Genomic DNA, 288,358 nt, shown 5'->3' on the forward strand with positions numbered 1-288,358 from the left:
GTTTGATATAAATTCACTTTGAATCCATCACAAATCTTCAAATGTAATTAGAAAACTAGTAATATTCACTTCCATCTAAGTTTAGCATTATAGCAGTTGTTATTTTTGCAACAAGAGTTTGTTTACTTACATTAATTAAATTTGGATAAGATTTTGTAAAAAAATGCAATGTAATAGTCATGTAAACATTTTAAAACCTTCTAAGCATATTCAAAATTATCAGAAATTTCATCAAATATGAATAAAGTAAATTAGAAATGCATTCACGATTTTGTTTGATTGTTTTTGACGGTAAATCGCTTACCGATTTCTTTTTTTCGAAGAGTTTTTCAAACAAATTACTTGAACAGCTATATTTAATAAATGGACACACACTGAATGAATTCTTCAAAATGATCGGAGCATATCACCGACTTCGAAGGCGTGAAAAAAATCTATACCAAAGCTATCAACCCAAGTCAGGATTGTTGAAAGGAAAATAAGAAAACATTTTATCATGACAGTCACTCTTGTGTTTCGCATTAAAGCAGGCATCCATCAGCACACCAATACTTCCTCTGTTAACACATAATAAGAGGAAAGAAAATAACTCAAAAATTATAACTTAAAATGTAAAAAAAAAAAAAAACCGTTTTACATTTGGCAGACTGTTCGACAAAAGCGGTGCCGATGAAACTTAAATGCCATGCGCAAGAAGTACATGACATGTGACTTTTACGTCATATGAATTGACCCCATTACCATTTATTACAAGATATATGAGATAAATGTACGTACAAGATCTCATTAATGCAAGATCAAACAAATAAAATTCTTACAAAAAAATGCAGATTGATATTAATTTGTAAATTGTGTAGGAAGGATGTAAAGTTGTAACATCGTTCCAGTGTATTTATGTTTCGGCAAATTCATTCCAAATTATAATTATTATAAAATTCTAATGTAAAGAAAATTCGTAATGCTGGACTTGGCAAAATTTAAATTTCCTAATTTTTTAATAAGTACATTTATTGAATCGAGTCAAATAAAATATTTTTATTTGCATCATTTAAATATTTTGAAGGTAATACTAAAAACTGAATTTTACGATGAATCAGAAAATTTTTTGTTGAATAATTCCTTAAGATATTATATAAATTACGAAAATCATTCTGCAATGCACATACAACTTCAATGCTTTCAATTTTCATATTTAAAAAAAATATGTGGTTGGTTTCAGTAAAAAATATTTTTATATTAATTGCAGTTTAACATATCTTCTCTAATTTAAAGTGTAAATTTTATGGGCTCTGACAGAAAATTAGTAAGACATAAGTAACACAATGAACAGAACTGTTTAAGGCCTACATAATAGTATGACTGAATTACATAACTATCAAAATCTGAAGCTTTATGGCTAAATATTTTGCAGTTAAAGCTATTAAGAGACCAATTTACATAAAATATATAATTGAAAATTTTAGAGATCTTTTATACTGGCGAACCGGTTGGTCGCCAAAGACGGCTAGTTTCTAAATAAAGATATTGCTTAGTGAACTATTATAATATACATACACACATATACATTTTTTCCCCTTTTATGAGTATAGATAATAGCGATTTTGAAGAAAACTCTTTCAGAAACATGAGAATATTCAAATATTAGTAAATAAAAAACATAGATTTTCTTATATCTTACTTCTCTTTAAATGAATTTAATTCCGCTAATTATTTTTTCTGAGAATCAATATCATTTTTCTATTAATAATAGAATTAATTATCATTTATTGCGAGGTATATGAATAAGATAAATGTATGTACAAGATCTTATAAATGCACGATCAAATAGAGTTTTTACAAAAAAATACAGACAAAATAGCACTGATTTCTGAATTATATATATAAAAAAGTACATTTATAAAAATATTCAAAAATATTCTTTCAATACATATATAAATATATTTTCTCCTTTTCTTTCTTTAGAGCCTCCATAATCGCAGAAGGATCCCGAATTTTCATTGATCTACAGGTTCTATCAATAAACAGTCAAAATGAAAAAATCTCAATTTTTTTTATTGCCAAAAGTTTGGATTACGTATTATTTTTTCTTCCCTCTCTCCGTACGACTTTGAAAAAAATAAAAGCCTTTTTTTTGTGTTATATGCCCTGCACTTGAAAATAATATTTGTGATTTTTATTCATGGTTGTTTTTCCATCTTTAGTTAATTTCCAAAATGGGAATTTTTTAACTTTGATTGCCTCATCTGGAGTAATATTTTTTACAAGATGCTGTGCATTTTTGTGCATTTACTTCTGCAATTCCATCATCACCAATTAGCCCGTCCGCAGCATTGGACTTCCAAATTTTTTACTAAAGTCTACTAAATTTGTTTCCAGGGGTGCCAGAGTATTCGCTGAAACAAGTGTGGATTGTGAAGGCGCAGATGACCACAGCTGTGATGGTAAACAAAACGAAAAGCAGAAAGAAAGGGGGAGATTTTGATGTAGTGAAAACCAGATAATAAAAGTGACAATCAATCAGATTGTAAAGGGAGGGTTTATAGTGTATTCCTCCGCGAATGGAAGGAGTTAAAAGAGCGTTGGAGGGGAATGCAAATTAGTTTTCCAATTTTAGGACTAAAATACTGCTTTTACACATTTAAAAAAAATCAAATATGCATCGGAAAGAAGATACCAATACTGATGCTGCTATTTTGCTATTTTTATTTCATTTACAATAACAAATTTTATAGAATTGTTTAAATGTGCGAAGTTGAAGTTTTGCGACTTTTAATAAATACTTAAAAATACTTTGAGAAGTCCGAGAAAAAATTCCTTTGGCAGAAGCCTGTGTTTTTATTCCTTCTACTGATTGCAGTTGACTTCATAAGAAAGAAACCGCAATAGCAAACTTAATAGACTTAAAATATTTCTCCATAGGATAACATTACGTTTGAAAATTGTAGGTGGCGTGTATACGGCACCCTTAACGAGAATAAAGGGAAAGAGAGAAATCTATGAATGAGTTGAAAAGTGAACGGACCGGTTATTCTTAGAATTATCCTTTCATTGAATTGCATATCAGTGAAATTTATCGGAGCTGTGACTTGACTTTAAGATATTCGCATTTGACAATGTACTATCCCATATAGATCCTTTTTAACTACTTGTGACATGACTTTCTGATTGCATATACTCTGCTCACTGCGGGCGCCTTCTATTGGTAGAATATAGAACTAAAGATTTTAAAGAAATGTCATATAGTTTTAATTCAACTTTTTCAGAAAATGGTTTACTCCAATAAATAAATTAAATAAATAGTTTGAAAAAATCAAATTTAAAAAGAAAGCTGAAATAGATAAATTAATGTAATCACACGTTACTTAAATTAGTAAATTAAATATTAATTACTATTAATAAATTTTATATTTACTACTAATTAATAATATGATTGAAATAACCATATTTGGAACAAATATTTAAAAATAACAATAGCAAATTTATTTGTTATTCAAAAAATAGTGGATTATGCATCTCTAGGCATGATATAACTGACTTTGAAATATTATACAGACAGGTGGCAATGGCTTTTGTATTTGTTGCTGTCTACATACTTCTACTTGCATCTCAGTCAAACTATCATCTGGAAACAATATAATAACAGATCGTTTCCTTTGTTATACGATAATCTCGAAAATACTTGTCAAATTATTTTGTGCTTTCGGAATTGAATGAGTAAGGTAAAAATTTCAAAGCCTTATGAGAATTTTTGAATAATACGAAGAAAAGAAGTGTGATACAGCTTTAAAAACGGTATGTTAATACATTGATTTATATTTTATCTTAAAAATAAATATGCGCATGAGCACATACTTGTATATACTGAACTGCAAAAATTAGTCTAAGAAATCGATACTTAAAACATAGAAATTATTTTCATATTTAAGGTAGTATCAGGACGATTCTGTGTATATTTTGTTAGCATTATTAATGGAAAAAACTTGACAGGTAAAAGTGTGCAATATGGTGCCCCTTGATTTTTTGGCGATTTTTTTGAGCCAAGATCGGCGCCAAGGGGATTTTCGGTCATTAACCCAACAGCAATGTCAGTGAAAACAAAACATTATGGAAACCAGAAGTAGTACTTCATCGCTGAAATTTGTAGCCAGTCAAAGAAGCACCCAAATCTACACTACAACCTTGATATCATTTGTCGACACAGATTTATATTCGTAGTATGAAACCAAATTGTGTATAGATTTGCCATTTTTATAAAACAAAATTAATGTAGATATGCATATTTTTGTGTTTAAAGGGGAAGTAAAATAAGACTTATTTCAGATTGTGAGATAAATAATTGCATTAATTTTAAAGTTTTTTTTTCATTTGAAATTAATCTAGTTTAAGGGTAATTTAGTTTTGTCTTTGGCTTCAAGAAAGAATATATTCAAAATTGTTTATGAGGTAAAAGTTGATTTGTACATAAAATTTTAGAAATAATATCCATGCTGATTTGAAGAGTATGAATGTAAGTTTTTAGTAGATCAGTAGTTTCAGATCATTAATTTAATGTAGCCAGTCATTTGATAAAAAAGTGTAGTTTAGTGTGTTCCTTGCACAGTGCCAAGGATGCCAAGTCAGCAATAAATTTGGCGGACAAAATAAACAAAACACTTCTGTAAAATAGTTACGACTACCACTTTCTGCATTAAAATTATGATCTTTATTGATAAGTATAGTCTGATATTTTTTATTTGTTTTTATTCTTTGGGATCTCTATCGTTGCTTATCTTAATAATTTTCAAATCATCAATTCGTAATATATACACATACAGGATAGTTATAATTAAAGTTCCATTTTCAAATAGCCATTAAAGGAAAACTACTGTACTAAATGTTATCAAACATGACAATAATTTAAAGGAGGTCGAAGGAATTTCTTTTCTGCCAAGAAAAAAAAAAGTTCAGAAACTCACCAGTAGTAAAATGGCACTACATCAATATTTTTAAGCAGAATAGAACATGAAGACACCGGTTTAAAATGTGTTTAATCTTTCTGAAATGGACTACAAAGCATGTTCTATGTGTGTTATCTCAAAAGCACTGTTTATGGTGATCATCTAAACAGTTAGGCATAAATGAAAGATGCAATACACCAACAAGTGCATAACATTCCTCCTGATATACTAAGAGCTGCTGTTGAGAATGCAGTAAAGCAATTTAACTTGCCTTCAAAAAATGGTGGATGCCATATTGGTATGCTTTGTAGCACGTTTCACAAATGATTAAACACATTTTAAATCAATGTCTTCATGTCCTATTCTGCTTAAAAATATTGCATACTGCACCATTTCCTCCATGGTGGTGAGTTTTTGATATTTTTTATTATTTTTAACTTAATATTTTTGTATATATTGACTCGCAGATCATTAAGCTTTGGCAAAATTTGCATTTGAGTATATGAAATGTATATTAAAATAGTTTTTTGTTTGTTTAAAACTAAATTAAATTTAAATTTTTATACGTATTTCACTGAAACCAAATCTCTTGATAAATTTGAAGATCACAATAAATTAGAAGGTTATGTGTAACTGTATGTTTTGTTTCTTAATTTTCACAATATTTATTACTTAAAAAATTATTTAAGTATTAAATTGCAACTTATAAAAAATATCAAATGTGGAAGTTAATGAGAGAAAACAGAGCTCCTTTAAAATTCACATATTTTGGCATCCCTTTTATCTAAATCCTGTATCTGACTTCTTTAATATGCTGCTAACCAAAGATCTATATAAAGTTGCAATAAAGTTTATTAATTTTTGGTTGCTATATTAAAATCCTTAAAGAGAATATAATTTTTTGGAAATGCATATTGTCAGTCATCAATGTTTAATCAACTTGAAGGATAATTATATTTCAGTCACCAGTGACTGACATTATCCAAAATGAAAGTACAGTTTCAACTATCAGATATTGACGTGACACTTAATGTGTTAACCCTCTCGCCACTAATCTGACTTACCAAGACCAGATAACTTCTATACTGGATGCCCAGTATCTACTGTAAACAAGGAATGCATGTTGGAAATCAAGTTATTATCATGGAGGTTTTGAGGATTTGATTGTCAGCTATTCGTATTTGATAGTGATGTTGATAGAAAAATTATGAATGTGAATAAAAGTTAACCTTTAAAATAAGAAATAGACTATAAAACAAAGTATTATTTTTAAAAAGTTTTCTATTAATTATGTTCTCTATTGATTTGAGTGAGAAAAATATTAAACAATACAAATATATTGCACATTAAATGGGGGTTTTGAGAATTTAGTCTACTAAAGTTTGTTTTGGCAAAAATTTTATATTCCAAGACATATGTTCTTTGTAGCAGTAAAGCATGCCTTAAGCTAAGTTAATTTTTATTTCAAGAAATTAAAAATATTAATAATAATTGTTTTACTCAGGAATTAATAATTTTTATGGATGATTGGGCTTTATTTCAAGAACCAAATTTTAAGAATAAAAACTGATAATCTATTTAAAATGTGTTAGTAGCATTGTAGAATCGTAAAATTCCATGCATTTTTCAATTCATAGTACAATGAGCAGTTTTAATATTTTTGTAACTCAATGATCGATTAATAAATAAATTTCAGTTTTATACATGAATGATTTCATTGTTGCAAATTTTATAACAAAAATGATTTATAGTTTCTGTGATACTAAATTTCAAGTTAAGACTATTCAGTAAGTTTTTTTTTATTAAATGTCTTTTCTCTTAACTTCAATTCTCCACAAAGTTTAGACTGAAATATGTAAAATAGAAGATAATAAGTTTTAATTTCAAGTGATTAGAAGTCATATTAACAAAGCACATATAGAATATAATTTCATTTCTAGAAACAATGTTATGATTTGAAAGTTTAAATATAGCCTTTGAGACATAGAATTAAAAATTAATGTTAGAAAGTTTTCTAAACTTCTTCAAAAATTTAAAGTTTCTGGAACCATTCATTAAAATTTGAATGGTTAAAATAAACAGTAAAGAAAATCATTATTAGTGAAAAGATCAATAACATTTTTTTATTATTATTAGCCTAACAGAAAACCTTGAAAAAATGTTTTAAAATATTTTACCTTAACATTTTAAAATAAATAATCATTTTTCTTGTGCCTTAATTGGGTTTATTATTCAATAAAGATAACTTATTAATGTCTATTATGCATAAATATTAGGGTTGTGGATATTTTCTATTTGCAAGTAATAAAAATTTATTTGTTTCAATTTTAAAATTTATGCACTGAACTAAAGATATAATTACAATTAGAAGTGTTTATAAAACATCAAACAAATTGCATCTATGGAAAAGTTAATTTCCTGACTGCAGTGCTCTGGGACATTTTATAATTAAATAGATGGTTTGAACATATTTTGGAAAAGTTACAATAAAAAGAAAATTATAAACCCTTAGTATTGTGTGATAATTGAAAAAATCGTGGTTATTTTCTTTTTCCATGTATTTTCCTTCTCTGCTTAAAGCAAAATAGCCCCTGTCGATATTTAACCACAATCAGTCAATTAGTGACACCTGTGAATTTCCTACCACCCTCAGTGATAGGAAAAGATGGGTGAGTCTATTTTAGTCATCGAATAGTAATCAATTCCCCATGCCTTCAGGAACCTGAGGATTAAAAGGTACCCTCAAAGTTTGAGTCCTAGCTAAAAATTTTAAGTAAATTAATTTTTTACCTGAATTTCTTTTTTTCCAGAGACACGTTAAAAATATGTATCATTTTGAATTTTCTTTTAGCAGATTGAAAACTACTAGTGATGTCTATATATTATTTTAAGTTAATGACTTGTATTTGTTATTCAGTTATGAATGCAAATATTATTACATTTTTTTATGTGAAACTTTGCTTTGCTGGTTTGTATATCCAAGTTTAATATTTGAGTTTCATCATTTTCTTTTCTGCATTTTGTTTAATTCTACTGAATTTATTGCCTATCACTTTTTTACTACATGTTGCTGCTGCTTGTTATTACTTTGAAATCAGTTTATATAAACTGTACTGTGAAATGAAAAGGTAAGTAATCATATTTTCTACCTGCTGATTTTCCTGTGCTATATTGTAACATTACATGCTTTTGTATTTGTGTTAGATGTTTAATGGATTAAAAAATTAAATTGCCACAAGCATAAATTTTCTCCATAATATTGAGTTTTCTAAATTTTATAAATTGTTAGAATGAATTGATTATTATATATACATTTAAAACTTCAATTATGGATAGTGATGTGATATTCAGAAATAAAACTTGTTGAAAATTATTGCTCACTTGAGAAACTATATCATGTTGATTATTACTTTCTGATTCGATTGACAAACTATTGCCAGTGTGGCAGTGATTTATACTTTCTGTTTATAATAAATAATACTATGATTAGTGGTAAATAATTAAAAAATATTTTTATTAATTTTATGAAATATACTTATAATATTTATTATGTATAAAAATAATACATTTTTCAGCGATATTTTTATTGTTTACATCTTGTAATAGAATCATTTCCTACAGAGTAAGGTTTATAAAACTTTAGTTATAAGGTATATAGAATCAGAAAAAAATAAATAAATCTGAATTATATTTTTTAATGGGTGCATGTATATTGCATTGAGTTTATCGAAAATCATAGCAAATAAGTAATATGTGATGAAACATTTTCTATTTCTAATTTGGCAATTGCTTTGTACTGAAATTTTTTTGAGAAAACTATCTTTCCTTTCCAATATAGAAAATTGGCTCCCATTGAATCATATGCTTTCTCCCTTTTATTGTAAGATATGGTTTCTTGTGATAATTCAGAATGTAAGATTGACATTGATGATGTATTTTTTTTTTTTTTTACATGCAGAATAAGATCCTAGTGTTTGTGATATAACATCTATAGTATAGAAGTATAGTATAATAAGTATAAAATTTAGTATTTAGAAAACTTGATATTTGGGAAAAGGAATTTTAACTGCTATAAATGTATTATCATGAACAAGCATTTTTATTTACAGAATTACAAGCATGCATTTTTTTTTCTTTCAATGATGATGTATTCATTATCTTTGGATCTGATGTCTTTAAAGTTGAACTAATATTTTTCAATTTTTTTCCCCTTCTACTTTATAAATATGCGTTGTGACAATGTAAATAGACTACAATTTACATAATAAAGTAATTCTATTTTAATTTTTAACAGCAGTAAATTTTCAATTAAGAAACTTGGTGGCCAAAAATTACTTATTTATTAATTTGCTTTTTTAATTCTGATGTCAGTTTCTGAAAAACATAAAAGTATAAGCTAATCAAGTTTTTAAATATTTGTAGGTTTTCTTTTTCTAAATTCATTGACTGAATCAAATATATTATCTAGTATCAATGGTTCTACTCCTAATTAAAAAAAAAAGTCCCTTTCAAAGTAAGGCCATAAATAAAATATTTTTTAACACTTCAGTATACCATTTAACTTCACCATGTATGTAACATCCCAGTACCTTAAAATACTATCTCCATTACTTTAAAATGTAATAAATAAATTTTTTTCCAAATTATATTTTATCGCTTTGTTTAATTTCTTTAAAAATATAATTATATTTATCATTCCAAATGTGTTAAGAAGTGAAGTGGTCCATTTACCATCAAGTTTCTTTAAACCAACAGTCTCATTATTCCTTTTTTTTTTTTTTTTAGTAATAATGGCTTGTTTGCATTTTTGTTCATTTCTTTAGAAAACTGAAATATTTTGATACTCTTGAAATATTTTATTTTGCCGCAGTAAAAACATTCTCTTAAATTTTGTATTTATTTTTTTTAAATCTTCCTGGCAATTTGCCTAAAATCTGTCCCCTGATGGAGCTGATAATTATGCTTATAATTTTTTTCCTTTGTAAAACCATCCCAGTTTACTAAAATTTTTCACTCTTTTTAATATATTTACAAAGTTTGTTCAATAATACAGAGTGTTTTTTATGTCTATAAAATTTACATGAAATTTTTTTTTATTACATTAGATAGTAAATATATCTTCATTTTTTGCAAATAGTCCTTGAATTATTTCTCATTTTTTCCAAGGGTTTGTATACCCTAAATTTTTATCATTGAACTGTATAGCAATAACTTTCTATGTTTTTATTTATATCGAATCCTAATTCTTTACATTTTTATTTTATGTTTTCATTTCACATGCATAGTGTAAATTTTAGTTTTGAACATAATATCAGAAATTTCAGTTTACATGAAGTTTTTATGAAATGTCTTTGTCCCCCTTAATTTTTTAAAGGTAGATAGATCTGTCTGTTCTATTAACTTTTGTTTATGAAATATACTTTTCATTTTTAAGAAGACTAATAAAAAACTCATACAAATCAGAACTCTCCTACGTTCATAGTCTAAAGAAATCTTAACGTTGACCGAGGGCTTATTAGATTTTAGAAATAAGTTGATTGCTCTTAAATAAAGAATTTTACTCTTTATTTTTCACCAAATAACATATTGGTAAAGTAACGAATCAGTAATTTATGTTACCAGATTTTAAAATTTGTTGTAATTTTAGCAGTTTCTTAAATCAAAATATAAATTTCTTTCTTCTTTAGCAATCAGTAACGTCTGAATGAATTGGGTGATTTATTTTGAAATAATCTATAAGCACATAGCCTTTAAAATTACCATGCACTTGGAAGAGTTTACTTATCAAAACTGTAGTAAAATTTTTGAGACTTCAATATTTTTCTTTTGTTTCCATGCTTATTTTCATGGCAGTGGGACTCTGTAAACACTTATATACATTTATTATGTTAAAAAAAGTGGAACAAGCATTTATTTCCTTAACTATTGCAGTTAGACATATACTTCCAATTGCAAAATTTTATCAGATACCTAAATATATAAAAAATAATTTGGTTTCTCTGAAGGTAAAACAAAAAGTTGGAAAAGAAGAAAAATAAAAAGTTTGAAAAATAAAATTATTTGACAGCACCTTTTAACGAAAAGTATCATTGAGTAAATTGTTTTTCTTACACTCATCTATAGGAATACAAAATTCCATGCATTTGCCTGTAAAATTTGCTGGGATGTCTAAAGGTAAAGTAATTGAATTAGATAAATTTTTCTATACCTCTTAGGTAAGTAAGAGCCAAATTTTTTTGTTATTTTCAGGGATAATATATAATCACGAAGGATTATTAAAAGGCCGGAATCAGAAAACGTTAACGCATTTATGAGCTTTCAATAAATTTTGAAAAATAGTTACGTAATACATTCATTAAAGTGCTTAAAAATTTAATCAAAATGAACACCTTTGACACCTATAAGAAGTTGCATTATTTTAACAGTATTTGCACTTATGCTATCGGGTTAATCACTTGTGACTGAGGTAAAATGCCAATTTTCGCATCATTTCTTCAGCGCCTCATCCTTTCTGTCCCTCTCCGGGAAAGTAAGGATCTAAAGTTTTAATCACTTAATCATAACAAAACAAATACCGCTATGATTTTATAATAATATGATTTATCCAGTATGAAAGAAATTTAGAAGAGAAATTGATATTTAACGTAAAAAAGTTACCATTGATTTGAAAGTTTTTGTATAAAGGTTTATATTAAAAGTATTTCAAGATATCGTTTAACGTTAGAACTACCAGAGACCCACATAGATATAGATTCTACCATAGATTGACCAATCATTTTGATCGATCCAGTAGTTCCAGTGCTAAAACCTTGATGATGGAAAGATTTTCACTAGTAATGAAACAAGAATCGTTAAAGGGAAGTTTAGTTGAAAGTTCTTTTATTTCAGCGAAAAAAAAGTGTTAGTATTATGGGGTTCTTATTTCCAAATTTGTAGAAGTTCCTGAAAGCAAGGTATGACAAAAATGATATTGATTTTAAGGCCATAAGTATGGTGTGATGTTAATTGTATACTACTTTATTGTTACATTACAGTGAGTAACTTTTATTAAGCAATGCGGTTCAAAAAAGATAATTATTATTCACTGCTTTATTATTATATTTTTGGAAAATTTCTCCCTATATTTTTAGATTGTATATGAATTTAGTGAATGTATATTTCTAAAATATAATTTATAGCATATTTTTTAAGCTAGATAGACTGTATTTTTATAGTTTTGGGTAGACAATAAATCATTTCTGTTTTATATTGCAGCATGTTTTACAGTTTCTTAGAAACTGTATTAAATAGAACTCAGTCTATTCACTATTGATTTTGCTAGAACTTTCAAGATTTGCTAGTTTCTTCTCGCAATATTTAAAGAAAGATTTTACAAGAACAAGATTTTGTTCTCGCAAGATCGACATTCTTTTGACCACTTTTGTTTAATCCATTTCATTAATTGATTTTAAATAAGAAAAGTAAGTATGTTATTATTTTGACTAAACCAAACTCAAAGAATTCATGTCATGGTGTGTAACGTCATGAAAAGTGCTTAAATTTGAAAACCATTTGTAAGCATCTTAGAAGTGCTTGGTTTTGAAAAAATGTTCCATAAAAAGTGCTTAATTTTCTTTTGAATTGCAAAGAAAACATATATTTTTTGTTTTATTTTCCCAGACAATGGATTATACCTGGACGTTACATCGTGCTCAACCACCAAGACAGGAAATCGAGGAGGACGAACCCGAGGTGAGATAGATCCAGGGGTGTCAAAACACGCTTAGATAACGTTTAATTACGCTTAGATAACGCTTGCTTTTTTTCGCTCCTTTTTGTTTCAACAATGGCTACCGTTGTGCATTGAAATACTGGAATGGTTGTTCCCAAAGAGCAGTAAAAAATACATACTGTGCCAAACTTGTTGCGACTCAAAAATGTTCGAACTTTAATTTTTCTAAATCTATGTTTAAGATGGCGATTTATTTATTTTAGTTATATTTAGTAAATGTATGTTTAGTTCTTTTAGCAACTTTAATTGATTTTAAACCAATTCTTTTAATGAGAGACATTGTTTTAATTTCTATGTTTTATTGAAAAAATGATATGTATTTTTTAAAAAAGTTCATGTGATATTTTTACTACAAAATGCGTGCCCCTGAACCTAGAATGATTTTTTAACTAAAAAATATTACTGTCACGATCATTCAGAATCAACATACTTGAACGTATATTTACTCGCATATGTGTGTGTGTGTGGTGGTGGTGGGGTTCTATAAATATTTCTAAATTATTTGAATTTTTTGTGTTTATTGTATGCTAGTGCACAAAATCAGTTGTTGAAATGAGTTGACTAAAATTTTAATGACCTACTTAGTTTAATTAGTTTAAGTGCCATTTTAAAGCTATATGGGAATTATTTCTCCAATGGAATTTTTTTTCTAATGGAGAGAGTGACATCACCTTCTCGAAAATTTCACCGTTTGACGGACACTTATCCACAATGGATTTAACGTGCATTAATCCTAATACATTTCCCTACTCTCTGCACAAAGGAAGATCTATAATCTGATATTATCTGATCTGAAGCCATTTCGACCTTCTATAAATAACAAAATATAAAGTGTAATAAAAGTAAATTGAAGATAAAATAACTGTATTCGTTCTAACAGAAATAAAATTTAGCTTCCCATTCCCAGCCTTACTTCTAATTGAAATAGCAATTCTGAAGGAGATAAAAAATTGCATATCTTTGAAATTTTATAAAAATAGTGAAGTATTTTTTTTAAGTTTGTAAGCGAAGGTTTATCCAGCCATTTACCTTCTGAGTTTCATTTTATTCAAAATTTCTAAAATTTCAGGAAAATTAATTTGATATTATTTCATAAAATCATTTAGTTCTCCAAATACTTTTGATATAATGAAGAAAAAAGTTGCCAGGGAATTACTTTTTGTATATCATATCATGACTTCATTCAATTTCCTCATTTTATGACATTGAGATAGACGACATTTGCAATAACACAATATACTAGATATATTTCAAATTACTTTTGCAGGAAATTTGTTCATGATCCATGGTAATTTTTCAAAATTGAGGTTTGTCACTAGTTTCATACTAGATATAGAACTAATGACAATGCATTATAAACATTATCCAAACACTTTATTTAAGTGAATCATAATACTTATATCATATGATCAAATGGTTTTAATTTAACATATATGATATTAAATTGCTAAATTGTATTTGAATTTAACATATATGATATTAAATTGCTAAATTGTATTTGCTAAAAGGTTTCTGAACTCTTCTAAAATAGAAGAATTTTTTTTAATCTGAATTTTATTAAATATTTTTTAAAAATATATTTTCCTTTTATTTATCACATTTTAGGACCCAGTTGAGTTTGAGATTGCTCCAGGAGTATTTGTTGGTGATAATCGTCCTGTTTTCATTATTGCTGACATAGGGCAAAACCACCAAGGCAATTATTTAAAAGCCAGAAGACTTATACGAATAGCTGCAGTAAGTGATTCTATTGATAAAAAAGTATTTTCAAAGTTGCTATTATATTGAAGTTATTTTACATGTTTTTATATTTTTAACTGATAAGGTAGTTTTGAAGAATTTTACTGGGTATAATAATTTTTCTAATCTTTATTTCAATTTTAGTCAAAACAACATTCTTTTCTAATATCGTCTTAAATTATGTCTATGATTATGCATTCGTGAGAAAACTTTCATCTTGTAAGAGTTTTTTTAAATCCTATTTCATACATTCAGTTTGATTATTACCATTATGGCAAAGATGCAGATCTAAGTTTTGCTGATCAAAGAAAGAAAGGTCTAATCTTTTCTGTTGTTTTAAGGTGAAATTTTGTTTAAATGTGTGGATCCGGATTAGAAATAATTTATGTGCAATGCTAATTAAAAACAGTTTCTATTTCTAATTAGTATTGCACGTAGATAATAAAAATGTACAAATTTTTATATTATTTACATGTACGATCATATGAGCATTTCATTGAGTCCAACTTTTCCTCGTCATCTCTTCCTTCGTGTTCAGCTGCTTTCTGTTTCTCTCTTGACTTGATCTGACTGTCTTAGTCTTGCTTTCTCCCCCCCCCCTCCGTTCAATATTAAAAAATGAAATAATACTTGAGTAAAAATGTATAAACTATACTTCGAACGCATAATAAAAGGTGTTTTACTTCTCTGAAATCGTTAAAAAATGGAAGGGAAAAAAAATACAACTTTTTATTCCCCAAAAATGAGATAATTTAAACGTAACATTACAGGCCGGCAAAAATAAATAACGGCATAATTCAATAATATTCTGTTAAGTAGATGAATACATCAGAAATATATATATTTAGAAACTATTAAAAAATGCGTAACAAGACTTTTTAAGGCCATCATTTTATTATGATTAGATCATGACCTTGCACTGTGAAAAGTGCAAGGTCATCATCTGGCCTTTTCCAGTGTTGCCAAACTAAATGCACTGATGCTATTTTATAAAAAATAAGTCAAACCTCGTTTAACAAACACCTCGCATGACGAGCAAAACAAAATGTAAATAGGTGACTCTCTTGACGAGTGATGTTTCGCAGAACAAGTAAAGAAAAGATTCTATGACGCCACGTGCTAGATTAGCTTGTGTTAGTGTGTATGTAGAACGTTTGTTTGAAGTGAACCTTTATATCTATATGAAAAAGTTTCGGCCATATAACGTTGTCGAACGCGATTCCAAGGGGTTTTGAGCAAGTACTTATGAGCTTTGATCGGCAAAACTTTGCCTCTCGCCAAGATTATGAGGCTAGAGGTAGATAGCAATGACATCGGTGAGCTGATCGATGAAAAAAAATTGAACCGCTAAATTTACTCTTTGGCACTCCCGTTTTTGACTGAGATATGGGGAAACATGTTTCGGTTGCAGTTTAATTTCATTTGAATCCAACATAAGTAATCTTTCTGTTACTTGTTAGGAATTTTGCTCCCGTATAATTAAAATCTTTATCGCGAAAATGATTCCTAGTGACTTTGTAAAGATGTGAAATATTGGCAAGCATCCTTATTTTTCTAAAAGAATCGGAAGTTTGGGAAAGAAAGAATGTATATAAGATACTTTCAGTTCATTCCAAACTGAAAAATACTCCCCCCCCCAGATTAACAATGACTTTATTGCCAGCATTTTCTATTGAAATTATTAATTTATTCAACAGATCTGATGTCATTTGAATGTTGAAATCGAAATTAAATATTTGTTTTTATGAGAAGAAGAAACCTCTAGCCATTATAACATTGGAATTAAGACCTATAATGCGATCTTAATCATGATGATATGAAAAGCAGCTATCGCAATTCATTTAATCAAAACAGAGGTCAGAAATTCGTTGCAATGTAGAAAATTTAGAAGCCTGAGTTTTCATTAATGCTAATACATCATACAATATACCAGGCTGACATTTAAATGAATTTTTAATGTATATTTTTAAAGTTGAAACACTTAATAGAGGGGATCCGAAAACATCTTTCAAGAATTTGTAATATCTTCTGGAAACAGTTCTTAGAGTGATAGCTCAGTCAGTATAGTATATCAGTTTCCATTTTCCTTTTTTTTTTTTTCTGTCAGTATGCAATTTTGTTTGACCCTGAGAAAATAATGCCCCTAAAATTCTGTTGACACCTTTTGAAAGTGTTCTGTTTAATTTATCGTCTGATGTGTTTTTATTTGTCTTTTCATGTAAGTATTTGATCCTTTTAATCTTTCAGTTTCTTTTCCATTGAAACAGTGTGTTTCCCCTGTTCTAAAATAAATTGAGACTCAACCTGAAAAGCTGCACTCTTGTCTTGAAATTTCTATTTTGTTGTTGTTGTTGCTAATCTCCATGGTCTGACGTAGTCAGACCAAATCCAAAAATCCGTTGACAAGAAGAAAGTCAAAAACGAGGAAGGGAGAAGAATAAATTTCTCCCCAATGAAATCCTAGACAGTCCAGAATATGTTCAGCAGAGGCCTGATGCTGGCAGCATTTCGGGCAGAGAGGGTAAAACTTTTCACCCTGAGAAAAGAAAAGACATTTAATGTGGCCACTGGCAAGGCGCGACAGACAAGTGTTGGTTTTTCTATCACAAGGAAGATTTAAGGACTGCCCCGGCTTATTGGCTCTATACCAATCATGAGTAGGGGGAACCATCCAATTCTTCTTATTTAGGAATTTCGCCTGAGAGAATAGTTCTAAGTGTGTGAGCTCAGCAGAAGAGGAAGTCGCTAGGCTGCTTCCTTTCTTTGCAAGCCTGTCTGCTATTTCGTTACCAAGTAGATCCACATGAGATGGGATCCACTGGAAATGAATATCATGTTGAAGTGAAATCAGCTTCAACTTCTGAAGAATAGACAAACTTGCTTTATCTCCAACATAGGTCCAATTGTTAAGGTGTTCCATTGAGCTGCGGCTATCAGTAAGAATCCAAAGGTTCTTATAATTATTTTCGTGTAAAATTTTCTTAAGTCCCTCATCGATTGCTAAAAGTTCGCTTCTAAAAACGGAACAGAAGTCTGGATTTCGCTGACATAGAGAAAAACTAGACTGAGGAGTTACAATATAGATGCCACTACCTGCAGAATTGTCGATTTTTCTGCCGTCAGTATACAATTTAATGTCACATTTAGGGATTTTATTAATGACTTCCAAGGCCAATTGTCTGAGGTATTCTGACGCATTTTCCTTTTTATTAATGGGAACAGGGAGGTTGAAATGATATGAATTTCTATTTTAATGATGTTTTTAATGATTCCCCCCCCCCATGAATTTCTATTTTAATGATGTTAACTTATTCACAGTTACCAATGCCCGTTTTCACACCTTACGAAGCATCATCTTTTTCAGATAATGATACATTTAATGTTGGGACTTCATTTTTTTTTCTTTTTTTCTGTTAGAGTACCAAGCTTTCATATTACGAGAATTATCGCTAATGCTGAAATGGCAAGAACAAATTCGAACATTTGCAATGTTAAAAGTAATTTTCCTTCTGCATTTGAAAATCCATATTTTCCTGATATCAGGACCTTTCAGAAATGAATGGAATGTTTTTGATCATCGAATTTCACGAATGCATCGGACATCTGACTACAGCACAATTTATTGTTTGGGTTTAAAAATTGTCCTTAAACCGCAACTTCCAAAAATAGTAGTTCACAAAAATAAATTTTACACTATTCCAAAATTTTAAAAATATTCTTTTTAATTATACCAATTTTTAGTATTGATATTGTTGTTACTTTTCAATAATCTCAGCATGGTTCTTGAAGACAGCACATTTATTAGACAAAGAAAACGAAAAAAAAAAAAAAAAAACAGATATTGACAATTACGCACACAGCCTCTTGTTCGCGGGAGGAATGGTGCCGGAACGAAGCGCCAGAAGCGTAGTCACACAGATATTCCTACACCAGAAAAATAGTCCGCTCGCTTCATCCCAACACACCCTTCCTGCGAGTGACATTTTTCGAGCATTTATAATACACATAAAAATTAAATACACTCAACAATACAAAAAATTATATGTAATTACAAAAATTAAGAAATTAACGATATATTTTTCACAGAATACTTTAGCTTTTCTTCACTTACAGCTTTTGTAAGAAAATCTGCAATTAAACATTCTATTTGAACATATTCTAATTTAATTACATTATCTTCCAACAAATCTTCCACAAAATGAAAACGTAAATTCATATGTCTTGATTTATTTGAAGACCTGGTGCACTTAATCCACTGAATTGCTGCTCTACTATCTGAGTTTAAGGTTACAGTAATATTTATAAATTGTTTACAGTTTAACACAGTTAATAAGTTTACAGTCCAAATAATGTCTTTACATATTTCAGAAATAGCAAATAACTCAGCTTCACACGTTGACAGACTGACACTTTTTTGCTTATGACATTTCCATGAAATTAATGAATTACCTAATTTAATTACACCACCAGAAAATGATTTGCATTTTCTGCATTCCCCCAACTAGCATCAGAACTTGCATTAAGAATACCAAACTTACTGTCATAAAACAATTTATCTTTTGAACCCATTAAATATCTTAGGACTCTTTTAGCCAAATTATAATGCCTTTTCTCTGGTTTATGATTAAATTGTGACAAATATGTTATTACAAATGATAAATCAGGCCGCGTTCTATTAGCTAAATATAAAAGTTCACCAATTAATTCTTGATACATCGTGATGTCAACCAGTTCATTTGTGGAAGGGAAATTCTTATCTTCTCCTTTTACAATTGGAGTTATACTTTTACATTTTTCTAGATTATGTTTAACCAATAATGATTCAATATATTCAGATTGACACAGACTAATACCATTTTCATGTTTAACAATTTCTATACCTAAAAATTTACCGGTTTTGTTCTCTTGTAATTCAAATATGCTTTTGATGCTATTTACAATCTCTTGACACATTTCATCATTATTAGAAAAAATTGCAAAATCATCTACATACATACATAATATAAAAATATATTTACCAACAGTTTTAATGAATACACAATTGTCAGAGGCCAGTTGCATCAATCCTAATTTTTCTAATTCACTTTTTATAGTCATATACCAGTTTCTGCCAGACTGTGGTAAGCCATAGATACTCTTTTGCAACTTACACAATTTTTCATCTCCAATTAATTTTTAATAACCAGGTGGAGGTAATATATAAACAGTTTCTTCAATATCACTATATAAATATGCAGTTTTAACGTCAAAGAATTTAAAAAATAAATTTAATTTAGATGCAAGTGCCATCAACATTCTGAAAGATTCAATATTCACAACAGGTGAATAAGACTCGGAAAAATCTTTATTTTTTATTTGATTAAAACCTGCTGCTACAAATCTCGCTTTATATTTTGTTTCACCAGAATTATTTTGTTTTAAAGAATATACCCATTTACTTTTTTATTAATTTTGTTTTTGCAGGCTTATTTACTATTTCCCAAACTTCATGTTTATTTAACGAATCAAATTAATTTTTCATTGCTCTTTCCCAGTTCTTCTAATCAGCACTATTTTTTGCCTCTAAGTATGTATTCAGAATGTTATAAACTGCATTAGCTGACATTTGTTTAGATTTGAGTCTTTCCGAACGTCTGACTGGAATCTGATTTACGATATTATTACTACTTGATTCAACATATGGTGTTTCGTTTTCATCCCTTATAGCGGCGTCTGTCTGACGCGAAGTTCTACTATGGTATAGAATTGATGAATCACTATTCTCATCCTCTGCCGATTCGTCAGGAATTTCTAAACTAGATATTTCACTTTTTGTTTTTTGATTTATCTTACATGCCGTTGGAGAAGTTTCAAGCAGTGGATTAATATCCCAAGTTTCTGCTTCCGTTTTCCCCAAATAAGTACTACCTTTTAAAGATTCATTGAATTTAACTGATCTCTCTTCTGTTATTTTTCGGCTTTTGATGTCATAAATTCGATAACCCTTTCTTTCTCTAGCGTATCCTAGCATTATACGACGTTTTCCTGGAACTTCAAATTTATTTCTCATTACTTTCGGAACGTGAAAATAAGCCACACAACCGAATTTTTTAAGATAATTCAATTTCGGTTTTCTACCTGTCCAAATTTCAAGGGGTATTTTTTCTTTTCCTTTACGTGGGGTTATATTAGACACTTGGGTGCTACAATTAATGGCTTCAGCCCAAAATTTTAATGGAAGCTCAATTTCATATAACAAAGATCTAGCCCTTTCTAACAGAATGCGGTTCGCCCTTTCAGCTTTACCGTTACTTTCACTATTGTATGGAATAGTTTTTTCATGAAATATTCCTGAATTAGCAAGATAAGTATCAAGTTGTTCATTTACAAATTCTAAACCATTGTCAGTTCTTAATTTTTTAATTCTTTTATCAGTTAATTTTTCATATTTTGCTTTAAATTGTGAAAATATATTAAACACTTCATTTTTATTTTTTAAGAAATAAGTAAAATACATGCCAGAAAAATCATCCACCAATATCATGAAATATTTTGCGCCACCAAATGATTCAGGTTGAAAGGACCACACAGATTAGCATGAATCAACTCAAGAATTTCAGAACTTTGATTTACGGCAATATTAGGATGAGTTTTTCTGGTTATCTTACTTATATCACAAATTTTACATCTAAAATCATTTATATCATTAATATCCATATAATCTTTCATTTTAAGCATATATTTAGGATTTAAATGACATAATCTGTAATGCCAAATCTCATAATTACTAGTGGATTGCTTAGAAAAATAAGACTCTGAATTATACAATGGTTCCAAAAATAATTCTAATCTATTGTTATTTTTAAATGCTTTAGTAACTAAATTATTATCTTTATCAAAAATCAACATACAATTATTATTCGATTTAATTTTACAACCCTTATCCATCAAACAAGTTACTGACAATAAATTATATCTTAGTTCAGGAACATAGCTAACATTAGTAATTGTTAAATTTCTAGGATTATTACTTACAGTTTTTGTTTTAACTGTTCCGATTCCCTCACACAAAATTTTAGAGTCTTTACCAGCTAAATAAATATCCCTTGTTTCAGAGATTATTTTTTCAAACCAAATATTGTCTTTGGCCATATGACAAGAAGCTCCACTGTCCAGCAACCATATTTTATCACTTAGGCTTTCTTCTCGATGAGAAGTAGTAAACACATCACTAACACTTCGTCGTTTCGTTGATTGGTTGGCACGATGTTGTGTATTTCGCCTTTGATTATTTTCATTACATGGAGCACTTCTACTAGCATTTTTATTCCTGTAAAAACAGTCCTTGGCGATATGATTTGGGCGTCTGCAGATGTAACAGAGCCTTACACCAGAACTTTTGTTTTTTTCTAGAATAAAACACTTCCGCATTGATTCCTTCAGCGCGAGTACTCGTCGGCGAATAACAGGTAATTTCTTCTTCACGTAAAATTTCTAATATTTCGTCCATTGACTTGTCACGTTGGGTTTTGAGAATATCTCGCACTTCAGAGAATTTTCCTTTCAGTCCGCGCACTGTATAGTAAACGAGTTCCCTAGGTGTGACATCCAGTCCTAAAGAATGACACTTCGTAGCAATTCTTCTTGCTCTGGCAACATAATCGTTTGCCGATTCATTATTTTTCATTTGAAGATTTTTCAATTCATTACCGGCATCTATTTTGCGGTCTTCTGCTTGACCCGTAAATGTTGACTTTATTTTATCCCAAAGAATTTTTGCATTTTCCTCTGCTGCGAACTGTAGGGCCTGTTCGTCTGATAATGATAACTTAATGTAAGCAACGGCGTCAGAATTTTTCTGGTCCATTCTGCTGCATCTTTTTCACTTAGATTATCTGGTTTCACCGCGGATATAACAGAGTCCAAACTCAGTGCTGCCTGTATTTTCAATGCCCAAATAAAATAATTAGTTCCATTCAGCTCAGGGACATTTAATTTATCCATGCTGGCAATTTCGTTTTTGACAGTTTCGTTTCAGTCACACAGTTCACTTAGAAATTTTAACGAAACATTTACCACGGACCAGAACCACGGACTGCTACCAATTTGTTGTTACTTTTCAATAATCTCAGCATGGTTCTTGAAGACAGCACATTTATTAGACAAAGAAAACGAAAAGAAAAAAACACAGGTATTGACAGTTACGCACACAGCATCTTGTTCGCGGGAGGAATGGTGCCGGAACGAAGCGCCAGAAGCGTAGTCACACAGATATTCCTACACCAGAAAAATAGTCCGCTCGCTTCATCCCAACAGATATCATTAAAAAAAAAATGAAAATTGCACCAATTTTGCGCATTTTTTTCTTGAATTTTGGCAGTTTTTTAGAAAATACATTTTGCCTAATTTCCAACGACAGATAACTTGTTGCCCTGAATCAAGTCGTGTTCATTGTTTCATCGAATATTTAATCGTGTGATTTTCTTCCATTGTTAAAAAGCTGAAAAAAAAAGTAGTAATTCTGTTTACTATATGTGTTCTTACAAGACGAATGAAAAGTTGAAGTTACAGTACCTGGAAATTTAGAAAATAGCAAGGATGTGATTTTTCCGCGGCCTTCCGTATAGTTTTGAACAAAAATAAATTTAAAAAATTTGCATTTTATCTTTGAGTAAGAGAAATTAAAAACCCTTCCTTGTTTGCTGCCCTGTCCCTTCACATCTTATTAGGCAAATTTGCCAAATTACAGTGAAATATTCATGAGATAAAATGAGGTCCCAGACTCAAAATTTCCTTTCGAATTTTAAGTTTGTTCACAAAATGAAATTGTTAGTTTTACCAATGGGACTGTTGCTCAGAAACAAACTATGAAACGCCAATTGAACCATGACAATGACCTGTAAAGAAACAAAACAACAACAACAAAAAAAAAAAAAAAAAAAAAAAAAAAACATTAATGTGCCCGAGATAGCTGCAAAGGCCCACTAACCATTAAAGGAATGGTTACCAGAATATGCTAATCAGATACATTTACAATAAAGTCCTGGTTTTCCTCTGATATTTGTTTTCCTATTTATAGGGATAGTAAGAAATAAGTTTCAAACTTCAGAGGAAACTTATTTCAGAAATTATTTTATATTGGTTCAAATGAAAAAATTTGAAATTAGTCAAGTTATACACTTAATATTTATTTGTACCAATTTTAGTGCAAAAATACGCCGATGGGTGGCTGTGTAATACACATAAAAAGTTTAATATGCTTTATAGATGTTAAATAATACAAAAATTGCACAAAAATTGCTTTCTTTCCTCTATTATGACCAAAAGTGTGCTGTAATGGTAAAACCATATTTTCCACAGATGACAGGAGTAAGTTAACCGGAATATCAAAATCATGCCACGGAGTCTTCAGATATGGTACAGATGCTGGCCTTAGACAGTTGAGTCAAGTTTGTCCTTCAGAAATCTTTAAACCCAAAAGTCGCACGGGGTGATATCCGTAGAATGAGTTGGCTATGATATTAGAGAACGAGAGCTGGTGATCCGTGCATCTGTGGAATTCTCTCTTAACAATTGCTTTATACGACGATCATTGTGGAATGGTGCATAAAAATGATGCTCTGAGGAGATCTAAGCTAAAGAAAATTGTGGGATTACAAAATTTCTCAGCATATCACGGTATCATTGTCCTGTTACGGAAAAGGTTTGGATTTTATTTGCAGTTATTCCTTCAAAAAAAAAAAAAAAAAAATCCTATGATAAATTTGATAATTGTGGGTGCTAACTTGCCTTTTAGACAAAAGTGAGCTTCGTTCTTTTGAATTGACATCCACGGACATCGGCCACCATTCCAGCTAGGAATTCATGTGCAAACGTTTTATGAACCTCTGAATCCTTGTAACAGGTGCACAGTTTGATTTTGTAGGAATAAAAGTCCAAAATCAATCCCAAGTTTTTTTGTATTGTGTAATACAGCATGTCAAATACACGGTAAATTACTGGTATAATGCCTGTGCCAAGATGGCTTCAACGACCGCTATAGCTTCGTTTTCGACTCTAGAATATGGGATTTCCTTTCGTCTTGTACCGGGAAAAAAACAAAAACAAAACATGAACTGTTTGTTTGCCATCTTATTTGGACAAATACAAGGCATTCTAGTAACCGTCTAATCTGAAAGTTTATTTCCTGCTAACCTGTATATTTAAATTTATCCTGACAATATAAAGTGTGTTTAAGAAAAGCGTTGTTGTAGATGTCTAACTTTTGTAAACATTTTGAAAATAATATAAAAGTTAATTGGGCTGTAATTTTGATAATTTTTACTTTACATTGATTATTTGATTCGTGCTCTTTGTTGTCTTGCTTTCGCGCGTTGTTTCCTGTCGTATTTTTGGATTTCCACTTTTTTTTTCAATCGCATCACTGAGATTGATAACCGCGCATTTACGTTTTTGATAACGCTATGTCATAGCTAGGACTGGTTTCCATTAGAAAGTATCATGTTCACAGTGAAAAGAGATCTTTGAAAGGAAACGGCTTTAATGTCTATGACCATTTGATACTTAAAAGTGATTTGTTAACGGAATCGTGGACATGAAGTTATGTCTAAGAGATTTAACTGAAATTAAATATAACTAATATCTCCAGCGAATCAGATCTCTGCCAAAGGTGAATAGCTTTAAAAGTGCAAAGTTTGTAATTTTTGAAGTTACATTGTGTTTATATTTTCTTTTTTTTATTAGGATTGTGGAGTACATTGTGTGGCATTTCAAAAATGTGACTTACAAAGTAGATATACTCAGGAAGCTTTAAATCGTCCGTATGAAAAAGAGCATGCCCTTGGAGCTACTTATGGAGAACATATGAGAGCTCTAGAATTATCAAATGAAAATTTCGTTAAATTAAAACAGTATGCTGAAGAACTTGGATTGATTTTTACAGCAACTGGTATGGATCAGGTAAAGTATCATTTTCAATATTTATTAATTTTATATAATGAGTGTCCCTAATATACATATCAAGATGACCAGTCGTCCGGGAAATAGGAAATAGCGGGAATTGTCAAGGAATTCTGAGAAATCGGAGAAAAAACCAGGAAAGTTTAGTCAAAAACTGAGATTTACTTTTTTTAAAAAAATTAATGATTAATATCGTAGTTAACAATTTACGAGTCTTTTTTCACAAGTAAAATGAAACGATGTTGGCAGACAGTGAAAATCGGTCATTTACTGAAGTCTGACACTTACGCCATTCGCATTTCTAGTCACACAGCAGGCAGCGACAGTTTATACTTAAGATAAACTGAAATTTCGGCTATGCAGTATCGTCACCTCCGTAAGTGCCTTCATTTCGGAAGAGCACGTCTCCAAATTTTGATGGATTAATCTTCTACCGACTGTTTTCAAACTTACTTATTCATTAATTGTTTTATTATCTCCTGTATTATGCATGTTTATAAATATATTGTTTAAAAGAATTTAATCTTTAGGAATGATTGTTTGTATAATTTATGATATTACTATGATAATCCATTGGAATTAAGGTTTTTTAATACACTAGTTTTAGATTGAATAGCGAACGATACCGGTTTAAAAGTCAAATTCTTAGTCAAAACAATTTTGGAACAGTAAAGCTGGTTATATTAGTATTCGGAATTGCAGTGAAAAAAAGACAAAATACCGTAATTTATTTATTGCTAATATATATATAATATGCAATAAATAAGTATAAACGATATATATTTTATATTTTCCTCGAAAGATATTATTTTTAATATATATTTTTCTTTCTTTTGAGTGTCAAATTGATCAGCAAAATTAATGAAAATGTTTTTGAGCTCTGTGGAAAACGTAATGTAACTAGGTCCAACCTACATTATTTTTATGATTTTCAACTTTAATGGAATTTTTTTTAAAAAAAGAAAAACAAATGATCGTTTTATTTATTTATTTCTTTTTACTTTCTCGTATTGAAAGAAGCAGAGTTGCAAACGTCGAAAAGTTTGAATTCAGAATTTTGACGAATCTCCACGTTTTTGACGACTTCATTAGTTCATCTGCAAAACACATTTTTTTTTAACAAGTTAACTTAAAAATGCTTTGAGCTTCACGGATGAAATTTGGCATATGTTATTTAAGCCAAATTTGTAAATTTCTATCAAATTTTGAACAAAATCCAATCTCATTCAAGTCTATCTAGCTGTCTGAGAATAGGTGAACATGGTAATGGCAAAGTATAAAGACTAATAAAATCTGGTATAATGATTTAGCATTGAAAGGTTAAATAAGTATCAAGTTTAAAATAAATCAGTCAAGATGTTGATCGTTTCTCAATCTCTACACTAGCATGCATGTAAATGTGATAGCTGGAAAATTCAACGATTTAGATAAATGAAATTTGGTATATGATCTTATTACTAAAATTCTTTACATTCGATTGAAACAAGACGTCCAAATGCATACTAGATTTTATTCATTATACTTTAAAGCAGAAAATGCTTATATGCGGGAGTCTAAATTTAAAAATCCAAACATTCATGAAGTGCGAGGAAGAAGGTTGTACCTTTTTCAAGGAGTATGCGAGAAAATTTTGAGAAATGTATCCTGGAAGTTTCTACTTCTACTGTGCCACACATTACGAAAAAGAAAGCATGAATTTGTGTTATTAAAATTTTGTGATATTATATTAATAATTGTATTAATATATTAAACACATTAAATTTAATCTGTTATTTGGTATATTGTACAAGTACATGTTTCTCCCATATTTCATTTTCGCAGAAAGTGTATAAAAAGAAATGAACATTTTCTTATACGATTTTATGTGTATATTGTTTCGGAAACCCTGTAGTATCTCATTTGATTATTCTGCCTTGCAAAAATGACATGCAGTAAATGATATAAGTGCATTCTCATAGCTCTTTGTCTGGCCTTGTCTTTTGCCCCAGCTGATGTGTTTTCTGCAGTTGTTTTTTCCTCTTGTCATTTTGATCTACACTATTTGAATTCGAAGTATATATATTCATTGTTTGTGTGACTAGTTCACAGTTTTATTCAGTTGTTACACTACCTAATTCGGTCGTTAACCGGAGTTTAATGTGTTTTTAAATAAAATGTGAATATATCCTCCTCCATCTTTCATTTCGTCCCTATTTAGGTAAAATCAACGTCCCCTGATTCATGCTTAATAGCGCTGAGTGAAAATAGAGAGTATATAAAAAGATAAAAATTTACAAAATTCATTCATTCCATCTTTTTATAATTTGTATGCTTTAAAAAAAGAAATTCAATTTTTGATATTTCCCTTTATGATACAAATGGATTAAACATTCTACCATTTGGTAAATAATTTTTACTGTGCTAATCGGGCTAAATGTTCATGCAATTTTACTGTTACTGAATAATTTCTTTCTTTAATACATTACCACTACCGTTTAGATTGAATAACAGCTGGGGCAAATACTGGGATTGAATAACAGCTTCACTAACAGCGTTCAATTAGTGAAGATATTTTCCTTAAGCTGTTTTTCATTTTGTGCTTATAAATGGCTTTTTTTTTCTGTTACTGGCATTGTTGTTCAGTCTTGCTGTGGCTATTCATAATCGGTATAAATAGAAAAGATCCCATTAGAAGGAAATAGATTTATTTCCTTTTAATGGAATGCACTCTACCAATTTGCATTTGATTTTGTATTACATTTTTTATGAATAGTTTGTGATAGTTTGAGAAAATGACATCTAAACCAGATGCGCCTTTTAGTTTATTGTATGTGTTATTTGGTATGTTTGCGAAAATTGGGGAAATGTTTACAAAAATATTTATCTGAAACCTAATTATTGAAAAGAATTTTTGTTTCATTTTCTAAGCTTTAAATATTCTTTCTATGTTGGTTTTAATCAGGAAAAGTAGGCACACTATTTTTCACATACAGTTAAAAATGCACTATGCTGTATATAAGAGGAAGAAATTGAAGCAACATCATAAAAATGTAGATTATAGATATGTCCGCAAGAAAAAAAAAGGGGGGGGGGGTAGTTCTAAAAATGACAAAAAAAAAAAAAAAAATCTGGTAATCTCAAACAGAAATGCTGGCCATCCTGATATACATATGATTAATGGCATTCCTTAATCTGATTTAAAGCCTAATTTTCTAATTTCCTGATCCGAAAATTTATTTAAATATTTCTCACACTGGCTCTAACAAGTTGATGATTCTGTAATTCTCATGCTGCATGCGAAGGAATAAAAATCCCTAACGTCCGCAGCGTTCTTACTATATGAAATTTCATGAGATCCTTCTTTCCTGAATTGACACGTGTTAGTGATGATGATGAAGTTAAGTGTAACACGATGTAGTTAACTCTAAATTTACCTTCTTGTCGACCACTCATCTACAAACTTCTGTTTATACATCATAATTTTGGAAGACGCGTGGCCGATATGAAACTATTGGAAGAAAATTCAATTTATTTCACAATGTGAAACCAGTAATTTGTACAGGAGGGATATCGATGCTAAAGAGATGTCAGTTTACATCGTGACACAAAGTAAAAGAAATGTTTTCCTTTATTGATTTTACTAAGATATTTTGATCGGGATTTCTTTGACATTCGTCAACTTAGGGAAGGGCATGTGAGGTATCTTTGAAAAGAATTCATAGATGTTAAAGATTTTTATCTCTTCATTCGTGGCATGGGAGGCAATGAGTCAACAATTGCCATTTCAAATTTTCGTTATAAAAATTATTTGATAAATAATTAATGAATGATTTAAAGAATGTATCAAAGATAAACAATAAAAAATCAAAACTATTTTCTTTTTAATTTGACCAAAAGGGAAAGAAAGGAAAGAGTCTTTTTCTGACATTTTCTTTCATTAATTTTGACAGAATAGGAGGAAGGATGGTGGAAATCGAGATACCTTTGTTCTTCTATTATCGAGAAATATTTGCAATTTAAAATATCATTCATTAAATGATATTACCAGAAATAGAGTCAACTCAGAGGAATAAACAATGACATCTGCTACAGGCGCCTTGCCTATCCTGATAGCGCAAAGTTAATGTACTGTATATCATGATATTGTTCGAAAGTCAATAAAAAAGTTGTGTTTTTGTTCAGTTTATATATTATTATCACAAACAAAAGTTATGACTGCCAATAATTTCAAAAAAAAAAAATAATATTTAGTTTAAAGAGAAAGCAGATAAAAAATAAGTATGAACTTTTTAATGAAATCTAATTGACAAAACACTTTAATCATTACTTGATCCATATTCGCAGGAAAAAACATTTAATTAAATTTACAAAAATTAAAATAAATAATAAATAAAAATTAATTGAATAACATAAATTGCCTAGCTTGAGCTTCTCTAAGATTTAGCATTTTATTTACACTGTACATGATTGTGGAATGTAGAAAGATTTTTCTGTATTAAAATTATATCAAGATCTATCATATCACCAAAACATTTAGTAGAACTTTTTAGTAATTTTAGTTCAGCTAGAAATCCTGTATTATATTTGTTGTTTGTATTTCCGTTTTTTTTTTATTTGCATTATATTCTTTGATAATTCAAACTTTTCATGTAAATGTTTTCATAGAAAAGTTTGATCAATATTCTCTGAATTTTGCCACTCTAAATAATGTTTTCTATTGTTCTTTGTCATAAGATTTACTATTGTTGCTTTTATTTTTGTGATCATTTGTTGCCTACAATTCTTTCATAATATTTTTAAAATTCCTATATAAATAGAGATATAAAAAAATTGGTAAGTTCTACTGTAAAAGTAGGCATAAAACAGAAGTTTGTTTGATGTACGAAAATTTTCAGAATCAGCCCTGATCAGATTATTCAAATTTCCAGGCCACCATGGCCTTTTGAGTGAATTACGCCACTGATGGAACAAACGTAAAATGCCGATTTGATTAATAAGTTTTAATTAGTTTATGTATTCTTTAGTTGTTCATGTCTTTGTAATGTTTGATTATTTAAATGTAGTTGCGATTTTTTTTGGAGGTGGTGTGAGATTACCGAATCTCAAATGAAAAATTAACTCCTATGTTTAAAAGAAACATCAGCAAAAGTCAGTTCTGTGTTAACTTAGATTTGATTTAATAATGGTTATAATGTAGTTTTAGAATAATATTGTAATGTTTGAAATTAATTCTGAAAACATCTTACTCATGATTACTCTAATGAATGTATAAAAATTGAAAATGTACTGCAGTTATTAATACAAAAAAAAAATTTATAGAAAGCAGACAAAAAGATGTAACATAATGCTCTACATCGCTTATTCAAAAGTTATATATATATATATATATATATATATATATATATATATATATATATATATATATATATCTTACTTTAGCATTTTCATGTATTTGTTTTGTCTAAGATATTGAATGATTCTATTATATTTATTTGTAGCCATCAATTGATTTCTTACAACATATTGGAGTACCATTCTTCAAAATAGATTCTGCTGATTCTACTAATTTACCACTCCTGAGACATGTTAGGAGATATAACAAGCCGCTTGTTATTTCCACTGGTATTACTAGAGAAGAAGACCTAGCTAAAGCTTATTATGAAATCTTATGGTCAGCAAAAAACATAGCAATAATGCAAAGTACCAGTTGTTATCCTACACCATCGCGTTATGCTAATTTAAAAGTCATAAAGGTACAAATCTTTTGGAAATATTCTCTTTTGAAATTAATTAAAATTGTCATGCATGTTCAAAAAAAGTATTTAAATTATCTGTGTGTGTGTTTGGATTAAAAAAATATACTGGCTTCATTTGTGGTCTTTAAAGAAATTTAAACTAAATCGAGGAAATGGTGTTTTTGATATGGAGAAAGTATTATTCATTTAACTTTATTCTTAAACTTTAAACGAGTTTCTTACATTTCTTAACCATACTTATTCCTCTTATTTTCTTCAAAAAAAAAAAAAAATTAATGATTCACTGTTACCGTAACTAATTTTCTTTGTTCGTTTTAAAATTCGGATTATATTTTTTTCACACACCATATTTACTTGCATTGTGTATAATAAGCTTAATTAAAAGATTTTTTTGAATATATGTGTAATCGCAGAATATGTTGAAATGTTAAACATAATCATATTTGAAAATGTCCTTGTTTTGTATGATTATGTAAATATCGATTTATTCTACTTCTGTTTGATGTAAAATAGCAATTGTACAATTGTCAACAAAAATAATAGGATACGTCTTTAACTTTGCTATTTATTAGCGCATCTTCAGAAACCTAGTGTAGATGGAAATGGCTCATGAGGAGAGATTTGTTTAAATAGATATCTTAAATGATCGGCTAATTAATATAGTTAATTAGTATCTCAACATTTTCCCATTACACCTACCAATTTCTTTTACTTAATCGATTACTCATCGTGATAATAGTCACCAAAAATTTTTTGTAAGCTTCTGATAAAAATTTCAAGATTTATAAAATTTTTAAAAATGGAACGTTTATTGTTAAATGAATCATAAACTTTTGGTGATATCTGGTAAACCATGATATATTTCTCATTTTTTTTTCTTCCTTCATTTAAAGAACATAAATTTGCTATACAAATAGATAAAATAAATTCTAAAATTCAGTTATTATTTTTTATTTTTTAAACACGGCTGTGATAAAAAAAAAAAGTGAATTGTAATATAATAAAATTTTCATATGACAGCAAGGTTGGGATACTAAAATATCGGAATCGTAAAAAAGTACTTGCATATCTGTAATAGCTGTTGAAAAGTTTCGAAAAAACTGCAAGATTCCCATTGGAGATTGGAAACACCTTGACACGCCTACTTATTGAAGGAATTGTATATAATTTCGAATTGTTTCCATCGATCTAATCGTCGTGATACGTAACTTAACTACTGTTATAAAATCGCCATTCTATAATTTGCAGATTAGATGATTTTTATATAAAGTGGAATTATATATATATATAATCAGTTAATATAAGAGAATATTAAGAAGAAAGTATATTTATGTTGCTGTGTTGCGATTTTTAGCGATCAAGAGTTAAATGTGTAGGTAATACGTATTTATGAATTTTTAAGAAAAACTGAAGTACAATTCTATACGTTAAATTCTCTCGCTTTCGTTGGGCATAAGGACTTCTAATACGAAAAATACAAATCACTCTTTTTATAAAGTTTTTTAAAAACGTTTTTAATAGGATTCGAATGTAAAGATGCAATATCGGAATATTCAGGATCAAATTAATGGCCTCTTGATCCTTTTATTTAATGTTATTTCTGTGATTGCCGCCATGGCTATATACATATTATATCTGAATTGCATACGAAAAATGTTTCTAAAAAATTGAAAATAGTTAATGACGTTTTAATTACGAGGAAGAGTCAAAAAGTAAAAGGACATCTGAGAAAAGGTGCACTTATTCTAATGATAGAAAACTGAAACATTCATTATTTTTCTACATAACTACCCTGGACTTCAACGCAATTTTCCCAGAGTTTCAAAAGTTTTTTGATTCCATCGAAAAAACAGTTTTTCGGTTGTATGTGTAACCAATTTGTACAACATCAATAACTTCTTGATCGATTGCAAATCTTCTTCCCCTTTGCGCTTTCTTCAATGGTTCAAACATATAAAAATCGCCGGGAGCTAGGTTTGGACTGTGTGGTAGGTGTTCCAGCACTTTGAATCCCAACTCCTGTATTGTTTCGTTCGGTCTTTTGGTAGAATGTGGCCGAGCGTTATTCTGTTGCAGGCTGACACCTTTTCGCAGTTTTCCACGACGTTTGGATCTGATTGCAGGCTTCAGTTTAGTTCGCAACACATCACAATGGTTCTCTCGGTTCGCAGTTTCGCCTCTTTGGTTGAAATGTACAGCTATTACACTTTCCACTTCCCAGAATAGTGTTAGCATAATCTTATTAGCTGATGGTTGATGTTTAGTGATAAACAGCTGTTACCATACTGCGCTTGCATTTGACGAATAATTTTAGCTGGCTTAATACTTTCCTCAAACAAAAGTCCAATCATTTCCCCCATTTCCATCTTGTTGCAGATCGAGAGTGGAGCTGCCATATTTAATGGTTATAAAGCAGGAATAAGAGTGCCATGTTGTATAGATGTGTTGCCAATGCCTACATTAATTCAGCTCTAGATACTAGCGGTGTTACCAAACCCTGGAAAGAGAAATTTCAATGGTTTCTTTACTTTTTGACTTACCCTCGTACTTTACAGTAATAAAAATACGCCTTTCAGACATTAATTGATTGGATCGGAAATACAACACATTACTACATTTTTAGTTCAAAACTGCATACTAAAATTTATATATCTGGCTTATTGCAATCACGTTGGAACACTCGTACAAACACGGAGTCTATAGACTCGGAGGCAATCGATCATTTCAGACAGCTGATCTAATTTTTAATACAGATCTTTTAACTCTGATGATAAAACCTTATACTAAATTTTTTTTTTTTCATCTAGACTTTTTTTTTTTTTTTTTTTTTTTTTTTTAACTATCCTATTCTCAATCATGTGGTAACATAATAGCTTCCTTTATTGTGATTAAGTCAAAATTTGATGTAATACTACAAATGTAAAACTTTCGTGAAAAATATAGAATTTAGTATTTCGATGGTCTAACTCGCTCCATTTTTGAGTTTCCATTTTCGCAAATAGGCAACCAAAATTTCAAATTAATGTTGATTCAAGGAGTCGGAACCATGAATTTTTAGTAAATTCACGATGTCAAATGGTGAGACGATTGCAGTCATTTGTCTTCAATACTTCGTATATGAAAAAAAATAAAAATTTCATTATAAAGAAATGAAGGGGGGGGATGGTAATTCTCGGATGATGAAGTATTTCATCATCTAAATAATATACATACGCTATTATTTTAATCAGATGACATCAAATGAATTCTCTACTGTGAATTACACTTTATTTCTACAAGTTAAAATCCTAAATTTACTTTCATTCTATTCATCTGATTAAAGTATATTTGGAAATCTCTTTGAAACCAAAGTGCAATATCTTTATTATAAAAAAAATACTTATTGGCTTAATAAGGTTCTTATATGTTCAACAATCGCTTCAACATGAAAATAAAATTTCCTCTTTTTATATAAAAGCTAATAAATTCATTTGCTGAAAATGCTATTATGTTATTTAATTTTTTTTACCAATGGAATAAAAGTTCGCTTAAAAGTATTGGAATCAATGCATTTCAAACACTGAAAATTTCTGATGAGTATTAACATATTTAGGACTGGATCACCAATGAAGGCGGGTTCGAAAATATTTTGAAAAGAAATGAAATGCGTAAATTTCCGATAAAAAATCATATATTAATTAGAATTTGAAAATAAGTATTCGTGCTGAAGAGGAATTTTAGTCACGGTTGATTAATTTTTAAGAATCTAATGAAATAAAATATAAGAAATGCACATTTTGCTTTTATCAAACTGAGATTTCTTTAATATATGGTCCTTAAAGGGTTCTCTCTTTTCATGCGAACCTTTAAGCAAACAATATTAATTATAACAAGAAGTACTGCGAATTTTGGAATGAAATTCGATAGTTGTTTAAAAAGAAAAATCGGATTTAATTATTGAAAAATCTTGACGTCCGTAACAGGAAAATTCCAAAATACTTATTAACTGACTATGTTATTTAATTCGGTTAATATTTTTTCGATCTAATAAATCTATCCTGAGAAATTTCCATGGACACCAATTTTGTGATGATGCGATTATAAATTTCTAAGTTACTTAAGGAACGTAAATCGGCTTAACCTGATGTATTTAAAAAATTGTGAATTATCGAACACTAATTTGCTTGCATGTTAGAAATTACTATTGCAGAAAATGAGTGAACCAATTTCTCTTTTATTTTTAAAGGGTTACAAGAATCTCTTCCCTAGAGCTGTTATTGGATATTCGGGTCATGAAGAAGGACTTGTAGAATCCGTGGCCGCTGTTGCTATTGGTGCAAAAGTAAATTTTTTATTTATAAACTGCTCTTGGTTATTTTTATTTTGTTAATTATGCGACACTGGATTTGTTTTGTTTTATCTTTTTATTATGATAAATTTTATGTGTGCTATTTTCTTTACTCATGTCTGAAAGGTTGTTACCAAAAAAAAAAAAAAAAAGGAGAAAGAAAGAAAGAAAAACAATGAATAGTTGCTTTTGGTCCATTAGGGTGTATAGGCTGCAACAGACCCTGAAATTATTTTTTAATGTTGCAGTTTGTCTTTTTATCTAATTTGTTTTCTTTTCGACTCTGAGAGTTTGATAGAAAAAAAAAATCCAACAAAGACGTAAAGAGAAGATGGAAATGAATTTACAAGCAAGAGAAGCACTAGTCGGTCTGCAGTCCATGAAACCCCTTTTTATACTCAATTGGTCGATAGATTTTAAGAGCAAAAGCATCTGTTTCTCACTTTTAACTTTGAGTATCAGAGCTGCTGCTCGACTAGATTCTAAAGAAAGATCCAGAAAAGCTTCTAAAATTTTTGGAATATTTATAGAAAATGTATTCAGTGTGTTTAAACTTAAAAGTAAGTATTTTTATGTATGAATTATTTGATATTAATTTTTGGATGAACATTATGAAGTAACTACTTAAAGAGGGAAGTGTGTTGAAGAATAGAGGGGGGGGATCTGATGCTTTTATTTCATAAATTATCACTTCAACTTTCATAGAATTTTCTATATACTACACAAGGAGGAATTTATAGGCCGATTATTTGACATTTTTTAAATGCAGCATATTTCAACTGAAAAATATGATTTTAAATTTTGAACATTTTGGGTTTTTACTGGTAAAAAACTGCAAAAAATTTTAAAACTTTTTTTTTTTTTTTGCTGAAACACTGCTAAGTTTTCATATAACGAATTACTATTGCCAGTTATAAATATTATTTGAACTATCATCTTGATTTGTAATACATGACTTAATGACTTATTGTTTTTGTCTGCATATAATTCGTTGCGATTTTGATTATATTTTAAAAACATTTATTTCCGTCGAAATAGCATGAAATTCTATATAAAATGAGGAAGTGACATTCAGTATATCCTTCCGAATGAGATTTATAATAAAATACCACTATACAGCATATTCATTAAATTTTATTAATTTCTTATTAGAGAAACAGTTAAATTTGAAGTAGAAATAGACAATGCTAGTATCTTAGTCAAACTGCATTTCCTGATTTTTGAGCTAACATTTAAAAATTCGTTGTTCCTTGAAATTTATTCTTAAGAGTGTCTTCATGTTAAGTTAGTGCACAAGAGCTGTGTAAAAAGTTTGGACAAAAGAAATATTTTTCATGTAACGTAATTAGGACCCAAATCCTCTTCAAGGATTTCAAGGAATATTTTTTCCTCTGTCCCTCCCGCACACAAAAAAAAGTTTGAAAGTATTAATGTAGTTGAAAACATTCAGAAGTCTTAAGGAGCCATTTATGGGAAATAGGAAGGTTGACGAACAACAGTAAATACATGTTGCCTATAAATTTTGAATCAGATACCATGAATGTGGAGAATCATTGTTGTGGTGCAACTTCCAGTCTAATGGTTTTTTGCACTGATTTGCATCATAAAGTCGGAATTTATTTTGTCACGTCATGTTTTTATCAGATTTTTCACTGTTAAAACAATAATTGCATTCCAGGCGGCTTGTGTTCACCCAGGACGCTATTCATTCTGCACGAATGCACGGACAATTTTGAATCGCTTAAACCATTTCTGAATTTGTGTTACTCCTATAGTATCGTCTCCAAACACCTGCAGAATTTTATGAATTCTTTCGCTTTGAAAGAATTTAGTGCCAATATATTTGCCCATTTCTATCTACCATTATGAGAGAAATTAAGGTATCCGAGGAATTCGTAACTTATCAACGAATTCAACTTATTCAACGGCCATCATGTAACGACTGGTATTCTTGGACACAGAGGGGGGGGGTGAAGGTCAAGCATGCGCATTCAATTATCTCCTTCCTTTATGCACATAGTCGCCATCCTAGCATCGGTGCTAGGTAAGGTAAAATTCAAGGTAAGATCTTTTTTATATAGCTCTCGTATGATATGAACTAGATATTGAATATATAGCAGAATTTCTATGAATTATTTTTGCTTTTCGTTAAATGCTGATATGGCATGACAGTTTGGAATAGACGATTCTACCGATTCAGGTGTCGTTTTTGTCATCCGCATGCGACTCATATTTGCTTTCCAAAATAATATTTGTTGCTTCTAAACTTCAAATTAATGACTAAACTGAATTCTTACTTTAACTCCATGTTAATTAATTGAACAGTATAGTGAATGTTGGAAAGAAAGCACATCTAATTGTTAATTAATCGTCATTATTACTTTCATTTCAGATTATCGAGAGACGCATTACAACTGGTCACTCTCGTAAACAGAGTAATCATGTATCATCATTAAATCCACATGAACTTGAACATTTTGTCGAATCAATTAAAAGAGTTGAGCAAGCCATGGGAAAATTCCAGAAAGAAATTGAAGTTTGTGAACTAGATAGCTATACAAAGGTATATATATTTACATTTGTGACTGTTGCTATACAAAGGTATATATATTTACATTTGTGACTGTTGCTATACAAAGGTATATATATTTACATTTGTGACTGTTGCTATACAAAGGTATATATATTTACATTTGTGACTGTTGCTATACAAAGGTATATATATTTACATTTGCGACTAGTTTATGGTCACATTTTAAATTATATATTTCTCAATCAAAAATATAAACGTTTCATATAATGCAAATATTCCATATATTAGCACCAGTAAACAATTTATTCCGAAATGACATGCTTAAAGCAAGACGTATTTTAATATTTAAAAATAAGCTAGGATTTTTTTTTGTAAATGGTTTAGCAAAAAAAAAAAAAGCCTGAAAAAAAGAATGAATTTAAAATTCATGCTATTCTTCACTCATTAAAGAAAATTAACATGAAAGTAAAAAGAAAACGATGAAACTCTTTTTTTCATAAAATTTCCAAAAGGAATAGAAAACGGGTTGAGTTTTAAAAACAAAAATATGAAATCAACCATTCATAACTCTAGCTTTGAGTCGGACTGAGCTGATTTTCGATGTATATAAAAAAAAAATGAAATTTTCGAGGAGAGTTTCATCATTATCATGACAATGAATTGTGATGCAGTCAGTCAATACACACCATTTTTCAGTATTAAAATTTTTTATCTCAGTTTTCAGTATTAATTTATTAAATTTAACTTATATCATTGGCGCATTTGCCTTTATCCCACTTGTCGAAAAAGGAAATAAATGTGTATGAGGTAAAAATTTGGATGTTTATATTGTTGTCATTCATTTTTACCCGATTGCCAAGGGATGATTTAGGTCAATTTTGCCAAAGATGATACTCAAGGGCATTGAATGTTTGCATGATAAGAGCTTGTTATTAATAGTGTGGATATCATTATTTTTCACGTTACTACGCATTTTTTGTTGATCTTTCTGTAAAACTCGTATATTTTAATTTATTGTAATACTTTCAGCATGTCATTTTAGAATAAATTGCTTTCTAATCCCTAAAGTAAAGCTTTCAAGCAACTCGTTGCCATTTAAATATAATAAAAGAATTGTGTTTCTGTTACTTCCAGATATATTTAAAATTCAAGCAAAATATTTTATTTTCTACTGACTTTAAACTTACTAAATATTTTTGTAAAGTAACTGTAAAAGTAAAGCTCTTGGATAATTTTGAATACTATCATAAGTTAAGCTTAAAAGTTATTTAAGTAATTGAGCTCATAATTTGTCTCTTTGGCAACAGCTTCCTAGACATGAATTAATATTAAATACCTGTTATAGGTATTTAGGAAATTAATGAAAGTTGTTACTATCATTAAAGAAACTACTCATTTAAATTTTAGATTCATAGAAGATATGCTTGAGTAAGTATTTGAATATTGCCTTATTTTTTTACCAAAAAAAAGCAATGTTTTGTTTAATTATTTCTGTGGTTATTGCATTAGCCTTAATTTTGTAATGTGTTTCAATAATTTATATATATTATTTTTATTTTGCTAAGCACTGAAACTAAATTTATGAAAAATTTTTTAATATTTTTTTAAATTCAAATTAAAATGAAAGTTTTTTTAATAAGAAAGACAAATATTTGATCCCAATGCAAAATGATAGACTGTTAATAACAAAATTTACCTTAGTTTGAAGAATGGCCGCTCCAGAAAGGTTTATTTAAAATCAACATTACTGATAACTATCACACTCTGTATTCAGTATGTAAAGGCAGCAATGCAGAATTGAAACTTTCAGTAGCACATTCATTGCACTATGTACTAAGCCGAATGTGATCTATTAATATTTGGAGACGAAACCGCAACCGCCTCCGAAGTTTGTGGTCTCCCTAAAGACCCTTGACCTTAGAGATTGCTGAAGAAGGTGTTATCTGTACCTTCAACAATGAGCGCACTCCATTTATATTTTTCAAAATTTTGCTGTTTAAATAAGATATGCTGATATAGGGACATGCTTTGCAATTTGCCCAATGACCTTTTCAGGTAAATAATGTCTGAAAAATGATAAAAAGAAGAAATTGTTATCAAGGTTTTTATTAGTAAAATAGCATTATAACTAAGACGTTTTATCATCAGTCATGAAATTTCTTTTACATCTGTGAGTTGTTCTAACATGCGATTCCTACATTTATGGCCGTAACGCATATCATAAGCTTTGTGCAAAAGGCCCTTTCTGTGAATGGGAGCTGTCTCTTTCTTTCTCTCTCTCTCTGCCACTTTAAAGACACGGGAATAGATATTGTAAAAGAAACTTACCCCTTCTGAGATTATGCTCCCTACAACTCTGGCTATTGACAAATCTTAGAATTTCCACCTTCTTTCAAAGCTAGTCGAGACCGGGTACACAGAAACTGCTTGAATTGAGCGAAATAAATGCAATCTCTGTCTTCGGTTTTCTTAGGAACACTACTCCATGATGGAAAAATTCTATGAACATCGAGGATCAGTCCTGGCAATATATTAAAATCCGAGACATTGTTTTGGAGAGGGTGGGAGGTATTTGTTGATGGAATGATTGACATTTATTATTCGGATTCATTTTAGATTCTATATAAGGATAATATTACATGTTGAATCCTCATTTATATCTCCTTAAACGAGGATTTTACATGTTGGGATTCTTTCAGACCATCGTACGGAGAATTCCACTGATATCGTTAGATTTCCAATTCAAGCGGTTGCAGTGCCTGATAATGTTAACCCAAGTAGCGCATATAAAATTGTAAAATGTGAAAAACTATATTGCGCGTTATCATTGTACAATATTAAAATAGTGCAAAATGTATGGTTTTACTTTTAGTACAATATAGTTTCCCTAGATTATTATTTCCCATATTTATAACTGATATTATTTTTAATGTTTTCTAGCTTTTGCTATCCTTGCTTCACTGTATGAAACAGGGCAGTAAATTCGTTTTTGTTCCCCTCCTTTCAAGAAGTTACATTTCTGTAACTCCTTTATCTTTCCAATTATTCTTCTGTAAGATTATTGAAATTTCTCGAAAATAAGCAGTGTAACTCAAATTGTTCTCTGAGTCCATTCATTAATACAATGGCAAAGAAACACAAAATCAAGGCGCCTTCCCATATATCCCCATTGATAAGGTGTTTTATCCAAACTTCATTACATCATTGCACCGAAATTTTATTTTGAGCTTCCCAAGTTTTAAATAAGGCTTTAAATAGTTTTCTTAACAGTTACCAAAAGCTGCAAATCTTAATTAGTATGCATTATATAGGATGACTCAAAAACTTTGACCGCGACTTTTATTCCTTCAATATTGATCGTAGACATATACTGTAAATTATAAAATTACGTAAAAAAGGTGCAAAATGTTATGAAATCGATTAAAATTTTCAGGGGATTAAACTTTAAAAATTACAAAATTTAAATTTTTGTACGGACAAAATACAAAAAATTGTACTTACAAAAAAAATTTCTACTGAGTAAAATGTGCCCAAACCTCAAATAAGGTCATGTACAAAATTTCAGAATTTTATCATGAAAATTCTCAAAGATATGTTAAAAAAAAGTTCGAGAAGGATCAATCACAAATTAAAATGCAAATGTTTACAGCTTCAGTGCAGATGATGCGACGCAGGAATGCATCTTAAGAAAATTAAATATGCTTCATATCTTTAGTTTTAAATACAAATTTTAAAATCTATGCTTCCTGAAAAATACTTTAAAATTTTATATCATGAATTACAGAATATAATTTAAAAGTAGCAGAGTCTGAGAACTTGTAAAAATCTTATGTAATCTTTTCTTTATTTTATTATTTCTACACATTTTTAATACTTTTGAGCCAATAAATAGTAAAATTATTATTTATTTATTCAGTCATTGCTTTCTTTGTTAATTTGTGTACGACCTCTAAATCACGATCATCCGACAGGATTTTTTTTTTTTTTTTTCTCTTTTACGAACTCATATCCAAGCATCGAAAAGTGGTTTAAGTCAGCATTTATGTAGTTTCATATCTTTTGAGATAAAATGCTGAAATTCGTAGAGAATGCGGCACATTTTACTCATTGGGAATTTTTTTTGTACGGGGTCCGTATAAAAATTGAAATTTTGTATTTTTTAAAGTTTTATAACCTGAAAACTTTAATTGATTTCATATCAATTTGCACCTTTTACGCAACTTTGTATTTTACAGTATATGTCTACGATCAAAATTTCAGGAATAAAAACCTTGTCAAGGTTTTTGAGACACCCTGTATAATACCGTAAGTTTATTGGAAATCAAAGTTTAACAAAAATTGTTCGCCCATTTGTATAATGTAACTGAATGTCTTGGAATCGAAGAGTAATTATAACACATATTTATGAATTTTTAAACTTGTAGTCTGCGAATGTAAAATTCCATTCTAATCCATTTAAGTAAATTAACTACTTTTATGCATTAGAATTATATTCTGAAACTTAAAAAATAGTTTAGAGGAAGATAATAGGCGATGCTCAATTGCATTAAATTAGTTTCTAAAATTTTATTATTTCAAGAATATAATTATTTTTAATTTCAAATTATTATTTTTAGGCGAGAAACATGACGAATTTCTTTTAAATTCAAGGAATCCACCAAGCAAACAGGAATGTGAATTCAAAATTCTTTTAATTTTCTTTAAACATCAATAATTTTGTTGAAAATCTTGCCTAAACGTTGGAAAGAATATGTAGGAGAAAAAAGTGCAGTCATAAACATTCACAAAAATATATTTATTCCGAAAAGAAACAGAAATTACCTCAAAAAATCATTCTCTTTTAAAGAAAAATTAAATTTTGCCTTTTGAATGTTGAGTAATATGATTTTTTTTAACACTTCTTCACATTTTAAGTTCTGTTTAAAAGAAACATATATCGACATACAATTCATTTGTTCTTTCAATATTCTGTACACCCTTCCCAGTCACAAGATGATGACTGTAAAGGTATATATATATAACAAAGTTCCAAAATACTGGAATATATTATACTAGCCGCCTGTGGCGACCAGCCGGTTCACCAATCTTAATGCTCGTTAAAATTTTAATAATTAAATATTTCATGTAGCTCTTATTTTAATAGCTTCTTCATCAAAATATTTTAAAGCTACAAATTTTGATAGTCATATAATTCATTCATAATATTATAAAGGCCTTCAACCATAACGTAATATGTATCTCTCTAATTTTCTTTCAGCTTCCGTAGAATTTATGCTTTAAATTAAAGTGGAAATGGTTAAATTGCAATTAATATAAGGAAATTTTTTACAGAAACGAAGCATATTTTTTAAAAAATATGAGTACTGAAAACAGAGTCCCTGAGTATTTAAACTAAACCTTATGGGCACTAAAGAATATTTTTCTTAATTTATGTAATATCTCAAGAAGTTTTCTACAAAATTTTCTCAGATTCATCATGAACAGATCAATTAATTAACAATGTTTAGTTTTAAATTCATGAAACTAAGAAAATAAACAGAATCGTTTAAAATAATCGGTCGGAAACAGGTTAAGCCTTCATAACGTCCGTATCCGTTGTCAACAGTCAGAACACAATGCGCATGCGTGAATTTTCAATGCCAGTTATGGTAACGCAAATGCGTATATTTTTCTACGCCAGTTGGGTTAACGCTATCCAGATTAGAAATTTTTAATTTCCATTATTCTGTTTTATTTTAATTCAAAAGTACTTCAGAATGAATCTGAAAGATCGATTAATTAACAATTTTAAATTTTAAATGCATCAAACATTAAGAAAATAAACAGATTGGTTTGAAATAATCGGCCGAAAAATGTTAAGCCTAGCCTCATTACTGTTGGGGAAAAAAAAAAACTGAAGCCTTACTCATTTGGCGGTGGGGAAAATGAAAAGAATTTTAGGCGGGAAAGTTAGTTTTCAATTAATAGTTAAAATTGTAATTAAAAATTCAAAAAAAAGGAACCCCAGGTGCACATTCCCGACCTCCAAGGTATACATGCACCAAATTTGGTAGCTGTAGGTCAAACGGTCTGGCCTGTAGAGCGCCAACACACACACGTTGAGATTTATATAAGTATAGATAAATTCTATTTTTTATTCATGCATTTATCTTGCATGATTTTTCATCTCTATTTTTGCCTGAAAAAAAAATTACATGAAAAATAAGTTTTGTGTATTAGAAACCTTCCCCAACTGTAAATAAAACTTTTACATTGAATATACTATTTGAAACAAGGCATTAAATTACATTGTTTTTAACAAAAACAATACAATCCATTTTTAATATATTATTAATAAAAAATAATAAAGCATTTTGGCATCTCCACTCTAATAATCATAAATTGACTTCGCGACCCGCCCAAAGGCTGGCGGAAAAAACTGAATGATAGGACCGCCGCGACAGCAACACTGGCAGGAATTGTGGTTGAGTCCTACAGGGTGTGTAGCGTTATGGAAAGTGCTTAAATTTGAAAATCATTTTTAAGCATCTTAAAAGTGCTTAATTCTTAATAAAAGTTCTTAAAATTGCTTAATTTTCTCAAGAATTGCAAAAAAGAAAAAAAAGGAGTGAACAACACGTATTAAAAAAAAATTCAATATCTTTTTTTCACCACCTCCTCTTCAACAATGTGCATTGTTGTTCATTGAAATATTAGGAAGGTTAACCCGAAGAGGCAATAGGAAATGCGTTCTGTATCATACTTGTTGCGACTTCGATCTTACGGAGGATTCAAAGCTAGTGAAGAATTTGTTTTAGTTTTCTTTGATAAATATATGTTTAACCTTTTTATGTGTTTGTACTTTTTATGTATGTGCAAATTTGATCATTATTTTCGTTAATATTTCGTTTTAGAGCAATCTCTTGTACAGCGTATTAAAGGGATTTACTATACTATGTATAATGCATTCTTACTCATTGCGTAAAATCTTATTCTTACTCATTCTTCTTACGCATTCTTACTCATTTCGAATATGATGAAATTTTTAATTAGAAGCCATAGATTTTCAATTATCGTAATTTTTTTCATAGTTTTTTTTCTTCTTATTATTATTATTAATGTTCTCTTCCATTTGAAAATTTTTATTTGTTGGACCAATTTCGACAAATTTCAGGTTTTTTATATTTAAAAAAATCTACTAGATCTGGTACTTAAAATTTCAAGAAAGAATTTTTAAAGAAATATTTTCAAAACTAGTATTCTTTAGGGTTCAGATTCTATTATAAGACTTTTGCTATTTCACTTTTTGTAACTCATACAGGTATGTATATATATTGTTTCGCATTGAAATCTCTCTACTGTTAGAGGTTTGTTCTGATTGGCAAAGCAAAGCGCAGTAGAAATGATTAGAGTTAGGAATGTGAAATGTGGCAGGAAGTTACTTCTGGGATATTAGAAATTCACTTATTTTTTGGGAATTTTTATTAGAAGTTTAATTAAGAAATAAAAACATGATTTAAACATGTTTCCACCATATCATCAAAGCATATTATTGTATAAAAAGTATTTTTATGCCGTTTTAAAAGTTTAAAAAGGTTGTTTGAATGCTAATTTCACTTAAATGAAGGCATTTTGCCCTTCTTTTTCTTTCTTTCTTTTTTTTTTTTTTTTTAGTTTTAATAATTTTTGAAAATCAATCTTGGACTTGATATATAACAATGATTTTTTAAAATAAAATTGAAAATAATGTCATTTCTTCTTTAAATTGTGGAGTCACATTAAACGTGTTGATGTTTTGATTTTTAAAAAAAAAATTGCTCTCTTTGCTTTTCCAAACCAGTACAAAATTTTGAAGCAAAATTCAAAATTTTAAAGCAGTTCGTTGAATAAGATTCTTCTCTTGATAAATATTGTTACATTTTAAGGCAGTACAGTATTTAGTCTCACAGTAGCTTCAAAAGTTAGTTTTTTTAAAAAAAATGCATTGAATGTCTTTTTTTTAAATTTTTTATTTATTATTTTTTATTTATTTATTTATTTCATTTTACTTGTAACTACCAAGCTGAGTTTTTTTTAAAATTTGTTTCCATTATTTAGGAAAGATAGCAATTGTGAAATCATTTTTACTTCTTCCTAGAATATGTAATCGCATTTTTCTTACATTTTTAAAGCTAAAGTAATAAAATTTTATTTATTTTGGCATAGAGGTTAAAAAGCAGGTTTTTCTTAAATTTTCGAATTGTTAAACATTTAAAAAAAGCCCTCAACTCTTCATCAGAAATAAGAAGCGATAAAACACGTTTTTTCAGTCTGACCATTTCTTTACACTGTTATTTTTTTCTATTGAAATATTTGATTTGATAAATTCAGTTAGAACATTGCCTTGTTCTATTGGCAGTTTCTGTTTGTTTTGCTAGTCTTATGATGGTTGCCATCCTGGTATGCTCTTAGTTTTTATGGCGGCAAATAAAATAATTTAAACTTCTAAATAGAGCGAGTTAGAGCAGGAGGAAATTTTAATTGAAATCTCAGCCATGTCGAATTTCATTTGTTGCAGCATATATAAAAATCAAATACAAAATTTTTGGTCATGCTGTGCATCTTTCTCAATGCCAATATCTAATCAGAAATGATGTATCAATCCAAATTAACTGGTAATTTGTTAAATTTAAAAGAAAAAAATGTTGAAAAAGAAGTTTGATTTTTATTGTTAATCGTACAAAAGTTTATTTAATTTTTTTGTAATGATAAAAGTATGATCATTTTTATGTCAAAACCAAATACGTTTTACAATAGATGTTTCTATAGTGTTCCAGAAATAAGTATTAAAATTATTATGTTATTGCAGAAATGTCTTAAAATTTCAAAAATATTCATTTAAAATTAATTAATTTCAAAAATTTCAATAAAATAAAGCTTTATGATAAAACAGAGAACATCCCATGCTTAGAAAATAAGCAGGCTCACATATGTATGTATGTAAAAATGTGTTAAATTTGTTTGGGTAAAGTGCTTAATTTTTCAAGCATTTTTTCACTATGCACCCTGATCACTTTCTCGCATGTAAGTAGGAAACTAGATTATATCAAATATTTCTGTTGCGCATTTTGCAACATCTGTAAATAGTTGTGTTTGAGAAGAATAAAGTGAGGTGTTTTTGATACTTTCAGTCTAATTTGATACCGATAAACCACACACATTTTGGTGCCGAAATATACTCGGGTAAGTCGTACTAAACTTGTTTGTTTAAACTTTCGATACAAACCCGAATTATAATGTCAACCGTTAAAGAGAAACTTATTTTACTTAAACGTAAACGATCAATAATTCGCGCCGCTATTACGAAACTGTTGACGAAACTGAATGATTCAACTAGTGAAAAAACTGATTTAGAATATAGCGTTGAGCGTACACAAGACAAAATAAACGAATTAACTTTGGCCGACGATAAAATCCACGAACTTCTAAACGATGTAGAATATAATGAAGACATAATAGAGTGCGAAAAATACACAGAAAATGCTCATTTAGCGATGTTTACTTATAAAATGAAAGCAAATACAAACGCCAATGAATAACGCGCTACCGCAATAGCTGACGGCATAAATTACGTATTTGCGTCTTCAAACATTACAGTAAACCTACCTACAGTAAAAATAAATACGTTTTGTGGTGACGTTGAAGAATTTCACTGCTTTTGGGAGCGTTTCTAAAATTGCATCGTCAAGAATGAAGGTTTATCACTTATTAATAAACATGTTTTTTTTACGAGGATATTTAGATGGAGAGGCAAAACGACTAGTTCATGGAATAAGTATAACTGTCGATCCATATACAACAACAAAGGATATTTTAACATCGAAATATGGCAATAAGGATAAAATAATACAAACTCATCTTGATTATTTAGAAAACCTAACACCTATTAAAAATCCATCTCCATGAGCAGTAAATGTCTTATATATCGATTGTAATAGATGATTACGAGCGTTGGGTGCCTTAGGCGAAAAAACACAATCATACGGAAGAATTTTGGCTCCAAAACTACTCCGTATGATATATGTCGCAATTGGGTTGTATACGCCAAACGTGAAAACTTGGCTGAAGGCGACATTACAAAATTGATGAAATTTTTAGCCGAGGAAGTTGAGGGAGCAGTTATTGCATATAATATTAAAGGCTTATTAGTTTCAGAATATTCTATAAAATCCCTGTTAGAAAATTTCAATGTGCGTTCTAAACCAGTTATTACAGGTTAAAAAAAAAAAAATTCACCTTTTTGCCCTTTTGGTGAAACTGCCGAACATTGGCCTCAACATTGCAACTCTGTGACGAATATAGACTCAAGCATACAGAAATTGAAGGCTACCAACAGATGTTTCCTGTGTACTAACCGTGGTCACGCCCAAAAAAATTGCTATCGTAAAGACAAATACTGCTGTCCCAAATGCAAGAAAAAACACCATTTATCAATTTGTAAAATTTCAACCGAGGAGCAGTCTGCGACTGCATCTACAAACAAAATAGATAAACTACTTAAGTCCAATTTTGTTCATTTGCAAACTGCGCGAGTTTTCATAAGGGATCCAACTGAGATTACAAAACTTACACGTTGTCTTTTGGATGGTGGAAGTCAATGTAGTTTCGTCTCTTCTGATCTTGTAAACAATTTAAAACTTCCAGTTATTTGAACCAGACCTTTGGAACTTCAAGCGTTCGAATCTCCATCTAGTTTTAGCCAAACGCAAAGACAAGTTCAATTTCAGTTATTAATCATCAGGGACAAATTTAAAGTCAACATTATTGCATTCGAAAACCTCAACAAGTATGCATCACATCCGCCTCCACCAACTGACGTTTCACGCTTCGAGAAGACTGAAGCTTGCGGACCCATATGATTCCCAGTCGAACTTACCAATTGAGATTTTAATCCGTGCAGATTTCTACTGGAATTACGTGAATTCTGAACCACCAATCAAGCTGTCGGATTCTCTGACCTTGGTCCCATCAATTTTTAAGTGTATACTTAGTGGACCTCGATCACACGCAATAGTTTCCTTCATTCCTACTGTTCATAATATTAATGTAGATACTTCAACTCAAGCATTGGGCGATGTGGTACGCGAATTCTGGAACTGAAAACGCATTGGCATACAACCAATTCAAGAGAGAAAAAAAAAAGCACTTGTAATTCTGAACTCTTGATAAACTTTCATCAATATTTTGAAATCATCGATGCTAGACGAGTAGTAAAATTACCATTGAAACCGGAAGTTCAACTTTCATCCAACAATTATGAAGTCGCAATTCGACGTTTTAATTCTTTAACAAGAAAACTACACGCAGACACAGTTTTTAAACAAGAATATTCTGAACACATGCAAGATTACATTGATAAAAATCAAGTTGAAATCGTATCGCATGAAGCATACAATAAAGAACGTTTATTTTTCTTACCCTATCATGCAGTAAAGAAAATTGCAAATGAAGAAACGAAGTGTCGTATAGTTTTCGACGCATCTTCCCATTCGCCAGGTCATCCATCTTTAAACGACGCTCTTGAAATTGGACCAAATCTACTTCCCAATATTATGGCTACGTTATTGAGATTTCGCCTTTCAAAAATAGCAATTACTTGTGAAGGAAGCCAAACATTTCTACAGCTGATACTATCAGACGAAGACAGAGACGCAACACGATTTCTTTGGTACAAGACAACGTATACTCCTGATGGAAAACTCTGCATAGAAGATGACATTGTAATTTACCGATTCACGCGTCTTCCCTTCGGACTCACTTCAAGTCCATTTTTATTATCAGCTTCTCTTTGTGAATTGGCTACCATGTACAAGCAAACGTAACCTACTGCAACTAAACACATTCAGAATAACATCTATATGGATGATTTTGTCATGGGAACATCTACAAATACTGAAGCTATAATTCTATATCAAGAAATGCAGCAACTTACATCACATATTAGCCTACCATTAGCCAAATGGACTACAAACTCTTAAGATTTTGCAAGAGATGTGGAAACAAGAAAATGTTCCTTTTAAAAATATTACGCAGGTCTTAGGGGTTAAATTCGATACGGACAGAGATGTTTTTGAAATTGATGTACACGAAAAGATTATTTGAGCATCTAAATAACACAAGTGGTTAAATGAGTTACAATGTCTGAATGATATACACATCCGAAGATGGATTTATCCTTCACATGCCATTACCATACATGTGTTTTGCGACGCTTCTTTTCTTGCATATGGTGCTTGTTTGTAGCTCCTCACACAGTTGGCAACACTACAGAGGTCAATCTCATTTGTAGTCGAAATAAATTGGCTCCAATCAAAAGTCACTCTTCCGCGACTTGAATTGCTAACCGCACTACTAGGAGTTCGCTTACTTCAATACTTTTGTAGAGAAACGAACATGAATTCTTACACAGCCATACAATGGAGTGATTATACTGTAGTTCTAAGCTGGATAAAGGGAGATCCCAAGCGTTGGAAAACATTCGTTTGCAACAGAACAATGGAAATTCTTCAATACACTACTCCAGCACAATGGCACCACTGCCCCGGTACAGACAATCCTGCGGATCATCTAACCCTTGGTACTTTCCCGTCACAACTATCGGCTTTGGTGGCACGGCCCGAAATGGCTGACACAAAATGCGGGAAATTTGGCCTACCAACGATTTGTCATCACATACACAGCCGTTAATCGAAGTGGAATTTCGAAAAACGGAGTTTCAATCTTTCTTCGTTGCAACTTTAAAACCCATTATAGATATATCTCATTATAGTTCTTACACAAAACTTCTTCGTGTGGTTGCCTGGATTCTACGTTTTGTACGAAACTGCAAGTCTCGGCCACTTATCACTCATGAATTGAATTGTAACGAAATAGAAAAATCCAAGGAATATTGCATCCAAACTGCACAGTGTCAATGCTTCCCGGCTGAAATAGATGACTTAAAAGATGGACGCCCCTTGCCAACAAAATTAAAAATTTCCTGTTTCAATCCCTTTCTCAAAGATGGCTACTTGCGCCTTGGAGGAAGACTTAAATTCTGACATATTTTCTGATACTTAACACCCTTTATTACTTTATAGAAACCACCCCTTTGTCCATCTTTTGATCCAACACACCCACATGCGCCTCCATCACTTATGTGTACGTATAGTTCTCACCGAGTTACGCGCTACCTTTTGGATACTAAAAAGACGTCAAGCTATAAAGCAGGTTCTTCACAAATGCCTACCTTGCAAGCTGTCCAAGGCGAAATGTGGAGAACAAATTGAAGCTCCTCTGCCTCCTGAAAGAGTTGTGGCGTCAGCTCCATTTACTACCACAGGAATTGATTTTTTTGGACCTGTGAATATCCGCTGTTTGTGAATAGTGCTTACATAGCACTATTTACTTGGGCAACAACACATGCATTACACATTGAACTCGTGTCACATCTTACCACTGACAAATTTCTCCTAGATCTTCAACGATTTGTTGGCCACAGAGGATTGCCCCCACGCAATCTATACTGACAATGCCACTATTTTTCATACAATAAATAAGGAACTGATCCTGTTATGGGAAGCTTTGTCATCAGCTAAGACTCAACAATATTATGCCCAAAATGGTATAACTTGGAAATTTATCGCCCCACAAGCGGGTTGGTGGGGAGGCTGATGGGAACGCCTGATAGGAATTATCAAACAATGCCTGCGAAATGCCCTCGGACGAGCACTTTTAGACGAAGAAAGTCTGACAATTGTCCTTGTTGGAATAGAAGCCACTCTTAACAACCGACCATTAGTTTACGAAGAGGGAAAAGATGACGGCTCCGCGGCCTTAACACCAGCTCATTTCTTGACAGGACGAAAACTAACGGCTATTCCATCCAGCCCGGATAATGACACAAGGCTTAAGAAAATCTACAAGCTGCAGCAGGACTTACATGACTGTTTTTGGAAAAAATGATCAAAGGAATATTTACTTAAACTGCGATCTTTTCTTCAAGTTCGTAACCAGACAATCTCGTTAACGTCCGAGTTGGCGATATTGTGTTCCTGCAAGAAGACGTCCGACCACGGCACATGTGGAAGAAGGCCAGAGTGATGGAAAGATAAAATCCTGCGAATTGAAGGTTGATGGTCGAAAGGTAACCCGCCCTGTATCTCTGGTCATCTCCCTCGAGGTTGACCTGGGTGGGGAGGATGTAGGAAACGAGATTATATCAAATATTTCTGTTGCGCAGTTGGCAACATCTCTAAATAGTTAGTTGTGTTTGAGAAGAATAAAGAGATGTGTCTTTGATACTTTCAGTCTAATTTGATACCGACAACCCACACACAATATAGTTAGAAAGCTGTCAATGTTTTCCCTATTGAAGTTAAATGAAGCTAACGAGCTTGTAATGAAACAAGAGAAAAATTAACATTTGGTTCATTTTTAAAATCAAGGTTTCAATATTTTATAGGGAGATAAAATTTTAATATGAAGTAAACTAAAATAAATCTATTATAGTCCATTCTGATGATTTCAAATATCTAGAATATATCTTATTTCAACCTTAAAAAATCTAATATGAACAACTTTTTCAAATAGAAGTGCTAGAGAAAGCATATGTATGTAGAATTTATAGTTAATTAATAGAGAATTTAAAAACACTGCATAACTTTGAAACCAACACAGTGAGGATCTTAAGAAAGTAAAATTCATAAGTTTCAACAAAAGCTAAACTTACACTTAACAAACACTGTATTTCTATCTGGGGGGGTTGACTTAGGCACATTTTTTAACACTAATCAAGGATACTAAAAGAAGCAATCAACACTTTTAAGATTTTCAAATTTGTGTTTTTTTATTTAAAATATAGCAATACCAAGTACGTACCAGAATTAAGCATTTTTATTACTATACCATTTAAAAATCTAAATATGGAAGCATATGTCCTTTATTTAAAAGGGGAGATTTTAGTCGATAATTTATCTGTTTTGTGTGATAATATAATTTCTAAATCAATGCAGCTGATAGTTTGGAAGTTATTACTTATATTATCCATGAAAATAATTATTCATTATTTTTCAAATTCTTTATATCAATAAATGCATTTAAAAAGAAATTTATGTATTTTTATGTTATTGAAATTATAATTGTTTCATAAAATTTATATTTCAAAAGTGAAAATCTGTTATTCGAATTTAAATAGTTTCTAGAAAGAATACGAAACAAATGTGTCAAAAGTTATTTATGTTCAGATAATGATCTTTATATGGGAATGTTACTTTTAGTCTTTACTAGCATTCAGAAGTTAATATACATTATTATAGATGGTAATATTTCTAATATAATTGTACAACTAAAGTTGAACATCTTTTATCTGTAAGTAAAAAGTAAAGGTCTCTCTTGATAACTTCCATCCAGCTCTTCAAATATCAACAGTACTTAAATGCACTTACCAGAAAGATTTCTGGTTTTCATTTGGGGCTGTTGAAGAATGAATACATACCTGTACAAAACTGCCAATTTTGTAATAAGATGATCTTGAATGGTGTCACAACTACACGCATTTATTTATAAAAAAAACTTTTAGTTTTGCTTTCCTAATAGAATCCTTTTAAACTAGGTTTCTGTGCTGTTTACTGTCGCATGAGCCATTCTTAGACAATAAACAGCTGCTCCGAACTAATTGTACAATACAAGAGGAGATAAGTATGATGATGATGATGCAATGCATAAATGAAAAAACTACATAAGCAACGGAAATTTGAAAACTAATGTAAAGTGTGCTAAATGCAGTTACAAAAACAAATTTTAAAAAGTTCACTAAAAAAAGTTCTTTACTAACAGCGAAGTTCAACATTGGCAGGAGTTCAAGGAAACGTGTTGACAGGTCGAGACTGTAGAAAATAGGTGTGGGTTCGTGGAAGTACGTTTCTTTGTCATTATTGAACGGAGACAGTTATTGGAAATAAACTACTCGATCTGCTGCCTATCAGAGTTTGTACTATCCGAGCCCCAAAAAGTGCTATTGCTGTTGAAATCGCCTAGTAAGATAAAAAGCGAAGCAGCCTGGTCCACTAAACTTTCGTGATCTTGTAAACTAATGACATCATTGGGCGATAAATAAATACAGAAGACTGTGGCCAACATTCGTACGTGAACTTGAACAGCCACAGTCTGCAGACATGTATGCAAACTGAGGGGTGTTCTCGGATACAGGTTGAAAATGAAAATGTAGACACCCCCAGAATTCTGAGGTGCTGTGTCTGTATCTTTCCGAACACAGTTTTAGCCACGCATTTTAATGAGAATGTTGTGTGTCAAGAAGATTTCTTAAACATCGAAACAGATTGGATGAAATTTGTTGAAAATGGATTTGACAGACATACAGACATTATTCCGCGTTTGTTTGTCTGACTTGGGAAAGTTTGAAGCGTGAAGATTCATCAAAATCTGTAGTTCGAATTTTTTAATATTACTGCAATTTTTGTTTGTTTATCTTCTTTTATGATAATGTAAAAAAGAATGAATTCAACTTTTAGGAATACTATATCTAATTACTTATTAAAATACTATATCTAATTAGGAATTACTATATCTAAATTCGAAAAAGATGCCGTTTTTTATATGTCATGCACTTTCTTCATAACTTGGCAGAATAGTTGGGGGCGAGGATGCTTTAATTTTAATTTAATTTTAATTTTCTTGAACTTTTATGTTTTAAAACTCTAATTGAAATTATTTTTCTATTTTAACTGTATGAATTTTGCTTTCAAAAATTACTTTTGTAAAAACATATTTAGTACTAATATTCAAACTTTTAAGAAGTGATTTTATTTTAAATAACTATTCACCAAAGTAAGTATAAGTCACTAAAAACAATAATTATAATTGTATTATCCTTTGATGAACAATCCAAATTTAATTTCGCAAAGTTTGTAAATAAAATATCATTCAATACTCAAATTTGATAAAAATTATTATTTGTTTTAGCTGTTGTTTTATTTTGTTATAAGATTTAAATAATGTGAGGAAAATTTATTTCCAGTATCAGTGCGATACATTTTATCTGAAATTATATTATTAATTGTCCATTTTCTATAATCGCTGACCGTTCGATCGTCCAATTCTTACTAGACCGATACCATAAAAATAATTATCCCCAATAATTATTTTAAATTAAATTAGCTATGATTAGTGTAATTCTAAAATAAAATATAAAATAGCTTTATTTAAATATAAAAATAAATGTGTGTTATACTGAAGCTACATTAAAAAATAATGCTTACTATCCTCCCGTCGGATATGTTTTGCCGCCTTGTCAGAAAATTTCTGCCCCTCCCTATTAACTGCAAAATCGGATAGATGGAAAAGTACTAACTGCTGATTTTTCACCGATTTTCTCAATTTAAGAAGATTAAATTTTTTGAAAAACAATGAAGCCCGTCGAGCTAAAATCTTCATTTCGATGTAATATATATGCAGTAGGATCCCAATTTATCGAATTTCGCGATTTTTTTTCTTTTTTCTGATTAAAATGAAAACAAAAACTCCTATTTAACAATTAATAAATCCCGAATTAACTATGTAAAAACCCTTTCTTTGGCGAGGGGTTTCTTTTGTATGAGCGGTAGAGACAGTGATCACACCATTTTAGTCCCAAAATTTTTATTCACAGGTTCATAAGGGACACAGCACAGATTACGACACAAAATTATGAAAATATTACAAGAAACAACATCACGATCTAGCAGAGCGACCTTCCTCTGCTGTCTCTCAGCCATTTCTCTCTCTCTCCTTCTTTCTCCTCCCCCACTTCCGTTAGGCAAGCGGGGTTACTCTCAGGGGTGAGAAGGGTTGCCAAAATTGGCATGTCTTACACGCCCCACCTAAGCATAAAATTAGCCCACAGTGGCTGATTTTATTACATTCATGAATAATATATAAATATACAAAAACACTATAACCTACTTACAAAATCAAAAACAAATAAATTCAAAATGATAAAAACTAATATAACATGTATACTGGTTTCGTACATATGCAAATATCAAAAATACAGACATAACTTTTTTTTTTGTACAAGTGATGAATTATTTCAGTCGTGATAGAGCGTCCGCACCTCGATGCTGTACACCAGGTCTAAGTGTGATGGAATGATTCCACCTTTGTAGAGCTAGAGCCCAACGGGTTAGCTTTGGACTTTTAGGAGTGGTTTGGTTCAGATATTTAAGAGGATTGTGATCAGATATGATCTCCACCTTAGCACCATAAATCCACTTATCGAATTTATTCAGACCATATAGCACTGCCCAAGCCTCTTTCTCAATGCTTGCCCAGTTCTTTTGTGCAGCGTTGAATTTTTGGCTGGCAAAAGCTATTGGTTTGTAAGACCCGTCAGCATCTTGCTGAGTTAAACAGCATCCTACACCATGATCAGATGCATCACAGTGTATCTGGAATGGCAAGTTGGCATCAGGGATAGCAAGACTAGTAACCTCACAGAGTAATTCTTTCAGTTTCTCAAACGAGTTTTGTTCTTCTTCCCCCCAACTTACCTTGTTTGGCTTATTCTTCTTGGTTAATTCCTTGAGTGGAGTGGATATTTCCGCAAATTTTGGTATATATGTGCGGTAAAATCCCATTAATCCTAATACGGACCTGACCTCTTTTTTAGTGGTAGGTCTAGCTAATTTCTGTATTGCTAGAATTTTGTCTTTATCCGGACCATGTCTACCTCCACCTATAATATGGCCTAAATATTTTATTTGTTTGGTGGCGAAAGTACATTTATCCAGCCGTACAGAAAATCCTAATTCATCTAATTCTGTCAGTATAAGTTTTAAATGAAACAGATGCTCTTTAAAAGATCTAGAATAAATGACTACATCATCCATGTACGCCTGCGCATACTCTGAATGAGATTTCAAGGCACGGTTCATTTCACGTTGAAAAGTACCAGATGCTCCCGCCAGACCGAAAGGCATGGTCTTCCACTGGTACACAGCATTATGCGTAGCAAACGCCGTCAACCGTTTACTTTCCTCGTCCATTTTTATTTGCCAATATCCCTTTAAAAGATCTAAGCTACTTAACCAATGGCCTGACCCTGCAGTGAATATCAGTTCTTGCAAATCTTTCATGGGAAAGACTGGAACTTTGGTGACTGCATTTAATGCTCTAAAATCAATGCACATTCTCATTGAAGAATCCTTTTTAGCAACGCAAACAATCGGATGAGCAATTTCGGATACCGAAGGTTCTATCAAGTCTAATTCTAAAAGTTCTTGAACTTGACGTTCAACTTCCTTTCTGTATGCAATAGGAACACTATAACAATGAGGCTTTTTCTATACCGTATTGGGCAATAGTTCAATTTTATGAGTGCCAACCGCAGCTGGTTGCACGGGTTTAGTAAAGATGCGTTTAAATTTAACGATTAAATTTTTAAGAGTTTCTAACTGAGAATTGTCTACATGTTTAATTTCAAGATTATCAAGAATTTCGAAAAATTTAGATTCTTTGGTAGCGGTTGGTAAAGTTTCAACATGCCCGAATTCTTTTTCTTCCTCAAAAATGACATTTATAGAGTTAGAACTAGCTATGTAATGTTTTAACTTATTTTGATGAATGTGCTTGGTAGAACCATCCGACATTTTAACTGAAAAAGAATGGGGATTACGTTTCTCAACGATAGTTGCAGGACCTTGCCATCTGGCAAATAATTTATTAGTCGAATCAGGTATTAATACTATCACCTGATCTCCGACTTTGTACACTCGGTTAGACGATCTTAAATTGTGATAATACGCCGCATTTTCCTGTTGTACTGCTGAAACAAGCTTAGCCTGCTCTGCAGCCTTCTCTAGTTTTGATTTTAAATTTTCCAGGTATTTGGAAACGGAAGTACTATTTAATTGTACATTATTAAATTTTCCTGTCCAAGTAGATTTTAGGATAGACAAAGAACCTTGTGGTGGTCTACCATAGAGTAACTGAAATGGCGACACACCTGTAGTTGAATGAGGTATTTCTCTGTACGCCCACAGCACATAAGGAATTTGTAAATGCCATCCCCTACCTTCTTCCCTGACTACATTATGCAACATGTTTTTTAAAGTTCTATTAAACCTCTCCACCAACCCATTTGATTGTGGATATCCAGGGGTAGAGAATCTTGGACTGCTCCCTATTCGTTTTTCAAACTCTTTAGTCAGTTCTGCCGTGAAATTGGTCCCGTTATCAGACGCGATAACATTAGGAATACCTGTCCTTGAAAATATACTTAACAAAGCTTCACATGTTGCCTTAGCATTCAGACTAGTCAACGGTATGGCTTCGCCCCACCTAGTATGTTGATCAACCAGACATAATATGTATTTATGTCCTTTCGCACTAGGAGGGTCAATTGGACCTATCAGGTCTACATTCACTACCTGAAATGGTAATTCAGGCCTCACGACAGGCGTAATTGGCGTTCTGTCACTAGTTTTAACAGTCTGAGTGAGTTGACACTCTTTACATGAGTCGCAAAATTTTTTGACATCCGTCCGCATACCTTCCCAGAAGAAAGAGTACTTGATTCGTTCTAGAGTCTTTTTAGAACCCATATGACAACTAAACACTGAGGTATGAGCAAGTCTGAGTACCTCACCGCGTCTACACTTTGGAATTACCAGTTGCCCAATACTCTCCCCGAGTATTTTGTCTCTGTGAAACAGATAAAAGTCTACCTCATAGTAGTTACTTTTGCCTTCTTTAGCATGCTTCCAAGCCGTTGCTAATTCGACACACTGTTCCTGCTCAGAGCGAAAAGTATCAGCGACCATGCTTCCCTTAACCGTCTCAGTGGTTACTTTCTCATCCTTATTATTAACCGTTCCCACTTCATTCCCACATGAAGTAATTTCACTTTGAGTTTTCTCAAAGATAATGCTATCCTGTGCTTTCTCCTGCAGATCACCCCTCAATTCCTGAGAGTTCCGAGCCAGTAAATTTCCTTCACTCCGGGCCCCTCCCAACGTGTTTAGAATATCCGGTGGAAGCAACACATCCTCCACCAAAACATCTGCTAAAGCACATAAAACTTGCTGATGCACCACATTAACTTGGCCACCAGTAGCAAGACTTAACGGAACGTACACTAAAGGACATTTAACCGCCGGACCAAAAATACCCTTCAAATATATCGTAGAAGCACCTTCAACTGAAACTTCAGGAACTAAGTCCCTTTTGACAACTGTAATTTCCGTGCCAGAATCCACTAATGCTTTGGCTAGTTTCCCAGCTACACTGACAGATACCTTTGCCAATTTACAAAGTTTGTCTTCAATAGCATGCCTAGGAATTACTTTACCGAGTAAATCCACCCTAGCAGCTACTGTTTCCCCTTTTGATTCTGCTTCTGCACCCTCAGCGGAAACCTTGTTTACCTTAATCTTTTTATAGTCTGCTCCCTTAATTTTCGGACAATCTCGTCTAAAATGTTTATCGGAGCCACAAGTGTAACAAGTTAGCTTTCTAACTTCTGTGATTTTTGATTTTTCAAAATTTTTCTTAGGGCAAAAATTACTATTATCGGTCTTCTTCTCATTGAACTGTTGTTTTCCCCAATTACCCTGAAAACCTCTTTCATCATAATCATTTCTTTTGGCTCTCACTGACCCGTCATAGGATTTACCCTTGGATGCATAGAATACATCACAACGTTTACCCATTTCCTTTGGCTTAAACCAACTTTCCCCCTGTAGCACACCTATATGGGTTGCCGTTTCGGAATCCAATGTTTGGAACATTTTATCTGCTACAATGAGTTGATTTACAGTCTCAAAATCACTAGCACCCCTTGATTTGCAATAATACACCCACATGGATGTTAACCGAGATGCAAATTGAGAAAATGTTTCATCGTTGTTACGTTTAGCTTTGCGAAAATTTTCTAAACACAATTTCGGTGAAGGTTCGTATTCCTGTAATACTATTTTCTTCAAAGATTCATAATTTTTTAATTCGCTTTCTTCTATATTAACTAACAAATTAGACACTTTGTCTCCTAATAAACAAAGCAACACTTTTGGTTTAAATTCATCACTAACATTTTCATTTACAAATGCCTTTTCTAAGCTTGAAAAGAAATAGTCCCATCCGTCTGACTTACTAGGAACTTTAACTGTTAAGAGCCTAACCATCCTAACTATTTCATCTAATGATTTTGCACGCACGACTTGATCACTATTTTGAACCAAATTTTGATTGATCCTGGATAATTCCACTTCTAGACGAAGTTTTTCGAGTGCGAACTTTTCCTTTTCCCTCTCTTGTTTTAGTTTATTTTCATTTTCAAGTTTTTGTTCCTGTTCTAACCTTCCAGCTACGATAACTTCTAAATATTCTTTTGCCTCTTCCTCGTTATAATGTTTACTAGCTAAAATTAATTCTTTCAGAATTACTTTAGACATGGTTTCGTCTGGCGACTCACCTAAATCTTCTGCTAGACAGATTAGGTCTGCCTTTTTACTTTTATTTAAGAAAGACATTTTTCAAGCTAAACCTAATGCCAAATTGCCTTACAATAATTCAAATCGAAGTTAGATACTAACTAAAAAAAATGAACTAAAATAAAAAAAAAATCTTACAGTGAAATTTCTGGAAGATATGTTCTATAGATACTGTTATTAAGAGTTTAGATTTTAAATACTTGAAGTAACTATATGTTTGCAAATAGAAATAACAATATACATAATTTACATACATAAATATATATATCAAAACTAAAAAAAATACCCCTAAACTATGTATAAACAGGCTTAACAAAATTTCATTTACTTTATTTTTAACAAAATAAAAAGGTTTGCATCACACAATTTATCTTTAATACCAACTTAAGTATTTAAAAGAGAACAATTATTACTTCTAACCGGAAATGATAGATCCTTAAAATAAAATATTACACTCTTAATCTCATAGAGAACAAGTACAAAGATTAAACGTATCACCGGAAACAAAATAGCACTATTCTGATGTTTTCAAAATCACCTCGTACAAACATCTGCAAAGCAATAAACATATCAAGGGAAACAGAGTGCATCCGTTTCTCCCCTACACGAAATGAAATTTAAAAAAAATTCATCCGCGCCAGCTCAGGGCAGACAGAAACCAGATGTTGTTTGGGCGGGGTGGTCTACTGACCCCCACAACAAAATGTCGCACTGGCCGTCAGCTCAAGACAGGAAGAATCCAAATTTGTCTGGCTTTGCTTTAGTTTTCATTAAAATACATGCATATTACAAATACACAAAATATTTCCAAACCATCAGTATACTATGAAAATTTATATTTCAATACAACGTTTAATTATTTTTTTAGCATTAAAAAAACATGCATATTACAAATACACAAAATATTTCCAAACTATCAGTATACTATGAAAATTTATATTTCAATACAACGTTTAATTATTTTTTAGCATTAAAAAATCGAAGCAATAGGGTCTTCTTCAGCACTTGAGATATAATTGCACAAAGGTTTACAGTACTCACGGTTTGTTGTCAGTAGAGGTAATAAAATTACTTCCCACACGGATGAACCCAAATAGAACCATTCAGTAGGCCTGATCTTTTTCTGGAGCCAGGTTCTGAACTCTTGAGCACTGAATTCCTGAGCACCAAAACTTGAAAACTCAACAACTCCGCACTGGTGCCGATGACCAAGATGAGAAAGAACTCCATTGCAGACCAAGAATTCCACTGGTTACGACGACCAGGAATTCCATTGATTATGATGGGTATTGAGGGTCACTGTACCGGTCACCTATTCTGTGATTTGTCTCTGCTCACATCCCATGTAGCTGCCACCAATGTAAAAACCCTTTCTTTGGCGAGGGGTTTCTTTTGTATGAGCGCTAGAGACAGTGATCACACCTTTTTAGTCCCAAAATTTTTATTCACAGGTTCATAAGGGACACAGCACAGATTACGACACAACATTATGAAAATATTACAAGAAACAACATCACGATCTAGCAGAGCGACCTTCCTCTTTGCCTCTCAGCCAGTTCTCTCTCTCTCCTTTCTCCTCCCCCACTTCCGTTAGGCAAGCGGGGTTACTCTCAGGGGTGAGAAGGGTTGCCAAAATTGGCATGTCTTACAAACTAGTTATTTCAACAGCAGATTTTTTTTTTTTTTTTTTTTTTAAATTTGGGTTAGAAAAATACTGGATTACTTTCCAATTGATGACTAAATGTTGTTCGGAACAGATAAATAACGGATGAATCTTTACAGATGAGTAATAAATGTAATTTTTCGTTTGAGTTTCATATAGGTAGGAGAGGATTTTTTTTTTTTTTTTTTCTTCTCCCTTCCTATTCTTTCTGCACAATGCAAAGAAATGAGGAGCACTGGAGACTCGGTTTTGCTCAATATTTGATTCTTAGAAACATTGTAAAGTATAGCATATTGTCGGAAACGAAAACGTTTTTCTTTGAAAGAAAAGTTTAATATTGTGCGTGAATTTTGACAAGATTATTGAACCGCAAAACGCTTTAGCAGAATGCCTTGAAATCTCTACAATTGTAAAACATTAAGCAGAAATTGAAAATGCTTCTGCAAAATGTAGCAAAAAATCTTCAAAAATAAAGTAATTGAAAAACACTCCTTTTTCTGTTCAACATCATTTTTGTGAAGAAAACAGCCATTAGACGGCCTCTGATCAACGAAAAGGCCTTTCGAGTTGGCGAGAAATATAATGCAAGACTTTTTTGCTTCCAATAGTTGGATCAACCGTTTCAAGAAAAGATATCACATAATACAAAAGAAAAATTTGGGAAGAAAATGAAATCTCCAAACATGTTGTAAAAGATTGGAAAGAAAATGTAGTAAAAGATGTACTTGGTTAAGTGAATGTAGTAAAAGGTTGGGAAGAAAGGTTGCTCAGTCTCATTGAAGGATTTTCATCATCCAACATTTCCAACGCAGATGAAACAGGATTGTTTTTTGATGTACAATCCGACCAAATGCTTCGGTATAGAAATAAAAAGTACTTGGGTTAATGGTTGATGATGGAAATCACAAGTTGAAGCTATTTGTGATAGGAAAGTTACTTAAGAGCACTGTTTTAAGAACGCAAAGGCATTACCGATGAAATACATAGAAAATAAAAATAATACCTGGATGATTTCTTCTCTATTTATAGACTTTTTGATATCTTTAAATAAGTATGTGAAAATGCAAGAGAAAAAATCTTTTCTTTACTGAGCAACGTTCCCCATATTCTTCAATTTGCAATTTAAATCGTGTTTTTCTCTTCAAATTGCACAAGTATGTTTCAGTTACTAGACCTTGGTATCATTCGTTCTGTAAAAGTTAAAAGTTGTTTATGAGAAACATCGTAGCATCGTTAGACGAAAACTCAAAGAAAACATGCACAGCTAATGTTTTGACTCCTCTATATTTTGTGAGACAATTAATAAATCCCGAATTAACTAGTTATTTCAACGGCAGATTTTTTTGTTTAATTTGGGTTATTCGAATTTAAAATTTTCTAGAAAGATTACGAAACAATGGTGTCAAAAATTATTTATTTATGTTCAGATAATGATCTTTATATGGGAATGTTACTTTTAGTCTTTACCAGCATTCAGATGTTAATATACATTATTATAGATGGCAATATTTCTAATGATAAACTAAAGTTGAACATATTTTATCTGCAAGTAAAAAGCAAACGTCTGTCTTGGTAACTTCAATCCAGCTCTTCAAATATCGGTAGTACTTAAATGCACATGCCAGAAAGATGTATGGTTTTCATCTGGGGCTGCTTAAGAATGAATACATACCTGTACAAAATTGCCAATTTAGTAATAAGATAATCTTGAATGTTGCCACAACTACATGCATTTATTTATAAAAAGCTTTTAGTACACTAACCTTTTGAACTAGGTTGTTTTGTGCTGTTTATTGTCGCAAGAGCCATTTTTTGGTAAAGCAAGGTAAATTTCGGCAAGAGCCGAACTAATTTTGCAATACAAGAGGAGGTAAGCATGATGATGCAATAATGCATAAAGTAAAAAACTACATAAGCAACGGAAAGTTGAAAACAAATGTAAAGTGTGCTAAATCCAGTTATAAAAACAGATTTTAAAAAGTTCTTTGCTAACAGCGAAGATCAATATTGGCAGGAGTTCAGGGAAACGTGTTGCCATGTCGATATTAGATAGTACGCGTTACCAATTTAAGAACATTAAAATTTTTGAAAGACAATAGCTTTTTGAGTTAAAATCTTCATTTTTTAAAAAATTATTTTTGTATAGCACGTATTTTGCTTAGCTAAGACGCATTTCGACAATTTCACTCATATTTAAAGAGAATTAAAAGCATTGTTCATTGCCTAATTCAGCTATCTTAACTTTCGAAAACTCATTTTATAGATTTTTTGAATGCCTATAACCTTTCTTCTAACAATAATTTATTTAAATACGAAAAGGCGGAATTTTAAATTTCCTGTTTTGTATGTCCGACACAGCAACTTAAAGCAATAAAATTGCTTTTGTGTATTTTTTCCGTGTCAAAACAGAATTCGATTAGTGTATAGTCTGTAAGCATTTTTCAGACTAGTTTGGTATGTTCTAAAAAATTGAAATACGTAATTTTTCAATATAATATACATATAGTAGCATCTCAATTTAACTAAACTCTGTTTATCGAATTTTGCGATTTTTTCTTTTTTCTGATTAAAATGAAAACAAAAACTCTTATTTAACAATTAATAAATCCCGAATTAACTAGTTATTTCAACGGCAGATTTTTTTTTGTTTAATACGGGTTAGAAAAATACTGGATTACTTTCCAATTGACTACTAAATGTTGTTCAGAACAGATGAATAACGGATGAATCTTTACAGATGAGTAATAAATGTAACTTTTCGTTTTGGTTTCATATAGGTTGGTTTTTTGTTTTCCTACACAATGCAAAGAAATGAGGAGCAGTGGAGACTCGGTTTTGCTAAACATTTGATTTTTAGGAATATTGTGAAGCATGGCATATTGTCGGAAACGAAAACGTTTTTCGTTGAAAGAAAAGCTTAATATTGTGCGTGAATTTTGACAAGATTATTGAACCGCAAAACGCTTTATCAGAATGCCTTGAAATCTCCACAATTGTAAAACATTAAGCAGAAATTGAAAATGCTTCTGTAAAATGTAGCAAAAAATATTCAAAAATAAAGTAATTGAAAAACAGTCTTTTTTCTGTTCTTGTATCTGGATTTGTTGTATAATTAAGTTCAACGTGATTTTTGTCACGAAAACAGTTATTAGACGGTCTAACTTAAAAAAGAAAAAGAAAACCTGGAAGATTTCTTCTCTATTTATAGACTTTTTGATATCTTTAAATAAGTATGTGAAGATACAAGAGAAAAAATCTTTTCTTTATTGAGCAACGTATGGCATATTCTTCAATTTGCAATTTAAATCTTGCTTTCCCCTACAAATTGCACAAGTGTGTTTTTGTTACTAGACCTTGGTATCATTCGTTCTGTAAAAGCTAAAAGTTGCTTATGAGAAACATTATAGCATCGTTAGACGAAAGCACAGAGAAAAGATACAAAGCTGTTTTGAATTCTCTAAATTTTGTAAGACAATCATGGGACAAAATTTATAATAAATACTGCTGAAAAATGCTTTCAGAAAGTGGGATTTTCAAAGTTCACAAGTTGAAAATGAAGTAGTCATCTTTTCCTTTGGTCCGGCAGAAGAAGTCATATGAAAAGAAATCGCTTCTGAGATAGGCTTTAATGATGATGTCACATGTAACGACGGACTCTATCTGTGCAGTTAATGTTAATGTAATTGTTGATTTATCGAAACCAGTTAATAGCAGTTCTGATGCCGAAATTGATAATGAAATTCCCATTAAAGCTTTACTTTGTCTGTGGCTTTACATAGTTTGGAAACTGTGAAAATATACCTAATGCGGTAAAAAGTGGTCTCACAGTTTTCTTTAAAAGTTCTAATTTTTTTGGTAATGACAGTTTACAGTGTCATTTTTATTTTTTCGGAAAAAAAGAAGATAACCTTTATTTCACTCTAAAAGAACGTTGTGGAAGTACAGAAGTATTAAAAACACAATTTTAAATGTTATATATATACATATTGATCCCCAAAAGGAGAGCAAGCATTTATTTTCTTAACAATGCGAATTAGACATACTACCAGTTGCAAATTGTTATGAAATAAAGTACTAAAATATATCAAAAATACTTTGTCTTCTGTATGTAAAGGGGGGGGGGGGGCTAAGAAAGGTTAGAAAAATTAAAATTTTTTACGGCCCTTCTTAACTAAAAGTGTTATTAAGTAAGTTATTTTTCTTACGCTCACCTATACGGACACAAAGTTACATGCATCTGTCTAAAATTTGCTGGGATGTCAAAAAGATAATATATATTTACTTAAACCATTTTTTCATACCTCTGGCTGATGTTAGAGTAAGACTTGTCATTTTCAGAGATTATATACACATCACGAAATATTATTTAAACATTATTTATGTTTTTTAAAAAATTAAACTGATTTTCTTTTCTTTTAATCTATACATTATTTTTGTATTACATTGTAATAGGCAATAATTGATGGCTGTGTATCTAAATCCGTTTTTTGAGAATTCCCATGTAATTTTAAAACATCAGTGGATCAATCGGTATTTCTGAGTACTTGAGAATAGATTACACATCCTTACATCATTAAATAAATAATAATGCTGGAATATATACTCCTTAATTTTTTTGTTTTAAGCTAAATCTTCCTTGGGTAAAAATCTTTTAAAGGTTGTTAAAATTTTCATTATTGTTCTGTATGGTCATATAAGCATAACTAAACATTTTTTTTTTTTTTTTTTTGGCAAGATGGTTAATAAATTGGTTTTTCTTTTTATAGCTGAATGGAAAGGCCCAATGAATTGTTTTGAAAAGTGTTATTATGTTAAACTGTTTTTACACCAGATATCTTGCTCTGGTATATGGAGTTTGATCGCAGCAACAGCAAATAAAAACAAAACAAAGCTACATTTACAGTATATTGCATCCTTTCAAGACGTTCAGCATATTTTTGCGGATAAAAATCGCATAGTAATTTCTTGCCTATAATTTTATTGTGCAGTTTAACTTTACCTTTAGGTATTCATTTAATTTTGTAAGAAATATGTGATTTTTTTTTTTAATTTTGCATATGCTCTGTTATAGATTCACAGTTTAGGATTGCGGTTTTCTTCCTAATATCTTTCATTATCGCAATAGCTTTAGAATCAGAATACCTATAATATATTCTTCGTTGCAGTTTTCGCTCTGCCATTGATCTTTCAAAAACTCTAAATACTGCTAAAACATTTTCATGCTTCCTAACAACTCTTTGTAATTTGACGACAAAGGTTTGCTTATAATATCCATTTCATTTACAAACTGTTAATGAAAATAACTGGGACACAGCCATTTAGTTACTTATAGCTTTTCTATTTTAAACTCGAAACATAAATTTCAAGAAAATTGTTCCCGGGAACTAATAAAATAAATAAAGGAAACTCAAGTCTACATTTAAAGCAATATATTGTTTGAGAACAACACAAAACGCAACCAACTAAAGAATTTTAAAAAATTCCACACCAGGCATTTATAGAAAATTATATCTGTTGATGAACTTCTTGTACGAACAGATTTTTACACTTCAAATGTGATGATTTTGAAGATTAATATTTCCATCTTGATTACCGCAACATTCTAGTTTGCAAATGTCATTTCTGAGAAAAGACGAGTTTGACTTTTACTAAGGTAGGGCCCAATTGTAAATTTCCAGATCGCAGGGTTATTCCAAACTCCACAAATGCTGTATGGATGCCAGTTATTACATTAAACTAATCTTTATACTGTCAGTTTTGGCATGTTGAGTTCTGGACTGACTTCGCATATGCTAGTATGAAGGTAATTTAAAAAAATAAACCAAAATATCAATTTCTGCTTTATATTTATAACGCTTCATCCTATCCGCTTCCATTAAAGTTAGGATCCTGATGTTTATAATCACTAAACCTTTTTGTAAAAACATCGGTAGTTCAGAAAACGACGTTTGTATTCTCTCTAATTAGGCCAGCATTACGATTACATACAAAATAAATCGTCAGCATATTCAAACGTTCCTTGTTACTGAAATATGTCATTCTTTCAAAAGGCCTGCGAGTGTGAGTGAAGAATTTTAATTTTCTTGCTTGACATTCCAGTACTTCTGTGGGATAGCTTAAGGTGCCCGGCTACGTTGGGAACAAAATTTTTGTTATTTTTTTATTATTTTTAGATGCATTTTCCACTATAAACAATGACGAAAAAGTCATTTATAAATATTTTTTCACAAACAAGTTAATTAGTAGTAAATTTTATTGAAATTTGATCAGAACGGCTGACATTCTACGCCAAATGGTAATGCTGCAATCTTAAATTTCTTTGAATATGACTTATAAGAGATGATGATTTCTCAAATTCAAGTAAATTGGCAAATTTCTTTGAAATCATGATGATTGAAAGATATACTATTAGACAAATATTTACGTACGATAATTTTTCTTTATATATATATATATATATATATATACAGTCAGTCACAAAAGGCTACATACACTGATCAAAATAAAGGTTTCTCAAAAAGCAATTAAATTTCAATTTTAAAAATCATATCACTCCTTCAGTTTTCTCTAAAAAATTTGTTTTCCAAAATAAAAATAATATGAAATAATAATTTCTAGGTAATGTTGTGATTTGTATAGTAATTATCAAGTCGCAAAAGTCTGCATACACCTGATTGGCGGACGGAAAAAAATTTGCATACGAAGTTATTTTGGAAGATTGTCTTAGTTTGAGATTACATGTTTCGTTATCTATTCTAATCTTCATTTCCCGAGATTTTTTGACATTGTAACTTCAACAAAATGAGTCAGGGAAAGGAAACATCTTTAGAACTTCGAAATATGATAGTAAGAATGAAATGTGAAAAGAAATCTTATGCAGAAATTGCAAAAATTGTAAAAAAAAAGTCGGTCAACTGTTCAAACAATTTACAGAAATTATGTTATGCGTGGAAATGTGCTTAACAAATATCGATGTGGTCGTCCAAGGAAACTTAATGATCGTGATGCAAGAACCATAGTAAGAAAAGTGAAGAAAAATCCGAAAATTAGTGCTCCAAAATTAGCGAATCAAATTGCAACAGCTAGTAGAAAGAAAGTGCATCCAGAAACTGTTCATAGAATTTTTCGATCAGCCGGCTACAATGGTAGAGTTTCTAGACGAAAGCCGTTCATTTCATCTACTAACAAACAAAATAGACTTGATTTTCTTCTGCTCATATTGACCAAGATTTTAATTTTTGGAAAACAGTTGTTTTTACAGACGAGAGTAAGTTCAACGTGTTTGGGAGTGATGGCCGCGAAAAAAATCTGGAGGGGGAAAAAAAAAAAAAAAAACAGAAATGAATCCCGAGAATTTGACTCCAACTGTGAAACACGGTGGAGGCAGTGTTATGGTTTGGGGAGCAATGGTGGCCGCTGGGGTGGGCAATTTAGTGTTTATCGATGGCATAATGAATCGATTTGAATACTTGAAGATTTTGCAAGGCAATCTACTTCCATCGGTTCGAAAATTGGGACTTCGGAACAACTTTGTCTTCCAGCAGGGCAACGACCCAAAACATACAGCTAAGATTGTTAAGGAATGGCTACTCTATAAAACGCCTAAACAGCTCCATTCGCCGTCACAGTCCCCAAACCTTAATCCCATCGATCACCTTTGGGAGGAAGTTGATAGGAGAGTTCAGGAGCAATCGGAAACAAGCAAGGAAACCCTAAAGAAGGCAATAGAGCTTGCATGGTCTCAAATTACACCTGAGACGATAAAAAATCTGGTTATGTCGATGCCAAACCGAATTCAGGCAGTTGTTACTTCAAAGGGAGGTCCTACAAAGTATTAGTGTTACATTTTTTGGCATTTAATTCTAAAAGTTTGTATTGTTCTGTCTCTGTATGTAGACTTTTGTGACTATATAATTTAATATGTTGTTAATTTTTGTTATATTTTAACGAATTTGCTCATAATTTTTTTTGCTAGATATGAGATATTACCCAAGATGTTAACGAAAATAAAGTTGTATATTCAAAAATATGAGTAAAGTGCTAGATCTGCGAACATTAGCGGGTGTATGTAGACTTTTGTGACTGACTGTATATATATATATATATATATATATATATATATATATATATATATATATATATGCATTTCTGAGATAAATGCATTCATCTAACTTTGTGATTAGTCCCTCTAAATTTAAAAATAAACATATCTGTAATTTTTATAGATAGAAATGTAAATATTTGTATCGGAATAAACTTGAGAATAGATTACACATCCTTACTTCATTAAATAAATAATAATTCTGGGATATTTACTCATTAATTTTTTCTGTTAAGCTAAAGCTTCTTTGGGTAAAAATCTATTAAAGGTTGTTAAAATTTTCATTATTGTTTTGTACGACCATATAAGCATTCGTAACATTTGGTGAAATAAATTGGTAAAATGGTGAATAAATTGGTTTTTGTTTTTATAGCTGAATAGAAAGGCCCTATAAATTGTTTTGAAAAATGTTATTATGTTTACTGTTTTTTCACCAGTTGTCTTGCTCTGGTATATGGAGTTTGATCGCAGCAACAACAAAGGGGGGGGGACTGCATTTACAATATATTGCATCCTTTCAAGACGTTCAGCATAATTTTGCGGATCAAAATCGAATAGTAATTTCTTGCCTATAATTTTACTGTGCAATTTAACTTTTCCTTTAGGTATTCATTTAATTTTGTAAAAAATATGTGTATTTTTTTTGTAAATTTTGTATATGCTCTTTTATACATTCTCAGTTTAGGATTGCGGTTTTCTTCCTAATATCTTTCACTATCGCAATAGTTTTAGAATCAGAATACCTATAATATATTCTTCGTTGCAGTTTTCGCTCTGCCATTGATCTTTCAAAAACTCTAAATACTGCTAAAGCATTTTCATGCTTCCTAACAACTCTTTGTAATTTGACGACAAAGGTTTGCTTATAATATCCATTTCATTTACAAAGTGTTAATGAAAATAACTGGGACACAGCCATTTAGTTACTTATAGCTTTTCTATTTTAAACTCGGAACATAAATTTCAAGAAAATTGTTCCCGGGAACTAATAAAATAAATAAAGGAAACTCAAGTCTACATTTTAAAGCAATATATTGTTTGAGAACAACACAAAACACAACCAACTAAAGAATTTAAAAAAATTCCACACCAAGCATTTATAGAAAATTATATCTGTTGATGAACTTCTTGTACGAACAGATTTTTACACTTCAAATGTGATGATTTTGAAGATTAATATTTCCATCTTGATTACCGCAACATTCTAGTTTGCAAATGTCATTTCTGAAAAAAGACGAGTTTGACTTTTACTAAGGTAGGGCCCAATTGTAAATTTCCAGATCGCAGGGTTATTCCAAACTCCACAAATGCTGTATGGATGCCAGTTATTACATTAAACTAATCTTTATACTGTCAGTTTTGGCATGTTGAGTTCTGGACTGACTTCTCATATGCTGGCATGAAGGTAATTTTAAAAAATAAACCAAAATATCAATTTCTGCTTTATATTTATAACGCTTTATCCTCCCCACTTCCTTTAAAATTACATATAGAATATATCATCAGCATATTCAAATGTTCCTGTTACTGAAATATATCATTCTTTCAAAAAGCCTGCAAGTGTGGGTAAAGAATTTTATTTTCTTGCTTGACATTCTGGTACTTCTGTGGGATAGCTTAAGGTGACCGTCTACGTTGGATATAAAAATTTTTAAAAATTAGATTTTTCATAATTTTTTTACTATTTTAGATGCATTATCGACTATAAACAATGACGAAAAAGTCATTTATAAATATTTTTTGACAAACACGTTAATTAGTAGTAAATTTTGCTCTAATTTGGCCAGAACGGCTGAAACTCTACGCCAAAAAGTAATGCTGCAATCTTCAGTTTCTTTGAATATGACTCATAGGAGATGATGATTTCTCATATTCAAGTAAATTGGCAAATTTCTTTGAAATTATGATGATTGAAAGATATACTATTAGACAGATATTTACGTACGATAATTTTTCTTTATTATATATATCTGCATTTGTGAGATAAATGCATGCATCTTACTTTGTGATTAGTCCCTCTAAATTTAAAAATAAACATATCTGTAATTTTTATAGACAGTAATGTAAAAATTTGTATCAGAATAAACAGGGTTATCACGGCTTCGCGAAAATCGTGATGATTGAAAGATATACTATTAGACAGATATTTACGTACGATAATTTTTCTTTATTATATATATCTGCATTTGTGAGATAAATGCATGCATCTTACTTTGTGATTAGTCCCTCTAAATTTAAAAATAAACATATCTGTAATTTTTATAGACAGTAATGTAAAAATTTGTATCAGAATAAACAGGGTTATCACGGCTTCGCGAAAATCGTGATGATTGAAAGATATACTATTAGACAGATATTTACTTACGATAATTTTTCTTTATTATATATATCTGCATTTGTGAGATAAAGGCATGCATCTTACTTTGTGATTAGTCCCTCTAAATTTAAAAATAAACATATCTGTAATTTTTATAGACAGTAATGTAAAAATTTGTATCAGAATAAACAGGGTTATCACGGCTTCGCGAAAATCGTGAAAACACATTGAATTTATAAACCATCTATAAAACATAAAATGCAGGAAATTTGATATTTTTCTTAAAAATTGGAAAAGTACAAGGTTTAAGTTTATTAGTTTATCTTCATCTAAAAAATGCTCCATTCTTGCTCTCTTTAAACATTGCAAGAATAAAAGTTCGTTGCCATAAATGAGTACCACTATTCGTGACTATTAAACCGAGGAAAACGATTTCTTTTCTACTCACTCCGCATTTCTTCTGTATAAATCAGCCCAATTTTCAAGACTAAGAAAAAAAGAAGGGAAAAAAACCCCACTGATATTGGAATAGTGACAACAACTATTTAAATACTGCTGGAGTACTGAAACTGAAATTTTTTAAAAAAAAAACTCTATAGAGTGTTTTATATTGTGAAGAACACTGAAAAAAATATATTTGACTGCATGTCCAAAAATTGTGCTGTTTTAATAGCTGCATCTTGTTAAAATCCACATTTATTGAAAAGCATTGCAGTATTATGTGAAGAGCGAATGGTTGATTTGCTTCAACTTCTTTATTCCAAAGCACAAATTTCCACTGCGCGTTCGAAACGTACAAAGATCCAATTTCAAATTTCATTGCGAAAAAAATAAAATAAAAAGGGAGTATAAAGAACAGCTTGCTTCGTTTAATGAAGAAACTCGTTTAAATGATTTTTAATGTGATGTCTCAAGGTCCGAAGAATTTCTGATTTTTGGGAAGTCGTAAAAATAATTCTCGTATAGTCACATGGCATTGCGGCTGTAGAAAGTGGATTTAATTTCAACAAGGATACGCTTATTGAAACTCTGGGAGAAGATTTTTTTTTATTGGACTAAGGTCTGAGTATAATGCCATGAACTTTTATAGAGGTGTCTGAAGTTTTCCGATCGTAAGAAATTTGTTACGGAATGCAAAATTAGCTTATGTTAGGTATTATGAAGATTTAGAAAAGCAGAAGAAATTCAAAAGAAAACTAGAACGCCCAACAAACGCAAAACAGCTTTGCAATTTAGATTGTTGCAAAAGAAAAAACTGTTGGCTACCGGACTGATGTTCAAATATATGAATTTGGAAAAAAAAAAAAATCCTTTATAATATTTTTGCTGTTGTTAAGTAATCATGAAATGGTTTGAGTCAAGAATGTTATTTTTTTATTTTTATTTTACCCGAATCCTTAATTTAGACGGCATGTTCTATATCTTTTTTTTTTTTTTTTTTTTCCTTCTTAACATGGGAATTTGTCTTTCAACATCGGCAATAACAAAGAAGAAGAAAATTTCTTCTATATAAATATTCATTTACTATTCTATTATTTCAGGTAATGTTGAATTGTTTCCTACTTTCCCCTAATTTTTTTTTCTGGTAAGAATTATGTAGGACTATATTGCTATTGTAACTATCGCATACAAGAAAAAAACACCGATTTTTTTTCTACATATGAGTGACAAATCTGAATGAGAACCATTTTACAAATTAACACTTTTACTTGTGGGGGGGGGGGGGCGTAGAATAATTAATTTTTTTATCAACCTCCACGGACAACAGTGTTTTCATACATTTGCCCATTTTATTTAATGAAGCTTTGTAATTCGAAGTAGGAATTGTCCAGACGCATTATTTAGAGAAATAAAAACTTGTCCCCTTTTTGAGACACCTTCTATGTATTTAAATTTTTCAGTAAAAACTAAGCATTATTATAAAACATAAAATATCCTATGTTTAGAAAATGTGTGGATTTGTGTGCGCATGCATTTGCAGAGATGCTTAATTTCTTCAGCATTGTCTCACTATGTACCCTGTATGACTTACAGTCAGTTATACTATAGAATTAAAAAAATATGTTTACGTTAATCACATTATTTACATAAACATTAGAATTATATCATTATGCAACACAACTTACACTATATAATTAAAAGTTTTGTTTATCCTGCAAGTGCATCCACTGTTAATATGAAATGGGATCTTCTGTTGCTGCATGGAAGATTGCTACTCTATGAGGAAGGTTATTTTCTAGTTTATGGAATGTCTCTGCTAAGATTGCATTCCATTCTTGTGAAGACAATAGGTAAGCTGTGTTACTAATGTGGGGGAGAGGGTGTGGTTTAATTCAACATTCCAGGTCTTTAAATAGGTATTCCATGGGATTGAAATAAGAGCTCTGAACAGGCTAATTCGATTCTCTGCTTTCATGTCAGCAAACAGCTCTGTATACTTATTATTATTATTATTATTTTTTTGAACAGAACACTATCACACTGAAACATAAATGGAAGTGTGCTAATAATAATAAGTATTGTAAATTCCGGTGATGGGAGGATAGTAGCATAGAACTTGTTTCATATTGTTTGGATTTCTTGTTCTCCATTAAGAACTGGTGAAGTTGAAAACATATTATTTGGACAATTCAGTGATGGCAAACAGTTTGGAGAGAGTGAATTTGTATTTTAATATGATTGTGCATAATCCACAAAATACAAGCTATGCAGAGCTAGTTTACTGAATGGATGTAGAGGAATCTGCACAGGTTCCTTATTTCAATACTATAGAATACTTGTGGAATGAATTAGAACGAATTCGAAGTACATCACAACAATCCACTTTAGTAACAGAAGCTTCACAGTTTTCTTTTACAGGAATGACATATATTCCTTCAGGAATATTCCAAAAACTTGTCAGCAGACTTTTTTGTATCAAAAGATAATCGCCCTTCATATTGGGAATAATCACATCTGCAGGATAAGGGAAGCATAAAGATCTCCGAAAATGCTTTTAATTAGTCTAAATCCCCTCCCGCTTCGACAACATTCAGAAATGGTCAGTTTTGCTGACCTTGATGACTCGCTTCGGCGATAATTGTCAACCTACTACGACACTTTTTTCACATACTTTGGATTGAGCATGCTGAATTATTACCATAATGGGGATGTGGGAAACTTTTTTGATACCATACAGTAAGGAAAAAATGGAGGCATGTTTGAAGGTAGGCTGTATCTCATTTGGAGACTTGTGTTCGGTTTAAAATGGAATAAGTTGTTAGACTTTTCCAAATACTATGCTACGTACTACAGGTTTACAATATGACCGCACCACAAGCATGCAAATGCATCCTGTTCTTCAAAAGTCATCCAACATAAAATAAACATATTTAAATAAATGCGTTTTTCATCAAATTTGTTTGAAGTTTGAGTCCTTTTATTTGTATTTTTGAAATTATTTTACGACATTCAAAATCTTTTTTTTTGCACTCAGACCCCTTTATGAAAATGGCCGATCTAGTTAATAATTCCTTTATATCTTTGAAAATGCATGTATATTGCACAACAACAGAAAAATATTCTGGAAAATTTCAAATCATTAACTGAAACGAAATTGATGAGGATGAATTTCTGGTCGTTCTTGTTGATTCCTTCGCATCCGAAGATCTGGATACTTTTGATCATATAGTGAGAGTATTTTACTATATTTTATTAGCTGTCAAATTTTGTACCAACGCTTTTGAAGCACTAAAGAAACACATGTTGTTTAATTGTGTTTGTAAATTATGAAAGCTGGTGTGTTATAAAAGTATCGAGTATTTATGTTGGGAACTCTGAGCCTACAAATATTAAATAAAATAAAAATGTTAACGTGTTTTTATTACCTAGCTTTCTGCTCTGCCTATTTGTCTGTTCAGTGCAAATTTTGCAATCGATTTTAAATTAACTTCCTATTGAGCTATAGATTTGAAATTTTAAACATAGTTCAGAACTGGATTTTTAATGCAATATTGATTCGCTTTCTCATCTGTTGGTTCGGTAGAAATTTTGTAATAGATTAAAAACTTTGATTATTGACAAATGGCGCCATTCCAAATCGATAATTCATCGGGTAATTAATTAAAAATTGACTGTAATTTCACACACAGAAGACAGAAAAGCAAAAAATAATTATTTAAACAAAAAAATTATATAACTCAAAATTATTCACTCAAAAGCTTAAAAGAATTTCTTCTAGTCACGGACAGATTGTCGTGAAAATTTGTGATTTAAAAATTTTTTTAATTCATAAATTTTCAGGACAATCTGTATGGAGCCAAGAAAAATTATTTTATTATTTTTAGTCTGTTTTAAAACCGCGATATATTTTTTTAAATATTAATTATTTGCATGAACATGTTTCACTAAGGTGAATGCGAAACAGACTATCGCACATGCCAGATATCTAGTTCGCCTTATGAATTGGCAATACTGTAAAACGCGGTATCGATATTGGCCAAAAGTATATTGAATGTCCAGAAGAACACAAATGTCAGATTATGTGCATCTTATTACATTGGTCACTAAGAAGCAGCATTTTACTTGTAGCTTCTCATTTAATCTTCCTTCTATGCTCTTAAAATTTACTAGTTTTATATTTCATTGAAATGAAAATGTTGCAGTATTTTTACTGAATAATATAGTTTTAATAGACATTTGTACAATATGGTTTAAAAGTCACAGTTGAATGAACCAGTCTTATAGAAAATTTGGCGTAATGGGTAATTTATCTACAGAGGAATCTGTTTTATAAAAAAATTTGCCATGCTGTGCGATTTCATTCAAAGTGCAATTTGTTTAACTTCTTGCCGGAGAATTTCCTAATAATGGTATTAGATTTTCTGTCAATGCCCCATTACTTTCATCAAAATATTATAATTATTACATGAAACTATACAAATTTATGCTGGATATCTAATTTCATTATTACATAATAATTCATTAAATCTTTTATTACTTGTAGGCTAATTTTGTATTTTCATTTCCTTTTCTAGCTAGGGAAAACTATTGTTGCAAAAAGATTCCTTGCTAAGGGAATATATATTTCTGCGGAGGACTTGGATGTTAAATCTTCTGTGGAAAAGGAATTTCACCCTCTTCGTTTTTGCGAACTTATTGGTAGACGGCTGAAGAAGGCAGTTAAACGAGATGTACCACTCATGTCATCTGATTTTCATTGATGTTATAATTCTTCAGTTTTTTATATATATCAAGAACTTTTTGTATTTTTTTTAATTCATTTCATTGTAGAAATAATCACACTTATTTCACATTTCAGCATTTATGCTTGGCAAAATCCATTTTTTTTTAAGTTGTTTCTCCCATTTCAAGCCTATTACATGTCTGAATTTATTATCACTGAATATCCTGTAAATGTGCTATCCATCATCTAATAAAAGGCATTTTTTCTATTTTGTAGAAAATTTATTAAAAACATAGTGTGCCACTTAGGCAAACGGCCAAACATTGTTTCAGTTCACATATACTAAGTTACGAATTGAACTTGCAGTTGACCTATTGTTTCGCCAAGAAAGAGTTAAATACAAGCGAGTGAAACAATAGAGCCAATCAGCTATACTATATTTCCATAACTGTGTCTGTGCATGCATTCATCAACCCTCGCGCAGACGATAGAAGTTTAGAAATTACAATAACTCAATTTTATAAGAACAAATCTTTAATTTTTCGTGAGTACCAGACTTTGGTTTTAAAAAAAAATGGAAATTATTTGATAGGAAAACTGCATGCATCTGACCACTTGAAATTTAATCTTTAACAGAATGAATTTTTAAATTCATATGTCTAGTCTTGGATGAAGCTTTTGCAGCATTCAACTGAAAGTTGACTTGCTATCGAAATAAATAACACATCTAAAAAAAAACTAATTCAAAATATTTCGTGCATATAACACGTTCTGAGCAATCTCTGTTACACAAGATGATAAGCAGATCTTTGTTTATTACACTTCCAAGTAACTAATGAATTTCTTATCATTAAAACAGTACTAGAAAAAAGATTTCCCATTTTTACCATCTCCATAGTTAGTATCTGCACTGACGTTTAAAGCTTGCAAATTTATTGCTATGAGGGGATTTTCTCCATAGTGTCATTAAAGTACATGACCATTCTCTTAGCCTCATTTAAATGTCTGTGTTCTGACTTTTGACAAAATTTTGATAAATAAGTAGCAGCAAAAGATATGTCAGGACGAGTTAGCTTAGTTAGGTAGAAAGATTCACTTATTAAAATTTGAAATTCAGTAACATTTAAAAATTTGTTGCTCGAATAAAAATATTTATCCTCATCTTTTGACAATGGAATTTTAACAATATTACACAAAGACATAATACTTTTCGAAAAAAAATTATATATTCTATTTGAGATAAACTAAAACCATTTTTATATCTATGCTTTCTAACTCCTGGAATTTCTTTTTATTATCAGTTGTTTTTCTTAAATTCAAAAATAGTTTGGAATTTTTTAATAACACTATTGGATGATTGGATTCAAAAGTATGGTGGATATGTAATTTCATTAGTGCATAATAATTTATTAAATGCTTTTATTATTTTTAGGCTGATTTTGTATTTTGATTTTCTTTTCCAGGAAACGAAAACTATTGTTGCAACAGGATCAATTGCTAGAGGAACATGTATTTCTGAGGAGCATATGGCTATTAAAATTTCTACGAGAAAGGGCTATGAGCCTCTTTGTTTTGACGATCTTCTTGGTAAACGCCTGAAGAATGCAATTGCACTAGATGAACCGCTCATGCCATCTCATTTTGATTGATGTGATAATTCTTCAATTTTTTTATATATGTCAAGTACTTTTTGTATTTTTTTTATTGTGGAAATTGTGGAAATAACATACATATTTCACCTTTCAACATTTATGCTTGACAAATTCCAAATTTTCTGAAGTTCAGCTTTTTCCATTTCAAGGCTATTACATGTCTGAATTTATTATTACTGAATATCCTGTAAATGTGCCATCTATCATCTAATAAAAGGCAATTTTTGTATTTTGTGGAACATTTATTAAAAACATAGTGTGCCACTTAGGCAAACGCACAAACACAGTTTCAGTTCACATATAGTGCTAGAAACTCAACTTGCAGATGACCTATTGTTTCGCCGAGAAAAAGAGTTAAATACAAGCGAGCGAAACAATAGAGCCAATCAGCTAGACTGTATTTCCATAAACTGGGTCTGTGCTTGCATCCATCAACCCTCGTGCAAACGATACAAGTTTAGAAATTACAATAACTCAACTTTATAAGAACAAATCTTTAATTTTTCTTACCAGACTTTGGTTTAAAAAAAATCGGAAATTATTTGATACAAAAACTATATGCATCTCACCAGTTGAAATTAATCTTTAACAGAAATAAGTTTTAATTTCATATGTCTAGTCTTGGATGAAGCTTTTGAGCAATTCAGCTGATAGTTGACTTGATATTGGAATAAATAACACATCTTTAAAAAAAAAAACCTATTTCAAAATATTTCGTGCTTATAAGACGTTCTGAGCAATCTTTGTTGCACAAGTTGATAAACAGATCTTTGTTTATTGCACTTCCAAGTAACTAATGAATTTCTTATCATTAAAACAGAACTGGAAAAAGGTTTCCCATTTTTACCATCTCCCTAGTTAGCATCTGCACTGACGTTTAAAGCTTGCAAATTTATTGCTATGAGGTGATTTTTTCCATAGTGTCATTAAAGTACATAACCATTCTCTTAGCCTCATTTAAATGTCTGTGCTCTGACTTTTGACAAAATTTTGATAAATAAGTAGCAGCAAAAGATATGTCAGCACGAGTTTGCTTGATTAGGTAAAAAGATTCACTTATTAAAATTTGAAATTCAGTAACATTTAAAAATTTGTTACTCGAATCAAAATATTTATCCTCGCCTTTTGACAATGGAATTTTAACGATATTACACAAAGACATAATACTTTTCGAAAAAAAATTATATATTCTTTTTGAGATAAACTGAATCTATTTTTATATCTATTTTTCAACGCCTAGAATTTCTTTTTACTATCAATTGTTTTCTTAAATTCAAAAATAGTTTGCAATTTTTGAATAACACTATTGGATAATGCGATATTATTATTGAAACTGTAAAATGACTGCTGTGTTCACCAATATTGGGCTCCAGGTTTCAACTCGGTACCGTTTGGTGATTGAGCGTTATCTTATCTACTAAACAAAGGAAACCTTCAAACGGAAATGTCGAATAGTTTAAACAATTGTTTTTCCCTATAAGGGATCTTGTAATTTTACAACCAATTTTGGATTGTTCTTTTAATTTACAAACTATTTTAAAATTTCGAGTTCCGAATGCCATTTGAAGTAAAAAATGAAGCGATTTCGCTTGTAACTAAGATTTACTATTAGAATAAATTATGGAAATTAGATTCAAATGTAATAGCTGTTAAATACAAGCATGATTCGTTCCCGAATCTTACTCGTAATGCGAAACGCTCTTTAAGCGAGAAACTTTTTCCATAGGAATCAGTGTAAAATATAACAATGCGTTCCTTTCCGAGAAAAAAAAAATTAAAAAGAAAAAAAGAAATGCTTAAATGAATATATAATGCATGCTTTTTTAAACAAGAAAATTGGTAACAACCTTTGTCTTTGGCCACGCTTCAAAATTCAGCGAAGATGAGACACAGCATTATCGTTAAGTGAATTTTCAACGCTCATAGCGACTGTCATATGAAGGTAATGAGGATAGAAGGTAGGATGATGTAGATACAAGAGTTCTCTTCAAACAAGCACTATACAAAGATTGATATAAGTCATTCTAGCATGTGACCTCACGATGTCTCCTCGCCATTCGTTCTGCGGTACATGGCTCATTAAGTGAGTCCTCTTTTTTACATTTTATTTTTCTCGTTATGCAAATCACTCATACTTGTAATGCGAAGTGCTTATTAAACAAGGTTTAATTGTATGTGGAAAAAATATTATTATTTTTTCCAAAATATTTACCGTTTTTTGTATTATGAAAATTAAAATGCTAACATTAAAAAAAGATAAAATAAAATTTTCCGTAAAACTTGAGCTGCACTGCAAAATTTTTGATAATTTGTTTGAAATAATAATGTGAGCGTAGCCTATTTATAGTAAAAGTTGGAAGAAAAAATTTTAAAAACAATTTTTTTATGCGCAATTAATTATTTTGACTTTAATTATTTTAATTCCCTTGTCTTTCGTTTCCTAACATTAATGTATTTTACTTTAAATAAATAAATAATAAAAAAACGCGATATAAAAAATTATATCCATGTTGTCGGATCATCTAAAGCAAAAGCTCAAAATTAAAATATCACTTATTACATCGTATTGATAATACACAAGCTACTGTAATGTTATCATAACCTTACTAAACAGTAACTAATATTATTCGCCAGAATTTTACTGTATGTTTTCAGTGCTTTTGAAAATTTCATTATCTTTTGAATATTGTTCAATATTATTTATAAGGTATTCGGCATTCCTTAGTATTCACAATATGGTTTAATATTTCCCAAATATTATGGAATATTGTGTTGCTACTGAAATATTCAAAAAGGCGGAATTTTATTTTATAAGTGTGCGAAAATTTTACTTTATTATCGCAACAGAATCTTCAAAACCATATTCTATCACACTTATCGCAGGTATATCCACTCAAAAGAAATTTTCTTGACATAAGAATACATCATTATAATTCTGTATTTACTGTGATGCACGATCTTCTGTCGAACGATCAACGAAATAACTACCCCACGTAAGAAAACCTTCCTTTTTTCTGATATTTTATCGTGCCTCTTGACACTTAAAAATTTATCGAGCCATTTCGGAAAAGTCATCGCAGACTTTTTACAAGATTATGGGGGGAAAAAGACAATTCATCATATAACTGACTGTGAAATATTAGCCAAACCGGTGGCAATGGCTTATGTATTTGCCGCTCTACATTCTTCTACTTGTATCTCACTCAAATTATCATCTGGGAACACCGGTAAAATAACAGCTGGTTTCTTTGTTATGCAAGCGTCTCGGAAAACTCTTGTCAAACTATTTTGTGCTTTGGAAATAGAATGAGTAAAGTAAAAATTTCGAAAGCTTATAAGAATTTCTGAATAATCTGAAGAAAAGAAGTGTGACAGAGCTTTAAGAATGGTACGTAAATACATTGATTTATATTTTATCTTAAAAATAAATATCCTAGATTAGGATCCTAGTGGCTTCTCTAGGTCATTGAATATAAGGACCGTGTTTGTAACAGGAGCAGTACATAATCAAAAGGAAAGAAAGAAGCAATTAAATCATTCTCCACACAAAATTTATAACAAGCATCCTTTTCCAAACTTCATCAATTCGTAATATATACACATACACCATGTTTGTAATTAAAGATATATTTTCAAATAGCCATAAAAGGAAAACTACTGTACTAAATGTTATCAAACATGGCAATAATTTAAAAGAGGGAGATTGAATTTCTTTTCTGCCAAGGAAAAAAAAAAAAAAAGTTCAGAAACTCACCAGTTGTGAAATGGCACTATATCAATATTCTTAAGCAGAATAGGACATGAAGACAGCGGTTTAAAATGTGTTTAATCTTTCTGAAACTTGCTGAAAAGCATGTTCTATGTGTGTTATCTCAAAAGCACTGTATATGGGGATCATCTAAACAGTTTGGCAGAAATGAAAAATGCAATACACTGACATGTGTGTAACATTCCTTCTGATATGCTAAGAGCTGCTGTTGAGAATGCAGTAAAGCAATTTAACTTGCTTTCAAAAAATGGTGGACCCCATATTGGCATGCTTTGTAACATGTTTCACAAATGATTAAATACATTTTAAATCAATGACTTCATGTCCTATTCTACTTAAAGATATTGCATACAGCATCATTTCCCCACTGGTGGTGAGTTTTTGATATTTATTATTTTTAAATTAATATTTTTGTATATATTGACTCGCAGATCATTAAGCTTTGGCAAAATTTGCATTTGAGTATATGAAATGTATATTAAAATAGTTTTTTGTTTGTTTAAAACTAAATTAAATTTAAATTTTTATACGTATTTCACTGAAACCAATTCTCTTGATAAATTTGAAGATTGCAATAAATTAGAAGTTTATGTGTAACTGTATGTTTTGTTTTTTAATTTTCACAATATTTATTACTTAAAAAACTATGTAAGTATTAAATTGCAACTAATAAAAAATATCAAATGTGGAAGTTAATGAGAGAAAACAGAGCTCCTTTGAAATTTGCATATTTTGGCATCCCTTTTATCTAAATTGCTATATCTGACTTCTTTAATATGCTGATAACCAAAGATCTATATAAAGTTGCAATAAAGTTTATTAATTTTTAGTTGCTATATTAAAATTCATTAAGAGAATATAATTATTTGATATGCATATTTTAAGTTATCAATGTTTAATCAATTTGAAGGACAATTATATATACAGTCACCAGTGACTGACATGGTCCAAACGGAAAGTTCAGCATCAACTAGCAGTGATCGACATGATGCTTAATGTGTTAATCCTCTCGCGACTAATCTGACTTACCAAGACCAGATAACTTCTATACTCGATGCCCAGTATCTACTGTAAACAAGGAATGCTTGTTGGAAATCAAGTTATCATAATGGAAGTCTTGGGGTTGTGATTGTCAGCTATTCAGATTTGATAGTGATGATGATAGAAAAATTATGAATGTGAATAAAAGTTAACTTTTAAAATTAGAAATAGAAATAATACTATAAAACAAAATATTATTTTAAAAAAGTTTTCTATTAATCATGATTTCTATTGATTGTGAGAAAAATATTAAAGAATAAGTATATTGCACATTAAATGGGATTTTTGAGAATTTAGTCTACTAAAGTTTGTTTTGGCAAAAATTTTATATTCAAGACATATGTTATTGGTAGCAGTAATGCATGCTGTAAGCTAAGTTAATTTTTATTTCAAGAAATTAAAAATATTAATAATAATTGTTTTACTCAGGAATTAATAATTTTTATGGATGATTGGGCTTTATTTCAAGAACCAAATTTTAAGAATAAAAACTGATAATCTATTTAAAATGTGTTAGTAGCATTGTAGAATCGTAAAATTCCATGCATTTTTCAATTCATAGTACAATGAGCAGTTTTAATATTTTTGTAACTCAATGATCGATTAATAAATAAATTTCAGTTTTATACATGAATGATTTCATTGTTGCAAATTTTATAACAAAAATGATTTATAGTTTCTGTGATACTAAATTTCAAGTTAAGACTATTCAGTAAGTTTTTTTTTATTAAATGTCTTTTCTCTTAACTTCAATTCTCCACAAAGTTTAGACTGAAATATGTAAAATAGAAGATAATAAGTTTTAATTTCAAGTGATTAGAAGTCATATTAACAAAGCACATATAGAATATAATTTCATTTCTAGAAACAATGTTATGATTTGAAAGTTTAAATATAGCCTTTGAGACATAGAATTAAAAATTAATGTTAGAAAGTTTTCTAAACTTCTTCAAAAATTTAAAGTTTCTGGAACCATTCATTAAAATTTGAATGGTTAAAATAAACAGTAAAGAAAATCATTATTAGTGAAAAGATCAATAACATTTTTTTATTATTATTAGCCTAACAGAAAATCTTGAAAAAATGTTTTAAAATATTTTACCTTAACATTTTAAAATATATAATCATTTTTCTTGTGCCTTAATTGGGTTTATTATTCAATAAAGATAACTTATTAATGTCTATTATGCATAAATATTAGGGTTGTGGATGTTTTCTATTTGCAAGTAATAAAAATTTATTTGTTTCAATTTTAAAATTTATGCACTGAACTAAAGATATAATTACAATTAGAAGTGTTTATAAAACATCAAACAAATTGCATCTATGGAAAAGTTAATTTCCTGACTGCAGTGCTCTGGGATATTTTATAATTAAATAGATGGTTTGAACATATTTTGGAAAAGTTACATTAAAAAGAAAATTATAAACCCTTAGTATTGTGTGATAATTGAAAAAATCGTGGTTATTTTCTTTTTCCATGTATTTTCCTTCTCTGCTTAAAGCAAAATAGCTCCTGTTGATATTCAACCACAATCAGTCAGTTAGTGACACCTGTGAATTTCCTATCACCCTCAGTGATAGGAAAAGATGGGTGAGTCTATTTTAGTCTTCCAATAGTAAGCAATTCTCCTTGCCTTCAGGAGCCTGAGGATTAAAAGGTACCCACAAAGTTTTAGTCCTAGCTAAAAATTTTAAATAAATTAATTATTTACATGGATTTCTTTTTCTCTGGAGAAAAATTAAAAATATATATCATTTTGAATTTTCTTTTAACAGTTTGAAAACTACTAGTGATGTCTATATATTATTTTAAGTTAATGACTTATATTTGTCATTCAGTTACAAATGCAAATATTGTTACAATTTTTTATATGAAACTTTGCTTTGCTGGTTTGTATATCCAAGTTTAATATTTAAGTTTCATCGTTTTCTTTTCTGCATTTTGTTTAATTCTACTGAATTTATTGCCTATCACTTTTTTTACTACATATTGCTGCTGCTTGTTATTACTTTGAAATCAGTTTATATAAACTGCACTGTGAAATGAAAAGGTAACTAATCATATTTTCTACCTGCTGATTTTCCTGTGCTATATTGTAACATTACATGCTTTTGTATTTGTGTTAGATGTTTAATGAATTACAAAATTAAATTGCCACAATCCTCCTGATATATGCCATATAAGCATACATTTTCTCCATAATATTGAGTTTTCTGAATTTTGTAAATTGTTAGAATGAATTGATTATTATATATACATTTAAAATTTCACTTATGGATAGTGATGTAATAATATTCAGAAATAAAGCTTATTGAAAATTATTGCTCACGTGAGAAACAATATCATGTTGATTATTACTTTCTGATTCGATTGACAAACTATTGCCAGTGTGGCAGTAATTTAAACTTTCTGTTTAAAATAAATAATACTATAATTAATGGTAAAAAATTAAAAAAATATTTTTTATTAGTTTTATGAAATATATATTGTATAAAAATAATAAATTTTTCAGTGATAGTTTTATTGTTTACATCTTGAAATATAATCATTTCCTCCAAAGTAAGGTTTCTAAAACTTTTAGTAATAAAATATATAGAATCTGAAAAAAAATGAATTATATTTTTTAATGGGTGCATGTATATTGCATTGAGATCATCAAACATCGTAGCAAATAAGTAATGAAACTTTTTCTAAGTTGAAAATTACTTTTTACTGATATTTTTTTGAGAAAACTATCTTTCCCTTCCAATATAAAAATTTGGCTTCCTTTGAATCATATGCTTTCTCCGTTTTATTTTACGATATGATTTCTTGTGAAAATTCAGAATGTAAGATTGACATTGATGGCAATTTTATTTTACATGCAGAATAAGATCCTACTGTTTGTGATATAACATCTATAGATTTAAAAGTGGAAGAAAAAAAATCATCTGCTTTATTTAAGTATAAGTAATAAATATAAAATTTAGTATTTAGATAGCTTGATATTTGGGAAAAGAAATTTTAACTGCTATAAATGTGTTATCATGAACAAGCATTTTAATTTTTTTTCAATGATGTTGTATTTATTATCTTTAGATCTGATGAATTTTGAGTTGAACTAATATTTTTCAATTTTTTTCTCCCTCTACTTTATGAAAATGCGTTGTGACAAAGTAAATAGACTACAATTTACATAATAAAGTAATTATATTTTATTTTTTAACAGCAGTAAATTTTCAATTAAAAAACTTGCTAGCAAAAAAATTACTTATTTATTTATTTATTTTTTTAATTCTGATGTCGGTTTCTGAAAAACATAGAAGTATAAGCTAATCAAGTTTTTAAATATTTGTAGGTTTTCTTTTTCTAAATTCATTGACTGAATCAAATATATTATCTAGTATCAATGGTTCTACTCCTATTTAAAAAAAAAAAAAAAAGATCCCTTTCAAAGTATGGTGATAAATAAAATATTATTTAACACTGCAGTATGCCATTTAACTTCAACATGTTTGTAACATCCCAGTACCTTAAAATGTAATATCCATTACTTTAAAATGTAATAAATAAATTTTTTCCAAATTATAATTTATGGCTTAGTTTAATTTCCTTTAAAATTATAAATATATTTATCATTCCATATGTGTTAAGAAGTGAAGTGGTCCATTTACCATCAAGTTTCTTTAAACCAACAGTCTCATTATTCCTTTTTTTTTTTTTTTTTTTTTTTTGTAATAATGGCTTGTTTGGAATTTTGTTCATTTTTTTTTTTTTTTAGAAAACTGACTGCTTCTCTTGAAATGTTTTATTTTACCACAGTAAAAACATTCGCTTAAATTTTGTATTTATTTTTTAAATATCTTCCTGGCAATTTGCCTAGTCTCTGGCCCCTGATGGAACTGATAATTATGCTTATAATTTTTTTTTTTTGATATAATCATCAAAATTTACTAAATGTTTTTCATTCTTTTTAATAACATATTTACAAAGTTTGTTTAGTAATAAAGAATGTTTTTCATGTCCATAAAATTTGCATTACATTTTTTTTATTTTTTTTATTACATTTGATAGTTAAAATATCATCATTTTTTTGCAATAGTCCTTGACTTATTCCTCATTTTTTCCAAGGGTATGCCCCAAATGTTTATCATTGAACTGTATAGCATTAAATTTCTATATTTTTATTTATATAGAATCCTTGTTCTTTACATGTTCACTTTATGTTTCCTTTTCACATGCATAGTATAAATTTTAGTTTTGAACATAATATCAGAAATTTTAGTTGACATGAAGTTTTTATGATTCTCTTTTTCCCCCTTAATTTTTTAAAGGTAGATCAGTCTGTTCTATTAACTTTTGTTTTGGAAATATACTTTTCATTTTTAAGAAGACTAATAAAAACTCATACAAATCAGAAATCTCCTATGTTCATAGTCTTAAGAAATCTTAATGTTGACTGAGGGTTTAGGAGCTTTTTAAAAATTAGCTGATTGCTCTTAAATAAAGAAAGAATTTTACTCTTTATATTTCACAAAATAATATATTGGTAAAATAAGGAATCAGTAATTTATGTTACCAGATTTTAAAATTTGTTGTAATTTTAGCAGTTTCTTAAATCCAAATATAATTTTCTTTCTTCTTTACCATTCAGTAACTTCTGAAAGAATTTTATTATTTATTTTGAAATAATCTATAAGCTTAGACAGGATTGCAGTTAGATATAGACTTCCAATTGCAAAATTTTATAAAAGTTACCTAAATATATAAAAAAATAATTTGGTTTCTCTGAAGGTAAAATAAAAAGTTGGAAAATAAAAAGTTTGAAAAATAAAACTATTTGACGACCCCTTTTAACGGAAAGTATCATTGAGTAAATTGTTTTTCTTACACTCATTTTTGGAATACAAAATTAAATGCATTTGCCTGTAAAATTTGCTGGGATGTCAAAAGGTAAATTTATTGAATGAGATAAATATTTCCATACATCTGGGGTAAGTAAGAGCAAAATTTTTTGTTATTTTCAGGGATAATATATAATCACGAAGGATTATTGAAATGCCGGAATCAAAAAATCATAACGCCTTTATTAACTTTCAATAAATTTTGAAAAATTGTTATGTAATACATTAATTAAAGTGTTGAAAAATTTGATCAAAATGAACATCTTCAACACCTTTAAGAAGTTGCAATATTTTAACAGTATTTGCACGTATTCTGTTGGGTTTATCACTTGTGACTGAGGTAAAATGCCAATTTTCAGCATCATTTCTTCAGCGCCTCATCCTTTCTGTCCCTCTCCGGGAAAGTAAAGAGTTAAAGTTTTAATCACTTAATCATAACAAAACAAATACCACAATGATTTTACAATAATATGCTTTATTCAGTATGAAAGAAATTTAGAAGAAAGATTGATGTTTAATTTCAAAAAGTTACCATTGATCTGAAAGTTTTTGTATAAAGGTTTATATTAAAAGCTTTTCAAGATATCATTTAACGTTAGAACTACCAGAGACCCACATAGATATAGATTCTACCAGATATTGACTAATCATTTTGATCGATGCAGTAGTTCCAAAGTTAAAATCTTGATGATGGCCAGATTTTCACTAGTAATGAAACAAGAATCGTTAATGGCAAATTTAGTTGAAAGTTATTTTATTTCAGCAAAAAGAATAGTGTTAGTATTATGGGGTTCTTATCTTCAAATTTGTAGAAGTTCCTGGAAGTAAGGTATCTGACAAAAATGATATTGATTTTAAGGCCATAAGTATGGTGTGATGTTAATTGTGTACTACTTTATTATTAAATTACAATGAGTAATTTTTATTAAGCAATGCAGTTCAAAGAAGATAATTATTATTCACTGCTTTATTATTATTTTTGTGGAACGTTTCTCACTATATTTTTAGATTCTACATGAATTTAGTGAATGTATATTTCTAAAAGCTAATCTATAGCATATTTTTTAAGCAAGATATACAGTATTTTTATAGTTTTGGGTAGGCAATAAATCATTTCTGCTTTATATTGCAGCATGTTTTACAGTTTCTTAGAAACTGTATTAAATAGAACTCAGTCTATTCAGTATTCATTTTGCTAGAACTTTCAAGATTTACTCGATTCAATATTTAAAGAAAGATTTTACAAGAACAAGATTTTAGTCTCGGAAGATCGAAATTCTTTTAACCACTTTTGTTTAATCCATTTCATTAATTGATTTTAAATAAGAAAAGTAAGTATGTTATTATTTTGACTAATCCCAACTTAAAGAATTCATGACATGATGTGTAACGTCATGAAAAGTGCTTAAATTTGAAAACCATTTGTAAGCATCTTAGAAGTGCTTGGTTTTGAAAAAATGTTCCATAAAAAGTGCTTAATTTTCTTGTGAATTGCAAAAAAAAAAAACCCCACATATATTTTTTATTTTATTTTCCCAGACATTGAATACATTAAATCGAAAGGAAGTCAAGAAGCTTTCTTTACCGGATGTATCAAGAAAGAAAACCGACAAAAGGGAGGAATCCGAGGTGAGATTGATCCAGGGGTGTCACAACACGCTTAGATAACGCTTAATTACTTTTTTTAGCTCCTTTTTATTCCGACAATGGGTACTGTTGTGCATTGAAATATTGGAATGGTTATTCCAAAAGACTAGTAAAAAGTACGGACTTTGCCAAACTTGTTGCGACTCAAAAATGTTCCAAATTTAATTTTTCTAAATGTATGTTTAAGATGGCGATTCATTTACTTTAGTTATATTTAGTAAATGTATGTTTAGTTCTTTTAGCAAGTTTAATTGATTTCAAACCAATTCTTTTAATGGGAGACTTTGTTTTAATTTCTATGTTCTAATAAAAAAATATGTATTTTTTTAAAAAAGTTTATGTGATATTTTACTACAAAATGCGTGCCCCTGAACCTAGAATGATTTTTAACTAAAAAATATTACTGTCACGATCATTTAGAATCAACATACGTAAACATATATTTAATGCCTGTTTGTGTGTGTGTGTGTGGGGGGGGGGTTCTATAAATATTTCTAAATTATTTGATTTTTTTGCATTTATTGTATACTAGTGCACAAAACCAGCCGTTGAAATGAGTTGAGAAAAATTTTAATGACCTGCTTAGTTTAATTAGTTTAAGTACTATTTTAAAGCTATATGGGAATTATTTCGCTAAAGGAATTTTCGTCTAATGGATAGAGCGACATAATTTTCTCCAAAATTTCACCGCCGTTTGACGGACACTTATCCACAATGGATTTAACGTGCATTTATCCTAATACATTTCGCTACTCTCTGCACAAACTAAGATCCATCTTAAATTTGATATTATCTGTTCTGAAGCCATTTTGACCTTCTATAAACAATAAAACATAAAGTGTAATAAAAGTTAATTGTAGATAAAGTAACTGTATTCGTTCTAATAGAAACAAAATTTTGTTTTCCATTCCCAGGGCCGCCGCGTGGGTATTAGGCGCCCTTGTTCAAATTGAAATTTGGCGCCCCTTTATGGGGTTCTGTTGCACTCTTATAAAGTGCTGCAAATTATATGTGAAATACTATTTTATAGTATTCAAAATTTGACTTTCGAACTGAAAAGCTTTAAAATTACAATACTAAAATACGTTTGTCTTATTGTTTTTTATTATTTCATAAATTTTAAAAACAAAACAATGATAAAACATTTTTAAGTAAAATAAAAATTAGAAAATATATTCAAATATTCATTCTTCTAGCTTTAGCAGCTACAAACGCTCGTATCAATTCCTTTATATTTAATTTATCCCATATTTCGCTCTCTATGGACAAGTCCGATAATCTCTCCTGCGCCATGGTAGGTCGCTTGTATTTTTTTATAATTTTAAGTTTTGAAAAACTTTGTTCTCCATTAGCCACCGAAACTGGCAGGGTTAAAGAAATCCTTAAAGCTATTGCAATATTTGGAAATGTATCTGTAAGATTGTTTTCATAAATATAATTTAAAACATCAATAGGTGACATATACTCTTTGGTAAAACATCGCAAGATTTTATTTTTTCTAACAAATTTAATTCTCCAATGTCCTTTGTATTAACATTTTTAGAATCTGTTAATTTTTGTTCTAATTCTTTACAATGTTTTAAAATTTCATTGCCACTCCAGTTTTTTTAAATTAGGTATATAGTTTGTACTACCTTGAAGTAATTGTAATGTTCTTTTAATTTATTGAATCTTTCAGTTATTGAAGAAATAGCAGTGTCTAATATTATACTGTAAAATTCCACCTTAAATTTTTGTCTTGGGTTGTTGATTGGTTCGTCGGTTCATCTTGAAATAGTTTCTTTTTAAACCTGTTTCGACTTTGTGGAAAATCAGTATCCACCCCCAAATCATCAGCAACGCTACTTGCATTAGCAATTGCAAGTGCATAAGCTACATCTGATATACGATTATTTAGTTCTGATATAAGATTTTGTAAATGGTCAGTCACGATTTGTAAATTACATTTAGAATTTTGCATTATTTTATTTACCACTTTTACTAAATTTAAGATATCGTGCCAGATGTCAATGGAACAAGTGAATTTAAACGAGGAAACCTTCTGAATCAAATTTTTTTCTTGAGTTTTTGATTCCATTTTTCTTGTTTGATCTTCTTAAATATTTATTAACGCTCTTAAAATTCCCTTCAAATCGTTTTTCAACAGTCTTAAAGCTTGAATTCTACTTTCCCATCTGGTGTTGGAGAGTGGCTTTAAAGTTAGATTTTCAACATACTGTTGCAAAATAGGATGAAGAAAAGTAGTTGTAAAGCTCCTGCACTACTCCGAAGAAATTAACTATTTTGAAGGAAATTTTAGATGCATCATTTACAACTAAATTTAGAAAATGGGCAGAGTAGGGGATAAAGAGTGCCCTTGAATTATTTTCAATAATTTTTTGTTGCAATCCTTTGTGTTTTCCTCTCTTATTAGCACCATTATCATAAGATTGGCCTCATAAATCTGATAAATTTAGTTCTAACAATTTTAAATGTCCATTTATGAATTCAAACAGACCCTGTCCAGTAGTGTCGTCGACAGATTGAAATCCTAAAAATGTTCTTCAATTTGGGATTTATTGATTTCCTCGTTATTATAAACAAATCGAATTACAACAGTCAACTGTTCGGTATGACTGACATCAGGTGTAGTATCCAAAATTAGTGAATAATATTTTGGCGATTTAATCATATGTAATAAATGCTTTTTAATTCCTTCTGAAATAATGCTTATAATTTCATTCTGAATTTGATCCCCTAAGTAATGAGTAATGTTCTTCTTTTGAGATGTTTGAATTTTGTGGAGATGTTCAGCGATTATTGGATGAAATTTTGCTATTGTTTCAACCAACTTCAAAAAATTTCCATTGTTACTATGATGCAACTTTTTCGTAGAACCTCTAAATGCAAGGCAATTGCCCGACTAAATATTGAATTAAATAAATAAGCCGTTCAATAACCGATTGCCAGTAAACCTTTTCTGCATCATAAAGTCTTTGTTGAGCTGCGTCCATGGTACATAAATTAGGCAAAGACATTTTGAGTTCACTGCATTTTGAACTATGTTTAAGGAGATATGCACTGCTTTCATGTGTTTTCAAAATGTGGGTTAAATGTGCCCAATCATTATATCCATCCTTAATAAGCTGTGAATGCTTCTTACTGAATAGTTTATATGGGAAGCAAAAAACTGCGTTTTGGGAATTTGAATATACTAAATGATTCTAAAAATTTTCTGCCAGAATTATCTCTCGGAAAATGTTTGTTTATCAAGCGGGGAGGGCCATTTTCAATTAAATAATCTCCAATTTTTATAGAAATTGTATCAGGCCAGGTAGCTGGATCGTTTAATTCCAAGTCAAAATTTTCGTTTTGAGATATTACGCTATTAACAGGCGAATTTTCTAAATCAACATCTAAGTAAGTTTCTTTTTATGAATCTTTACTGCTATAAAAATAATACTAATAATATATTTAGATTGTTCACTTACCTCTACATAATAATCCTACTTTTTGGAACAATTATAAACAAAAAAAATGATTTGAAAACAATTAATCACAGTACTTTGCTTGCGAAGCAATTCACAAAATGTACGCACTTTATGAGCAGCGGCTACGTATATGATTAAAAATAAGGGTATTCCCTGTTAATTCAAGGGCACACACGCACGGTGGCGTCGCCACCATCATTAAAAAAAAAGCAAACTGAACAAGGACATTGAGCCGCAACAGTTTCGCAGCACATAAAGAATGAATATATGCCGATACAAAACATTCCCAATTCCTGTTATTACATGTTACAATTCTTGGACTTTTTACACGTTCCGTGTGGTAGCGCGAACTCCACGCGGAACGTGGTTTTATTGTTTTATTGTCGGCAATCAAATTTTGTTTTACACAAACGAAAACAACCCACAGAAACAAAAGTAAAATAAAATCTTATTTTATTGCTTAAAAAATATAAAACATGCAAAACTGCAAGTGTATAATTAATTTTTATTTAAATAACATTAAATTAAAAAAACTATAAGTACTATAAATTTTGGCGCCCCTCTGGCCCATGCGCCTTTGTGCGGTGAACAATTTTGCCACCCCCACGCGGCGGCCCTGTCCATTCCCAGCCTTACTTCTAATTGGAATAGTAATTCTGAAGGAGGTAAAAAATTGTAAATCTTTGAAATTTTATAAAAATAGTGAAGTATTTTTTTTTTTTTTTTTTTTTTTTGTTTGTAAGCGAGGGTTTACCTAGCCGTTTACCTTCTGAGTTTCATTTTATTCAACATTTTTATATTTTCAGAAAAATTAATTTGATATTATTTCATAAAATCATTTAGTTCTCGAAATACTTTTGATATAATGATGAAAAAAGTTGCCAGTGAATTACATTTTGTATAACATACCTGTGACTTCATTCAATTTCCTCATTTTATGACATTGACATATATGACATTTGCAATGACACAATATACTAGACATATTTCAAATTACTTTTGCATTAAATTTGTTCATGATTCCATGGTAATTGTTCAAAATTATGAGATTTGTCATTAGCTTCATACTAGATATAGAACTAATGAAAATATATTATAAACATTATCCAAACACTTTATTTAAGTGAATCATCATACTCATATTATATCATATGCTCAAGTGGTTTTAATTTAACATATATGAAATTAAATTGCTAAATTGTATTTGCTAAAAGGTTTCTGAAGTCTTCTAAAATAGAAGAATTTTTTTAATCTGAATTTTATTAAATTTTTTTTTAAATATATTTCCCTTTTATTTATCATATTTTAGGACACAGTCGAGTTTGAGATTGCTCCAGGAGTATTTGTTGGTGGTAATCGTCCTGTCTTCATTATTGCTGAAATAGGGCAAAACCACCAAGGCAGTTATTTAAAAGCCAGAAGACTTATACGAATAGCTGCAGTAAGTGATTCTATTGATAAAAAAAATATTTTCAAAGTTGTGATTATGTTGAAGTTATTTTACCGGTTTTTATATTTTAAAGTGATAAATTAATTTTTAAGATTTTTACTGGGTATAATAATTTATTTCAATTTTAGTCAAAACAACATTCTTTTTTACTATCGTCTTAAATTCTTTCTATGATTATGTATTCTTGAGAAAACTTTAATCTTGCGAGAGTTTTTTTAAATCCTATTTCTTACATTCACTTTAATTATTACCATTATGGTAAAGATGCTGATCTAAGTTTTAAAGAAAGAAAGGTCTAATCTTTTCTGTTGTTTTAAGGTGAGTTTTGTTTAATGCTTCTAACCGAATTAGAAATGATTTGTGTGCAATGCTAATTAAAAATAGTTTATATTTCTAATTACAGGGGTGTTTGTGCTCCGGGGAAACCCCGGAATTCCGGGGATTTTGAACTTCGATACCCGGAAATTCCGGGGATCGTCGTTCAAAAGGAAGTAGGAATAATAATGAATTATTTATTTTGATCTGGGCGATTTTGTTTGCTTTGAAAGCAGAAAACGCAAGGTCAGCGTGTGTGGTGAAAACTTTAACTTTCTTTCTCCAAAGGCAGTGATAATGCGTGAAAAGGGGGAAAAAACTTCTTTTTTGTTCTTTCCTTATTGTGAGTTATGACTCATTCCCCCGTTTCTCGGACATTCTCTTCTGGATTCTTTTCGGCAAGTAGGCGCGGCAGAAAAAAAAGGGAGAGACTTCGCGACCAGATGTGCGATCACGTGACTCTGGGTTCAAAGGTCTTATCTCTCCTGGCGTGGCGCCAATAAGTAGAGAAGAGGGATTTTTCGCCGTATTAGCTATTTGTCATTGATCGCTTCGCAACTTTTTTTTCTCCGCTGTGTAAAATTTTCGTTTCATTTATTGATGCACGTGTAAATTTTTCGTTTCTCTTATTGAAATATTTTTTTATTTATGTACGCAAGAGAATTTCACTTTGAAATTTCAGCATATGAAACAGAAATTACCCCTTAAAAATTCATATCTAATTAGTTTTACAGCATTAGATCCAGAGCTAAGAGGTAAAACCAGTACAATATTAGCTTTTGAAAAATTATCATGTCCCATATTTTTAGTGATAATGAAAAGTCAAAAGTAGAAGCTGAAATAAGGTTATACCAGAGTGATATTGATATCACCAAAGAAATGCTCTACACATCTGATGAAAGTGGAAATCAAGTCAAGTGTACAATTGATAAATATTGGTCTAAAGTTTTTAATTTAAAAGATGATTTCACAAATGATTATAAGTATCCTACATTGGCTAAATTGGTCAAAGCCTGCCTTAGCTGCTTCCATGGCCCATTAGTGGAAAGTGCATTCAACTTAATGGATACACTTGTCACTGACTATAGAACCTCTCTTAAGATTGATTCCCTAGATGCAGTGCAGACTATTAAATATGATTTAATGGCTTCTAAAGAAACCTCATGTGAAAAATATGGCTCAAAAAATCCAATGACTGATCCAATTCACAAAGATCTCTTACTGAATATGAACAGAAGTTGGAAAACATATCAAGAGGACTTAAAAACATGTATTTCAGATGAGTCACCTATAAAAGTCTCTGAAAAACCTTCTACATTAGCAGAAAAGCAAACTGCTTCTACCTCTGCATGTGCAGTTCTCGAGGAAATTTCTTCAACTGTAAATGAGGAAAATAAAAGTCAATCTTCCTGCAATTATGAAGTTCACCACAAAAGAAAGACAAGCCCACAAACATCAGAAAATAAAAAAAAGCAGCAGAAATTAGATAATTTTTTTTAAAGAATTAATTCAGGTAATTTAAAATATTTGCATAAAATGTAGTAGTTTATATGTTTGAAAATTTATGATTATTAATTTTGCAAAAAAAGTAATTCATTGAACTTTTATAATTAGGTCATTCAATATTTCATAATTGTAATTTTTCATTTCTCCACCCCCCCCCCTTCTCGAAACTCCAAAATGCCGGTAGTAAGTCCGTAAAAGTTTCAGGGGATTTTTTGGGGTCCCACAAACACCCCTGTAATTAGTATTGCACGTAGATAATAAAAACGTACAAAACTTTATATTATTTACATGTAAGATCATATGAATATTTCAAAGAGTCCAACTGTTCCTCGTCATCTCTTCCTTCGTGTTCAGCTGCTTTCTGCTTCTCTCTTGGCTGAATCTGACTGTCTTAATCTTGCTTTTTCTCTCCCCCCCCCCCGTTCAATATTCTAAAAATTAAATAACACTTGAGTAAAAATGTATAAACTATACTTCGAACACAAAATAAAAGGTGTTTCACTTCTCTGATATCGTTAAAAAATAGAAGGGGGGAAAAAAAACTTTTTATTCCCCAAAAATGAGATAATTTAAACGTAACATTGCAGGCCGACAAAAATAAATAACGGCATAATTCAATAATATTCTGTTAAATAGATGAATTCTTCATAAATATATATATTTAGAAACTGTTAAAAATTGCGTAACAAGTTTTTTTAATGCCATGATTTTATTGTGATAAGATCATGACCTTGCGCTGTGAAAAGTGCAAGGTCACCATCTGACATTTTCCAGTGTTGCCAAACTAAATGCACTGATGCTATTTTATAAAAAATTCAGTCAAACCTCGCTTAACAAACACCTCGCATGACGAGCAAAACAAAATGTAAATAGGTGACTCTCTTGACGAGTAATGTTTCGCAGAACAAGTAAGGAAAAGATACTATGACGCCACGTGCTGGATTAGCTTGTGTTAGTGTGTGTGTAGAACTTTGTTTGAAGAGAACCTTTATATCTATATGAAAAATTTTCGGCCATATAACTTTGTGGAACGCGATTCCAAGGGGTTTGGAGCAAGTACTTGTGAGCTTTGATCGACAAAACTTTGCCTCTGGCCAAGATTATGAGGCTAGAGGTGGATAGCAATGACATCGATGAGCTAATCGATGAAAAAAATTAAACGGTTAAAAAAATTTAACCGTTAAATAATCCAACATAAGTAATCTTTCTGTTATTTCTTAGAAATTTTGCTCCCGTATAAATAAAATCATTATTCCTAGTGACTTTGTAAAGATGGGAAATATTGGCAAACACCCTTAATTTTTCTAAAAGAATCGGAAGTATTGGGAAAGAAAGAATGAATATAAGATACTTTCAATTCATTCCAAACTGAGAAATACTTCCTTCCTAGATCAACAATAACATTATTGCCAGAATTTTCTATTGAAATTATTAATTTTTTCAAAAGATCTGATGTCATTTGAATGTCAAAATCAAAATTAATTACTTGTTTTCATGAGAAGAACAAATCTCTAGCCATTATAACATTGGAATTAAGACCCATAATGCGATCTTCCTCCTGATCATATGAAAAGCAGCTATCGTAATTCATTTAATCAAAACAGAGGTCACAAATTTGTTACAGTGCAGAAAATTTAGAAGCCTGAGTTTTCATTAATGCTAACACATCGTACAATATACCAGGTTGACATTTAAATGAATTTTTAATCTATATTTTTAAAGTTGAAACACTTAATAGAGGGAATCCGAGAACATCTTTCAAGAATTTGTAACATCTTCTGGAAACAGTGCTTAGAGTGATGGCTCTCTGTATATCAGTTTTTGTCCATTTTCCTTATTTTTTTTCTGTCAGTAGGCAATTTTATTTGACCCTGAGAAAATAATTCCCTTAAAATTCTATTGACACCTCTTGAAAGTTTCTGTTTAATTTATCGCTCTAATGTGTTTTTATCTATCTTTTCATTGAAGTATTTGCTCATTTTAATCTCTCAGTTTATTTTTCCATTGAAACAATTTAATTCCCCTGTTCTTCTAAAATAAATTGAGACTCGACCTAAAAATCCACAGTCCTGTCTTGAAATTTCTATTTTAGTGATGTTAACTTATTCAGAGTTTCCAATGCCCGTTTTCGCACCTTACGAAACATCTTTTTCAGATAATTATACATTTAATGTTGGGATTTTTTTTTTTTTTTTTTTTTTTCTGTTAGAGTACCAAGTTTTCATATTACGAGAATTATCGCTAATGCTGAAATGGCAAGAACAAATTCGAACATTTGCAATGTTAAAAGTGATTTTCCTTCTGCATTTGAAAATCCATATTTTCCTGATATCAGGACCTTTCAGAAATGAATGGAATGTTTTTTGCTGTCGAATTTCATGAATGCATTGGACATCTGGCAACAGCACAATTTATTGTATTGGTTTAAAAATTGTCCTTAAACTAAAAAATTTGTCTTTGAAAGAGTCTTTTTTTATATTTAGTTTGTGAATCAAAGGAAAGTTTTTTAATTTCCTTAGCAATCAGGCAACCATCCAATCTGCGAATCAGATGAGAAATTTTTTGAAATTTCAATTAGAATTTAATGACGTAGAAATTAAGCTGAATTCCGTCGTTTCTCCACAATAACATCAGTAAATAGTAGTTCACAAAAATAAATTTTACACTATTCCAAAATTTCTAAAAAATTCTTTTTTAATCATACCAATTTTTAGTATTGATATCATTAAAAAATTGAAAATTGCACCAATTTCGCACGTTTTTTTCTTGAATTTTGACAGTTTTTTAGAAAATACATTTTGCCTAATTTCCAACGGCAGATAATTTGTTGCCCCAAATCAAGTCGTGTTCATTGTTTCATCGAATATTTAGCTAAAAAAAAGGGAGGGGGTGAGGTTTTGTTTACTATCTGTGTTGCTTCAAGACGAATGAAAAGTTGAAGTTACAGTACCCGGAAATTTAGAAAACAGCAAGGATGTGATTTTTCCGCGGTTTTCCACTTTTTTTTTTCTTTTGGAGTTCTCGTTTTTGTTCGGTTTTGAACAAAAAGAAAAAAAAAAAAAATCTGCAGTTTATCATGAGATAAAATGAGGTCTCAGACTCAAAATTTCCTTTCGAATTTTAAGTTTGTTCACAAAATGAAATTGTTCGTTTTACCAATGGGACTGTTGCTCAGAAACAAACGATGAAACGCCAATTGAACCATGACAATGACCTGTAAAGAAACAAAACAACAACAACAAAAAAACATTAATGTGCCCGAGATAGCTGCAAAGGCCCACTAACCATTAAAGGAATGGTTACCAGAATATGCTAATTAGATACATTTACAATAAAGTCCTGGTTTTCCTCTGATATTTGTTTTCCTATTTATAGGGATAGTAAGAAATAAGTTTCAAACTTCAGAGGAAACTTATTTCAGAAATTATTTTATATTGGTTCAAATGAAAAAATTTGAAATTAGTCAAGTGATACACTTAATATTTATTTGTACCAATTTTAGTGCAAAAATACGCCGATAGGTGGCTGTGTAAAACACATAAATTATTTTATATACTTTATAGATGTTAAATAATACAATTATAATTTATAAATGTTAAATAATACACAAAAATTGCTTTATTTCATCTATTATATTCAACAGTGTGTTGTAATAGCAGAACCATATTTTCCAAGACTGACAGGAGTAAGTCTGCCGGAATATCAAAATCATGCCACGGAATCTTTCTTCAGATATGGCACTGATGCTGGCCTTAGATAGTTGAATCAAGTTTGTCCTTCAGGAAACTCTAAACCCAAATGTCGCATGGGGAGATATCCGTAGAATGAGGTGGCTATGATATTGGAGAATGAGAGCTGGTGATCCGTGCATTTGTGAAATGCTGCCTAAACAATTGTTTTATACGACAATCATTGTGAAATGTTGCATAAAAATGATGCCCCGAAGAGATTCACACTGTTGAAAATTTTGGGGTTACAAAATATCTCAGCATATCATGGTACCATTGTCCTGTTACGGAACAGTTATGGATTTCATTTGCAGTTATTCCTTCAAAAAAGAAAAGAAAAAAAAATCGGTCCAATGATAAATTGGATAATTGTGGGGGCTTGTAGGTGCACAGCTTGATTTTGTAGAACTAAAAGTCCAAAATCAATCGCAAGGTTTTTGTATTGTGTAATACAGCATATCAAATACACTGTAAATTACTGGTATAATGCCAGTGCCAAGATGGCTTCAATGACCGCTGTAGCTTCGTTTTTGACTCTAGAATATAGGATTTCCTTTCGTCTTGTACCGGGGAAAAAAAAAACAAAAAAACATGAAATTGCCCAGTTGTTTGCCATCTTATTTGGACAAATACAAGGCATTCTAGTAACCTTTCAATCTGAAAGTTTATTTCTTGCTAACCTGTACATTTAAATTTATCCTGACAATATAAAGTGTGTTTAAGAAAAGCGTTGTTGTTGATGTCTAACTTTTGTAAACATTTTGAAAATAATATAAAAGTTAATTGGGCTGTAATTTTGATAATTTTTACTTGACATTGATTATTTGATTCATGCTCTTTGTTGTCTTGCTTTCGCGTGGTGTTTCCTGTCATATTTTTGGATTTCCACTTTTTTTTTTTCCAATCGCATCCCTGAGATAGATAACCGCACATTTACGTTTTTAATAACGCTATGTCATAGCTAGAACTGGTCTCCATTAGAAAGTATCATGTTCACAGTGAAAAGAGATAATTAAAGTGAAACATCTTTAATGTCTATGACCATTTGATACTTAAAAGTGATTTGTTAACGGAATCGTGGTAATGAAGTTATGTCTAAGAGATTTAACTGAAATTAAATATAACTAATATCTCCAGCGAATCAGATCTCTGCCAAAGGTGAATAGCTTTAAAAGTGCAAAGTTTGTAATTTTTGATGTTACATTGTGTTTAAATTTTCTTTTTTTTTTATTAGGATTGTGGAGTACATTGTGTGAAGTTTCAAAAAAGTGACATACGAAGTAGATTTACTGAGGAAGCTTTAAATCGCCCTTATCAAAATGAGCATTCCTTTGGAGCTACTTATGGAGAACATAGGAGAGTTCTGGAATTATCAAATGAAAATTTCGTTAAATTAAAACAGTATGCTGAAGAACTTGGATTGATTTTTGCAGCAACTGGTATGGATCAGGTAAAGTATCATTTTCAATATTTATTAATATTATATAATGAGTGTCCCTAATAAATTTATATATATATCAAGGTTACCAGTCTTCCGGAAAACAGGAAAAATCGGGAATTGCCAAGGAATTCTGAGAAATCGGGAGAAAAAAAAAAAACCCAGGGAAGTTTATTCTAAAATTGAGATTTAAAAAAATAATTGATGATTATTATCGTAGTTAACAATTCACCAGTCTTTTTTCATATGTAAAATGAAACGATGTTGGCAGACAGTGAAAATCAGTCATTTACTGAAGTCAGACACTGACGCCTTTAGCGTTTCTGCTCACACAGCAGGCAGCGACAGTTTATACTTAAGATAAACTGAAATATCGGTTATTTAGAATCGTCACCGCCGTGAGTGCCTTCATGACTGAAGAACACGTCTCTAAATTTTGAAGGATTCTGCTTCTACTGACTGTTTTGAAACAACTTATTCATTTCTTGTTTCATTATCTCCTGTATTATGCATTTTTATAAATATATTGTTTAAAAAAAATTTATTCTTTAAGAGTGATTTTTTGCATAATTTATGGTATTACTATGATAATCCATTGGTATTATGGTTTATTAATTCACTAATTTTAGATTGAATAGTGAATGAAGCCGGTTTAAAAGTCAAGTCCTTAGTCAAAACACTTTTGGAGCAGTAAAGCTAGTTATCTTAATATTCGAAATTGCAGTGAAGAAAAAACAAAATACCGTAATTAATTTATTGCTAATATATATATAATATGCAATAAATTAGTATAAACGATATGTATTTTATATTTTCTTCGAAAGATAATATTTTTAATATATATATATATTTTCTTTCTTCAGAGTGTCAAATTGATCAACATAATTAAAGAAAATGTTTTTGCGTTCTGTGTAAAATGTAATGTAACTAAGGACTAACCCATATTATTTTTATGATTTTCAAATTTAATGGATTTTTTTTATTCAAAAGTAAAACAAATGATCGTTTTATTCATTTATTTATTTTTACTTTCTTGTATATAAAGAAGCAGTATTGCAAACGTTGAAAATTTTGAATTCAATATTTTGACGAATCTCCACGTTTTAGACGACATCATTTGTTCATCTGCAAAACACATTTTTCGAATTGTGTCTGTCTGTGAGCAAGTTAACTTAAAAATACTTTCAGCTTTACGGATGAAATATGGCATATGTTCTTTACACCAAATTTGTAAATTTCTATCAAATTTTGAACAAAATCCAATCTCATTCAAGTCTGTCTAGCTGTCTGAGAATAGGTGAGCATGGTAACGGCAGAGCATAAAGTCTGATAAAATCTGCTGTAATGATTTAGCATTGAAAGATTAAATAAGTATGAAGCTTAAAATAAATCAGTCAAGATGTTGATCGTTTCTCAATCTCTACTCTAGCATGTATGTAAATGTGATAACTGGAAAATGCAAGGATTTAGATAAATCAAATTTGGTATGTGATCTTATTACTAAAATTCTTTACATTCGGTTGAAACAAGACGTCCAAATGCATACTTGGTTTTCTTCATTATACTTTAAATCAGAAAACGTTTATATGCGGGAGTATAAAATTAAAAATCCAAACATTCATGAAGTGCGAGGGAGAGGGTTGCACCTTTTTTAGGAGTGTGCAAGAAAGTTTTGAAGAATGTATCCTAGAAGTTTCTACTTCTACTGTGCCACACATTACGAAAAAGAAAGCATGAATTTGTATTATTAAAATTTTGTGATATTATATTAATAATTATGTTATTAATATATTAAACACATCAAATTTAATTTGTTATTTGGTATATAGTACAAGTACATATTTCTCCCATATTTCATTTTCGCAGAAAGTGTATAAAAAGAAATGAACATTTTCTGATACGATTTTGTGTGTATATTGTTTCGAAAAGCCTGTAGTAACGCTTTTGATTATTTCACCCTCCAAAAATGACATGCAGTAAATGATATAAGTGCACTCTCATAGTTCTTTGTCAGGCCTTGTCTTTTGTCCCAGCTGATGTGTTTTCGCACTTGTTTTTTCCTCTTTTCATTTTGATCCGCACTATTTGAATCCGAAGTTTGTGTATTTATTGTTTGTATGACTAATTCGCGGTTTTATTAAATTCTTACACTTCCTAATTCCGTTGATAACCGGAGTTTATGCTGTTTTTAAGTGAAATGTAAATATATCCTCCTCCATCTTTCATTTTATCCCTATTTGGTCTCCTGATACATGCTTAATAGCGCTCAGTGAAAATAAAGAGTATATGAAAAGATAAAAATTTACAAAATTAATTCATTCCATCTTTTTATAATTTGTATACTATTGAAAGATAAATTTAATTTTTCATTCTTCCCTATATGATGCAAATGGGTTAAACATTCTACCAATTTGTAGGTAATTTTTACTGGGATAATCGGGCTAAATGTTCATGCAGTTTTATTGTTACTGAATAATTTCTTTAGTACATTACCACTATATTTTAGATGAAAAGTGCCGGTGTTCTGGCATAGGAGTAGCGTGTCTTCCCCGTGATCTGGGCATCCTGGATTCGAGTCCAGGTTCGGGCATGGTTGTTTTTCCTTTGTTCTATCTGCGAGTTGTGTGAATGTGCCCTCCTGTAAAAAAGGGTTCTGAAAGCAAATGAGTGATGCGTGAGTGGCAAAGTCGTACTTTTGGCCCTAGTTGGTGCTACTAAAACAAGACCCACTATCCACCCTATCAAACCCCCAACGATTCAAGTGGTTTTAGTGGTTTCCCCGTTGAAACCCCCTATCGGCTTAAATCGCTGTCTTCGTAACAGCAGGCTTGTCTAAGTGCCATAAGAAACAACAACAGATTAAAAGTGCGCTCAATTAGTGAAGATATTTTCCTTAAGCTGTTATTCATTTTGTTCTCATAAGTGGCCTTTTTTTCCTTCTGTTACTGGCATTGTTGTTCAGTCTTGATGTGGCTATTGATAATCGGTATAAATATAAGAGATCCTATTAGAAGGAAATAGATTTATTTCCTTCTAATGGAATGCACTCAACCAATGTGCATTCTGTGTGAATTTGAATTACATTCTTTATGAATAATTTGTGATAGTCTGTTCTGAGAAAAGGACGTCGAAACGAGATGCATCTTCTAGTTTATTGTATTTGTTATTTAGTATGTTTGCGAATATTGGGGAAATGTTTGCAAAATATTTTCTCTGAAACCTATCTATTGAAAAGAATTTTTGTTTCATTTTCTAAGCTTTAAATATTTTTTCTATATTGGTTTTAATCAGGAAAAGTAGACACACTATTTTTCACATACAATTAAGAATGGTCTATGCTGTCTGTATATAAGAGGAAGGAAATGAAGCAATACCATCAAAATGTAGATTATAGATATTTCCTCAAAAAATCAGGAAAATTTTTTGAAAATTCTGAAAATGAAAAAAACTGGGAATATCAAACAGAAATGCTGGCCACCCTGATATACATTCATGTCCAAAATTAAGGTCGCAAACATAAAATATGCGAAAAATGAAAAACTATTCACTGTGTTGCCACGAAATTTGGCACAGAGGTACACTACAATAGAAGAAAAAACATAGACACATAACAACATGGAAAAGATTGTAATTGGGAATTAAGAAACAGGGTATATCAAAAAGTGTTACATTATGAATCAGAGATAAAGTATTTATCTCGGGGAAAGCCTATCTAATATGGGATGTGCACTGCTATAAAGGCTTAACAACGAGCTTTCATACTGTTTATGAGGGTGTCAATAAATGCTTGGTGCAACAAAGCCCATCTACCAAAAGCGTAGCTTTTAACTCTTGGAGGGTATTAGGAGGGGGGTTACGCTGTGAAATGGCTCTTCCGAGACCATTCCAAACATGTTCAATAGGATTGGGATCCGGAGACCTCGAGGGCCAGTCCGTACGTCGAATATCCTCTTCCTCAAGAAAATCATCAACGATCTGGGCTCTGTATGTACGTTATTGTCCTTAAACATGAAATCTGGGCCAAAAGCACCCCGGAACAACCTCACATAGGCTTCAAGTATCTCATCACTATAGCGATGTGCATTAGCAGTACTCACATCGAATACATGCAGTGGTGTACGACTGCCCAGCGTTATGCCAACCCAGACAAGGATTCTTCTTCTACCAAATCTGTCAATTTCTTTTACGTAGGAGGGATGATAGCGAGCTCCTCACTCTCTCCAGATGAAGATTCGACGAATGTCACTCTGTGTCGTAAATCTCGACTCATCACTGAAAAGAACACGCCCCCATTCTTGCTATGCCCAAGACTGATGTGTTCGACACCACAACAATCGGGCTTTTCTGTTGGATGCAGTCAAAGAGACGCACTCAACTGGTCGCCGGGCATAAAGGGCCCTCTCTGCCAGACGTCTGTATATTCTGGAAATTCTTATTCCAGACGCAGCATCAAGGTCATGAGCAAGTTCAGGAGCCGTTGTCAGCCTATGCCGTCTTGCATTTAATGTCAAATAGCGATCTTGTGCAGGCGTCGTTGCTCTGTGACGGCCTTGGCCGGCCTTCCTGGTTACAGTACCACTTGTTTGGAATTGATTCCACAACCTGGATACCACTTTCGGTGCCACTTGTAACCATCGAACTACCTCCGCTTGAGACTGCCCAGCTTCAAGCCTGCCAATGGCTCTCCATCTCAACGAAACGTCTAAACGATTATGAGAACTCATTCTCACTGGAAACAGGTTAAATTTTTTGTTTTAATGCAATATTCACAAAATTGCAGGCAAAAATCCCAGATGCCTAAACGGTCTAATTTCAGTAGTTCCTCAAAAACTAATGCTAAACAACATTTTTTCCCACAGCAAAGGTTAATATCGTGTTACCGGTCCTTCACAATATATAAAATATAATTTGTTTAAATTTTACTGGTAGCCATTTAGAATTACTTTGAAAAACATTTTTGTGACCTTAATTTTGGACATGAGTGTACATATGTGTAATGACATCCCTTAATCTGATTTAAATCCTAATTTCCTATTTTTTATTTTAAATTAGCTCATATTACTTTATTTTAAAATTGACAAAAATGAAAAAAGAAAAAAAATGTGGGAATCTCAAACAGAAATGCTGGCCACCCTGATATACATATGATTAATGACATTCCTTAATCTGATTTAAAGCCTAATTTCCTAATTTTTTTTCTTAAATTAGCTAGTATTACTTTATTTTAAAAAATTTTCTAATTTCCTGATCCAAAAATTTATTTAAATATTTCTCACACTGGCTCTAACAAGTTGATGATTCTGTAATTCTCATGCTGCATGCGAAGGGATAAAAATCCCTAACGTCCGCAGCGTTCTTACGATATGAAATTTCATGAGATCCTTCTTTCCTGAATTGACACGTGTTAGTGATGATGATGAAGTTAAGTGTAACACGATGTAGTTAACTCTAAATTTACCTTCTTGTCGACCACTCATCTACAAACTTCTGTTTATACATCATAATTTTGGAAGATGCGTGGCCGATATGATACTATTGGAATGAAATTCAATTTATTTCACCATGTGAGACCAGTAATTTGTACAGGAGAAAAATCGATGCTAAAGAGACACGTCTGTTTACATCGTGACACAAGAGCAGAGTGACAGAAATGTTTTCCTTTATTGATTTTACTAATATATTCTGATAGAGATTTCTTTGACATTCGTCAACAAAGGAAAGGGAATCTGTGGTATCGTTGAGAACAATACGTAGGTGTTAGGTAGGTTCTACTGTAAATGTAGGCATAAAACAGAAGTTTGTTTGATGTGCGAAAATTTTCAGAATCAGCTCTGATCAGAGTATTGAAATCTCCATGCCACCATGGCCTTTTGAATGAATTGTGCCAATTATTGATGGAACAAACTTAAAATGCCAATTTGATTATTAAGTTTTATTTAGTTTATGCATTCTTTAGTTGTTCATGTCTTTGTAGTGTTTGAGAATTTAAATGGGGTGATTTTTTTGGAGGTGGAGGGAGATTACTGAGTCTCAAATGGAAAATTATCTCCTATGTTTAAAAGAAGTCAGTTCTGTGTTAACACAGAAGTCAGTTCTGTGTTAACATAGATTTGATAATGGTTATAATGTAGTTTTAGAATAATATTGCAATGTTTGAAATTAATTCTGAAAACATCTTAAACATAATTACTCTAATGAATGTATAAAAATTGAAAATGTACTGCAGTTATTAATACAAAAAAAAATTTATAGAAAGCAGACAAAAAGATGTAATATAATGCTCCACATAGCGTATTCAAAAGTTTTTTTTTTTTTTTTTTAAATATATATCTTACTTTAGCATTTTCATATATTTGTTTTGTCTAAGATATTGAATGATTCTATTATATTTATTTGTAGCCATCAATTGATTTTTTACAACATATTGGAGTGCCGTTCTTCAAAATAGGTTCTGCTGATACAACTAATTTACCACTCCTGAGACATGTTAGTAGATATAACAAGCCACTTGTTATTTCCACTGGTATGACTAGTGAAGAAGACCTTTCTACAGTTTATTATGAAATCTTAAAATCAGCAAGAGACATAGCAATAATGCAGTGTACCAGTTGTTATCCTACACCATCGCGTTATGCTAATTTAAACGTCATACAGGTACAAATTTTTTTGAAATATTCTCTTTTGAAATTAATTAAAAGTTTCATGCGTTTTCAAAAAAAGTATTTAAATTATCTGTGTGTGTGTCTGGATTAAAAAAATATACTGGCTTCATTTGTGGTACTTTAACGAAATTTAAACTAAATTGAGGAAATGGAGTTTTTGATATGGAGAAAGTAATTTTCATTTTACTTTATTATTATACTTTAACCAGTTTCTTACATTTCTTAACCATACTTATTCCTCTTATTTTCTTCAAAAAATGAATGATTCACTGTTACCGTAACTAATTTTCTTTATTCGTTTTAAAATTCGGATTATATATTTTCAACACACCATATTTACTTACATTGTGTATAATAAGCTTACATGAAAGATTTTTTTGAATTTATGTGTAATCGCAGAATATGTTGAAATGTTAAACATAATCATATGTGAAAATTTCCTTGTTTTGTATGTTTATGTAAATATCGATTTATTCTTCTTCTGTTTGATGTAACATAGCAATTGTAAAATTGTCAACAAAAATAACAGGACTAAATGTAACTTTGCTATTTATTAGCGCATCTTCACAAACTTAGTGTCGATGGAAATGGCTCATAAGGAGAGATTTGTGTAGATAGATATATTAAATAATGGGCTAATTAATACAGTTAATTAGTATCTTGTCATTTCCCCACTATGCCTATCAATTTCTTTTACTTAATCATCATGATTATAGCCACCAAAAAAATTTTGTTCGATTCTGATAAAAATTTCAAGAGTTGTAAAGTTTTTAAAAATTGTACGCCCATTGTTAAATGAATCAGAAACTTTTGGTGATATCTCGTATCTCGTAAACCATGATATATTTCTCTCTCATTTTTTATTTGCTTCGCTTAAAGAACATAATTTTGCTATACAAATAGATAAAATAAATTGTGAAGTCCAGTTATTATTTTTTTTTTTTATTTTTTAAACACGGCTGTGATAAAAAAAAAAGAAAGAAAAAAAAAAAAGGTGAAATGTAATATAATAAAATTTTCAAATGGCAGCAAAGCTGGGATACTAAAATTTCGGAATCCTAAAAAAGCACTTGCATATCTGTAATAGCTGTTGAAATGTTTCGAAAAAATTGCAAGATTCTCATTGGCGATTGGAAACATCTTGGCACGCCTACTTGTTGAAGGAATGTATATAATTTCAAATTGCTTCTATAGATCTAATCATTGTGATATGTGACTTAACTACTGTTATAAAATCGCCTGTCTATTATTTGCAGATTAGATGATTTTTATATAAAGGGGAATTACATATCTTTTAAAATATATATATATAATCAGTTAATACAAAAGAATATTAAGAAGAAAGTATATTTATATTGCTATATTGCGATTTTTAGCGACCAAGGGTTAAATGTGTAGTTAATACGTATTTATGAATTTTTTTAGAAAAAAGTACAATCCTATACTTTAAATTCTTTAGTTTTCGTAGGGCTAAGGACTTCAAATGGGAAAAATACAAATCACTCTTTTCACAAAAGTTTTTTTTTTTTTATTATTAATGTTTTAATAGGATTCGAATTTAAAGATGCAATATCGGAATATTCAGGATCAAATTAATGGCCTCTTGATCCTTTTATTCATTGTTATTTCCGTGATTGCCGTCATGGCTAAAAAGATATTATGTCTGTATTGCATACGAATAATGTGTCTAAAAAATTGAAAATAGTTAATGACGTTTTAATTGCGAGAGAGAGTCAAAAGGTAAAGGGACATCTTAGAAAAGGTGCACTTATTCTAATGATAGAAAACTGAAACATTCATAATTTTTCTACATAACTGCCCTGGATTTCAACTCACTTTTCCCAGAGTTTCAGAAGTTTTTTAATTCCATCGGAAAAAAAGTTTTTTGATTGTATGTGTAACCAGTTTTGTACAGTATCAGTAACTTCTTCATCGGTTGCAAATCTTCTTCCCCTTTGCGCTTTCGTCAATGGTTCAAACATGTGAAAATCGCCGGGAGTTCGGTTTGGACTGTATGGCAGGGGTTGTAGCTCTTCGAATCTGAACTCCTGTATTGTTTTGGTCATCCTTTTTGAAGAATCTGCCTGAGCGTTATTCCGTTGCAGGGTGACACCTTTTCTCAGTTTTCCACGACGTTTGGATCTGATTACAAGTTTCAGTTCAGTTCGCAGCACATCACAATAGTTCTCTCCGTTCGCAGTTTCGCGTCTTGTAGTGAAATGTACGACTATTACACTTTCCACTTACCAGAATAGTGTAAGCAAAATCTTATCAGCTGATGGTTAATGTTTCGCGATAAACAGCTGTTACCACACTGCGCTTGCATTTCGCGAATAATTTAAGCAGGTTTAATACTTTTAACAAACAAAAATCGATTCACTTCCCTCATTTCCTCTTTGTTGCAGATCGCCAGTGGAGCTGCCATATTTAATGGTTATAAAGCAGGAATAAGAGTGACACGTTGTATAGAAGTGTTGCCAGTGCCTACACTAATTCAGCTCTAAATACTAGCGGTGTTACCAAACCCTGGAAAGAGAAATTGCAATAGTCTCTTTACTTTTTGACTTTCCCTCATACTTTACAGTAATAGTAATAGTAATAGTAATACGTCTTTCAGACATTGATTGGATCGGAAATACAACACATTACTACATTTTTAGTTCAAAACTGCATACTAAAATTTATATATCTGGCTTGTTGCAATCTCCTTTGAACACTCGATAAAACCTAATACTAGATTTTTTTTTTTTTCTCATCTATCCTTTTTTTGAACTATTGTATTCTCATTCACGTGGTAACATAATATCCTTTATTTTGATTAAGTCAAAATTTGATGTAATACTACAAATGTAAAAATTTGGTGAAAAATATAGAATAGGGTACTTTATTGGTCTGACTCGCTTCATTTTTGAGTTTCCTTTTTCACAAATAGGCAAACGGAATTTCAAATTATTGTTGATTCAAGGAGTCTGAACCATGAATTTTTAGTAGATTCACGATTTCAAATGGATAGACGATTGCAGTGATTTTTCGTGTATCTTTATATGAAAAAAATAAAAATTTCTTGATAATGAAACAAAAGAAAAAAATGTTAATTCTCAGATGATGAATTATTTCATCATCTAAATAATATCCATACGAGGTTATTTTAATCAGATGACATCAAATGAATTTTCTTCTGTGAATCACACTTTATTTCTGTAAGTTAAAATCCTAAATTTACTTTCATTCTATTCATCTAATTAAAGCATACTTGGAAAACTCTTTGAAACCAAAGTGCAAAAGTACTAAGCCAAAAATACTTTTTGGCTTAATAAATTTCTTATATGTTTAACAATCTCTTCAACATAAAAATAAATTTTCCTCTTTTATATCAAAGCTGATAAATTCATTTGCTTCAAATGCTATTATGCTATTTAATTTTTTTACCAATGAAATAAAAGTTCACTTAAAAATATTGGAACCAATGCATTTCAATCTCTGTTAAAATTTCTGAGTGGTATTAAAATATTTAGGATTGGATTAACAGTGAAGGCAGATTCAAAAATATTTTGAAAAGAAATGAAATTCTTAAATTTCCGATAAAAAAATCATATATGAGTTGGAATTTGAAAATGAATAGTTGTGCTGAAGAGCAATTTTTGTCACAGTTGATTAATTTTTTAGTACCTCAATGAAATAAAATGTAAGAAATGCACATTTGGCTTTTATCAAATTGAGATTACCTTAATATATGGTCCTTAATGGGATGGCTCTTTTCATACGGACCTTTAAGCAAACAAAATTAATTATAACGGAAGAAGTATTGCGAATTTTGGAATGAAATTCGATACTTGTTTAAAAAGACATACTGGATTTAATTATTGAAAATCTCGATTTCCGTAATAGGAAACTTCCAAAATACTTATCAATTAACTATATTATTTAATTCGGTTAAATTTTTTTCGATCTAAATAAACCGAACTTGAGAAATTGCCATGAACACCAATTTTGTGATGATACGATTATAAATTTCTAAGTTACTTAAGGAACATAAATCGGCTTAATCTGATGTATTTAAAAAGTTTTGAATTATCGAACAGGAATTTGCTTGCATATTAGAAATTATTATTGCAGAAAATAAATGAACTAATTTATCTTTTATTTTTAAAGGCCTACAAGAATCTCTACCCTGGTGCTGTTATTGGATATTCTGGTCATGAAGAGGGAGTTGTAGAATCCGTGGCCGCTGTTGCTGCTGGTGCAAAAGTAAAAGTTTAATTTATAAACAGCTCTTGGTTATTTTTATTTTGTTAATTATGCGACACTGGATTTGCTTTATCTTTTCATTATGATAAATTTTATGTGTGCTATTTTATTTACTCATATCTGAAAAATTGTTAAAAAAAAAAGAAGAAGCAGAAAGAAAGAAAAACGATGAATAGTGGCTTTTGGTCCATTAGTGTGTATACGCTGCAACAGGCCCTGAAATTATATTTTAATGTTGCAGTTTCTCTTTTTATCCAATTTGATTTTCTTTACAACTCTAAGAGTTTGATAGAAAAAGAAACCAACAAAGACGTAAAGAGAAGATGGAAATGAATTTACACTTAAGAGAAGCACTAGTCGGTCTGCAGTCCATGAAACCCCTTTTTATACTCAACTGGTCGATAGATTTTAAGAGCAAAAGCATCTGTTTCTCACTTTTAACTTTGAGTATCAGAGCTGCTGCTCGACCAGATTCTAAAGAAAGATCCAGAAAAGCTTCTAAAATTTTTGAAATATTTATAGAAAATGTATTCAGTGTGTTTAAACTTAAAAGTAAGTACTTTTATGTATGAATTATTTGATATTAATTTTTGGATGAACATTATGAAGTAACTACTTAAAGAGGGAAGTATGTTGAAGAATAGAGGGGGGGGATCTGATGCTTTTATTTCATAAATTATCACTTCAACTTTCATAGAATTTTCTATATACTACACAAGGAGGAATTTATAGGCCGATTATTTGACATATTTGAAATGCAGCAAATTTCAACCGAAAAACATGATTTTAAATTTTCAACATTTTGGGTTTTTACGGGTAAAAAACTGCAAAAATTTTAAAACTTTTTTGCTGAAACACTGCTAATTTTTCATATAACGAACTACTATTGCCAGTTATAAATATTATTTGAACTATCATCTTGATTTGTAATACATGACTTATTGACTTATTATTTTTGTCTGCATAATTCGTTGCGATTTTGATTATAATTTATAAACATTTATTTCCGTCGAAATAGCATGAAATTCTATATAAAATGTGGAAGTGACATTCAGTATATCCTTCCGAATGAGATTTATAATAAAATTCCACTATACAGCATATTCATTAAATTTTATTAATTTCTTCTTAGCGAAACAGTTAACTTTGAAGTAGAAATAGACAATGCTAGTATCTTAGTCAAACTGCATTTTCTGATTTTTGAGCTATTATTTAAAAATTCATTGTTCCTTGAAATTTATTCTTAAGAGTGTCTTCATGTTAAGTTAGTGTACAAGGGCTGTGTAAAAAGTATTCGAAGTTTGGACAAAAGAAATATTTTTCATGTAACGGGATTAGGACCCAAATCCTCTTCAAGGATTTCAAGGAATATTTTTTCCTCTGTCCCTCTCCCACACAAAAAAAGTTTGAGCCTTTTTTCGGAATGGCCGTCGCATTCTGCATTATCTGTTTTGTATTCTGTAAATGGGATCTTTTCAATATTGTCTTCAACTTTGAAAACATTCAGAAGTCTTAAGGAGCCATTTATGGGGAATAGGAAGGTTGACGAACGACAGTAAATACATGTTGCCTACAAATTTTGAATCGGATACCATGAATGTGCAGAATCATTGTTGTGGTGCAACCTCCAGTTTTTCACCGTCTAATGGTCTGGTCTTTTGCACTGATTTGTATCATACAGTCGGAATTTATTTTGTCACGTCATGTTTTTATCAGATTTTTCACTGTTAAAACAATAATTGCATTCCACGCGGCTTGTGTTCACCCAGGACGCTATTCATTCTGCACGAATGCACGGACAATTTTGAATCGCTTAAACCATTTCTGAATTTGTATTACTCCTATAGCATCGTCTCCAAATACTTGCTGAATTTAATGAATTGTTTAGTTTTGAGAGAATTTAGTACCAATGTATTTGCTCAATTCTGTCGACCATTATGAGAGAAATTAAGGAATCCGACGAATTCGTAAATATCAACTAATCCAACGGCCATTATCTAACGACTGGTACACTTGGACGCGCCGGGAAAAAAAAAAGGTCAAGCAGGCGCATTCAATTATCTGCTTCCTTTATGCACATAGTCGCCACCCTAGAAACGCTACTGCGTATGGTAAAATTGAAGGTCAGATCTTTTTTATATAGCTCTCGTATGAACTTTATATTGAACAAATAACAGAATTTCTATGAATTATTTTTGCGTTTCGTTAAATGCTGTTATGGTATGACAATTTGGAATAGACGATTATACTGATTCAGGTGTCGTTTTTGTCATCCGCTTGCGACTCATATTTGCTTTCCAAAGTAATATTTGTTGCTTCTAAACTTCAAATTAATATGACTTAACTGAACCATTTCTTTAGCTCCATGTTAATTAATTCAACAGTTTAGTTAATGTTGCAAAGAAAGCGCATCTAATTGTTAATTAATCGTCATTATTATTCTTATTTCAGATTATCGAGAGACACATTACTCTTCATCATAGTCTTAAAGGCAGTGATCATGCATCATCATTAAATCCAGTTGAACTTAGATATTTTGTAAAATCAATTAAAATAGTTGAGCAAGCCATGGGAAAATTCCAAAAAGAAAATCAAGTTTGTGAACTTGATTGCTACGCAAAGGTATATTTTATTTACATTTGTGACTAGTTTATGGTCACACTTTAAAGTTTATATATTTCTCAAACAAAAAGTATAAACGTTTCATATAATGCAAATATTCCATATATTAGCACCAGTAAACAATTTATTCCGAAATGACATGCTTAACGCAAGACGTATTTTAATATTTTAAAATATACTTGGATTTTTTTTTTTTTTTTTTTTTGTAAATAGCTTAGCGAAAAAAAAAAAACATGCAAAAAAGGATGAATTAAAAACTGATGCTATTCTTCACTCATTAAAGAAAATATAATATTAAAGTTAAAGAAAACGATTAAAGTCTTTTCTCACAAAATTTCAAAAAGGAATACAAAATTCTTTGAGTTTTAAAACAAAAATACGAAATCAACCATTCATACTCTAGCTTTGAGTCGGACTGAGCTAATTTTCGATGTATCTGGAAAAAAAAAATCCAGGGGAGTTTTATTACTACCATGATGATGAATTTTGATGCAATCAGTCAATGAGCACCATTTTCAGTATTAAAATTTATTTACTCAGTATTCAGTATTAATTTATTAAATTTAACTTATATCAGTGGCGTGTTTGTGTTTATCCCACTTGTCGAAAAGGGAAGTAAGTGTGTATGATGTAAAAATTTGGATGCTTATATTGTTCTGGTTCATTTTTGCCCAATTTCTAAGGGGTAATTTAGATCAATTTTGCCAAAGATGATACTCAGGGGCATTGAATGTTTGCATGATAAGAGCTTGTTACTAAGAGTGTGGATATCTTATTATTTTTCACGTTCCTACGCATTTTTTGTTAATCTTTCTGTAAAACTCGTTCATTTTTATTTATTGAAATACTTTAAGCATGTCATTTTAGAATAAATTGCTTTCTGATCCCTAAAGTAAAGCTTTCAAGCAACTGATTACCATTTAAATATAATAAAAGAATTGTTATTCTGTTACTTTCAGATATATTTACAATTCAAACAAAATATTTTATTTTCTACTGACTTTAAATTTACAAAATATTTTTGTAAAGTAACTGTAAAGTAAAACTTTGGGATAATTTTGAATATTATCATAAATTCAACTTAAAAGTTATTTAAGTAATTGAGCTCATAATTTGTCTCTTTGTCAAAAGTTTCGTAGACATGAATTAATATTAAATACATGTTATAAGTATTTAGGAAATTAATGGAAATTGTTACTATCATTAATAAAACTACTCATTTAAATTTTAGATTCATAGAAGATATGCTTAAGTAAGTATTTGAATGTTGCCTTATTTTGTTTACCAAAAAAAAAAAAAACACACAATGTTTTGTTTAATTATTTCTGTGGTTATTGCATTAGCCTTAAGTTTGTGATGTATTTCTATAATTTAAACCCGATTGTCAAGGGATTTGGCTAAGCACTGAAACTAAATTTGTGATAGATTTGATACCTATCACTTTCTGTATTCAGTATGTCAAGGCAACAATTCAGAATTGAAATTTTCAGTAACACATTCATTGCATTATGTATGAAGCCGAATGGGATCTCTTAATATTTGGAGACGAAACCGCAACCGCCTCCGAAGTTTGTGGTCTCCCTAAAGACCCTTGACCTTAGAGATTGCTGAAGAAGGTGTTATCTGTACCTTCAACAATGAGCGCACTCCGTTTATATTTTTCAAAATTTTGCTGTTTAAATAAGATATGCTGATATAGGGACATGCTTTGCAATTTGCCCAATGACCTTTTCAGGTAAATAATGTCTGAAAAATGATAAAAAGAAGAAATTGTTATCAAGGTTTTTATTAGTAAAATAGCATTATAACTAAGACGTTTTATCATCAGTCATGAAATTTCTTTTACATCTGTGAGTTGTTCTAACATGCGATTCCTGCATAAATGGCGGTATCGCATAAACATAAGCTTTGTGCAAAAGGCCCTTTCTGTGAATGGAAGTTCTCTCTTTCTCTCTCTCTCTCTGCCACTTTAAAGACACGGGAATAGATATTGTAAAAGAAACTTACCCCTTCTGAGATTATGCTCCCTACAACTCTGGCTATTGACAAATCTTAGAATTTCCACCTTCTTTCAAAGCTAGTCGAGACCGGGTACACAGAAACTGCTTGAATTGAGCGAAATAAATGCAATCTCTGTCTTCGGTTTTCTTAGGAACACTACTCCATGATGGAAAAATTCTATGAACATCGAGGATCAGTCCTGGCAATATCTTAAAATCCGAGACATCGTTTTGGAGAGGGTGGGAGGTATTTCTTGATGGAATGGTAGACATTTATTATTCGGATTCATTTCAGATTCTATATAAGGAAGATATTACATATTTAATCCTCAATTAGATCTCCTTAACAAGGATTTTACATGTTGGGATTCTTTCAGACTGTCATACGGAGAATTCCACTGATATCGTCAGACTTCCAATTCAAGTGGTTGCAGTGCCTGATAATGGTAACCCAAGTAGCGCACATGAAATTGTAAAATGTGAAAAACAATATGCGCGTTATTATTTTACAATATTAAAATAGTGCAAAATGCATAGCTTTCCTTCTAGTACAATATAGTTTCCCATATTTATAACTGATATTATTTTTAATGTTTTCTAGCTTTTGCTATCCTTGCTTCAATGTATGAAATAAGGCAATAAATTCGGGGGGGGGGTCCCTCCTTTCAAGAAGTTACATTTCTGTAACTCCTTTACCTTTCCAATTATTCTGCTATAAAATTATGGAAATTTCTCGAAAATAAGTACTGCCACTCAAATTGTTCTCCGAATCTATTTATGAATACAATAGCAAAGACACGCAAAATCTAGACGCCTTCCCATTTATTCCAATTGACAAGGTGTTTTTTCCAAACTTCATTACATCATTGTTCCGAAATTTTGCTTTGAGATTCTCAAGTTTTAAATATAAAGCTTTAAATAGTTTTCTTAATGGTTAGCAAAAGCTACAAATCTTAATTAGGATTCATTATTTAATAACTTAAGTTCATTGGAAATTAAAGCTTAACAAAAATTTTTCGCCCATTTGTATAATATAACTGAATGTCTTGGAATCGAAGAGTAATTATAACTTATATTTATGACTTTTTAAACTTGTAGTCTGCGAATGTAAAATTCCATTCTAATCCATTTAAGTAGATTAAATACTTTTATGTATTAGAATTATATTCTGAATCTTAAAAAATAGTTTAGAGAAAGATAATAGGCGATGTTCAATCGCATTAAATTAGTTTCTGAAATTTTATTATTTCAAGAATATAATTATTTTTCATCTCAAATTATTATTTTTTGCCGAAAAACGTGACGAAATTTCTTTTAAATGCAAGGAATCCACCAAGAAAACAGAAATGTGAATTCAAAAATCCTTTAATTTTCTTGAAACATCAATAATTTTGTTGAAAATGTTGGAAAGAATATTTAAGAGAAAAAACTGCAGCCACAAACATTCTCAAAAATATATTTATCCTGAAAAAGAAAAGAGAAATTCCCTCAAAAATCTTTCTCTTTTAAAGAAAAATTGCGTTTTGACTTTGGATTGTTGAGTAATATATATATATATATATATATATATATATATATATATATATATAATTACATTTCTTCACATTTTAAGTTCTGTTTAAAAAAACATGTATAGACATATATTTCCTTTGTTCTTTCAATATTCTGTACATTAATCCCAGTCACAGGATGATGTCTGTACAGGTGTGTATATAAATATATATATATATATATATATATATATATATATATATATATATATATGTAACATAAGTTCAAAAATATTGGAATATATTATATAAACTCTATTTTTTATTCATGCATTTATCTTGTTAAATTTTTCATCTCTATTGTTGCCTGAAAAAAATTAGAAAAAAAGAAGGTTTTGTGTATTAAAAACCTACCCCAACTAATATATATTACTTTTACATTATTTTTTTTACTGTCAATATACTATTTGAAACAAGGCATTAAATTACATTATTTTAAACAAAAACAATACAATCCATTTTTAATATATTATTAATAATAAAATAATAAAGCACCATGGCATCTCCACTCTAATAATCATAACTTGACTACCGCGACCCTCCCAAAGGTTGGCGGAAAAAACTGAATGACACGATCGCCGTGACAGCAACACTGGCAGGAATTGTGGTTGAGTCCTACAGGGTGGGTAGCGTTATGAAAAGTGCTTACATTTGAAAATCATTTTTAAGCACCTCAAAAGTGCTTAATTCTGAATAAAGGTTCTTTAAAGTGCTTAATTTTCTCGAAAAATGCAAAAAAAAAAAAATAAAAATAAAAAAGTGCCAACACTTATTAAAATAAAATTCAATATCTTTTTTTCCCCACCTCCTCTTTCTTCAACAATGTGCATTGTTGTTTATCGAAATATTTGGAAGGTTAACCCAAAGAGGCAATAAGAAATGCGTTCTGTATCATACTTGTTGCGATTTCGTAAAACGTTTGATCTTCAGTAGGATTCAAAGATGGTGAAGAATTTATTTTAGTTTTCTGTGATAAATGTATGTTTAACCTTTTTATGTATTATAAAAAAAAATACGCAGATTGGTGCAATGAACGGGAAATATGAATACAGCGAGATGAATTTGATGCCCTAAAGAGATATAAAAACACTGACATTGAAGCCTCTTTAGTTCGTTATAAATTTGATCATTGTTTTCGCTAATATTTCGTTTTAGTGCAATCTCTTGTACAACGTATTAAAGTTATTTACTATACTATATATATTGAATTCTTACTCATTGCGTTAATCATTGCGTAAAATCCGAATATGAAGAAATTTTTAATTAGAAGCCATAGATTTTCAATTATTGTGATTTTTTTCATAGTGTATTTTTTAATGCTCTCTTATATTTGAAAATTGTTATCTAGTGAACCAATCTCGACAAATTTTAGGTTTTTTTTGTATGTAAAATAATACATTAGATCTGGTATTTAAAATTTCAGAAAAGAATTTTGTAAGAAATATTTTCAAAACTAGTATTCTTTAGGGTTCAGATTCAACTATATTTAAAGATTTTTGCTGTTTCACTTTTTGTAACTCATACAGGTATCTATATATATTGTTTCGCATTAGAATCTCTCTACTGTTAGAGGTTTGTCCTGATTGGCAAAGCAATGCGCAGTGAAAATAATTAGAGTTAGGAATGTGAAATGTGGCAGGAAGTTACTTCTGGGATATTGAAAATTACTAAGAGCGTATTTATTGTAATTTTAATTAAAAGTTTAATTAAAAATTAAAAACAGGATTTAAACATGTTTTCGTCATATCATCAAAGCATATTATTGAATAAAAAGTATTTTTACGCCGTTTTAAAAGTTTAAAAAAGTTGTTTGAATGCTAATTTCACATGAATGAATGAATGCATTTTGCCCTTTCTTTTTCTTTCTTTCATTTTTTTTAAGTTTTAATAATTTTTGAAAATAGACTCGATTTATGACAATGATTTTTTAAAAATAAAATTCAAAATAATGTCATTTCTTCTTTAAATTGTGGAGTCGCATTAAACGTGTTAATGTTTTGATTTTAAAAAAATTGCTTTCTTTGCTTTTCCAAACCAGTACAAAATTTTGAAGCAAAATTCAAAATTTTAAAGCAATTCATTGAATAAGATTCTTCACTTGATAAATATTGTTAAATTTTAACGCAGTACAATATTTAGTCTTTGAAAAATGCATTAAATGTCATTTTCTTAAAAATTTTATTTTCATTTTACTTGAACTACAAAGCTGTTTTGGTTTTTGTGAATTTGTTTCCATTATTTATGAAAAATAGCAATTGTGAAATCCTTTTCATTTCTTCTTAGAATAAGTAATCGCATTTTCTTTAATTTTTTAAAGCTAAAGTAATAAAATTTTATTTATTTTTGAATATAGGTTAAAAAACAGGTTTTTCTTAAATTTTCGAATTGTTTATCATTTAAAAAAAGCCCTCAACTCTTCATTAGAAATAAGAAGTGATAAAACACGTTTTTTTAGTCTAACCATTTCTTAACACTATTATTCTTTTCTATTGAAATATTAGTTTGAAAAATTCAGTTAGAACATTGCAATGTTCTATTGGCAGTTTCTGCTTGTTTTGGTAATCTTATGTTAGTAGCCGTCCTGATTGGCTCTTAGCTTTTATGGCGGCAAAACAAATGTTCTAAACTTCTAAACATGGCGAGTTTGAGCAGGACGAAATTTTAATTGAAATCTCAGCCATGTCGAATTTCATTTGGTGCAGCATTAATAAAAATCTAATACAATATTTTTGGTCATGCTGCGCATTTTTCTCAATGCCAATATATAGTCGGAAATGATGTATCATTCCAAATTAACTGGTAATTTGCTAAATTTAAAAGAAAAAATGTTGGAAAAGAAACCTGATTTTTATTGTTAATTGTACAAAAGATGATTTTTTTTTGTAATGATAAAAGTATGATTATTTTTATGTCAAAACCAAATATGTTTCACAATAGATGTTCCTGCAGTGTTGCAGAATTCAGTATTAAAATTATTATGTTATTGCAGAAATAACTTAAAATTTCAAAAATACTCATTTAAAATCAATTAATTTCAAAAATTTCTATAAAAACAAATCTTTATTATAAAACAGAGAACATCCCACGCTTAAAAAATAAGCAGACTCGCATATGTAAATGTGTAAAAATGTGCTTAATTTTTTATGTATTTTCTCACTATGCACCCTGATCACTTTCTTGCATATAATTAGGAAGCTGTCAATGTTTTCCCCACTGAGGTTGCATGAAGGTAACGAGCCTTAAATGAAAGAAGAGAAAATTTAACATGTGGTACATTTTTAAAATTTTCAAGGTTTCAATATTTTATAGGAAAAAGAAATTTCAATATGAAGTATGCTAACATGAATCTATTATAGTCCAATCTAGTGTTTTCAAATATCTAGAATATATCTTATTTAAATCTTAAAAAATCTAATATGAACAGCTTTTTGAAATAGAAATGCTGGAGAAAACGTATGTATGTAGAACTTAATTAATAAATAATTAAAAAACATCGCATAACTTTGAAACCAACACAGTGTAGATCTTAAGAAAGTAAAATTTATAAGTTTAAACAAAAGCTAAACTTATACTTAACAAACACTGTATTTCTATTTGGGGGAGTTCACTTAGACATATTTTTTAACTCTAATCATTGATTTTTAAAAAAAGCAGTCAACATCTTTAAGGTTATTAAAAGAGTTTTTTTAAAATTTAAAATATAGCAATACCAAATGCGTACAAGAATTAAGCATTTTTATTACTATGCCATTTAAAAATCTAAATAGGGAATCATATGTCCTTTATTTAAAGGGGAAGATTTTAGTCAATAATTTATCTGTTTCATGTGATAATATAATTTCTAAGTCAATGCAGCTAATAGTATGGAAGTTAATACTTATATTATCCATGAAATTCCTTAGATATTATTTTTTCAAATTCTTTATATCAATATATGCATTTTATAAGAAATTAATTTATTTTTATGTTATTGGAATTATAACTGTTTCATAAAATTTATATTTCAAAAGTTAAAAAACTGTTATTCGAATTTAAAATTTTCTAGAAAGATTACGAAACAATGATGTCAAAAATTATTTATTTATGTTCAGATAATGATCTTTATATGGGAATGTTACTTTTAGTCTTTACCAGCATTCAGATGTTAATATACATTATTATAGATGGCAATATTTCTAATATAATTGTACAACTAAAGTTGAACATATTTTATCTGCAAGTAAAAAGCAAACGTCTGTCTTGGTAACTTCAAACCAGCTCTTCAAATATCGATAGTACTTAAATGCACATGCCAGAAAGATGTATGGTTTTCATCTGGGGCTGCTTAAGAATGAATACATACCTGTACAAAATTGCCAATTTAGTAATAAGATAATATTGAATGTTGCCAGAACTACATGCATTTATTTATAAAAAGCTTTTAGTACACTAACCTTTTGAACTAGGTTGTTTTGTGCTGTTTATTGTCGCAAGAGCCATTTTTTTTAGTAAAGCAAGGTAAATTTCGGCAAGAGCCGAACTAATTTTGCAATACAAGAGGGGAGGTAAGCATGATGATGCAATAATGCATAAAGGGAAAAACTACATAAGCAACGGAAAGTTGAAAACAAATGTAAAGTGTGCTAAATCCAGTTATAAAAACAGATTTTAAAAAGTTCTTAGCTAACAGCGAAGATCAATATTGGCAGGAGTTCAGGGAAACGTGTTGCCAGGTCGAGATTAGATAGTACGCGTTACCAATTTAAGAAGATTAAAATTTTTGAAAGACAATAGACTTTTGAGTTAAAATCTTCATTTTTTAAAAAATTATTTTTGTATAGCACGTATTTTGCTTAGCTAAGACGCATTTCGACAATTTCACTCATATTTAAAGAGAATTAAAAGCATTGTTCATTGCCTAATTCAGCTATCTTAACTTTCGAAAACTCATTTTATAGATTTTTTGAATGCCTATAACCTTTCTTCTAACAATAATTTATTTAAATACGAAAAGGCGGAATTTTAAATTTCCTGTTTTGTATGTCCGACACAGCAACTTAAAGCAATAAAATTGCTTTTGTGTATTTTTTCCGTGTCAAAACAGAATTCGATTAGTGTATAGTCTGTAAGCATTTTTCAGACTAGTTTGGTATGTTCTAAAAAATTGAAATACGTAATTTTTCAATATAATATACATATAGTAGCATCCCAATTTAACTAAACTCTGTTTATCGAATTTTGCGATTTTTTATTTTTTCTGATTAAAATGAAAACAAAAACTCTTATTTAACAATTAATAAATCCCGAATTAACTAGTTATTTCAACGGCAGATTTTTTTGTTTAATACGGGTTAGAAAAATAATGGATTACTTTCCAATTGACTACTAAATGTTGTTCAGAACAGATGAATAACGGATGAATCTTTACAGATGAGTAATAAATGTAACTTTTCGTTTTGGTTTCATATAGGTTGGTTTTTTTCTTCCTGCACAATGCAAAGAAATGAGGAGCAGTGGAGACTCGGTCTTGCTAAACATTTGATTTTTAGGAATACTGTGAAGCATGGCATATTGTCGGAAACGAAAACGTTTTTCGTTGAAAGAAAAGCTTAATATTGTGCGTGAATTTTGACAAGATTATTGAACCGCAAAACGCTTTAGCAGAATGCCTTGAAATCTCTACAATTGTAAAACATTAAGCAGAAATTGAAAATTCTTCTGCAAAATGTAGCAAAAAATCTTCAAAAATAAAGTAATTGAAAAACACTCCTTTTTCTGTTCAACATCATTTTTGTGAAGAAAACAGCCATTAGACGGCCTCTGATCAACGAAAAGGCCTTTCGAGTTGGCGAGAAATATAATGCAAGACTTTTTTGCTTCCAATAGTTGGATCAACCGTTTCAAGAAAAGATATCACATAATACAAAAGAAAAATTTGGGAAGAAAATGAAATCTCCAAACATGTTGTAAAAGATTGGAAAGAAAATGTAGTAAAAGATGTACTTGGTTAAGTGAATGTTGTAAAAGGTTGGGAGGAAAGGTTGCTCAGTCTCATTGAAGGATTTTCATCATCCAACATTTCCAACGCAGATGAAACAGGATTGTTTTTTGATGTACAATCCGACCAAATGCTTCGCTATAGAATTAAAAAGTACTTGGGTTAATGGTTGATGATGGAACTCACAAGTTGAAGCTATTTGTGATAGGAAAGGTACTTAAGAGCACTGTTTTAAGAACGCAAAGGCATTACCGATGAAATACATAGAAAATAAAAATAATACCTGGATGATTTCTTCTCTATTTATAGACTTTTTGATATCTTTAAATAAGTATGTGAAAATGCAAGAGAAAAAATCTTTTCTTTACTGAGCAACGTCCCGCATATTCTTCAATTTGCAATTTAAATAGTGTTTTTCTCTTCAAAGTGCACAAGTATGTTTCAGTTACTAGACCTTGGTATCATTCGTTCTGTAAAAGTTAAAAGTTGTTTATGAGAAACATCGTAGCATCGTTAGACGAAAACTCAAAGAAAACATGCATAGCTAATGTTTTGACTCCTCTATATTTTGTGAGACAATCTTGGGACAAAATTTCTAAAAATAGTGTTGAAAACTGCTTTCAAAAGATGGGATTTCCAAGTTCACAAGTTGAAAATATGAAGTCATATGAAAAGAAATCGCTTCTGGGATAGACTTTAATGATGATGTCACATGTAACGACGGACTGTATCTGTGCAGTTAAAGTTAATATTGTTGATTTACCGAAACCAATGAATAGCAGTTCTGCTGCCGAAATTGATAATTAAACTCCCATTAAAGCTTTATTTTTTTCTGTTGATTTATATAGTTTGAAAACTGTGAAATATACCTAATGCGGCAAAAAATGGTTATGGATTTTTGTCGTTAGTCTTTAAAAGTTCTCTTAATTTTTTGGTAATGACAATTTACAGTGTCATTTTCATTTTTTCTCAAATAAAGAATATGTCCTTTATTTTACTCTAAAAGACGTTGTGGAAGTACAGAAGTATTAAAAACGCAATTTTAAAATTTATATACAGGGTGTTGCCGAAATCAACCGATAAATTCAGAGGATTGATAGTAGACATCAAGATGATAAAGATTCACCGTACAACTAGGGTCCCAATCGATGTTTAGTAGGTGAAAATCGTAAAAATATAGGAAACCTGAGAATTGTTGGAAAATGTAAAAAAATTAATAAAAAAAATAACAAATAATGTGTCAACTGTGAAATTTTGTTAAATGAAAGCACATTCTTAAAAGTTTTTTTTTTTTTTTTTTTTTTTTCATGTAGGTGACATGCTGATTTTATGATCCAGGTGGTCGTAAATTACTGAAAACGAAAAAGTAGTTTAGAACCTTTATTTGCAATAATATTAAAACTTGAAGAAAAATAAAAGCTTGAAAATGTAAGGAATTTTTTATTTAATTTAATATAAGCGTAGTGTGAGAACTGAGGAGTTTTTTTAAGATATTCAAGAAAAACTAAAATGTGTGCCAGAAAACTTCGCTGCAACATCGGTACCGATGTTTACAGATTCAAAATATAAATTCAGAGAGTGGATAGTAGGCATTAAGGAAATGAAAAATTACCATAAAACTTAGGGTCGCAGTTAACTTTTATTTTATTTATTTATTTTTGAAATCACAAATCGGGTGGAGTTCACACGTTGCTTGATACCACACAGGAAGATGCACACTTTTCTACTAGAGTTTTATCCTCAGACGAAGCCTACTTTACAAGAGAAGGCATCTTCAATACGCACAATGCACATATTTGATCATTTGAAAATCACTATCTCGCTGAACGTTCAACGTAAGTTTAATATTAACATCTGCGCAGGTTCATCTGTTGGGACCGTATCTTTTGCCCGAATGCCTCAGCGGCGCAGAGTAACTTGTTTTCTTGCAGCAAGTTCTTCCGGATTTACTACAGGGAATACCGACAATTGTTTGCCAGAACATTTGGTTAATGCAGGATGGTGCACTAGTACATTTTAATTGTATTCCTGAAATCTGACATCTTGTTTGCGAATGACGTTTAACGACCATCAATTTTGCAATGCTCATTAATGTATACTTGCTGGCTGCTTTTATTTCCCTTGAAGCATGAAAAATTTCCATTCGAGAAGGCATTTTCTTCTCGATTACTTTATTCCTAATCCTCGTATTTATAGGGCCATTATCTTCGCCAGGCTCATTATCTTTTCAACGTCTGCTTTTGCGATTTTCACTGAATAAACGTTAACTGCGACCCGATTTTTTATAGTAATTTTTCTTTTTCTTAATGCCTACTATCCACTCTTTGAATTTATCTTTCTAATTTGACAACACCCTCTGTAAACATCGGTACCGATGTTGCAGCGAAGTTTTCTGGCGCACATTTTAGTTTTTCTTGAATATCTCAAAAACTCCTCAGTTCTCACACTACACGCTTATATTAAATTAAATATAATATTCTTTACATTTTCAAGCTTTTATTTTTCTTCAAGTTTTAATATTTTTGCAAATAGGGGATCTAAGCTACTTTTTCATTTTCAGTAATTTACGACCCCCTGGATCATCAAATCGGAATGTTATATGAAAAATCTTTTAAGAATGTACTTTCATTTTTTTTAAAAATTGCATTTAAAACATCATTTTTTTATTTACTTTTTACATTTTCCAACAATTCTCAGGTTTCCTATATTTTTGCTATGTGACCTTATGTTGTATGGTGATTCTTTATCCTCTAGATGCCTACTATCACTCCTCTGAATTTGTCGGTGGAATTCGGCAACACCCTTTATATACATGCTGATCCCAAAAAGGGAATCAAGCATTTATTTTCTTAACTATTCGAATTAGACATACTTTCAGTTGCAAATATGTCAAGAAATAAGGTACTCAAATATATAAAAAATACTTTGTCCTCTGTATGTGGGAGGGGGGGGGGGGGTAAAAGTTTTTTTTTTTTTTTTTTTTTTTGCTACCCCTCTTAACTAAAAGTGTCATTAAATAAATAGTTTTTCTTACGCTCATCTATATATGGACACAGAGTTTCATGAACCTATCCGAAAAATTTGCTGGGATATCAAAAAGCAAATTTATTTACTTAAACCAATTTTTCATACCTCTGACCGGTTTTAGAGTAACACTTGTAATTTTCAGGGATTATATACACATCATGAAATATTATTAAACTCGTTTTTAAAAAATTAAACTGATTTTCTTTTCTTTTAATTTTATACATTATTTTTGTATTATATTGTAATAGGCAATAATTGATGACTCTGTATCTAAATCCGCTCTTCGAGAATTCCCATGCAATTTTAAAACATCAGTGGATCATTTGGTATTTCTAAGTACTTGAGAATAGGTTACACATCCTTACATCATTATTTCAATAATAACGCTGCAATATGTACTCCTTAATTTTTCCCTCTAAACTAAAGCTTCATTGGGCAAAAATCGATTAAAGTTTGTTAAAATTTTCATTACTGTTCTGTACGACCATATAATCTTTCCTGAACAGTTTTTTTTCCAAGATGGTGAATAAATTGGTTTTTATTTTTATAGCTGAATGGAAAGGCCCAATAAATTGTTTTGAAAAATGTTATACTGTTTTTACACCAGATATCTTGCTCTGGTATATGGAGTTTCATCGCAGCAACAACAAAGGGGGGGGGGAGCTACATTTACAATATATTGCATCCTTTCAAGACGTTCAGAATATTTTCGCGGATAAAAATCGCATAGTAATTTCTTGCCCATAATTTTATTGTTCATTTTAACTTTTCCTTTAGGTATTCATTTAATTTTGTAAGAAATATGCATATTTTTTATTTTTCTATATGCCCTATTATACATTCTCAGTATAGGATTGCGGTTTTCTTGCTAATATCTTTCACTATCGCAAGAGCTTTAGAATCATAATTCCCATGATATATTCTTTGTTGCAGTTTTTTCTCTGCCATTGATCTTTCAAAAACTCTAAATACTGCTAAAACATTTTCATGCTTCCTAACAACTCTTTGTAATTTGACGACAAAGGTTTGCTTATAATATCCATTTCATTTACAAAGTGTGAATGAAAATAACTGGGGCACAGCCTTTTAGTAACTTATAGCTTTTCTATTTTAAACTCGGAACATAAATTTCAGGAAAATTGTTCCCGGGAACTAATAAAATAAATAAAGGAAACTCAAGTCTACATTTTAAAGCAATATATTGCTTGAGAATAAGAAAATGGTGATTCAAATAAATTGTTTGCTTTATAAATACCACACATCCGGTTTCAAAAATTTCACTTTCGGTTTATAATTTACAGAATAATTTTGCTTTCAATAACCGTGAAAACGAAAATAAAGAATTTTCGAATACTTAAATGTGTGCCCTATAATTGGAACAAATAAAGCAGATTTTGGAACTTTGCAGTCAAACGAAGATTTTAGGGCAGGCATATACCTGAAAAAAGTGCTCATATAATACACAAATTGAAGTGCTTACAAACTTGTCCAAAATGAACATTTTCGACTCTTACACAAAACTGCATTCTTTCTACAATACTTGCGTATATGCTATCGAGTTCATTACTTGTGACATAAAGACAGTTTTTTTAATTTGCTGGCAACAATCTGCAGAGCATGTACTGGCAAAATAAATTCATCTCTTAGTTCAAACATAAAGCCACCATTCAGCATACTGTTTTACAAAACGCAACCAACTAAAGAATTTCAAAAAATTCCACACCAGACATTTATAGAAAATTGCCTCTGGTGATGAACTTCTTGTACGAAGAATAGATTTTTACACTTCAAAAGTGATGATTTTGAAGATTAATATTTCTATCTTGATTACCACAACTTTCTAGTTTGCAAATGGCATTTCTGAGAAAAGACGAGTTTGACTTTAACTAAGGTAGGGACCAGTTTTAAATTTCCAGATCGCAGGGTTCATCCGAACTCCACAAATGCTGTATAGATGCCAGTTATTACGTTGAACTAATCTTTATACTGTCAGTTTGAGCATGTTGAGTCCTGGACTGACTTTTCGTATGCTAGAAAGAAGGTTTCTGCATTACATGTATAACGTATCATCCACTCCGCTTCCAGTAAAATTAGGATCTTGATGTTTATAATCATTAAACCATTCTGTAAAGACATCGGTAGCTCGGAAAACGACATTTGTATTCTCTCTAATTAGGCCAGCATTACGATTACATACAAAATAAATCGTCAGCATATTCAAACGTTCCTTGTTACTGAAATATGTCAATCTTTCAAAAAGCATGCAAGTGTGAGTAAAGAAAATTTTTGAAAGATTAGATTTTTGATATTTTATTATTATTTTTAGATGCATTATCGACTATAAACAATGACGAAAAAGTCATTTATAAATATTTATTTGACAAATAGGTTAATTAGTAGTAAATTTAATTGAAATTTCACCAGAGCAGCTGACATTCTACGCCAAATGGTAATGCTGCAATTTTAATTTTCTTTGCATATGACTTTTAGGCGATGATGATTTTTCAAATGCAAATAAATTGGCAAATTTCTTTGAAATCATGTTGATTGGAAGATATACTATTAGACAGATATTTACGTACGATAATTTTTCTTTATTATATATATTTGGATTTCTGAGATAAAGTCATCCATCTAACTTTGTGATTAGTCCCTCTAAATTTAAAAATAACCATATCTGCAAAAGTAAAAATTTCTGTCGGAGTAAACAGGGTTATCACGGCTTCGGGAAAACACGTGGAATTTAAAAACCATCTATAAAACATAAAATTCAGGAAAAGTGGAAATTTTTTTTAAAAAAATTGGGAAAGTACAATGTTTATTAGTTTTTCTTCATCTAAAAAATGCTACATTCTTGCTCTCTTTAAACATTGCAAGAATAAAAGATCGTCGCCACAGCTCTTAAAAACTGAATATCACCATTCGCAACTGTTAAACCGCGGAAGCCGATCTCTTTTCTACTCATTTCACCTTTTTATCTACATAAATCAGCCCAATTTTCAAGACTGGGGGGGAGGAGAAACGATATTGGAATAGTGACTACAACTACTTAAATACTACTTTAGCTACTAAAACTGGGAAAAAAAAAACAAAAAAAACACCTTAATGTGAGTTTTATATTTGTGAGGAACTCTGCAGAAAATATATTTGAATGCATGTCCAAAAAATTGTGCTATTTTAAAAGCTATATCTCGTTTAAATCCACATTTATTGTAAAGCATTGCAGTATTATGTGAATAGCGAATGGTTGATTGCTTCAACTTCTTTATTCCAGAGCACAAATTTCCACTGCGCGTTCGAAATGCGCAAACATCCAATTGGAAATTTTCTTCAAAAAACTAAATAGGGAGTATAAAGAACAGCTTGCTTCATTTAATGAATAAACTCGTTTAAATGATTTTTAATGTGATGTCTCAAGGTCCGAAGAATTTCTGATTTTTGGGAAGTCGTAAAAATAATTCTTGTGTTGTCACATGGCATTGCGGCTGTAGAAAATGGATTTAGTTTCAACAAAGATATGCTTATTGAAACTTTGAGAGAAGATTTTTTAATTGGACTAAGGTCTGTGTATGATGCCATGATTTTATAGATGTGTCTGAAAATTTCCGATCGTAAGAAATTTGTTACGGAATGCAAAATTAGCTCATGTTAGGTATTATGAAGCTTTAGAAAAGCAGAAAAAGTTCAAAGGAAAACAAGAATGCCCAACAAACGCAAAACAGCTTTGCAATTTAGATTGTTGCAAAAGAAGAAACTGTTTGCTACCGGATTGATGTTAAAATATATGAATATGGAAGAAAAAAAAAAAAGAAATCCTTCGTAATATTTTTAGCTGTTGTTAAGTAATCATGGAATGGTTTGAGTCAAGAATGTTATTTTTTTATTTTTATTTTACCCGAGTCCTTAATTTAGATAGCATGTTCAGTATCTTTTTTTTTTTTTTTTTCCTTCTTAACATGTGAATTTGTCTTTCAAAATCTAGGCAATAACAAAGAAGAAAATAAATTCTTTTATATAAATATTCATTTACTATTCTGTTATTTCAAGTAATGTTGAAATGTTGCATACTTTCCTCTACTTTTTTTTACTAAGAATTATGGAGGAGGATATAGCTATTCTAACTATTACATACAGGGAAAACACATGGAATTTTTTTTCCACAAAATTTGAATAATAAACGTGAATGAGAATCATTGAACCAATTAACGCTTTTACTTATGAGGGACGCATAAAAATTTAATTTTTACTATCAACCTCCACAAAAATCAGAGTTTTCATACAATTGCCCACTTTATTTAATGAAACTTTGTAATTTGAAGTAGGGATTGTCCTGACGTATTATTTAGAGAAATAAAAGCTTGTCACATTTTTGAGACACCCTGTATGTATTTAAATTCTTCAATAAAAGCTAAGCATTATTATAAACATAAAATACCCTATGTTTAGAAAATATGTGGATCTGTGTATGCATGCATGTGCAGAGATGCTTACTTTCTTCAGCAGTGTCTCACTATGCACCCTGTATGACGTATAGGCAATTATACTATAGAATTAAAAAATATGTTTACGTTAATCACATTATTTACATAAACATTAGAATTATATCATTATGCAACGCAACTTACACTATATAATTAAAAGTTTTGCTTATCCTGCTAGTGCGTCCACTGTTAATTTGAAATCGGGTCATCTGTTGCTACATGGAGAATTACTACTTTATGAGGAAGGTTATTTTCTAGTTTATGGAATGTCTCTGCTAAGATTGAATTCCATTCTTGTGAAGACAACAGGTGTGTCACTGATGTAGGGGGGGGGTGTTTTAATTCAACATTCCATTTCTTTCTATAGGTATTCCATGGGATTGAAATAAGAGCTCTGAACAGGTTAATTCAGTTCTCTGGATTCATGTCAGCAAACAGCTTTGCATAATTCGTGTTTTTATGAACAGGAGCACCATCAAACTGAAACATAAATGTCAGTGTGTTAATAATAAATACTGTAAATTGCGGTCGTGGGAGGATAGTTGCTTAGATTTGTTTCACACTGTTTGGATCCTTTGTTCTCCAGAAGGAACTGGTGAAGTTGAAAAGATATTATTTGGATAATTCAGTGATGGCAAACAGTTTGGAGAGAGTGAATTTGTATTTTAATATGATTGTGCATAATCCACAAAATACAAGCTATGCAGAGCTAGTTTACTGAATGGATGTAGAGGAATCTGCACAGGTTCCTTATTTCAATACTATAGAATACTTGTGGAATGAATTAGAACGAATTCGAAGTACATCACAACAATCCACTTTAGTAACAGAAGCTTCACAGTTTTCTTTTACAGGAATGACATATATTCCTTCAGGAATATTCCAAAAATTTGTCAGCAGGTTTTTTTGTATCGAAAGATAATCCCCCTTCATATTGGGAATAATCACATCTGCAGGATAAGGGAAGCATAAAAATCTCTGAAAATGCTTTTAATTAGTCTAAAGCCCCTCCCGCTTCGACAGCATTCAGAAATGGTCAGTCTTGCTGACGTTGATGACTCGCTTCGGCGATAATTGGCAACCTAATACGACACTTTCTTCACATACTTGGGAATGAGCATGCTGAATTATTACCATTATGTGGATGTGGAGAACTTTTTTGATACCATACAGTAAGGGAAAAATGGTGGCATGTTTGAAGGTAGGCTATATCTCAATTTTAGACTTGTGTTCTTTTCCAAATATTATGCTACGTACTACAAGTTAACAATATGACCGCACCACAAGCACGCAAAACTTATACATCCTGTTTTACAAAAGTCATCCAGCCATGTATGAATGAAAATGTTATATCTTTGTATAACGCACGACAACAGAAAAAAACATTCTGGAAAATTTCAAATCATTAACTGAAACGAAATTAATGAGGATCAATTTCTGGTCGTTCTTGTTGATTCCTTCGCATCCGAAGGTCTGGATACTTTTGATCATATAGTGAGAGTATTTTATTATATTTTATTAGCTGTCAAATTTTGTACCAAATCTCTTGAAGCACTCAACATACACATGTTGTTTAATTGTATTTATAAATAATGAAAGCTGGTGTGCTATAAATGTATCGAGCATGGGAAATCTGAGCCTACGATATTAAATAAAATAAAAATGTTAAAGTGTTTTTATTACCTAGCTTTCTGCTCTGCCTGTTTCTCTGTTCAGTGAAAATTTTGCAATCGATTTCAAACTAACTTCCTGATAAGCTAGAGACTTGAAATTTTAAAAATAGTTCAGAGCTGGATTTTTAATGCAATATTGATTCGCTTCCTTATCTGTCGGTTCGGTAAATATTTTGCAAGAGATTAAAAACTTTCATTTTTGATAAATGGCGCCATTGCAAATCAACAGCTCATCAAGAAGTTAATGAAAATTCGACTGTAATTTCACTCACAGAAGACTAAAAAGCAAAAAATAATTATTTAAACAAAAAAATTAATATGTCTCGTTTTAAAAATGGGATAAAAAGTTCTAAAGAATTTCTTCTAGTCCTGGGCAGATTGTCCTGAAAATTTGTGATTTTAAAATTTTTAAATTCATAAATTTTCTGGATAATCTGTATGGACCAGGAAAAATTATTTTATTCTTTTTAGTCTATTTTAAAAACGTGATATATTTTTTGAATGCTCAACAGTCTATCGCACATGCCAGATATCTAGTTCGCCGTATGAAGTGGCAATCCTCTAAAATACAATACCAATATTGGCCACAGGTGTATTGAATGCCCAGAAGAAAACAAATCTCAGATTATGTGCAGTTTATTACATTGGCTACTAAGAAGGAACATTTTATTTGTTGCTTCTCATTTAATCTTCCTTCTATTCTCTTAAAATTTACTACTTTTATATTTCATTGCAATGAAATAATGTTGCAATATTTTTACTGATTAATATAATTTCAGTTGACTTTTGTACAATATGGTTCAAAAGTCATAGTTGAATGAATGAGTCTTATAGAAAATCTGGCATAATGGGAAATTTATCTACATGGGAATCTGTTTTATAAATAAATTTGCCATGCTGTGCGATTTCATTCAAAGTGCAATTTGTTTATCTTCTTGCAGGAGAATTAACTATATTTTCTTAATAATGGTATTTGATTTTCTCTCAATTCCCCATTACTTGTATCAAAATGTTGTAATTATTACAGGAAACTATTCAAAAGTATGGTGGATATATAATTTCATTATTACATAATAATTTATTAAATCTTATTTTTAGGCTAGTTTTGTATTTTCATTTTCTTTTCTAGCTAGGGAAAACTATTGTTGCAGCAAATTTCCTTGCTAGTGGAACATATATTTCTGAGGAGGACATGGCTGTTAAAGTTTCTTCGAGAAAGGGCTTTGACCCTCTTCTTTTTTACCAGCTTGTTGGTAGACGGCTGAAGGAAGCAGTTGAACTAGATGAACCGCTCATGCCATCTCATTTTGATTGATGTGATAATTCTTCAATTTTTTTATATATGTCAAGTACTTTTTGTATTTTTTTTATTGTGGAAATTGTGGAAATAACATACATATTTCACCTTTCAACATTTATGCTTGACAAATTCCAAATTTTCTGAAGTTCAGCTTTTTCCATTTCAAGGCTATTACATGTCTGAATTTATTATTACTGAATATCCTGTAAATGTGCCATCTATCATCTAATAAAAGGCAATTTTTGTATTTTGTGGAACATTTATTAAAAACATAGTGTGCCACTTAGGCAAACGCACAAACACAGTTTCAGTTCACATATAGTGCTAGAAACTCAACTTGCAGATGACCTATTGTTTCGCCGAGAAAAAGAGTTAAATACAAGCGAGCGAAACAATAGAGCCAATCAGCTAGACTGTATTTCCATAAACTGGGTCTGTGCTTGCATCCATCAACCCTCGTGCAAACGATACAAGTTTAGAAATTACAATAACTCAACTTTATAAGAACAAATCTTTAATTTTTCTTACCAGACTTTGGTTTAAAAAAAATCGGAAATTATTTGATACAAAAACTATATGCATCTCACCAGTTGAAATTAATCTTTAACAGAAATAAGTTTTAATTTCATATGTCTAGTCTTGGATGAAGCTTTTGAGCAATTCAGCTGATAGTTGACTTGATATTGGAATAAATAACACATCTTTAAAAAAAAAAACCTATTTCAAAATATTTCGTGCTTATAAGACGTTCTGAGCAATCTTTGTTGCACAAGTTGATAAACAGATCTTTGTTTATTGCACTTCCAAGTAACTAATGAATTTCTTATCATTAAAACAGAACTGGAAAAAGGTTTCCCATTTTTACCATCTCCCTAGTTAGCATCTGCACTGACGTTTAAAGCTTGCAAATTTATTGCTATGAGGTGATTTTTTCCATAGTGTCATTAAAGTACATAACCATTCTCTTAGCCTCATTTAAATGTCTGTGCTCTGACTTTTGACAAAATTTTGATAAATAAGTAGCAGCAAAAGATATGTCAGCACGAGTTTGCTTGATTAGGTAAAAAGATTCACTTATTAAAATTTGAAATTCAGTAACATTTAAAAATTTGTTACTCGAATCAAAATATTTATCCTCGCCTTTTGACAATGGAATTTTAACGATATTACACAAAGACATAATACTTTTCGAAAAAAAATTATATATTCTATTTGAGATAAACTAAAACCATTTTTATATCTATGCTTTCTAACTCCTGGAATTTCTTTTTATTATCAGTTGTTTTTCTTAAATTCAAAAATAGTTTGGAATTTTTTAATAACACTATTGGATGATGCAATGTTATTACTAAATATAATATTGTAACTGTAAAATGTAAGACTTTGTTGTATTCATCAATATTGGGCTCCAGGTTTCAACTCGGAACCGTTTGGTGAGAGAGCGACGTGTTATTTACGGAGAAAACGAGATCTTCAAACGAAAATGTCGAATATAATAAATGAGTGTTTGTCCCGATAAGAATATCTTGTAATTTTACAACTAATTTTGGATTGTCCTTTTAATTTAGAAAATATTTTAAAATGTCGAGTTAAGAATGCGATTTGAAGTCAAAATTTATATATTCTACTTGAGATGAACTAAAGCCATTTTTATATCTATGTTTTTCAACTCCTAGAATTTCTTTTTACTATCTGGTGTTTTCTTAAATTCAAAAATAGTTTACAATTTTTGAACTACACTATTGGATAATGCAATATTATTACTACATAACGAAAGGTCATTCACATACATACACAAAAACAAATCGCTCCATATTAACTCCACAGTTACCTTTGACATACTCAGCATTATGGAGTATATTCTTTTCGAGGCTTATACTCAATTTATTTAAATATCTATTTAGTCATTTTTTATTAAAAAATTTAAGACCATTATCAGTTCTCAAACATTTAATACCTTTATTACAGAATTTTTCATACTTTGCTTTGAACTTTTCAAATTTGTTTAACTTTTCATTTTCAGTCCTCAAGAAAAAAAAAATTCATTCCCAAATAGTCATCTATAATTATTAAGAAATATTTAGAAACTCCCAATGATGATGCTGGATTTGCAAAAATTGCTATTGTTCGATATTATAAAGGGCTTGCTCTTGGATTTTTCAATAGGCGATGCATACCAACAATTTTATTTGTTTAGTAATTAAAAAAAATTTCCATATAATTGAAAATGGAAATGTAAAATATATTAATTTACTAATTAAACTGACTTGCATTGCAAAATTAATATTTTCTGTCAAAATCAGTTTAATAATACAATTCACAAGAAAGTCATTAATTACTTTCAATATTACTGTGCACATTTTTTTTATTTTGAAAAAAGGTACTATATTGTCTTAAGTGATTAAGAACATGATGCTTAATGACAAACAACCTGTTCAATATAGAGATAACTATATAGCACCAATGAATTGGTGTTCATTTTTACACTCACTGGTAAGTTTCTGATAGACGAGAAGGTAAAATTGGTTCCACCAATATTGACAACTCCTAGGGACGTACAGTGACATAACTAGGGTGGGACAGGCAGGGCAAGTGCCTAGAGCGCAGTTGTCAAAAAGCGCAACTAAGGAATTAATTCATTCAACTTTAAGGAATCAATTCGTTGTATTTAAAAGAAAATTCATATTATCTTAAGCTTTTTAAAAATTAAAATAATTTCTTCAAAATGAGAGAAAATTAAAAAACTTTCAAAAGCAATAGGCTTTCCTAATTGGTAATAAGGATTTATTAGAATGTTATTAGCTTATGGCTTAGAGTTTATGGTTGTGTTTAATTGAATAAATTTTAATAAAACTCATATTAGATAACTTCGGGGGGTTTTACTTGAAGAGCAAGGAATAGATATTTTAAATCTTTGGGATAAGTGAGAAAAAATAGCTTTGCTTTCCGATTCTCTCAAAAGCAACAAACTATTGATAATAGCATAGCTAAAGATTGTATAAATTTCAAAATCTTTCAATAAGAGTATCATATACAAGGTGATCAAAATTAAAACACCCCTACTCTGAGCTCTCTATACAACGAACTGCTCAGTGTAAAGGCTCCAAAATTGGTGAACATACTATTCTTGACGAGGAGATGAACTGCGTGAAAAAAAATAGTCCCATAAACACCGATAGATGGCGCTGTACAACAGAAAACATGCAACAATACAACAGAAAAACAAAAACAAAAAAAAAAAAAAATCACAAAAAAACATGCGGTATGGAATTTTTCCTTTCTTGTTTCGATTGCTGAAATGAAAAGAAGATAAAAAAAAGTGAAAAAACTGAAACTGTCATTGTAACAGCAATTTCGCACCGTTAGCACAAAAATTTGCATACATCCTTAGTTTGCTGCTACTGTTCAGGCATAAAAGCGATAAAGCTAGGAAAATGTTAATTCGTATCAGCGATGGCTTCGCGCTTTGCTTGTGAAGTTGTTTTATGAAAACAAAGGAAAGGCTGAAGCTGCACATCGAGAGTTTCATCGACTTGAGAATTTATGCAAAGGGCCAGCAGGTACCAAAACAGGCTCGAGAATTTTGCTTTACCCCATATGCAACAGCACCAATGTCTTGATTCAATCTTCTGCAAGATAAAGCGCGCAAAACACACTGGATTCTGCGTACAGCAGTTTCTTCGGAGACATTTTATTAATGATAGAGTAATTAGGCGTGCGTTGCCGGCAACCTAACCATCTCGTTCTACACATCTTAATCCCTAATTTTTGGCTTTGGGGATATTTAAAAAATTTTGCTTATCGAGGAGGTCTGGTAACTTTGGAAGATTTGAAAGACAGTATCACTCTGCATGCGAGAAGCATCTCAATCGGCCAATTAGAAGCCGCAGTTATACAAGCTGGTAAGTCTAGTGTGGTGTGGAGAGGGGGGGGGGGTTGCCAGTTCAGGTGTCGTCCTCGTCATCTGACCGCGGTTCAAAATTACGAGGTCAATCCCAAAATAGCCCTAGTGTTGCTTTACAACGGGATGTTAATATAACTAAACTAAACAAGCTGGTAAGCATCGATAAGGTCCTTGTGATTGAATGTTTGATACATTCGAATAAAATGTGTTACAAATGTGTATTTTGAGTCTTTTGAACCTATTTTTTGTTTACAGCGCCACCTATCGGTGTTTCTGGAACTATTTTTTTTTCACGTAATCCGTCTCCTCATGTCTTGAATAGTATGTTCATGAATTTTGGAGCTTTTACACTGAGTAGTTCGCTTTATAGAGAACTCTGAGTAAAGGGATCACTTCTGTATGTTTCAGAAAAGAGTAAAACAGATGATCGGAGATTATGTTCCAAAAAATCGAATTATAAATATTGGAAATTATATTCGTGATTGATATAACCGAGACAAATATTTCAAGATAAAATAATGCAGCTCATAATGGAAGAGCTCATAATAAAACTAAATCTCCCAGCTTTTATTATTTGGAGTATAAACAGAGAACGGAGGAAAATCCGAGGCACAGAATAGATGTAATAACCCCGAAAGATAACATTTATTTTCATTCATTGAAACCTCTATTAATCAAAACAAAAGATCAACGGTATTCTGAATGACTGATCTTTCGGAATTTATACTAACCCTTTAGAATGCGAAAAATTGGAAATAGTTTTTTTTAATAAAAAGAACCGATCATGGATTATAAGGACCTATTATAAGGGCTATCATGGATCTATCATCAAATATGAGCAACCAAAAAACTCTAATGATTTGAGATGATGTAGATAAAATAATCAAAGAGCAAACGGATTTTTGCCACACACGCACACATTCATAATTCTTTCTTTTCTTTTAAATTATGAGTGATAGCTTTGCTGAAATTTTGATGACAGTAAGGATAAGTTCAAGCTGAGAAAGATGTTGTTGCTAATTAAAGTTTATATTATCGTATTTCAGAGTCAATATTATCTATCATTCTGTGTGACAAAAAAATTACGACTCTGTGAATTAGTTCTTTTGAGTATAAACTTATTTCAACAAAATCATAAACATCTTCGCGTTGGTGATAAAGAAGAAGGCGAATTTATATCATTTCTGACACCTAAAGACTTCTCATTTTTTTGGGGAAATAACGTATTCCTTTTCACACATACATAAAAAAGTCTTACTAAAATTATAACAAAGTACAATTTTGCATGTCATAGACAAATTAATAATGTGTTAATTTTAATTCATTTTTAAATCATATATTTGAAATTTTGAGTAATTTCTACCTTTTCTTATTTCGTACAATGCATTTTAACTGATCACTGAGTGCTAGATCGATTATTAAATTTTATTAATTGTAAATTTTAATAGATAAATTTAACGATATGCATGAAATAATTCTGCATATTATTAAAGATAGTAATTTTAATATCAAGACTTTTAAATGATTTTATATGTGTTAACAACGGATTTATCTTAATATTCAAAGTTTCCATATAATATGTAAGGGTAAAAAGTAATATTTTTCGCATTGTTATTCGTATGCACGCACTAATATCCTTTGATTTAATTTAATATTAATTAATTTTAATATCAAGACTTTTAAGGGATTCTATATGTGTTAACAACGGATTTATTTTAATATTCAAAGTTTGCATATAATATCTAAGGGTAAAAAGTAATATTTTTATCATTGTTATTCGTATGCATGCACTGATATCCTTTGATTTAATTTAATATTAATTAATTTTCTACTTTTTATCTAAAATTATCCCATATTACTTTATTCTAAACTTTCCTCTTATTTCCAAATCTAAATCCCACTTCTTTAAAATTTGATTATTTCTAACAGGCTGTATAAATTTGCTGCCGCTTTTGTTCCTCACTCCCCGAGTGAAGGAATAAAAATCCCTAATGCTTTTTATATAACTTCAAAGATACCCAAGATTCCCTTTCCTAAATTGACACGTGTCAAAGAAATCCCTATCAGAATTTCTAAATAAAAACACTGAAAGAAAAGCTTCACACAATTTCGGCTAGTGTCCCGATATGAAAGGGCGCGTTTTCTCACCAGTTATTTCATTGTACAAATCATGCTCCCCCGTGGAAAAATAAACTGAATTTAATTCCAAACTTTTCTACCTTTCGGCCTTCCAAGCATACAAAATTATGTAATATATATATATTATTTATCGATGGATTAAGAGATTTGCACGGATTATATTATATATATTGAAGTATGATATAAATAGAAATCGTTCTTGATTCGTATTTCTCTAATGTATTAAAAGTTCCACTCTAACAACTATGTCATTTTTTTTTATTTGGTTCTTATTTAAATTATGAAAATTAGAATGGGGAAAATGTTCTTTGCAAGTTCAGAATAAAACTTTCGAACTGACTTTATAAAATTTGTTATCCCACTATTCTTTTGAAAGATTCTTCTGATACGTTTATATTCAAGAGATGCACGATCATTATGAAGTTATTTGCAATGTTTAGATCATATCAATTCCAAAATATTTTACAATTCATTTAAATTTAATGACACTTTTAGCTTTTGCTCTCCACGTTATAAAGGGTCAGAAGAAAAAGAAGGAACATGTTTAAAAAAGAAAGAGAGGGAGGGGGAGGCACAGTTTTGGTATATACCCTGGACGCCCTTTAATCTAGGTACGCCCCTGGGGATTTGCTGAAAAAAGTTAACACTCTCCTTCCAGATTTTTTTTAAGAATAGACAGTTTGGCTTAATCAGGCCGCAGATTTTGAAAAATTAAGCGAATACAGTATTTTATTTTAAGAACCGAAGACACCTTGGGAAAAATATTGGCGATGTAAAAAAACATCTACGGGAAAATCTCTTATCTAAGTTAGTTTTTAAATACGTTGATGACGAGTGCAGTTTTATAGAGCTGATTGTCATTCTCGGAAACAGGAAGAGTGCAGGAAAACTTTCACAACAGAAACTTCAATAACGGGGTAAGATATATCACGTTATGAAGGGAAGAAAAGAAAAACGTGGTATTGACAATCCCTCATCAATCCTTTACCAAAAAGATGGTACTGTTTTGCAGAGATCGTCCGATATTTTCATTTTCGATCTGCACCTAATGAGAGCAATTTCAACGAAACTCTTGTATACTTCCTAATGAAGTTGTTATCTCTCATCTCAAAAACTGTGCGAATCAAGGTCATGAACATCGTGATTATTCATATTTTTAATATCTTCAGAATTCTTCTTTCGTCCGACCGAAACCGAAATTTGATGTCGATTTACAATTTCAGTAACAAGATTACATACCAAATTTCATTTATTTAAGTAATTACCATTTTTGAATTATAGCTTCTACATACATTCAGATATACCGATCAACAGATGATTAGTTCATCGACGGATTTAACTCAAAATCTGATACTGATCTACAAATAAAACTATGAACCAAATATTATCTACCTAGCTCTCTATGTTGTTTAGTTATCGTGTTCACTTACACTCGAACAGACAGCAAATGTCCTTTAAATGGATTTCATCAAAAATTTAATAGAAATGCACTAGTTTGGAAGACCGCTCATGTCATTTCAGTTACCTAACTCCAAGCGTTGTTGAGTTAACATAATCGCAAATAGACAAAGCAACAGATAAACTCAAATGTGTTTGTCGAATGGAGAGATGTCTGAAATGTGGAAATTCATCAATATTTCATGATCTAGTTTTTTGACAACTGCAATACTGTAATTACTGCTTAATGCGATTCATTAATGATGAGAATTTTGTTAAATTGATCAATTGATGCCAAATAAGTAAAAGTCAATTATTTTTATATTACATCAAGGGGGAAAAGAGGAAGAAAGATGAAAAAATAAAACGCTACTTGTCTCAAGGCTATCTATAATTTATTTCAAAAATAACAATTTAAAAATTTATTAATTTTTCCTTATCGAAAATTATTTCTTAACTGCTCATTTATACATTATTCGTAATTTTTTTTTTTTTTTCGTTTTTGCTAAATTTGTTGAAAAATGCCACACATCAAGATTTAAACCAACAAAAACTTAAGGTTTTATTTAACTTATTCATTCCCTTCAAATAATCAACATTTTTTGTTTAGTCTTGCACACTAACAGCTCATGATTTTTAAAAATTTTACAAAACAGAAACTGAAATTTTCAGTTGCACCGCAGCATTGAGTTGATTCCTTTAAGGCCGTGTCTTAATGGATCATTGTCATTCATTAAGTGTTATGCCTATTCAGAATTTCAATTTTGTCTTTAACTGCTGATTTATAGAGAATTCACTTAATTTGGCGACAAGAAGGTAACTCTTCTTAGCACACATATTGCGTAAAAGTATCGAGAGAAAAGTGTTTTATTTATTTCAATCATTAACCAGATTTCGGTCAAAGAATACTCATAACGAAATAAGTGAAATGAATTTACAAATTCACTACCGAGGAAGCAACAATTGGATGAATAAACTGACTATTCTTTTTCGAACTATTCATCATCCTATTCATGTATAATATAAAAGCTTCAACTTCCTTAATAATTCCACCGAAAAGTGATCGAAATAATAGTTGCAATATTTTTTTTTTTTTTCAAACAAAGAAAGAAAAGATCAGTTGACTAAAATGCGACGTCTTATTCACTTACAAGTTTGTTGTTTATTTTACAAAATATAACTGAAATTATGTTGAATGAACGATATTTGAATCAGATGGCTGAAAATCTAAGGACTTAATATCGTCGACATTCATCGCATTGAGTCCGCCGACTAATAATTGCCATCAAAAAGCGATATCTTATTCACCAGGCACTTGTCAGCTATACTGCCAAAAGTAGTACAGATTATAAGCTGAATGAAAAACATTTGAATCAGATGTCTGAAAAAACAACATTCAACATTGTCAACATTCAACCAAAAATTTTCGTCAAAATGCGCCATCTTATTGATTTGCAACCTTATAGATTATTTTGTCCAATGTAGTCAAACCGCTTAATTCATTACTTGGATACTTCAATTTTTTACATATATTAACTTTAAAATTGCTTTTAAATTATCATATTCGTTAATGCCTAGTTCTCTATAACAGTCTTGAAGAGGTGAAAAATTCTGACGAAGAGAACGGAGGGGGGGGGGGTTGCCCCCAACTAGCGCCGCCTCTGAATCAAGTATAATTTTCCACATTGTTATAATGTAAGAATATGTATAAAAAAGATTTCGTCAGGGCAAATAATATGGTTTAAGTTTTTTTTTAAATGCTTTCCATTGCCATGATATAGCAAATAAAACAATTATCAAATTCAATATACAGAATGTAGCAAATAGCTGAAAAATGGGACTAATGGTGTGTGTACGTGTGCGCGTGTAGGGGTAGGCGCTCTGCAAGAAAGACCATTTGACATAGAACTACCAAAATTGACACATATATATATATTTTGGAGGATCAAAATGGATATCTCAGAGTGATATTTCTGAAATGATATTTAGAATTTTCATTAATTAAAAATCTAGCAAAATTTTGACGTTTTCCATTGGTTTCTTTCGAAAATATTATAACAGAGCCAGCGAGAGTAGGCTTGCCAAACTTTCTCGTTTACTCTATTATATTTGATACCCTCCTCCTTCGCATAAAATTGTAAATCTTTGGTAAGAGTGTGAGTGTCTTGCATGGTATTTGTGAACAGTAATTACAAAATATATAAATTTATGAATTTTCTATTTTTAATTAATGTATCATGCAACTATTTTTCTTCGATGAATTCTCAAGAACATGGTTAATACACAAGTACACGGAAATCAAACATGTATTTTAAACTCCTTTTTTCCCCACCAATCGAAGCTAAAATGTGACACAGAACTACAACTGAAATCATAAATCACATACTAAATTTCATTTATCTATCTAGCTTGTCACGTTTCGTAGTTATTGAGTTCACTTGTACTCGGACAGCCGGACAGACTTCACCGGAATGGATTTCTTTCAAAATTTAACACAAACTTAGAAATTTTGTGCTAAGACCATGTACCAAATTTCATCCTTCTAGCCCCACAACTTTTAAGTAATCGTGTTCACAGACAGACATACAATTCCAAAAGTGTGTTTTTCGTATTTGGAGAGGCCTGAAACGTGTAGATTCATCAAAATCCCGATTTCCAATTTTTTTTTTAACGACTGCAGTACCTTTTTTTTATATGCATCATGCAAGAGAAAAAGAAAATGATTTTGACACCATCTTAAAATTCAAAAAATATCTTTTAAATAATACCAATTTAATATTTCTGTAAGTTTTTTTTAATTTTGGCAATTTTTAAAAAATATCTTTAGCATAATTTTCGATAATAGATTGTTTCCATGAAATCCAAACCGTTTTCATTATTTCATCAAATATTTAATCGTGATTTTCTTCTGCTGTTGAAAGCTACAGAAGAAGGGTTCTGTTGAATATCTGCGTAATTTACAAGACGAATAAAAAGCCGAAATTACAATACCCGGAAATTTTGAAGGTAGATAACAATTATGATTTGATGCTTTATAAATAGGATTTATGCTTTAATACATTATAAATAACATTTATGCGCATTTATGATTTTAATACCACCATAATGTCATGAGACTGGCCTCCATTATAAATGTTTGTATACACAAAGACATTTAAAATAACACAGATTTAATGTCTATGACAATTTGAGGTTGAAAAATAATTTGTTGATAGAATGTTGGACATGAAGTTATGTCTAAGAAATTTAATTGAAATTAAATTAATATTATTAATATTAATAATTGAAATTAAGTTCTTAATATACCAGAGGAAAAGGAATGATGAATGATACTTATAGAAATTTTATGAAATGAATGATATCAATGGAAATGAATGATTTTTTTAAAAATAACACACGAGTGACATCTCAATTTTTATATCAACTATGAGATATACGAGTTGCATTTTGTAAAAGGACTTACGAAATATCAAGAGGAATTTTCTTTAAAAGAAGGCTATTTATTGCATTAGTTTTCATGACACGAAAATTTCTGCGCATTCTTATTGATCGTTGTCTTTAGAACACAAGTCTCTCAGCCATTACGTGAGATATGTGATAAGGAGAGCAAAAATCTCTCAGCCATTGCGTGAGATATGTTATAAGGAGAGCAAAGATCTCTCAGCCATTGCGAGAGATGTGATAAGGAGAGCAAAAATCTACATGGCCGTTAAGTTAAAGAGAGATGGGGTAAAATTTTATTCATCCATAACATCCATAACTCTAAATTATTACTTTATCAAACGAATAATTCGATTTGATAAGTTTTTCAATAGTTGCAATATCTTTGAAAAGTTGAAAAGCGATTTGGATGTATCCATACTGTTACAATTTGAAATTTGCAAAAGTGTAAACTTCTAATTTAAGATTCCATTCTAATGCTAATACTTTTTATTTTATATATTTAAACATAATCATTCTAAAGGATTGCTGATCATAGGGTACGTAAGTTCCAGAGTTGTAAATGCAAAGGAAGTGATTGTATTTCACTTTCTACACCTGAATTATTGTTTTTGCTTTTTGTTTTAAAATCGGTGTTCCTCAAATTGCAGATTATGTTTAGGGCTGGGCGATGACGGAACTTCGTCATCGCGATATATCGTCCAACATATATTGATATTTTTTTTATATATCGTAATATCACTATTTATAGCTATTATAATTTATGTATGGCATCTCTTAGCATACTGACTGAACAGAAGGACTTCAAATAAAAGGAAGTTTCAATTCATATAGAAAAATATTTGTTTTTTTTTAATTAAAAATAGTTAGAAAATATTTTTGTAAAAGTCCCTTTAATAAAGTGTGTCAATGCCAAAGCAATGTCTACATGTTACAATTTATAACATTGCGTTTGAAACAAGTATTTTTATATATTAGAATATCTTAGTATTTATAGAAATATTAACAAAAATTCTGTTTGAAGATCAATAAAAATGAAGAGCAACAAAAATAAACATTAAATGATAACCAAAACGAAATCGAAAACGTAAGTTAATTGTGAATATCGATATATTGTATCGCGATTTATCTTGAGCCGCTAAGCAAAAGCGGAAGTATAACGGATTCTTTTTTTATGCGAGTACACTTGAGTATGAAAATGCGAGCAGCGAATAAAACCGAATTTCTTCTGAATTTATCCTTTCTGCTTTTATTTCTGAAGATGAATATTTAGCGATTAAACAAAGGACGGCCTACAACAGGGATGGCGAACCAGTGGCCCGTGTACCATTGATGGCACGCGACATAATATTTTGGGAACGCCGCCGATCAAAACAGTTTGCATTTTAGTTCAAAATAACAAAATTCATTATAAAGTATTACGAACAAATGCGAGAGTTCCCATTCCATTTCTAAAAAATACACATATATTTGTAAGGCTGTTAAAAATTCGATTGATAAGAAAGAAATTCCTTTGAAAAAAATTGTTTCAGTAATTGATGGTGCTCCAAATATGGTGGGAAAAAATGTTTTCATTAGTTTATTTTAAATAGACGTAGAGCATTCGATTCATGAACTCCACTGCATTATTCACTAACAAGCCTTATGTCCTAAAAGTGGTTTAACATCTTTTGATAATATAATGGCCACAATATAATGTTATATAATGGATATCTTATATCATGATATATAATCATCTCTTAATAATATAATGGACTATGGTTAGTCACAAAAATAGTCAACCTCATATCGTTGTAGACTTGAAATAAGCGAAATTAATAATAATAGAATAGGTTTAAAGTAAACGAAAAGACTTTAATTGAAACTTTGTGCATGAAGTCTACTCATTGTATAATGGCTTACTAATGTATAATAATGTTCGCTGGTTGAGCCGTGGGAACGTATTTCAAAGGTTTGTTGACTGCTTGGAAGAAATCAGACTGTCTCTGCAAAATGAGGAGGGAAACTGAACAATACTCACAGTTGTTCGATGCTATGCGGCTCTCAAAATTTATGTTTTTACAAACATATGCCAACATTTCAATGAATTGAAAGTAAAGTTTCAAGGCACAAATAAAACAATTATCGTCATGATGGATCTCATTCGCGCTTTTGACGCTGGACTGTATGTTTTCAGGAACGATATTATTACAAGATACTACAAGTACTTCCTAAATATGGAATTTATATATATATATATATATATATATATATATATATATTGGAATTGATTCAAAGAATTATCGGAAATGCTCAAGTTTATTATGTACCCTGATGTGACTTCATTTGATAAACTGAATTAGTCCCAATTCGATTAGTTGGAAATTAAAGAATTTGAAATGCAACTGATTGATTTCCAGTCTAGTTCAGTATAGATTCAAAAAAATATAGAAATAAGGTAAAGGAATTGATTGAAACAAAAAGATTAACAAGAAACATAAATAAAAATGCCAGTAACGAAATTTTGGAAACATGGAATTCGATTCCAGACACATTTAACTGTTTAGAAAAGCTGGCCCATGCTATTTTAACCATATCTTCATCTACCTATGCCTGCGAGTGATTATTGTCAGAGGTGAGTAACATTAAAGATTCTCTTAGAAACCGTTTGGCAGATGACTACAATTCAGCATGCATTCTGCTAAAAGTATCATCTTACAATCCTAATATAAAGTTATTTGTCATCTAATCTGCAACCACAGAAGTCACACTAATTTAACTTTAATTTGAATTACTCGTATAACTAAAACCTTTACTTTTATATAGTGCAAAATGTATTTTTTCACAGTAAATAAAAAGTTTTGAGTTGTTATTATTTAGTTTTATTATTATCTCAATAATCACTAGTCAAAATTATTTTATGGCACGCTATACCTCATTAAACATTTCTTTAGAAAAAAAATGGCACGTTGATCCATAAAGATTCGCCACCTCTGGCCTACAACCTTCTGATAACCGCAATTATTTTTCCATAATTCAGTCAGGAACAGAAAACAGTTTATTCCAAAATGGCAGCTTAAAACAAGTACTTTTATATATTAGAATGTGACAGTATTTATAGAAATATTAACAAAAATTCTGTATGTAGATGAAAAAGAATGAAGAGCAACAAAAATAAACACTAACCCATAACCAAAACGAAATCGAAAACGCAAATTAATTGTGAATATCGATTTATCGTGAACTATTATTAATGATCATGATTTCGATACATCAATATTTTTGGAAAACTGGCATCGAAAAATAGATATTTCCAAAATATCGATTTTTTTCCGATAAATCGAAAAGCGGCACAACTTTAATTGTCTCTAAGCTGGGTTGCACAGATAAGTGTTAGGGTAATGAGATATCTCACATGCTCTTTTCTATCAAAAATTTCAAATTTTTATATGACCCTGAAGAGAAAAATATGAATGTTTATTGAAGGAATTTTATTAAAATGTTCTAAATAAATATTTTTTGGGGAGTTTCCTTTAAGTTATTAAATTAATCAATTAATGTCTTATATTCTGATTTATTTTCCAACTACAGGGTCTCAGAAATTTTTCCCACTTAAAAAACTGTTGTAACCGGAAAAGGCTTTAAAAATCCTTTAAACTATATCATTAGATTTAAACAATACAAAAAGTTTGAGTATATTGGTATTATGTTTTTCTTTAGAACTACTCAAAATTTTTAAATTTAAACTTACTCGAATTTAATGGCAAATCTTTTCATTTGACTTTTAAAAACAATCATTCCAATGAATTTTCTTAGAAGCGTTAAGTGGGATGAAATACTCGAGACGTTGGCTTTAATGGATCATAAATAACAGTGAAACATGGTATATTTGACTTGCTTATTTGAATTCCTTGGTAATTTTCTTTCTTGGCTCCTTGAATTTCTTATTAAAATTATATTAAAATATCCCTAAAATTCAGATTTATTTTGGCTAGGTCGAAGTTAGAATTAAAAATTTAAAAAACAATTATGCGTATTTTTAACATGGTTTTGTTAATTAAATACGTTCGTACTTTGTATCTTCACTGATCATAAGTGAATTTATCTGATCATAAGTGAATGATCAATAATTTTTAAAGGAATTTATTTCATTCGAGGGCTTTACTTCCGTGCAATATACTCAGATAAAGAAAAAGAATTCTTTTTCTCTTTATTTAAATTAACACATATATTTAAAAAACATGTTATACGAGAATTATATTGCTTATTATGAATAACTATATACATATTACACAAAACAAGTATCTTTCTGTCTGAAAATATGGAGTATAGTTTAAAGCATATTAAAAATTATTAAAACAGAAAAACAGCTTGGTAATCTAGAAAGGCATTTGTGACAATTTCTGAAAAGTAACAGATTTTAGTCGCCATGTATTATTATTTTTTTTTTTTTGACCTCGTGAAAAGCTTTTATAGCAATAAAAGTCATATTTTGCGTAAAGCAAAGTAACACTCACTATTTAAAAATGGAGGATTTTAACGAAATTAGCTTTGGATTGCCAAGAAATATCAAATCAAAGCAATTAACTGACAGTGAACTCATCGGTGTATTGCAAAGGTTATTTATTATAAGTGGAGGAAAGTCAGAAGCTGGAACATGGCGTTATTAATAAGATTGCAGCTGAATTTGAAGTAAATCGGCAAATGTAAAGTATTCCCAGAATATTCTAGAGTGGGCTAGGTCCCACTTCAATTAAAATAATTTTATGATTTATTTTGAATTTTATGAATATATTCTATCAATAAACTTAAGCTACTTAATTGAAATGGAAATTTCTACTAAATGTGTACCTTAAATTCGGATAAAAATAATTTTAAAACGTATACCATATTTTCGGTCGGAAGGAATATATTGCTTTGAATATACTTGTTTTAAACGAACACGTATTCCTATTGCACAGTTGTAACATTCAAACTTCTGTACATCATTTATTTATATAAATTTTTAAATTACAATTATTATTACTAATTAAATTTATTAGTTTTTTTATTATTCACATGTTTATTAAAATTGTTAAATATTAAAAATAAACCGTTCCCCTCATTTATAAGTGAAAGATTGTCTTTTTCTCTTATTATATTTATCTTTAAAACCAGTTTTTCTAAATCCGAATTTTCGGGTTAAGCGAATTTTTATTATGGACTTCGAATTACTCGAGCTCCACCGTATATTGAAATACAACAAAGGTATCTCCATTTTTTATACCTGAGCTGGAAAGATATCGTTTCCGCAAATGCTCACTCACTGATTTGTTTGTTATCGTATTTTGATCTTTAGTGTCCATGATAAGCTGATTTCTTACTACTTCGAGCTGTGTTCTGCTAAATAAACATGGATGTTTTGTGATAGAGCGGGTGTGTTATCTGAGGAGTAAAGTGCGGGCGAAAATTTTCAAATTACCCATGGCGAAACGTAGTCCACCGAAATCTGCGTTTGCAGGTTTACGATATGTTCAAACATTAAGCTCCCTAGCCGTTCCAGCATCACTTGAACAAGTGCCTGAAGAGACCGAATCGAAAACTGATGGCTTAAAGCCTGAAATATTTGGAACAGATGATTGGAAAAGGTATGTTATCAGCTTCTGTCGATATTTCATTTAATTGATCTGTTTCATAACGGTCGCATACTACTAATCGGATTTAAAATGCTTTATATGCTTTTCTGATATTTTTTTTTAGAATTTCTGGGTCACATAAAAACTAATCACTTACATTTTCTAATTTTATTTTTGGAAAATTTTTCTTCAAAAAGGGACGAAAAACATGGTGACATTAATTGAAATAATCGTCAATTTCCTTGATGCACTTTAAGGTTTTAATGCTAATAATGCATTTGCAAACTTCAAATCATTCTCTTTATAAATTTAGCGATATCGACAAGTAATAAAAATTCGTTTTTATTTTTATTTGTAGCCAAGTTTTGGTTGATATTTCCCCAGGAAATAAATTCCATTACTACCCTAATAAATTTTTAAATATGCATTCAAAGATGAATTCTGAACCACAATTTTCCTAGACACTTTTCAATCATAGAACATGCGATGTGGTTCATCTTAAAAATATAGCATTTAGTAGGTAAAGAGTAGGTAAGATAGATAAATTATTAAATATAAAGAAAGTATTAATTGAATAAAAATTCTGGGTTTTGAATTATTTAAACAATCATATTTAATGTTAAATATTTACATATTACAAATGCTAAGGGATAAGGAAAATGGGGAATAGAATTAAAGCATTTCTGTTCTGAGCACTGTTGGTCATTTAAGAATAGCAAATTTCGGTAGCAGTGGATCCAAAAAATAAAAAATAGGCTAAAGTAAAAGGAGGGAAATTAAAAAGAAAATAGCCATTTAATTTAAAACCTTTTACATAGTATTAACTAAATTGGAATTTAAGTGTTTACAACGATTTATTAACTTCTGCGTCACTTGCAATTCGTAATTAGTATGTTATCACTGCGATTATATAATTGTATTATGATGACTGAATTATGTTGATATCAAGTAATTTTCATCTCTTCCATTGTTGTTCATTTTTGATTTTTTTAAATTTATTCATTTTGCGTCATTCGTTCCCTAGTTATGCATGCTACCGAAGGGTGATGTCCTTATGATAAATAGTTTTTATTCTACAGCGCTCTAAACAGAAATACTTTAATTCTAATAGTCTGGATCATATAGCGATGCGTAAAATTCAAAAATATATAATTATATTCCACTGTTCACAAATTATATTCAGTAAACTGTCAGATGTAATCATAAATCGAAATGTTGAAACTTCCGTTCACGTCTAAAAAAATCACTTTGTACTAGCTGTTAAATAGTAAAGTGTTGTTATGTTTTCATTATCACTGAAATCAAAATTCTAGAATATTTTACCTCTCATAAACTTCTTACGTATTAAATGATATGAAAGCAAATGAATAAATGTTGTCAGCAAATCAAAGCGCCAAAAATAATACAAAATGAAGACGCGCGAAAAATAAGTTATCTGAAGGAAATAAATATTTAAGAAAGTTTGGGCCAGTAATAATTTTTTTATAAGTAAGACAATATAGTGAGAAATAAAAGTAAAGATATATATTAAAAAGTAAAGACTTTTGAATATAATCTATTGGCTTCAAACTTAGTACTTCATAGTTAGTTCGTGTATCGAATTATAATATTTTCAATCTTATAATCCAAAATTAAACCCTTTATAGATGTTACAAAATGACATCTATCCAAGTGTTCTATGGATTCATAGTGACAATTACTAAAATAGAAAATGTCATCTAGAACAATACAATTAAAAGGAAACAACACAATTAAAGGGTTTTAATGATTCTTGTCATCCTTACAGCCGCACTTTTAACAAAAAATATCAGAACAGAAATACAAAATAGTTAACACTATGAGGTGCAAAAGAAAGAAAATGCAGTTTTTACTCCTCATGAGCATTTTGTCTCAAATCAAATTAATTTTGAAATATGCTGGATTTATGCAAGGGTTTAGTCGTTTTAAGTGTTATTGTCAAACTTATTATGCTTCAGCAATAATACAGCTTCTTGCACCATAAACCTGTTGACTATTACACTACTAATGTAAATATATAAAAAGATTAAACATAATTGCAGCTCATTAGAAGAAAAGTAGTCTTACTGTATTTAAAGTACGAATAAAATTTTAAGATATAAATCTTCATTGAGTTAATAGCATTTTTATCATGATTACATGCATGTCTAACTGACTAATTTATTAATATCAAAAGCACTGTACGGAGTTTGCTAAAAGACATGCCGCCGAAGTTCTTTAAATTTGTTAACAAAATCCATGTGAGCCACTAGAAATTTCAATCCCAAATACACTGGTTGTCCACTAAAGTCCTTCTAACCTACATTAACTTGAGAATGCCGTCAACTATTGCCACGAATTTGATGTCTAGGTATAGTAAAGTGATCATTCGCTACATGGCGGGATCAGTTATAGGGCCAGCTGGCAGTAAACAGCGTTCCTATCGCGAAAACGATACAACATACAAGGAAAAATTCACTTACAAAATTGTAAAACGTCTTCAATTTAGTACGAAAAGATATCTTAAACGCAATAATGGTAAGAACAAAAGAGTGAAATGTTTATTTGTTTGGTTGCGACTTTCCAAATCTATGATGCAACAACTCGAATGAACTGAAGAAAAGATAATGTTTCACACAATAAATGTAAATTCAATGTCAGAGATTTTCGAATACCAAAAATAAAAGTATTTGTTGGTAAATAACTTCTATGTTTTATTTCTAACTCTTTTCTGGTATAAGACTGTTGGAAATCGCGATTGACAAAATGCGTGATTTATATATTTTGTTCTCAGCATTGATGCGCTCACAGTCTCTTTTCTTATTAAATCAATGAAGCTCGACAATTTTGTAACTTTCCTCCCTTGTCTTTTCCCTTTTCAAGATAGAAACGCTAACTCCGTTGTTTGCCGACCGGTGGTGATGTAACCGATCTCATCGTGTAGCGCATGGTCACTTATACCTAGACACCAAATTTGTAGTAATGATTGCCGCCATTCTGAAGCTAAGAATTACTTTAGTGGATACCCTACATAGTATTCTGGATAATGATAGCAGTTGCTCCTTTAAGATAATATCCGAAGCAGCGGAGGCTTTTGAACAGGGACAAAATAAGAAAACAAACTATCGTCATATTTATTGAGGGCTTAATTCTTCGTCATTAACTATTCAAAGCAGGAATAACGAATCGAATCATTATTAGACATTTTTAGAATTTCCTTCAATAGAACACAAAATGCCACCTGATTAAAAGCAAAGAATATTGTCAATAGAAAATTTATTTATGGGTGTCAGTCAAATAAGATCTTTTGTTATTGTATATAAGTTGTACCCTTAGAATGATTTCCACTTCGAAACGAGACCGTGTGAACAGAACACGTTGGATACTTTCTACAGATCTCGAATTCCACTCTTATTGCCACATGATCTAATAATCTCGGACCTCATTTCAGTTGATATGCCTCCATCAATTACTTTTAAACAGATTTACAACCTGTTGTATTGTCTCGCATTTTACAGTCTTCCTCTACATCTCCTCAAGATAATACCTAGTCACACCATGCATGCCTTAAACGGAAAATATCTTTACCTAAGTCAAAAGTAGGGCAGCATTACACTTTGAGCCTTAATAAATTATTCAATCGTTGAAAAGGATTTTTTTAGCTCCTTTTTCGGTATTAAACGTAACAATTTATCTCTCTTTTTGATAATACTTTCTTGGTGGATAATTTCATTCATTATTCATTTTCTTGGAACCACTCTACGTAGAAAACGGTCACTTTTAAACTGTTTATTAATTTAAAAGCGATTTCATTCACAGAGTCAAAAATTTAGGTAATTGGATAACCAATACAAAATAACGCTCAAAGATAATTTAAAGGTAAGTTCTATAAGACAGAAATTTTATTTCTTTAAAACAGATTACTTATTTTATTTGTGAAAAGCGACACTCATTTTTAAGAAAATAAGCTGATGATATTATCTCCTGTTGTTGATAATGAAAGAAGCATGATAAAAATTTGTTAAGTGTGGGAAGATAATTTTTAAGATAAATTCGATAAGTTATGAACACACTCCAAAAAGAAAACTTTAAATCTTCCTTTGATGCTTTAAAAAAATATTTCTTCTAAAATTGTATTCACTGCAATTAATAGCCTGGTTTTGCTGCATGTGAAATGAATTTTCCTAATCAAGTTAAATTAATACTATGAAGAATTAATCTGACAGTCAAATCACTTTCAGCTAATTTTACTCCTGACTGTCTACTGAACTCGAGACTGCAATAAAATACTTCGTCCTATTTAACTATCACAGATAAAACTTTATGCTTGATAAGCTAATTGAAGGCTCTAAAATTCATTTTATTGCTCTTTTATCTCATCTTTAGCAATATAAAATATTAATGATCTCCAAATCATTTTAAGTTATGGGTATTGCGAAATACAAATGAAAATACTTATTAGCATTCTGTTTCACGCTTATCATTCTCACATTTCTTGCATAATTATTCCTAGATGTAGAAGACGATAGTTTAATCTATCACAGCGTATTTAAAATTAATTTATTTAAAATGGGTTTACGTGAAAAAGAACATCAGTATCATTTGTAATTGTTCGCTAGGAGACAAAAAATGCCATTCTTAAACTTGGAAAGAATTTTTTTATTCACGTGTGTTTGAAACATCTAAAATCATATAAACTGATATATATGCATTAAGTTGTTTTATATTAACAACACAATTTTTTCTTTTCTTTTGCAATTTTGATTATCTATTTTTCCTTTTAGTATTGAAAAAGCAGTCAAAGAAATATGCAGAAAAAAATTCTTCCTCACAGAACATCAGAATATATACAACTTGCACCAAAATGTCAAGTAAGTCTTGTTACTTGTTGATGCACTTTTTTGTTGTTGTTGTTTGGATACATTAACGTTTTGTTTATACTTCCAATCACTAACAAAGTAAAATATGTTTGGTAAAAAAAATCTTACAAGAATTTTGATTTTTTTAGAATATTCAATTAATTAAGTTCTAATATTGTAACAATTATAATTTATATTCCAGTAGTAATTATTAACCTAAAATGCGAACTCCAGCCAAGAACAAGGTCTTGTTGAATGAAATAAATTTGTAAATGTAAACAATTTTCAATAAAAAAGTAGTTACAAAGGGAAATTTTAAAAAGACTGTTGGATAATTATAGGAACGACTTGCAAATATATTTTATCTGATAAGACTGTGACAATGAATGCTACAATATTACGGTGAAATTTAAAGTTAACTGAAATAAAAATTATTTCTTAGAACGGAGGTAATTATTTAAAAATTAGAAAAAGGTAGGGTTTTTTTCCCCCTTTTTTCTTTAAAATCAAAATTTTTCACCTATCAGTATGACAGTCAATTTGTGTATATTTGCAGAAATTTTCTTTCTTCAAAATATTCACAAGGTTGCACAAAAATGAAAAATAAATGGCAATACCATAGATTAAAAAGCTATAATTTTAAATGCAAATTGGCGATGAAAACGATAGGAAGAGAACGATTGGTACAGAGAACATTACCCCGCTTTTGCACTTTCAAGAGAGTGAGGGAATAGAGCAAATGGCAATAAAGTGTAAAATGAGGGAAACTATTTACATAGGTAAAAACGCATAGATAAAAAATGAATAAGTGCCTCACAAATGTATATTATTAATATTACACTGTATTTCGTTCTTATCCCTAGTATTTTCTTGAAACAATTATCCAATGAAAATTAATTACTCATACTATTTTACCTTTGTAATTCTACTTATCTATTGGCTAAAAGAAGGGTAGTTAAAATATTGTTTAACATATTCTTTTAATTTGGTTTTCATTATACGAGTATCGAATTGCCTAAGTTGTAATAAATGTTAGCAATAAATTAGCTTGAAACATTTGATAATTAGCATTTACAGTATCAACAAACATCCATTCCAAATATAAAATACAATTACTGCTTTCAACCAAAATGAATTTCTGTTAGCTTTGCTTCGATTTATTTTTTAAGTCCATTAAGATTGTCACTATTTTCACACACCCTTTCTTCTACAAATGTCTCCTTCGTACCGTTTTCCGTTGATTAAACGCCATTTTTATTTTATTTTTTCCTACTTTCGAACTATCTGGCATAGTGTAAGGGATGGCAAGCATAAAAGTTCCTAAATGAAAACTTAAAGGATACAGTACATCATGAACATATGAATTCTGGGAAGAACAACAATTAGTGTTGTAAACGATGGGAAAACGTTACCCTCTCTGTCGTTCGTAACGGGCTTCAAGCGTTCTTCTATATTTTAAAACTTTTAAACATTTAAAACTCTTTGTAAGTGTTTACTTGTTTGAGTTTTTGTTTTTGTTTGTTCTAATGCGGAGAAAAAATAGAAATTTTAGTGGACAGGAGAGGATGGCGAAAGAGTTAAAGATGGGTCAAGTAAGGCGTAAGGACCAAAAGTAAGGCGATACTGTATTTAGAAATGCTTGTATTTAAAATGAAAAAAAAAAGAACCAAGACAAAATTTAAAGAAAGGAATTATTGAGGAATTAACCTCTCACAGTAGTTAAAAAAATTTATTTATGATTATCATGAGTTGAAATCATTTCATCACACACAATTATTCATTTCTACTTCATTCATTTCAATTATTAATTTCTTCCGAGAAATAATGATTTTCGAGTAGTACATATTTTTAAAAGTGCCTTTTAATATCTATATAAAAACTCCTGTTTGATGTTTCATTTTCTTTGCTATGATAGTACATATGCAAATTCTGATTCTGTTTCACTTATCCCATTCCAAAGAAAGCAGAGGTTCTACTTTAAAAATATATTCAAAAATACATTATGTGATTTAAAGTATCTGGATACTTTCAGATGCACGCAATTTTCCGGATTTCTCTCGATAGATTAAACAAACTTTCTTTAAAACCGACTCTTTAAAAATTGTACTTGAACTGACGCTTAGTCACGAGGACATTTAGGGGACCGACTAGAAACTGATGAAGAAAACGATTTTGGCTCCCCTCGTTTCACAAGAAGCAAATGATTTGAAATTTTCATAAATTATTTTCTTTGCTGTGGCCAATAATAATATGCATTTTCGTAAAAATGGCACTCTTATTCGGAAAAATATAATTAAAAAAAATCCCGAATTTTTTCTCGGGCATTTTGCTTATAAAATGTAGAGTTTTCAACCAGATTACGCAACTTACAGAAAATATAGTTATTATTACATTATTAAAGTTAATTTTATAAATATTCGTGAAAATGTGAGTATTTTTAGCAAACAAATTTTAATTGCACAAAATATAGCACATTTTTCCTTTCACAATTTCAAAGTCAGATATGTAGGACAAGTTATATAAGTACTCCAGTTGAATACCAATATAATTAAAAAAGATATTGGTATCACCGTGAGCTGAATTTCAATTGCTCTTTAAGAGAAGTGAAAAGTCGAGGGGGGTCTTCCAAGAACTAATATTCGTTAATCTTCTATATTCGAATAATAATACTGAATTATATAAAAGGCTGGAAATATATTAACTTTCTTTCATACTTATAAATTAAGTACGTAACATAATTGCAATACATTATGTATAAAAATAACAAACTTTATTTTGGTATTATTTGCTTAGAAGTTAGATTTCTAACATTATTTGATTTACAATATAATTAAAATCCTCAGTACATCTTTATGCTTTATTTGTTCCTGAAGATGTGTCAATTACTAATATCAGGTGGGATCATTATTTGTTTCAAAAGCGAACTTCGACTCTATAACAGAGGTCATCCAGTACTTCATGGAATTTTCTTGCAGGAATCGCACATCATTCACATAAAAGAAAGCCGACTAGTCTTCTCACTGTTGTGGATCGTTGTGGTTTATCTCGAATTTGACTTTTCAGTTCATTCCAATGGTATGCTATAGAATTGAAAACCGTACTCTATGGAAATCAATCGAACACCTTAACATCTGCATTAGGAAACCTTTTGTTGTTCAGTCATGAGCTATTCAGAGTTGATTCTCTGATACTTGATACTTGAAATACTTCGCTGATACTTGAAATGAATTCGCTGATATATGAATTAGAGAGAAACCACAAAAATTCACATAAGTAACAAAGTTTATCTATTTTCTTTTTCCAGAATGATGTACAATTCCTGCAGAAACATTCTGAAAACTAGTGGTAAACCTCCTCATAGAGAAAAACCTTTTTTTTGCAGAAAAAAGTGGCTAAGCCTCATATTAATAATTCACAAGATAAACACAGCATAAAGAATACTTTTAGTTATACTGTAAATGATGATAAATAATGTTATAAGTCTAATTCTACGCAAATAATGATGGATAATTCATTTTTTTGCTGTTTATGATGGTTAATTTATTGCAATTATATTACGTACTTAATTTATTAATATGCTGATTATAAAAGTATATTTCTCAACTTTATAGAATTCAGTATAATTATTTGAAAACTCATGTTTAAAAATTTCAATTTGTGAAAAAGCATGCGTCATTTAACATTTCTCAAGGGTCTGATCACAAATATTTAGAAACAAATAGTTGCCTAAATCATTAAGTCCACAAAAACTGTTCCTTCAATATGAGTTTTTATTCCCTTTTTTTTTTACAGAAACATATTGAGATCAAGAACAGGTACATTTCTTTGCGACTGTTATAAAGTACGTATAAATAAATTTAATTTCTACTTTTTCACCTTTTTCCTTTGATATATATACATTGTTTCTTTTGTATAGGATTGGCTTGCGAAAGAGTTGGCCATCATATCTCAGAGACTTAGACATCAGCAAGGTAACTAAACATTTCAAATTGAGACTCTAACATTATTTACATTGCAACAATGGAGAATACTGCTACAAGTTATGCATAAAAGTATTTATTAAACTATCAAAACTAAGAAAAAAGTTGAAAAAAAACTAATTTCATTCCATTAAACGCATTTTTTTTAGTTTTATGATGATGCAAAAGTCCTTTTTTGTGTGGTAATATTACTGAAATTATCAACATCAAACGTCAACATTTTGCTTAATATATAAATAATTAAAATTTAAAAGAAATCGCCCCTAGAAACGCATTTTCGCCCTCCAGTGTGTATCTGTACGAAATTTGATAGTTTTAGAAGTTCAAATAGGTTGTTATAGAGCGCAGCACACGGACATACACGCACATTCTTCTTTATTATAAGTAACTAGGCAATTACTTATTAGTAACTTTTCAGCTAGGCAGCTGCCTAGGGCTGCGAAGCTGATAAGGAGGCACTAGCAGGTTAAATAAAATATTTTATTTTCCTAGCTCCCATACAAATAAATTTGTAAAAACTACAAACTTATGATTGATAAACTATTAGTATACTATTTATATTTTATCAGGTATATTTAGTTATATTCCTATGTGTCTCATTACGTTCATTCAATTATTAGAATATTTATAAAACAGAACATCTACTTTAGTAATATTGTATACAAATATGGATGCTTGGGATTTTGTTGTTATAATAAGTAAATAAAAATCAATACATGTTCACAAAGTTAATAAAATAAAAAATAATTATCTAAAATAAATCATTAGTATGTTACAAATGTGCTGAAATGCGAAACTAAATTGATAATCGTATTAAAAGAGTGGCTTCACAATGTGCACTGCCTAATCTGTTAATCAGCTCCACTGCTGATTAACAGATAATCAGCTCCACTGCTGATTAACAGAGATTAACTGTTTTTTATTCTCTTATTTATTTTTAAATACTAGGCTGGAGAAAAAAATTTCCGCACTAAAAAACACGTTTAAAACTAATCCAAGAATCTTAGGAACTGCACATTTCTGTATTACTTTCTCTTCAAATCGTAGGAAAGGTGGGGGGAAAAAAGTATCCAGGCTGAGACAATTTCTCCTCTAAAAATAGACATACGGAATTTTTTTTTTTTTTTCTGTATTTTCCCTCATGTTTGATATTTCTCGAAAGAAATTGCATTAGATTGTTGATATTTTTCAAAGTTACATATAAAATTATATAAATTAGTGATTAAACATACTCTAAAAAAAGCTGATGGTGCTACGGCTATTATATGTGTCTATATATCAACTGCTTCTGGTAATGGAATAGAAATGCAAATGATTCGGATTCTCCTTATTTCCTTATGCATATACAGAGCTAAAAATTAATGACGGAAATAAAAGAGAATCAAGAATTACAGTTCAAGAATTTTCATTAAAGGAAATTCATAATGAACAATAAATTTAATATTCGTAAATAATTCGTAAGTGTTTGATAGCTTTTTTTTGTGGAATTGCTCAATAAATATCATTCTCCGAAGCAAAGTACTGAATTCAAAGTGCGTACGTAAAAGTTACGCTATAGTTTATATGGAGTCGATTCTCGTGATCACGTGACGAATATAAATGTGCATGTCATCTAATATGAAATTTTACGAATCTTACGTTGCACTATGACGTCACGTCTTTCGCCTTCTTGCAAAGAACACAATGGATTCAAAAATCAAAGTGGCACTGAAACTCATAAGTCATCATTGCTTCTGTCAAATGAGCTCATCATAAAGATGCTCTAACTTTAATATTAATTCATAAAATTATAAAAATAATTATAATAAATAAAATAATAAACTGCTAGAAAGACACCCTGTCCCAACAGATATAGCCCTCTTAACATGTGTGACGCGAGAGAAAATTGACTTCATTACTAATTCTCTTTCTTTTAAAGTCACTGAATTAACTGGATTTGTAATAAAATAATCTTTTTAATAGGTTCTAGGCTTTTACAATGCTTAGAAGAATTGTGGTCCACTTTCTACATGGAGACCGTACCATTGCTAGAAGCTGTGTTACATTTGGTAAAAGTAAGTTAAATCAAGCCTCGTTTGGCAAATCTTTACGGAAAAAAAAAGATTTAATTAATCTCTTTTCATAAATCCTTTATGAATTTCTGTAATATATTTTTATATTGAAACAAATTTTAGCAAAAAAGGGTTGCAGTTTTTACGATGTTTAGGCATGTGATAAGAAATCGAAAGTTCTCCGCTCTTTATTTTTAAAAATAATGAAGCAAATAAAAAAATGGTAGTTAAACATGGAATAACTTTGCGACAAAGTCTTCTATTTTTGCAATATTGTGAAGTAGAAAAGACGTTATAACAATACAGTTTCGTTAACTTAGTTATAAAATTACAAACTTATAGCGTGCCTGTTCATTGGAATGATATTTTTGTCTTTAAAGCGGATAACATTTTATTTGCATGCTTTATAATGGAATACTTTTATATGTTATTGATATGGTTATAAAGGCCTTTTATGCTTATATGTTATGCATATTAATTCGTATTTTATGTGTATTTTCACGTATCTGCTGTTAACCTGGTGCTTTTTATAAAATAATTTATATTTGCTTGAATTTAATCATAAAAAAAAGTCTACATAAAAAAAATCAGTTTTTCAAAATATCAGACGGGTTAAATTTTGGGTTTAATTAAACTAAAGTAATTACTTAGACTAACTAATTAAACAAAATGATATTTAGCTTTTTCCAGTAACGTTCAATGACGTATGTTAAAGAAATACAATTTTATCAAAGCAGTAAGATTTCGTGTACACTGAATTATATTATGGTCTTATCTATTTCAACTAGATACAGATTTAACAGAGACATTAGGTTTCACATGAAGAACAGTTTAATTTCAAAATGTGATGCAAAAGTATATTAAAAAGTAGCATTATGAACATATAGTATATTATTATTCGGAAAATATATCTAACTGTCCTAGTTCTACAGTTGAGAAAAGTTATAATGAGCTTCAATCCCTGTGATCATTTTAAAATGTTAGTAACTCATATAATCCCCGTTAACAGTCAAAGGGTTAAAGGAGTCTTGATGGCTTGAATGGCAGTCTCAACTTCCAGACACGATACCAATTATAATTCAAGTGTGTGAAAGCAGCTGTCCTGCTGCTGGCGTGGTGTGGAAATTTAGAGAGAAGGCTGCCAAAGAAATGCGACAGCGCACAAATTTTTCGGGATACATGATACCGTAACGATTTTCTGAAGCATATCAAGCTAATCTCATTTTTAAAAAAAATTTTAATCGGGAAAAGTAAGAAACGTTTAGTATGAACTTTATTTAAAATGTTAAATGCATCGGCAATATTGGAAAAGCATTAAAAAGGGAATTTATTTTCTCTCCTAGAGTATTAATATACTTATTTTCTTTATATTTAGTAGTAGAATACTGTTACGATGAGACAGCTAACGCAACAGGGAGACAAAATATTGGGTTTATGTAACTTTTCAAAGTCAAATCTATATGAGAAAGCATAAAAATATATTATGCCCTAGTGCTGCGTTTTTAATATACTGTATTATAAAAGCTACTGTTTTATTTTTGCTTTTTTGCATTTATTTATTCATTACTTTTCTTAATTCTAATACTTAGCCTAAAGGGAGAGTATCTGTGAGAACTGTGACGCTTGCCTTGTTTAGGGATATTGTATTCTTCTCTGAAGACATAGAAGGTATATTCCTACTTTGAATTTTTATTGCTTTAAATTTTAATTATGTACAATCAATTTTAATTATAATTTCCTCATTTTTCTGTTGCATATTGATACGATATGAAAAAAATGCCCCACACGAAATTTCATTCTCAGTAATTAACGGAAGCTCTGACTATAAAATACTAGCAATATCCGCACGGCGTTGTCTGTGGCTTAGCGTCCAAGAAGAAAAATTAACTTTAAATTTAAGTCTAGCCTCCACCCGATATGACATGGGCATTTTACGCAACATCAAACAGACATAAAAAGGTATTTAGATATCCTCAAAATTAATGACAAAGCAATTTTTTATAGCACACGTTCAGAAATATTTAGGGCTAAGCTTTGATATACAGTCATTTAGCGCCTTGCGAGGTTGGCCATTTTTCGATGGCGCTTTGGCGGTTACATTACCACTTTTTTTTTTTATGTTACTGTATTTTGATCTTTCCTGTTCATTTCCCTTAATTTTTTCCTACTGCACATCTCCTTCTGCTTACTTTCTTTATTTTAGATTAAATTTTTTTGCGTGCATTCCATTTTACAGCATTTGTTGATTTTTTTCCCTTTAATTTGCTGCAGCGTTCCTCGGAACCACACGATTGGAAACGCTATTGCTGCCGTTCGCACCACATTCAGCCATTTCGCTAAAATTTGGCGATAAAATATTTTTTGGGCAAAAAATGACTGCATATCAAAGTTGTTCCATATTTAGACTGTTAAAATGGTAAAAATATGATATGTTCATAGACAAAACAATTCACTAAAAATATACAATATAAAACGCGTTTTAAAATTTAAAAATATACTAATAAGTCATTGTACCCACTGTTCCACACTTGTTTATAAACTCTGTGCAATCATATGTGAAAATAAAATTCAGCTTTCTTCATAATATTTCTTTGTAAACTATATTGGTTATTTTTCCACCTGATGCCAAGACAAAAGAGACAACCAGCCAAATGGTAGACTTCGCCGTGTGCTTTAAATGTTGGCATAAAGTAGTGTTGATGCACCTGTGCACTCATGCACTCATAAAGGAAGTTATTGGAAAGGCATTATTATACTGGCGTATGTTCTACATAAATTCTTTGGAAGTAGAATGTTTATTAGTAAGAAGTGAATGTAATGGTCCAAGAGGAGGAGGACTTCTTCTAATTAAATTTTTTCTTGTAAACAACACATTCCTTTTAGTTCATCTTTCCATTTTAAGGCTGAACAATATGGACAGATTATAGACATTGTTCCTATTGAAACCGAAGCATCATTTCTGTAATCCACACATGGATTGTATTTCAGAGCGGAGTACTCCTTTTCAAACCAAGTATTAGGAATGTTTGTTTTTTCACTTCTTCTCTGTCTCAAATTTAAACGTCTTTCTCTGTCAGCAGACAGGCGATCATTTCTCTCCTCAGGAGATTCATTCTGTCTCCGCAATTCAGTTGCAGTGCGATTTACAGAAAGACGGTTATTTTGCTCATCAAAATACTCTCTTTTCCTAAGGGTGGACATTATTTCTCTGCTATTCGCTAACCGAACGTTTCTTTCCTCTTCATTTTCCTTATTGCGCAACGAACGAAGCTTTTTGGCATTTAATGTGTTCCGGCCAAGGTTGGATTTCCTTCTTTTGGGCATAATGAGATTTGATATCGCTGTTTAAAATCAGACGTAAACAAAGAAATGTATCGCATATGCATACCACAGCTCTTGCTATTTGCACATGCGCAGTTTGAGGTTTTCGCGCATGCACGGAATAATTAAAATCGTAATTATAAAACTCCGTTTTTATTTTGATATGACTTTAATGTACTATTCCCTTCTTCAATAAATGCTCTACAAAATGGTATAAATATCTCCAATATCCGTTAACTATTTCTCGAGTTTTTGTGGTTCAAACATACAGACGCTTTCAGGGGACTTTATACTATGTGTAGATACAGGATGCTGATAAGATTTTTTGTATAATTTCGGCATACATGCTTACCAAGCTCCGAAGCCAAAATCATATAAACAGAATGTCTTAGAGAAGTTGCAAGTAAACACTTTATCTAACGTATTTTAAAGATCGTGTTTTAGGTATACCACTTTACACAACAGCAATAAATATTCAATAGTAAAAAAATCCCTATATCTATCATATCTTTTTTTTCATTAATATTCATTTAGAATTTTCGTTAATTTACACTCATAAATGCTAAATTATAATGGATTTCAATCTCTCAAAATAAAAGCATTTGTAAGTACAAATTAGGAGACATAATTTACAAAAATTATACTTGAATAATAATAAAAAAATGATCTGACAGAATAAGATTTCCTAAATGCAAGAACTGTCAACATTTTTTTAAAAATCTTTTAACAAGAACGGGGGAAAATATCAAACGTGCAAAGTTATATTCTTACTTTCTTGTAGTATATACCAATGTCATCATTGCTTCTGTCAAATGAGCTTTATAAATTTTAATGAAATAATGTCGATATCGAAACTGTTCACGTTATGTCAAAAATGTTACATTTCAAACTGAGAATTGATTCCAACATTCTTACTTAAGGTTTTTTTTAAACTTATTCAGAAAAAATAACTTTAATTTTTCAAAGGAGTATTATATAAAAAGTTCTCAATTTTTATTATTTGATTTGAGTTTTTTTATATAAACAAAATAAATGCTAATTTATCGAAAACGACACATGAACCAACAGCACACTGTCCAAGCTTCTAAGCCGTACCAAAGTGAAGAAGTTTCATCTTTCATGGCAAATTTAACGAGTTTTAGATCTTCATGCGACAGATGTTCGACCCCCCCCCCACACACACACAATCCTTCGATCTAGAAGCCGACATAAAGTACCTACAGACTCAACTCAGCTTTACATGATTTGCAGGGTTTCATTTGGATGGTGGAAAAAGTTTAACAGCATGAATTCGTTTTTAATATTATAAAATAGAGAAAATAAAGAAATGACATTCCAGTCTAGAGTCATTCTAAAATTTATCAAAACCACCGTAATAATGATTTGTTTTCCCTCTAACATTAAATAGTATCTTATTTGCGTGTCTTGTTTAATATAGACTTGAGATCACGAAAACATATTTCGACCAAAATAAAGAGAGGGGAGGGGGAAACAGAAATCTTATCTTGACCAAAAAAGGATCACAAGCGAAAAAAATATGACATTCTATTTAAAAGTAGTGAAATAGTATTTCAATGATCAAACAAGATCAAGGATTCATTCGTGATAAATTAGTGAAATATATGCTCATAACTTATATTGTTTTTGGATAGGAAGGAAAATCTTTCTCTTTGCGTTTAATTCGTGTTTTTAAAAATATAAATTTAATAAAAACGGTTTGTAAACAGAGCATTTTAATCAATATGCTACACAAAATTTTAATAATTTTCAATTCTTTTATTCTTTAATTTATAATTCATTATAATAAATATTTTAGATTCATGAAATCATTCTCTCAAATTTCTTACCACTGTTATATAGAATCAAAACTTAATTAAATAAATGATTAACTGGTTACTAATTTCTGAAAATATTAAAATAAAATATTATGACTGAGAAAATATTGTATAAAATCTCAAAATCCTAGCATATCAGGTAAAGAATTTATAAGAGATAAATAAACAAAAATTCCATCTTTACAAACACAAAACAAGAAAAATTTTAAAAAGGTGTATTATAAATGTTGGGATTTATGATTGCACAAAAAAACCGATGCCAAGTATCGATGCCAAGGTTTTGGCTTGGGCATCGAAGAGCCTCAGATTAAAAAATAGACATGAGATAGATTAAGTTTTGTCGTGAATTTAGACCCGTTAGTTAGTTAAACTTGACGTCGAGAATCAAATGACTTCCAGCTGGTGTGTGAAGGAAGTTTGGAAAGTGAAATGTCGCCCTCGTCATCCAATTCAAAAATATGAAGTCCATTGAAAAATAGCCGTTATGTTGTCTTAAAACGAGACGCTAATCCCTTCAAATACAATGACGAGATTGATTCGCGCATCGAATTACTGAACTTTTAATTTTAAATCTTCAATTAAGTAATGTAAAACTCAATCACTTCAAAAAGCATCAATATCTCAAAACCCTTACATTATTATAGGAATTAAAATAATAAATGTATCAAATAGGATGCGTCATATAATTAGGAATTACAATTAAACAAATCTGCACAACATATCAATAAAAAGGAATTTTGTATGAAACAATAACGAAAACCTTTCCCTTTTTTCAGATGCTGTACACACAGAACGAGATTCCATTAGCCCTGGAATTCGGCATGCAATTCTAATTCTACAAGTAAGACAAGAAATTACGTACAATAGATGTTGTTTCAACGGATTTTTGTCTAGTTTGTTTTAACGCTGGATCAAACAGTTATTTCTTTGTTAGATCTTTTTCAACAACTTTTTAAAACTGCCTTTGCCCGATTTGCATAAAATGTCTCAGTATGACGCCTGAACGCCCTTTTTCGACTACTTTTGGAATTACTTTTATACATAGGGGGAAAATCCAATATCAGTTTGATCATATTCGAGCAAACAGAGATATTTTCCGATGATTACTTTTTTATTCTGAATTTTTAAATTTGCACGAAATTTATGACATACCCTGAATTTTAAAATAATTATAGCAAATAAAGTCGATTCATTTCCAAATCTGTATTATACATTTTTGTATATAAGTATTTTAAAGTAGTATATAAAGTTTATATGATATATATTATATTTCAATTATTCTTCCAGAATTAATAGCACTATTAGCACAAGATATCATACATTATCGCCACAACGTTTTTCGATATTCTTACTGTCGGATAATATCGTGAAGATGTCATAATAATTGGCATTGGGCATTATGTGCTAATAAGGAAAGCTGAGCATTCATAATCATTCCACTCCATGTCAGAGCTATCGATCATCAATGCGAAAAAGCTTCAAGAATTAGCGTCTTATGGACTAGAAAGATATCCAACCCAACCTTCTATACTCAAAAGCCCTTTTCCATCGCGCCACTTGAAAAGGATGTTCTCTGAAATTGGATGAGTTGATAGTCTTCGGGTGCATGGAGGGAAGATTTTCGATATTCTCTAGCAAGGAGTAATCGAGAGGGTTCGTGTAAAATTGACGTGGAGCTATCGTAAATGACCACCATGAGATTTTTCCATTAAGCAAGATATTTTCGTAGATCTCCTAAAGTAACAATATGGAAAACTGAGGTCCATGAATCAAGATATTTCTTTCTATACCATTCTAAGTGTTTTTGATCTTATAGCCTTTCGCAAGATTTCAATTTATCTCACGCTATTTTTCTAGTTGTACTGCTTAGGCAAAATTTTTCCCTTCAATGCTTCGGCAACATTCGTAGAAGCTTCTACTAATCTTTGTAATTTGTAAAACATTTAAATTTCAAAATTCTAGAATAAATTTTTCGTTTTCCCCCTCTCCCGCCTTTTTCAATTTTCTTTTATGGCAGAGTTAAATACTTTACTTAATTATTATTCGTTTTTTTAATCTTGCTCTATTAAATGTATTAAATTAGTTTTCTTTAATTTTATTTAATGATATGCTATTCAATTTTCTTTTCAGAGTGTGAATGACACATATCCACCCTGCAAAAACAGACTGCGTTTAGAATCTCTAGCTGCTCAAATATGCAGTCCTTTCATGGGTTACTTCGGATTGTATGAAAATGGCGAATTAGTGACGACATCCAATGAACCTGCAGCTTTTGCGAAAAGAAGACCGAGTGGTAAGGAGTAATTAAATTTTTAGTTCAGTCAGTTACATACTCTATTTAAAATATGCAGTAAAAGTTTCTTTTCAATATTATTGTAAGATATGAGTTTTTTTTTCTTTTCCTAAAATCTAAGAGGCTTCTTTTCAAAGTTCTTAACATTTATTTCCAGTCATTTTATCAAGTAATTTTGAATTCAGCAAATGTTTTCAAAACCAGACTCTTATTTATATTTTATTTTGTAGCTGATGTCGGCCCTCGTCGTATTTCTCGTCCATTCAGTGTTCAACCGCAGCAAATGGAGACACTGAATCAGTTATTCAAAAAGGCTATTCGACATAAAGGACAAAAGACTCACGGTAGATTCCATCAGAAAATGATGTAGATAATTAAACGGTACGGATGGTATATCTATTTCTACCCTCAATAAAAGGAAATGTATATTTAATTTGTTAATCTCAGTATTAATGTGTGTATGTGTGTGTGTTTCAAAATAAATTTGTAAAAAAAATTTAAAACTTATTTATTTTCACTTTTTTTATGGCAGATAAGTAGATTGCCAAAAATCAAAAGAAATGAATCTCTAATCTAGAAAAAGATTGCTTTTCAAGAGAAGTTTAACCACTTAACTGTTTTATTTTCTTTACTATCTAATAAGATGACACCTATTTTGGGAATATTTTCTTACCTTGATTCAAATGGAAATTCATTAAATACTTGACTTATCTATGTATTCGAAGTAATTTTAATATTGAATTATAATAGTTATTAATGGTTTATTTTTGCTTACAACTATGAAAATTCGTTAAATCAATGCTCATATGGCATACAGGCAAAACAATTAAGCAGTTAAAACTACACCATGAAGGAAAGAATCTGGATTTTGAACTTGGAAAACCTCGAAGTTCTGTCCCATTTCTATAAATCTTCATACAAATGAGTTCGGTAGAGCTTGTTTGTTCATCAGGGTTTAAAATCAGAACATTGGCCTCCGAAAAGCTTCGTGTTTTTTCAAAATACAGTATTAATCGCACAAATCAGTCAAGTAACAAAGTGAATTTTCCAAAGATCCAGAAACTTTGTATTGGATTTCACATGCTCATAAGTGTACTTGGAAAAATAAAGGCAAATCCTTATTCTCAATAATATGATAAAACAATCATTTTCCTAAAAGAAGAATTTCAGAATATTGAAATATGACTACGTAACAAAATGGGTATCTGATACACAAGGCCGGAGTAAATATATCTTAAATAATTCTAATTTTGGAGCCCTCCTTTCTTCCTCCCCCAACCAGAATTTTTTTACTAATTAATTTAATCTTCGCCACCTTGTAATAAAATTATATTGGAACAAATTGAAATAGAACATTTGAATCCGATTCACTTTCACGAAGGAAAGCTTTAGTATCTCGTGTAAAAAAACTAAATTTCAAAATAGAAAAAAAATACGAAACATTTAACACTAAACGTAAGTGTTGGCATTACGCCGATACATTTGCAACTGCAACAAATATCAAAGCTTCAGCCAACTGCAGCAAATATCAAACCATATGAAGCATGAAGAAATACAAAGAATAAAGATATTAAATTTATACAATATTGACTTTTATTTGAATAAATTCAAGAACATGACAGTTTTAGTGCAAAAGACACACACGCACATACATACAAAATTAAATAAACCTGAAGATACAAAAACAACAAAAAAACTTAAAGCATAGGAGTCCGCAAAGGTTGTGAGGCCCGTAGGTAGTTGCCTATCCAGCCAATGAATCTAAAAATCGTACACCATTCATTTCACTTTTAATACGTTAGCATTCTTTTAGAAACAAATACAAGATTTGATTTTGCGTTGTAAATTAATAATTACCAATATGCATTATCTTGGGCTAGAATATGTTACTTTCAATTTAAACGATAAGCAGCAGTATAGCAAAGAATAAACGCTATTTTAGATATCACTGAGTTTCTTAAAGTGAAACAATTTCTTGCAAGTATGAAAGCAATGCAATGCATCAAAACACACAGTGCAGAAACAAAGATCACACTACACGAGTAGGAGTCTGAAGATATGAAATTATTCGCAACACCCATCTTTGACTGTAAATAATAATAATAATAATAAGCACAAAATTTTATACAGTTTACATTCAATTTAAAATTTTATAAAAAAGAGCGGCAATTTTGAATTCCACATAAACACAAATACACTTTTTAAGCAGTTTCTTTTAATTGAAAGCTGATTATTTAGTAGATTATTACACTGTCAGTACGAGATTGTGCAATATTTATAATTTCGGCACAAACTAAACAAAACCGTGCCATTTATATAAATATATTTTATTTCGAATATAATAAAGCGATACGTAATTTTACTTTTTTATAGTAGGGTATAATTGGCCAAATACAAAACATTAAATCCTAATCCGATGTAAATTTTCTAGCACTGTAAGAAGTTTAATTAGAATGCATGATCAAACGAGGGATTTTTTTTATTCGACTTTCTGCGGGGTAATTCACTGTCATATCGAATCTCATAAAATATATATGTGTATGATGGAACAAAGTATCAAAGAGATGAAAGGAGACACTTTATTGATTCAATCAAGAGATGCTTAGTAGATTATCCTGGAAAATAATATAAACACTCTGAGTAGCAATTTGTCATTCTGTCCATCTTAAGCAGAAAAGAACATGCTCGTCTACTCGATAAAAAATAATTATAATGACTATCTATTATTAGTTATAAATTAGTCATTGAAAAGCTTTATGCGTGTCTTTAAGGCAAACAAGTAGGTTGTACCCAAGTTACTTTTGGGAATTTGAGAGTGGAGATATGGCCACTAAGACACACAGCTGCTAAGTGCTGTAAGAATATGTAGAAGATCAATTTCAAGTAAAATATAACAAAGTAAAAAGAAATACTTATCTTTAAACTAAATCAATCAGAGCTCTAACACATCTACTCGATGCATTTTATAGCTATGGAGATAAACTGGAAAAATGAATATCGCTGTTATTTCTCAAACACATTTATTCTACTCTAGATGACTACTAATACATCACAAAGGGGGAAAACATCAGCTTTTCACACAGGGTTTCGCGTTACATTTATTATTTCAGTTCAATTTCTATCACCCACTTTCATTTTACATCTTTTACTACAAAATTCATGCATCAAGTTCCCATATTTTTACATTTAAAAGCTAAAATTAAATTATTCATAGATATCATATTGGATGCAAAATTTATGTAGAATACATAAAAGATTTTAAGAGTTCAAAGAAATTTATTAAATCAATACAAGGCATTCTTAAAGTAAAATGTGCCAATTAATAAGGCAATGAAAATAGTTAAGAAATTAAATCAGGAGTAATAAGCAGTTCATTAAGGCATGCAATAAAAAGAATTAAAATATTTTACCACCAAATTTTCTTGTCACTCTAAAGTAGAAGTCACAAAAAGCATTTTCAATGAAATCAAGCGGATTCGGGAAGTGGCGAAAAAGAAACGATTCGAAGAAACTGCAATGGGGTCAATTCATGTGACGTAAAAGTCACATGTCATGAGCTATCCGCGCATGGCATTTAAGTTTAATCCCCACCGCTTTCGTCGATTAGTCTGAAATTAACGTTCTCCGCCGAGTATGAAGCGGATTTTTTTTGTTTACATTTGAAGTTATAATTTTTGAGTCATTTTCTTTCCTCTTATTATGTGTTAAAAGAGGAAATACTGGTGTGCTGATGGATGCTTTAATGCGAAACACAAGAGTTACTGTCATGATAAAATGTTTTCTTATTTTCCTTTCAACAATCCTGCCTAGGGTTGGTACCTTTGGTATAGATTTTTTCAAGCCTTCGAAGTCGGTGATATGCTTCGATCATTTTGAAGAATTCATTCAGTGTGTGTTCATTTATTAAATCGTAAATGGAATTCCAGTTATCGCAAATGTTTCAGTAATTTTTTAGAAAAATTCTTCGAAAAAAAGAAATCGGTAAACGATTTGCCAACAAAAACAAACGAACAAAATCGTGAGAGCATTTCTAATTCACTTTATTCACATTTGATGAAATTTCTGATAATTTTGAATATGCTTAGAAGATTTTAAAATGTTTATATGAATATTACATTGCATTTTCTAAAAAATCTTATCTAAATTTAATTAATGCTAGCAAACAAACTCCTGCTGCAAAAATAACAACTGCTATAATGCTAAACTTAGGTGGAAGTGAATAAATTTCTTAAAGATTTATTTAATAAGTGAAATCTTTACTAACTACTGAAAATTTAATTTTCTTATTGACTGTTATAATATATATATAATTGATTTATTTTATTAAATGTGCTCTTAATTTGATAAATTGAATGCTATATATAAGAAATATATATATATTTAAGTTTTGAAAACACATGTCATTTAATTAAGCATATAAATTAATTAAGTATAAAAACCATTAATTAACGTCAAATACTTTTCGCGTTTGATTCTTAGTTTTTGGCATTATAATAAAATGCATTATGAGGTTTTACTTTTTTATTATGAACCTTAAAGTTTTCTTTATCTTTTAGTAATTCATGTTATTCAGTTATTGCTGGGTAATCATGTCTAATAACAAAAGAGCAAAATGGATGGCTCCAGAAAGTATTATTACTAGTTTTTTAATTAAATTTGCAGATTTGTGATGGATTCAAAGTGAATTTATATCAAACAACTTTTCTATTGTGAAAAATGAAATGTCAATAGTTTATTGTATTTAAACTGCAATTGACTTGCATCATAATATCATGTTATACCATTGTGCACCTCAGTGATTTCTGTTTTAATAAATACAGGTCTTTTCATTGAAAATCAATTTCCATATCAGCATTTATTATATAATTTTTATTCCCAACTTTATTGCTACATGCATGTCTCACTTTTTTTTTCTATTTTTTTAACATATCAATTTTGAATTATAAAATTCTGTAAAAGCATAAAAGTGTTTCTTCTAACTCATCTTTATTCTAACTTCTCTCTCTCTCTCTCTATATATATATATATATATATATATATATATATATATATATATATATATATAATATATATATATATATAATCATGACCTTATTCTTGTTTATTAAATTTATTGTATTGTATGTTTTATTTTATGATATTCATTCAATGTAATTTTTATCGATGTAACTTTAACAATTTAAAAAAATTTCATAAATGTTCTGCTTTAAAAGTATATTGTTCAACATAATGTTTTTATTCATGATAATAAAAACTGTTGTTTAGTATTTAGAATGTTTCTGTTGAATAAAATTGATTTCATCATTTACATTGACATTCTTATCATACTATGTTTATATTTTTTCTATGTGTCTAGAAAAATAAATGTTGATAAATAGTTTTTTCAATTAGTGAGTACATTGAAACATCCATTTGATCACATTTTTTCAAATAATTATTCTATATATTTTATCTATATATATATATATTGCAATGTGTAAATAAAAAATATGAAACTGTAATTTTGTTTGTTTTCCTTTAATGATCTCTATAAATTAAAATGAAATAACTTATTCATAAGTTGCATAGATTTAAAAAAAGGTATCTTATATTTCATAATTTGAAATTGTAGACATAATTTATTCAATATATACTAATTTGAATTTCATGTTCTTTCCTCTGAGCAAACTGAAAACATCAAAGTCTCAATATTAATAAAAATTATTACATAAGAAAAAAATGTAATAATTTTATTAGTAAGCTTTAAAATATTAACTTATCTAAGGGTAATAATTTATTTTTAAAAAGAACTATATTTATAAGATTCAACATTCAATAATGTTTAAATAATATGTAAAAAAAAGAACATATATAATTTTTCAAAAACACTGCCATAGTCATTTGTCAAAATGTATGCTTTGGATAAAAAAAAGGGGGGTGAAAGATATGGGAAAAGAAAGAATAAAGCAGCACCAAACGAATTAAAAAGCGACGTTAATTAATTATGCAAAAACAATAATTCCATTGAAAATACTAATTAAAATTTTAATATAAGAAATAAAATTATATAACTACGAAAATTTGGAGAAAATAATTCAAAATAATATCTTTAAAAAAAATCAGAAGTTTTTAATAATTGCTCGGCTAGCGTAACATTTACTAAACATTGGTTTCATCAACGTTATCGACAGACATCCCGACATGCGCAGAACGGTTGAAAATTGGACAGAAACTATTTGTTTGGTACGTGACCGTGAATTGACCCCATTGATCCTTAAAGAGAAGCTTGTGTTAACTTTAAAAGAATATAAATTCCTGGGACATCATGATCCAAACAAAGTACAATATTCAGTAGAAATATAAGGCTTGGGAATATAGAATGAATTAAATATATCAAAACTAGTATGGATAGAGAAATGGATCAGAAAAAAAATATGAATTTAAAGAATGGGGTCAATTCATGTGACGTAAAAGTCACATGTCATGTACCTCTTGCGCATGGCATTTAAGTTTCATCCGCGCCGCTCTCATCGATCAGTCTGCCATTAACGTTCTCCGCCAAGTATGAAGCGGATTTTTTGTTTACATTTGAAGTTATAATTTTTGAGTCATTTTCTTTCCTCTTATTATGCGTTAACAGAGGAAATACTGGTGTGCTGATGGATGCATGCTTTAATGCGCAACACAAGAGTGTTTGTCACGATAAAATGTTCTTTTATTTTCCTTGCAACAATCCTGACTTGGGTTGATAGCTTTGGTATAGATATTTTCAAGCCTTCGAAGTCGGTGATATGCTCCGATCATTTTGAAGAATTCATGCAGTGTGTGTCCATTTATTAAATATAGCTGTTCCAGTAATTTGTTAGAAAAACTCTTCGAAGAAAAAGAAATCGGTAAGCGATTTGCCACCAAAAACAATCAAACAAAATCATGAGTGCATTTCTAATTTACTTCATTCACATTTGATGAAATTTCTGATAATTTTGAATATGCTTAGAAGGTTTTAAAATGTTTACATGAGTATTACATTGCATTTTTTTACAAAATCTTATCTAAATTTAATTAATGTAAGTAAACAAACTCCTATTGCAAAAATAACAACTGCTATAATACTAAACTTAGGTGGAAGTGAATATTACTAGTTTTCTAATTACATTTGCAGATTTGTGATGGATTCAAAGTGAATTTATATCAAACATTATTTCTATTGTTAAAAATGAAATATCAATAGTTTATTGTATTTAAACTGAAATTCACTGTTATCATAATATCCTGTTATAACACTGTGCACCTCAGTGATTTCTGTTTTAATAAATAAAGGTCTTTTCATTGAAAATAAATTTCCATATCAGCATTTATTATATAATTTTTATTCCCAACTTCATTGCTACATGCATGTTTCACTTTTTTTTTTTTTTTTTTCTATTTCTTTAACATATCAATTTTGAATTATAAAATTCTGTGAAAGCATAAACGTGTTTCTTTCAACTCCTCTTTATATCCTATTTAACTTCTCTCTCTGTATATATATATATATATATATATATATATCATGACCTTATTCTTGTTTATTCATTCAATATAATTTTTATCAATGTAACTTTAGCATTTAAAAAAATTTCATAAATGTTCTGCTTTAAAAGTATACTGTTCAACATTATGTTTTTATTAGTGATAAAAAAAAAAACTGTTCTTTAGTATCTAGGCTGTTTCTGTTGAATAAAATTGATTTCATCATTTACATTGACATTCTTGTCATACTGTGTTTATATTATTTCTAAGTGTCTAGAAAAATAAATGTTGATAAAGAGTAAATAGTTTTATTTTTAGTTTTTTGTATTAGTGAGTACATTAAAACATACATTTGATCATATTTTTTTCAAATAATTATCACATATATTTTATCTCTCTCTCTCTCTCTCTCTCTCTATATATATATATATATATATATATATATATATATATATATATTTGTAATTTGTAAATAAAAATTATGAAAGCTTGATTTTGTTTGTTTTCCTTTAATGATTTCTACAAATTAAAATGAAATTATTTATTCATAAGTTGCATAGATTTAAAAAAAGGTATCCATACCTTTTATATTTCATAATTTGAAATTGTTAACATAATTTATTCAATATATACTAATTTGAGTTTCATGTTCTTTCTTCTAAGCAAACTGAAAACATCAAAGTCTCAATATTTATAGAAGTAATTACATAAGAAAAAAAATACAATAATTTCATTAGTAAGCTTTAAAATATTAACTTATCTAAGAGTAATAATTATTTTTAAAAAGAACTAACTGGGGGAACTATATTCATAAAACTCAACATTCAATACTATTTAAAGGAACATATGTAATTTTTCAAAAACACTGCCATAGTCATTTGTCAAAATGTATCCTTCGGATAAAAAAGGGGGTGGGGGGATATGGGAAAGGCAATAAAGCGGCACCGAACGAATTAAAAAGCGATATTAATTAATTTTGCATAAACAATAATTCCATTGAAAATACTAATTAAAATTTTAATATAAGAAATAAAATTATATAACTAAGAAAATTTGGAGAAAATAATTCAAAATAATACCTTTAAAAAAAATCAGAAGTTTTTAATAATTGAACGGCTAGCTTAATACTTACTAAACAATGTCAACAACAATGTAAACAGTGTCAACGTTATCGGCAGACATCACGACATGCGCATTACGGTTGAAAATTGAACAGAAGCGGTTTGTTTGGTACCTGACACGTGACCGTGAATTGACCCCATTGACATAAAAAAAAGAACCTTTGTACTCTGTAGAAATAAAATTGTTTAAACAACTGCCTATTCGCATTTCATCACTGATAAAACAGAAAGGCACTCTTTTCAGAGAGCATTCTAGCCAAGATTAAACATGAACCGATACTGACATCTTTTGCTATTGGGAGTCTTTCCTAAACATTAAACCATCTCTCCTAATTATGCAGAAGTGCATAGCTAAGTAGAAACTTGATAATATATAAAAATCTGGAGGATATCATATAAAACAGAAAATATAATTTTAATATTTTTATATCCAGATACGAAGCAGAAATAAAATGTACTTCTAAAAGACATTAAAGATCATTAGAATATGCGTGCATACAATTTGTTCACAAAAAAAAATGCTCTGTAATCTTAGATTGTTTTTCAAATGAAGCCTTTAGTAAAATTTTTCTGTCTGAAAATTACATTTATTGGCCCTTAAATGTATGTAAATTTTATGTGAAATGCCTGGAATTTTCAATTTCCTCTTGTTGTATAATGAGTCAAAATAAGATATAAAAGTATTTGGACAGCCATAAAACATAAAATATTCTTTTTCAACTGAAATATTATAATTTATACACTTTTTCATCGCAACCATTGCGGTGGATCATAGTGAATATATTCTTATATTATGTGATTTTCTGCTCTGTGTTGGCTTCTACTCTTTAAAGTTGATTCTCCATTGCTAAATCTTGCCTGAGTCTCAAAATTTAAAACGATCTATGATCCAATCATGTTCATTTAATATTACATAGGTTCAAGACGTAATGTATCTGTTGCATTTAACTAGAGTTCTTCCCTCTCTTCGGAAATGGATTTGCCATTCTCGTTGGCCCGCATGCCTTAGCGAAGGGGAAGTAGATAAAAACATGTGCTCTGTATTATTTTGTTAGTAATATTGGGTGAGCGATTGAAGACTGTTTGTTTTTAATGCTTTGTTGAAATTTTGATAAACAGTTTTTTTTCTTTTGAGCAACTTGAACAGCTTATTTATTGCTCCATCCTGGAAATTCTAAGGTGGCTAAGTAGATTTAAATATTCACCATAGTATCATTTTTAGGTCTTTTTGTCAGGAATGCATGTTTGTTATGTTTTTTTAGTTACCTTTTTCTTTTCAGTAAAAAGCCCCTTTTGAACATTTATGGACACTTCCATGCTTGTACACGTGCTTACAAGCTTCCATGCTTGTAAATATGGAAGTGTCCAAAGTATGGACACTTTCATACTTTGCCGAGGCTCGTGCTGTTTAAATTCTTGTGGTTTCTTTCGAAATATCATTTTCGTTACATTGTGTTAATTCATTTTTTTCAGATTGCTGTTTACACCAAAACTATGGATTTGATGCTGGAATTTTTCAAAGCTATAAGTTATGTTAAGAGATATACTCAAGTAACATACTGCATTGTATAATATAGTGAAATTTCGGAAAACAATATTGCACAATATTGAAACAGAAGAAAATATAAGACTTTTGTTGTATTGGTGAAAATTGTATTTCGATATTGTACAATATAGTTTCCAACATTTTAAAACATTGTTTCCCGGAATTCTACAAATTAGTTGACTACATTATAAATGTTTTCAAAATTAATTCTGTCTATTTGTGTGTGATAAAATATATTTTTTATGGTTTCACTTAAAATTAATAAAAAGATTTTTGCCAACCATTAACATAAAAATATAACAATGAATTTGAGGCATAAAACTGATATTTCTTGTTGTTATTAATGAGAATGAAAATACAAGAAACACGTATATATACGAATATCAGTTCATAACTTACATATAAAATACAAGAATATATATTTAAAATGGTATAAACTTACCAAAATATCCATAGAACTCTTTTTCTTTGAAATAGTTCAAACTGTATGCATAATTTTGGATCATCTCAAGACCAGTTAACGCGTTTCCTACGTCCAGTCTAGATTATAAAGATATTAATTTTCATTCGCTCCAAGCTGTAAATTCTCTCATGTTTTAAATTTCGATCTTAACCTCGTGACGAGAATATTTTTTATTTATCCTGAACAAATATTATCTCAAAGACCTTTTATTTTCTTAATTTATTCCTTTATTCAGTACTATCAATATTCCATAGATTATTCACAATTTCTGCATAAACTTCAAACTTCACTTTCTAAAACTTCATTTTAAATCTAAAAAGAAATTTTTATTTTAAAAATAATTTGTTTCCCATACTAAAAATTTAGGGTGACGAAGTATTTTCATATAATTACTTTCATATTTTGTAAATATAATATTATTTTCGTTAACTGATTATTCAGTGTACCCGCCTAAAAAAACTTTAATAATATTAGAAAACATTTGCGCAGGAAAATAGTTAGCATGACATTGGATTTTAACCTTCACTTATTTAGTTTTTCATGAAAAAAAGTCATCGCCAAGTACAACTCTGCAAATTACTCAGTAATTAAATAAGTAATAAAAGTAAATTTATCTTACAGCCATTGGAATATCACATTATTTATAATTCTATGAATTCGTACAAGAAAAATAATTTAGTTAAAAACTTCATGTTCCTAGTATATTTGAAATATATTAAATATAATGTAAGTATATTCAATATACTGAAGATTTCTTTATATAATCCAGATTATGAAGGGTTTCTACAAAATATTTCAAAGAAACAAATGAAGTAAAAATCCCAATTAAATTGGAAAAAATAAAGAAATATAATATTCTTTATTAAAATCTTCAAATGGTTATTTACTACAAAAAATGCATCCTGTAAGGAAAAATAATCTATCATATTCATTTTGATTTACCATCGTAATCATGTTATTTATTTAGCTATGCTAATAAGCTTTAATTTAAATACATAATTTATTTAGTTTTTGGTAAGCTGTTTGAAACTATTACAAAAGATAAAGGGAAGATAAATTGTAGAATGTAAAAGAAAACAGGGCACAGAAAAGGTATTAAAACTTGAATTCTGATGTGTAAAAAATGCATAAATATTTTGCATTTAATGAAGTTAATGATTTAGGCCCTTGTATCCAAATGCTCAAAGCACGTTAAACAAAATGATCCCCTAAAAATTTGAGGTTTAATGATTATTTAAAAAATTTAATTTATGCATAAATTTAATTTAATTTACAATAATTATACATCATGTAGCGAGTATATATTTACACTAAATGTAATACATAAAGGAATAAATTAATTTTTACAGATGTTTTTGCTCTAAAAAATAAGCAAAATTTTATTTTGAAATGCACTACTAAAATATCGAAATATAAAAGTCATGGTAATCATTCAGCCACATTTAAAATATACTGAATATCAAATATAAAACTAAAATACAAAGTATTACAAAGTCTTGCAACATGCACAGAGAAAAAAAAATAGCTGTAAAACATCTAAAAAAAATCAATATTCTTGGTTTAAAAAATATACCAAAGATGTAAGGAAGCTTTTCAACTATTACAGTCGCATATAATTCTTATGATTATTATAGTAATTGTATTATTTATATAGTTAAAAACAATATACACAAATGATAACTATAGGCATGTTAACTCCTCCCATTAAAAATTGTTATGTTATTAAATATATATATGTTATTAAATATAAATCTTTAGAAGTTATAACTATTACTTAAATAATATGCGTTCAAAATAAATCGCGCGACAAATTTAATTTAATAATAAAAATTATATTAGGCTTCAACATGCAGCATTTTTTTTCCTTAGATTCCAATATGTGTAAGAATCCCAAATGTGTAAGAATTTTAAATATATTATAAGCTTCTTCTTCTTTATTTTTATTTCACATTAATAAATGTACTAAAGACAATCAGTTTACTTGTTCCCAAAAAAGGATGTAAGAACTAAAAGATCACTGAGAGAAATTCATTTATGATAAAAGTGTTAAGTTTCGAAACTATGTTAAACGTGATTCAAATTATTATAAATCATTCTCCCTTTAACTGAAATTTTTCATACATATCGATTCATTCTTTTTTTTCTGTGATCTTCTGTATACATTCATACTGCAAATGCAATCTATTGACAATACTTTGAACTAAAAACTTGACATTTGAAGAAAGTATAATAAAAGGGAAATGACAAAAAAAAAAAAAAAAAATTTTTACATGTACTTAATTAAACTTTTTGAAAATTAAAAGTGCGATTCAAATAACAGTTATTTGGAATAAATTTTTGAAAATAACAATGGCAAAAATATATGTTACGCAAATGGTGGTGTGCATGCATCTCTACTTTCAGTAGTATTCATTACTGGTAAGTATACATTTTGATATTGCGTACTGAATAATAGGACGTCAAATATTCACCATCCCTAATAAAAACACATCTGGCTATCAGTTCGGATTTCATTCGCTTCAACTTTTCCGTTCCAGTCGTTTATACCATGGATTTTTTTTAGAAAAAAGAAAGGATTTTATACTTTCAGGAATTTTCTGCATTATACATTTGCTTCGAAGCAAATTTGTCAGTTTATTATTTTCTTTTTCCTTCTCATCAGCACAATGACAATGTAGATAATCAGTTAGACAATACTAAAGAAAGGATATAAGAACTATAAGTATATTGGGTATACTTCTATATGAAATCGACATTCCAATTTGAAGCCACAGATTTTTCTCAGAGAGAGGACGGAGCTCATAATTTAAGGTGTAGTTTGATAGCATGATCGCATCTGAGCTGGCATTCGCATTTTCCATGTTCTTCACGTTACACGAACATGTGGGTATTAGGGACGACGAATATTTTACGAGCGGTTATTACGTAACCAATATCATCAAGTCACAAATACCAGTGATCAATATTTTTCAAAGAGGGGTGTGATTAAAATACTTGATACTATCTTACTGGGTTTTGGATCACGATAGAAAGTAACAATCGATACGATCTGTCCAATGGAAGCTCTCGAACAAAACAGAAAAGGAGAAATCTGTGAATGGGTTGAAAAGTGAACGGACAAGTTATTCTTGGAATTATCGTATCATTGAATTGCATATCACTGAAATTTATCGGAGCGGTGACTTCACTGGAAAGTGTGAAGTCACTGGCAAGTGTGAAGTCGCCGTTCCACTTCATGGGAGTGACCTTGACTTTCCGATATCGCATTTTACGATGCACTATTCAATAAAGATCATTTTTAATTGCTTGTGACATGATTTTGTTTGCATATATTCTGTTTACTGCTGGCGACATCTATTGTTAGAATATAGAACTAAAGTAAACATTTTAAAGAAATGACATTTATATTGAATTCAAATTTTTCAGAAAATGATTTACTCCAATAAAAAAAATTAAATAAATAGTTTTGAAAAAAATCAAGAAGTAAGCTGAAATAGATAAATTAATCCAATCACACGTTACTTTAATTAGTAAATTTAGTATTAATTACAATTAATAAATTTTATATTTAATACTAAGTAATAATTTTTAATTAATAATATAATTTAAATAACAGATATTTGGAACAAATATTTAAAAGTAACAATAGTAAAATTATTTGTTATTCAAAAAATCGTGGATTATGCATCTCTAATTCCTTAAGGGCTTGACAGGTATAATTAAATAAGGAGGAATCCGATCTCGAACTTATGATTCTCCAAGCCCAAAGCAAGGATTTTATATCAGACTACTGAAACCCGAAGAGGCCCCAGCATGCCTGAAGATAAAACATATATATACATAATTAATAATAATTTTAAATAGTACCAATTATTCTTTTTTTAATAACGAATAATTTTTTTAATTTTTAAATAGCAATAATTCTTTTAAATAGTACCTATCTGACAGTGCTAGCATGACACTTATTTTCTCACAACCAACCCTTTTTAATAGCATCTATTAGGCGAGCCTCGATAACAGGTTTCGACATGACTACAAAACGAAAGTAAGAACTGGAAGTTTACAAACTGTCAGAATTTGTTTTGGTTGGTAGGTGTCGGTAGTTCTGCTTTTCTCGTGGGTGAATTGCGACGGAATTGTAATATTAAGTTTGCTAATAAGAGTTGAAAATATACTCTCGTTTCCAAAAATGATTATTTTTTTTTGCGAATCGAAGTATTCCTTTGATGAATTTAAATTGATGAAGACGTAAAAATGTAATTATTGTGTTGCATTTAATTTGGTGGATACCTTAAACATGTAAGCGCTGTAATAAATTAAAACATCACTTAATCCTTTAAAATTTGAGTTCTTTGAAATTGGTATGTGCCGAAATCATTTTTATTTCAATTTTTCGTAATTTTTTTTTATATATTATTACTCAATACATATTTTGATTGTGAAACCAGAAAAAATTATTTTATTTTTTCTTAACTATTTTTATGAACACTAAATAATTTAGTAATTTAAAATATATTTAATATTATTTAAGATAATTCTGTCATATTTACAAGTTGGACACTCAGGATTGTAATCCAAATTTCCACTAGAATTTTGTGATATACATTTAAGGGTGCTCCATGCAGCAAAACCATCAAAATACTAAAAATAATGAAATTTATATCATACATTGATTTTTCTATCTTGCAGTAGATGTTAAATAAACAATACAGTATTGAACAAAAGTCACAATTCTATGTAATATTTTATGTAGCATAGTAAAAGAACAATTATTTTATTTGGAAAAAGAAGACTTTTTATTCCTATTAACTCTTAAAATGTCAAAAGAGAGGAAATTTTTTTTTTTTCACATTCGTAAGCAAAGTGACATTGATTTACTGTTTTTAAAGTGATATGGTTTAAGAAATAAGTGATTTTTTTGTTTTACATTTTAATAGATTCTTTATATTATGTGGTGCATACCAAAATATATGTCCGTACATTGTGTGCTTATCTGTGTTACAAATATATAAGGCAGCTTCTGCCGAATTGTTATGCACTTATTGTAAATGAAAATGTTAAAGATTTAATAAAAATGTAACTTTCAATTAAATGCATTTGTACATAAATTTCTAATCTTTCAAATGAATAATTTAAATGTTGATGTATAAAATATGCATTTTCCATATTGGTCCATCAGCTCTTGAAATGAAAATAATTCTCATTGACAAGTAAATAAAAAATCACAATGACGTGAAAATGTATAATAATTAAAATTTCTCCTGCAAACATAAAACATTTCAAATTGAACTAAATAGTAAGTCATCTTTTAGTGAAATTTGGAATATAGAGTTTATATTATTATTCTAAGTTACAAAATAATAATATATATATTTTCCTATCAGATTTCCCTCTTTAAATATTAAGAATCATAAATACTATTTTCAGCAAAAAGTAAAGAAGACATTTGACTTCTGTTACTCTTAAATTTCATTTCTTCATCAGTTAAAAAAGTTATTTAAACTTTAGTTTATTAAATTATAAGTTCATTCACCTTGAGTATTTTAAAAGATATCTTGTACTTTTTTTAAAATCCAAAAGAAGTTTATTTCTTAGTCATTTTAATGTTACATTTCAGAAAATAAGTGAATCGTGGATGAATGGCGTTTGACAATACTAAAGAACAAAATTGATAATTTGAATATTAACTAATACTTGATTTTATAAACAAATCATCACAAGTTGAAAACTTGATTCTACCAAAGATTTGCTGTGCATTTTTGCCTTATGCACAGTAAATTGAAATTACCATTTGTGCATTTCCTTGGTGATGGATTCTCCATGGAGTAAGGTCTTGATTAGACTAAAGCTTCTGCTCTACAAAGCTATTTTAAGACCAATACTGATGTACAGCTCTCAAATTTGAGGGGCCACATCCGCCAGAAAAGTTGCAAGTTTTTCAAAACAAGCAACTGAGGAAGATAGTTAATGCACCCTAATATGTCAGAGGGAAAATAATTCATGACTACCTGTAAATTGAACTTGTTTTGGATTTTATCAAAAGAACATCAATGAAATTCTTTGAAAAATTACCCCAGATTCGTAACGAGTTACTTCAGCTACTAACTTATGATCTTGCTGTGCCCAGCTCTAGGAAAAGACCTAATACTGCAACAGAAAATGTTTATATAAATTTCCCAGGTGTAAAAAGGCTGAGAATTTACTAACTATGTTATCAATCTGGTGGATTAAAATTCTCAAAATTATTTCTGTTTTAGACCTATATAGCTATAATGAGCTACATGTGCGAAATTTTTTGAAAATAAATAGTCCAAAAAATAGCTAATTCAGTCCCCACAGAAAAAGGCATGTGCAACATAATTCTATTAAAGTTATTTTTACCCCATAAATAATCTATTATTTTACTTTAATAATTATATCTTAAAAGTTGAAATCTAATAATTATACCGAATTTCATAATGTTAGAGATTTATTGCACTTGTCCAAACTAGTTAAATTAAATTTAGTTTTCCCTAAACTTACAAATTAAAGCAATTATTCCAAATTATGATGTGGAGGGGCTCGTAACCACTTTGTCACACTGCAGAACACCGCAACATCATGACATTGCCATTGTTATTAAGATTCTAAATTTGGAGGTCCATCTCTAAAATTTTTCATATAGTTTCAAAATAGGATGCTTATTTAGTAAATAGGATTGTATTATCTTTCAATGAAATATTCACTGTATGTACTGACTTCAGCTAGATGGAAATGGTATTTCTGCACTTTTTTGTTTTAAAATTTTGAATATCCATTCTAATTTATATTCCTGCTTAATGAGAGCAATTGGTATTCATTTTTTGAAATTGTATTATGATTATTATTCTTGGCTATTGAATTGGATCTTTTTATGAGTAATACAAGTTAACTCTTTTTTATTCAAGAGTAACTAGATTGATTTAGATTTTCTAATTTTAAAAATTCCTATTCCTAATAATATTTTAATATTTGAAAAATTTCTAAGTACTCTAGAGTAATCTTATTTGATGGATTATAAATATATATTTATAATTCATCAAAAATATAATATGTTATGTATAAATATATAATGTTATGTAAATAGTTTTTGGGATTTAGAGTCTTGGAAAAAAAATTGCAGTTATCGATAAAAAGCCATTACTCCATTTGTTTTTAATTTGAATGATTAGAGAGGAAACTTAAATGTTGTTTTTCATACTACTGTCAGCAAGTCTAAACCATGACCATTAAAGAGAAATGCAGCACCATTTCATCATTAAGAATATAAGGCAAAAAGAGAATGACAAAACAAATTTGTGGTGTTTTAACAGTTCAGAAAGGAGTTTTCTCATCTTTGGGGGCAACACTAGAACTCAAACTGAAGAATTGCTTGAGCATTAGTTTAAGATAGTTAAAGTTACCATTATTAGATACCAATAGGTATGGGAAACACGTGTAACTGAGAAGTGTTCTTAAGTTTTAATTTAATTGGTTAGTAAATAATTTTATGAATTCAGTCAAAATGAATATATTTGCATATATGTGATAATTTGAAATTATCACATATGTTCTACAAATAGTTTTCTTATTATTCAAATTCTGGCTTTATTGTAATTTTAACCTCTAAGTTGCACAAGCTATTCATTTTCTCAAGGAATCAAAATACCGAATATACAAATTCTTTTCTAAAACTATATAGGCACAGAATATTTTCTCATGTTTGATTTTTTCTGTTTACTGCCTTCCTATTTGGTTTGCTATATTGATCTCAGCTTGACTTGGATAAAAAAATCTTGACAACAGCTAAAAATTGGATTATTTTTTGATCTAATGAAGAATAAAAAGCATTAAAAATTCAAGCACTGCTTCTTCAAACCTTGTTTTACATATAGAATAATATGTGTTATTTTGAACTGAGACTGATTTCTTCTCTTTCAGAAACATATGATAAAAGGTGTATGTATTTGAACTCATCATGCGTTTCAACTCTAAAGAATTAATTGCAGTTGCTACTCAGCCTTCATATAAATTTGATAAAGAAGGCATTTTATTTGTCAAAGAAAAACATGACAGTTTATTTAGAAGAAATGATGGTAAGTTTTTGAAAAAATTTATCTGATGAGTATATAGTATTTTTTTAACCTTTTGAATTTAGTTTTTATTTTATTTGAATTCTATATTAAATTCAAAATTAATGATAGAAAGTAAAATCTATTCAAACTGTAGTGTTCACTATTTTTTTAAATTTCTGCTTGAAAAAATGGTGTAAACTTGCATCATTATTAACAAATTCTATATTAAATTTGTTAATAATGATGCAAGTTTTTGAAAATTATATGATAAATTAATTATTTTATTTTATATTGGGTGTGTATAATTATCTATACAGTAGAAGACTAGTCTTTCTGTCTATATTTTGTTGTCATTTATTAATAACTTAACATAGCTTTTAGATTGAACCAATATCTGTGTTAGTAATTTATCTGTGTATATATAATATGGATATATATGGTATATATATATACAAACAAGACACAGATATAACAATATCTGTGTATATCTTGTCAAAAATAAAAGAATAAAAAATGTTAAGACTAAACAACTATATGTTTAAAAGAGTCTGGGGAAAAAGGTATTTCACAATAAGCAGACACTAAAAGAGGCAAAAATATTTTTATCATCAAAATTTTGTGTCTAATTTTTTTTTATTAATATTCATTTTTAAAGTGATATGTGAGATGGAAATTGATTTAAATGTAATTCTGTTCTTATGCAGCTGTTAAAGGATTTGTTACACATATTTCAAGATTTTGGTATAGGTATTTCGTAAGACAATTAGCAATCATCCAGAAAAGCTTTTAAAATCATTTATTGTAGTCTTGGTATTATTTTTATTTATTTAATAGTAAGGTAGCAATAATTTTTTACAAATTTTTTTATGACTGCTGTTTTGATTACATGACAAATCTCCCTTTCAATAGGAGCAATTCAAAACATTTAATAATATGAAGAGATCTTAATTAAAAAATTAATTTTCTGTATTTAGTTTTAACTGATTCATGCAATTATTGAATGTGTTACGTTCTTTAACATTTAACAACATGAAAGTGTTTGATTTAGTAAATGGTTTTGACATTTTTTTTCATTGATAAATGATTCCAAATTAACTTTTTCTTTAGTCAGTTATAAAGATCATGATTTTCAGGAATAATCAGTGGATGTATTCTCCCTTCAACCCTCTTGTATATCTTTACAATATGGTATACTTTGTGTTAAATTTCATAATGAAGAAATTTGAATATACATTTCAGTTCTATCCTTTGACCAACTATGCCCAAAATTGTGTGCAAATCCTTATTTTGATGTCCAAACAAAACACTAAATTTCTTTTATGTAGCTTATATTTTTGAGTTATTGCTTTCAGATATACATGGATGGATAGATCAATGACAATCTATTATTTTGCAAATTTGATTCAAAATTTGACTTAAATCCATAAGTTTGGTTGTAAAATTAGATGCTAAATTTCATATATATAACTTTTTGTATTTTTGAGTTATTATGTTCATGTACACATAAATAAATATGCTTCACGCATAGAGATCTTGTCTAAAATTTGATATTTACCATCTTTGTTTATAGGTCATATAATAAATTTCATTCTTCTAACTTGTTGCATTTTTTAGTTATGTTGACAGACAAGTGTAATTTTATTTAGGGAGGTTTCAAAATATGGACATTCATCAAAAAATTAAAGTAATTTTTTTTTACCTATTATAATACTTTCTCTTTTGACACTCTGTGAATCCAAAAGACTGAAATTTAATGGGTATTAAAGGATCTTTTTAGCAATAAGCCAGGAATGTTCTATGAGACTGGAGTGATTAAACTCAAAAGAATAAAATCATATATATATTATTGAACAAATTTTATTGTAGGCATAAAAATAATTTTTTTTTCACTTTATCCTGATGATTGGCAGATATTTTAAACTGAATATATATACATATATATATATAAAAAAAAATTGACATTATTATTTAGTGAAGCCAGGTCAAGTTGTAACACATATTTTATGCAAAGGTATAAAAAAGTTTTTTATCTAAATTTTAGTTAAAAATAATTTTTGTCCTAGGCTCTATTACATCAGCACAGCTTGTGTCCAATTAAAATTAATAATGAGATGGTGTGAACATGAGCTTCATTTTAGCGAGTTAATAAGGGGAAAAAATATATTTCATAAATTTTGATTTAAGACGAGTCAGATGTTTTCAAAATGTTTGCACTTATTTGTTTTGCCTATATATACAGTTTACAAAACTGCTTTCTTTTTTTTTCTTTTTTTTTTCTAATCACAACATTGATTTACTATTAATGAAAAAAATGTCTGAAACAAAGTGATAGGGCAAATTATAACAAAATCTTGGGGTAAGTTGTAACAGATTACAACTTGTGAAATTGATCATGATTTGGGTTTGATTCATATAGTTCGCCGTTTTGCTTTATACATTTGAATGCTTTCTCAGACATCAGAATTCTCCCTAGAACATCAAAATTCATTTTGATAAATACTCCCTTCCTAACTGACTTGCCTGGAAATGAAGCAATGGGAAAAGAATAAGAGGAAATGAAAGGTTTAAGAAAAGAGTTCCAAAAACAGAAATAATGAGAAAAAAGATGAAGAGGATTTTGAACTAATGTATAGATTCTAAAAAGAAAAATTGTCTTTCTTTAGCTTGCAGAGATGCAGGGAGCAACTTGGATGATATATTTTTGTGTAGTATATTACACTAACATCTCGTCTGGAGGAATGTTAAGGTTATTTGGGACAAACTGTGAAATTTTGAATAGTTTTCAGATGGCGAGAATAGTATCTGCCCACTCCAGTTTTAGCACTTATTTAAGGTATACCAGATCTGCTTAGATGGTGAATCTTGGGTGAAATCTGATTTCGAACCTGGGGCATTCCAACCTCTGAGCCAATATATTAAAAACAGACCTCTGCAATCTGCACTTCATGTAGGAAAGTGGATTCAATGCTTAATTTGATAAATCTATGCAATCCATCGGGACGTTAATATAACTAAACAAACTATGCAATCCATCATTTGCTTATGTTAATTTGCTATTTTGTTGTAGACCAATTTTTATATTGGTTGGTTAAACAATTTATACATTTCACTTATACTATTTTTTTCTCAATTGTTGCATCAAATATTTAAAATATAAGTGGGATTTTTCAATTTGAAAACATATTTTAATATGTGATAAGCTTTATATTTGAAAATGGGAATAAGTGAAAAAGATTTTTGAGTGTTGAATTCATTGTTTGATATTAGAGCCTTTCTTCAATCTTTAATGCATTAACAGTTTTTGTTCATCCTGTTATCTTGATCTTTGGTTATAAAGACGTTTCGTTAGTTTCAAAATATGCAACATTACATGTCTCCAGTTGTCATAATAATAGAATGACTTCTACTAAAACTAAATTTCAGTTTGATTAATTTTAAGATAATGATTTTATTTAAGCTGTAAAAAATTTATACTCTAATTAAAAAGTTGAAGCTTGCGGGTATATAAACATAAAAAAAGCTTGCTGTGGAATTCTTAGAAACTCTTTATAATTTTATTAGGTATTTATGCATTGTATTAGGTATCATCTTTATTACCTAATACAATGCGTGGTGAATGGTTGTTTGAATAATGAATAGTTGTTCATTTTATATCTCATGAAATTTATTAATGACTATTTAATTACTGTCTCAATCACAGACTCAATATCCATATTTATATTTTATTTATATTAAATTCTACTGACCTGTAAGATGTCTATTTAGTATTTATAGAATTGTAATTAATGGATTAAAAGGCATATGCTATTTTTGTGTATTGAAATTGAAAATTTGTGATTGTCCAATCTATTAAAAATATTGTATGCCAATTATTAAACTGAAATGCATAGTATATACATTAGTTCTCTCTTATTTCAGAAGGAACTCAGTAACCTTTTGATGTGAATTCACCTAATCTTTTGATATAAGGAAGTTTCTGACATAAAGCATTAAGCATTTTTCAAAATGCTACTGTTAATTTTGAAAATCTTCAATCCTCTTCATTTGTTGTATTTGATGCTCTAATAATAAGAAAGGTTTTGTAGACCCCCATGCTGTCAGTTTTTGATGACTATTTACTCTCAGACCACTCAGATCAGCTGTTACTACTATCAAGTCCATAATTTAAGGCACTATCTTTAACTTACCTTCCTTACATTTTTTTTTTTTTTTTTTTGCACAGAATTGCGGTTCTCCTGTAAAATATTCTACCTAAATTATTTAGACTTTTATCATTTCAATCTGGCTTGCAGTCATCTTATAAATAATATGCCTACTGCTTGATTTTATTCACTCTCCTTTCTGTTGCTATAAATATCATCCTTTTTTCAAGAAATGAAAATTATGTATATGATGCACTTACTAATGACTTGACAACAATGTGAGGATGTCTTTTTGTTTACCAATAAATTAATTTTGTATTTGTGCAATGATTAAATAATGATAAAAGACAATTTACTTTACAAAGCCTTTACAATGATATTAGTTATATTTTCTATTAATTTTAAATTGGTTACTGTAAAAAGAGGCTGAATAATTCAAAATTTTTTTTTTTTTTTCTGTTTGGATTTTTAAAGTTGTTCAAATAATTTTCCCACACAATTTTGTGAATTATATATTCTTTTTTTCAGTATTTTTACAACGATGGTGCAGACTTAGGGGGAATTTATTATTTTATTACAAAACGAAAGACCAAGTAAGTATTGATGAATCAACCTTTTCGTACTTCAAAATTATTTCAAAAGAACTGTTATGGAAGCTAAGCTTCTAACTTTTAAAACTGAATTTTTGATTTTTTTCAGACTTATAAGTATTTGTAAACATTCTTGGTTTCTTTAAAAACGTTTTCTTTAATTTTCAATTTTTTGTGCATATATTTGGAAATGTCTTATTTGTTCATATTTAAATTTGTGCTTGAAATACTATATAGCAAATGTTTCTTCGGCATTTTACATGCATTAACAGTTTATAATTTAAAAGCCAATGATAAAACTTTCTAAAGATCTTTAAAAAGAAAGAACATAACAAATTCATTTTAGTTGGCAAGATATAATTTAATTTATTGAAAAACTCAAAGTACTGATTTTTGAAGCATTTTATGTTATGTTATAATGCAGATAAAAAATACTTGTATTCCTTTTCATCTGTGATATTGCTAAATTTTAAAAAATGCAATATTTTTAGTTAATTTTTAGATTAATTTTTAATATAAAAATTTCACATTTCTCATCTAGTATTCTGAACCTTCTGGAGTATTTGTGTTAGAAGATTATCATGTTCGCTTAGATGAAAGTTCTGAAGTACCATATTGCTTTAGTTTAAGTGAGTATTTATTCAATAATTAATGATTTAGTTCTGATAGCTATGATATGCATAAATTTCTCATGAATATTGATAATTCTTGTTGAAGGAAAAGTAATATTTATGATTTGTTATCAATTTTGTATATAATTGTAATTATTTTATGTTATTTTAAATTTATTTTTCAAGTTTGTAATTTCTTAATATAAGTCACAAATTTGTCATATAAAAGAAGTTATTAAAATTGAATTCAATCTAATGATTTTTATTCTAAGTGGCTTTATGAATAAAAGCAAACTTTATTAAACATTGGATTTCTGAGTGTTTTAAAGTAATGAAACTTAAACTAAGGAGTGAAAAACTGATTCAGCGAAACTTTACTGACAGAGTTGCATATACAATCTATCCCCTGCTTCACCTTAAATTTCAGAGAAGTGCCAGCTATATTTGTAAAAGTGATAACTAAATTTATTTAAGTAGCTTTGTCTGATGTGATAAGATGGTTTGCAATACTACATTTCACATTTTTCATCCAGTTTTTGCAACTATACATTTTTATAACAATTTTTAAAAAAACAGACATTTAGGGATTAATGCTAAGAACATAATACATAATTGTCGATTGCAATTTTTAAAATTGTAATGTTATGAAATGTGTATTAAAGGATCATTTTTTTTACTGAAAGTTTTTTCCATCAACTGCTGCACATATTTGGATTTTAATTCCTGCTCACTTTGGGGATATGCCCTGTGGCACACTAGTGCTGTCATTAGTTATATACTGTCAAAGGTCCCTCATCAACAGTATACACCTACTGTTTGAAATGAATTGAACATTGAAAAAAGTTCAATGGAGTCAGGTCAGTTGAGAATGGAGGCCACTCTATGCCACCATCATCCCGTGACTAATTTTTGACTAAACAAATATAATTTTTTTTTAAATTTTCTTCTGAGTTTTGATATGCACAAAGTTTTTTTTTAGTCCTAAATTAATGATGCCATACAAGTTTTTTTTATCAACCTTTTGCCATATTATAAAACATTTTTAAAAATAGATAATTTAATAGAACATGATCAGTTATTTCATAAAATAACTTGGGATTCTGTGAAATAATCACACTTAAACACTTTCACGATTACATATGTATTACAATTTTTTTCAGTTTTTAAACATGATGAAACTGGTCAGCAACTTGGAGCACATACAGAGAGTGAAAGAGACTCATGGATTCAAGCACTGCACATGGCAAATTTTGAATACATGCAGTCGCAACTTTCTTCTTTACAAGCAAAGTTGATAGAAATAAAAGCAATAAATGGTAATGATTCAACAGTTGTGTCTAGTAAACGCCAAAGAAGTTTTACAACAGGTTCAAGTAGGTTATAATTTATTTTAAATAAATTTGTTATATGATGCTATTTATTAAGGTTTCAATCTAAGTACTGAAGAAATATTGTATGTGCGGATAATTGGAGGAAACTAAAACACTTGAGTGGGTTTTGGTACATTGGTACAATTAATTCTTTACATCTTAAATAGGCCCTTGCTTTAAATGTGGCAAGAATTTAAGATAACGTATATCGCGTATTTAGAAAGCTTTTAGTGGTATTCTTAAACAGATATGTTGTTTTAAAACTTAAAAGATATTTATTCTTTTAGTATCATAATGTGTACCAAGTAAAGGAAAATAAATTGAATATTTTATAGTAATTAGAAAGTTTTGTTGTAATGTGGTACTGAAGTAAAAGTGAAATAAAAGTGTTAAATATTAAGAAATTTGTTTTGGCTGAAATGCAAAAGGAATTTCTTAAATTTATATAATAGCCCAATAAATTAAATAAAAAAAGATTGTTTCTTTAAAACAGTTTTAAGCCAAAGCTCCCTCATACACATAGAATTCTTATTTCTATCGTTATAAGTGATTTCTCAAAATCCTTTGCTTTAAATCTTTCATAAGTTCTGATACACACTTCCCATGTTTCAGGGAGATAGAGAGAAATTTTTATTTTAATATTTTTTATATATTCAGTGCATTTTCCTAGAATTGTTGTCTCATTAAGAGTAAATTTTATGCATGGTTAATATCAATTATATTGCATAATTAATGCTAAGTTTCGTAGGTTGGAACTTCATATTTCCTCCTTTTCCTTTTTCTATTCAAGATGAAAAAGATTAGAAAAGTTGGTAAATTTGTCTGAAATTGGTTTGTTAGATAATGCAACATTTAGACACTACAGGGATGCTATTTTGGTATTGAGCTCATTATTTTGATGGCCCATTAAATAGGACACAAACAGTCTCTAAACTTCTACTACGCCAGCTTCATTTTTTACTAATAGGGAAAACTGACAAAACTCTCCATTTCGTTTTACTTTTTTTCCACCTTGCAGCCAAAGCTCACCTTGTTAGGTCAGAAAAATGTGGAACAGTCGTACTGGATTTAAACTGAAGTGATTAAGCATTAAAATCTTAATGAAATTTTTACTGGTTTCTGACCACTGTCCTGTATCCATATTGTTAAGTTGCAATTTTCTCTCCCAATCCTCTTACCTCAGAAAAAAAAAATTGAAAGTGTAATGTAAAAAGTTGGGTACTTTTGAAATATTATTATAACATAAATAATGTGTCTTTGGAAAAATAAAAATTGGTTTCATATTATTTTGCAAAAATTGTTGAAGTTGCTGAAATATATGTTCACTTTACAGAATAGAGATAATGTTTCATGACTAAGTATGTAGTAGTATAGATAGGTATTTTTCTTCTATTGAAATTTTCTTATGGTGGATATGCATTAAATGAATTTTAATCTTAGATTTATTATAAATAATTTTATTTGTTATGGCAAAGTCTAAGTTATTGTGCTGTATAATTTTTTAATGTTATGAGGATCTTGGATTAATTTTTGATCGATTTTCCTGTTTTGGAGCATCTTGTTGAAAAGACTGATGATCTATATGTACATTTCTTTGTCTTTTTTCATATCTAGTCATTTAAGGTAATATGTAAATTGTATATGAAAATCCTTTTGTTACCTCATCAGTAATCCTCTGATATTTTATTGAAAAAGATTTTCCTGTTCCGACCTCCTCTTGCATCGAAAATAAATTTAAATTGTGCAGTTTGAACAGATATGAGGTTCATCCAGAAAATTAATATTCCACATCGCCAAAAGACGGCGTTGCAAACTGCACGAAACACAAAGGCCCAAGGTTATAGATATGACTATAGTATGTGGCTGTTGTAGCTTTCTCATTGTTGCCTTGATCCAAAACAACGCTTGCCTGCGTACGTCAAATTTCACAAAAAATCAGCTACAGAAGTTCCATTGGCAGCTGTTTGACTATCCATCCTATAGTCCCGATTTTGGTGCCCACCTGTACGTGTACTTGAAGAAATTCCTGTCTAGTCATTACTTTCTCAGAAACGAAGACCTGCAGACAACTATGACACATTAGCTGAATTTCAGACAGTAAATTTCTGTGACAATGGATTACAAAAACATATCTCACGGTGTAGCAAGTGTGATAGTTCTGGTTGTTATCTTATTGACAAGTAGCTAAAATATGGCTGTTATCTTTTGCAGTAAATCTTTTCAAGTAATTATACTTTGTTTCTTTTTACAGGCTTTGTAAAACTTACTTTCTGGATGTCCCTTAGTATAACTCTTTTTAGTTTTCTCAAAAGTTATGTGACCATGACTTAAAAGAATACAAGGAAGGGAAATTTTAATTTCTTGGTTCATTAAAAAAATCAATGAATCTTTAAAAAAAAATATATCCTTTATTTAATGCAATTAAAGTTTTTAGAAAGAGGCCACTGTGGAAATTTAAAGTTTGATCAAATAGCAGTTTTTGACCACATTTTCTATTTTTAATTTATAGATATTTACATATCTTTTCAGAACAGAAAAGGCTTTGCTGTGTTTTTGTAACACATTAAATTTTTATTAAGAATATATTTTTATAAAGATGTTGAAGGTTATTTATTATTCGTAGACAATCATAGATATGCTTGTAAAAAATGATATAATGAAAAATAGTATGTTTCCACGATCTTTCCATGTTCTTTTTTTCTAAAAAACATCCATGTACGATTTTTAGTCTGATAACTAACTAATCAAATTATAGAATTTTTTTTTTTTTGAAAATACGTATCTTACATGGCAATTCAATTGATATAATAAATTAAATATGGACCAAAAACTGCTTATTGGAATACTAGTGCATATTTTTGATTTTCTTTTCATATACAAAATCAGTTCTATTCTTATTTGTAACTTTAAAATTACAAGATATTTTAATCTGCTTTTGAAAGAAAAAAAAAGTTTTGTTAAAGTTAAACTTTAAACTACTGTTATTCTTGTCAGCATTTTTTGAAGAAGAAAAATGATATTATTTTAAAATTTAACCGATAAATTTTTATATTCATGCTTTAAAAAGTTTTTTTAAAATAAAGGTTTGTTAATCCTGTGACTTAATCATTTTTTATTTCAATTTTAAGGTTATGATCCTCAACAATATGAGCCTTTTATGGAATTGAGTATATGTAAGTTGTCTAATATGTTTATTGTTGTTAATAAAATATAATTTTTATCTAAATAATATAATCATAATAATTTTTTGTTAGATTTGTAAAGATTGCATAGTGGAAATATTTATAGCTTTGTTATGGATAAGTTGTATATGCTTGCTCTGTTCATTAAGTTTTTATCTATGCTTACAAATGAATTTACATCGTTTTTTTTGTTTCGAACTGAATATTAAGTAATGTGTTATGAATGCCATTAAATTTGCATTAACCCTTTAAAGGGCCATTCTTTTCTAGTCATATTATGTTTAATATTTTTAGGCTTGAAATTAGAATAAGAAAAGGGATTCATTTAGCTTATTAGATAAATTTAATTTGATTAATTAATTAATTTGGTTAATTAATAATTAAGTAACAAATTAAGACACATTATTTTGTGTGAGATAAAGAACTGAAGCATCTAAGTTTCTGTTTTCCTAAAAACATTTATCAGAACTTATGCCAACCTACATAATTTCATACAAAGATTGATAAATTTTGTGGGAAGCATACTTCCCACGGCCTTAGAAAGGGTTAATCTTCTGTACAATCAAAGACTCTCTTAACAAAGAGAAATTTCGCTTCTTTATTATATTTACATGAATTTTGGCATGTTAATGGTTTTGAAAATAATGCTGAGTTATAAAAATAACATTTAGGTGTTTTAAGATATCAAATCTGTAATTGAAAAAAAATGTAGAGTCAATTACTAAGAAGTTAATGATTTGTTATATATCAATTTAGATCCTAATTAATTTCCTAATTTTTATCTTAAATTTGTCCATGTTAATTTCCTTCTAAAATGTTCTCTTATTTCCTGATCCAATTTCCACTTTTTTATTTAATTAATTCTACTCATGCTCTGGAAAACTGATAACTTTCAAATTTCCCACACTCAGAGCGAAAGGATAAAAATGCTTAATACTTATAACATTGTTTTAAAGATACCTAAGATTTCCTTGCTTAAATTGATATGTGGCAAAAAATCCCTATTAGAGATTCATAGTAAAATCACTGATAGGACAATTTTCCATTTCCTTGCTGCTGTGTTACGATATATATTGATGTATCTCTCATCTCTTTTTCTCTGTACAAATTATGCCTCCCGGGATGAAATAAATCGAAGTTAAAATGCCAAAAGCTCTATCTTTTTCAGTCATGCATTATTAAAATATTTTTACATATATATAATGTCATCAACATTCTTAGGATATTATGTATTATAATACATAATATAAATTTTCTTAAAAAATTTAACTAGTTGCTTAATAAAATGTTTAATTTAATATAAATATATGTACATTTTAATATTTGTTGAATTTTCATTAAATATATAACCAAAAATTTTTTTCTTTATTTTAATATTCAAATTTTTATTTTCTGGAAAGTTTAAAAAAAAGATAAATTTTAATTCTACAAAGTTGAAATAAAAAGTATCTTGGTACAATACCTATTATAGATGATCATCCTCTGTTTGCTGTAAATTAAATTTTGAAGATCAATACATTTCTTTCTCGTTAATTTGAAATATTATGGTAAATCTTTTCAGTTTTTTCCCCCCCCAAAATTTGTATTTTTCCTATGAGAGGCAATTTCTTCTGTGTTATTTTATTTTTAGAGCAAATTACAATTAGTAATAATAGTTTTAGGCTACTTATTGAGTCATAATTAATTTTTCAGTTATATAGATATTCAACTATGGTAATAAGTCATTTCTCAGTAAATGTATTGGCTTTAATATTATTAAACTTTGATTATAGATATTGATTATTATTCTATTTTGGAAAAAACATTCCCATTATTTAAATCTTGAATACTTTTGGGCTAAAAACCTTTACTGCCTTTCCAAACTCAGATTTTTCAAAAAGAAGGAATGGAAACTTCAGGGGTTTTGTATTTAAAATGGCTACAATATATTAAAAAACTTTTTAATTGAAAATTGGTTTTATAATTTTGTTCTAATAAATTTGAAGACTATTTATTTCAGTGAGTGTAAACAGAATGTGTGTTTCAAATATTTTATTCCTTTAACATTCTTCTGATTTGTGTTCATTTTAATTGTTTCTCTCTCACCATTTTTTCAACATATGATTTTCATCAGTTGTCAGATTTAGTCTTCAAATGCCGTCAAATTGAAAACATATCTTTTGATATTATATCATGTGATTATGTATTTAAGCATTTAAATGTGAGTTAGCTTTGAAAGCTGCTCTTGGAATCTATTATGTATTTAATTATTAAATGTATTTAAGCATTTAAATGTGAGTTAGCTGAAAGAAAGTTTGATTGAAAGCTGCTCTTTCGAATCTAAGTTTTATTCAGTTTTCTTTGTTTTTAATTTTTACCATGTTTTCAATTACAGATGTTTTGTAATATGAATCATAGATTTAAAAAAAATTATTTTATAATTTTATTTGAATTGTATACTATTTTTTATGTGCTTTGATTATCCAAATTTATTTAAATAGTTTTTTTTTTTTTTTTTTTTTTTTTTTTTTTTTTTACCACTTAGATTTCTTTCTTCTGTCTGTTGAATGTTGAGAACATGCCTTTGAAATTTAAAAAAAAAAAAAAATGTTTCAAAGATTTTTCTTTTTCCTTTTCGGTCTTGTAAATGTTTAGGCTGTGATAATTTAATGTGTGATGGAGATGGTCAACCACCAAATCCCATGGTATGTGTATCAGTAAATACCCTTCCGTCTGTGAGATGGACAAGATTTGCTCAGACAGAAATTGTTGAGGTTTGTTTTTTTTATATTTTCAATAATACATTTAAAAGAATAGAAAAATAATTGCTTAACTTGCATATTTTAGAAAATATTGAAGAACTTATTTAATTTTCTGTCTACAATGCAATATATTTTTTTAGCAAAGATGGCTGAATCATATTGAACTAGGCAAATACTGGAATTAGTAATGGATTGTAAAAAAATTGTTCGTTCGTAACAAAACTCAAAATAGTAGAAAGTAGTTTTCATTGGATTCGAATGATATATATCGTAAAATAATATTATGTTAATATTATAAAGTAATTTTATTGATTTTTAAATTTATATTACTTGTTATTTTTCATATTTTAATTGTTATTATTGGAGTTTTAAAATGCCATTCTTTAAATTATATGATTTTATACTTATTCTAGTATCTTTTGTTAGGAAAATTTTAAATTTTGATTTGATACTCTTTTTTTTTTTTTGTAGAAATCAAGTAACCCTTGTTTCTTTACGACTGTGACCTTTGTTAAAGGAGAAGTAACTGAAGTTACTCGAATTAAACTTTCTGTCTATGACGTCAAAGAGCGAGTCACATGTACCGTAAGTACCTTGTGTTTATTTTTGGAATTTTATATGCTTTCTAATTCATCAATCTTCTAGAAAATTATACAATTCAAAGATTTCCTTAGTTTTAATAAGAAAATTTATATCGATATTCTCTTATACTTTTTATTGATATATTGTGATTTAAATATTGTTGGCATTCAAGGATTTTATTAAAATGGAAAAGTCATGGTGAAGGAATCAATTCATATTACCTTACAGTCTTTTGGCAAACACAAGTAGGCATGACGTCTAGCATCTTATGATGCTTTCTTCATTCCTGTTAAGTGTGTATATATTTTTTCATCTTGCAAGATACATGCTGGATTTTCATATTAAATGAAGTTGTTATGTATCATGTGAACATGGATTAACTCAAGTAAATTTTGCTTATAACTGCTTGAGTAATTTTGTAATTATTGAAATTTGGATGAAAAAAGTATACAATTTGCCTTTCATTTATTTCTTGCAGTTTAGAATGTGAGATAACGTAGCATCTTATTTTATAATTGTATATGATTTGTTTATTAATTGAATTCTGTTTTCCAAACATTTGCCCTTTAATTGTTAAAAATGCCTTTATTTTGTTTTATATTTATGGAAATATATTTCTTACTTCATTTTAGTTTTATTTTGTCCCTAATTAAGCGCTTTAATTTCATAAATCTGTAAATATCAATAAATATGAAATATTCAAGGATTTATTTGCTTTTCTTTATTGCTACATTCTACATTAAAGATCTGAATGCATAGATATTTTCTGTTGTTTCCAAATGAATCAAATGACCACTTTTGAATTAAATAAAACTCATGTATTTTGTCATTGAATTAATGTTTATTTTTGAAAATGGGGTTTTAAAAGCATTTTGCAAATGACTATAGTTGTAAAATATAGGTTTTTATTGTAAAATGCAAACAGTTTAGTTATTTTAAATTCTGTGTGAATTTTTTGTTCTGCTATAAAGCAACACATTTTGACTGTAAAATTGCTGTGGTACCAGTTATAACGTAGCTTTTCGTGAGTTCTACAAACTATTAATATTTCTGTTAACTAATAATTATCTGTTAATAATTTTATATAATTTATTAAACCTATTCTATTTGCTTTAACCTTATAGAAAAAGAGATCGTATTTGTCATCTGATTCATTTTATTTTTCAGAGTACACTTCTTGGTGAATCTGTATTTACGCTTGAAACTCTTTTACAAAGCCATCATCGTACATTACGGTTAACTTTAGTGTAGGTAAAGCATTTGTTATAAAATATTTAGTTATTTTTTTGTTCTTTCATTCATGTTATTATTGTGAATTTTTATATTGATCCATGCATAGTTTTCAGTATATAATGGTGGGTTAATATATTTAGTATACCAAATTGAATGAATAGCAGCAATCAACAGAGCCGGATTAAGATCTCTAGGGCCCTAAAACTCTCCAAATCTCAGCCTCAACTTTTCCCCTTCCAAAGCCAGATTTGTTGTTGTTAATTTTAATTTCATCTCTTCAGCAGAAATTTGACCTAGAAAAGCCCATGATATTGGTAATACATACCTATATGTGACAAACGTTATGGGATAACAATATGCAGATATACAAATAGCAGCAGTATCGCGTACAAAATGCATAAATGGGCAGTGCAGGTCGATTCCACTGAAGAACCGTCATGTAAGTGGGACTGGTGCACGTTAAATCCGTCGGGGCCAGACGTCCTCCTGTAGGAATGGTGTGGAAGTATGGAGAGCGGGGTGCTATTACAGGTGTCGTCCTCGTCATCTGACCATGGTTCAAAATTATGAGATCCGTCCCAAAATAGCCTTAGTGTTGCTTTAAAACGGGACATTAATATATAAATAACTAACTAAATGGGTAGTGCATTGGCAGGGCTTTTATTTGTATTCAAGTGATTCATTTGGAAAGGTTTTTGACGTGATTGTAGCTGCATGATGGGAATTAACAGACTTTGAACGTGGAATGGCTTTTGGAAATAGACGTATGGGACATTCTGTTTCGGAAATCGTGAAGGAATTGAAACATTCCAAAATCTGTAGTTTCAAAAGTGTGCCATATTTGCGCTTGAAACTCTGTGACAAAGAGAATACCTAATTTCAGGCATAACCTCCCATCATGAACATAAAACCATCAGCACTTAATGACCGAAGTCAGCGACTTGTACATAGAATTATCAGTGTTAACAAACAAGTGATATAACTACTGCGTGAAATAACTACTGGAATTAATGTGGGACAGAAATTTGGCTTTAATGGACTATAGCAACAGAAGACCGGCAATAGTGTCTTTACTTACAGCACGACATCACCTGCAGCTCTTCTCCTGGGCTCGTCATCATATCGGTTAGACGACTTGAAAACCGTGGCTTGGTCAGATCAGTCGATTTTATTTGGTAAGAGCTGATAGTAGGGTTCGAGTGTGGCGCAGATCCCATGAATGAACGACTAGATGGAGCGTTTCACCTTAATGGTATTAGCCAATCACCATTCAGAGTTAAGCTACTATCTGTTGACTCATTTCAGAATTTGAAAATTTTGTTTGTTTGCATGTTCACGCTAAAGCTATCGAAAACATTGATTCGTTATAATGGATTTTTGCGAAATTTGTGAAAAACTTTTCTCTCGTAAGTTCGTTTTAAACAGACATTTAAAAAGTATTCATGATGTGTCATTAGAGAATGTTAAAGAGAAAAATTAACTTTTGTCTCTTCCGCAATTGCAATGCTCAAGGATCAACAGTTCAGGAAATTCGGTTCACACTTGATTGGAAATCATAAACTGAAATTTTGTGAAGAGGAAAAAATTTTTGACAATGTTAATGAATTTAAGCAATGGAAGGAAGATTTTGAAAGTAAAAGCAAAGTGTTTTTTAAAGTATCAAGAGGAGATGAAAAATACCAAATGAATACTACAGTGCATTATGTTTGTAATAGATCTGTCCATTACAGTAGTAAAAATTCGGAAAAACGGATACCTGTAGAATCATGTAAGATTGGAGCAATATGCCCAGCATATTTAAAAGCATCGGTATGCCATAATACAAATAAAGTTCATGTTCTATTGATGAATACTCATGTTGACCATTCTCAAGAGTTGAAATTTGTGCAGTTGCCTCCTACTTTAAAAGCACAAATGGCTAATGATATTAAAGATGGGATAAACCCTCAAAAAATCTTAGAGAACATACAAAAAAAGATTGATGATGAACACAATCGAGGTCATCTTTTAACTAGAAAAAATAATAATATACAAGTAAGTTTTGGCCTAAAAGGAATGGAAAGGCACCCTGATGATGCAACCAGTGTACATTTAATGCATAAAGAATATGAAGAATTAGAGGAAAATCCTTTTCTCATTTGTAAATTGCAAGGTGAAGAAGCTCCTTCAATCTTAAATAATATCCAGAAAGATGATATTTTTATTGCTCTGATGAACTCATTGCAAGTGTCTCTACTTAAAAAATTTAGAAAGCATTTGGTATGTGTCGACTCCACAAATGGAACGAATGTGTATAACTTTACTCTAGTTACTATAATGGTAGTAGATGAATTTGGAGAAGGCTTTCCAGTTGCATGGTTAATAAGCAACCATGAAACGGAGTGTTCTAAAGAACTTTTTTAAAGTAATAAAAACAAAAACTGGGGAAATTACTACCCAATTTTTTATGAATGATGATGCAGAGCAATTTTATAATGTTTGGGTATCTGTGTTTGGACATAATCCCCAAGAATTTCTTTGTACTTGGCATGTTGACAGAGCTTGGAGTCAAAATCAACACCATACCATATGTTAACATAAGAGCAGAAGTTTATGATAAACTTTGTTATGAAATGAAAGCTCTGAGAAAAAGTTCTTTGAACTTTTAAATGATATTTAAAATGATTTTGAAGAAATAGATATGCTTAGAAATTTTTCTAATTATTTTGAAATGTACTATGCAAAAAGATGTGAACACTGGGCTTTATGTTTTAGAAAAGGTGCCTTTGCCAGTACAAATATGTATTTAGAATCATATAAGATTTTCAAGCACATCTACTTAAAAGGCAAAATCAACAAAATACTTGATAGATGTATTATTCACTTGCTCTTTTCTTTGTTGAGAGACAAATCATTTGAGTGTCTTATAAAAATAGAGAAAGGAAAGTGTACAAAAAGAGTGACACAGAATTGGAAGAAGCATTCCCTAAGTGTGACAATGCCTGTCTTGTGTATTTCAAGTGTAGGTGAAAGATTATATTCTGTAATGAGTGATGATATCACTTACACAGTTTATATTGATTCTAAAGATTGTAGTGAATTCTGTCAGCAAAAATGCAAAGTTTGCAAAGTGTGTATTCATAATTCCAGATGCTCATGCCCTGATTATACATTAAAAGGAGGTTTGTGCAAGCACATACATCTTACAATGAGAGTTTTTTCCCCACAATTGTTTGAGCAAAATATAAATGAGAAACAAAATATTGATGCTGTTTTAAGGGAAAAAGAAATTGCTGAAAAGGAATTATGTGCACTGGAAATTTTAACTAGTTTGAAGAACAAAAATGAAAACAACGAAGAGACCATAACATCTAAAAAACAAAAGGCTGAAATGTACCTTACCCTAATTCGTAATGATATTAAAAGTTGTGATAATGAATCACTGTTAGACGAACTTAATTCATAATTGATAAAAGTTCATAAATTATTACTTTGCATTCTAAGAAACCAGGCATGCATTTAGTTAGCAAAGAAAAAAAGCCAAGTAATACTAATATTCTGTCAATAAGGAGGTTGCATTCAACTAAAAAGAAGATGAAAAGCAAAACAAAGCATGTAAAACTTGATGGGGTTACAGTAAAAAGGATTAAGAAAGAGTTAATTGGAGAGTATGCTGGGAGACCTCTGTCTGAAATGCATGCTGATCACACAAAAAAATTGTATAACTTGCATAATCAAAAACATTATGTATTAAAGAATAGTTCAAAAATTAACTAAAACACTTTAAAAAGTAATCATATGGACTATAAATTAATCCAAATATGTATTTAACAAATTTTTGTATTACTTTTACATTGTATTTTTTTAATTCTTACTTCATAACTGCCATATTCAATTTATAAACTGTCAATTTTTCAGAATTTAAAAATAATAAAGTTATTAAAGTGAAAACTGCACATTTGATTTTTGTTTTCAATTCATATTGTCCTCTTAAATTTATGTTTTGACTTACATTGCTAAAAATGAATAATTATTACTTTAAATTTATTTTAATGCTTGTTTTCCCTATTCAACTTTAAAGTAACATGTTAAAGATGTAAGTAATAGATTTATCTTCAGGAGACTTTTACAAACTCTTAAAAATGTCACAAACATTGATAGTATTATATCTAAAAATAAATGTTTAAAATAGCATGTATTGTTACATAATTTTTTTCCCTGATTGTCTATTTTAGGAAAATAAACAGAAACAAATCAATTGTTTGATAACTACCATTCATAAATTTATGAAAATTATGCATTGTGTACTTTAAAAGCTGAAATCAGTAATGGTAAAACAAGATAATACTAAGCAGAAAGAAGGCAACGATCATATGTTTTAGCTGTTACTGATATATTTTTTATACCAGTCACAATTTTTTGGAAACTGAATGTACTATTTTTTTTAAATAGAAAGAAGTATGCAGATAAGTATGTTTATATTATTTAAAATTTCATGAATGTTAATTGTTTTTCGATCAGAAGGCAACCGCCATTCTGTGCTTTGTACCATATTACAAGAGTTCTTGGTAAATACGGTAGAAGGAAGGCGACTGCATCTCTTAGTGATACGAAGGGTGATTAAATTCGCTACAATGGAAGTTTTCTCTTTCTGTTATCCTAAAGATTTCAAATTATATTAGTCATTACATGCTGTCGGTAAGAGAATAAAGTAGCAGTTTTAATATTTAAGTTTATTAAAACTTTTAACGAGAACATGTAATATATTTTTAGTTTACTCTAGAATCTCTCTTAATAGACAGCAACAGGACCTCGCTGCTGAGAGGAAAAAGAATTTTTCAGTAACTGAATATATACTTCTAATGTTTATCTGTTTATGATTCGTGATGCTATTTTTAGAAATCTTATATTTCAGAAAGACCAAAACTGAATATTTTAAAATTTCTGCATAATTTTTATCACGAATATTAAACACATTTTATAATTGTAATTTCGAATATCTACTTACTTGTGTTTGAAACTGCAAGATTTCACGATAAATACTATAAAGCTTCATAACATAATTAACTGATATAAGATAATGTTGCTCAGCAGAATTTATGAAAGTTTGCAATCCTTCATCTGCTTCTTTCATATAGTTTTCTTGGTATCGTCTTCATTTTTATCCTCTTCTCCCTTTCCTAGTATGTTCTGTTATTTCTTCAGGAAAAAGTGTGACGGACACGAAAGTTCACATTCATCCAAGCTTGCACCTTTTCTTCACTAATCATTACATTTTTTTTTATATCATAAGCCTAAATTCCGAGTTTTACTTTTCACTTTCTAAAGTATCAATATTTTAATATTTATAGCGTATTCAGTACCGGATATAAGAGAGTTTAATGCTCTTTGTAATTTAAGGTTATTATTAAACTACTAAGAAAAGTATAAAATTCCACGAACCATAATTCCTCTTTCCATATTTTTTAATGTTGAAACTTGCTTCTTATACCGAAGCTGAAAACATTTTCTATTGAAATAATGGAACATTTTTTATTTTGAAATTTAAAAATAATCAATTTTTTCAAATCTCATTTTTTTTTTTTTTTTTAATCTTCTGCAGTTCTCCTTCTTGTGCAAGTGTAGGATTTATATCTATATCTGCTCGAGAAATGACTAATACAAAACAAAGAAATGCCTGGCTATTATTAGCAGAAGAAGAGTCACTGTGGTCAAAGGTGAATATTTGCCTTTTGCTAAACATGCCCATTATTAAATTTCAAATCAATCAACAGTTTTTTAAAAATAAATTGGAAAATTGTATTAAAATTTTTATAGCTGTTATTTTTCATTCTTTAGGTAGAACGACCAAGAAGTTACTCTTTGCCTACTAAGCTGACATCACAACTTGGAATTCCAGTGCTAGGATTATTAAAAACTTTATCTAATAATTTTGTGACCCAGACATACCGCTTTCACACTGGACTTGGTGCTGAATTGCATGTTCATGAAATAATGTCTGAAAGCAAGTTATCGGTCACGGTACCTTGTATGCTGCTGTACGTAATATATAAAATATCTCTTAAATATATTAACTTGTCTCTTATAGCACAAATGTCTGATAGTCTGTAATTGTATTTTAAAATTTTCAAGATATCTGAAGGTTTTAAACTTGTACACTTAAGTATTTAGTATTTTACCGTATGAAATTCTATGATTTTAGTTAACAGTATTCATCAGTAATTAGAATGTTTATCACTTAAATTCTGAAAAATAGCATATTTTGTGTTAAAAGAATGAGGAAGGTTTTTTTCTTAGTGACTTTGTTTTTTGAATATTGAAATGATTTGATAGAGGCTAATGAGAAGAAGAAAAATGTTATAAATAAAATCTAACAAATTATTCATGCATTATTTTATTAATTAAAATTAATGAGGGTGCTTTAACGTCATAATAAGAGTATTTAAATAAGATTAGAATCCAAATATTTATGTGAAAATTGTATTTTAAAACTTTCAAGATGTCTGAAAGTTTTAAACTTGTGCATTAAGTATTTAGTATTTTACTTAAGTATTTAGTATTTAGTTCATGCTAAAATAAAAATATTTTTGAGGTTAAAAACATTTTACAATCAAATTATTATTTTTATTTGCAAAAGAGAAAATTTTAATTTCCTTATGTACCTTTCTAAAAAGCTAAAATGTAGATTTAATGTTGTGACTAATTATTAAAAGTAAAGCATTCATTAATTTCATATTTTATTGATTTCATGCATAAAATTCTTAGACAACATAATTTTTATCATTTAGTTTCATTGGTTAATATTTCCTTATAATTACAGTACAGCTGATATAAAAATTTAAAATAATGGGCTCAGATTATAAAGTACAGTATTATTTTTAATTTACAAAGTTTAGAATGCTAATAATTTTAATTCGTATATTTTTGTTTTACACTTGGTTTTGATTTTGACTGTTATAATTCTCCTGATGAAAGTTAATAATCATGAAACAAAATAATATTGCATTGTATCCTTATTTATCCTTAAAAGCAATTGTGTATATTCTTAAAGAAATAAACGCGCACGCACGCACACACGCACACGCACACGCACACGCACACACACACACACACACACACACACACACACACACACACACACACACACACACACACACACACACACACACACACACACACACACACAATCAAAATATTTCTTACTTTAGATTGGTTACTTATATATATATATATTATAACAATACCTATATTTGCCTGATTTTAGTAATATGTTGTTTCGTGGCCACTCTTTAATTTCCTATTTTAATGTTGATTGCTTGAAAAAGATACTTTTTATACTCATATTACCATTTCAGATTGTTATTCAGTTCTCATTTTGAAACCTTAGTGTATCTATTTGTCATGTTCTAAATTAATGACATTGTTAATAAGTTTATATAATTATTTTTTCTCAAATTTCCTTTAATCGCTTTTATGTTTTAATATTACAGAGACTTATGGATTAACGAAGAGAAGAAGCTGATGGAAGTAGTTTTTGAGTTGAATCAAGTAATGCATATTTTTATTTCTTAAAAATTGTTTTACATTTCAGTTGAGATATGTAGTTTAAGTAACTCTGCATATAAATAAAATATTTCGAATGTCCAGTGTATAAGCCATAATCTTATTGGTTTTTCAATAAAAATTTGTATATAATTTTCTAAAAAGATATTTAGAATATGTGATTTTTCCTTTTAGCTTCCAATGGAATGGCAGCAAAAATATTTAGCTGCAACTGATGGCCATCTTCGACTCATTAATCATTATACTGAAGTGGTAGATTTTTTATTAAAACAAAAGGGATCATCATTTAAGCCTTCTAACAAGAAGAAAGATACAAATTTTGAATTTGTGCCTGTAAATCTTCATGTTCAGAGAATGTGGGTTCAGAATGTTACTACACGCAAAAGTAAGTTTCTTTAATGTAAATTTGTTAAAAAAGCTAATTGGCATTTAGAGCTTTTGAGATTCACCATGACCTTTTTTGTTTGTTTTAACTAGCCGGTGTGTATGACATCATTACTGTTGGAGCATTTTCTGCATATTCACGTAAATTTCGCCAAGGAGGTTTGTTACGGTTACTGAATCAGCTGAAAAGTTATTATCCTTTATTCAGGTAAATTCATTATTTCAGTGCTTTGCATGTACTATGTGAATTTATATATTGAAGTATGCAATAAGGAGTGTGTTCATATTTTAAACGTAGTGGTGATAACAGCTGTGCGATTTTGGGACCCGATCCAATCTCCCGTTCCGCTGAAGCTATCATGAGAATAGAGCAACTTCAGGAGGAAATAGAGTCAGATCTTCAAAAAATTATTGCATTATGCGATCAAAAATCTAAACCAAATATCCAAGCAGTTCTCAATTCTCTTAGTAGTAAGGTACGACACTTACTTTTTCTTAATTATAATAATCTTAAAGAGTTGTTTTGACTTCTTTTTAATGTAATGTTAATACTTTATAATCGAAATATATAGTTTTGAATAGGTGACCTGAACAACCTGTAATAATGATCTCAAAACAAAATGTATACGTTTAAAAATAGTTAAATTATTTCTCGATTTGTGAGAGAACGTTGTACTGTTTTTATGGCTTTCCCCCTTCCTATATACTATATATATTCGATATCATTTAGATTATTATTTTAATGTTAAATTCTTACTTTTGTTTCTAAATGTTTTTGTTTCTGCTAGGGGGATCAGTTGACAAGAGTTTGTGCTCCTCATTTGGTGGAAGAAATTCTCACAGTATGGGATACTTTGCGACCAGGCGCATCGAGTTCTAGTGTAATTCTTAGCACTACCATTTCAAACAATAATGTTGAATCTTCCGGAGCACAGCAGGAGCTTTTAAATAAAGACTCTTCTCAGTCTCCTTCAAAATATTCACAAAAGGAGAAAGCAGATGAAAATACCATTGACACAAAATTGGAAAAGGAAGTTTGTTCTAATACTGTGAACACTAATTCTTCCATAAGTGATAAAATATCTGAAAAAAGCAAATCTCTTGGCTCACAAAACACCAATGAAACTTCAAATCCTATCAATATCTTGGAAGAAATCGAACCTCTAGTAAGTTGCATTTATGTTAATATTAAATTAGTACAAACAAAAATTCAACTGAACCGCGTAGTTGCTGTTGTACACAAAACTTCATATGTTACTCTACTCTCATTTTATTGTAATTTTCATTTCATTTCATTTTTGTCTTTGTTAGTTAATTAATGTTAATATTAATTTTTTGTTACTTTAAATCTTTTTTACTTGCATATGATTTTTTAAAAACTATATTTCTGTTATTGCTTTAAATATAACAATTGTAATTGCATTAATTTAATCTTGGCATTTAAAGGTTTATCCTCTTGTCCATTTCCGTTCTATCCTTTTCCTTATTAAAAAGTTCATGGCTATCATTCTCTATGTTTTCATTTGATTGTTTGTTTGCTTTTGTATGAAACAATTTTGCCAGCTTCATTTGCAACAGTTTTTCGAAGTTACATCGGTAAAACAAAGTAGGTTATAGCTTTTAAGCAATGGTATGTATATATGAAAAAATAATTTTAAAAACTTTAAAATTTACTCTAGGTTTGTGTTAGGGTTTGACGGTTTTCAAACCCGGTTTTAAAAAACCGTTTTTTTAAAGTAAATTTATCACATTCGAAAACCGGTTTTTAAATTAAGAAAACCGGTTTTAAGAATTCGTATTATTATGTAAAATTTAATTTTGAACTTATTTGATTTGCTATTCATTCTATGCAACGGGCAGCAAACACATTTTTTCAACGTTGCAAGTTGCGTTGGCAAGTGCTTGTGCACTGCACCTCGAATTCGTCAATTTATGTTTTTCATGAACATCCCTTTTCACTTTTTTTTTCTAGGTGAAACAAAAGTTTGATAAAGTTCATCTCTTGCTTATCGTCGGATGTTTTGTCTATCGGTATGAAGTCGGTGTTAATAGAAACGTCAGCAATTTGACTGGCTCGTTTCGAAGAACGTGTGAAAGGAATAAATAATTCCTCGCCTGATCACAGTATTTAATAATATCATATAAAATTTTCTTCGTACCACTCCTGAAAGCTTTTTTACTACACCACTTGAACTAGCCATATCAATACGAAATATTCAATTAAAATAAAAATTTTAAATAAAACACAGGGTGTTAAAATATTCCATATTTTCTTTCGCAACGTTTTAGCATAAATTGTGTCTTTAGATTAGAATCATCGGAATTAGATTAAGAAGTGTTTATTTTTTTAAAAAATTCCTAGTAAATGTATAGATTATTTTAAATTGCATTAACATTAATAGTTAATAATAAAGATGTAAAATAAACGTCGAAAATATTTATTCAATAACTTTAATTTTATTTTTAGATAAAGTTTGGGAAGTTAGTCGGAAGTTTGGGATAATTTCAAAAAGTACGGCATAGACAAGGCAATCTGAAATCATTGTAATAAAATGTTGAGCTGCAAAGGATCATCTACGAGCAATCTACATAATCATTTGAAAGCAGTTCATAAAATAATTGTCGGATATAATATAATTGTTTAATTTCTTGAAGACCCTGAAGAAAAACTTACAAATCCAAAGACACTGAAAGCTGAATTTTCATTATTTGAACAAACGAATAAAAAAACAAAAAACTTAGATTTGTGATTTGATGCCAAATTCAGTAACTAGTGAACGATTATTTCCAATTTCAGGCAATATTGTGCCCAAAATAAGAATGAGACTTAGCCACCTTTCAGTGGATATTTTATGTTTTTTAAAATCCTATTTTCTTAGGAGAAATTAAAATTAGTAAAAATAATATAAATACATTATTTGAAATTTTTGTTTGAGTTTTCGTTATTTTGTGTAAGTAATATGTATATGTAATCTTTCATTTTGTTTTTTATATTTTGACTTTGATATTGATTTCGTTTTTTGTTATTTTATAGAAATTAAAATAAAATAAAATATTTTTCCCTGTTCAATTTTTTTTAACAAAAATTCGAAAAATGGCTAAAACCGGTTTTTTTTTAGAAATATTGAATCCGAAAACCGGTTTTTGTATAAACCCAAGTTTGTGTAAATGTTTTTTTTTTTTTTTTGGATAAAAAATGTTTTTAAACGAAGTTTTATCCCCAGAAGAAACTTCCAAAAGTAGATGAATAAATAGTGTAAAAAACCATTTATTGACTCTTTTCATTCTCACGATTTATTTTTGAATTTGAGAAAGGAATTATTTAAAGGAAAAAAAATGCTTTGAAGACTCCTGTAATAGGTATTCACATGCTTCTTTTATTTTTGTTTTAATATAAGCAGACGAATAATATATGTGAGCATACAGAACATGTAGGCTCAAAAAGTTTTGAAAGTATACCTAAATATTTTTTCTCCTACTATGATTTTCCAGTTTCTACAATATAACACCTCAGAAAAAAATTCAGATTAATTGTAATTGGAGAAGTTCCTGAATTTAGACATATCTGTTTTGAAATCTTCTTGTACATTGAGCTGTTTAAAAATATTGTGACATTTAAGGCATGATGTGTCATTTTGGTAATAGTAATGTAGATTCTATTTTTAAATTTTGTGTGTGTGTGTGCGTGTTTCACTATCTCACTTAGAAATATTTTATCTTTTATAAAAAGTCTATATCGATTATCGATTGGTGAATGAAAATCCTGGAAGAAGAAAAATCCAAATGTATTATTACGTCATATTTTCGGTGAAAATACAAGGAGATATTTCATGATAATAATATAGTACTCATCTTAAAATATTTAACTGTTCAAAATAAAATAGTGACCATGACTCTTAGCAAAAATGTTAACTGTTTCTAAAGTGGCTTAACTAAATTAAACATTTTAATGATAAATACTTCTGATGATGTTTATATTTTTTATGAAATTTTAACATAGTTTATATAGATTCTCAAGGAGTATTTCACACACTTATTTAAAATTGAATATTGAAAATGTGTAACAATTTTTATAACAATTATATAAACAATTTTTACCCCCATGAAACCAAGCTGCTGTGTCAGCAAATTACTTTCTGAGACTATTTAAACTTAGAATGCTTTTTCACGACTTATGTTTCCTGCTTTGTGCCATCCTATTCGATGCAACGTACTGTCATTGCCCTGATTTGGTTAAATAAATCTTGGCAATTGATACGGATTGAACTTTTTCCTTGAAACTATAAAGAACAAAAATTGTTAAAGAACTGCATGATTATTTCTTCAAATTATGTTTTACATATATGTAAAACTGTCAAAAACTAATAAAAGTGTTAATAGCTGTTTTGTTTGCCTAATGACGTAAAACATTTGGTCGCAAAGACCTCTATGTCGAGAGTAATACCACTAGGGTACCGGATCAGGGGTGATCGTTCTCTGATTCAGGTCTAAATTACGTTCTGTGGATGAGTGAATGAAATGCATGAATGAAGTCCGCCTCGTAAAAAGGGTTGTGACGTGTGTGTAGTTAAGTCGTTCTCTTTGCCCTAGATGGCGCTACTGAAAAAACAAGAGACGTACTCTTGGCTTAATATCACAAATGACTTCTTAAAGTCAGTGGGCTTGTCAAGACAAGACCATTAGAAGCAACAACAACAAAAATTGTTTAAAAAAAATATTTAGTGTGTTTCCTCTGAAAATGTATAAGATTTTCGTTCAAACTGGTAGAATTTTTCAATTAAAATTGTGATTAGTTTAAATTTAATTTTATTGAAAGATTACAATCTCTCCACAAAAATTTTAAATTCATATACATTGAAAGTTTACTGTAGAGAATATTCTCATAATTTATTTTTTATATTTTATTTATTTCGTTATGAGTGTTTAAATATAATTAGTGGTAAATTACAAGCACATGCAGATATCTGTATGTTATCTCTTTGCATTTAATATTTTTTTGGAAAAATATCTTTATTGAAATTCAAATGTTGCAGTTTAAACTGACTGAACTTATTCATATAAAATACACGAGAATGTCCAAAGCTTGTTTCTTTAAATATCTAATTCATATTTTGGGCAGCTCTGAGATGTAACTACTAATTCAAAAGATTGGTGTAGCAGACACATATAGTTGAAGATAAATATGCCTTGAATTTGTGTAATCGAAAGTATGCTTGGCATCAGTAAATGTGCTCATAGTTTTCTTTTTTTTCTTCCTCAAATTTATTATCCTTGCATGTTGAGGAACCTTATAGTTACTCTAAGTTTTGTAAATTTCATTATTTTGTAATTTAGACAATTTTAATGTGGATCTTTTCTATTTTTGGCAACATTGTATCAGTGTGGCTTCTGATGCATAGATGAACTATTATATCATCATGTTTGATTTAGATTTTTATGAATCAAACTTTTATAGAATATCTGAATAAAAATATAAGATGGGACTTATCAAAATGTGGGTACCATGGTATTATTGTTGAAAGTTATTAATATTGGAAAAATTTGGCTATCTCAGTTCATTTACTTAATGACGAACTATTTAAAGAATTTGTTGCTTAAAACAGACTAGCAGTTTTATTATAGTAATTTGAATAGTAGGGGGAGAAAAAAAAGAAAATTGTTTCTGTGTCATGCAGCAAGACTCTCAGATAGTTTTTGTTTTAGATATAATATGATTTATATGTGCATATGATTTATATGTTTTATATAGAATCTTAATGCTAGTCTTTGATATTTTATCTGAATTATTGTGCATCGATTGTTTTATAAAACTCAAAAGTTTTGATTTGTTTGAGTTTTATAAAAATTCATAGCTTAGTCCAGCTATTCTTTCTCTTAGCTGATATTTGATGAACTTATTTTGAACTTTTTGGAGAAAAAGAAATCCCATTTGTGTAAAATCAATTATTAGAATAAGATATATATGGTAGTAATTCGCTTTTTCTTTAATTTCTTATAACAATATATATTATTATTATTAATATTATTATACTTTGTAAAGTTAGAAAAAATTTCAGCAGCTGTAGAAATGAAAATTAATTAACTCAACTGAAAGCTGATTAAAATATTTTGACTTAAATATTAAAGTGCATGTCTTCTAAAAACATTTTGAACAATATACTGAATCCATTTATACTTTAAATATTTTAAATTTCAGTATATTTTATTTCTTGGTTTTTGAGTTTTAAGCAATTTTTCAATCCTTTAAATATATTCTGTAAATTCAAAATGCTCTTTTTGCAAATCAAATCAAATATATATGATTTTAGATTTCCTTTATGTAAATGTTTCAAATTTGTAACTTATTAACTCTTTTAATTCTTCTTATAATGTTGTGTTGAGATGTTATTGCCTTTTTTTTAATTAAAAACTTTATCTATTATTTTATTTTTATTACTAACTATTAATTTAAATTTTTTGTATTTTAACTTTAAGTGTTAAACTAACATTGAAAATGTTTTTAAATCTGTTTAAATTTAGATATTTTATTTTCAGGATCTGACACACTTAAACATCAAAGCTAGCATAATGTGTATGGCAGGTAAAGTGCAATCATTTATTGCGGAAAATAAAGAAGAAAGTCCTGTGGAACTTGCAGAAAGCTTAGATAAGTTATGCAGTTGGACAGATGAATTAATGCCCAGCATTAAAAAATTGCGTCAGGCTATTCAATGTTTAAAGAAAACAGCTAAATTGACTTATAGTATTGTGTCTTTAAAAGTAAGTGCATATGCTGTACCATTATTTAATAATTTTTCCTATATTTCATTTATTATTTTTTTATATCAAAATTTGAAGAATTGGTATTTAATGTTATACAGTATCTTTGGAGGGTATGTAGAAAATTTTGTTCAAAAATTCACTCTGTTATATATTTTTTCTTTAGTCTTCATTGTGTGTATTTTCAAGGTATTTTTTAATTTCAAAATTCACATAAATTTATAAATAAAATATGAATCTTTGAGAGTTATAGTGAAAATTTCCAATAACTTGTGTTAAGCAGTTTCATTCCATTAAATATTTTATAAATAAATTTTCTAAGCTTTTTATAAATAAGGTCTGAAATCTTTCAGAAGATATCATTTTTTAAAATTTGAATTATAAGTTAATAATTCTGATTGTATTAGCACATAGCATCATATGTACATATCTGGTTTCTGAAAATTCTCTTGTTTGGATAGACCTGTTAATAATCTTTCCAGATGAATATAAATGAATGCACTTTGAAATATGAGTGTGATTGTGTTATTCATAATTTTGTTTCAAATTATAATAACTATCAAAGTGATAATTTTTATTGAAATGCTCGAAAAGCTTTTTTAAATATTTATTGCTTCATGTGTGTATATTAGAGAAAGTATGAAGAAATTATAAAAAATTATTCATGTCACTATACTTCATGACTCATTATTCTTAATTTTCAATTAATAAAAATTGAAAAGACAAAAAAAAAAAAAAAAAAAACTTCTGCTGCTCCTACTGCCTATATTTTCTACACTCCAATTGAAGCTTTAAAATCATAAAAATTGACGAACATCAACTATTTTTCATTAACTTTGAAAATTTTAAAGCTTTCTATATGTTTATCGTACCGTTAACTGTTAATTTTTTTATGAGTAATAATATTTATTTTATCGCACATCCTTCGCAAGTGAACGGAAATATGCAAAATTACTTCATTGTGCGATTTTTGGTTTCTGATCTTCAGCATTATCTTCATGCATTATCTTGTCATTGAATTAATGTGATTTGATGTATCATGCGAGAATAAAGATTATTTAAGTCTAATAAATGTCAATTACGTTTTTTTTTTTGTTTAAAATATCAACTCCATTAATTTATTTTGTGTAAAAATACTAATAACTTCATTTATATTTCTTTCTTTATATCATATTTCAATACACAGCTCAATGACAAAAATATCATTCATTTTTGTGAAGAATGTGAGGCATGGATACAGAAAGTTAAGAAAAAAAATGAAGAGCTTTTTTTCTAAGAAAATACTTCAGATATTCAAACATATTTTATTTTTCAAATATTTTGTATGACATTTTAGTCTTTATTCTCACCAAATGATACTTAGATGTCAGATTTGTAAAAAAACTAGGGTTTTACAGATTTACCTTTTTAACAAAAAACACGCATTGCAGATTAAAACTTTTTTTTCTATGTTATAGTTACCATAAAATTGATAAAATGTATTGAAAATTGCTTACATGTGATCCTCCAATTTGTTACATTTCAAGGGGTTCGTAGCTAACAATGTATTCAAATGACAGTAGAATGGAGGGGCAGGGGGATTATTTTTATGCTTTCTTAGCCATTGTTGTTAAATATTAAAACTGGGAGATATTTTTGATGCCCAAAACAAGTTTTTAAATCCATTGAAGAATCTTTTATCAAATTTTAAAAGCCAAGTCAGTCAGTCTTGCAACTAGACATTTCAGGTCATAATCATTTGGAATATTCAATTTGTAAATAACATTGAATCTATTTATTTTTATCTATTAGCAAGAGTTTTTTTCTCCTTAAAATAAGTTTATTATAAAAAAAAATTATGCATAGATGATTGATTCTGCTTATATATCCTGCTTTTTCAAAGAAGAAAAGGCAGGATATATATGCATCTTCAAACTATAAATAAATAAATAAAAAAACATTGGGGAACGAAAGTTCCACTCCACACATATTTATGCTCTGAGATTCAAAATTCAAAGTTGATCCAGAAGCATTGCAAAAAATTTGAAACATTGAATTCAAAATCAGACTGCTTATAATGGCAGCGTTATCCTATGAATTAGACTTTTAAATACCATCTGGTCAGAAGAAGCACTAAAATATCATTCAAAATTTTTTAAACACCTAAAGGTATTTTAATAGCTGAAGAACTATGAATTTTTTCCTTTTTTATATTTACTTTCTGCGTTCTTTGCTAGCAAACGATATTCTAGTTTTTGCAGTGTAGAAACAAACAAAAAACTATCCCTCCCCCCACAAAAATCTTGCTATTTTTCTTAGACTTAAATAACTTTTTGCTATATATATGTATCGATTATTGCAATTATTTGACAGAGTGATGCATGTTTTATTATTCTTACAAAATTGAGGACTTAAAGCAAATGACATAAAATTTTAAAATAAGTTTTTTTTTTTTAACTAAGCAAGTTTTTTAAATTTAAAACAGTCAATTTTTGCCTCTTCTTACGACCTAAACTTCATGGTGCAGCAGAAGATATTAATCAGCTTTATTAATTTTTTTTCATCGTAATATTTCTCATAGATTCGCAACTTTTCTCTAGTACAGCGACAAATTTTTTTTTTTTCCCTTCCTTCATTTAGCGGACCCTAATAGTAAATACAACGCGCCAAAATATGCAAAATGTATTAATTTAAATTAAAAATATTTTGTTTCTCCTATTGAACGAATTTTAACTATTCTCAGAATATTATTCAATTTTCAAAACAATCAAAATATAACAGTTGTCTTTTAATTATATACCCGAAATGTAAAGTGAGGTAGTAAAGAAATACAAGTTGGTTTAAATATTTCTGTGTTGCAACTCAGTAAATTCATTAAAAGGAAAATGTAATATAATATTATTTGCTCACTAACATCTTTTTTGAGAGTTGCAGAAAAATAAATATTTTTGTTTAGGAAAAGATGAAAAATCCATAAAATTTCAACATCCATAAAATTTCAACACTTGTATTGTGTGGTTGGTAATAATTTCATTACAGTTATGGAGACACTTTAACACTATTTCTCTGTTATCTTGATTTTCCTACAATAATCTCTTATAGTTGTAATATTTTTTAAATTAACTCTTGTAGGTAATATTATTTTTAAATTGTTTATATTTTATAAAATGAATATTTTGTCCAAAATTAATTTCATTTTTAATTTAATTTTTTTTTTCATAGGAATCTACAAAATGTTTGCCTTTGAGTCAGAAAGTCAGGCATAGAAGGGATATTGTTTTTTCACAATCTGTGAGTTTTATGTCTTGACTACTTTTTGCTGTAGTTAAATGATTACTTTAGGTAATATCTTTATTAATGTATTTAATTATTGTATTATTACATTTAGATTTTTTTTCTTTATATATATTATTCATGTTAAACTATATTTTTATAAAGTTATGCATTAATGACAAAATTAATTCTCCCCCAGAGAAATGAAACTTTATTCATTAGATTTCATTATTGGTATGTTCATTAGCGGTGCCAACACTCTATATACTATTTTCTTTGTAATTGTAAGCGCATCTAAGTAATGCAAAGTTTATGATAGTTAATGCTTACTATTGATTTTATTAATTTCTGCCTGTATTGTATATAGTATGAATGAAAATATAATTAGTTTTATCAGAATTGTTTTAAATATACAATATTGTAATTTTCATATAATGAAATAGGGAAAATGATATTAAATGTACAATTGTCTGTTTGATGTTGTGGCTTTTAACTACTTTTCTTACAATGATTGATACCATTTTTGATTCATAATTGTGCCATCTTCCTGATGTTGGTATTATTGAAAAGTGAAATAAGAGATAGTTTATTATGATTGGTGGGGTTTATTTTACTATCTAAAAATAGAATAATACTTTGTTAGTTCTAAAATAAGATGAGTTAATCATGTGTAAGCAACATGGCGAGTTTTATTATTATGCATGTTCATCCATTGTTGAGACTTATAGATTGAAACAAAGGAGGAAATCGTGAACGTTGACATGAAGTATTAAAACTTTTCACTAATCCTATTATCAGTATTATATTTCCAAGTTGAATCTCATGTCAATATCTTAACTTTGGGATTTTAATTTACATGACATTTTTATTGCCTAATCTTGTTTGAGAATTATGAATTTTGTTCCCTGTAAATAACCATTTGATTTCAAGCCAACGTTTTAATCAATTAGAGCCAATTTTTGAAGACATAGATTTTTGTCCTTGTTTTCAAAAATTCATCCGTAAGTATTTTAGTAAATATATAAAGCCCAGAAAGTTCCAGATTTTTTCCTTACATGCTGCAATTGTGAATTCTAGTTATATTTCTAAATTTTTATATAGTGATGTTTGAGTTAAGATTTTGTTATATAAATTTTGTACATTTAATATTAAATAATGTAAAAGTTCCATGGCCATTTGCATAACTGCAATAGGCACTACTGTCGGAGATGCAAAAAAAGTTTCAGGACTCTGTATATTTCTAAGAGCTAAAAACCAAGTTCTCAGTAGCCTGCTTTTTCAAAAAAAAAAAAAAAAAAAAAAATGCAAAATAAAGTAGGCAGCATTTTCACTTTTTTATGGCACTCATAGAATTAATTGAGACAAAACAGTGAAGCACGCAATGGATTATATACAATGTAATGCAGTCTAATACAATATTTAAAATTAATTTATCTGCTAGAAATTTTGCTTGCTCGCTTAGTTGCTTTATTTTAGAATAAAGTGTTTCGTATATTATTTTTTTTCCAAGCTTGTTCGAACCCAGCTTTTTCTACACTAATTTACAATCTTCTATTGACTATTGTATGAATTAAGCCTCGTTATTGTTCGAATTAAGCCAGTTGTTGTCAGCCAATGGGCCGCATTCTTTTAGAAGAGATGCGAGCTAGTAAGCAAGTATATATATATATATATATATATATATATATATATATATATATATATATATATATATATATATATATATATATAATGCTAATACAAAAATAGCATATTACCCTTCGTATGGTTTTGTTTAACTTAGTTTTATTAATGCCCATTTTGAAGCAATACTAAAATTATTTTGAGATAGGCTTTAATTTTGAATAATAATCAGATATCTGAACTTCTAATTCCCTGACCAGAGCATTAGGAAGATATTTCAGGCTTGATGTCAAATTTAACATGTTCAAATTCCACATATATGGCAGATCTTTGGATTGAGTTTTGAACCTAGAATCACGTGTTTCTTATACCAGCATCTTATCAGCAAGCTTCTGATCTTCTTCCAGCAATAAATTGAAACATTAATATGAAAAACACATTGATAATTAATATTTTAAACTCTGAAATTCACTATACAGAATAGTTGCTTTTAAAAAGAAAGATTAAAATTGGTCTGGTAGGCTTTCTTCATGAAAATTTCCGAATTTATTGAACATAAAATCGCTATTTTCTCTTTATTTCTTTGCTTTCAAATTTATTTGTTTTAAAAAATTTTGTAAATTATTTACTGCTTTCAAACTCTTTCGTCTTTCAATTTTATTTTAAAGGGTGAAATTTTTTATTCACCTCCAACAGTTTTTTCTTATTTGATATCAAACATATTTTTCATATAAAATTTAAGTCATAAATCAAAGGAATATTATTGAATATAAATGTTTATGACAATTATTTTTAATTGTATGCAGTTATAATATCGTTTGTTGTATCTGTTGTTTTACAATATATGTATTTGAGTGTCATTTCAATACTTATCTTATTTCAACGAGATAAAATTTACATCCTTTTGAGATAAATGAATTGTTCATTAAAATTAACGAATTTTTCGCAGAGTATTCTGCAATATGACTTCAATAATATTCCTATTTATTACTGGATGAGGAAGAAAATCAGCTGAAAAAAGTAAAAATTAAAACCTTTTTTATGCCTTTATTTGATTAGTCTAGAGAGAATCATGGTTGTTTCTGTTGTGTTAATTTATTATGATTACAATTAACTAAATTAAAAATTATATTGATATTTTCCCCCTAACTAGTTGCATTTTACATTTATTTGAGAAATTTTACAAAAGGTTACCGAATTTTGAACAAAACTATTCCTTAAGAAGCTTGTTTAATGTTTAGAAATTACTTTAATTAATGCTATAGAAATGCGTTAAAATAAAAGAGGACGTTAATTCCTTAAATGATGTTATGTTGTTAATTAAAAGACTGATTAGCCCTGAACAATTCTGGTCTGCATTTAGGTATCTTTTATTGTAAAGTTTTGATAGGTGTATTTTTAAATTTCTTTTTTCAAAAAATAATAATCTTCTCAACCATTGTGCACATTTGGTTCTCTTTTAGTTATTTCTTCTATTTAGACATCGTGTAAAAGAACATGCTCGAAGAACTTAGAAGCTAGCTTAAAATTGTAAACATTCTCAATCTAAGAGTACACACTTTCTTTATGGGATATAAACGAAGAAAAAGGAGCTTGTTTATTCGCCTCCATCATTGCAATTTAAATCATGACCACTAATAGTATTTAACGCTTTTGTGATTTATGTGAATAAAAACTGTAGATTAGGTAGCATTGACAAAATAGAAAAATTGCGTTTAGATTAGAAATTCTTTATCAGATGCATATTGTCAATATACTGCTAAATGTAAATAAATCAAAAGAAAAAGGGAAAAAAACTTAATATGTTCTTATTTTTTTTTTTAAATTGTCATCTCTGAACAGAAAGAAATGCTTATATCAATATATCATCAGTATGTAAAATATACTGTACATATATTGATATGTACATTTTTTTTCTATTACAGAGATTAAAATAACAAGAACCAGTAACTCGTTTTTCTTCCGATTTTGTCAATATTAGCCGTATATATATAGTCTATATATATAATATCTACATTCTCTCAAATATTATGACTTGCATTCACCATATTTCTGCGTAGTGTTTTGTAAATGAGATCTACTGTTCTGTAGCAATTGCAAAACTTATATATTAACTGATTGATCGAATGCCAGTCTTCTCTCTTTTTCATGATGAGGTCCGTTTATATAGTTCTAGAAATCTCCCAGATTATGAAATAATTTACTATTAATCCATTTTTTAAGTGATTTGAGATTTATTTATTTCTCTTTAGTTAACGAGTTTAGTGACAGGCTTGATGACTAGATTATGGTGTCGCAATCCGGATTCAATGTTCATTCATATGCTGCGTACTGTGGGAGTTCTTTGTCATTTTGAAGGACTTCTTAGTTGCTATGGTGATGAGATGGGTGCTCTTGAAGATATGGTAGTTGGAATCGATGACCTTCGTAGAGTTCTTTTTTGGCTAGAACCTTCTTCTGCCTCTTGTAATCCACAACCCCGTATTGAAGGTAGTAGGTAAGCTATTTAATTTTAATATATTATTAATATTTTTAATATTATACTACTGTTTTTAAATTTATATATTAAAAATGCTCAAAAAATATATTATAGTAATATAAATTGAAGTATTGGAATTGCTTTCGAAATTCATTGCTAAAAAATTTATGGTTTTTTAAATTCAATTTGTGTTTGTTAAGATATGTCCTTAAAATTTTTTAAAGTATTAAATTCGATTTTTCTATTATTGAAAAACTTTGTTTCAAGTATGCTTGACTGAACCCATAATCTCTTCACTCATTTTCAGTTAACAGGATTGTTTAAAGCTTGCTAATTGATATTTTGTTTTATGAATAACTCGAATGAGAGAATAGGATAAAAGATATTTCAAAACTGCTTAGAAGTTTAATTATTTAAATCTATTTTGGTTTTATCTATTTTCATATTTAAAGGTTATTATCAGCCAGAGTACTTTTATTTTTTTGAAGAATTTTCCACTCATTATATTTCTCTACATCATTATAAATGCAGTTGTAAAAAAGTTAATTTGCAGTTAAACTGAATAATGTTAGAGTTTTAAAGAAAGCAGTTTTTTTAGCTGTTATGTTCTATTTTTAATGAGTATCTTACTAAACAGATATTCTTAGTAGTCTAAAATTTAACTAAAAAAGCTGCAGACTGAAACCTTGTTGATAGAAATATAATTAAATGGGCTAACAAAAATTTAGTGTTATTACTTTACTTTATTATTCAAAGAAGTAATTAGTTATTTTTTAGATTTCAAAGAAAAAAGTATTAATGAGGTGGAGAGTCTTATCTTCTTTTATATCTTGTATATCATGTGCCTGATGTAAGTGCATAGCTGATATTTTTTTTAGTTCTGAGTATCTTTCAGATTATTTTTATTTTATTATTATTAGATTATTTTTATTTAATTATTTATATTTTTTTATTGTTTATGAAATTTGTGGGACTATTTTCTCATTCAAGCATAGCTTTTACTTTTCTGAGTTTTGTATATGTTCCATTTTTAAGTGGCAATTTCTTTAGCAGTGCCAATTGAGAATATATGTATTGAATATATGAACTGATAAATCTGATTACTTAAAGTCTGGTATTTTGTTCCAATTTTCCTTTTATTATATTATGATACATTGCAAAGTTTTTTTTTCCCCCAGATTGTTTTTGCGTGTCTTCATCCCTGCACCTCCATCAGTCATTGCTTTATTGCCAGCTGATTGTCATAATGGATATCGTTTCACTGTTAGTTCAGTCTTCTTTAACATTGGAATCAATGAACAAGCAACTCTTGCAGAGAAGTAATTTCAAAATTTAATTTTGTTTTGTAATTTTTTGATAGCCCCAATAATTAAAATGAATTACTTCGACATTAAAGAGCATACTTTTACTTTTTTACTTGCATACTTTTTTAGTATCTATATTAAAAATCATCCACGTTTTATCTACTGTTTTTCAAGTGGAAAAAAATTGATTGTAAATCATATTATCATTCCCTGTTGTTACGATTTCATGTTTGTTTTTAGCTAATATCATAACTTGAGTAAAAAATTTATAAAAAAGTGAACTATGTCTTTTTAATCGTGTTGCATTATTTTATTAGTAGTAGTAATGTTATGGAAAAGAAGAAACTGAAAATCAGTGAAAATAACTTTTTCATTAAAACAAATCGTATTGAAAATTATAAAATTTAAAGAACCTGAATTCATTCTTCAGTAGTTTTTAAAATTGATATTTTATAAAATAAACATTATTCCCATGTTTGAACTTAAATTTCCATGGTGAATTGAATTGCTTGCTTTTCACTTGCTTTCCTGTGTGAGTGTTTCCATATTCTATCTTAAAATTAATATTTTGTGTTCTACTTAAAGTAAAAAAGGAAAGAAATCTACTGTATATGAATGAGAAATGAATGTTTAATCAAAAATGAAGCTTACGAATATACTTTTCAATTTCCAAGAGTGCATAATATTACAAATTCTTCAGTTGAATGTCCTTAGTTTCTGTCTCTTTCCGTATTTGAAACTACTTTAAGATGTCTTGCTGTGAAGCAATGTTAAATTAATTTAATAAATGCAAAATTAAAAATTTTATGACGATCGTGGTGCTTTGCTGAATATTAGTTTAAGAAGGAATTATCTTAAATCCTTGTTTGCATTTTATACTATTGTACTTTATACTGTGAAGCTTGCTTTTTGTAAATTTCTAAGTTTTTACTATTGAATGCTCAGAGAGATGCTCAGAATGCTCTCAAAATGATTAGCTGAGAAAAAGACAGCACGAGGTTGTTTGAAAATCTCTTTTGATAAGTTTTATGCATGTCTATGTTATACTTAATAATGATATTTGCAGATTTTATTTCGTATTTAAAACTGTTGATCTCGTCAAATGCATATCCCCTTCATTGCTTTAATACTTCAGAATTACTATCCCGCATTTATAAATTTTTGTTTGATTTAATTTAACAGTTTGAGTTTTCTTAAATAAATTTTTTTACTTTTTTAATTTGGACTCATAATGAAATTTACATTAAGATTTACATGCAAACGAAATTTTGCATTTAGGTGCAAATGCAAGTGGATTTTTTTTCCTGTATATGTCAAAAATTAATGTAAACTTTATCTTTTGTGTAAAAAAACTAAGTATGCTATTGGAATTTTTAATTCATGGTCTTTAAAATTGCTCATGAAAGAAAGTTTTTCTATAATTTTGAAAACATTTGCCGATAGTTATCTAAAGAAAATACCAAAACATGTTGAAGTGAATTTCAGTTAAAAAATTTTATAAAATAATACAAGATTGTACAGTATGGTTGTTTAACCTACAATAACAATTTCGTGTCAATTATTATTTATTTATTTTTTGATGAAATTAGCATGTAAAATAAGCCATTGCTATTGATTTAAAAAAAGAACTTTTTCTTACAGTAATTAATTTCAGATTATTAATGTTTTCAGATAATGAATGTTATTAATGTAATTAATGTTTTCAAGTTTTAGTTGATTTATTAATTTTGCTCAAGTAAAATTTTAATCACCAAATATTATTTTTATTATTTTAGATTTGGAGATACGTCTTTGCAAGATAAAATAAACCAAGATAGTCTGAGCTTATTGAAAGAACACTTTTCGCGGTTTCAAAGAACAGCAAAAGCTCAAAAAGGCCACGGTAAAGTAACTTTTTAAAAATTCTTTAATGATTTTTTTTTCTTAAACTTGAGAAAGAGTTTTAAATATATATTTTGTGCATGAAAATCTAGTCTTGGAAAGCTTGGTCTGCGTTGGTATCTGATGCGAAATCTGAACTTTTGTTTAGGTGCCTAACATTTGAGATAGTTATTTTTAATGTTTAAATTGACTGATTTATCAGTGTGTGGATAAAGACCTAAGCATGAATAAATAGCAAGAGTCAATGACTTCAGGCTTCACTTTAATTTTTGAACTGCGGCGATTCTTATGCTCCGATGCTGATTCTACTCACAGAAACTAAAATACTCACTAAAATAATAATCGTGATCCAATAACTAATATCTATACTATTAGAGGTTCATATATACTTCCAATTAATAAAAAAACCCTCAGGGGCTCACCTACTATAGGTGAGTACAGGTGTCCCAATCCCTAGGTTCCCAGGGATCTTTACTCCCTTTATCGTTTATTCTCCCCTACGTCTTCTACTGTCTGCTTGATCCTTCCATTCCTCGACGGCAAGAGAGGGAGCTCTCCATGTGAGCTATCACCGCTCTGTATGTTTCTTGCTTCTCATGGGCAGCCAAAAAACCCACGTGTTCGCCGTGCGGGGCGACCCTTTAGACGGACGGTGCACTGTTGTCCCCGGTGTATCAATGGGCTGGTAGCTGGCAACTTGAGTTGCTAGTCTGCTTGGGATCAAGCGAAGGGGTTGCTCCTTGGGCTTGGCGTTAAGGGTGGTTACTGTCCCCGGAAATAACTTTGAGCGTTTAGGTAACCGATTAGCACTATGGTAAGTACTGAGTGTGGAAGTGCCCAGAGCCGGTGGCTGCTATCCCTTGTTGGGCTCCGAGGTGGGCCTGAATCCTTGTTAATGTCGCATGGACGCCAAAACCAAATCTCCCTTCAGTGGGCATCACAAAGAACTTAAGACAATTGTTAATATTCCATACTTTGATCGATTTTTTGAACTTAAACGAGTTTCTGAAAAAAAATGAATCATTCAATTCTGTATCACCTTTTCTAGTACAGAAGGCTATCACCACAACAATTGGTGAAGTCATTGCCATACGTAAAATGCGTTTCAATGACTTGCTGGTGGAGGTTTTCATCAAAAAGCAAGCACAACAAATAATGAAATTGAAAGCTTTGGCTAACATCAGTGTAATCGCAGTCTCACATACATCGTTGAATTTTTCCAAGGGAGTAATCACATGTGGTGGACTGTTCAATGTTCCCCTTGAGGAGATCACTGCGGATTTAAACCCCAAGAAGTAACCCATGTACGCCAAATTACCATTACGCTTGATGAACAACTCCTTTCCACAAAGCATTACTTCCATAGACCAACAATTCCAGAATTCATATATGCTGGATATATTAAACAAACAGTTCGGCAGTACATCCCAAACCCTTTGTGATGTTTTAAATGCCAGCGTATCGGCCACTCGAAGGTTAATTGCTTCGGGAACACTAACATCCTCCCGCTGTGCAGGAAAAGACCACGATAGCGAACATTGTAATGCCCCCGAAAAGTACGTGAATTGCGGAGTTTGTCATGCATCATTTTCTCGAGCCTGCGAACGTTAGAAAGTCTAAAAGCAAATAACTTCCATTAAATTTAAAGAATCCATTTCTTATCCTGAAGCAAGACAAAAAGTATTAGCTCTAACACCCAAACCTAGTGTGAGTTATGCTTCCGTTGTAAAAACACCCTTCTGTGTAAACTTTAAATGTGCAAATTGTGTGAAATATAACTCCCAAACTACATTTATTGAAAAGTCTTCGGACTCTGAGGTACAAAATAAAGCATCCAGTTCAAAAGAAACTAGCAAACCAGTCCGATCGAAATCGAAATCAAACTCCAATTCTCAAAGAGCACTTAAGCTAAAGCTGTCAAAACGGGGACTCTCGCCAAAAGAACTAAGATCAAAGTTAAAAAATCTGCTACTCAAAATTCTGTCGCTTTGGGACTTGCGACGAAAGATAAAGTCCTTGGACTTTGCGCCCATTTTTGAGGCATCGAAAAGTCCCGATTCCATTTCTCTTCATCCGTCTGACGAGGAGAATGAATTACAAATGAGTTGCGATGTTTCGCGATCTCTTAATAACACGTGCTCCAATAAGCTTGATACCTCTGTTTCTTAATGGGAATTTTTATTTCTTGGAACTGTCATGGTCTTCGGTCCAGATTTGTTGATGTAAAGCATATTATTAATTGGCTCCATCCTGCTTGTTTTGCTTTACAGGAAACATTCCTGAAACATGACATTGCTGTGAAAATTCGTGGCTATAACTGTGCAGGGAAAGATGCTAATACTGGAAATAATCCTTCTGGTGGTGTTTGCATCTTAATTTCCAATCTCTGCTTGAGTTCTCATTTAAATTTACAAACTTCCTTACATGATGTGGCTGTTCAAGTCCATATACGTATTACCCTTGTCACAGTTTGTAGTATTTATTTGCCGCCACATGCTGTCATTAACCAACATGAACTTAATAGTTTAGTGGACCAACTACCCAAACCTTTCTTGCTTCTTGGAAATTTTAATGCTCATACTACTTTGTTGGGTTCAGAAAGTACAAATTCTGGTGATCGACAGATTGAACAGTTTATCGCTGATAACTCTCTCTGTCTGCTCACTCTTGAAAAAATCTACTTCCATGAATTCACACCTATATTTCTCAGTCTGAATCTGGCTATTTTCTCACCCGATTTCTTTCCGTTGTTCACTTTTACATTTGGGAGTGATCTGTATGATAGTGATCACTTCCCCTTAATGGTCTCCTATGCTGATAGAGGCAGCGCGACTTCTTGTCCCCCGCGTTTCCTATTCCAGTGGGCAGACTGGACTGCTTTCATGCAACAGGCGATAATTTCAAAGGATATGGTCAGAACGACTAATATTACAAAGGCTGTACAAAATGAAGTTGACTGCTTAATTTACGCTGCGAACAGTACTATCCCCAAAAGCTCCCCACGTCTGGGCAATTCCCGAGACCGTGGTTGAATGAAGCTTGCCGCAACAGTCACTAAGAACAAAAAAAAAAAAAAAAAGCGTTGGAATATTTTTCTTAGATATCTCACAACAGAGAATTTAATTCATTTAAACGTGACAGAGCTAATGCTCGTTGTACTGTAGGGAAAGCCAGAGAGAGTCTTGGATTATTTTCATCTCTTCGATCCACAGACTTTACGTCTCCGAAACTACTTTGGAAGAAGGTTCAGGCGGCTAATGAAATTTACAAACAATTTTCTATAACTGTTCTGGAGACAGAAAACGGAAGTGTATCTTCCCCATTAGATGTCGCCAGTGCTCTCGGATATGCTTTTGTACAAGTTTCTACTGCTGATTCGTATAAGCCTTTATTTGTAAAAATTAAGAATCGTGCACAACAGAAATCGTTGTGTTTTTCTACTCGAAAATCCCTTTCTTACAATTCGTAATTTAAAATGCACGCATTACTAACGGCTTTATCGAAGACTCATGATATCAGTCCTGGTGCTAAGTGAATCGCATATAGCATGCTTCGCCATTTGTCTACCACTTCACTTTCTAATCTGTTATTTTTATTTAACCGCATTTGGATTCAACAGAAGTTTCCTTCACAGTGACATGAAACTATTGTGATTCCAATTCTCAAACCCGACAAGGACTTCTCTAACCCTCTGCTTTATAAGCCTATTGTATTCACAGGTCTGTGCAAGATTCTTGAGCGCATGATTAATACCCGTCTTATATTTGAATTGGAGAGGAAAGAATACATCCCGCTGCTGCAGAGTGGTTTTCGTCGTAGACGCTCGACTTTTGATAATATTGAGCACTCGAAACTCGAATGCGCAATGCATTTGGTTGTCGAAATCATCTGATCTCTATCTTCTTCGACATAGAGAAGGTTTATGACCTCTCCTGGCGGTTTGGTATTCTCTCTACACTAGCAAATTTTGGATTGAAAAGAAATTTACCCATGTTTTTAAAACACTTTTTATCGATGCGCACATTTCGTGTTCGGTTGTTAATTTATATTCCGGTCCTTTTATTCAAGCTGATGGTGTTCCACAAGGAAGCATCTTCAGTGTTACACTTTTTATCATTCATTTCAGTCAAATTCTTAAAGTTTTACCCTGATCTATTCAAGCTACGTTATATGCGGATGATCTTTAGATCTCCTGCCAGGGGAGCAATACGTGCTTTATAGGGCGCCAACTGCAGGTTGCAGTTAACAAACTGGTTGGTGGGTGCGATGAAAACGTTATACGATTTCTGCTGAGAAAAGCCAGTCATTTGTATGCTATTAGGAATGCTATAATACCTGTGGTTAAGGAAATAAAATTTATGGGATTAATATTTGACCGTAAGCTCACTCTCCTTCCGCATATCTTACATCTGCGGTGAGGCCGCGGTGGCCTGGTGGTAAGGTCTCGGCTTGGGAGCCGTAGGGTTTCAGGTTCGAGACCCGATTCCACCGAAGAACCGTCGTGTAAGGTGGTCTGTTGCACGTTAAATCCGTCATGCCAAACGTCCTCCCGCTGGTGTGGTGTGGAGAGGGGGGTGCCAGCTCAGGTGTCGTCCTCGTCATCTGACCGCGGTTCAAAATTACGAGGTCCATCCCAAAATAGCCCTAGTGTTGCTTTACAACGGGGCGTTTATATAACTAAACTAAACTACATCTTCGGAAGAAGCGTGGCAGGTCATTAAACATTCTCCAGGTACTTTTCAGAACCACTTGGGGAGCAAGCAGATCACACTTCCTTGCTCCGAATTTACCAAGCTGTAACTTTACCCCGTATTGATTTCGGATGTATGGTATATGGCTCTGCGCGTTCTACTGTGTTACGCAGGCTGGACACTATACACCATACTGCCTTAAGAATCTGCTCAGGAGCTTTTCGAATTTCTCCAGTTGAAAGTCTTTGTTTCTTGTCACCAGCTACCACTAAATCTTAGGAAAAAAATATCTGCCCAGTATTACATTCGAGCATTGTCCCGAAGCACCCCTTGCAGTCTATGTTACTTCCAGTGAGTCTTCGGAGACTATACTGCCCGACCTTCTCATATTCTTTCCTTTTGCGAGAGTTAAATTGCTGCTTAATGATTCTGCCCTTCAAGACGAGGAAATTCACACCACTGATGTAATTTATTTTCCTCCCTGGGATATTCCATAGTTTTCCTTTTTAAATCCTTTCTCAGATTTCTTGCAAATTGTCACGGATGGCTCAAAGTCAGACGGACATGTTGGTTACGGTATTGTATTTGGTACCAATACATTCATTTACCGTCTCGATACGTTATTTTCTGTTTTGTCCACTGAGTTGGTGGCTATCTTCTATGCCCTTTAAAAAATTTCAGTCTCCCCTGAAAGGAAATTTTGTATATATACTGACAGTATGAGTTTTGTAGTGACTGTTTCCCATTTTCATAATGGAATTCATCCGGTTGCACTTTAAATTTTAGATCTTTAAAGGATTTTAAAAGACATGAACTATATATTATTTTGCTGGGTTCCGATTCATGTCGGAATTGGTGGAAATGAGATGGCAGATGACGCTGCAAAAAGAGTGACTTCTTTTCACAGGCGAGATATACCGCGCAACGATGCAAAAAAATATTTTTGGGAGACATTTGTTCTGACTGTGGCACGATTCATGGGATAATCAAGTCAGAAATAAACTTCATTTTATAAAACCCAAAATTACATTGTAGCCTTGTCTCCCAATGAGTGAGTACGATGTCAAATTGACAGGACTCCGCACTGGTCACACCCGCCTAATTCATAGACATCTTTTACTAGGCGAAAGAATTCCTATTTGCTAAAGTTGCTTAGTAACTTGAACCGTTGTTCATATTTTGATCGAATGCCCCGATTTTAGCTTTCATCGTCGATGATATTTTAACTGCTCATCATTGGACATGCGAATGTTGGTGGGCGAACATCCCCATCAAAACGTTTTTAAGTTTTTAAAAGCTATTGGATTTTATCATTTTACCTAAAATATTTGATTTCGTAACTTCTTCTTCTTTCTATTTCTATTATAAGATAACGTACAAATATTTTAGATATATTTTAATAATAATTAATTTAATAATAATTTTATTTATATAAATATTTTTTGAATAACGCAATAGCCAGAATTGGCTCTTGCGCTATTAAAACCCACAAATCCATCCATCCATCCATCCAACTAATAAAAATGTTTTAAATGATGTAGAGAAATATGCTTTTTGAGTAATTATAGGGACTGCTGAAAAAGATACGTTTTCTGAATTTTAATAAGTGATCCTTTTTTATTATTCATGCTTATTAAAATATTCCTGCATTTGAATATTATGCTCGTTTTCTGCTACCACAGGTTATATTATGAAGCTTTGAACTTCATTATTTCAAATCAATCAAAGGATGTTCCAAGTAAACGCAACCCGTTTATTAGCCGATCTTCCTCGAGGTGACCATTGAGGTAGTCTAAAATAGTCGTATCCAAAGCTTCGGAATTTGATCAGTTTAAGTCACGTATATCAAGAATATTTTACTAAATATTACCAAATGAACCTAAGGACTGTTTAATAAGCTAGACTTCGTAATTTTTCTTAATAGTACATTGAACGCAGCATGAAATACGATTCTTGACATCATTCAAAGTATTTCTCTAACGTTTTAGAAAATAACTGTTAAGCCACGATTGGAGTGGACACTCTGTATGAAGATAATATTTGTTTACTTTTATAGAAATTAACATCTTTTTGTCTGATCTTTATGGAATTTGGGATATTTGCTGTTTGAAACAAGGAAAAAGAAACACTGTCTACTTTTCGTAGTCCAAGTGGTTAATTACAATTTAATATGAGTGTTTCTTTTAGATAGCGTTAACCTTATGGGTTGCTCAAAAATAAGGCTAATGAAAGGGATATGGAAGAAAATAAAGGTTAGGAAACGATACTTTAGAATATTATTTCAGTAATGAAATAAATGAAAAAAAAAAGTTTTTAGATAAAATTGCGAAATGTATAAAAGCTTGCTTAGAAAATTATTTTATTTTTGAGTATATATTGTTGTGTATAAAAGAATTTTTTTGTATAATTTATGTAATTAATAAATTTTTACAAGTTGTCTTGATTTTATTAGTTAAATCTGACATAATATTTTACTGAAATTGATTTTTCTTCTCCTTTGTTGTTGCCAAATTTTATGCTGCTTTTTTGTATTTAATTATGACACACTTTTAATTTTGTAAATAAAAATTTAATTTCGATAATATTTACTGTTTGGCTGTATTTGATAAATTTTAAATGAGACCCAAATTTTATGTTCTTGAACTTTTGTTTTAGGTTTCCACTATGCTGAAAATCACATTGCTGATTTGTTAGAGCAATTACAATCCCAAATTTTCGCCAAAAGAAGTAAAAATGTAGATATTTTACGTCTTTCTTCAGAGGTATTTCTTGCATTTTGTCATATCATACGTTCATCTTATGTTGGCATCTTTTGGCTTATTATTTTCAAGTATTATTCTAAAATTTATTATCTACTCATTCACTAAAAATCTCTTAACTGACTTTCTGATTTTTTTCTTTCTCTGTCATAGTTTGAAATTTTTTGAAACTAAATTTAGACTTCAGATTATGTTGTAGATAATGTATAGATATTTTAAATATGCATACACTGTCATAATAAAAATTTCATGTTTAAAAACTTGATCTTATTTTTATAATTTTTTAAAATTATTTCTTCCTTCTATATATGTTCTTATTAGTTTTATTGTCAAGTGCATAATTGTTTGTCAAACCATAGCTAAGTAAAAATAATTAATTGAATTGGAAATTTTATAACATTAAAGATGGGGATTTCTTTATTTAGTGGTGGGAAAATAAAGACAATAAAAAAAACTTATGGAGTGAAAAAATAATTTTAATGGCTAATGAAAAAGTATTGATATTTTTTTTGAAAGTGATATTGTTATTTTAGATTTTCTGTTTAACGTGACAAAAAACTTTTAAAATTAAGGTAATTTTTAATTTTATAGAATTACCAGAAAGTCTGCATTTAAAGTCGCTTTGTCATGTCGCTTATTTATGCATTGGGTCGTGAAAATTTTTATTAAAATCACTATATTATAATTTGCAGACTAATTTTTAATTTTAGCTTTATTAATAAGTGTATGGGACCCAAAAACTATGAAACTTCTTTTGCCTCGGTTGTATGCATTAGAAATTTTTATAATTTCGTGTAGTTTTAATTTGATATTTATGTAGAACTGCAGAATTATGAGCACTTGCTAAACGGAATGTTTCATGTTGCTTTCCATGTCTTATTTGACATTCAAATTATGTTTTTTCTTGTAATTTATTTGCTGTAGTTTAAAATACTTATTCTAAAGAATTTTCATATTTTAGATATGTAAATATCTCGGTGGCATCCGATTTACAAGTTGTAAAAGTGCTAAAGATCGAACTTCTATGTCTGTTACATTGGAACAAGCAATGGTACTTATAAATGATTTTAATTTAGACGACAAAGAAATGCCTCGTGTTCTGGAATGCATGAGAAGGTAATATATTATTTCTTTATATATATTTTTTATAAAAAATACACACATTTAATAGTTAAATTAAAAACATCTTAAACTGTGTATTACAATGTAAACGGGTGGGAAATTATCCAGAGAAGTTTTAATAAACTGTTTTATGATTACATTTTCTTTCTTTAATTCAAATAAGACATCTCTCTTGACAGTGTAATATGTAAATTTTCTATCCATTTATGCTTAATTGTAATATATTTAATTTCTACTTTAAAATACTTTTGCAAGTTTTAATTATATTCTTATGCCAAATTGGATAACTTTTAATCTTTTGTGAATAGATATTTTATTACTTTGGAAATAGAATGCATTCTGAAATGTATTAATTTTATATAATTTATAGGTAAATAGCCCCATAAGAAATTTTCTTAGTTTCATTGTCTTAGTATAGTATTGATATTGTCTTAGATCAGTGCTAAGCAAATTATAGTCCGCGGGTCGGATGCGACTCACTTTTAGGTTCTACTAACCTACTGCAGAGTTTAAATTGCCTTAGAATATAAAACAATGATATAATCAATACAGGGTGGGCAAAAAGTTCGTAAAAACTTTAAAATTCATAAAACCCGAAAAAATATCCAAAATGAAAACGGTTTGAAGGTTTAGCATTGATAGGTCACAGGATTTTTTTAAAATAAAAAAAATAATAAAACATAGTGCGCTGGTGCTAATGACTTAGTTGAAAATATACAAATGAGACAGACGATTATAAATACTTACGCTCTTGATCCAGAACCAGTTCTCCGTTGCATGCCATATAAGTGAACAAAGAATCAGCGACTGTTGCACTGTGTGAATTCCAACTTCAGAAAAGTGTGAAGATTGGAAAAGAGCCTTTAACAGTGGCAGGCCTCATAATGCTTGTTCAGTGATTTGAGGAAACTGGATGGCTGGAGGATCGTATAAGATCCGGACAACACAGTCTAAAGCCCCGTTCCAACGACCTGTGAGCGTCTGGAGACAGGCTCACCGTCCCCTCTCTTGTGGTTTTCCAGGGTTCTTTGATGTCTGTTCAGTTTATCGACAGTTTGCGGGAAACTCCAGACCGACATCCACAGGCGAGTATGGTCATACAATGGGTCAGTTGACAGATTTATGACCATATCCGTAAGGCCACAGGTCGTCGGAACGCGGCTTAACGCAGATACGTTCAACGCGCATTGCAGCCGAAATGGAAATATTAGTGTCTGAATCCGCAGCAGAGATTAGCAGTGCACGGGAAGCTGGCAGACGCTTGGGCTTACCACCATGCTGAATACGTAACATTCTTCATGGAGTTCTTAATCAGTATCCATACAAATTACAATCTTGCCATGGACTTTTACCGTCGGATACCGTAAAGAGAAAAGCTTTTGCGAGATGGGCTCTCTCCAAAATTGGGCAATATCCCTACTGAGTCTTTAACATCTTGTGGATAGATGAAGCTCAGTATCGCTCCATGGCTACGTTAGTTAACATTAGCAGACGTTGCAAGTCCCCCTCGGTCTCCAGATATGACACCAGTAAACTTTTGGCTGTGGGGAGATTTAAAGTCCCGTGTGTATCGATCCCCTCCATCCAATCTGCCGAAAGCTGTCATATATACAGACGGATATACTGCCTTCTGCCACTGCTGGATTTGTGACACGCTTGCAATGTGTTATCACCTGTTGTGGTAGACATATGGTACACATACTGCTACAATTAATGATTTGGTAACATTATTTTTGCTATTTACGTGTCTTTTCTTTCCCTTTTCCACCTTTCGGCTACTTTTTGAATTAATTTTTTTTACCTAAAAAAAACTCTCGTGACTTATCAGTGCTAAACCTGCAACCCGTTTTTTATTTTGCTTAATTTTAACTGTTTTATAAATTTTTCAAAGTTTTTATGGACTTTTTGCCCACCCTGTACAATCCCAGTAAGGACCAGATTAGGAGGAACTTTTGGAAATGCAGTCACAGCCATATTCAAGTGTTAAAGAATTTTTTTATATTATCTTTGAATTCTTGTTTCGTTTAATAATAAATTATATTCGAACACCGATTTTTTTTCTCCTTTTGACCTAATTTTAGAAGGTTTTCATATCTCTGTCTTAGATTATTATTATTATTATTGCAGTGAAGGAACTCGCCGCGAAAACACTTTGAAAAATACTGGCGTAAGAAAATATCATTTCAACAGTCTTCAGTTAATGACTCTTCCAAGACTATATCGCCCTCCTCCTGGAACATACGGAAATGTTGAATCTTGATAAAATTTTAAATATAACAATTTTTTTTCATGTATTGATTATCAAAAACCTACAAATGCTGATGTTAAGAAATCAAAATTGTTGTATATTTGTTAAACATTTAACATACTAACTACCTTTTAAAATATTACTGTAAGGCTGGTTCTTAAAAAGATGTTTTTTATTAAGATTTGGAGAATCTTTTTATTTGTTTTAGAACGTTTTGTATTTGTACTTTTAAATTGGTGCATTTTTGTAAACATTTATTGCATCACTTTGGTATTGAATATCTTTTATTATTTCGTTAAATATTGGAATTATTTATTTAGAATTGCCACTTCCTATTAAAAATAGACACAGAATCTGTCATTAATCATATTTATTTTGTGACTGACAACTATGGGTGTATTTTAAAGGCTTAAATTTTAAATTCTGGAAAATAATTATAGAACCTCTAATATTCTTAGTAACATTTTGGGGGAATCTTTATGAAATTATCCATTAATACCTTATTTATAATTAACTAAGCTTTCATTAGCACTGGATAAAAAATGTAATATGCATTTTTAACTCTGGCATAAATCAGATGTTCAAAATTCAGAAGCTTTATATTTAGATCTGTGGATTTTCAAATTGTCCTTTTTAACGAAAATATAGTCTGCTTTGAATCTCAATATTATGACATCAGATTCAGGATATTTCAGAATCGTTGGTGGACAAATTGTTCATTTTTTGTTGTTGTTGTGAAATGAAGTAAAAAAGTAAAACATTTAAGAATAAATATTATGAAGTAATTTCTTCCAGAGTTGTAAAGAGACAGCATTTGTTCGTAAATAGTGTTTTTTTGTTTAGATTTCACACTTGCAGAAATTTAAAGAAATAATAACGATTTTTTTTTTTTTTTCATCTTGCTATCCTTCTAATGTTGAAGTTATTACCTTTTCTACCTAAGAAAGTAAGAAAATTATATAAAATGTATGTAATCGTATTTTTTTTCTGTCAAGAATTTCAGAATTATACAAAATAATGATGAACTGAATTTTAGAGTTAACTTTCCTATATGCTGACATATATATTTACATTTTTATACATTATTGATTTGTAATACCTCTATCATTACTTTTATTATAGTAAAATATAATAAAGTTGAAATGAAATTCAATATATCTAATTGAAGAACCTGCTCATTTTCCATGTATTTTTTCAATATTTGTAGAGCATAGAGAATACTGAAAGTTTTTATTATTAGCCATTCCAATTTAAAAAGCATTTCTTTTTTAAGAATACTGCAAATACGCAACATCAATTAGTATTAAAGATCATAAAAATGATTTAGTCAAAAAAAAATTATCAAATGCAAAAAATGAATTGTATTTATTATATAATTAAATCTAGTATAATACTGAAATTCTGGGTGACACAATTTGCCACCTAAAATACAATGTTTAAAAGGAAATAATTGATTGAAAGAATAATTTTTTTTAAATTATGGAAATTAAGAATTATATAAATCATTAAGTAAAATAAATGACATAAAATACATAACGAACTTTTTAGAAAGTGCCAAATATTATGAAGATTAGAAAATTATTTAAAAATGCAGAATATAATGGTGAGCTTTTCCCTCTTAATAATTTTAATGTCATGTTTAAAAGGCGCATATTAATTTTGGTAGATTTGCTTAAGTTTTTTTATATCCGAGATATACCGCATTTATCACTCATGCCATTCGTATGTGCCAAAATTTTTTAATTAGCAATATATTATAAATGTGCCAAACAGATGATATTAAATAAATACCGATGACGTACAGGTTTTATGAAACTTCAAGACTTGATATCTAAATTTTATCTCTTATGCTATTTAGAGTATGTGGCAATTCATGTAAATGTTGTAAATATTTCCTTGAGACTTTGATTTTTTTATTTTTTTTATGCATATATAATATTACAGAAGTGCAATAGAAACTCAAAAATATTGTAAGGTATAAATTCCTAAATATTACACTTTTGAAAAGACCTTTGTCTTTATAGATAATAAAATCATGAGCCAACTTATTAAAGATAGGAATTGCACATTTTGTCTATCTGATTCAGTGTTATTTACTATCCATTTAACTTGGAAAACTAAGCTTTCAGATTTTACAGATCTTTAATTTAAAAAAAAGGAATTCTATGTATAAAATTTATTCTTTTTGCGTTTACAATTATTTTTTCCAAATCCTTATGCTTAAAAAAAAAAGGGTAATAATTATGTACTTAGTTTCTGACAGGCTATTGTTTTATAATGGTTAAGATTTGGAATTTAATTTGAATAACAATTTGATAATTAAATGAACATTTTTCATTTACTTTTTTTTTTGTAAAAATAAAATGTACTTACACACAAATGACTCTTGTTTTATTTTAATGCATCTTTTTACTTGACTGTATGTTCTAGCATACTTTGAAATAGAAAATCTGTTTTGTGAAATGATAAATAATGTTTTTTTTATTGTAAGACGTTTCTATCAATAATTAATTGATTTAGCCAGTAAATGACGCAGAAATATTGATTTTTGATTGTAAAAAACGGAAATTAAACGTTCCTTATAGCCACATGGAATGAAATCTGCTATATTCAAGTATGAAAATTATATTTATAATGATTTAATCATTTTAATAATAATATTTATAAATTATATAAATTTTCTTATTTTATTTATTAAAAAATGCTACTTTATCCTGTTACGTTCAACCTTTTAGATTTTCATCCAAGAGTTTTTTTGTAATGTACGTGTTCTAAAATATTTATACGCCATCTATGACCGTTCATACTTTTGCATTATAGTTTTATAAATAGTTTCCTGAAAATTATTTTTAGAAACGCTGCATGGATACTTTTGCACAGGAAATTAGGCAATTGCTTGCTTTGCCTGTTTAAAAATCCGGCCCTTTATCCCTCCTACATAAGAATTCTGGACCTTGAACAAAGCCGTGAAAGCCACGAGTACCCTGTTTTATATATTTTCAGGGTCCTGTACATGAGCAAATTGTGCTTCGTAGTTTAGTGGGGAAAAACATCGAGTATGTATTTTTTACGCTTTTCTATCGACTAACTGAAATCAAACTCTGTCACGGAAATACGATTGTAGCAACAAATTTAATTTTTCTAAGCGTTTGTGTTTTTGAGTTATCTGGTTTATATGTTTACGAATGTAGCTATCAACCTGTAGTCGGATATGGTTTAAAATTTAATACGTATACATTTTAGAAGTTAAAACTGGGTGCTTACTTTTATCCATCTAGTTTTTTACGTTTTTGAAGTCATAGTGTTTACTTGCTCTTGGACAGACAGGCAATTTTTCTGTGAATGTATTCTGTTCGAATTTTGATAATCTACAAATTTTGTGTGAAGATCACAAATCAATTTCCGCATATCTATTTCAATACGTTTTTGAATTAAAAGTAGACAGAACTCTATAATTCCAGAGGTATGTTTTTTGGACTCGAGAAAGTCTGAAAGGTGAGGATTCGTCAAAAAATCAAGGTCGAGTTTTTTTATTGTTACAGTACTTTCTCTTTGTATACTTTATATCAGAGAAAGTAAAAACTTGGAATATACGAGTGGATATTTCCTCCTTTCAATTAGTAATTGGTTATTATTATTCATAAATGGCCTCCAAAACACATTCTGGTAGTGAATTAAGGGGGGGGGGAATTTAGCAATTTCGCTTAAACTGGCTAAGAAATAAAGAGTAAGATGAGAAAAAAATTGTGAGATATAGAAAAGAATGATTGAATTATAAGACAGCAAAACCGTTTCAGAAGAAAACAGTCTCAACTAGATCATTTCAAATGAGATAATCTCCAATTCTGAAGGGGGGGGGGATGATCTCGAGCTGAGTCATTTCATAATAGTTAATCATTCTGATTATCTTAATTAAGTCTGCACATCTACTGCAAATGATATATTTAATTATACTAATGTTGGAATGCAAATAATTTATGAGGATTAAAAAAAATGGCGTTCAAATTTCCGCTCAGACATGATTTTTTATGAGTTTGTTGAATATGAACCTCAAATGATTGACTGAAATAACAAATTTCCCTATACAGATGATGGAAGTCACTTCTCATCAAAATGGAATTTTTAAATTCACCCAAACGGAGAAAAAAGTGCAGACGATGCTTATTGAATAGTCAATATAAGGACTCGCAGTTTTGTTTCTCGTGTCTTTTTGTTTTTTCAAAAGACGAAAAATTCCCATCCTCTGATTTTGAAAGAAAGATTTAATAATTGGAAACATTTAAACGCATTCATTCGTGTTCATGAAACATTAACACTCATATATCGAATGGAAATAATTAGAAATTCAACTGAAAAAAATTGATTGTTCTATTGATGCAAACATCCAAAAATGCATGCAAATAGAAACTTAAAAGTGAGCACTGTTTTCAAAATTATTGTGGATGTAATTCTTCGTTGTGCCAGGAATTTGAAAATCTGACTAAGCTGCGCCACACATCTGATTAAAAATATAAAACCATGTAAGTAAAATTCATAAACATACCACAATGAAATAAGATAAAAACATGAAACAAATGTATTAACAGCAGCGTTTAAGAATGGCTTGTGCCAGGAAGTAATTACTTTTAGAAGTTACCGATTCGATTAGCGATAATAGTGGCGTATTTTTGAATACTTTGAAAGTTGCTAGTCTTTATAATTTTCAACTGCTTAAGGATGAAGAAAATTTTAAAAGCAAAACACATGTTTGAAGCTATTTTTCTACAATTCAGAATGAGCCTATAAGAATTTTGGGAAAAAATGGTTATTTTTGAATGAAATGGAAAAATAAATAGAAAGTGAAATCAAAATAATGAGTGAGATGGAAAACAGATTCCAAATTTAGCACTCCATTTCATCTGACTTCAGTTCCCTTCCAGAAAACGCTTTAAATGAAAGTTCAGCAACGTATTTTGAAAAATAAGCAGCTGATTTTGGTGCCAAATATAGCAGAGATTTTAAAACGGTGGACTTAATGAAATAACTGCTTTCACGTTTCAGGCGAAAGATCTCGTGAGAAAAATTGGCATCTTTTCCCATATGAATATTTTGAAGATTATTTCAAAATATGAGTTGAGTTGCTTATCTAAATATGTCTATATAACAATGCTTTGTGGATATTTTTGACAATGTTGGCGAGTGAAGCATCTTGCGAATGCAATTTCATTAAATGAAAAGTAAAAACTATTTAAGGTCGAGAATAGGTGAAATGTGTCCATCAAATTCATCTACAGGCAGAATACAAAAAAGCATCAAAACTCAATATCAAAATCAATAAGTTTGCTTCACTTAGAGCAAAGGAATTTAAATTAAATTATGAATAAAACACAATTCACTTGAAAGGATATTTTCCTCTAACAGGTACGAAAATTGTTAATAAATTTATTGTACGTATTTTTTCATCAAGAGAGCTAATTAAAACATTTTTCAAGAATATGTCATTTTTATTCAACCTACACACAAAATTTTAAAATTTGCTAGATATGTGTATTAAAAAAAATTGCAGAAAGACAGTTTTTTGGCTTGTCGAGGGGGTAAAAAATTAACAAAAAATGTAGTTTTTAGTGACTGAGGAGCAGTTTCGGCAAGCAAGCAGCAAGGGTGCAGGACCACCTCTGTACAATCTGAATTCATTCCGACAATACTAAAACCTCTCTTATCGTTTTATTTTTATTTGCTGTATTCCTTTCTCCATGCCATCCACAACTTATAATAAGCCACTGTGTATGAAAACTGATTAAATTCCGTTTATTACTTTATTTTTTTTAAAACTTTAGATGTCAGTCATTGTCTGATTATCGCTGTCCATGACGTCTACGAATGTTGTATGGATGGCAGTTATTACATTGAAGTATTCTCTGTATTGCCATTTAGTCGAATATTGAGTTCTGAACTGACTGTCCGTACACTAGCACGAGGCCAACTGTCAATTACTGTATAATACTTTCTTCCAGGAGAAGTATTATGTAGTTTGAAATTGTGGCTGAATTGTTCTTAAAATATATTTCCTAGAAAGATGGTGGGAATTTGATTTGGAAAACTACATTAGTATTTTTCTGCAGTTAGACCTGCAATGCGAGTGCATATGTCATAAATCATCAATATTTCAAAGTGTTCCTTATTAAAATATTTAATTCCTTTTAACCCTTGTACACATTTGAATACTATCATTCGGTTGATATTTCATATCCACCAAACCAAGGCAAAGTTGGGTTCTTTGAATCTCACAACGTTTGCGCCGTCTACTTATTTCTAGTCATAACAGAAAGTGTCATCATTTCTTTTAAGAAGAGATTAGAAATTTACCACGAACATTTAAAATCGTATAATTATATATTAATTTGGATAATACTCACAAAATGACTGAAGATAAGGATCTCAAACGTTGCAAAACCTTAAATGCGGCCCCCCCAGGACAATATTGACTGCATTGATTCATTTAATGAAATCGAAGTCTCGTCGAGTTTTGCTTTCCAGGATCACACAATTATAATACATATTTAAAATAATTTACTTGAATTGTATCTAAATTTTGTTACTGTTCTGAAAAATATATTGTCCTTAACAATTATCATCACATCTTGTAAAAAAATCTTATCAAGTTCAATAAAAAATTACTGACTTTTATTTTAAAAAATCAATTTTTTATTGAAAATAATGAAAAATTATTTGGGATCCAGTATTAGTCAATAAAGATTAGACATTTTATTTATTAGGTCCGAAAAAGATTTTTAAAAAGTAGTTTAGTTTAGTTATATTAACGTCCCGTTTAAAGCAACACTAGGGCTATTTTGGGACGGACCTCGTAATTTTGAACCTCGGTCAGATGACGAGGACGACATCTGAGCTGGCACCCCCTTCTCCACACCAGCGGGAGGACTTTAAAAAAGTAATATTAACGTTTTGTTATAAAACATGTAAGAAATTAAAATAAATCATATATTCTAATAATTTTATGTATCGTTTTTTAGAATTAATTTATTAATAAGTATTTTTGTGATTGAAATACTATGATTAAAAGCATGAAACTGTGTATGTACAAAAGAAACATTTTAATAACTTGCACTTTAATGTAAAAGCATGGTGGCCATACAAAAATGCAATTTTTAAAACTTTCTATCATCAATCTCCACAGTTGCCAAAATGTATTCAGACAATGGCTCACCTTTTTTAAGTGAATTTAAGAGACTGAAAGTATACATTAGGTGGAATGTTTAGAGAAATAAATGCTTGTTCTACTTTTTTGTGCTACCCTGCACAGTTGAATAATTCTTCAAATGTGTTTCAAACATTTTTATACTTATAATAATAATATCAGCCTATAGTCCAATGTTTATACATTTTATGTAAATAAAAAGCTAATAATCTTGTCAAATTCTTAATAAATAATAAACAAATGGGTGACAAAACGCAGTACTCGCGTTGGCAATCTTTTGTAAGAAAAGCATATTTTTAAGTTCTTTAAAAAGTCTGATGTACTGGATTAATTAATAAATTGTCATTCACCACTTCGTTTTGAGAACGTTAAAAATATTTATTTCGAACCTATCTTTTACTAAAAACATTAAGTACGTTTTCAATTAAAATGTTGTTTACTACTATCATAATTAGACTTTTTATATTTTTATCCATAAGCTTCAAAAAATGGTGCTAAGTAGTAAAATAGTGAATAATTTCATATATTATGCATTAAAATTTTAAAAAATGCAGACATTGTGCTCCACTAAATCTAGCCTAAAAATATTAGCACATTTTAATATAGTCTAAAATTTAATAAATTCTGAATCTTTAGGGTTTTTTTTTTTTTTTTTTTTCCAATTCATAGGTTTTTTTCTGCCTTTTAAGGAGGTAATCTAGCAAATTTTGTCTAAAAAAATAAGTACATCAAATAATAAACATACTGTTTTTTATTAACTACACAAAATCTGTACAATGTAGAATTGTTATATTTGAGAACATCATTTATCTACAATGCATAACAAAATAGCAGATTCCCTTTATCTACATAATTTGTTTTTAAAAGTTCATTCTGTTCGTGCAGATTCATTTGGATATTTCTTATTTTCTTTATCTTGATTTTGTAGTCTAAATTCTTCATCTAATCGTTCTTTAGCTCTGAATACCTGCAATTAAAAATTTAACAGATTATAACTTATATGTTATAGGAGTTGATATAAAAATAAAACTCCAATGAAAAAAACTAAACTTCAAAGCGAATTATGCAGCTGTGGCAGCAACTTATGAATTGAAAAAAAGAAAAAAAGAGAGACTTTCTTTTTGCATTTTTCAGTTATTACAGAAAATCTGAAAATTAATCAATGCAGTGAATGAGTTTTCTAAGATTATCATATTCACCATGAAAATTTTTTTATACTGGTTTCACCAATGAATTACAATTTAATACATGTATCATAAAATACCATGTATTACAAGATACTGGAAAACTAATCATAGCTAACTTTGCTCTCAAAGTAAAGCTGTTTTAATACTCCCTCACCCCAAACACAAATAAAGATGAAAAGACATAAAAAAATAATTTTTAATTTTCTTAATAACATATCAATTCTATAAACACAATCATGAGTAAAAAGAATCTCATCCATTTTCAGGTTATAATTTATTATGAGTAGGATGTTATAATTTTTTGAATATTAAAATAGCATAATTAGTGATTAATTTTTAACCTAGGAAACACACCAACTTGTAAAGAGTTTTTATAACTATCGGGTAATAAACACTTTAGCAAGTAATGTAAAATCATAGCACTTAAACCCCATATGCGATATTCACCCACAATGTATACTGGCATAGCATAACCATGTTTGTAACGAGTGTAAAAATTATTGGTTGGATCACATAAAGATTCAAGAGACACTGCAAAAACGTATTCTACTTCATCTTTGTTAACAATAAAATCTTCCACACGTATATCTCCAATGAAAGCAACTACAGGTGTAATTGTAATACTCCCTGTTCTTGATGGAAAAGTTGGCATTTTAGTCCATATTTCAACATCTGATGATAAACCAATCTCTTCCTGGGTTTCACGCAAAGCTACATCAATGGAATTTTTATCAGAAAGTTCTTTCATTCCTCCAGGAAAACTAGCATCACCCTTGTTTCTACCCATTTTCACAGATCGCATAGTTAATAACACAGAAGGTTCTTCCTTTACTCTGCATAGTGGAATTAATACAGATGCTTCTCTTGCTGTTTTATTAGTAACAAAATCTATTTTCAGTTTTTTCATACATTTAATGAATTGCTCTTTGGAAGATTCTGAAAACACATCCCTAGAAGCTAACACTGAGAAGAAACGCTGTTCGTGCAATATATACCCACAAGCTCTTGTTGGCCAAGAGGACAATATACCCTGACAAAGAAAGGAAGAAAACTTCATGATTGTGCAAGAAAAATATGTACTTTTAATTTTAAAGCAATAACTTAAAGAATAATATATAGTATCAATTGAAATTTAAAAAAAAAAAAAGATAGTAACAATACAACAAAAGCAAGCTATATTTAGAGATCTTTATGAATTTTTTGACATGATAAACTTCTATTCAATCTCAAAATCTCATTTCAATAAATCTCAATGTCATTTATCTACCTTTGAATTTTTCTTTGGCACTCAAATATAAATAAAAGGTAATTTAAAGAAACTTTATAAGAAATTGATCTTATAAATAATTTAAGACACTTCGAATTCAATTAAGCAGCAATATCTCTTACTTTGCTTTGGAGATACAGACTACCTCCTTTGCTCTTGTCATTGACTGAAAATAAATGTTCAAAGTTTTTCTTGATTAATTCTGGATCAAGCTCTTGTACATTCAATATATTTTTAGCTTCTTCTAATGTGATCCCAGTTTTTATATTTGTTTCTGCTTGCGCCCTTGAATTACCACCACCTTTTTGTGCGGCAGCTTGTGTTGCTGAAGGAAAATTAATTGTTTAGTAATAATCAAAAAGCTAAAACAGTTTATACCTATTAGCAATAACTATCAACAAAAGTTTCAGGAAACTCTGTATTTATATGACGACTGAAAAGTTACTGGAAAATATTCAAAAAATAAATATGCACAGAAAATATCAATATCTACACATATTATAAAATATCTTCATTCAAAATTAATTAGAAAATGAACCATTACATTTTAAATAAAAATCGAATACGATTTTTTTTTCTCCTTTATTAGAAGAAGCAATTTATTTACTATTATTTTTTTGTTGATTCAGAAGTTTCACAAATTACAAGTTAAAAAGAAGCAGTTTTATTTTGAACCAGCAAATATCTATGATTTTGAAAAGATAGATCTATCTTTTACATATCATATTTTGAAGCTGTATTAAAATTATTACAAGTAGAAAATACAAAGCCATGTTATTCTAAAATAATATTTAGACAAAGATTTAGTGCTAACTAATTTATGCTATTTTAATGAACATTGTTTTCCAAATGATATTGTTGTGATTATCAACAAGACAATTAAAATCCTAAGTGAGAACAAAAATCACCACAATTAATAACTCTATTGAGTCTTCTTTATCGAGAAAAGATAACATTTAAAAATAGCTTTAATAATCTTATTAGCCTTTATACAATAAAATCTTTTTTTTATAGAAATGTTAATCCATTTTCAAGATTGTTAAACTACTTTTTGTTGTAAAAGTTAAAATTTTCATGATCAGGTTTGTTTAGATTATTCTAAATATAAATTTAATAAAATGAAAAATTTATATTCACAACAAAATACTTATTAATATGCATATGTTAAATAATAATGTAATTGACAAAAAATTATACTTAATCATCAGATATACAAATGTGCAATTTATATAAATGCACACTTGAAGCTAAAGTCTAAAAACCAACATTCCAATAAATAGCTAAAGTCCCAAGAAATATAATTGCTTTTTTTTTTCTATTTAGTTACATTTACACTAATTAATGCATAATAAGCAGAAAGTTCCACAAATATTAAAATAAAATGATTTTTTTTAAAAAAATAAAGCCTTTTCAGCCTCCCCCTAAAATAGAAGAGCAGGAAGAACAGAGAGGAAAAGTGGCCATATTCAAATGTTCCAGTGATCAGGGAAGATCCCTCATTTCTGCTGATCTAATAACACAGTTTTTCTTCTATTTATATGTCATTCCAACATGCACACTAATTGACATTTCAAATAATTTTAAGTTGTAATAAAGAATAGTTTTTTTTTTTTTTTTTTTTTTAAACCTTAAGGTCAGATGTAATGCTCCGAAAACAGTTTACACCAACAAATTACAGTAATAAAATAGCATTAAAAATGATCAATTTAATTTACATAGAGTCATCCAATTTCATACAGGTAATGTTAACAATAGAATAAAAAGATTTTTGAAATCATTTCAGAAAATACAACAGCTTTGCAGCTCCAATGGGCAAAGATGCCAATGCAACTATCAGATTTCTCTCTTGTACATATACAAATGTACATAACAAAAACTTCAGTGATTTATCTGCTTATTCCTGTCTAAGGGTTCATTTTAAAAGAATAAATGATACAACATTTAACAAAAGCATACTAAGGAACAGACAGTTTTGAGTACACCAAACTCTCATAATATCAGATAATTTCATTTTATTCAGGTTACTTTTGTTCAAGACAACATATTTAAGGCAACATTTTAAATCAAGCTAATTATCAAAAATATCTAATTAATATATATATAGTTATAGTTACTTCTACTGCAAAAATCATTTTCAATGAAACAAATTACCTGCATATTCTTGCTTAAGGGCTCGAGCAAATGCCCGACTAATAACCTGAGCTCCCAAAACAACCGCTTGTGCTATAAATTTGGCCTGAAACCATGAAAACATTAATAGTTAAAGCAATTATAGTAAATAATAATAATTAATAACTATTTTTAAAAACTCAACATTTTATACCTCTGCCAGATCAAAATAAAATTCATTTCACAAAGTAATCAAGCTATTTTTAATTAGAACTTGATTTACCATTCTATAATATATGCAGGGTGATCAGTGAAGTCCTTTAAATTCAAAATGGCATCTTGTATAACCAGGTTAGTAACATTTACTTATAGTAAAGTGATTATGCTGTATTTATTGAGACAGGTTACAACACCCATAGTGACAACAAAATAAGGAAGTTATGAGAAATAAAGGAGATTGCCAAAAAGTCCAATTAAGAAAATGCATAACACATCATAATAAAAACAAAGGAAAAAATTTCACGGAACTATCTGTAAAATTGTTAGTGAAATTTGTTAATTAAAATTATGAACTTTCAATGACTTGAAAAGGGTTTGTCTAAAATTGAAAAATATATTCTTCAGTATTATCAAAAGAGTTTTTCTGAGTTAAGCAATGGTCAAATCAAAATTAAGCAACAAAGAAAGTAACAAATATAACTTTTTTTTTTTAATCTAAAAAAATGCACTTGGGAAAAAAGGGAGGTGTAATCTATGGATACAATTTAGCATTACCACTGTAATATAGGTTTATACTAATTCCCTGGATATATGAGATACCATTTTGAATTTTACCAATCACCCTATATATATATATATATATATATAAAAAGAAATCTTGATATCACTGTTAATCAGATAAAAAAACAATTACTTTTAATTTGTTACATTACTAAGATTACTCCTTGAACATACATCTGTTTTAAATCAAACAATTAGTAATTAAAGAAGAGAAGAAATCAAAGATGGGTACTCATTAAAAAAAGTACCCATAAAACTAGAGTTTTAGAAAGAGACAGTCTTTAGATAATGCCATTTGTTAAAATTAGCAAATAGAAGTAATGATTTAATGTCTGCAAGTGAAGAATTAATTGATCTAAATTAATGCAATTATAGATTACATTTTAAATAATAATGAGAAATTGCCCTCTTGAAAAAAGAATTTAAAAAGAAAAACAAACATTACAAAATATGCTAAACAATCATTCTAAATTATATCCACATCTCTTTACAGAAAAGTGATTTAGTTGTATTACTTCAAATTTAAAATAATAAGCAAAACTGAATTCTAATCTTATTTCATTTTAAATTTGAAACAAAATTCTGAAAATTATTTTAACAGTAACAAAAAATTTTAAAAGCAGCAATAAGAACATGTTACGTTTAAAAATCTATTTGCTCCTATGCAGATTGTCCATCAAAAATGCAATACCATCTTATCTTTACACTTTTTTATACCACTGAATGCTGCAAATTAAATGAGAAAAAATCTATAACTTTCCAATCAACTTGATATTTTTTAGGTTAATTACAATGAGGCTTTTGAGAACCCCCCCCCCTCTAACAGTCTGATTCGATCAAGATTTTACAAGGAGACAAACTTTTTCATTTACCCTTTCATCTCGATATCTGATAGAAAATTTTCATTTTAAAATCAAGATTAAAAAAATGTAGTAAATAAATTGATCAGTATTTATATCAAATATCTGAAATGTCAGAATGTAAAAGTCGTAAAATTCCTTATATAAGTGTGAGAATGCTGTAGACCAGTAGCTCCATCTATCAAAAACTCAATGTATCTATTTTTTTTAATCAAGAACAAATCAAATATGATATCTTTTATTAGTAATATTTACAATAAAGACAACTAAAAATGTCTTGAGAAGTTGCAGACTGCATATAGATTTCTAATGAAAGTAACAACTCAAGATTATTGATATAAATATTTACACAACAGTAAACAACAATCAATGAAAATAATATAAGAATTTAAGATAATCATACAATATAAACAGTGCATATGATATTCATCATGGGATGCATTCAGCCCACCAAGAATATCTTTGAAACCCAGCACACATAATAGTATACAACAAAATGATTAGTAAAAATTTCATAGCCTAATATTTAAAATTTCTAATAATACATAATTATTAATAACAAACCACAACATTCGACATTGCCGTTTACTAGTGATGTTGCAACGAAAAACCATTTGTTCGACAAATATTCTAACAGCCAATCATAAAATAATACTAACTGTTCAAACACAGACATATGAAATGATTTAATTTTTGGACGGCCTCATCGGGCAACCAATTATTTACATTAAAGGAAGGAAATTAGTCTTCTATCTGATCTAGAATTACTGACATTTACCTTGGGTCAGTTTTGATAGCAATTATTATAAACAAACCTATTAGTACAAAGTGTCCAACAACATTGTTAATATATCCTTACAATATTATCTGGCATTCAGAATATTGAGGAACATCGTGAAGATATTGAAAAATATCTTATGATAATCGGGCAGCAGAGAAAAGAGAGTGAGTGTTAGGTAAGAAAAAATTAATTTTACAGTTGTCCTTGCCCTTTTTTATACAGTCTTTTCAAAATAAAAATATGCTTTCACAGAAATAGATGTTTTTGCTTATTTTCAGCCCATTTAAGGTTGGACATTTATTTGGCTTGTGCTAGCTCTCGTAGACATTTGTCTACGAGATGCTAAATATAGAAGTATATTATCAGAGTCCAAAATCTCCTTATATATTTTTTATCACTTTGGTCATATGAAATAGTCTGATTGATTTAAAACTTATAATATTCAATGAAAAAGTGCCAGACTTATTTTGGCATTTTATAATCATGATTAAGAGCAATTTCCATTGTTCAAATTAAAATTCAGTTACATAAAAGAAAACACAAGTGATGAATTCAAGCCGTACCAAGGTAAAAGACTAAAAGTAAAATAAACTGCTAAAACTAAAGACATTAATTAGGAATACATATGCTGACGAGAAAAACATTTTACACTTTTTTAACGCCAATTCTGAGTACATCATTAATTTAAATTTCACGACAAGGATTTAATAAACCTGTTTGGAGTCGACAAATGATAAATATTCACTTACTGCGTTTATCCTTAAAAGAATATAATCATATATATAATGCCTTAGAGTTATTTTGGATCGCTTTTATCAGATACACGTCAAATGACGCAACAATATATTGCAAGATTCAACATCAGATAAAATATCTCGATGTCTCCATATAACTGAAGCAGATTAATAAACATAAGTGCAGATTTTATTCCAGATGCATTACTTACACTTTCAATAAAGAGATTGAAATTTCAAAACACATGATTTACATAACTAATGAATGAAAAGGAAAAATATGCTTATAGAAATTTAATGGATGTATAACATATTGAAAAACACAACATACCATGCTCAACTTTCACTATATAAATATTGATCTAAAAAAAATTAACAGGAACTGTTTAAAATTCGCTCTAAAAGTATTTTCGAGCAATCATTCGTAGTGCAGTGAAATTCCGAACAATTTCTAAACAAACCCATGTGCCTTTTGTGTTGCCAGATGAATAAAATTAAAAGTATATTTCTCTTTTACTTTTTGATTGAGTGACATAATTGTCATGTGGTGTTTGTATTGAGAATCTGTTTTAATGCTTTCAATAGTGTTTTATTTCCTGAACCACTTATTAATAGTGTTTTATTTCGTGAAATACTTATATCAAAGCGTTTAATGCTCTGTGGTTCAGTTTTCAAACCATTTAATGACGGAAGTATATTATTAAACTTTAAATATACATTTTCTTCATTAAGTGCTTTAAAATTTAATAAAAGTATTAATTAGAAAAACTAATATATTCCTTGATATAAGTGTTTCAGGAAATGAAATCACTATGCTTGAAAAGAGCATAGCGATAAAGATTTAAAATCTACTAATAAAAAAAGATTTTAAAATTCTGTCTAGTCGGTGATTGCCGATTCAAACAGAATAAGCGGAAATGGCGAATGTATTAGTTTTTTAGGATAAATACTTGTGACATCGCGGTCTCACAAGCAAATATATTGACGCATTTTAGTTTAGTTATACTTATGTCCTGTTTCGAAGCAGCACGGAGAATGTTTTGGAAATTGACTGTAATTTTTACCTGTCATCAAATGACTAGGACGATACCAAAGTCGCATCCCCCCTCCTCCTTTCCAAACTTCCGCTTACTATCGGGATTGACTTTTGGACCCGATTGATTTAACGTGCACCACTTTCATCACGGTTCGTTGTTGAAATCGGGGTTCGAAAATGGAATCATCCGGTCCCAAAGTTGAGACCTTATAACCAGAACACTGTGAACATATAATGGTGTATGTCATCCAAACTAGGAAGGCGACAAATATTTGCGAATTGTTATTCTTCATGCAATATCAAAAAATTATATTTGCAAATGATAAATACTATTGATTGGAGGGTGTGATTCAATCATCGATATGAATCTAACGATTTTTTTTTCAATTACAGCTCTTGATTTACCAATTTGATAAAAAAAAATCGATTGGATTTGTTGAATCCGACTAACCTCAAGAACATGAATCCAGTGATGCCACGGAGGACATTTCTTTTCGATAAAGTCCTTTCTGATTAACTTTCCAAGAAAATACCTCCCATTTAATGGCAAAACTATCCAATGGCACATACAATAAAACTGAAGTGATAAAGAAAAAATATTCCAAGCAACTCTAGAAAAGGCGATGGTTTTGCTTCAAGACAATAAACCGTTGAAAAAAGGAAATGCACTCAGCATGCAATCCGAAGGGAAAAGTTTTCCCAAAAGGAAATGAGATGGAAAATGGAGGGAGGGTTATTCATTTTCCTCATTCAAATTATTTGAAACCACATATGACTGTAATTCATATTAGTTACTTGAAAATGATTGAATATACGAAAGTTGAAACAGAGATTAATACCGTTGACTCGATTTTCTATATTTCTGGTTTACTGATATTGATTCTTCTATAAGTATCAAGAAGTAGATTAAACTTCACGCGCCATCTATTAATAATATATTAAATTAAAAATTCAAACTTTGAAGAAAATTTGTTAAAAAGAAATAATATTTTTATTTTTTTTTCAAAACACTTCATATAATAGAACATTTTGAAAATGGAAAGTGTGATTCAAATAATATTTATATAGATCCAATGTTTAGGATCAAAACAGATATATGTTTTGTCATTCAAAAAAATAATTGATTATGCATCTCCAATCCAAATATGCAATATTTCAATAAGCACCAGTGAGCGTGCGTTAGTCATTACATCTTACGATGCGCTTATATTGTTCATATTTTGTCCAAACTTTTGGGTGGAAATATAAAGCTATTCGACTTTTATTATTACTTGCGGCTGTCTTTTTCTCTTTTGATTATGTAAAAGAGAAAGAGACAGCCATAAGAGAACATTTTAGCTATAAAAAGCATGTAATTTGAAAATCTCAATCGAAGTTTTTAAGACCACTCCATACTGTATGTATTTAATTTTAAATAAAAAATGTATGCATTTATTATTAAGTATATATTTTACAGGTAAATTGATTTATTAACATAAAAAATTTAGAAATTTTTTTTTATTAGAACAAATTAAATGTATATTTGGATAGCACTTACTATAATTAGACTTAATGACACAAAGTTTAAGAAGTAAAGAAAAGTTGATTTTTTTTTGTTTGAAAGAATATAAATTAAAAACATAATTATTTCACCACAAAATCTTGTTCTTACTGAAGCAGCAGATTCGCTAGAGGTACAAAATAACAATAACTTCTGAGTGTTTTATGATCGTTGCTTCCTGGCCCTTTTCTCTTGCTTTGCATTTTATCTGCTGAGAGTTTTTTACACCTAGCCTTTTCACAATATGCGGTGCGAACTTGGTGCTGGTTATTTTGAGTTTTTAATGTGCATGCATGATTTGATTCAGTTTTACTAAACAGACTTTAAAATACTTTATAGTTTAAGAAAATAAGACTTCTCCAGTTAATAAAAAGTTTTGATAAACGAATTATCTCTAGTTCTTGTTCAATGGCAATAAATAAATTACCACGAATGTATTTCTGATTATGCCATTACTATGAATGCAGTTCTGTTTATTTTACTGTGTCCCATAAGTTTCCTAGTAAAGGCCAAACATAAATTTAACTGGCTATATTTATATAAAGATACACGCTTATCAATTAGGCTCCTGTAACATTAGTTTCATTCATCTTAGGGCTCTTTTAAAGTGTGTTTCATTAGTTATGCAGTCTCTATTAAAGCGTTTTTCTACGCCGTTCAATATGAATAACCAAAGCTTTTTCGGCATGTTATGGTGCTTTCAGGCTTCAGGCTTTTTTGAATTCCTTCTCTCTTCGAAATGTAGTTTTTTTTTTTTTTTTTTTTTTTTTTTTTTTAAAATACGAAACGGCCGAACGTAAAGACGATAGAAGATAAAAACTTCCTCCCACCTTCTTGCAATAAAATATTCGTTTATGTCGTGGGAGTTCTTGCATTGCCATGTTTCTGATTAATGGGGGGGGGCTGTGTAAAAGTTGTGATAAAAACATTATAATTTCTAAAAGTTTCAATTTTTACGCTGTTATAATTTGTTAATTAATGAAAGACATATTTTATAAGGGAACATAAGATTAAAACGGTACTTGCATGCTTATTAAAATTAAAAATCAATGCTGAGTCATAAAATTTAATCATTCAAAGTACTATTTTTTTCATTTTAAGAATAATTAATCTAGATAACTTACTGTATGCGCTTAATATATTATTAAAATCCAAGAGAATTTTTAATTTATTTAAACTTAAACAATTTTATTTTCAAAACACTTGTTTATTTATTTATTAGTATTTAAAGAAAAGTTGAAAACTTATTAAGATATATGTAGGAACATAAAAATTACTTCATTTCTAAAATAAATTACCAAAATTTAATAAAAATTTCAGAATTATAAATGACAGAACAGCATAACATGAAATACAGGATAGAGAATATTTTCCTGGATAAAATATTCTCTTACTAGCTAACATTTATGTTGTTTGTTTGTTTCTTATGGCACTTGCCATGAACAAGCCCGCTGTTATCAGCGATTTTAAGCCGGTGGGGAGCGCCTCTTGTTTTTTATAGTGGCGCCAACTAGGGCCAAGAGTACGACTTTGCTACTCACGCATCACTCATTCGCTTGCACAACCCCTTTTTACAGGAGGGCACATTCACACATCTCACAGATAGAACAACGGAAGAACAACCATGCCCAAACCGGGACTCGAACCCAGGACGTCCGGATCACGGGGAAGATGCGCTACCCCTATGCCAGGACGCCGGCAGCTAACATTTATAAATATTGTAGGTATATTACCCAATTTAATCAAGTCAAAACGTCTCCTTTCCCTTTCAAATGCACTTTTCAAGTCCAGAATTGTTGCTAAAAATAAAATGTGAAGGCAATGAAAAAATATCTAATTTTATTATATTCTTGCATTTTAGCAAGAGATTTTAATAGTTAGCAAGGAGAAAGTTTCATGCAAATTAAGCTTCTGCCCTCAGACACTTTCTGGAGAAATTAATCAACAGTGACCGTGGGAGAGGAAACAACCATTGTTAAAATGATGAGGTCAGTCAAAAGATTATGATCCTGTTTTAAAAAGGCGAAGTAAGTAAGCGCACTTTGGCCACGGCCATTTGAATGGCCAGCCGTCTCGGCCGAGTTGGGAGTCAGAAGGTTAAAAAAGATAATATTGCAGGTGAGATTCGTACCGTTTACAAGAGTGGTGTTACTACTATCACGACTGTCCTCAATTGGTTTAAAGAGATTTAGAGTTGGTAATTTTGACTTGAAAGGCAAAGACTGCAGGGGTCAACCTTATCAAGGCCATTCTCCCTAAAAACCTACGATATAATGTGAGCGGTAACTGATGGTACCAACAACCTCATAACAATGTTACATAATAACCTGATCAAATAATATCTATGAGAAAAATGTTGGTTTCTGTACCAATTGACTGAGGCTGACCTCATAAACCGCATCTTTACGTGTGATATGTTTTTTCAGTGAAATGAAAGAGATTCTTTCTTAAAGATGCTTGTCGCTATAGACGAAACATCAGAATGTGCATCGAAAGATACTTGGACTATAAATCTTCAACTGTCGCGAAGCTTCAGCTACACCAGGTGAAAGTTCTTTTCTCTATTTGGTGAGACTGCAAAGATTAAGTCTAACACGAGCTCTTTCTTCAAGGCAAAATCCTCAATTCTGCCAAATACTGATTAATTTCATGAATTGAACGTCTCAATAATGCAACAATGTTTAGAATTGGCGAATAGACGAGGCATCGTTTTTTCATCATGACAATACATGTAACACTAGTTGTAGGAGAAAGGCTATTACAGTTTGATTGGTAAGTTCAACCGCATCCTTCGAATTCCAGAGATCTTCCTCCATCCTCTATTAGTTGTTCATGTCTTTAAAATTTTTCTTTATGATTAAAATATCCAGTCCGTAAAATAAATAAAAACGTGTATCAAGTAACATTTTGCAAGTAAACCCCAGTAATTGTGGAAAGAGGGAATGGTGAAGCTTCCTGAGAAATTGAGGAAGGTGATAGAGCAGAATGTTTTGCATATAAAGTAACAAATCAAGTTTAAACAATTATCCGTATTAATTTCGCATGAAAAAGAAAACTCTTATGGGACATATTAATACAAGAATCTGTTAAAATCTAAATATTAATATTATTATAAATAATTAATAATATTATTTTCTCATCATTTATTGTCTTCTAAATGAATTGTTGATTGACCAAATTACACTTTTCAGCTTCAAGAACTCTCTCGTTGGGGAATAGACTAGATTTATTATTACAAAAAGTCTATATGTAGCAAAATATCAATAATAAATTACAAAACAAAAGGAAAGGAGGGGAGGGAGAAGGGAGCAATGAGTATGAGACATTCTGAAGTGATTGTTGGATTATAAGATTTATAATTACTCAAAAACCCATCGATCCAATTATATCCCTGCAAAAATAACCTTTCGAGGGTTTATAACGAATTAATCTTTTCCTTCCATTATTATAATCTACTAGAAGCCATATTTTTGAACCTGCATTGCTAGTAAAGTAATGCCATCTCAGAGTGATCCGTTTAAACAAGTCCAATACCTTTCAAATTTCCTGAATTTGAACGTAAGACTGAAATTCTATCATCTTACTTTATTGGCAATTCTACTAACTAGATAACAATATGTTTATTTTGCAATTATATTTTAAACAAGATGATGCTCAGTTTATACTAAATATTCATATACAAATTTTTCAGTTGCGAAACAAACTATTTTTCTGTTTGAGAAAGGACTGCTTTATTCTCATATTACTGTATTTTCTGTTAAAAGTTTTTGTTCTTTAAATAGCAACTAGCCAAACTAAGTGGATGTTAAAGAAAGTTTAACTTGATTTCCTGAAATCTTTCACACAACGAGTGACGTAGATACTGTATTTTTTTTTTTAAACTTGTACTTTACTTGTACTTGTGTTGTACTTTAGAAGCCAAAGGTTTTGACATTCTGTATATGGAAAATGACCAAGGAAAATGAAAAAGGGAATAATAGGATACTTCACTCTCACCTGATAACCCTGATAAGAGTAAAATACTCGCAACAATTCAAATTTTGAATCGATTCTGAATCTTGCTATTGTTGTTTATAATAATTTGAACAGTTATTTTATTTTTAAATGAATAATTTATTTTTGCATCATGTTTTCATTAAAATATAATTATAATTTTGATTAATCTTTTAAATTTCAAAAATGCTTTTGAAGTTCTAATTATTTATATTTATTTTTAAATTTTTTTCAGATTTATTGAATAACATCAATGTTTTTCTGCGCTTAGAATTATATTTTTGAATTTATAAACTAAAATTCTTTCACAAATGTTGTAATTGGGAATAAAAATAACGAAGAGTTCATAAACATCTGAAATATTCTAGGATTTTAAGCTGAATGAAAATCATGGCATTTTTCTAAGGCAGAAGATGTCGCTAGCAGCGCGGCGATGGTGGTATAGGAAGAAGGTACTTAGATACCCCGGGAGCTCTAATCTTAATTAGCGTTAAAGAAGCAAAGTATTAATGCATTTATATCACTTTTTAAAGTCAAATATGGGTAAAGGGCGAGAAAATCATACCGTGCCTCGGGTTGCGTTTACATTTTCTAAGGGACGCTGATAATGCCTGGGAACGGGGGGGGGAAACTCTTCACCGACGCCACTAATTCTTACTATGCTATTAGGTGTCATGTAATTAAATGTTAGAGAAAACACAACAGTTTCAAACTGTTTATATCGTTTTTATATGTATCGAGTTCGTAGTTATTAAAGTTCGCAGTTATCGAGTTATTAAAATTCATTTTAAATTGAAAAAAGTATTTTAATTAATAAAACATTAAGGTTATTTTACTCAAATTATTAATTAATTTGACAAGAAAAGTATTGTATGTTGTGTGTGAGTTACTAAACATTCATACTTTTTAACCATTAGATTAAAAAACTAGAGCAGAGGTACTCAAACTTTTACAGTTTTGTTCCACATAAATATAAATAAAAAAAGATCTAGTATAATAAAAGCATTCCCAGATTTAAAACCAGTGCATCCTAAATAAAATATTCGTAATGAAAACACTTAAAATTTATATTTTTCAACTATATTCGTAAATAAAACTCTTGCATTATAATAAAATGTAAATGTGCAATGTATTTTATAAACAATCGTTATCAATAAAAACAGCAAACATCACAATTTGTTATTGATGAAGAGGGCAGGCAGGTTTCTCTATATGGACGTATAAAAATTTAATTTTTGTAACTTTTCATTCTCAATCTCTAGAGAGAGCAAAATGTTTTCATACATTTGGACAAACTGTTTGATGAAATTTTGCAACAGAAAGTAATAGTTAAACAAATAAATGGCAATAGTTAAACAAATAAATGACAATAATTAAACAACCAAACTATTTGATGAAATTTTGCAACAGAAAGTAATAGTTAAACAAATAAATGGCAATAGTTAAACAAATAAATGACAATAATTAAACAACCAAACTATTTGATGAAATTTTGCAACAGAAAGTAATAGTTAAACAAATAAATGGCAATAGTTAAACCAATAAATGACAATAATTAAACTAATAAAGGGTTGTTCCACTTTTTTGGGATACCCTGTATACTAATTTGAAATTCTTTAAGAATTTTATCGCTTTGTCGCAGACATATTTCATCTCTGTTTTATTTTTTTTAAAAATGAATATTATTTTTAAATTTATGAGGTTTTTGTCATATGAAATATTTAAAAGCTTATATCTTCCATGCACTGCAACATTTTCTAACTTAGAATTCCAGAATAGAAAAAAAAAATCTCTTATTCAGCTTTCATTCCCTAAATTTTCAGGAAAGTAGAAATGAACTTTGTTAACAAGTCTAATGCATTATTTTTTTTACCACCGAAACGAGTATCACTGAAAATAATCTAATGCACCCTTAATAGTACATGTACCAAAATTTGAGAATTCCCGGAAAAAAGGAAGACTTAAATTCTTCTTATATTTTTGCAAAGAAGCAGGGAGCTCCTCTTTTCAAGTAACAAAGAAATAAGATTTTTGGTTTTCCATGCCCAACTGTAGAGTTATTATTCTAGTTTTCCATCATTAAAAATCAATCTGCCTGTCAAATATGGTATGAATGAAAAGGAGAAGAGAGTAGAATCATCTCCCAGGTGATTAGAATAGTGATAAATTAGTTTAATAGGAGCATGTGAAATTCTAATCTTTAATTGTTACAGAAGTTATTTCAGCCTGTAAGCAAAATGTTTGGGGTTCTCGTTATCTGACCAGGATTCAAAATTAGGAGTTCCGTTCCAAAATACATCTCAGGTTGTTTACAAATGGGATTTTAATATTCCTGTTCATTCTTGGATTTAGAAACCCTCCGCGCCTTTTGCGTAAGGAGGTCTTAATTTGTCAAAAATGGGGTGAGCGCAGAAATGAAAAGAGGAAATGTTTCCATTTTATAAATAGCGTGAACTGAGATTATTCGCGTAGTTAGGAAGTGAAACAACAATTCATCTTCCTATATGCCACCCCTTAGCGAAGTACAATCATAGAAAAGTGCTAGTCTCGGGATTCTATGACGAGCAGTACTAAATTAAATTAACCTAAGATGTGTTTTTTAATCCTCAGAAGCATTTTTGGATTAAGACTTTAAAACAGCATTAAAATGCAAACCTGATAAAAGATCATTTATGCTAATCAATTGCAGAAAATTAACGAATGACGAAAATTGTTGCGTAGATATCAAGTTACACTTTTTATTGTGCTATGAATTTGTCTAATGAATGTATTTGTTTCATAGATTATTCGAAAAAAATTAGTAAAAACTGAATAAAACTGAATAAAAACTTAAATTTTTATTTTTCGTTGGCCCATTACACAACAGAAAGCGATTTTTTTTTAATGAATAGGATTCGATTATTTTTTCAAATCAAAGGAGAGCAACGAATGAAAAATTTAAGATGATCTGATGTTGTGTGTTTTGTCAATCCGAAAAAGTTTAATTTTGGCAATTGTTTGATCTTATAAATTACAATTAATTGTGCATATTCTTAGTTTTAAAAATAACAAACACTTATTGCAAGAAATAAACCTGTTTGAATTTTCAGATTCGAGATGTTAACCTGTCATTCAATTATCTTAAACTAATAACTGTTGCATAGTATATAAATAAATATCTTACGGCGTTTCAAATATATTATATTCAATTGCGGTCACAAACTCAGAAGGGCTACTTAAGGACTTATATCCTCATTTTTAATCATTATCAGATGACAGCTCTCTGTATTTGCAATATATATATATTGATTTACTGAAGGATAAAACAAGCTTTTAAGTTTAATAATAGAATAAAACTGAAAATTTATGGACTGAACAATTCAAATACAATATACTCTATTTAAAAATCATGTTGAGTTTAACTTTCTAAATGGTGATAATTGTAAATTAACTCAAAAATGTCTAATTATTTTTGGGAACGGATGCACGCACTTCAGATAAATTCAAGACAGGAAGTTTGTGAAAATTATTCTGAAAAGAAATTAAGACAATATCTGAAGTTTAGGTTCGTTATATTAACCTAAAAGTTATAGTTAGTTAGTCCCGTTTTAAAGCAATGCTAGTTGTTCCTGTAATTCTGTTATTTGTAAGTATTATTTTTTGTATAATTAATCATATTCTAAACAGGTTAATTAATGCTCTTAACAGATGACGCTGCATATACTGGAGAGTGAGTTCTAGTTCGAGAATGAGTGATGAGCACTTGTTTTTCTTCAAAGTGGCAGTTTTCTGTTAAACTGGTGCAATTAGGCGCTACTCATTGTTAGCGGCAATGTTTAATGTTATGTATCATCGTAAATGCTATGAGATTTTCGACCTTGTTTTGTGTGTGTGTGATGTCGAATTGCAAATATAGATAAGCAAATGGCAGTCAAGAATATTTTTTTTGATAAAAACCCACACACCGAACTACACTAGGAGTATTTTGGGATGGACCTAGTAATTTTGAACAGCAGTCAGATGGCGAGGGCGACACCAGAGCTGGTAGCCCCCTCTCCCAGCTTCCAAACTACACCTGAAGCAACCATGTTGGAAACAACAGGACAAGATAATGATTATTTCATTGAAAATATTATCGTCAAATCTTAATGAAACAAAACCGCTCGAAATAGAAAAATTTAGTATTTTATTTACCAAGTAAAAGACTAATTTTAATTAATAAATATTACAAATATTTGATGAGTAGCAAATTGTAGTTAAAAATCAAACTTAAAGCCTTTTCTATTGCTAATTTGAAAACAATAACGAGCAGTCGGTGAGACATTGCATTATTCATTTACATCATTATTCATTGGTTTCTTTAAACTTACTAAGTGCACAATGTATTAAAATACTAATAGCTTCTGTTTATATTTTATGCTTTCCGACATTTACAACCACGCCATGAAGTAGGAAAATATGAAAAAAATTGGCATTACAATGAACTACAACTAGAAAAGCTTTGACAGAGTCATATGTAGAGAGGCGATGATAGTAATTTTGATAATCTTTATGAATTTAAATGCAAACAGAAGGCATAAGGAAGGAAATACACAATTAGAAATCCATTCTGGATTGCATGTTTTAGTATGAAACAGTAAGTATGTTATACGTATGTAATAAATGTTAATATCATAAATATAATATTAGTTATCAAAATTTAAATGTTTCATGCAAAAGAGAATATGTATTGCATCTTGGGTCATTCTATACCCATACTATAAAATATAAACACTTTAAAAAATGTATTACAGAATATTTTTAACTATGCAGTGGATAAGCATAATTACAAAGGTAGAGTAGTATCAGCAATTAATTCATATTGAATATTTGAGATAAGAACAAATAACAAGAAAGATATATCTCTATATTACATAGTATAATATTTTTGTAATATTAGCAATGTGCATTTACAAAAGGTTTATCTCTTTTTTCCCCTTGAATACTTTTACTTACGTCACTTCCGCCATTTATATCACTATTCCTGTAAAGTGTAAAAACGGAGTATTACTGTAATAACAAATGAAAGGAATTTAAAAAACATTTAAAGCTCATAAAAGAAACAATGACTGGAGGAAAAAAGTCTTCAGTGTATTATTGATCTTGAGTCAAAAAGTCAATATTATACCAGATAGATTTGTTGAAAAATGAGCAAATATTAAAAGCTAAAACAAATACGCTCAATAAATATTTTGCATAAAATAATTTTGCTAATTCAAATGAAAAGTTCATTGTTTGAAAAGAATAAAGGAGTTAGCTAACTGCCACCTCTGTTATTTAGGAGTTATAGCAAAAAGAAGTGATTTTTGTGTCAAGGAATTTGAAGTACTAGGCTTGTTTATGATGCGCCAAATTAAATGAAGAAATACCAATTTTAAAGTCAGTGTTTTTTTTTTAAATGTGACTAACAGCGAAAAGAACTATGATTGATAAAAGAATAAAAATAATTCAATATTGAATACAATAACAGAAAGTTACTTTAATAAATATTATTCATAATCTTTTTTTTTTTTTTGAATTTTTTAAAGAATTTGATAGCAATCGAATCCGAAATTATTAGGGCAAAATGGCTGTTTCTGGGCCCTTTTTCGAATCTTCTATTCCGTACTGAATTGCTTTTGAACGAATGATTGAGTCGAAAAATATTACAATAAACGATGCATGAACAAGGGTTATCTTTATCTGACGAAAAAGAAATAAGTCTGGATGAAACAAGGGGATTGTACTATTTATCTTTTTGTTTGAATTTTTAGGCCAAATTTTTAACGCTGTCTTATAAGTATTTTTGTTGGCCCTAGCATCCTCTTGCATTTTGCATACTTAATGTATTTTTCTCAATTATTCAGGATATGATCTTTTATGTACAGTAAATCCTAGTTTTAATTTTTTTCCACTGACAAATTTGTATTCACAACAAGCCTGAAAATTAAACATCTTTTGTTAAAAAATTCGCTTGCATCTCTGTTTTTCACTATGAAGAATATTTTCTATATTTAACATTTAAAAGGTCTAACATTTAAAAGGAACAGTAGGTCTTTGTTTTCCTAAATGATGTCACATTAAAAGACAATCTTATCCTCTGTAGGTTCACCGGCATACTGGTGTTCCATCCAACATTCGAGATAAAATTTAACTATCCGGCTCTACCACAGATGATAACTTAAAATGTTACCGAAACATTTTAAATATAATTATATCATGCAAAAGATAAAAGCAAAGAAAACGTGCAAACGTATACTAAGACTTTATTCTATCTCAACCTAAGTATGCAAAATCCTTAAAGATTAGCATATCCGGATTGATAAGAGTTTAATTTGAATATTAACAAATTTCTCTCTAAATTATCTCTTTTTTAATGAGATTATCTTTAAATTAAATTTAAAGTAAACGATTTTTCAAAATAAACAGAAGAATGATAATCAGGATAGTATTGAAGGCAGGAATATTTTGGCCACATTAGTTGGCAAATTTTGAAAAAAAAAAAAAAAAATCGAACGTTATATTTTATTCTACACATCGATGACAGTTGGAGAAATGTGATTGCGGTGTTAAAAAACGATGGGAAACCTATTTTTTGAGTCATTTTTTATAAATATGCTCGCAGAACAATGTTGTTCAGTTTTTTTACAGCTGACTGATTGTACAATCCAGAAAAACTTTTCCTACAGTCATAAAATAAAGTTAAAACCGCAACAGCAGAGTAAGTTGTATTAAGATGTATTAAATTGCAAAGATGTATTAAGTGATATTAAGTTGCAAAGATATGTAAGATGTATTAATCCGCTTTTACAAGCGTGAGAGGAGAAAAAAAAAAAAAAAAAAAGGTTTTATCATTAGGGTTTTTTTTTTGTGTGTGTGCCGGCGTTTATAGGGGTAACTCGTATTCCCCGTGAGCTAGGAGTTCCGGGTTCGAGTCCTGGTTCGGGCATGGTTGTTCTCTTCCTTGTGTTCTTTCTGTGAAGTGCGTGAATGAGCCCCCCCCCCCTGTAAAAAGGGGTTGTGCAAGCGAGTGTGTGTGTACTATCTTCATTTGAGCTAGAAGTCAGACTTCTGCCCTCGGGTGCTCAGGGGTCTTTACCCTCAGAAGCTACTGCGCAAAATTTGGCTTAAAATAGTCACACGACAAAAATGGCACTGTTTTGCAGAAAGGCTGAATATTTTTGTGTATTCAACAGGAGAGGCTTCCGTCAAAGTTTCTCATACATTTCCTAATAAAGGTGTTATCTCCACCCCCGCATGAAAACGATGCACTCTGGATAAGGTTAAAAACCTCTCGATTATTCAGATTTTTATAATCATCGGAATATGAGGTCAGGTCAAGGTGCAAGGGTGACTGAACAAGTAGAGTATCAAACCTATCCCTTCTGATCCTCGCATATAATGATAGGGGCCCATCCGCTAGCGTTTTGTGTTCGCAGTGTTATTAAGAAAACCGAGTATGCATTTTTGACATCTTCGTTTCGTCTGACTGAAACTAAAAATTTTGCTCAAATCTACAATTTTAATACCAAGATTACATACGAAATTTCCTTTATCTAAGTAGTTGCTTTTTTGAATTATAGTTTTTACATATACACGATTATTCACATCAACAGACAGTCGATTCGTTGACAAATTTGATTCAAAATTTGATACAAATCTACAAATAATAAAACTATCTATACAACTTTATCTTCCTAGCTCTTTACGTTTTTTAGTAATCATGTACTCGAACATACAGATAACAAATTACTTTAAATGGAATTCGCCACATTTAATGTTAAAGCACAAATTTGGTGTAAAGACCACACACCAAATTTCAATTGCCTATCTTTAAGCCAATCTTTTGAGTTGCCGTGCTACAGACAGATACTCCAAAATTGCATGTTTCGAATTGAGAGAGGTCTGAAATGTGGAAATTTATCAAAATCACGAGGTCTTTGACAATTACGATATTTTTCTGTTTGTGTACTTCATATATCAGAAAGAAAAAAAGAGGCATATCCACAATAGTCTTGGAATCTCGAAAGATAATGGCAAATTGTGAATGATTGAGATTCGAGTGAATAATAGAGATAAACAGTTGCAGTTTTGTTTTTAATGAGAAAAATGCGATTATTTTCGGTTAACGTAAATCGTTCTTATTTTTCTTTCATATGATTTTAATAGAAATTTTAAACACTATGGTTTCTTTATATCTTTAGAATAAAAAAAAAAAAGAGCTATATTCTTTTAATGTAAGAATTACGTAGTAATAACAAAAAAAATTTAAAGGGACACTTTTAATTTTTTATTGACCCTCGTTTTTTTCATATCTTTAATAGATTTTTGAAACGAAGAAAATATCCACGAATTGTTCTATTTTTTTTCCATCAGAAAAAATAAATTTATAATTTTTTAAAAAACTCTCTCAGAATGAAATCCGCCAAACTGCATGTATAAGAAATATCCAAAGATATACATTTTTTTTAATAAAATTCCTTTCGTATTCAATATCTTACACTATACTATATATCTCGAAGAAATTATTTCTAAAAATTCTACGAATTTGGTAAGAAAACCATAAGGATGTTGTTTTTATACAACAGAGGAAGCAACTTAAATCACCGTGAAGGAGTTTCTTAAAGTTATTAGAAATAAACGTAAATTTGAATACTGTGGTTTCTAGTATTAATTATAACCAATCGAATAATACTTAAAAATATGCCTATTTTAACTTTTTTTGTTACACTCATTTGAATAAATTAACATCTTTCCTCTCCAAATTAAATATAAAAAATTACATTTGTAAGTGAAATTCGTTTTCATTATTCAGAAAGAAATTTGGCTGGCAGTTAAGTTCAAAGAATTATATTTAAACATTGTAACATTTTCATTCATGACATTTTGAAGTATTATCCTTTAAAATATAGTTGTTACAAGTTAATAGCTACATTATTCAAATCACAAATTGTTTCGGAACTCTGAAGAATTGTCACATTTTTATGCCACTAACATGAATAATAAGTTAGTCCTTGGAAAGAGATTTTGGAATTTTCTATTAATTTTTCTCTCTTAAAAATGTGTATTTTCCAAATATGTTTTATGTTATTCATATGCTTTATGTTTTCAAAAAAGTGGCTCATAAAAGAAAAGAGCACCTTTAGAAAAAGAAAGATTAAAAATTTTTGAAGAATTATATGTGGTTTTCAACTTTTCTATGTTATCTTTTAATCCTTTTATGTATTTAATACTAGAAAAACATATATTGCTCTTTTATGAAAGTTCTTTTTCTTATGTAAAGTGTCAGAATTTTTCTTTTAAAATCTTAATGCTCAGGAACACCGAAACCGATGTACTGAAGCAACTGCAAAGAAGCCATTTCTATTTAATGCAACGTTTAGTTTTTCTATACTACCCTGGAAACATTTACGAGCAAGACATTTTGAAAATCTTGTAACTTGACGATGCTTCTAGAGATTACAACATCTGTAAAAGTGGGTGAAAGTAGACTGACCCTAAGAATTTACGGATGGGAAAATGTGTTATTTTTAACATCACAGTTCCTCCCCCTAAAATCTGATTCGAAAAATATCTTGAACTTATAGTATATAAAAATATGTAATTTGATTTTACGCTCAAAAAAGAATTGAGAAAGCCATCATTTGCTTTTTCGATCCAGAAACTCCCTTCAGGCTGGGAAAGATTTCTATAATTGTGGTGGAATATACATTATTATGATCCGTGAAGTGGAAGAAACAGGACGTATGTTTTCGGGAACATTTCTTTAATAATCACATTTCACACTAAACAAACACAAACACAAAGACAAGACAAGACATTCACGCTCGCAGCTTAACAGAACAGAGAAGATAAGAGTAATGCAACTGCTACATAATTTACATAGTGACTAGTGAACATTAAATCTGTTTCCAATAGAAATCAATTAAAACATTTTTATTACAGTGGATACTGTTTAATTCGATAATTTTTTATTCAAATTCCCTGATGAATTGAATTTTTGCCTAGGCTATCGAATTTAAAATTATTTTTATTAATTAATTATCTCCGCATTTTTGTATTCCCAATGATGTGAATAAATATATTTTTAACTCTATTAACTCACTCGAGAATTAAATATTACACAGTGTACTCCATCAAAGCAGTAATTATGCAGCGATTTTGGGCATTTTTAAAAAATTCAAATTTTGGAAAAATAGATTTCTTTTCGTGATACCGTTGCCTCCCAATTAGTCAACTTCCTCTGTTTTTCATTACTTATAGTATTTTATTTTATTTTATTACTTATAGTATAATTATTATAAGTAATTATTTGCTTATAAAATTAGAATTTATTTTAAATGGATAAAAGAAAGTTCTGTTGATATAGATTATCAGTAGATGTTCATCTTTAACTCTTCTCATAATAAAGATGAATTTGAGTCCGTGTTTGATTTTAAATAGATCTAAGAAAGTTCTGTTGATATAAATTATTAGTGGATGTTCATCTTCAACGTTACTTATAATAAAGATGCATTTGTGTTCGTGTTTGATTTTAAATAGATCTAAGAAAGTTCTGTTGATATAAATTATCAGTAGATGTTCGTCTTTAACTCTACTGATAATAAAGATGAATATGTGTTTGGTGCTCAACAGATCTGGCCGTTTGATTTAGATCTACCAAATTTGACATATATATACCTTGGAGTATAGGAATGTGTACTTCGGAGAGATTTTTTTGAAATTTTACTTAGAATTTTAATTAATTAAAAAATAAGTGAAATTTCGGCGTTATTCGACAATAATTTCCGAAAGTATTACAGTAAAAGTAAAAAAGATTTTTACATTATCTTAAAATTTAAAAACTTATCTTTTAAATAATACCATTTTTTAACATAAATTAAATTTCTATTTTTAATTAATTAAAAAAAATATTCTAAGCACATTTTCCAACAACATAATTCACAAGATATAAAAACAAAATTTAACTACACGAGCATTTATGCTGCTTGCAAAAAAATTAGTTTTTATCAATGTGTTGTCATCACGCTGTCAAAAGCTCAAATTAAAAGATTAAGGTAACTCACAGAAAATTAAACCTAGAAAAGTACAATTTTTAGCAGGTGTCCGTACAAAATAAAATAAATAGTATGAAACATGATATATTCTAAAAAAATAAATACAATAGCTCGGTTTCTGTGACTCTTAAAATATCTTTATTATTAATTAAATAATTTTGTATTATTTAAGGCAAACATGGTTTAATATACACAATATATCTATTTAATTAGAGCTCAATAGCTTATTTCTGAATAGTGAGTAACAAGCATACACAGTTAAGAGAAAAATGGTCAAATGAAGTAAATAATTATGTTTTAAGTAGTTTGAGGCAATAAATTTTCTGATGAATAACGAATTTTATATTTTTATACAGATTTTAAGTCCTGTTAGTCATATTTAATGAAATATTCTTGGGACATTAATGTTTTAAATAAAAAGAAAGATCCATTTTATTGCGGCTAAAATTCAATGAGTTATGAAAATTGGAATATTACTATCTCATAAAAAAGCGCGATTTTAAACCACTCCATTGACCGTTTCAAAGAAGATACATCAATTAGCGCCATGAGTTACTCCAAGGCTAAATGGCCTAGGATTATGAAACTGTCCATTGTCTTAAAATAAAGATATTCAAAACTCCATAATTCGGTCAGACAAAAACATCTTTTTTTATTTAAAAGTTGGAGTGTCAAGAATATTTCACTGAATATGATTCCTTATGACCAAAAGACTGTATAAAATTTAGACTTCATAATTTTTTCAGAAATATATTTATTAACTGAAAAAACTATTGTTTGCGGAATTTAAATTCTTTTGAAAGTAAAACTAAAAACTGAATTATGTGATGAATCAGAGAAATTTTCATTAAATAATTCCTTAAAGTATTACATACCGCCAATAAATGTCATCTCGTTCCAAAAAATATTTTATAGTGTACATAAAAAGTCAATACTGAAAGATTCTGTTTTCTGTATTCATATATTTTTAATTAAAAACATGCATCGTTTCAGCAAGTGTTTTTATTTTAATAGAAGTTTAATCACTTCTGCTTCAATTGAAAGTTCGAAATCTATTGGATCAGACAGAAAATTAGAGTGTTGAATAGTACAGTGAACAGAATAGCGTAAGGATTATATAATAGTAAAAGTTATAATTTTTAAATTTTTATACGATCCTTATAAGCAAAATCCCTATAAGCAATCCTGGAACTACATATTTATTTCGTTTCTGCATCTTTAAAGTCAAATGAGTTATCTTAGTTGAAAAATATTACAAAATTGAAAAGGTATACATCTCAAGATTAGAAATAAAGGTGATACGACATAAGACAGACTCTTGCAAATCCAACTAAACTCGCAAAGCATTTATGAATTTTCTATGCCATTACAGTGAGATACGCCAATTTAGACGACTTTAGACAATTTCAAAGGTTGCCTCATGAACACTCCATAAAAATTGCGAGGCATTCCCTCGGAGTATAACTTATATAATCGGGAATTGCATAAAATAGTTGACTTAAACAAGCTAAAATAAAATTCTTTGTGCCATTTAGTTCTTTTCTTCAAATTGAAGCGTATGCCTATCTTAAACGATTCAGAAATTAGCTATCGGGTCACTATTAGTTTGGATACGACTAGAATAACGTAAAGGGTAGAATACCTCTTTAGTAATAGTTTTACTAGTAATAATATCTGGAAAAATTTACAGAATATGCCAGCCTGTTGCCTGATTTTTATTAGAAGAATAGTGATAAGCAGCTGGTTTCAACTAGCAAATCATAAACTTCACTATAAGTGTTTAAAAAATGAGGCTAAAGTCTCGCTTCGTTCTGCAGAACCAATAAATGCTACTTAACAAGTTTGATAATAAAAATAAAAGATTTTTTAAAAAGCGCACTTGTATTAATTTACAAAATATTAAAAAAATATGCTTTTTTAAATCAAAAGTCATAAAAGTGTGAAGTGCTTACATAAATACTTCTAATTGAATTTCAATCACATATGTAGAATGTTTACATTTTTTATGAATATTTAACAATTTTTTTATATTCATGGTGGCATAATTTCCTTATTGCATTGTTTTCAGCGCCTCACGCTTTTATGATTTTTTTTTCTTTGACATGCTGATTTTTGAAAACAAATATTATTTTCTAGATTTCAATACAGTAATAAAAACGCACTGTTAAATATTTTTGTTATTTTTTACTTCTAGGCTTTAATATATTTTATGATTCATTATTACGATTCGTGTAATCCTTCTTCTCTGAAATTCCCTACTTTTTAATACATTTAATGCGGAATAAAAATTTAAATAAAGTTAATCTATTAACTGGAGATTAAAAATTAAGAGAAAGAGGTAATTACTAAACGCAAAGAACTAGATGAATAAAATTTGATACACAATTTTAGTATCTAAAGTGAAGATTTATATAAAATTATAAATTTAATCCGTCTGCAAGTTGACCGTCTTGCATTCGTATGCATGTAAACGCCACAACTTAAAAATGCAACGCCATAGATGAATGAAATTTAGAATGTAATCTTGTATTTCTGTATCAAATTTTGGTTTTACTCGAGTGACAAAAAAAAGGAGTCTAAGATGCATGCTCGGTTTAATTCAGTATACTATAACGCACAAAACGCTCATAAGCAGTGTGCGAAAAAGTTTCGAGTAGACCTTTCTTGCAGGTTATTAGAGCAAGTCTTTGTCATAAGGTGTAGTACATTAAAGTCGAGTCAAAATAGATATTTCAATCAAATAGAGCCAGTTTCTTTAGATTTTCTGTTTAGTTTAGTTACATTAATTCTCCATTTTTAAGGCAACACTACGGCTATTTTATTTCCGACCTTATAATTTTGAACCGCGGTCAGGTGATGAGAACGACACCTGAGATGGCACCCTCTTCTCCAAGTTTCAGTACTCCATCGGCGGGAGGATATTTGACCCCGTCGGATTTAGTATGGATCAGATCCACTTTCACGGCGATCTTTTTGGTGGAAGCGAGTCTCACACCTGGAATTCTCCCGCCCGGAGACCAAAGCCTTGCCACCAAGCCACCGCCGCACTTCAAACAGCTTAAAAAGATTACCACTTATGAATTTTTGGAAAGCAATTAATACTGATTCTTGATTATCACTAAGAAACTTCATTAACAATGTTTCGCCGGATATATCTAAATTTTTTTTTATTTCTTCAGATTCGCCACGCGATATTACGATAAGTCATACGGTGGAATTGTTGGGAGCATATATCCCTATTAATAAAAGTATAATTTACGTATTTCCAATGTTTCCAGCATTCTAAATAACGCCATCTGCCAGTGATTTTTGTACTATATTTTACATACCCCCCCCCAAAAAAAACATACGTGGAAAAGGCCCTAGCGGCTCAATCACAACACGCTGTATATAAGACGGACGAGTCCATTGAAAAATGAACTTCTTTGTAGGTAAAATGTTCATAGGAAGGGACATGTTTATGATGACGTGACTATTGTTTGCCAACGGATTCTAAAAACCCCCGAGCTTTTGCGCATGCGTTAGGAAGGGTTTAATTCGACAAAATAGGTTTGAAAGGGAAAATGAAAGGAGGAAATGTTTACATTTAACAGTAAAGTGAATTTTCGAAATGCGCACATCCTTCCCAGTGAGATAGAATCGTCGAAAAGTGGTCGTCTCAGGATACTGAAACAAACAGTACACGCTTTGATTTAGAACAGCTAGTCATGGAATGCTTACCCAAAAAATCTTTTAACAATACAACTATTTTCCGAATTTTTTTGCAGATAATCTATTAACCCTTATCTCTCTGAAAAGTAATGAGATGCATTAATGTACGTATATGAGTATAAGGGTTCCTTTTAGTGCTTAGAAAAAATTGTAGATTATTTATAACATTGATTCTAAAAATTAATGTTAAAGTTTTTGCTATTATACGGCTTTTATAATAACTATTATCTAACAAGAATGTGAAAATGATGCATATTACTCAATGACAATTAAACGGAACATAAAAGTGATCAGGATTAAGAAGAAGAGTATACAAAGATTTTTGTTGATAGCAAATTTATTTTCGTATATTTGCTTTCATGTAATTAGACTTTCCGTGGAAAACATTTAATTTTTGTAATTTGGGTTTCTTTACGATTTTGTACAGATTATTAGGTGACTGTTTAGTCATTAGTTTATTGCAATCGTCTTTATTAAAATAAGCAAAATAAGTGCATTGTGAAGTTTGCCTTAATTGCCTCAAAGTAAACAAAGGAATATATTACTGCATTGTGAAATTTTGAAGTCGAATAGGAAATCAAGCGAGTTACCAAATAGCATCGTCAAAACAATCGATGATAATGACTCGCATTCCAGGAAATTTGATTTCTCTAAGGTAAAAAAAAGGAAGGAATATTTGAACAAACCCAATCGGAAGGCTTTGATTTCTTAATACCAAAAAATAATGAATTTCTCAATGCCACAGAACGAGGATTTACTTCCAGGTACATTTAGTATAAAAGGCGAAAGACGGATGTCAGATCATCTGTTTGATGTTTTGCTTCTTGAAGACGCAACCTGACACCATATGCTTCTACAGGTAATAGAAAACTTTTGTTATGCTTATAAGTAAAGAACCTTCATTAATATTGAATATTTCATTCTTTAATGTGTCTTTTAAGGGCGTGATCTCATAATGTTTTATTAAAATCCATTCGTGCGAATATTGTATTTATCATTTCGTTCCCACAAGTTTACAAATGAATTATTTGTTGCTATTACAGAAAAATGCATTCCTTTTATATTCTATTCATAGTTATAGTTTTTCATGAACTTTCCGATATGTGTAGGAAAAGAAATATATATGTAAATTCCAACAGCTGGTCATATGTGTGTCTTTTTCTTTGGCAGATCTTTCTTTCAAACCACAGATACTGTGATACTATTATTATTCAATATATTCTCTTCCCCTATGTCCTGATCCTATTTTGGACCTAACTTATAAGTTCACTTGTTGCTAAATGTAAGAAATAAGTAAAAATAATTAATTTACAAGTGAAAATAACTGCTCTTACCGCTAAGTACTTCTATACTTGTAAATAATTCAAATGTCAGCTATAGAATGTTTTTACACTTGACAGGTAAATATATGAAAACTTAATTAAAAGCTTCAATGAATTTTGCCATCAAATTTGAACAGCATTGCTTCCATTTACATATAGTTATATGCTCATTCTATATCAAGAGAAGATCGAAAAAAATTTTAATTCCAAGGGTTTAAAATTTCAAATCTTGTACCGAATGGAATTAACTTAAAATCTTCGGGTGTTGCGGATTTTGTGGCTTGTTATTAACAACTGTGTTTGAAGTATTTTTAAAAAATAAGCTGTGAATTTTTTTATTTCAAATTTTTTTACAAACTATTATGTTTGCCATGCAGCATAGAAAATTGTCCTGTAGTTTCTGATTTTATTTTTGTTTGATCTGGAGAGGAAAAATTTAAGGTAAATCCAAAATTAAGCTTATTTATTCAAATTATTAATCATTTCGCATTGTGCTCTTTACCGAATTTTTTCTGTGAATCATGTCGGTAAATGATCGAGCAATATTTATTGCCTAAATTTTAGTCTTCTTATTAACGTTAACACAGTTTAATTAAAAAAAATATTGTTAACTATTTTTATCTTTATTAATTCGTGTATATTTATTTACAATATGATTTTTTTAAATATTGTATGTTTTTATATATCCATATAATTTTTCTTGATAGATTTTAATCATTGATAATAAGAGTATCAATTTTAGACGGACCTTTGTAAGCTAATTTGACCATTTAAACAAACCATTTGTTTAAATTAGATATTTCTTTATTATTGTTTGCATTTATTAGTGTTATTCTTTTTTCTTTATATTTTTACTTACTTTTTTAAAAATAGTTTAATATCGTTATTAAGTTGTTTAATTTATTTTTGTCAATCTAGCGTTATCAGTGATTCAGCGAGCGTAGCAAAAAGGGTATAGATGGCCCAGGTACCATGCATACATAAAGCATTAGGGAGTTTATATCACTTTTAAAAGGCAAATATGACAAGGAAGCGAAAAAATAACACCAATCCCTGAGTGCTATTTACACTTGCTAAACAAATGAAAGCAACTGAACTGGAGGGGGGGGGCATATTATGCTCCTGGCGTCACTTATTTTCGCTATGCTACTTACATTGTAATATTTAATGCACTAGTATAAATGCCAACTCAAAGTAGATCATATTTATAACTTCATCCATATGGTAATCAATACGTATACAAGATAGATTATTTTTAAGTTAATGCAGTATTTAAATCTATATTTCAGATCCTTATGATATTTAATTTATATGTGTGACGAATTATTTTTAAACTAACTCAGAATTCCTATTTTTATTTCAAGTATTATTGTATTTAATATGTGCTTCTATAAATCCAAATGTGTGACCAAATATTTCTTAAGTGAGCGCATTATTTTAAACAATTTCAGATCCATATGGTACTTTTATTCATATGTGTGATAAAATATTTTTGTTCAAACTCAGTAGTTGAGTCCTTTATTTCTAATCCATTCATTCATTGATGTTTTTAATCCTTTTTGTTAAAGAGAATCTCAGTCGGTTTCTCTTTTGAATTGTAAATCAATACTAGCTCATTTCAGTCACGGACTTTTAAATAAACTGTTCTTGCTTTCCATTTGGTGCCGATCTCTATACGGAGTGTTGACGGGAACCATGCTCATCTGATGCTTAAATGAAATAGTTTTTCAAATGTGTAATTACATGATAGTCTTCATTGACTTTGTGAAGCGAGATTTGATTAATCAAACATTTTTAATTCGAATTCATCGATAGTTAGAATTTGTTTAAATCGGTTTTTTTCAGTTTCCCATTGATATAATGCTAAAATATCGTCTGGGATTTGAATTTATTTTAATTAACTTGAAATCAAAATTTTAAAAAATAACAAAAGATGCTTTCACTTCAAAATTGTTTTTATTAGTTAAATACGTTCACTTCTTATGTCTCCTTTATCTGTTTTATTTTACTAGGCAATGTACTCACTTAAAAAAAATGTCCCACATTTTTAGAAAGCTTTGAACACGATAAATATCAATTGTACTGCTTATTTTCATATTTATTGAGCAATTATTGTATTTAAACTTCAAGTGTGACGTTTTATGTACGGTGTTATTTTTTTTATTCCTTTATGTCCTCATATATGGTGCTAAACATTGTAACCCCAGTACTTTTTAATCAAGACTTAATGTCATTTAATATTCTTGTTTTTTACTTTCTTCATTTTCAATTTATGAAGATTACTATTGAGGATTGTTATTATCAATGCTTCTTCTGATCTTCTGATTTTAGCATCTCAATTCAGGCAACTGTTTGTAGTTCAGACCCAAAAATTTGTTAACATAAACTTTTAACACTTTTTAATGAGAGAAAGTTCAGAATACCAGCTGATTGAGACACTTTTCTACTGATATTGTACGAGAGTCATTTTTTTCCCAACTTCTAAATGCATCATAAAAAGCATTTTCCGAGAAAAAAATTATTTTATTACCAAAAGTTATGCACATGGTTACTTTTCGGCATAATCGCCATAGAAATTCAGGCATTTGTCACATCGGCGAACTAGGTTTCCAATACCTGTTCGAAGAATGTTGCTGCACGTGATGCGAGATGGGTCTTAACGTTATTTGAAGCTCTTCATTAGTCTGGAAGCTTTGGCCTCCGAGCCAGTTTTACAATTCAGGGAAGAGATAAAAATCACTCAGCTCTCACCAACGTTCCTGATGAAGAGGGCAAGGATTCAAGTCTATCGCAACAAAAGATCTTGTTCAACGAGTTGTTCAAATAATTCAAAAGAAACAGATGTTTGAGATCCAGTCAATGAGCTGATTGACCAGCATGCCAAAATTGCTACTTTGGAAGGTGAATGTTTATACATGACCACTCAATATTCTTTAATTAAAAGTATTTTCAAACAGCTTCCAGACTAATGATGACCTCCAAAGAAATATTAATCTCTCATTACTAGTGGCAGCATTCTTTGAAGAGAGAATCGGTATCCGGGTCCATCGATATGACAATTACCTGAATCTTTAAGGCGATTATGTAGAAAAGTAATCAGGTTGGTGCATAACTTTTGGTAATAAATTCATTTTGTTCTCTACTCTTGTATTTTTTCTGTGGTTCATTAGCAGTTGAAAAAACAACGTTCATCGTATATTTGATGAAAAAAGGGGTTCGAAATACTAATTTATTGAAGCAAAGAAGCTCAAATTATTATACATTTCTTATTTTGCACTCTGTAGAAATTGTTTTTCTCTTTAATCATTGTCAGTAGGAAGCCAATGTATTAACTGAATTTTACTTTATTCGGCAATTCCAATTCAAAAGGGTGTATTTATATACATCATTCAATACAGTTTTGGTCCGTATGGTATTTAATCCATACATTTCAGTTGAGTGTTTTATCACTTTATGAGTGTATTTTTCCAATTTTTAATGTTTCACATATTATTTTATGTATCTTTGGTGAAATTTTGTAAGACAGTGAAGGGTATGATATAAAAAATAGGACCAGTTTGCAAAATACTATTTTATGGTTGACAAATTGCGTTCTTTTAAGTTTGGCAACACATTTTTATTTCGTCTCGAATAACCAAACCATTTCTTATCTGTAGTCATAAACTTGCTAATAATGTTGAGCAATTTATTATAACAATTTTCTGTTAGCATTTTAACCAACTGTAATATTTTAACAGAATAGTAATTGCCGAGAGGCAAGTAAAATCACCGAGACTGATATTTTCAAAATTGAAGTAACTAATTTTTTTAATTTAATAAGTTGCTAATCAATTACTTACTCGAATATTTCTAAACTTGCAGATCAAGAAATAATCGATAAGTAAATATAATTATTGAAATTGTTCTTTTCAAAATTGAAGCAACTAGTTCTGCGTACACAAAAATACTTGTCCATAGATTCATTGATTTCTTCAATAACATTGAAGGAAATATCAGGTCCTTTTTGACACATATTTTTATTTTCACACATTGGGTTTATATGTCCTTTTTTCTGAGAGTTGTCAAAATTGAAAAAATACTTTTAGTCGTTTTAGCTTTAATACGATAGTGTTAAAGAAGTTAGTTAACGTACAGTTTATTATATGTTCAGTTTACATTGTTGGTTTTCATACATTCCGAGTTACATAATTTTCACATCTTAAAAGTATCGCTTTGCTTCACTCCTTCGATTATTTGATTAAAATTGCAACTGTTGAAACTCCAGTAGTCTGCATATATTGGATACATAGGAATTTACAGCGCGCGCACACACACAATAAAAACGTTTTATCGATTTTTTTTTTATTTTTTTTTGCTTATTTTATTTATCACACTTGAGGTTTATTCTCCTCTTATACAACGTGTTTTCATTGGCTTCTGTGGAAAATCTGCATTTATAATAGCTTTACATGGAAATTGTAAGCATGACTTTCCACACGGATTTCTGGGTAACAGATAAAATAAATTAATTGAAATAAATTTCTAAGTATTTATATATTATTTATATCCACCATATTTTGTATGTGCTCCCAAAAAACTTTTTGCTACAACTTACTTCTGACAATTGACTATTTGGCAATCAAAAAGTTAAGAACGAATATTTTAAGATGACATTGACCTGGAATTTGAGGTTGAGAGTAAATACACTTTACAACTAATACGGCAAACATAATTTTTTAAACTTTAGTTCTGTGTTTTGGGTTGAAATACAAAATGCGACTTTAAACTTACACAAATTTTATGCGGTTTGGATTAAATTATTCTTCAATTCACCTAATTAATGCTTTTTATTTTATCCATGATTGAATAAATTAAAAAAACTGAATATTCTATGTCTATTATCGATATATTAGCTTCATAAAAGAACTAACTACCACTCTGTTTGATAGTAGCTGTTTTGAAGCAATATCTCAGAATTTGGCTTTCATTCAAAAATTAAATTGGCCGTGAAATTCACTTTCGTCGCTGAATATGGCTTAATTCCAAAAATATCCAGAATTTTGCATTTGTTACAAAACATATTTCATAATTTTTTTCAATTTACTTCTCTTTCGAACTCAAAGTTCTCTGGGGTTTTTGTTTCTTCTAGAATAAGTGCTCTCGTAATCGTAGAGTCGATAATCTTTTTTTCTTTTTCTTCTTTTTCTGTCTTATTTACACTGAGATCAAACTTTTTATATTTCTGATTAATACAATTCCAATTTTGATTAGTTTGCAACTTTGAATTGAAATACCATCTCAGGGCTTCTTTAGATATCACTACGAATGCGTGCAATGAGAGAACCATACGTACTAAACTCGGTTCTTCAGGTATCCCGATAAAAAAAGTCGAAAGATAGGAAAAAAAAAAAGCATTCTTCTGTCAATTTATCCAGTGCAGATGAAACTGAGTTGTTCTACCAACTGATGCTAGACAAAACAATGTCCTTTAAAGGAGAACTTGTAAAGGAGAGAAGAAATCGAATCAGCGGCTGACAGTTTTGCAGCGTTCAAATAGTACTAAAACCGATAAACTGAAGACCGTAATCAATGGAAAGTACACCAAACCAAGGTGCTTTTGAAATACCAAGAATTTATTGGCTGACTACAAGACAAATAAGAAGGCTTGCTTACATCTCTTATTTGTGTATATTTTTAGTAAAATTTTCCTTTTGAAGTTCCTATTAAAAGTTTAACTAATCTTAATGTTTATAAAGTATAATTTTTATATGTTCAAACTTTTTATAACAATATTTTATATTATCATATGGACAGGGTTTTCTGTAATACTTCGACTTACGGGAATTCGAAATTACGTTACTGCTGATTTTCCCCAACCACTTCGGATATTCTCTATTTTAGAATATAACGCAAATGTAAAATCTAGAAATAAAAAAAAAATATTAGTATTAAAAAACTTCTGTTTTGGAAAAATGAAACAGAATCTACGAGTTCTTCGCGTAATAGAAGCTGTCAGTGTTGCCAGTTTCTTCAATTTGAAAGTTGATGTTAATGATTTAAATGAGTTGCATAACTCGCATATCAAAGAGCGGATACAGCTGCGTAAGCAAATCACTACTGTACTTAAGTACATTTATCTGTACACATGTACCGAAAAAGGCAAATAAGTTGTATAAATGAGTTGAAAGAAGGTCTGCTCATTTAAAAAAGTTTTGGAGACGATAGTCTTTAATGATTAAGACCAGCGATAAAACAGGAAATAAAACCATATTAAATTACTGTGAAGAAAATTCTCGAGAGAAAACATAGTTGAGTCGTCAGAGAAGTAGCATTGTATGAAGCCATCGAAAATGATTAAACTCTCTTTTATGTAAGAATTTTATTTTGTTTATATGAAAACTACATTCTTTATAATGTACTTCCCTTCAAAACATCTGTTTTCCTAACTCTTGCCTCAAATTAATCAAAATTCTCATGTATTTATCATAAATGCATAGTTAGGTTCTGACTTAAGTGTTTCTCTATGTTCTCGTATATTGCCTAACTTTTGGGTATCGCTCGTGCCCCCAATTTAAATTCGCTTATATTAATATGCATCGTTAGACCTCGACTTTCACGCTTTTCGCGTCGGTTCCATTTAAATACTCGACTATTATATAGCTGTATAAGGATATGTATATAAGGAGTATTGCTGTATAAGGATTTGTTTTTCAGTTGAAGCTAAATCACATTAAAAAGACATATACTCAATTTTATGACATGCAAATTTGTGTCTTCGACCGAAAAATTATACGAATTAAAATATTCGCAATTCCTAATTTCTATTTTCTAGCTTCATTTGAGGCAAATTTTTAAATAATAGTAAGATGCAATTTTTTTTCAAAATTGGAATACATTTTTTTAAATTTTATGTTGGCAATAATTCCATGAAGTAGAAACAACTGAATTTAATCTTCTGAAATTTTATTCAAAATTAATTTTACTCAGAATAATTTTAATTTAAAAAAAACTAAACTTATACATACGTATCCGTATCCGCGATCATGTTAATATATATTTTATCTTATAAATATTCAGTTTAAATGAGGTTTTGATGCTACTTTTTAAATCATTAAAAATAGAAGTAAATAGCATACTTTCATTTGTGAGAGTGACTGTAAATATTTAAAATTTTTTGTAAGAAATTTAATATAAAGTTCATTAAAAAAAAATTTTTTTTTTCTGAAACGGAATTGTTTAAAGACTTTTAGGAAAGCTAATAAAAATAGGGTTTAACATAGATTATTTTTTATTTACAGTGTTATTCCGATATTCTGTGAAATTTTTTAATTCCAGGACTTTGAATTAAATCACAGTTTCTGAACAAAATGTTGAGAGATCCGAAATATACTGCTTAAAGGAAAAGCATATCATTGCCCAGAATGTCTTCACAGAAAAAAAAATCGGTGCATCTTAAAGAGAAGTAGGAAGCAAAGATAGATAATAATTAGTTAATGTTTAAATTTAAATAAATATTAAGCTTCAGAAACTTTGGATCTATTAGTCTATGCGTTCTGTACAATCAACTGTGTAAAGAAGTAAATTACTCTGTTAATTGATGAATATATTTTTAGTATAGCAATGGAAATTCAAGTAATCTTCCTCAATATCAAACTTCTTTTATTGCAGAAACATTTAATAAATCCAAAAACTTCTTTATTTTTTCACGTATACTTAATATATGTGGAAATACATTAATCATAAAGTACAGTAATCGTCAAAATATCGAAACTCTCGAGATTTTGATGAATCTTCACTTTCAAACCGATTCAAGTCCCCCCCCCCCAACCAAAAAAATTCTGTTTGCCGCTATGCCTGGCTGTGAACGCGATAACTCAAAATTGCTTTGAACTAAAACGATGAAATTCGGTATGTGAAACCTAATTTGTAGATTTCAAACTTTGGATGAAAAATCTCCTGCGGGCAATTTGTTTGTTGCCTGTCCGTATAAAAATGAACAATATGGCAAGATATATCCGATAATGAACAAAAAATAGTTGTCATCTTCACCTTGAAAGTAAAATATGAAAAATGATTTTAAAGTGAGTGACAAACGAACAAAAATGTACACAAATAAAGTTCGAATAGAACGCTTTGAATCACAGTTAAGAAATTTTTTTAGTCTCGTAATAGGGTGCAAAAAGCTGTTAATATAACTTATTGGGCTTATTGGCTGAATGTTGAGGTGGATATAAAATTTGTCATTCACGAGGAAAAAATTATGTATCGGATAGATATGGACTAACAGTTTAATCAAATTTGGCAAAATCTGCATATTGTCTAAATTCAAATAACAAAAATATTATCAGACTTTTTAAAAAAATGAGACAACAAATGGTCTGTCTTTCTGGGGAAGCAGAATAATGTTTTTAACTTGCGTTTTTTAAAAAATGAATATTTTGGATTAAATGAAATTGAAAAGAATAGAAAAGTAGGGGAAAAAATTAAGTGTCATCTTTCAACTCCTTTGATTAAGATATTGTTGTTCAGAACACTCAACATAAAATCTTACGACAAAAGATGTGAAACTCTTCACTAATACTGTCTAGAAGCAGAATGAAGAATAGCCTAGTTTTAAAGAGAGTGATTGCTCTATAAACTCGAATCTCAAAGGTTTGAAATGCTCTTTAAAACCTGAGAGTATTTTCAAGATATTAATAGCTTTCGCTAACAGTTAAACAGGGGGAAAAGGAAAAAAAGATTTTTATTAACAGGGAAAAAAAGATTATTTGTCAAATACAGTCCCCAAAATATATTTTATCGGCAAATTAATAAATTGGCTATCTAATTCTATTTTTGGTTTAAAACGTAAAAGTCGTCTGCTGTAAACATGAGAATCTGATATTTTGGATGGAGAAAAGGGTTTTCCGTTTAATTTGAACTCCGGTTCTATTTTTTTCATGGCCATTTGCAACTGTCTTTTAATGAAAGACATTTTATTTCCAGCACAAAAGATATCTAGATAGGAAAATTACTTGATGTCAGGTTATAAATGGTTACAAATGCTATTAATTTTCAAAACAAAACATGTTGCATTAAAAACACTCACTTAAAAGACACTCTTCTGCTGGATTAAACAAATAGTATAGCTTATAATTTATGTTAATCCTATATTTTTTGAGCGTAAGAAATTTTGAATAAAAAAATCTGTAAAGGGTCTTTTAAAATCCTACAGAATATCGTGATTCCAAGCTGGCTCGAAGGCTTTCTTCAACGTCAAGAAATATTATTGCGCCGAATCAAGTGAAGCAATACTTCGGCAAGCATTTTGCTTTCTCTGACGTTTTTTAATTGCGTATACTCCAATTTCTTTCTCCCGGAAACTTTCCGTAGCACAATTGTCTTCTTTGTTTGTAAAGATGAGTGCTAAAATGGTTTTCATTTATAATCCGCTTTCCTTTTAGCATTTTTGGCTTTCAAGCTGAACGTGGTTACAATGTTAAAGATTCATGTTTAAAAGGAAGAATGTGGTTCATGCTTCATTTTACCATCTACTCTAGCTTCCATCGAGTTTCTTGAGTTTTCGGAACAGGTGTGAAACATGCACATTTACAGTTAAAAAATATTAAGATGTGAATTTTTTTTTCATTTGATTACTTGTTTACGTTGCAGCCTATTACAATATTTTAAATGTCGAGTGATAACATGATTGTGTTCGTATGTCGTTTTATTTTAGAGCTTCTTCATATTATTATTCTCGTATTCAGCTTTTTTTTTAACTTTAAGAAATTTTTTAAAATATCCATATGCAGGAAATCCTCTCAAATCAGGGCCAAACAGCTAATTTCTGAAACGTTAAAGGTAAGGTTTCAAAAAAATCCCAATTGAAAAAAAAAATGCTTTGAATGACATAAAGATTTGCACTTCATGATTTAGCCAATGAATGTATTGCTGAAAAAAATGCGTATTAAGTACTCGCATATTAATCATTGGTAGTGTTTAGTAAAATGTTCTGAATGCACTAGAGTATTATACAAAAGAGTTCCACTTTGTAAGGCTAAAACTGACATAGTTATAAAACTATTTTTGATGATTTTAAATTATTTCAAAGGCTATCTCGAGGAAGATTAACCCATTTACAAGCGGCCCTTGCTGAAGACGGCTACGGATTGACTTAAAATAATCAAAGCTTCATAATTCGATTAATTTTAGTCATAGAATAGTGAATCCTTTTTGTTTAAAATATTAGTATACCAATGATGTTTAACTAAATGACTTACAGAACCGAGAATTTTGTCAAAATTTAAATTTCGTAATTTTTTTCAGCAGTATATTTATTGATTCAAACCACATAAAGCAAAATTCTTTAAGATATCTAGAATATTTTTACAACAGAAAGTATATATCTATTAGAAATTAGCTATTGGTTATAACAAAAATAGATACCTTGTATATTTCTAAAGTTTGTATGGATAATATTATTCGTAAACAGTGTAATAAATCTTCCACTTCTTCAATACTCTTAAGAACCGCCATACGCCATTGGCGGGGCTAAACTCTTATCTGCATTAAAGATGATAAATTGAAATCCGTATTAACATCATCTCCTTCAGTTTACAGGGACAAATGGTGAAAGCAA

At 29.7% G+C, this 288,358-nt stretch overlaps 5 protein-coding genes across 14 annotated transcripts; 4 read left to right on the plus strand and 1 right to left on the minus strand.

Moving 5' to 3' along the window:
* Positions 1-3,594: 3,594 nt before the first annotated feature.
* On the plus strand, positions 3,595-125,231 carry LOC129958114 (sialic acid synthase-like). Of its 5 annotated transcripts, none has more exons than XM_056070308.1 (8): positions 3,595-3,792; positions 12,597-12,668; positions 14,314-14,445; positions 25,171-25,386; positions 30,864-31,118; positions 35,347-35,442; positions 37,841-38,011; positions 125,145-125,231. In XM_056070308.1, the coding sequence occupies exons 2-8, from the start codon at positions 12,600-12,602 to the stop codon at positions 125,214-125,216; spliced, it is 1,011 nt and encodes a 336-aa protein (XP_055926283.1). In that variant the 5' UTR covers positions 3,595-3,792; positions 12,597-12,599; the 3' UTR covers positions 125,217-125,231. The 5 variants fall into 5 exon arrangements, with proteins under 5 accessions (XP_055926283.1, XP_055926280.1, XP_055926285.1 ...); XM_056070305.1 differs by lacking the exon at positions 125,145-125,231 and adding an exon at positions 77,562-77,979; XM_056070310.1 differs by lacking the exon at positions 125,145-125,231 and adding an exon at positions 66,895-67,001.
* Positions 82,561-136,382, plus strand: LOC129958113 (sialic acid synthase-like). 2 transcript variants are annotated; one of them, XM_056070303.1, is made up of 8 exons: positions 82,561-82,750; positions 90,599-90,688; positions 95,486-95,617; positions 102,410-102,625; positions 109,013-109,267; positions 113,428-113,523; positions 115,975-116,145; positions 135,983-136,382. In XM_056070303.1, exons 1-8 carry the CDS (start codon positions 82,748-82,750, stop codon positions 136,166-136,168), a joined length of 1,149 nt encoding a protein of 382 aa, XP_055926278.1. In that variant the 5' UTR covers positions 82,561-82,747; the 3' UTR covers positions 136,169-136,382. The 2 variants fall into 2 exon arrangements, with proteins under 2 accessions (XP_055926278.1, XP_055926279.1); XM_056070304.1 differs by lacking the exon at positions 90,599-90,688.
* Positions 136,383-152,404: 16,022 nt separating this feature from the next.
* LOC129959512 (proline-rich protein 5-like) lies at positions 152,405-171,437 on the plus strand. The gene is made up of 9 exons (XM_056072378.1): positions 152,405-152,680; positions 157,450-157,536; positions 161,317-161,365; positions 161,441-161,495; positions 163,467-163,558; positions 165,145-165,223; positions 169,488-169,552; positions 170,842-171,004; positions 171,235-171,437. The coding sequence occupies exons 1-9, from the start codon at positions 152,517-152,519 to the stop codon at positions 171,372-171,374; spliced, it is 894 nt and encodes a 297-aa protein (XP_055928353.1). The 5' UTR covers positions 152,405-152,516; the 3' UTR covers positions 171,375-171,437.
* Positions 171,438-185,710: 14,273 nt separating this feature from the next.
* LOC129958492 (inositol polyphosphate-4-phosphatase type I A-like) lies at positions 185,711-242,472 on the plus strand. 4 transcript variants are annotated; one of them, XM_056071004.1, is made up of 24 exons: positions 185,711-185,986; positions 189,564-189,718; positions 194,368-194,432; positions 194,971-195,058; positions 196,201-196,413; positions 199,539-199,583; positions 202,227-202,345; positions 202,805-202,918; positions 204,083-204,162; positions 209,730-209,844; positions 209,966-210,165; positions 211,618-211,675; positions 211,865-212,075; positions 212,168-212,282; positions 212,373-212,550; positions 212,863-213,240; positions 218,609-218,833; positions 222,035-222,103; positions 225,961-226,205; positions 227,366-227,506; positions 229,267-229,373; positions 236,719-236,825; positions 237,784-237,938; positions 240,072-242,472. In XM_056071004.1, the coding sequence occupies exons 2-24, from the start codon at positions 189,601-189,603 to the stop codon at positions 240,202-240,204; spliced, it is 3,279 nt and encodes a 1,092-aa protein (XP_055926979.1). In that variant the 5' UTR covers positions 185,711-185,986; positions 189,564-189,600; the 3' UTR covers positions 240,205-242,472. The 4 variants fall into 4 exon arrangements, with proteins under 4 accessions (XP_055926979.1, XP_055926980.1, XP_055926981.1 ...); XM_056071005.1 differs by having other exon boundaries at positions 185,711-185,924; XM_056071006.1 differs by having other exon boundaries at positions 185,711-185,881.
* Positions 242,473-248,120: 5,648 nt separating this feature from the next.
* LOC129959527 (mitochondrial import inner membrane translocase subunit TIM16-like) lies at positions 248,121-255,574 on the minus strand. 2 transcript variants are annotated; one of them, XM_056072400.1, is made up of 4 exons: positions 255,437-255,574; positions 251,993-252,077; positions 249,964-250,166; positions 248,121-248,354 (listed from the first exon to the last, which is right to left on the minus strand). In XM_056072400.1, exons 1-4 carry the CDS (start codon positions 255,437-255,439, stop codon positions 248,256-248,258), a joined length of 390 nt encoding a protein of 129 aa, XP_055928375.1. In that variant the 5' UTR covers positions 255,440-255,574; the 3' UTR covers positions 248,121-248,255. The 2 variants fall into 2 exon arrangements, with proteins under 2 accessions (XP_055928375.1, XP_055928374.1); XM_056072399.1 differs by lacking the exon at positions 248,121-248,354 and adding an exon at positions 248,451-249,604.
* Positions 255,575-288,358: the final 32,784 nt, after the last annotated feature.

The sequence above is a fragment of the Argiope bruennichi genome, chromosome X1 (assembly GCF_947563725.1).
Source record: "Argiope bruennichi chromosome X1, qqArgBrue1.1, whole genome shotgun sequence".
In the NCBI taxonomy this organism is placed as follows: Eukaryota; Metazoa; Arthropoda; class Arachnida; order Araneae; family Araneidae; genus Argiope; species Argiope bruennichi.

Excerpts from the sequence above, each read along its gene's own strand:
- LOC129958492 (XM_056071004.1), top strand. The coding sequence starts at position 189,601 with ATGCGTTTCAACTCTAAAGAATTAATTGCAGTTGCTACTCAGCCTTCA. Across the intron at positions 202,346-202,804 it reads CTCAGACAGAAATTGTTGAG|AAATCAAGTAACCCTTGTTT; the intron begins GTTTGTTTTTTT and ends TTTTTTTTGTAG. Across the intron at positions 229,374-236,718 it reads AAAAGCTCAAAAAGGCCACG|GTTTCCACTATGCTGAAAAT; the intron begins GTAAAGTAACTT and ends CTTTTGTTTTAG.
- LOC129959512 (XM_056072378.1), top strand. The coding sequence starts at position 152,517 with ATGGCGAAACGTAGTCCACCGAAATCTGCGTTTGCAGGTTTACGATAT. Across the intron at positions 161,496-163,466 it reads GAGACTTAGACATCAGCAAG|GTTCTAGGCTTTTACAATGC; the intron begins GTAACTAAACAT and ends TCTTTTTAATAG. Across the intron at positions 163,559-165,144 it reads CTGTGTTACATTTGGTAAAA|CCTAAAGGGAGAGTATCTGT; the intron begins GTAAGTTAAATC and ends TCTAATACTTAG.
- LOC129958113 (XM_056070303.1), top strand. Across the intron at positions 95,618-102,409 it reads GACTTATACGAATAGCTGCA|GATTGTGGAGTACATTGTGT; the intron begins GTAAGTGATTCT and ends TTTTTTTATTAG. Across the intron at positions 116,146-135,982 it reads AACTTGATTGCTACGCAAAG|CTAGGGAAAACTATTGTTGC; the intron begins GTATATTTTATT and ends TTTCTTTTCTAG.
- LOC129959527 (XM_056072399.1), bottom strand. Across the intron at positions 250,167-251,992 it reads CCTTAAGCAAGAATATGCAG|CAACACAAGCTGCCGCACAA; the intron begins GTAATTTGTTTC and ends ATTTTCCTTCAG. Across the intron at positions 249,605-249,963 it reads GTCTGTATCTCCAAAGCAAA|GGTATATTGTCCTCTTGGCC; the intron begins GTAAGAGATATT and ends TTTCTTTGTCAG.
- LOC129958114 (XM_056070305.1), top strand. The coding sequence starts at position 12,600 with ATGGATTATACCTGGACGTTACATCGTGCTCAACCACCAAGACAGGAA. Across the intron at positions 12,669-14,313 it reads TCGAGGAGGACGAACCCGAG|GACCCAGTTGAGTTTGAGAT; the intron begins GTGAGATAGATC and ends ATCACATTTTAG. Across the intron at positions 38,012-77,561 it reads AACTAGATAGCTATACAAAG|CTAGGGAAAACTATTGTTGC; the intron begins GTATATATATTT and ends TTCCTTTTCTAG.